This window comes from Emys orbicularis, chromosome 6, assembly GCF_028017835.1.
Source record: "Emys orbicularis isolate rEmyOrb1 chromosome 6, rEmyOrb1.hap1, whole genome shotgun sequence".
Taxonomy (NCBI): domain Eukaryota; kingdom Metazoa; phylum Chordata; order Testudines; family Emydidae; genus Emys; species Emys orbicularis.
The window spans coordinates 40,329,570-40,617,927 of NC_088688.1; the positions used below are offsets into that span (position 1 = coordinate 40,329,570).

Here is a 288,358-nt window from a genome sequence, read left to right on the forward strand (position 1 = left end):
CGGGTCCTCCTGGATTACGCCCCAACTCCTGTTGAAGTCCAGGCAGTGGATTCCGCCCCCCCTCTACTCTACTCAGGGGATTATACCCTACCTCGCTTAAGGGGTCCACCCGCGTCCTACAGGTTCGGTGGACTACGCCCCTACTCACTATGGGGTCCACTTTCCCGGGGTGCTCCTGCAGCCGGTCCCTCACCTCCCTCTGAGATAACCACTGCCCAGAGGGATATGGCCACAAAGCTAAGCAAGCAACAATATAGAAAGCTTAAAAGGCAAAGCATAGGAGTTTGGCATACTTATTGTTCTTATCAAGATTAGAAACCCTTTCAGTTGTTTACCTCTAGTCCTCGGGCCACTTAGTTCTTGAGTCAGTGGTGGTTTCCTTTATATCCCAGAGAGATCACCCAGCCTATTTAGCCTCTGTTCCTGCCTGAATAATCTCCTGTCATCCGAAACTTGTTTTTATTCTGGGCTGGCACTCTAAAAGTGTTTAACTGCCAGACGGATGTCCCAGTAATTTCACCGAGGCTGTTCCAAAGAAACCGTTGGGTCTAAGACCTCGTGTACGCACCACAAAACAGACAATCCCTACGCCCTCCCCCCTAGCTTATAGCCTAAGAGAGCGCAGCATGATGCAAAAATTTAAACAGACAAGTTACAGAACAGACACACACAAAACGAACAGGCGTCAGGCAAATGAGTCTTACCTCAAAAGGTTCGGATTACAGCGCGCCCTTACCTGAACCCAGAGCCTATGGGCAGCTCCCCACCGAAGCCCAAATAGAGACAAGGGTCTCATACCTGGCGCCTGGGATCGGTGTGGAAGCGGTCCACGGTCCTCCGGTCCGGTGGGACCCCACGCAGTCATTTTAGTTCACAGACTTATAGCCTGAGGCCAGTTTATTGACATACAAACCAGTACGCACTGGGGTGTGGTCCGGAGACCAACACACCAGCAACAGCTTACCAGCTTCTTTTATTTTCTTAAACCACAAACAGGGTACAAACCGGGCGAATACCCTCCTCCGCCTGTCTGGATAATGGATATTGGCGGATCCTGGGGAGGGGCTTCGCTGGGTTTACACGGATTTTAACCGGTTGGGCAGAACCAATGCGCCCAACCTGGTTGGCATGTTTTGCCCATAACGTGGGTGAGACCTTTGCCAGCAATTCCTGTTGCAACAAGGAAGGGCTGGACTGGGTGTCCCCCATCGGAGCCTGCTCTTCCTGCAGCAGAGCTAAAACTGTATTCTGTGCAGGATCGGGCACCTTCAGAAACACCCCGTCTGGGGAGCAAAAATTGTACAATTCAGTTTACACAGCAAATCCTTTCCCATTTCATCGTACCACATAAAATACACATCAAACTGACCCTGGGGCACCGTGTTGGCAAGAAGGGCTCCTCTAAGGTGCACCATCCTGTCAAGATCAAAGCTACCCTCCAGGGGAAACTGCAGTTTCGGATTATCTCTAGTGTACCCGTTCCACTTATCTAAATATTTACACGTCGACGACCCATAATGTACGTACATATAAGCAGCAGGCGTGCCTTTGGGTGGGACCGGCAGGATTTTTGATCCTTTGGCCCCCATTCTTTTTACAGCTCACTTTCACTCAAGCCAATTACACCAGGATGCTAACTCGGGGGTTACCACAGTTCTACACTAATGGCCCATCTTCAGGCCTGCCCTTGTTTCATGGCAGGAACACAAGGGAGCAGGTTCCCAGGCATTTTTCCTCTGGTGAACCTACAGGAAAGCGGACAAGGGGGGCGGGCTGACTGGACAACCCGTGGTCCCCGTACGTCCCTCTCCAGCCCTGGGCACCAGCCTTCAAGCCAACGGTGCTGCAGTAGCTTTTGAGCCGACGGTACGGTTTCCTGGGGCTTCCCTCCTCTCCGAGGTAGGGAAGGGAGCTTATGGCTCCGGGGGGAACAAAAAGGGACCCCGTGGCCTTTTACAAGGCAGTGCTCAAAGAGCGGTCACTGGGCCATGGGGAAGTGGAGGGGTAAGGGCAACAGGATGGGGACACACAAGCACCCTGGCTGGTTAGCCACTTACCAAGGCCTGCCAGTCGGGGAAGCTTTTCAATCTTTCTTCAAGCGGGTCGTGGAGCTTGCTTTCAGAACACCCCCGGTCACGAGCAATTACTTGCTTCGCAGGGGGTCTGGGGCGTCTTTCCACGACCAACACACTCCGGCCGCTTGGCCTTATACACACACACACAGGCCGCTCGGCCTCACACACACAGGCACATTTCCTGGCACAGCCGCCAGGGCGAAAACTGCCCCTTGTCCCTCCCAACCTGGTCGGCTCCGGGACCCCGAACGCCCAGCTCTAATAGGCGATCAGGCTACTCCGGACCAAAGGAGCGCGGTCCGAGGGGGCTCGCCGGCACGTCTGCCGGCACCTTCTTAGACTGAGACCCGCCCTCTCAGCCTAACACACTTCAGAGACTGAGACCCGCCCTCTCAGCCTAACACACCGTAACTTAGCCTAACACACCTTGAAGACAACACGAACCCGTAATAAAGGCGTCAAGCGTGTCTGACTTTGTCCCAAGGTTGGATCCAGCTTGTGACTTACCCCAGTCAGAGCCTACGGATCAGTCCTCTCCCAGGCCCCCTAGCAGCAGAGATTTCAAAAGGTCTCTTACCTCTCAGATGGGCCCCGGGGTTGGAAGAGAACTGCCCGCGGTCCTCTGATCCAGGGATGTCATCTGTGGATCCCGGACGAGCCCCCAAATTGTCGTGGAAAAATCGACCACACCGTTAATTTTGGGTCAGACACTTTGATGCACCTTTATTAGGTAACACAAATACAATTATGCATAAAGGGTAGGTCGGCGTATCCCCATGCAAGGGGGTCAGCCGCCTTACATAAATCACACAGTCTTAAGCTTATAAAGGTAAAAACCGCAACGCGTAATGAAGCATTTCAAATCTTATCAGCCTTATTTGGTATATTTATCAGCAAACCAATCAGAGCCTTTTTGGGGCCGCGACTTGGACCCGACACCATTTAGGGTCTTTCCTGTTATTGCTAGAGGCCCTGGCACGGCCCCCCTCTTGCATTACCTTCTCTTGCATTACTTTATTGAGTACTAAGTTACCTAATGCGTTTATTTGCTAATAGAGTTGTACAACAAGCCCTTTCTTAACTGTGTGCCCCCCCTACTTGCGGTTTCACTGTACAAGACTCTTCTGCTTTACTAATTTTTCATAGCCAAACTACTATTATCCTAGGTTAGGTTACCCAACTACCAGTAGGCGTTGGTTCCCCTTTTTCTCCTGTTGGCCTTTTGATTGAGCCATACAGGTTTTGCATTGTGCCACACAAGCTTACAAATTTTTGCTTATACCTTTAATATTAAGCAGGCCTGCCACGGCCTACTGTTGCTAGCTTAGCAATAGGTTATAATTCAGAATAAGGCATATGGGGTCCCCGAAAATCCTCAACAATATTGTATCTCTGTTGGTTACTTTAAAAAAAGTCTGAGACTCCTGGATAGCCTTGGATGCTTACAAATCAGGGAAAGCTTTTGTTTGTTTATTTCAACAGCGAAATGAACACATCAGCCATAGGGAGAGACACTTGATAGGTGATTACTGACTGACCAAAGCCATATATGCTTTACACATAGAAACAGATATAGCCAGTAAAAACCAATAAATTCCCTCTCCTAGGGGAGGTAATAGAGACACTGAGATGATTAACAACCAAGCAGGGAGAGGGATGTGAGGATGTAAATGTGGCAACAGTGGAGTCATACAAGGGGGTTCAAAGGAGAAAAACCATGAAATAGAAAGTACTTGGTGTGCCAGTCGCATTATCAGACTAAGTACTCAGTAGTCCCCAAAAACTCAACCAGCAGCACCAGGATGTGTATAAGGTTTGTTCTTTTATCTTATGAAATTTCAATAAAGATAGTTTTATAAATTTTACAATTACAAAGGAGGAAGTACTCTTGCTTAGCAGAGACTTGCTATGGTGAAGCTTGAGAAACCCTGTATTCGCTTGTGGAACAGTGCAGTGGTGAGAGGATTTTTATCAAAATGCCGGTGCAGGAGCTACTCAATGTATTTACCTTTAGCGCTAAATACATTTCCCCATGTTGATGTTTTCAGAGGGAAACCAGTCTAATGTGCTTTTATGGATTTATTAAAAGGCTATGATGCTAAGCTAATATGTCATTAACCAATTTACTTCTAATTTCTCTAATCCAATATAAAGCGATGCAAATTAGGGTTGTAATTGAAATTAAATCAATAGATCAATGGTTCAATGTATCTGGCTGGCCAGTTACTACAATGAATAATGACATCAATTTATTAGGTTAACACAAGAATTATTCAATACTTCACATGAAAGGTAAGAAAAAATGCCTTTATTTTAATCTAATCAATTGGGCTAAGAGTCTGCTAAAAGCAATCGCTGAATCTCCCCTTTGTTTTAAGGAAGGTTAACAGATTTCTTTATAGCTTCCCACTTTGGTGTTCCATCTTAGGCTACACTTCGCACCTTACAACGGCACAGCCGCAACATTGTAAGGTACGCAGTGTAGCCGCTCTTTATCACCAGGAGAGAGCTCTCCTGACAACAAAATAAAACCACCCCCAATGAGAGGTGGTAGCTTTGGCAGCAGGAGAGTCTCCTGCCAATGAAGCGGTGCCCACACCGGCACTTTTCATCAAAACTTTTGTCATTCTGGGGTGTGTTTTTTCACACCCCTGAGTGACAAAAGTTTTAATGACAAAAGTGCAGTGTAGACATAGCCTTAGGGACTAGTCTTGGTCAAGCAGTCTCCATTGTCTATGTGCTCTCTCTGAGAAGTCTTCTGGAATGGCCAGTGGGAGAGTGGATTCCCTTTAACAGGCCATCAGCATATCTGGCTATTCTATTGTTGTACCTGAAAGGCTGGTTGTGGGTGTTCCCAACTTCACAACATATTTCAATAACACATACACACAGCAAAACTGCATAACTCCATGTATGACGATAACATATACAATCCAATAGGATATTAATGTTCAACTGATCAAGACTTTTAAAATGATACCTCACAAGGCACAGTTTGTACAAAACATATGATTATATGACAGTGGTGAATGTGGGTGTTCTAGGATGCTGCTTTGAAGTATAGAGAGTCACAAAGTTATTAACTGTCTTTACCTTGCAGGCGAACAATAGGTGCACCCCAGTCCGAGATCGCCTTTGAAGCATTCCCTGGTGATATCCGGACCCTGACACCAGCTAGTCTCAGAAATCCCAGCTCCTCTGCCCCAAAGGAGCAGTGTACCCCGGTTTTACTTTAAATCACTGCTCCTGTACAATGCACAACACTTATAATAAACCAAAAGGTGGTTTAATTAAGAAAGAATAGAAATTAGAGTGAATGGAAACAAATGGTTACAAAAAAACAAAATTATAAAACATAAACGAGGGCTTACGCTTATTAATAGTTACTTTTCCTTTCTAATAAACTAGGTTTCTCCCCCCCCCCCCCCCCAAAGTTCAGTCTCTTGAAGAGCTTGGCTGGCTTCAGAGGAACCAGGATCCAATCTTTCATGAAAATCAACCTCACTCGCCTAGACAGACCCTCTGCATCCATTCACTGAGCAGCTTTCTCCAGTCTGTGATGTACTGAGTCAGGGCTTTTGTCTTTATTCGCAGACAGGGTGATCCCCTGTCTGTTGTAATGTTCCTTTTTACCGCCATGTGGTTTTGATCATCTGTGGTTGCTTTTGATGGTCTTCCATTGACTGACTGACTTCTAGATTGGCCACCTTCATTACATCACCAGCTGGCCAGGGAGAGGTGACCATTCACTCCCATTTGAATGGGCCATCGCTGAGACATATGATTCCTGGTGCCTGACTTTTACTCTAAGACCATACCGCATAATTGTTAACATAGTTACATTATTCCTTAAATATTACTCCTACACCCAGATCACAGTGATTGAGTATTGATAAGTTACAGTAGAGATCTCACATACTACCCTTCATGGATAAATACCTTGAAAGTGGGGGTATTGAATGTAGTGAGTTTGATAGGTCTGAGACAGGAGTTGTTCACTGTTCTTTACAAGCGCTGCCTGTTGGCACTAATGGGCCTCTGTGTCACAATACCCTATCCGCTAGGCTAAAGATTATGAAGGAGGTCATCCTTTTGAGCCTTGCATGCAACTAGGGCATTCAGCTACCTATCTTTCCCTGGCTCATGGATCACAAGCAGAGATAAGCACCTCCCTGCAGCCAGACTTAGGTGCTTATGTCTGGAGGGGCTGGGCACACCCCCGTTTAGGTCAGCATCTCCCATGGGCTGACTTAGCAGGCTCGTCACCTAGCATGCTGGCTTTGTGGATCACAATCTAAGGTGCCTATCTCTCCCCATTCATTGTATAGAAACCCAAGTGCCTAACTGAAGCTTTGTGAACTGCAGTGTCATTCCTGTGATTTTTTTTTTCTAGATGTCTAAAATTTAGGCACCACGATGCCACATCTAACTGTGAGGCTCTATGGGTCTGGAATCTATGTCTACAGGCAGGGGCGGCTCTATGTATTTTGCCGCCCCAAGCATGGCAGTCAGGCGGCTTTCGGTGGCATGCCTGCAGAGGTCCGCCGGTCCCACGCCTTCGGCGTACCTGCTGCCAAATTGCCGCCAAAACTGCGGGACCGGCGGACCTCCTGCAGGCATGCCGCCGAAGGCAGCCTGACTGCCGCCCTCACAGCAACCGGCATGCCACCCCCTGCGGCTTGCCGCCCCAGGCACGCGCTTGGTGTGCTGGTGCCTGGAGCCGCCCCTGTCTACAGGTTCCAGGGCAGCTGCCAGGTCCACCTGACCATCTTGGTGAAGCAACAAATAGCAGCCTATAGAGCCCTACAGCTTTAAGCACCACTGGATGTCCCACCCACACAGGTCCTGACTAGTGGAGCCTACCGCATTCCCTGATTGGCCTAGCCATGCTATTTAAGGCCTAGGGAAGAAACATGGAGGCTGTCTGTGCAGCTAGGTAGATCCCTGGCTTGCTGCTGCAAACAGATCCTCCTGATTCCTTGCCTTGTTCCTGACATCTCACTCTTACCAGCCGTTAATTGCGAGGATCATGTCTGGAACCTTTTTTAAAAAATCAGCATTAGATTAGCTATCCACCAATCATCTGGTACCGATTTAAGTGATAAGTTACATACCACAGTTAATAGCTCTGCAATTTCATATTTGAATTCCTTCAAACTCTTGGGTGAATACCATCTGGTTCTGGTGACTTATTATTGTTTAAATTATGAATTTGTTCCAAAACCTCCTCTGACACCTTAGTCTGGGACAGTTCTTCAGATTTGGCACCTAAAAAGATATTAGAATTGGAAAATGTACAGAAAAGGGCAACATACATGATTAGGGGAAGGGAACAGCTTCCAGACCAGGAGAGATTAAAAATCAACAGAAGAAGTGCTTCTTCACACAAAACACAGTCAACCTGTGGAATTCATTGCCAAGGGATGTTGTGAAGGCCAAAAACATAACTGGGTTCAAAAAAGAATTAGATAGGTTCATGGAGGGTAGGTCCATCAGTGGCTATTAGCCAAGATAGTTGGAGACACAACCCCATGAGCAAGGTGTCCCAAAACCTCTGATTGCCAGAAGCTGGGACTGGACGACAAGGCATGGATCACTTGATAATTGCCCTGTTCTGTTGATTCCATCTGAAACATCTGACATTGGCTGCTGTTGGAAGACAGGATACTGGGCTAGATGGACTACTGGTCTGACCCAACATGGCCATTCTTATGTTAATCCCCAGGAACTGGTTTTGCTCTGAATGCAGTATCAAAAAATCAGAGAAACTAAACTTGGAAAGGCCTACTTGGTCATCCAAAAACTATATTCCCTGCCAGTGCTGGATTTTTATATTTTGTACATTTTGTGCTGAACAGAGACACATTGCACTGACTTGTCACATGGATCTCTCCGTTAACTTTCGTGTTCTGATGATAATTCCAATGACAAAAATGCATTCCCTTTGTGTGCTACCATTCCTGTTTGATCTTGATTTTCTATTTTGTTGGGGGCAGGTTCAAACTCCTTTATCTTTGTAAATGTTTTATTTCTTATTTTAAAAAGTCTTTGATTGACAAGCACATAAATAATTGAATAATACTTTTCATTTGATTTTTAAGGTGCATTTGTTATCTTTCGCCCTCTATGTTAGACGTACTGAATTCTAGAGACCAGTGAGGGTAGTTTCTTGGGATTCTTCTGTGTATCAAATCAGTTGTAATTAATTATTTAATTCAAATCTTTATATATGTGGAGAAAGTTATCAAAACAAAATATCAAGGTAAAAATACCCTTTCCCTTTAAACCACCCGGACAGGTACTTTTACCTACAGGTACTGCCACCGTGCAAACAATAGGTGCACTTTGCATTTCACACCCCAAGTGTTGCGCTGTAACTGCCCCATGTGGACACTACTGGCACAAGCTAAAAGGTACCTGGTTTGTGTCAACATAGTCCTCTTTCAAACAGGACTGTATTAATGTGGACAAAGTACATAGATGAATAGAGAAGAGTTGCAGCATGCTCTGAAGATCACTGTAGTTAGGCTTCCTTAGACAAGGGGTTGGTGGGGAAACTATTTCTGGACTCAAAGGCCATCTGTTGAGAATGCCTTGTGCCCAGTGCCCTGTTGTACAAATCAGCAGCCTGTCAGCTCCTGTTCCCCAACTCTAAACCATTGCATAAGAGGATGGAGATGTACCTACCTTCCTGTAGCAATACAGTCATATCAAACCATGTATATTTCACATAGAAAAAGTCATTACCCCATTTTATAGTTGAGAAAACGTAGGCAAAGAGAAGTTAAGGTCTATGTTTTGAAACGAGTTTACTAATTTTGGATGGCCAAATTGAGACATCTAGGAGTCTGAGTTTTGAGAATGGTTGAGCACCTGACATCCATTTGAAAAAAACTGAAGTTGTGAATTCTCAAATCTCTAAAGTGGACTCTAAAGGCTAGACACACAAAAGTACTTAGGTGCCCAGCTGTTGCTTTAGGTGCATAAATCCCAGAATTAGGCACCACTGGTATTCACAAAACCCCCACTCAGATGCCACCAAATGCTGTAGGCACCTAGACTTGCTAGGTGCCTAAGTTTTTGCCTAGGCCTCAGTGCCCATGTTTCTACCTCTGAGCAGATGTACTACTGCCTCACTCTAGGTGACCAGATACCTAAGCCCCAGTGAGAGGCACAAACTTGGGATAAGATAAGCATTCCCCTGCCTAACTTATCTGTGGACATCAAGCTTGTAAGTGTGCTCAAAGCAAGCTCACACAACAGGAGGCAGCAGGCCCCCCCCCCCATAACTTTTTGCCCAGTGGTTAGGGTACTCACCTGGGATGTGGGAGATCACCAGTTCAAATCCCCCTCTCCATCTGAAAGGGGAGAAAGAATTTGAACAGGGAATCTACTACCTCTTAGGTGAGTGCCCCAACCCCTGGGTTATGGGATATTCTAATGTTGGGGTCCTTCAGCCTCTCCTGTAAAAGTGGTTCCACTGTGGATAAATAATTGGAGCAAGGGCACTGAATCATGGATCTCCTACATTTTGGGGGAGTGCTGTAATCACCAGGCAATAGCGTTCTTCTCATTCTTGTGTGAGCTTTCACTTTTTGTCTAGTCCAATGACTCTTTATGTATTTATCCACATTGGAACAGCTTCAACCGGAGACTGAGGGACTAAAAGGGTGAGTGAGGGGCTAAAAATCATGAGCACATCTCTTCCCCTTTCCCCCAGTGTTGCAGTGCCTAAGTTCCTTTGTGAAACTAGCCCTAGGTGTCTCAAATTAGGCACCTAAATCAGTGAGTAGTCCTGAAAATGTATCTGTAAATTACTTGCTTAGGACGCACTGTGATCTTGTGGGCTACCTGTAAAAATGGAAGTCAAGAGGCCTGTGTCCAAATCCTGGTTCTGACAGTGACTTCATGTGTGACACTGGGCATTTCAGTTAACTTCTCTTAGCTTCAGTTTCCCTGTTTGTAAAAGAGAAGAAAATATTTACCTCTTTGACATTGGCAATTTGAGGCCCAGTGAGAGAAAGTACTTTGCTCTTATATAGGAACATTAGAGCACTGGCAGAAGAGAGAAGATGGGGAAAAGAACTCAGGCCTCTCTGCTCATTAGCCTCTCTACCACAAGGCTTTTGGGACAACTCCATCTTTTCCTCCAACTTTTTCAAAACTCCCATGTTCAAACTTTCACACACAAGTAGCCTTTCAACTTTTTTTGTATATTTCACTAAAAACAAGTTTTATAAAAACATGAAATGTCATGGGTGAAAAATCAAAAGTGCAATAAAGTATCATGAAAAAATTCATTATTTTTTTTGTTTGTTTGTTTGCCATTTTCACCTGGGTATACTCTTCTGGTATATTTCAAATTATAATGTGTATAGATAATAATTCAAACAATTCTTCATTATTTCTACTCTGTATTTAGTGCTGCATATATAAGCTGAATCTCATCAACATATAAAAGATTTGCTTTCTGAGACCTCCAGATCACTCCATAATTTTCTTCTATCTTTTGTGCTTGATTCCAAACTAGAAGGCAGTGCATCACAAAATTTTAGCAATCTACAAATTAATATATTCTCTGAATCATTAATGAGAAATACTGAATAGTACTGTTCCTACTACTGATTTTGTTGAACCCTATTTTTTTCCTCTCTCCAATTTGATGTACTTTGACCTGTTATTCTTAGTTCATGGAAACCAAGTAAACTGATGTTGTACCTAAACTCTAGAAGCAAGAGAACATGTTTATGATTTCCCTATTTTCATGTAGATTTTTTAACAAACTTCTGAATATATGGAAGGAGAGATACCTAGCTGGTGACTGGTAAAAAGCAAGCCAGGTTTTAGGCATATTCAAGGCTTAAGCTGAGGTTCAGGCCCATCTTTATTTTGTCTGAACCAGTTCACCTGTCTACCTACTCTTTCCTGTTTTTAGTAGAAACTGAAAGAAAGCAGTTGTTGAATACTTCACCAAACTCCAATGTCCTCCGTTTTTTGTTTCCACTCATTATTTAACAACAATTCTTTCTTCCTCATAGACACATTCTGAGAGCGGAACCATCATGTTCATCATTGAGCCCTACATTTTACATACACGTTCAAAGCTTAAACTAATAAAGATTAAAGTTACTTAAGCAACAGCTACTGAGTTGTATGTTCTATGCTGGGGATTAATGACTGGTTATGAGATGTTGATGGCCCATGGAGAAGTTGAGGGTCATTAACCCTATTAATTTCCAGGAAATGTCCTTCATGGCAGTCCATTAAAAGTATTAAGAACAAAAGTTCAACACTATCATTTTTTGTGGGCTTTATATTGTTGCTTGTTTACAACATATTGATCATTATGGAATGCCTAGTTTTCTGGGCATTACTACAGAATTAATTGCGTACTGCGCCAGTCAATCTGCTTATATGAGTTGTTTGCTGCTTGTTCATAATTTTTTTTCCAAAACAAGTCATAAAATTAATGTTAACCAATAAATCTTTCTGCACAAAAATGTATCATTTCAATCTACACTCTAATGAACAGACGTGAAAAATTATATATTCCAGTAACAAAATAAATTGCCCTATTAAAGGCTTAATATCATTCAGCAATATTTGATTTGTAGCAACCATCAATAATAAATGTCATCACAGTCCAATGATTTAAAATAATTCCTCAGTAATGTCTTACACTTTTACTCAAATAATCATTATTTCTGCATCCTTAGTTCTTAGACTCTTTAAACTTCTTTTCTAAGATGAGAAGAATCCCAACCAATGCAAGAAATTGCTTTCCCTCTATATAGTTTGGGACCTGGTTGTCTTTGACACCCCTCCCCCACATCAATGCATCATCATCACCATCATCATTGCTTTGTCAGTAGAGGTGCTATTGATTACAGTCTGTTGGTGTTCTCATGGGTTTGAGTCAGGGCATTCTTAATGGAGGGTCACTGACAGTGGAACTCACTCCCTCTGCTGGTCTGTTAGAGACTATGGCTTTTGCAGTGTGATGAAAAGTTCATATTTTCAGCCAAGCCTTTGCCAGATGGGTCTAAACTAATGTCTACACATCAACAACAACAGCAGCACAGCTGCAGCGCTCAGCTGTAACACTTCAGTGCAGACACTACCTATGCCAGTTGAAAGGTTCTCTCATCGGCATTGGGAATCCACCTCCCCAAGAGGTGGTAGCTATGTTGATGGGCAAATTCTCTTGTTGATCTAGCGCTGTCTACACTAGGGGTTAGGTCCGCAGAGCTATATCTCTCAGGGGTATGGATTTTTCACAGCCCTGAGACATGTAGCTATGCTGATGTAAGTTCCCAGTATAGACTAGCCCTTAGGCAATGTTTTCTGATCTCTCATCTGGTTGGTGGCTGATTATCTGGAGCAAAGTTAGTACTGGCAGCCATTATGTTTGCCTTATGTAAGATACTCCTGGGTGCACTGTGGGCCACAACATGTTTCTGCTGAATTCAAGTAAGGAAAGGGAAAGATGATAATAGAAAGAAAGAGATTTAATAGAGAAGGGAGAAGTTTGACAAAGGGAAGAGAAGAAAAAATAAAACGGAGCAAAACACCAAATTGGAAAGGGAGAAAATATGGAACATAAATAAGAAATTAGGAGTGTATAAAAATGGAAGAGACAATATCAGAAAGGAAAATAGGACCTTGAAGATAGAGGAGATGTAAGGAAAGTCTTTGAGGGGGACAAAAAGAAATTTAGAAAAATGTTAAACAGAGAAAAATGACTGAGGTAAAACACATGTTAGAGAGGTAAAGATGCACCAAAATATACTGTTAAAATAACAAAAAGAAAGAGAAGGATGAAAAAACCCAATGGAAACAGAGAGAGCCAAATTCTGTACTTATTTTCATCTATGCAACCCTATGGAATGCTATGGATTTATCTAGGTTCAACTGAAAGCAGAATTTGTCCTCCTGAGTTTATTTTCTAAAGATATATCCCCAAACGTTGTCAAAACACACATTGGCGTTTACATACTAGAAGATGAGGACAGGATGGTGGAGGAGGGGCTAATGAGATCAAGTGAGGGATTGTTGAGGGCACATGGGGACAGGAGTTCAGTCTTCCTTCACTTTAAGGCCAGAATAACCACTATTTCTATCTATTTAGGTTCTTTTAACGATTCCCAAGGGTCCTGGAGGAACAGAATTTTTGATAGTAGGCCTTTACCTCTGGAATTAAGAACTGCAAGAAATTCATTTAGGCCTGAACCTACCTACATTCAGGTAAGTGACTTTCTCCAGGTGTTTAAATAAATCCCTCATTTTCCTTATCATATTGTTAAAAGGTCTTCCTTTTCTCTGTTCTTTTTAAAGTTGTGGTGGTTTAGGAAGTCAATAGGTGTTAATTTTTATATGTAGGAAATGTTTTTAACTTAATCTAAGATGTGTCTGGTGCCCCCAGATATTGTCTGGCTTAGTGCTGTATAAAAGTTTGCGATAAATTAATTTTGATTGTAAAGTACAAACAATTCCTACCATTTATCCTCTGATCAGGGCAAGTAAGGAGAATCAAGCATCATTATCATGGGGTAGCTCTGTGGAAATATAAATATGTTGTGTTACTCAGGATTCAAATACAGGAAGATTCAATTGCTTCACTTATTCCTCATTAATTACAATATTTAAAATGTGGTGTAGTATGCTAATTTATAACAAAGTTACTGTGCTGTGTTATCTCATAACATAGTAGGTAAGTAACATGTGCCTCCCTGGAAAGAATAACAATGTTAACACAGAAATCAATAAACTGTTATTTCCTAGAATGTCAGTGATGTTAATAGTCCAATTAAAAGGAAAAAGATTCCCAATGCCTCTTAAAGCAACCTACTGGGACACAGCCAGGGATCTTGGAATTCTGCAGCAAAGAGGAGGGAATACTGTGGCCGATATTTGGTGCAATGATAATGAGAAACCCGAGGATCAACTGTTCTCTGAAGAATGGCAGCTCACCTGAAACAAGTGAATGCCTACTAATTTATTATTATTATTATTATTTATTGTTTGTCTTCTGGTAGCACCTACAAGCCCCAGTCATGGACCAGGACCCCACTGTACCCCAAAGAGCTTACAATCTAAGTAAATTATAGTGGACAAGAGGATCACACACACGATCATTAAGACCAAGTTCCAGGGGTTTCCTATATTACAAACCCTTCTACCCAACCATTGTTTCATGCACACAGCCTACTGAAATAAATTCCTTTTCTATGTACAGTAAAATGTAAATATCACATCATTATAAATTGTCATATTCCTTGTCCTCACTTTAACCCAATCCCACCACGTCTCCCTTTACTTCTGAATGCATAAGGTCACATGTAGATTATAAACAAGTTGGGAGTGAGATTGTCTTTGTCTGTAAAATGCCATGTACACTTAGGCCCCAATCCTGCAATTTACAATGCACAGAGTCCCCTTGTCTCCTGCCCGTTGTAAATTTCAGGATCAGGACCTTTAGGCACTCTATAAATGGATACATACTCAGATACCTACTGTATTGTATTCTCTTAAAGCATGTTCTTGTATGCACCGCTTAAATCTACCCAGATTTTTCCCTCTATCCAATTTACACTGTAAACTTTCATATATTTGAAATCCTGATATAGCATTAATCTAGATCAGTGTTTGTCTTCTTAATATAAGTCAATTTAGTCTGTCCCTTGGCATATTCAATAAAATGGCACAAATACAGTGATTACAGCCTAGATCTTTCTCCAATCTTACTCTAGTTCAAACTAGTATCTGCTCCTAGGTTATGTATTGACATGTAAGATTACGATCTCATAGACTCATAGACTTCAAAGTTGGAAGGGACAATCATGATCTCAATAAAGAATCGATTTAACATTTTAATCAGTTTTCTGTTTACATAATGACTTTTTCCTGTCTGGCCTTTAGAACAGATATAGAAGATAAACCTAATCAAAACTAGCTTTTATACAAGTTTTAGAACAAGCATTCCAAGGTGTTTTACAAAAGGGCAAAATCACAGAGCTGAGTTGGCCAACTGAAAAGCTTTAGAAAATGAACATTTTCATTACAAGTCTACTTATAAAACAAAGATAGAGCATTAGATAGTCCAGTACCATTGATCAGGGAACTCAAAAATCTGACAGCCTAAAAGGTTTAGGCTCTGATAAACTGAAGTTCATATTTAAGAACTATAGAGATGATCAAATATTATGGTCATGGAAGCCATCTAGACAGAGATTGATAATAGACAAATAACTAAGGGCAACATTGTAGATCTCACTGCAGAACACATTTTAGATGAACATATACCAAGTAATCTTTTTGTCATATCTGTGAGATGAAGTCAGAGGTATCATACTATGATTATTCATGGTATACTTGCCATTATTAGACATGAGTGTGGGAGGTTCTTTTGAATATAACAGGATATTTGAACACAGCATCATCTTAGGAAGACGAAGCACCAACACACACTTGTGTTTCTTTTGATATACTGTAAAATTACAAATTCTAAGGTCCTCACAATATTGAATATTTCCTCAGTTGAAAGTAAGGTGTGATTGGAGATGTCATGTTTTGAGCATAAAATGAATGAGTGCCATCATCAGACATTCCCAATTATTTGTTTGATTATTGAAACTGAAAGCATGTACTTAAACATGCTGATTTTAGAGTAACTGCTAAATATCTAAATGACTTTTACTTGCAAATTGATTATTGTTACATATTGAGGGTTATTTAGTTTTATAAAGTATAGTGCCTTTAAATATACTGTACACCGTAGAGAGGGAATTCAGAAATATGCTAATGGAGTCTATTGAAAGAATGTGAAACAAACATAATATGCACCTGAGAGTACTCACTAGAAATCTCTGCAAAATAATTATTATTCATAGAAAATACTTGACTGGTAGCGTGTTCATTTAAATTTGCATTATGAGATAGGTACATAGGTCTATCTTCAAACATCATTATCTGACTTCTAAATTGTTTGAAAACAATGCAGTTTTTCAAGATGTGCATAGCTGCATTTCTTATAAACATCCTACCCAGCCAAGGTGATTTGTCCTTTGTTTTCTAAACACAACATGTAAAAGGAGAAATTGTGCTTAAAGCTGTATGTCTTAAAACAGAAAATAGATTGCATAGTTTTCTTTGTCAGTCGAATGACTTATTCATTCTCTCGACTTCTTTTTCTATTTATTTGACATTTGTCAGATACAGGATCAAATTCATTAGACATATATATAAACACTGATTAAAAACTAAATTGATTTAATGATTCTATAAACTCAAAGCAATTTCCAGTTTGACAGGCATAATTCATTTAATTTACATGTATCTCAGCTTAGAAGCAACTGAAACTGATATGATCTAGGGGGAGTTATGTCAAGTTCTGCTCTCCAAGGCTATTTCTACAATGGAGAAAAAGATAGTGGTAAAAACATCAGAATTTACTGGAGTCTTGTGTAAATTAAAGCTCCCACAACTAGGAATTTTTGAGCAGATCTGGTCGGAAAACTTGGGGGCGGGTGGTTTGTGAAAAATCTTCATTCCCATTTTTGTCAACATTTCATTTTATTAGGAATTTTCCAACAAGGTCTACAGCTGAATAAAAACTGGCAGTCCACAGATGCTTGTGTCTCTTATTGATCAAGAAACTCAATCTATAGAATTAATGAGGCTCCCCTTTACCAAAGATGATATAATTACCCTTTAATCCTCCCATTGCAACAAACATGTTTAGGTTCTTACAAACAGATGTTTCATAGGAGACAACCTGGACAATTAGATCCAACCATCTTTTAGAATAGTCTCTGAGAAAGTTACTCCCTTGCCATCTGCTAATATAACTTCTTCCTTTCGGTTGTCTCTGCTGTTATCCTTTCCAGCCTTATCTCTAGGGTACCACATGAGGCAGGAGCTCCTCTAGCTCCTGTGTGGGAAAGAGAGAGCCAAGCCAGGTTTCCCACATAATTGCTGCAGACCCAGCACATAGTCCTAGCAGTCCACCCCAAACTGTGAGGGTCAAGATCCCCCTAATCTCTGTCTGGACCCAAGACATAGCAGTTGTGGCCCATTTTCCATGGGATTACAGCCTTCTCCAGATGCTAGTGAATTTAGTAGTTCAAATGAGAAATTAGTAGCAAAGTGCTGAAAGTTCAGGGTTCAAACCGTGCTGATGACGCATGATGGGGGTTGTTACAGTCATACATGATATAACTTGTACAACTTCCCTTTTTAAAAAAAAACAAGAAAGAAAGAAACCTAGGAAATTACATACAAAAAATCCTGCATTAAAAAAACACATATTATTTGTGTTGCAAAGTCAAGCACGCAAAAGTTAGGAAATGCCAGATTCATAGTTGACCATGCAACCTTACTTCAGTCCCTGCATGCAGCTGCATTATAATACAGTGTTTGATTCCATGATCCTGTCCTATTTTTGTCCAGTGGATCACTGCTTCATTCAGTGCACAGGTGGACCACAAGGCAGCAGAATTAAGGTTACACAGGCAACCTAATTCTGGTATTTCCTAACTTTCAAAAAGCTTAAATTGCAGCAAGGGAGATTTAGGTTAGATATTAGGAAAAACTTCCTAAATGTAAGGATAGTTAAGCACTGGAACAAATTATCTAGGGAGGTTGTGGGTGGAATCTCCATCACTGGAGGTTTTTAACAACACATTAGACAAACACCTGTCAGAGATGGTCTGGCTAATGCATAGTTTTACCTCAATGCAGGGGACTGGACTAGATGATTTATCATGCTCCCTCTCAGTCTTACATTTCTAAGATTCTGTGTGTAAATTGGATGCAGAAGTTCGGAATGTAGATGTACTCAGTGTGGAACTACAACTATGTCTAAAGTAAAGTTATGTATTTTCAATATTAAAGGACCAATACTAGTATGTCAGAGTAGGCAGAGAGATCTGCCTTTCCTTGAGCTTTAAAGTAGTGCAGCCAGGCAGAAATCTTAATTCTAACAAGTTTTACATTCCATAGGGATTAAGAAATACTTAGTAACACACAGAAAAAATAATTACTAGCTATAACCAATTTTGTCTACTGTGTCTCTCTGTAGAGGCAAAAACCAAAGTCTGATAACTTTGTACAGTAAAAGCTGTTTTATCCGCATGTTGGGGGAATGGGAGTGCCGGTAAGTGAAAAATGTCAGTTAATTCAGAGGGAGGGAGTTTGGATGCAGGATGGGGCTCAGGGTTGGTTCTCAGGAGGAGGCTCGGGGTGCCGGATCTGGGGGCGCCCACCTTGGGTGGCTCCCTCCAAGCAGCGACCTGTCCCAGCTGCTCCTAAGCGGAGGTGAGGCAGGCAGCGCTGCATGTTGGCTCCGCCCAGAGCGCTGGCTCCACAGCTCCCATTGGCCAAGAACCATGGCCAATGGGAACCATGGCCAATGGGAGCTACGGGGGCAGCGCCTGCGGGTGGAGGCAGTGCTCAGAGCCACCTGCTGTGCCTCTGCCTAGGAGCAGCCGGGACAGGTTGCCACTTGTGGGGAGCTGCCCGAGGTGAGCACCCATGGATCTGGCACCCCAAGCCCTCTCCCACAAACCAACCCCCTGCCATCCCAGTGCCAACTAGACTATAAACCGGACTTTCAATGATGATCAGAAATGCCAGTTTATAGAGCTTTCCAGTTGATGAAGTGCTGGATAAAACAGTTTTTACTGTATATCTGTATATTTACTGGTCAGCCTTTAGATTGACTGGCTCATATCCACCACAACAGGAGCTCAAAGGTTCTGGAATCCATGTTGCTTATTGAAAGCAATGATCAATATATGTTAACTTTACCTAAAAAATCAACAGTGTTCCAGTTCAGGCACAGTTTATAGGAGAACTATAGGGGCAGTTCTATGAACTGCTGGTAGGTGGGTCACAGAGTTGCCTCTCTTTTACTCCAGGATCTCCTCAAATTTGGGACACTTATCACTGGGGAGGAAATATCCAAACCACATAGGTCTCCAATCTTATGTATTTCATAAACTAAACTAAATAACTAAGCAAAAGCATAAAATACATATAAATAAATCATATTAAAAGAAAATGGGTTAACATCAAATCATCTAATTAATTAGCAGGTTGATTAAATCATCTAAATAAACCAACCAACATTTTCTTATAAACTCGAGGTAATAATGTGCAAAGACAACAATCTTGTTTAGTTAAGAGTCCCAAAAGTAATAGGGTATTACCAATTTCAAAGCAAGTTGATATATTTAGGATCTAGCCAAATAGCTGACGCAGTTAGGATCAAATCACTCCCACGTTAAGATAATTTTGTGATTACAGCTCTGATGCCAATTCAGGCAGCCTGTCCAAATACTTGGTGGTTAGAGAATAGCCAATCTCTCCTCCCTCAACATAGAGTTCAGTGAAACAGTCCAATACAATTCAAGGTGACACAACTTCTTACATTAATGTGCAAATGAAAAATGTAGGTGAAAATAACATGATTTCTCAGCATTAAACACACCCATAATATATATATATATATATATATATATATATATATATATGTGTGATCTTTTAGAGAGCAAAGTTATTTAACTTAGAACTGTTATGTATCAAAGGGGTAGCTGTGTTAGGGTATGTCTACACTACGAGAGTAGTTCGATTTTACTTAAATCGAATATGTGGAATCGATATTACAAAGTCGAACGTGTGTGTCCACACTAAGAACAGTAATTCGACTTTGTGAGTCCACACTAACGGGGAAAGCGTCGACATTGGAAGCGGTGCACTGTGGGCAGCTATCCCACAGTTCCCGCAGTCCCCGCTGCCCATTGGAATTCTGGGTCGAGCCGCCAATGCCTTCTGGGTAAAAAAATGTGTCGAGGGTGCTTTTGGGTAACTGTCGTCATCCGACCGTCACTCCCGCCCTCCCTCCCTGAAAGCGCCGGCGGGAAATCAGTTCGCGCACTTTTCTGGTCAGTGACAGCGCGGACGCCACAGCACTGCGAGCATGGAGACCACTGCAACCATTGCTGCAGTTATGGCCGTTGTCAACACCTCGCAGCTTATCATTCACCTTTCCCAGAGGCAGATGCTGAGAAATCGGGCGAGGAGGCTACGGCAGCGCGGTGAGGACCTGAAGTCTGAGAGTGGCACAGACCTGTCACAAAGCACGGGACCCCGCGCCGAGGACATCATGGTGGCAATGGGTCATGTTGATGTTGTGGAACAGCAATTCTGGGCCCGGGAAACAAGCACGGACTGGTGGGACCGCATAGTGCTGCAGGTCTGGGATGAATCACAGTGGCTGCGAAACTTTCGCATGCGGAAGGGGACTTTCCTGGAACTTTGTGAGTTGCTGTCCCCTGCCCTGAAGCGCAATGACACTCGGATGCGAGCAGCCCTGAGTGTCCAGAAGCGAGTGGCCATAGCCCTCTGGAAGCTTGCAACGCCAGACAGCTACCGGTCAGTCGCGAACCACTTTGGCGTGGGCAAATCTACCGTGGGGGTTGTTGTCATGCAAGTAGCCAACGCAATCGTTGAGCTACTGCTCTCAAAGGTAGTGACCCTGGGAAACGCGCAGGTCATCATAGATGGCTTCACCGCGATGGGATTCCCAAACTGCGGTGGGGATATAGATGGAACTCACATCCCTATCCTGGGACCGGACCACCAGGCCAGCCAGTACATCAACCAAAAGGGCTACTTTTCAATGGTGCTGCAAGCACTGGTGGACCATAGGGGACGTTTTACAAACATCAACGTCGGATGGCCGGGCAAGGTTCATGACGCTCGTGTTTTCAGGAACTCTGGTCTGTTTAGACGGCTGCAGGAAGGTATTTACTTCCCGGACCACAAAATAACTCTTGGGGATGTGGAGATGCCTATAGTCATCCTCGGGGACCCAGCCTACCCGCTAATGAAGCCCTATACTGGCGCCCTGGACACTGAAAAAGAACTCTTCAACTACCGGCTGAGCAAGTGCAGAATGGTGGTGGAGTGTGCTTTTGGACGTCTCAAGGGGAGATGGAGAAGCTTACTGACTCGCTGTGATCTCAGCGAAACCAATATCCCCATTGTTATTGCAGCTTGCTGTGTGCTCCACAATCTCTGTGAGAGCAAGGGGGAGACCTTTATGGCGGGGTGGGAGGTTCAGGCAAATAGCCTGGCTGCTGATTACGCCCAGCCAGACAGCCGGGCGAATAGAAGAGCCCAGCGGGACGCGCTGTGCATCCGGGAGGCTTTGAAAGCTAGGTTCCTCAGTGAGCAGGGTAACCTGTGACTTTTAAGTTTGTTTACAGAGAAGCTGAACCTGCCCCCGTTTCTTCACCCAGTAAATGTTCACTATCCTCTCCAGTTACATACCCCGTTCACTCCGTTCCCCCCCTTCCAACACACGTTTAAAAATAAAATCACTTGAATTTTGTTAATGAACACCGTTTTCTTTATTACTGTTTTCTCGGTAAAGTGTTGAACCTGGGACGCAGACTGTGGTGGGGAGCGGGTGTAGTGTAGTGATGCAAAGGACGCTTCTAAACTCCAGGAATGACAGGCTCCGCACTGGTGGACTGGTTGTTTCAACGGAGCCTGCCACCCCTCCTGTTCGGGACTCTGTGTGTGGGGGCTATGTGACTTTGTGGCAGGGGGAGGACGGTTACAGATCCCCTGCTGCGTGGCTCTGTGATCCAGGATAAGGACCACTGCATAAGATCTCTAACTGCCCCCCACACACAGAACATGAAAACCACCTCCCAGACTGACCAGGGTAACTAGTGACTGCAATGTGTGTGTGCCCTGCTGCTGAACCTGCCCCCGCCTCTGTACCCTGGTAAAGGTGACTGTCCTGTCCAATTACCAACCCCCTTCCCCCCCTTCAGACAGACTCTCCTCTAAAAGAACATGATGGAAACAGTAATTAACAGAAACGTATTTTTTATTAGCAACTACACATGAAACTGGGGGATGAAACTTGGACGGGGGCTTGGGTGAGGCGGGAAGGAAAGGACTTATCAAATTTTGGGGAATGAGAGCCTTCTGGTACTTGAGCAGTCTGCAGGGGTGGAGTGAGAGTTTTCACGGACTCTGCCGCCCCTCCTTCTTTGGGTGAGGGGGGTATGGGACTTGGTGGCGGGCGAGGGCGGTTACAGATAGACTGCAGTGGGGCTCTGTCCTCCTGCCTCCGGTCCTGCAGAACATCCACAAGGCGCCGGAGCGTGTCCGTTTGCTCCCTCATTAGTCCAAGCAGCATTTGAGTCGCTTGCTGGTCTTCCTGCCGCCACCTCTCCTCCCGTTCCATGTGTGATCGGTGCATTTGGGACAAGTTCTCCCTCCACTGGGTCTGCTGGGCTGCCTGGGCTCGGGAGCAGCCCATAAGTTCCGAGAACATGTCCTCCCGTGTCCTCTTCTTCCTACGCCTAATCTGCGCTAGCCTCTGGGAGTGTGATGCCAGGCTAGGTCGGGAGACAGTCACAGCTGTGGGATGGGAAAAAGGGAGTGAATTCCTCAGAAAGATAAATTTAGTTGTGAACAAAGAACATAGTCTTTCTCAGTGAACAAGACCATGCACAGCACCTACCACATGCGCACTCAGGACAAGGTCGAATTTTCGGCCTTCGCATTCAGTGCCTGGGGTCTTGCAGTGCAGATCAGAGAAGGAGGACACCGGAATTTGTGTAGCAGGCTGACATGGTAAGCCGTAGACTTGTGGCTGCTTAAAACTTTAATAATAGCACTGGCCTCCTTTCACGTTGAAAGCAATGCCAGTCCCTGCTGCCAGCAATCCGGCAAGCATGAACTCTGCCCCTGTCCCACCCCCTCGCGGCTGTCCCAGGGAAAGATCCCTGTATGCTGCCCCTCTCCCGCCTCCACCGCGTGGCTGTAAACCGCCGGTTACAGTTCTGTAAAGGAACAGGCAAGCAGTCCCAATACTAACATTCCCCTACCTAATTCAAAGCAGGTCACCATGAGCGACATCACTCTGATGAGGATTTCAGAGACGGAGAAAGAAAGGATGCTTCGGGAAAGCCTGCAAAGACCAGGGCCATATGCCGCCATGCTCTGCAGGGCAATGATCCCGGAGTACTTGCTTGTCTCCTGGCGCGGAAACGTTTCCTACTACGGAGGACCCAATAAGGCCGCTCTCCCCAGGAACCTGATGCAAAGGCTTTCCAGTTACCTCCAGGAGAGCTTCGTGGAGATGTCCCTGGAGGATTTCAGCTCTATCCCCGGACATATAGACCGGATTTTACTGTAGCTGCACTGGCAGGGACTAAACAGTAGAGCGGCTTGGGCAGAACAATCATGCTAAACCGGACATTGTTAGATTTTTTTTCAGTATTTGCACTGCCAAGGACTGAAACGTTAAGCGCCTAGGGCAAAGTAATCATGCAAAACCCATTGTTAATATTGTTAATATTCCTGTTCTGTTAAAAATAAATGTTTACATGTTTAAAACACTTACTGACTGATCCTTCCCCTGATTCTGTGTCCGGGTTAACGCCTGGGGACGGTTGGTAGGGGATCTCTGTAAGGGTGATGAAGAGATCCTGGCTGTCGGGGAAATCAGCGTTGTAAGCGCTGTCGACTGCCTCGTCCTCTTCATCTCCTTCCTCATCTTCCCCGTCCGCTAACATCTCCGAGGAACCGGCCGTCGACAATATCCCATCCTCAGAGTCCACGGTCGGTGGTGGGGTAGTGGTGGCTGCCGCACCTAGGATGGAATGCAGTGCCTCGTAGAAATGGGATGTGTGGGGCTGGGATCCGGAGCGTCTGTTTGCCTCTTTGGTCTTCTGGTAGCCTTGTCTCAGCTCCTTGAGGATGCATTGCATCCCGGCTGTATCCTCTCTCTGCCATGGCTTTAGAGATCTTCTCGTAGATCTTTGCATTCCATCTTTTCGATCGCAGCTCCGAAAGCACGGACTCATCGCCCCACACAGCGATCAGATCCAAGACTTCCCGATCAGTCCATGCTGGGGCCCTCTTTCTATTCTGAGATTGCATGGCCATCTCTGCTGGAGAGCTCTGCATCGTTGCCAGTGCTGCTGAGCTCGCCACGATGTCCAAACAGGAAATGAGATTCAAACTGCCCAGACAGGAAAAGGAATTCAAATTTTCCTGGGGCTTTTCCTGTGTGGCTGGTCAGAGCATCCGAGCTCGGACTGCTGTCCAGAGCGTCAACAGAGTGGTGCACTGTGGGATAGCTCCCAGAGCTATTACCGTCGATTTCCATCCACACCTAGCCTAATTCGACATGGCCATGTCGAATTTAGCGCTACTCCCCTCGTTGGGGAGGAGTACAGAAGTTGAATTTAAGAGACCTCTATGTCGAACTAAATAGCTTCGTGGTGTGGACGGGTGCATAGTTAATTCGATGTAACGGCGCTAAATTCGACATAAACTCCTAGTGTAGACCAGGCCTTAGTCTGGATTCTGTAAAAGCAGCAAAGAGTCCTGTGGCACCTTATAGACTAACAGACATATTGGAGCATGAGCTTTCGTGGGTGAATACCCACTTCTTCGGATGCATGTAGAACTGTTATGTAAAGCCTCCGCTCAAATGCGATTGTAAGATCTGTAACTTGTATCACTAAGTTCTGCAACCTTTTTGCAGACTTTGTAACTTCAGTGATTGTTAGCATAGCCTTTGAAGTTTTGTAACCTTTGCAAGTTCTGTAACCTTTTCAAAAGTTACCACTTGTACGGACTTCCAAGCTTTGTAATATCCCATCACTCAATCAGAGAGTGTGTGAATGAGGGAGTGTGTGGGGAAGATAAGGGAGTGTGGGACTGGGCAGAGAGGAAGTGCAAGGAGAAGAGAGCCAGGAGCCAGGCGTGCCTAATGTAATCTGCCCTGAGAAGGCAATCACAGAGTGCTTTAAAGAAAAGATGCATGAAAGGAACAGGGACTGGGAATGCTTCTCGGTGACGGACACAGAAGAAAAACTCAGTGTACATGACAGGAGCACCCAGTTCCAAAATAAAAGGAAGCAGCCACGCACACAAGCGGCTGCTCCTTGACCTGCTCAGCAGCCTGGATTCGTGACCGCAAGTGGACACACCAGATCTATCATGCTTCGGCTTCTCAGCCTCCATGCTGTCTCCATGCTGTCTCTGGTAACTCTCCGCCTGTGTAAGTGTGTGGGTGCATGAGGGTATGAATGCAGTGAATGGGTGCGTGTATGAATAAGCTCCATCTCTTTTCTATCTGACCTAACAGCAGCATTGTAATAAAACTAATACAAGTGTGACCCTGGGTTGGTTTTTAGGGGAACAGAGGTAACAAGAACTGCTTTAGGTATTTTAAGAACTATTCTGTAGATGCCTTTCTCACATAAATCCTGTGGGTTTGAGAAACATACTCTCTCTCTCTCTCCCCCAGCCATCTGCTGGAGTTAAGAACAAATGCAAGAATGCTGGTGTGTATTATTGGCAGCGGTAGGAAGGAGCAGCACTGCACAGCACAGCTACCTACTGGTTTGGCCCCATGGTCCCTTCAGAGTTGTGATGAGGGGCCTGCTGGAACAAAACTGAGTGAGTGGCATTGTAACCCTTACGTGCACAGGATTGCAGCACCACTCACTTAATTTTGGCCCCATTGCCATCAGGACAGAGGCGCTGTGGAGGCAAACCTGAGTGAGCATACTAGACAGTGTGGGTCGAGGGACAGTGCTGCTGCTTTTTGTTGCTGCCATAGGGTTGACTCCTGCACCAGGGTTCCTGCCCAGGAACCTGCCTGGCCTTGCCCCACTTTCAGTAGCCCGGGTCCCCTCTCAGGGATGGGGAATGACACTGCATCTGGGTGGGCTGGACTGGAAGGTGGGGGCTGAGCATGGCATGGACTTGGTGAGCGAGGCACAGGGGCCAGTGACTGCAAGCAGGGATGGCTCTATTGGAATTGATGGTGGGTATCATTGGGAAAATCCGGGGGGCATCCCTGGTTGATCATGCTTCCATGGCTACACTACTATTTTTTGCACACTAGTTCGATGAGAGCTAGCATGAGTACTAAGTATCGGGGGCAGCCGTGTTAGTCTGTATCTACAAAAACAACAAGGAGTCTGGTGGCACCTTAAAGACTAACAGATTTATTTGAGCATAAGCTTTCGTGGGTAAAAACCTCACTTCTTCAGATGCAACTGAAGAAGTGAGGTTTTTACCCACGAAAGCTTATGCCCAAATAAATCTGTTAGTCTTTAAGCATGAGTACTGTATTTCTCCTTGAGTTTGGAATCACATTCCCAGCTCCACTGTTAGAAATACCCAGAGGGACATCCCTCTTTTACAGACAGATGCTTAAATCTTCCCCTTTATATTTTGCTACTCAGCAGCTCAACTTTGAACAAAACTTTTTTTCACACACACACACAATCTGGGAGAAAGGCCTGCATATAATAATTGACCCCCCCTCTCCCCACAAATTGTAATTTTTTTTTAGGAAACTTTTTTTTTTAACTGAAATTATATTTTAACTAAATCTGCCTTGGTTTAGATAGTGAGCACTGGCTCTTACCAAGGTCATTTCAGTGATATAAGCACTTTTTACAATTTTTTTCACTAGCCATGCACAAAAAAGCACTAGATTTGCTGTATCTAGGGAATCCCTTGATATTATTAACTTCATTTCCCCCACATAGAGTAAAATGTTCAAAAGCACACAAGTCACTTAGGTTCCTAAGTCACTTAACAGTTTTGAAAATGTTACCAAAAGTTTATCCTGGCCAAGCATGCCAATTTTCAGGTTGACCTGATTGTGCATGGAAATGAAATGAAGGCAAATGTTGTTTTGTTAAATAAGCTGGAGACCATCCCTTTTCTGTACAGGAAAGACTCCAGAATTGCATACTAATATAATGACCCTACCAAATTAGATTTGGATCTAACTCCAAATATCTCTAAAGATTTTTCTCCCAGGGAAGGGGAAGAAATTACATTTTGCTACAATTCAATTTGTAACGAGAAATGTTCCTAAACTGATGAGTCAAAAGTGAAAATTAGGTGTATGCGTTTCAAAAGGTAGTGAAATGCACACAGATTATCATTGCCACACAGTAAACTATAATATTTATCAAAACAGAGCATAATTTATATCTCTCAAGCCTAACTGCAATAAGTAACCACTCAACAGTAATAGTTAAAGTGCTTAGATATTGTGAGGGGGCCCTAGAAGTTCCTACCTAATAATAAGAGGATAAGCAAGCATCATTGCGTATTATTATTAGATTTAGTTGGGGTTGGTCCTGCTTTGAGCAGGGGGTTGGACTAGATGACCTCCTGAGGTCTCTTCCAACCCTAATCTTCTATGAGTTTACGATACCTAGTTCTATGTGGAAAAGAGAAATCAGAAAGATTTAGGCTGGAATTTTCAAAGGGGCCTACGTGAGACAGTCACCCAACTTGATCCGAGCCATGGAAATTTAAACTAGTTTAGTTAAACAAGTGCAAACCCCTGTGTGAACACACTAGTATTTCAGTTGGAGAGAGGTGTATTTTGGTTTAGGTTAAATTGATTAGGACTAAATTTAGACTACACCTAGAGCTAGTTGAAAATTTTTTGATGATACAGTTTTCCAGCAGAAAATGCTGATTGTTCAGAATCAAAACATTCCCTGGGAGGTGTCAATTCTGTTGAAACTTTTGACAGAAACCAGCCTGGGTGGCTGGCTAGCTAGCTGCCTCTGCCTGGTTTCCTGCCAGTTCATACACCACCTCCAGCTTCTCTGCAGCTTGTCTGGAAGGCTGCTGGGAAGCCCAGACTTCCAGGTTCCCCAGCTCCCAGAGTGTCCAGCTCCATGGCTAGTGGGATCTTTGGATCTCAGCTGGTCGGATCCCAGGGCTCCCCAAACTGTCCGCTTGGCAGACTGCCAGGCTCCCAGGCTCCCTGAGTGGCCATCTCCCCAGCTGGGGAAGCAAATAGTGCATGCACACGCACCCACCAGGCAAGCAGCCAGCAAACCAAAAATGTCCATTTCAGTTATCCCCAATTCAGAATGAAAATCTGTTCAAAATCTTGAATATTTTGTGGAACAGAAAATCCACCTTTCTGAACAACTCTAGCTAAACCAAAATAAGCTACTCTGAAACCAAAATAAGAGTGTCCACACAGGGGTTTAATTAAATGAGTGCATGTTGTGTGTGTAGACAAGGCCTAGGAAACTGTGTGCCTTAGAACAGCTAGTTGGCTGCCCACAAGATCAGATTTCTGGTGACCTAGTGATCAGACTTGCTGAATAAAGTTCACCACCTGGTCTGAATCATTCATTACAATTAACACCCTTTCCAATGTATTGGCCAAGATTTTGACCATATATTTTTTTCTGCTTTGAACTGTGATACTGCATAACTAAACTAGCATTGTGGGAGATTGTTTTCCTTTTCTGTAAATCAAACAGTGATGTTGTTGACCACCTTTTAACAAAGAGCTAACTGTAAGCTCTCCCTTACTAATGTTAAAGATTACTGGTTCCCCAAGAGAACCAAGCATGCTGGGCCACCCACAGTACACTCCTATAGCATCCACCAGCAGCAAATTCTTCCCACCCTGCCCCCCCCTTCAAAGCCCTGCACAACTTCACCTCAAGCCTGTATCTCAGATCTTATTTCTTATTATGTCCTTCCTCACTCCTTCCGCTCCCTCTGTGATGCAAGTCACTGCCCCCTCCATTTCTTTCTCCCATTGCCAGCTGCATGGCTCTTCCCCCAGGATCATCAAATCCCAGTATTCCATGTAGGACCCCACCCTTTCCTTATTCCTTCCACAATGCCTACAACCACTAACACATTAATTTTTGCAAGGAAGGGGGAGGGAGAGAAGAAAACAATGGAAACACACAGACAACTACAAAACAATTAGCAAAATGATAAAATTTTCAAATGCCCTCCACTCCCATTCATCCAGTATCTCACTGGAGTAGGCCCTAAACTAATTACAAAACAGTTGTAGCCTGCTCTTTAATTAACTCCTCCTTGTTTTTCTCTTTGATTTCTTGTTTCTCTCTCCTCTTTAAAGAAACTAGTGAGATCCTCTACTTAAGTGTCTGTTAACCCACAACAGTTCAGCTCTCATATATTTCTTTTGTATACTGCTTCTTTCAGTTTTACTTTTTAATATATTGTACATTATTTAAAATTATTCCAAAATAATCCTCTCCAGCTTCTATGGACGATGACTATTCAATCATGTCAGAGCCAAAACATCTTTCAGTAATTTTTGTGAGCAACCAATGTGCTCTACGGAGCAACGTAGAAGCAATTAGCACAGCATCCCATCAGTAATCATCACTCTAGACTCACAAAGGACCCCGATGATCCCTCTTTTCAGAAATCAAAGAGACAGCTTTTGAGAAGAGGGAGTAATAGCTCGTTGACTGATATGCAACGAGATGGAAAAAATGGTTCATTTCAGTGCAAGTTCATTTTCAAAGAAGTTACCATGCTGTTTAATTTCTGTGACGTTTGAGTTCAGCAACTCAATAATACAGTAATGTCTTTCCTCTAAACTGCAATAGCTGAAAGCAGGGCTATTCTGGTAGATCTCTGTTGTGGTGGTGCTCAATATTTAAAGCACAGTAGTGTCCAAAGGCTCTAATGAGGATTGGGGCCCCATGTGCTAGGAACTGAACAAATATATACAAACCATGGTCTCTGCCCCAAGAAGCTTACAGTCTACATAGTTATGTTGTTACCAGAAATCTTGTCGGAATCCCAAGGTAAAAGACAGCACTGTCTGTTTTTATCTGTGAGTTAAACAATGGTCTTCACACATTCCAGCAGCAGAAATTTCAGGAAAGTAAGAACTCAGAAAACTGACACTGTGTACTGTTGTGTAAACTGCGGCTTGTTCCCAGCGGGAAGTATTAACTGTCCAATGTGAGTAAATGTGATCAAAGGCTATCTTTACCTGTCAACACATTATACAAAATTGTTTATAAAAATGAGCACAGGTTATAGTTAAAGAAATTATTTGGAAACAAAAATGAGAGAAATTGTCTAAATGGTAAAAGTGAGGCAGCCTCTTCCTTCGGCACAGAACCATCACCATGAACGAGGCTGCCAAAGGACTCTACTCTCATATGAGGAAGGAGCCCTGAGCCCCAGCCCTGCTCCTCCAGCGTTCACCACCACCTGCTGACCAGGTGGTCACTTTATAACTCTAACTCAATCATGATGAAATGGTAAGTGCTATCTTCCTTCCTTTCTTCTCTCCACCTCTCTTCCAAAGCAGGAAAGGGTGACAAGGACATCATGACAAGACAGAGGACTTATTTGAAGGAAGTGGATGTCTGATGCCACTGATATTTCCTCCTGCTGGACTCTTTTCATAAAAGAGCTTACTGATACTTCGTCAGCAATGGTGGTAAAATGCACCAGACTCTTTGTCCTGCAAGATTTCAATAGGCATATTGACAAGGACACAGATGCAAATGTCCCAAAATTCATCTCCTCCCTTGCCTTGCTAGAACTTTCACGGGGTATATCTGGTCCAACCCATGCAGCTGGTCATACCCTGGACTTGATCTTCGTCGTAAATGTCAAGATTAAGGACATCCAAATCCAGCCACTCTCTTGGATAGATCATCTCCTCATTAAGGCAGTGCTCAGAGACCTTTCACCTCCAGGCATAAGATCAGTTCTCCTTATTCAACCACGAAGGCTCATAGTCTTCGACAATTTCCAAAGCCTGCTAAAGAACAACAGCACTGAACCCACAGGATGAGGAGTCGAGGACCTGGCGAATCATCATTATTGTACACTACCCTTGACTATAGACATATTGGCCCCCAAACAGTTCCTCCTGTGACGGGTTGGATCACAGAAACCCCCTTGGGAGTTGCCACCCAATGTACCAAGACTACCCCTGTTCCTGTTTTCCCTGCCAGCTCAGGACTCCAGCACCCTGTCTTGCTGAGCCAGACACTCCCATCTGCTCCAACACAGACCCAGGGTCTGAATCACTTGCCCCAAAGCTGCAAGTTTACCTGAAAACAGCTCACAGAAGTGTGCTTGTCTTTAGCACTCAGATGCCCAACTCCCAATGGGGTCCAAACCCAGATAAATCCGTTTTACCCTGCATAAAGCCTATGCAGGGCAAACTCATAAATTGTTCGCCCTCTATAACACTGATAGAGAGAGATGCACAGTTGTTTGCTCCCCCAGGTATTAATACATACTCTGAGTAAATTACTAAATAAAAAGTGATTTTATTAAATACAGAAAATAGGATTTAAGTGGTTCCAAGTAGTAACAGACAGAACAAAGTAAGTCACCAAGCAAAATAAAATAAAATGCGCAAATCTATGTCTAATCAAGCTAAATACAGATAATCTCACCCTCAGAGATGCTTCAGTAAGTTTTTCTCAGACTGGACACCTTCCAGGCCTGGGCACAATTCTTTCCCCTGGTACAGCTCTTGTTCCAGCTCAGGTGATAGCTAGGGGATTCTTCATGATGGCTCCTCTCCCCCTCTGTTCTCTTCCACCCCTTTATATATCTTTTGCATAAGGCGGGAACCCTTTGTCCCTCTGGGTTTCCAATCCCCCCCCCCTCACTGGAAAAGCACCAGGTTAAAGATGGATTCCAGTTCAGGTGACATGATCACATGTCACTGCAAGACTTCATTGCCCACTTGCCAGCACACATATATACAGGAAGACTAACAGGTAAACACAGCCATCTGCAGACAATGGTCCTTGTTAATGGGAGTCATCAAGATTCCAAACCATCATTAATGGCCCACACTTTACATAATTACAATAGGCCCTCAGAATTATGTTTTATACTTCTAGTTTTAGATACAAGAGGGGTACATTTCTACAAATAGGATGATCACACTCAGTAGATTAAGAGCTTTGTAATGATACCTTACAAGAGACCTTTTGCACGAAGCATATCCCAGTTGCATTATATTCACTTATTATCAAATCTTTATAAAACTATCCCAGTTACATTATATTCACTTATTATCATGTTTTTATAAAACCATATAGACAGCACAACGTCACGCCTCCCTCCCCACTACCCATACAGATCGCCTTGTTTTTCTGACACCTGTGCTGGATGAAAAGAAGAGGGGTGGAAACTTGAGCACCAATGGGAGAAATTCCTCAAATCCTATGCTGAGGCTGTATTATAGGTCAAGAAAACTTTCCTATCAACCTCCATTGATGCTGCCAAATCCCTCCCAAGGAGCCATCCAGGATGACTGACAATTTAATCAATCCTGAGTGCCTATAACCTGCATCCGAATTGGGCACCAAGCACTGTGAAGAACTATCATCCTACTTCACTGAAAAGATCATGCACATTAGATTTATGAAGGTTTCTCAGATGGCATGGATCTGTTCCACCTATATCCATCAACCAACTGCATTCCCGGAGTTGAGTACATTCAGTCTTCAAGAAGTTCTGGACACCCTAAAAGAGTCTTGACCAAGACTTGTGAATCTGACCCATGCCCTTCATTTTTTGTGAAAGAAAATCATGAACAACTAATGCAATTCCTGACTGAAATAGGAAATGCATCATTCAAAGAAAGAACTTTCCCCTTTTCCTGCAAACATGCAATAGTCTGACCAATACTGAAGAAACCCACCCTGGGTACATCAATTCTCCCTGTGTCAAATCTTCAATTCCTGAGCAAGCTTATAGAAAAGTTGGCCAAAGGCCACATACAAACTCATCTAATTGAAGCTAACATTCTAGACCCAGCATAATTTGGATTCAGGCTAGGACATGGAACTTAAACTGTTTTAGTGGCACTGATGGATGATTTCCTATTGTCCTTTAATAGAGAACAGATATCCATTCTCATCTTTCTGGACCTCTCTGCAGTATTCAACATGGTTGACCACGAGACACTTCTGTCTTACCTGAGAGGGGGGCAGAAGTCCAGGGTAATATGCTAAAATGGTTTGAGTTCTTCCAGAAGGGATGCACCCAATGCGTAGTGATGGGAAACTGCATCTCTACCACTAGACCCCGCACTTGTGGAGTCCCACAAGGATCAATTCTCTCTCTCTCTCTCTCTCTCTCCAGTCCTATTCAGCATCTACATCCAACAACTAGGTGAATTAGTCAGATGACATGGACTCAAATGTCAGCAATATGCAGATGACAGAGCTCCACCTATCCTTCACTACACCACTACCAACAAGATATCCCAGTGCTCGGATGTGATCAGCTCAAGATGAAGCTGAACCTGAGTAAGAGAGAGGTGATACTGGTGGGCAGAAAAGAGCACTCTGAAGAGTTTGCACCCACAATACAATCTCCTTTTGGTTGAAGGCACACACCTATGATTTGTCAGTTTAGGATTCCTTTGATTCCTCACTTACACTAAACTCTCATGTAGCAGCATCCATGAGTAATGCTTTCTACCAACTCAAGCTGGCTAGAAGACTCAATTCCTTCCTGTTGGAAGATGACCTGGCCTCAGTTATTCATGTCTCTGTCACTTCTCGGCAAGACTATATGGCTGGGCCTGAAGCCTTTAGAATTTAGCAAACTCCAACTAGTACAGAACACTGCAGCACGTCTTCTCTGCAACACTGGCTATGGCAAGCACAGAAGACCTGTCCTCTGCTCTCTACAATAGCTTCCCATAGAATTTTGAATCAAGTTTAAGGTCTTGATCTTTATCTTCAATATGATCCATGAGCTGGGCCTAGAATATCTAAAAGACTGCCTAAGTCTCCTGGATGAAAATCGTGGCACAATGCAACTCTCTACAGTAAGGGTGAAACTCGTCTGTGCAGGAGACAGAACTTTCTTGGGTGCCAGGCCAAAACTGTGGAATGAATTCCCCCAGGAACTAAAGATCCTCACAAACCTAATACCACATTGCCCTCCAAGTGCAAGGTTCATGTCTTTGACCCTGCCACCTTTTCATAGATACACAGCAATGTGAATTTTGAGACACCACCACAACAAACACACAAAAAATCACCTACCAAACCGTACCAAAACAAGACACTCTACTGCACACACTTCTTCCCCTGCAGAGAGTATAGTAAACGAATACATGACATATGTTTAATCATGTTGCTTAATGAGCTACTGGAAGTCACTCAGCTACTACAGTGATGAGCATGGTGGTATAAGAACCTATATAGAATAGAATGTACTCTGGATGGGTTTCAAGTGAAAGACTTGAGATTAGGAGTTTCAAAAGCTCCTGGTGAAGTCACAGAAGTGTTATAACAGGCCAAAATGTTATTGAGATGTAAGGAAGTTCCCATATATGGATGTTTGTTTTGGTTGGCTAATTTCAATGAGACAAAGTTGTCCCCACTTTTTGAACAGTTTTTTCCCCCCCAGATAGTACTTGGCAACTTGGTTGGGAATGAGGAGAGGAGGAAGAAAAAAGTGTGACTTTGTAACACTAAGCTTCACCATCATGGTCCTCACTTGCTGAGACCCTAGGCCAGGGATCGGCAACCTTTGGCATGCAGCTCGCCAGGGTAAGCCTCCTGCGGGCCGAGGGATGTGCTGGCCGCTGCTTCCCACCACCCCCATTGGCCTGGAGCGGCAAACCGCGGCCAGTGGGAGCCGCGATCGGCTGAACCTGCGGACGCAGCAGGTAAACAAACCGGCCCGGCCCGCCAGGGTGCTTACCCTGGTGAGCCACGTGCCAAAAGTTGCCGATCCCTGCCCTAGGCTTTGCCATCTCACCATGTTCCTGATCCTGAGAAATGTCCAGACCAGTCTAGGTGAGAAGGGAGCCAGCTGATAGCACCTTCTCCATTGAGTCAAATGAAACTTGAGCGACACCTGGGATGTGAATCTGAGGTTGCTCCTTGTGGATGTCCGGCCATCGCTTCAAGCTCAACATGGCTAAAGCAAAGCTCTTAAACTTTCCTTTGCCCAAGCCCTCCCTGCTATCTCTTTCCTCACTCACTGAGGATAACACTACCCTCCTGCCTGTTACTTACCCCAGTAATATGGATGTCACCTTCAACTCAGACCTTTCTCTAGGACTTCAAATCCAGGCTAAATTTTGCCAATTTTTTTTGTATAACACCTCTAAATATGGCCTTTCCTATCCATCTGCATAGCTAAAACTCTTGCCCAGGCTTTCATCATCTTACATCTCAGTGACTAGAACGTCTTTTCTCTGGCCTTGACAAATCAGTCTTGCCCCTCATTTAGAATGCTGCTGCAAAGATCATTTTCCCAGACAGTCACTTTGACCCTGTCACCCCTCGTCTGGCTCCCCCATCCCCCCGCATCAAACATAAGCTACTTATATTCATTTTTAATGCTCTTCACAGCCTATCCCCATCATGCCTATCATTGCTCATTCACTATCAGGATAGCAGCTCCAATAGACCCATTATACCAGCCTCCATCTCTCACTTGTCAATTTTTCAAACAAGCACCTTCGTGCTTTCTCCCAGGCCGTCCCTCATTTTCCTCTTCCAAATCCCTTGTTAAAACTCTCCTTTGCTGTGATGCCTATAAAAAAAACTCAGAAATGGTTAGGCTGCTGGTGTGCTGAGATGAATGCCTATCATGCTGACAAATACTGTTTCCTTGTACTCCCCCATCTGTCTGTCTGTCTGTCCGTCGGTTGTCTCTTGGCTTATACTTAGTCCCTGCCCCCAAAGAGCTTACAATCTATCTTTTTGTTTTGTTTATACAGCACCTAACATAATGGAGTCCTTGTATATAATTAGTGCTCCTAGATGCTACAATAGTACAAATACTATACAATAATCATATTATTTTCTCTCGCATAAGGCTCTTTCTTCTGATGCCTCTCTCCTATCTTTGGCTCCTCGCTGATAAAAGCTTGGCTTAGCCAGTCTGGACAATTCTCCTCTGCACTACTGCTATGACCAGAAAAGCTAAAAAAATGTCTTAATCACCTGCTTGAGTTTGCCAAGTTCCGGCGTGACTACTGCAGTTGTGCATAGGATTCTGTGGCAGTGTGAGATTGTGAAAATGAATAACAGTCTTTTTTGACCTGCGTGACTTGCCAAATTCAGATTCTTGTAGTTTTTTTCCAGTTTGAAGGAGAGAGGGTGGAATCTGGTACCTCTGATGCAATCTTGTTTGTTTACAAAGAATGTACAAAGTCCTGTTTTCCTGAGCACAGCTGGAACCAAAATAAAGGGAGATCGTTTCTTTGCTTACAGCCCCAACACACACGCTTACCCAAACAATGCCCAGCCAATGCCCTCTGCCTACATGGTTCAAATTCGTGGGTGGTCTCATATATGCCATTGTTTTAGGTGGCTGTGTAACTCTCTCTCACAGTTATCTTAAATGAAGGGCAGCTGCTATGCCCACCAGCCTCAAGGATGCTTCACTGAACCCACAACACTACAATTAGTACACTATCTCCTGTTTTACTTATTTAGGCCATGTCTACACTAGCGAGCTTTCAGCGACACAACTGTAGTGATGCAGCTATGCCGCTGTAAGATCGCTCTTGTAGCCGCTCTATGCCAATGGGAGAGAGCTCTCCTGTCGATATAATAAAACTACTTCTATGAGCGGCGGTAGCTACGTCAGTGGGAGAAGCTATCCCACCAACATAGTACTGTCCATACCTGTACTTCTGTTGGTGTAACTTATGTTGCTCAGGGGTGTGTTTTTTCATGCTCCTGAGCGACATAAGTTATACTGACAAAAGTGGTAGTGCAGACATGGCCTTAAATCTCAAATTCCCCACGAGGGTAGAGGTGGGAGGCAGTTTGCCATTGGGAAAAGCACAAGCTAGATATTTCTGCTAAAACGATGAGTAGTGAAATACTTAAGTGTTGAGATTTAAAGTGTTTTTAGCTTACAGAGTTGGTGACCTATTGTGATGAATGGGGATAGCGCACACCACTGAACTATAGTTTCAGTGTTTGTGAGATTACAGGAAAACAACAATGCATCAATTTTTCATGTTCATGTTTTCAAGATTTTCTCCACAGTCAGAAGGGCTAGGAATGTTATAAAAGACTAGAAGCTTAGCTTCAAAATCAGTCTTCTACAGTGAGGAGAGGATTCCATGGCAATTTTACAACTCTGGAATACATTGGCACCTTTTTATAACTCATTAACCAGCCATAGAATATCTATGATGGGAGTTTGCAGCATCGGAAAGTAGATGCACCCTCTCCTTCACTGGAGGGGTCTATGAGCATTAGTACAACCCCAAAACATTAGTAGAATTTTCCAAGGATGAAGGATGTAGCAAGGGCAGCTGATGAATATGCTGGTTGACTGGATCTGCATGACAATCCATCAGTGAGGTTCCTAGGCCCCAGGGAGTCATACAGCCACAATCTCAAAAGGAGGGCAGTGCAGTGATGGAAACCACCTGGGGATGAAGCCTATCTGGAGTGCAAGAAGCAAGACTGGCAGAAGGAGTTGAAAACTGGGTCTTCTTTAAAAATCGGAACTTTCCAGCCTCGGGTCCTACTCTGACTACTGTTCCTTGCATCAGGGAAAAATGATAGGTCACTGTATATTAAAATATTTACCAACAGACCACTCTGTCCTAAAATGGGAAACAGATGACTTCATCTTTAAAAGAGGATTTTTTTACATAAACACTTGTGTGGGAGGTGGCTTTACCTTATAGCACTATAAAAAGATGCCATGTTTGATCAGTAACAAGTTTTTAAAGATGAAAAAATAGAAGTAGCATGCAAAATATCTGTACAGACACTGAATGTATAGTCCAGTATGAATGCAAACTCAGGGAGATTAAAATAATTAAGACAGGGATGGAGTAAGGACTATTATAAACTCAGGTTCATGATTTAGTATTAAAGGTGTAAATATTTTTTGAAGAACAGATGATAACAGCAAGTTTGGGTGCAAGATAAAGGCAAATTTGGTATACACTGAGTTTATGTAGACTGAGGAAAGAAATACAGGCAGCAGGAATATACTACTGATCACTTTGCCAGGATGGTGACAGTGACTGTGAAATGCCCAGGGAGCTTAGAGAGGCTACAAAAATAGAAAATTCAATAATAATGGGGGATCTCAACTATCTCATATTGAATGGGAACATGACACCTGAGGATGAGAGGCAGAGATAAAATTTCTAGACACTGTTATTGACTGATTTTTGGAGCAGCTAGTCCAGGAACCCACAAGGGGAGAGGCAATTCTTGATTTAGTCCTAAGTGGTCCACAGGATCTGGTCCAAGAGGCGAATGTAGCGGAAGTACTTGGTAATAGAAATCATAATGAAATTAAATGTAACATCCTTGTAGGGGAGAAAATGCCAAAGAAACCTACCACAGTAGCATTTAATTTCAAAAGGGGGAACTACACAGAAATGAGGATGCTAGTTAAACAGAAATTAAAAAGGAAGAGTCACAAGAATGAAATGCCTGTAAACTGCATGGAAACTTTTTTAAAACACCATAATAGAGGTTCAAACTATATGTATGCCCCAAATTAAAAAAACAGTGAGAGGACCAAAAAATGCCACCATGGTTAAACAACAGAGTAAAAGAGGCGGTTAGAAACAAAATGACATATTTTAAAAATTGGAAGCATGGGCAGTGTGTGGAGCCCCCCCTTTGGGGAGGCTAGCCCCCAGCTCTGCCCCTACTGCCTCGCCCCCTCCCTCGCCTGGAGGTGTCCTGAGCCAGCTGCGCTGCGCCTCCCCAGACCCTAAGCTGCCACGGGGAAAAGCATCTCGGACTCTCCTCAGAAGAAACTTTTGCTATGCCCCAGGCAGGTTCCAGGGCAGCTGAGGAGGCAGTATTTGCTACGCAGCTTCCTGGGTTCATCCGTAATCTCTCTGGAGTCCAGGGAGATGACTGATGAGCCCAGGAAACTGAATAGCACATACCGCCTCCTCAGCCAGAACCTGCATGGGGCATAATAAAACAAAATCTTCCCCTGCCAAACCCCACAACCAGGAGTCCAGTGGCCGTGGCAGTGCCGGGGAGGCAGAGTCTCCCCTGGCCTATTATACCCACCGCCCATGATTGGAAGTCAAATCCTACTGAGGAAAATAGAAAGGAGCATAAACTCTGGCAAGTCAAGTGTAAAAGGGCAGACAGAAATGATTAGGGGTATGGAACAGTTTCCATACAAGGAGAAATTAAAAAGACTGGGACTGTTTAGTTTAGAAAAGAGACGACTCGACTAAGGGTGGCATAGATGTCTATAAAATCATGAATGATGTGGAAAAAATGAATAATGAAATGTTATTTATCCCTTAACATGGAAAGCAAGGATCACCCAATGAAATTATTAGGCAGCAGGTTTAAAACGAACATAAGGAAGTACTTCTTTACATAACGCACAGTCAACCTGTGGAACTTATTGCCAAGGCAGGTTGTGAAGGCCAAAAGTATAACTGGGTTCAAAAGAATTAGATAAGTGCATGAGGATAGGGCCATCAATGACTACTAGCCAAGATGGTCAGGGATGTAACCCCATTGTCTGGGTGTCCCTAAACTCTGACTGCCAGAAAGCAGGATTCGATGACAGGGGATGGATCACTTGCTAATTGTCCTGTTCTGTTCATTCCTTCTGAAGCATCTGGCATTGGACACTGTGAGAAGACAGGATACTGGGCTAGCTGAACCATTGATCTGACTAGTAGAGCCATTCTTATGTTATATTCTAAATGGATGTGAGACTTGGACAAGCTGAATGAGGAAGATTTGTTTAAAAAGCCTGATGGGAAAGTTTAAATGTCCCATTGAAACAGCAGTATTTTTGCTGTAAGTTTATTGTGAATTATTGAGATATTTGGTGTTGTACTTAAAACCCCAGCTCCTGTAATCCTTTTGATTACATGAGACTCCTTTTATTAAAAAAGTATCTAGCTCTTGTGGTTTTAGAGAAAAGCTTGGAAACGTGACTGGTGCACCCTGATGGCTCAAAAACCTGAAGGTAAATAAAATGAACCTAAAAGTTATTACTATTACAAATCTAATGTGTTTTAAGCCAATCATGATTTTTTTGGAGTTTGCCTCATGATACCTGAACATGAGGGATTGGCAACACAGCTCAGAGCCAGTTTCTAACAGGGGATGCTCATATGGGATGATTCCTACAAAAAAACTTGACTGACAGTTAGACTGCTGTTGTGCTGTGATTCCTGCCCATCACTGATAAGTGTCTCGTTGTTTTCTTGTACACCCGTCTGCGTCTAGCCATCTGTTGTCTCCTGTGGTATAGTTTGTAAGATGTGTAGGGACTCTGTGTTTGTACAGCGCCTAGCCCAATGTGGTCTGGTCCCTGACAGGGGCTCCGGGATACCAACACTAGAGTGTCTTCATCTGCTCCTTCATCCAAACGGCCATTAAACTTGCAGCTGACCCCTGGGAAAGGGTCTAGACCAGGGGTCGACAACTTTTCAGAAGTGGTGTGCCGAGTCTTCATTTATTCACTCTAATTTAAGGTTTCGCGTGCCAGTAATACATTTTAACGTTTTTAGAAGGTCTCATTCTATAAGTCTATAATATACACCTCTACCCCGATATAACGCGACCCGATATAACATGAATTCGGATATAATGCGGTAAAGCAGCGCTCCAGGGGGGCGGGGCTGCGCGCTCTGGCAGATAAAAGCAAGTTCGATATAACACGGTTTCACCTATAATGCGGTAAGATTTTTTGGCTCCCGCGGACAGCGTTATATCAGGGTAGAGGTGTATAACTAAACTATTGTTGTATGTCAAGTAAATAAGGTTTTTAAAATGTTTAAGAAGCGTCATTTAAAATTAAACAAAATGCAGAGCCTCCCGGGCTGGTGGCCAGGACCTGGGCAGTGTGAGTGCCACTGAAAATCAGCTCGCATCCCGCCTTCCGCACACGTGCCATAGGTTGCCTACCCCTGGTCTAGACCCCTTCCCTAACACCCATCCCCAGTCGGGCCGGGCTGAGTGAGGAGGCACCTTGCGCTGCCCTGTTGTCTCTCCCTCACCCCAGGAGGCGGAAGCAGCAGCGGCGGCGGCGTGGGGACGGGGATCAGCAGTTCCGGTTGCTAACTGTCACACACTGGAGCCCGCACCCCGTCTCCCAGCCCCCGCAGTCCCCGGTGCAGCAGCTGCTTCCCAGCGCCCCAGCCTGCCCCATACCCCGGCACGGAGCGCTTTTCGCTGCTGTTTGTCTCCCGTCTCTTCCCGTCGGCAGCTGTTGCACCGAACCCGGAGTCTCCGCCAGTACCCGGCGCCGCGCCTGCTCGAGCGGCCGGCGCCGCGGCCTGACTGACGGACACCCCCGTCCGGTAAGCGGGGGGGCGCTGCTAGCTCCGCCTGGCCTGCCGCCCCTAAGCCGGGGCGGCCGCGCCAGGCGCCAGCCCAGGACACAGTCATCCCCAGCCTGCGGGGCAGGCCCGGCCTCCGAGTGGGGCTGGGCGGCCCCTCCCGGGGGGTGCGTGGGGTCCGTTACTGGCTGCGGCGCTCCGTGGCCAGCGACGGGCCGGGGCGGGTTTGGCTGCGGGGTCGCTGTCAAACCGGCCGAGTTTCCCGAGGCCGCTTCTGGGTCCCCTCCCCACGCCCCTCTCCCGGGGAGACGAGCCGCAGGTTGCTTGTGTGCTTGGGGAGGGGAAAACCCGCCTGTGGCTCTCTCCACTTACCCCCACCCTGACCCACTGTCCTGATTTTTCACATTTGCTGTCTGGTCACCCTACTACTGGGGCTGTGCCTCCAGGGAGCTGGTTGGAGTTCGTGATCTCTCTGCTTTGTGCAATGAAGAAATAGCTCAGCTGTCAGTGGGTCCCCGAGGCCAGCGTGAGTTACCCGCTGATCCCTCGCCTGCACTGCTGGTATCAGCAGGCTTGGCCGAGCTCTATGGACGTCCGGTTCCTTCTGACACAATGCAATTCAAATGGTTTGTGCCTTCCTGCTGTCAAGATGAAGGGTGGTAAAGACCAGCGAGTTGGGGCTTGTCTAGCGCTACAGCTGCACCACTGTCTACATTTGCCATTTAAAGTGGAAAAAATTCCTCTTTTGCGCAAAAACCATGGGAACATCTACACTTGTCAATGACTTTTTGCGATGAAACTCAGAAAACCACCTCCATGAGAGGCATACAGCTCTTACTGGTGATACTTTTGCGGTAGTGTGCAAGTGAAGACACGTTCTCCCAGTTTACAGAACTTTTAGCCACTGGAGGATATCCCATAGTGTCTAAGTGACCACTCTGGCCAGCAGCTCTGCTGCCAGGTAAACAGACATCCACCCCTCCCCCTGTAAAGCCCCCGGAGCTTTGAAACTCTCCTTCCTGTTTTCTTGGCAAGTGCTCACTTATCGTCTGGCCAGGTGACAATGCCTGCTCCAGGGAGCAAAGGATCTCCTGCTTGGAGCAATGCTGAGCTACTGGAGCTGATCAGTGTTTGGGGAGAGGAGGCTGTGGGTTTCTCCATTCCACCTAGGGTGACCAGACAGCAAGTGTGAAAAATCGGGACGGGGGTGGGGGGGTAATAGGAGCCTATATAAGAAAAAGACCCCAAAATCGGGACTGTCCCTATAAAATCGGGACATCTGGTCACCCTAATTCCACCTATGTAACAGCATTATAATATTTTCAGAGATGTCTTCACTGAGCTGTCCACAATGCTTACATCTCGTTTCTGAGAAATTAAACTAATTCAGAATGCACTCTGGTGTATATTAGTTGTTAAAGTTATGCTTTCCAATTTGAATTATTTTGCACTTGTCTATGTTGAATTTTATCTTGCATTGTATTGCCCAGTTACTTAGTCTTCTCTGGTCCTTTTGAAGGTCCTCATGGTCATTACAAGTCTTGACTAATCTAAAGAATGTTATTGGCAAATGTTTTCTCTTCACTATTCACTCCACCTTCTAGGTTGTTAGTCACCTATGTTGAACAATTGTGCTTCAATGATTCTTGGGGTACCTCACTACTAACCTCTCTGCATATAGGGGTGGCTTGAACTTCAGGTTCCACTCATATTCTGGCTATGATTAGCCTTTTAAGTTCACAGTGCTCTTCAGCTAAAGGTTTCTGAACATATGAGACTGATTTAAATGTGAAGTTCTCCATTCTATTATTAATTTAAGTCAGCTATTATAGTACAGCACTGTACAATTAAAATTGCTATGGTACTACTGTTGAAGTACTTAACAAAGAAGCAGTCCCCCTAAACACTACTCATTTTAGTATAGACTTTGCAAAATAACAAAGTAATCTATTGTTAAGACTGTACTGTTTCCCCCCTTATCATCCACTTCAGTAAGAATTCGTATTCTGCTTCTGCAAAATACAAACCCCACAGACACATTTGTGCCAAGTCTAGCACTAAAGAAGCAGAGTTCATTATGGGAGATTATAGGCAAGCATTTACTTAAAAAAAAACCCTTTTGTTACACAGATCTTTATTTGCAACAAATTGGGCTATAGGTTGTCTGTTTCCTCCATAGTGAGAACTGAAGAAAAGCACAGGTGTGCAGAACTTTAATAGACCTTCAGGAATTTTCTCATTAAAAACAACTGCTATGGTAGAATAATACTGCAAACTGCTGTAATTTGTTCCTCCAAGTTATTTATTTCCATTTTTTAAACTATGGTTTGACACAGCTGTACACTAACGGCATTTTCTGACAGAAAAAGTAGAAAGAAATGAGACAGTTACTGTAAAATTCTTATTATGAATGCATAAAATTAACTAAACTGTCTTTGCATATGGACATGGGGCAGATAAGAAAAATCTGTTTTGAACATGCTCATATTGTGAAGCAACAAAAAGCAAGTGATCATCTATTTAGCAAAATAAATGATTGAGTGCGTGCCAGATGTTGTTATAATAAGATGGATTCTTTTAATGGTATGAAAAATGAAATGGAGCATAATGTAATATATAGATAAACAGGCCTTGTTTGAAACAGGTAAATGTCAAGGACGAAAGCTTTATTTGGAAACTTCTGAAATACAAATTTGAGCTAGTCAAAGAAACTCAAAACTGTATACAAAGAAACACCCCTTGCAGTCCTTATAGATTGGTTGTACTCTTGAGATCCTCGTTGGTGCATTGTTGGACTAAATACATAATTATTAATGTATATTATAAGATAGACAAGAAAGACCTACCATTAGTCAAATAGATCAAAGCTAATTTTGTAATATTTATAAATGCATAATTTGGAATTACATTTTCACAGTGCATTTAAGGTGTGTTCAAAATTATATTTGCAGCAGCATTCCCTGAGTGGTCGTATTCATTACATTTCAAAACCTGAATTTGAATTGAATACTTTCTTGAGAGAGACATTTAACTTTTGTATACCCTTTGACTGCTGCTTTCAAATATGTCATATGCTGATGGGCTATTAAAATAACTGTGTTGACAGTAACTGTGTAGGCAAAACTCAAGATACAGGGATGTCCTGTGTGGTTCAAAGCATTTGCATTTTATTAAATTTTTGCCATGTGCAAGACAAGGTCTTGAATGTGAATATTCTGTTTTTGCTTAAATGCACCTACCATGATCTTTTGTTCAACTAATATTGATCTGAAGCTCCTACTTACTACTAATACTATTCTATTAGTTTGTCTAGAAATAAAAGAATACTGGAGTTTTAACATAAGTTCATACTTTACCTGCGGATTGAAAGCTGCAGAAAAATATGAAAAGCACTGAAGCGGATCTGTCTTATTTCAGTGTCTGAGCATGGGTTGTTTTTTTTAATAGTCTGGTTGTATGTTATAATCATAGTTACCATTTAAGTAAACAGAATATTGTTACAACTAAAGCTTTGGTAAGAGAGCAGAAGCCTAGTTTATTGTGGAGGAAAAAGCAGAATGAAGAGCAAGTACTTTCTGCTGAAACAAGTACTCAGTTTTTGACATAAATATTTGCATCATTTCATCGCTTTTCCTTTAATCAGATGATCTTTCTTCCAAAACCAAGCAGATAGATGACATGTATCCTAGGCTATTGCTTGTTAGAGAGAAATGCAAAGGAAGGCAATAGGCTGTACAAACAATTTGTTAGATATCTCTCAGTGTATTATTAATGAAAAGTCAATAGAAATAAGCGTGAAATTGTTGACTCAGTTGCAAATTGATATTGCAGGCACACACAGAATCCTTTCTGTGATCTTTTGCCACTAATTTTAAATGCTGATTTTAATTTCAATGTAATCTTTCAAGGCTTAGAATAGGGATGGCCAGAGCACCATGATCCAGGAGACCTTTAAACATAAATCTTAGGTTTAATTTTCAAGTAGCTGGGCCAAGAAAATCAGAAAAAGCAGGGGACTGGAACAGGAGGTGGATTTCTGGGAGGGCAGGGGGAAAGGGAGAGTTTTATGAGGTCCCTGACAGAAAGTTTGAAAGAGAAATTGGGATGGGGAAGAGTCTTCAGGGAAGAGTCATAGGGAAGACCCAAGAAAATTATGGAATACAGTGATGAGCAAAGACAGAATATCAAATGTCATCTCTTTCTGTTTGGTGGTGTCTTAATTTAAGTCTCTGTCTTGCAAGTGGGCTGACCCTTGGGCCAGAGTGATGTCCCTGTTGACTGTAATGGTAGGGGTCCTCTCACACAGAGTAACTTGCCGGATCAGAGCTTTAGATAGTAAACTCAATGGGGAAGGGACCTTGTCTTTTTGGTATTCTAAAGAACTATGCAGATATATGGTGCTATATAACTATTTACTCCTGGGGGAAATCTTTGCTACTGTGCAATGCAGAATCTTGCAGAAATTAACACTGTGCAAGCTGAATTTCCTTTCCCTCACAGAAATGGGCTGCAGTGCTGTGGGCTGCCACTAGGGGCCACTGGACCCAGCAGAGCCCAGCTCGCATATAGAAGACACTGCTGGTGGGAGGAGAAAGGAGCTAAAGGGTTCCCGGCAGCTGCAGTTCCCCGCATGCCCTGAGGGAAGGAGACAGCGGCATGCAGGAAACTCCACACAAGCCTGGGACCGAGCATCAAGCTATTTCTCCCTCTGGATCCCTGGGCTCTGAGGGGTAGAGGGGCAGGTGTCTGGGCTGGGGGACCCCGCGGCTGGGGTTTGGGTGTATTGGCTGTGGGGATCCTATGGCTGGGTTCTGGGAGGGAGGGGTTGTGGGTGTCTGGCCCCCCGGCTGAGCTCTAGGGGAGGGAGGAGACAAGGATACAGGAACTGGGCTGTCGTAGAGGTTTCTTTAACTCGTCTCCTGGGGGAATTTTTATGAGTGTCTGTATTGTTACAGACATACTTAATGACAGGTATTTTGAAATAAATTACCAAAATAATTGAAACTGGCATGATTATGTAGTATTATTTTGACAAATAAAATTTGCAGAATTTTAAAATATTGTGCGCAGAATTTTTAATTGTTTGGCGCAGAATTCCCCTAGGAGTAATTAGCTGGATGAAAAGTATTATATAAAATCAAAGTTGTAATAGTATATGTTGCTAGTGTGAGTAGGGACTGTTCATGTGACTCAGAATCGCAGGCTGACATCCTCTGTAATTTGAACAGATTATAGGTGCTTAAATGAATTATACATTTTTATTGTCTTTATAGCTCTAACAGATAAACAGTTGAAGAACTAGACGTTAAAATGAATAGCCTAGAAGTTGACATGCTTCGTTGCTGGAAGTGTAGAAAATACATAGCAAATTCTGATTGCCTCATAAAATGTAATGGAAAACAACTATTTGAAGTAAGTATAGCTTCTTTATTTTTCCATTGCCATTGATTTTAGTACCTATATATAATAAGATTCCAGGAATGTCGCTGTGTGTCACTCTGCAGCCAAAATGTCTGTACAGTCAGTGTGAAGCAATGAAAACAGCAACAAGCATGGTTCAGGGCTCTTTCTGTTCGGAATATCACCAGGTTGAGTCATCACTGGGTTTTGTTGTCTGTTACCATCCAGATTTTATGTTCTTAGCCATTTTAATTTAACAAATTACTCCTGTGTGGTGTACAGCTACAGTAAGGCATGTATCTATGCCATGCCAAGAGTCTTAGACCAATGCGATGTCAGAGGTAGCATAATCACCACCCTTACTCTACAGCTATTTTGCATACATCAGTTTCATTGGTAATATGAGGGAGACTGCACAGGTGGTAGATTACTTGACCCAACTCCCACCTGCATAAATCAACACAAATCTCCCAGCACAACCCCCATCCCCCCAGACACAGGAACACAACCCAAACACAACATCACAGTCAGCACACACAGTAACCTCAAATACATATAGTCCTTCACCACAGCACACACCCCTCATTTGCAACCTACACAAATCCACACAATTATCTGTCAACCTGTGCTGGGAGGCTCGCTCCTGCAGGCAGTGTAGACATAACTTTTGTGGCTCTGGGCCCTAAGCCCAGCCCATTTCCTCCACATTTCACTCCTGGCTAGCTTAGGCAGCTCTCCAGAGCTTTTTTCTGGCTTCTGAGAATCCCTTTCTTAGCCTCCTAACTCTCCCCATACAATGCATGGGGAGTCTGGGCACCTAACTTGGGACTGTGAATTGTATTGGGCAGCAGGGAACCTAGGAGTTAGGTGCTGCAATGCATAAGTCCCCTTTGTGAATCTAGACCTTAGTTATTACCTTTATGTTCTGCAGCATGATGAGGGTTGATATGCCTTATACATTTGTATGCTAGCTTGTGTAAATGTAGATATTTTTATTATTCATGTAAAAGTCCAAACCTTTTTTTGAATCCCAATAAACTTGTTGCCTTAATATCTTGTAGCAGTGAGTTCTGTGGGTTTCATACTGACATGCATTTTTAGTAAAGTTAATTTTATATATGCCAGATATTTCTACGTGTCAGATTGACTGCTGCTGTTTACTTTAAAAAGGTGGGGCATAGGAAATGTGATAAAAAATATCATAACTCACCAGAGCTGACGCCTCTTACAACAGAATGGCCTACACATTTAAAATACTATTTTTTTTTAATTCACAACATCTTAATTAAAAATAATCATACAGAAAACAATGGATGAGCACCTCCTGCTGCTTTGCAACAGCAGTTAATTATCAAGCTGTCTTTCCCAAGATATTCACCACCCCGCTGACATCTTTTATGATGTTGGATCAAAGAGAAAAGTAAACAGAATACACTATATTGATTTTCTGATGCACCAGAAACACTCCAAAATGCCATGCTTGCCAGTGGAGAAGGATGTAATGACTAGGGATTGAAATTAATTTTCATTCTTTTAAGAGAATAATATAAACAATATAGCATTAAATATTGCTTTACAGCCAGTCAGTGATCAGAGATTTTATACAGTTACAAACTCACAAATGCATATTGGTTTCCATAACTACACAATTTAAAACCCTAGAGTCTCATAGGCTATTGTTCTCAGAATTCATCATTCATATGTCCATAAAAATATGGCTGTCTCAATGTATTGATTTTTTCACAACATTATTTATATCTCAATTGTTAGGCCCAAATTCTGGCCTGAGGCATATCTGTAAAATGGAGCCCAAACACTTCTGCAGCCACAGAATCAAATATGAATGCTGAGAAGGGGTAGGGTTGCTAGGTATCCGTTTTTTGACAGGAACGCTCAGTCGAAAAGGGACACTGGCGGCTCCGGTCAGCACCACTGACTGGGCCATTAAAAGTCCTGTTGGTGGCACAGCAGGGCCAAGAACTTATCAACTATCCCCGTGGTAGTGGGAAGGCTGAGAGCCTGATTTTTCATTTATGATAATGCCATTTACACCCTTCTAATCATGTGAGGGGGCCCTAATGTGTGTGTGAATATAATGTACTCCCTCTTTAAGGCTGCTTGACATGGCCAGAGCTGTGTAAAGTAGCCTTAGTGTAAATGAAATTCACCCTGACCGTGTTGTTACAGATGTTCAGGGTCTGGGGAGGGAGGGGGTGTTTGTTAATGTTTTCTGTTTGATGGCTTTCAAACAAAAGGGGATCTCTCTGATTTAGGATTAGATTAAAATGGATTGTTGGAAGGACTTTAATATAGAAACTTGTCAGAGTAGGATACAAGATTTTTTCAAAAGAAATAGTTTAAAACTACTGTAGCACTAAAGGGATTATTAAGTACAAAACAGCAGTTAGAATCCTTTTTTTTGCTGTAGGATTTTTAATAGCTTTTGAAGCGTGCTTAGTTATTGTGTTAGAAATGTAGTATGTGAATAAACCCATTCACTGTTTCACAAGAAGAATAGATAAGAATATATTATTTCTTCAACAAATCCATGTAACTCTCATTGAGGAGAATGGGAGTTATGGTAAGTGATTACATTAAGAATTTATTCTGTCCTATACTTTATCATTGGGACTACACTTCAATTTATGATAAAACGATATCTTCCAAGTTTTCCCAATTCGAAAATCTCTTTCACAGTACATTAACTACTGCATCTCAGAATGCCACTTTTGTTATTTCTCATGTTCTGAAGACATTTTTTGTGTTGCCTTTGTATATTCTGTGTTCTTTAATTCTTTAGTTAATTATTTTTAAAGTCCTTTCTAATGATTTGGTGAGGATCTATGATTTTAGGGATCTATGATCCCTAAAGAGTGTAAAGCAGGGATTGGCAATTGTTTGAATTTGTTCTGAAATGCTATAGCACTAGCATTCTGTCATTTATCTCTACAGTATAAACCTTTGCAGTAATTTAGGAGATTATGAAAGCTATTTGGTTCCTAATAAAATAAATGAAATATGAATATTTTCTATTCTTGTCATCTTAGAAAGCAAAATAAAATGCTAACAGAGAGAAAATTTACTACAGTTATGTACAGCAGATGTACTTTTTATTTTCTCTGTATAAAAATTCCACCAGAAAAGTTACTCTGCAGACTGCACAGTTGATAAAACAACTCATCTAAAAAGAAAGCATTATTGTTATTTTTAAAAATCAACAATTAAACTGCTATTTTAAAAAAAATGTATTAGCTATAGATTTCTTTTATCCATTGACATCTTTCTGGCGCAAACAAAAACTTGACACAACCAAAAGGCAAATGACTATCTAGTAGTGTATCCTGTTACTGGTGTTAAAAAGGAATGTGTGTATATAAATTGTAATTAGTTAACATTAATTGGTCAGTTAAACAATGTAAATAACTTTTCAAGAGTTACTGAAATTACATAGTAATCTTCTCTGGATGGTGCGCTAAAATCTCCCCCCAAAATAATCAGAACTGTTTTGAGTTAATTTGTATGTTAGAGACATAGTGCACATAACTTGTTCAAATATGCCATAATACATTCCTGTATGAACCTTTTTGCTATGCACATTTTTGATAGTCATTTAGGAATAATCTTTCTTTATACCGATCTTTTCTCAGAACAGTTAGGGCCAAATTCTGCTTTCAGTAGTGTAAATTCAGAAGTACTCCTTTGAAGGCAGTGGAGTTATTCTGGATATGCACAGTTGTAACTGAAATTGGAAGGCTCGATTATCACCCACATGAAGACCAGGAAATTTAATAAAAAAAACCTCAATCTTGTTAGACTTCAGTCTGGTCAGCATCCCATCTCTGAGGCCTTACCTGTCTGAGGTAGACATAGCTCCCGTTTACACTTAGGGTACGTCTACACTACCCGCTGGATCGGCGGGTAGCGATCGATCTATCGGGGCTCGATGTATCACGTGTAGTGTAGATGCGATAAATCGATCCCCGATTGCTCTCCCATCGACTGCTGAACTCAAGCTCGTCGAGAGGCAAAAGCAAAGTAGACGGGGGAGCTGCGGCAATCGACCCCGCACCGTGAGGACGCGAGGTAAGTCGAACTAAGATACGTCGACTTCAGCTACGCTATTCTCATAGCTGAAGTTGCGTATCTTAGGTCGATCTTCCCCCTAGGGTAGACCAGGCCTTAGTGTGCTATAGAAAGTTTGTTTGGAGCAAGGGAATCCAAACTTTCCCACCATATAACTATCTTATTTTTGGAATATCTTTCCTTCTGGTGTATGTTTTAAGAGATGTGTTCTTTCTTTATCAAAAACATCAACATTTATTGAATGTATTCCTTCACTCAAAAATCTCCTGTCTGTCTACGGTTAAGTACATTAACCTTGTTTGCAGTTCCTACTTCCTGTTGCATGTTTTTCTTACATTGCTGCCTTGTTTTATAGAGACATCCTTGGAGCTTTTTAGTTTCCAAAGACTAGGGTTATATATCTTCAGAAAAGAGAGACTTAATTGTCTATTGCTGTCCTTTAAGTTACTGCACGTTATAAGAGATTACCTCTCTCCCGCCTCTACAGAGTTTGAGGTTTTGAAATATTTTGTTACTTTATCATTCAGGTATTTTTAATATTGTGGGAGTAGTTTCACCTCCTTCTGGGAAAGGAACTTGTGGTCAGAGCACTTGGGGGCATCAGTATTCCATTGGTGCATGCTGGATGCTTTAGAAATTAGTGCTTAGGGAACTCCATTTTCATCATTCATAGGAATATGGAATTGAAACTAGTGCTCTGCTGTGACATGTCAACAGAGGATAACAATTAAAGGTAAATAATTTTTCTGGGACATTGAAAAGCGAGTATTGTGCTGAAATGATAAGTTCATCATCTACAGGTTGTCAGCCAAACTGTTCTTTAAGTACCCAGGCTGAGAGAAAGCATTCACTTCAAACTCATGGTGGAAGACATAATGGCAGCTGAATAATAAATAAAGAAGACTTGGAGAGGTGGAAACTTTAGGAACAAATCTTAGGACCAGATACCAAGGTGATGAACATGATATAAATATTTAGATAGAAATCCTGACTCTTGTGCAAAACTGGAGTTAATTGACTTTGTGCCGGTCTTCTCAATGGACCTCAGGAAGAAGACAGAATCTAGTCTTTCCCAGACAGCAGTGCATTAGCAAAGCAATTTTTGTAGTTTCCGGAGCTCCTCCACTAATGGACAGAGGATCTATGTGTAAGGAATCCATTTGCCATGTCTGTGATACCTCCTCTCTTCCCCTATTTCCAGCACAATAGAACTCTACGTGTCCTGCTGAGTTTCATACCTTATACATGCTGCAGTGACTTAGTTCTATGTCCAGTAACTTCAGAATGAAAGGATGGTGGATGGTTGTAATTACTTAAAGTGCAGTTAGTAAAACGTTAACAATTTTAAGGCTCAACTGCTGTCTAGAAATATTCTTAGTTACAAATACTTGTTCATCGCAATTTTGTTTCTTCTTTTTGGTTGTTCACATTATTGCCATTGTAACACAGCAATATACCTTGGTAATACACTTGTCTATACTACAATAACCAGCATTTTAGAAAAACAATTTTAAAACTATTTTTAAGATTATGCAGTGGCCTATTCTGGAACAGATGAAAGAAAGACAGAAAGAAAGAAATATAAATATATAAGACAGATGTTGCCCTGGCAGAGAAACTATTTTTAAAATCAATGTACTAGTACACTTGGTTGTAGTGTAGACAAGGTCAAACATTGTTCTGCCAGATCAAAAAAAGAAAAGGCAAAACTAACTTTATATTTTCTCTATGGTACGAAGGAATACGTGTCAGAGAATCTGTCTACTGTCTGCAGAACCAGAAACACACTATTACTTAAAGCAGTTACCCAATTACCGGTTTAGTGGGTGCCCCAGGATCTATGGATTTAGCAATTAGTAACTAAATTAATCAGTCCATGAAGTGCTTTAATTTTTTAAACAGTTATCTCCCCTACCTAATTTTCTAATAATTTCCTTTGTATTTGATTCTAAAAGCTCTATTCTAAGAAACGAATATATACATGAATGTTGATTAACAATGTAATGTGACTTTATTTAACAGAAATCACATTATTCAGATGCTTCTCAGTATACTTGCACTGTATGGCACATGAACGTGGAAGCTCTTCCAGACTGGGTAAAATGTGCAATAGAAAAGGTAGGTTCCTGGATTTATAAACATAGCATTTGATATTTTATTTGGAGAATAAAGAGGGGCAGCAGGCATTAGTCAGGGCATCATTTCTGATGTATCAGATGGATATACTTCTGGTATCTTGTATAAGGGGGACTGTTTCTTGAGTTAATAACATGCATTAAGGCAGTGGTTCTCAACCAGGGGTACGTGTATCCCTGGCGATACGCAGAGGTCTTCCAGGGTAATCAACTCATCTAGATATTTGCCTAGTTTTACAACAGGCTGCATAAAAAGCACTAGCAAAGTCAGTACAAACTAAAATTTCATACAGACAATGACTTGTATATAGGGCAGGATAAACTATACACTGAAATGAAAGTATAATATTTATATTTCAATTGATTTATTTTATAATTAAATTATAAAAATGAGAAAGTAAGCAATTTTTCAGTAGTAATGTGCTGTGACACTTTTGTATTTTTATGTCTGATTTTGTAAGCAAGTAGTTTTTAAGTGAGGTGAAACTTGGGGGTACGCAAGACAAATCAGACTCCTGAAAGGGGTACAGTAGTCTGGAAAGGTACAGTAGTCTGGAGAGCCATTGCATTAAGGTGGCATTGACATATAGTATTTGTTATTGTATTTATTTATTTGCATATATACTAATATATAGAAACAGGATCTTGTTCATTAAATTCATTAAAGTTTGTGAAGCATTCTGATACCATAGTGTTGCATAGCATAAGGAAGCCTATGAGGAAATTAATAATTCTGTCTTCAGAGCAGGGTTTGGATAGTGTTCAGTAAATAAGGCGTGAGGCCACACATTGAACAATGAGGAGGAAACAAAATATTAAATAGCTGCTCATTAGGTGAGTACCGTCCAGTCTGTGCACTGAATGAGACATGGGTCTTATGAAAAAAAATAGTATGTGATCATGTAATTAAAGATTGTATCATAATATATGTGCATAAGGGGAACAAATTAAGGTTGCACAGTCATTTCCTAATTTTGAGTGCTTGACTTTGTAACCTTAATGATGATCTTTTAACAGTTTTTGTGTGTGTAATTTCCTAGGTTTTAAAAAAAGTAGACTGAAAAAACAGTAATTCCATCATGTGGCATCACACTGAAACGCACAAGATTAATCAACAGGGTTGGAACCTTTAGTTCTTCTTCGAGTGCTTGCTCATGTCAATTCCATTCTAGGTGTGTGCGCGCCCATGTGCACAGTTGTCAGAGACTTTTGCCTTAGCGGTATCAGTAGGGTTGGCTGTGGCACCCCCTTGAGTGCTGCACCGCCAACCCTACGTCCTCTCAGTTCCTTCTTACCGCCTGTGATGGTTGGTTGGAGCTCCTTGTCTTGTAGATCGCAAGAGCATCTGCGGTTCTTTACAGCCTTTGTTATCTTCTTTGTATATAGTTTGTAGGTACTTAGTTAGCCATTAAGTTAAGTGTTAGGTTAGTTGGTAGTTAGAGTCCCGGCTGGGATTTCGCCCCGGAGCAGGGCATGCCCCACTCTCCCGGCTTCAAACCATGCTCGTCATGCAACAGGCTGATGCCTATCAGTGCCCCCCACGACAGCTGCTTGAAGTGTTCAGGGGAATCCCATAGAAAGGACAAGTGTCGAATCCGTAAAAACTTTCGACCTGTAACCCAAAAGGAGTGGAATATCCGCTTGAGGGCCCTCCTCCTGGAGGTTGCACTTCATCCTGCATCGGAGCACTCCCACTCGGACCCCACGCCGAGCACTTCGGCATCAGTGCGGAGTGCACCACTGGCACGGGGTTGCGCCGGTCCCCGTACTGCCGGTCCCCATACCACCGGTACTGGCGAGCTTCCTATCAGAGATTGCTGCGGCCCAGGTCACCTTCTCCCAGACAGTCTCCCAGACTTTGGTCCCTGCCTGGGCGGGGCCGCTCCTTGTCATGGCACTGGTCCCCTTCCCCTGGTACCATTCATTGGGCAGGCGCCATTCCTGGCCCTCGCCTCTCTGGTTGCAGACCAGATTCAGTCAGCATACTCAGGCCTCGATGGCTCTGCCCTGGTTGCTGGAAGGGCAGTGGTCCAAGTCGGACTGGGAGTTCAGCTCTTCACCAAGAAGAGGTGATTCGCCACCGACTCGTGAGACCAGTGCGTCACCCTAAGCGACAACATGGCAGCAGGAACTGTGGCCCGCTCAGTGGCCCTATTGGAACCCGTGGGGTGTGCCAGTAATGCCGGTCCCGTGTTCCCACCAGCCCTCCCAGCTGCTTCGGAGAGGGAGGAGGAACCTGCTCCTTCACAGGTGGTGCAGTCGTCATCGTCATACCCGGACGAAGCAGTGGCGGGTCACTCCCAAACAGGTAGTCCCCCCGATGACTTCAAGTGGCACCGGGCCCTCCTTAAAAGGGTGGCTGCTAACTTGAACCTACAGATTGAGGAGGTCGCAGAGGAGTCCGACCACCTCTTTAACGTTATATTCTCCTCCACCCCGGCCCGGGTCGCGCTGCCCGTCCACCCAGGGGTCCTTAAAATTGCCAAATTGCTGTGTAAAACCCCCTCTTCCATTCTGCCGACTTCTAAGAAGATGGAAAAGAAGTATTACATCCCTGCAAAAGGGTTCGAATACCTCTACATGCACCCTCCAGCGGCGTCACTGGTTGTGTCTGCTGTGAATGAAAGGGACAGGCAGGGCTATGTTAGTGGCACACCAAAGAACAAAGATGCCAAGAGACTTGATTTATTTGTCAGAAAGATTTATTCAATGGCCAGCCTACAATTCAGGGTGTCTAACCACCAGGCCTTGTTAGGCAGATACAATTTTAAATTGTGGGACTCCTTTAACAAGTTCAAAGAGGCCCTCCCACAAGATCGAGCTCAGGAGTTCGCCGCTTTGGTGGACAAGGGCACAGCAGTGGCGAGGGGAGCCCTCTAAATGGCCTGGGATGCTACTGGCTCAGCAGCCAGGGTGGTCGCCTCCATGGTAGCCATGAGGCGCAGGTCCTGGTTGCAGTCCTCCGGGTTGTCCCAGGAGATGCAGGCCACTATTCAGGACCTCCCGTTTCAGGGAGCAGAGCTCTTCTCCGAGCTCACGTTCTCAAGGCTCCATGGCCTTAAAGACTCCCGGGCCTCCCTCTGCTCCTTGGGCCTTCACACTCCTCAACAGGCCAGGAAGCCATTCCGTCCTCCGTCTCCTCTGCCCCCATAGTCTAGGTCCTGGAGAACTCCCCGATTGGGTTTCTACAAGAGAAAGGACCGAGGCAAGGGGTCTAAGCGGTGACACCCATCATCTTCCCTCCCGTCTGCTCAGCGTGACCTTCCCAGAAACCAGGGAGGCCAGAAGAAGTCATTTTGAGGGTGCGGTCAGAACTACACCCCAGTCACTTCACTGGATCCATCCTCCCTCTCTTTCCTTGACCGCCTCTGCCCCTTCCGATAGGTCTGGTCTCGGCTAACCTCTGACCATTGGGTTACACCCTGCAGTTCGTAGCCGACCCTCCGTCTCACCTCCCTCCCCGTCCCTCTGGAAGGTTGTGTTCTTGGTTACAATAACATCTGCCCACCGGGACTCTGAGATTAGGGCGTTCACCTTGGAACCGCCCTATATGGTCTTTTACAAAGACACGGTCCAGCTGAGGCCACACCTGGTTTTCCTGCCCAAGGTGGTCTCTCAGTTTCATACAAGCCAGGGCATTTTCTTACCTGTCTGTTTTCCAAAGCTGCATAAGTCAGAGGAGGAGGAGGAGGCGCGTAGGCTGCATTCCTTAGACGTCAGGAGGATGTTAGTCTTCTACATGGAAAGAACCAAGCCATTCTGCAAGTTGACACAATTGTTCGCCGTGGTGGCCGACAGGATGAAAGGTCGCCCAGTGTCCACTCAAAGAATTTCTTCTTGGATCACCGCCAGCATTCGCTACTGCTACGATCAGGTGAAGGTGCCACCTCCGGCGATTGTAACCACCCACTTGACCAGGGCACAGGCCTCTTCGGCAGCTTTTCTGGCTCAAGTGCCTATCCAGGACATCTGTAGGGTGGCTACCTGGTCGTTCGTCCACACATTCATGTCCCATTACGCACTTACCCAGCAGGCCCGCGACGATGCTGGCTTCAGTAGGGCAGTACTACAAGCCACTAAGCTGTGAACTCCTAGCCCACCTCCGAGGATACTGCTTGTGAGTCACTAGAATGGAATTGACATGAGCAAGCACTCGAAGAAAAAATGGTTACCTACTTTTTGTAATGGTTGTTCTTTGAGATGCGTTGCTCATGTCCATTCCATTACCCGCCCTCCTCCTACTCTGTTGGAGTTGCTGGCAAGAAGAAACTGAGAGGGTGTAGAGTCAGTGGCACCTAATATACCGACGCATGAGCGCGGCACTCAAGGGGGCACCACAGCTGACCCTACAGATACCGCTAAGGCAAAAGTTTCTGACAACTGTGCATGTGTGCGTGCACACACCTAGAATGGAATGGACATGAGCAACACCTCTGGAAGAACAACAGTTACAAAAGATAGGTAACTGTTTTATCTATTGCACAGACATCTGTCACTTCAGCTAACTGATAACTCACATCAGCAGTAGGTTGTCATCATCTGCATGGACTGGCACTAGAGGGGATGAGTCAAACACTTTGTCACTGGGTTTCACAGATATTTGATGACAGCAGAGAAATGGTGAACTCGGGCATCTTGGGTTCCTTTCCAGACTCTACAGAGAAGTGTGCTCTAGTGGACACAGACCTTCTGTCTGCTCCCTAAGCTTGACCGCTCTTGCCTGGTCACCACCAAACTGTTTCTGTCCCAGTCCCCTCTCTTTCTTAGCCCTGATCCCAATCCCATGCTCCTTTGCCTAACCAGTCTCAGTCTCCATTCCTCAGGCTTCTCAACACTGTTCCAGTCTCTTTGCGTAGGCAGTCCCAGTCGTCCCTTGAGTCCCATCTGAGTTCCAGTCTACCCCCACTCTCCCAGTCTGTAGCCTTTCCTCCATTCCTGGTTCCGCGTCCAATCTCTCTCCTCTCCCTCCTGGACTCCAGTTGTTTTCTCCCTCCCTGACTTCTTTTCTTAGTTTTTTTTGTCCAGCTAGTTCCAGTTGTCCCTCTGCAACCTAGCTCCTTATCAAAATCTGTCTCTCCTTTCACCCGCTCCCCAATTCTCAGTCCTAATCTCTTCGCTCCCCCTACTCTAAAGCATAGGGGCACTAGAGCTTGTTAAAGAAAAGGTCTACAGAAAATTTTTTAACATTACAAAACAATTTATTTTTCCTTAACCTCGTTCCCTGATATGGCTATACCGTTTTGGCTGAAACTTCCCAAAAAAATTCAGCCTGAGGCAGACACTAGTTATGGAAACTTTTTGCCCAAAGTTTGTCAGAGTTCTAAGTAACAAGCTGAATAATGTAAAAAGCAACAGAGAGTCCTGTGGCACCTTTAAGACTAACAGAAGTATTGGAGCATAAGCTTTTGTGGGTGAATGCCCACTTCATCAGACGCAAGCTGAATAATGGGAAGTGTCAGGCAGCCTTAATAATAGGCAGTGCTACCAGTTCCTCCTATAATATAACTTTAGGTTCCTGAGTTAGAAATATCTAGCCTACATCTATAATGTTGTCTAATCAATTGGGCCTTAATCCTGCAAACACTAAAACGTATGTTACTTTACCCATACAAATAGCTCCATTGAATAAATTAATATATTAATTTGAACTACTCCATTCATAAGTAATGAATGTGCATGAGTGTTTGCAGTATTGGAGCTTTGGTTTGTATTTCCCTTAAAAAAGAAGCAGTGACATAATAATGAAAAAATATTGTTGATAATTTCACTTAATAACTCCATTTTAAAATTAGCTGCTTAGAGAATGTGTTTTAGTACCTACAATGTTCAGCTTACCTTTACTGATGCTAGTTCTGCTATGGATTTTTCATTTTTAGTGTATTTGCTTGTACCTTACATTGTTACTTAAAGTACAAAATAACTCTTTTGAATTTGTATGATAAGTGGAACTTTATTCATTTTTTGTGGGAAATCTCTTCCCTCTGTGTTTGGTACACAAAAGGTGTATCAGCACTCAGAAAACTTAAGTGTGAAATTACATCTGCTAAGTCACAATTAGTTTGTGGACTGGTTTAATCATTTTAAAGAGTCTAATGCAGGGGTCGGCAACGTTTGGCACGCGGCTCGCCAGGGTAAGCACCCTGGCGGGCCGGGCCAGTTTATTTACCTGCTGATGCGGCAGGTTTGGCCGATCGCGGCCCCCACTGGCCGCGGTTCGCCGTCCCGGGCCAATGGGGGCGGCGAGAAGTGGTGCGGGCGAGCGAACCGCGGCCAGTGGGGGCCGCGATCAGCCAAACCTGCCACGTCAACAGGTAAATAAACTGGCCCAGCCCGCCAGGGTGCTTACCCTGGCGAGCCGCGTGCCAAACGTTGCCGACCCCTGGTCTAATGTTTTATTAGTGATTCAGTACCATCCTCACTCTATCCACAACATTTTCTAGGAATATTTAAGAATATTTTTAAGCAGCTATATTTTGAAATGTGTTGTCTTTCTAGAGGTTTTGGTCCCCGTCCCCCCTCCTATTTATAAAGGACAGTTTTCAAAGGTCTAGTTTGATTTATGTTTGGTTTTGTTTTTACTGTGCAGTCTGTTTTTTGTCTCACAAAACAAAAAGTGGACCCCTTCGTTGGAGGAAAAAATAATCTAGTGGTTACTTTCTTTTTTATTTACAATGAATTCATTGTTTTTTCTCTCATCTATAGGCAGAGTGGATGATTGGAAAACTGAACTGCCCATTCTGTGGGGCCCGTTTGGGAGGCTTTAACTTTGTCAGCAATACAAAATGTTCTTGTGGCCTGTTTGCAAATATACATCTCTGCAAGAGTCGGATTGATTATCAGCCAGCTTGTTCATTTAGATTAGCAAGATCATCAGTAAAACACACGTCACTTTGCAAAGTTCCATCTGGTTCTAATAACAAAATACAGCACAGTGTGACAGGTGGAATTTTGGGACCCAGAAATCAAGGGCTTTCATACAATGCCAAAACCACAAATGGTACTGGAAGATTAACAGAAGCACTTTGCCTAGAGGTGAGATCAACCAGCTTTGAGATGAACAATAAAAAACTGCACTTCAAAGTGTTTAATAAAAAAAAAAGTCCTTCAGCTTCATGGTCTGTGAATGAGAGATGCACTGTAAAAACTTGTCATAGAAAAACACACAGTTTGGATTTGAATATCAGAGAGAGACATGTCTTGTTGCCTAGTTTGTATGGAGTTTCCAGTAAGGGGCCTATTTACCACAGGCAAAATGAAACACAACCCATTTACCCAAGAGGTAGCTTGCAATTAGAGTCCAGTAGATATAATAATTCCTTTCAGGGCCTGTATAATTCTGATACTGATGAGCTACCAAAAAAGTTTTCAGTTACTTCCTGCAATACATTAACCTGTAGAGAGACAGAATGTGACTGCAGTTTTGAAGCTTCTGATCAATGTTCTGGGGATACCACTGCTGACCAACTGCCTTTCATGATGGACCTCTCTTCATCTGTGAGTGCTGTAGAAGAGGACATTGGACAGCAGCACATCACATCTGTTGATCTTCTGCAGCCTGCCAATTTTTCCTTGGTTGCTGTCAATCAAAAGCTAAGCAAAAGAGAGAGAAACAAGTTGAAGAATTTGAGGAAAAAACAAAGAAAGCGAGAAAGGTGGCTTCAGAAGCAGGTGAGTGTGTGAAAAATGACCCACAGCTTTGCTTGTTCAATTTGGTGTGTCAGTAAGAGAGGAGCTTTAAGAGAGGGTTTTTTTTTTAAATGTTGCCTTTTAGTGCATGTGAAAGATTAATAGTACTGTCCACAGCCAGGCATCATGAAAACAAAAGTTGTGGAACCTTCCTACATACTTGGTTTTTCCAGTTCAGTTTTTTCTCTACTGCAGCAATACTGCTTTTTGACTACAGAACCACATTTTCATGAATGGAGATTGCTAGTCTAGTCAGTTTCTGTCACATTTCTTGTAGTTTTATGATGTAGAAACAAATCTGCAGTAGTATTCTAATACCATAAAACTTACTTGATGTGACCAAAACAAACTTGAACCCAGTTCTTATAAATTGCAAGCACTGACTCTCAGGATTTCCTGACTACAAAGTTAGCGTGACACACTTTTCACAAAAGTAATGACCAAACCGGTAAAATTTGTAAAAGCTGTGTCAGAAGACTTACATTTAACTATTACTTATCATAAAATGATTATGTATAACAATAGTAACAGATTATTTTCAATATAAGAGATAACAGCCTTTAAGAATTTTTAAAAATTGAAGGGGTCTGATTCTCTGCTCCCTTGCAGCTTTTGTGATATTTACCCATGTGCAAATCCTACCATTGAGATCTGATAACATTTTACATTTGCTTTGCACAGGTGTGAGTGAAAGACTACACAATGTGAAAGTCAGTAGAGAATTAGCCCCAAGAAGTTTGTTTTCATATATAATCTTTACATTCTAACTATTTTTCCATTGAAAATATCTCACTGATGAATAAAGTATCCAGCTACACTAAACTCTTTCTGATTAATTTTTTTTTTTAATTATGTAATAGCAGTGTGACTGTAATTATAGTTTTCTATTTACTGAAACCATAAAAGGAAAGAACAGAATTAAAAGGTGAAACTATTTTTGTTTTACCAGGGATGGTCATGAGATGTTTTACAAAATGACCAGGAACAGGTATTATAACAAACAACAAAGTTATTGCTAGGTCAGAGGAAATGAAGGAATGAGATTAATTATAATCTACTGTGTGATATAAATATTAATAGAATGTCCTCAGTATAAATTTCAGGAAGGATTCTAAAACTTCCAGCAGTAAAATAGCACATGCCTGGTAAGAGGTAAAAATAGGTATTATTCAGGTCAGAGATCTAGTATCTACTCAAGAAATCACTGCTGTTTTTATGGGGATATGTAATTTTAACAATGCTAGGTAGTGACACCATGCTACTATATTTCAGCTATGGAATGTAAAGCCACTGTAAACCCAATATTTCAGGAGTTAATAATTGATTGGTTTAAACTTCATAGTGCTTAACCTTGGTACACTATACATACACCATAATTTTACACTCAAAACAAACTATTTGAATAGGCTGTACTCTTTTAGTAGTAGATATCAAAATGTAATATTAATTTTAGTAGTTTCAGATTTTTTTGTGTTGATTTTCTTTTAAGACAGTACTATACTCTGGAGTGAAATTCACCTGTTTGCCAGAGGGCCAGCACAAGGCCAAAGCACCACTCAGGCCCTACTCGTGAGGACTTACGTGGTATATAGGCCTTGCATTAATCCTCTGCACAAAGTGTATTTCACCCTTAATATATATACTATTGTATAGGCATAATTTCATTCCGATTGGATTAGGTCCATGAGTCATTTAGACCCATTACAATACACTGTAAATGGAGCCACTAGAATACCACAAAAACTCATATTAAAATCAATGAATTGATTTCAGAATTGGTACAGTGGAAAAAAATCAGTCTGGATAAATGACTATGCAGGTGCAGCTGCTGTGTTTCTAAGTTAAATAGAGTGTTCCAACTTGTATCTCTGATTGGCCTTGGGACAAATCACAAGATTTTGCACTGTCCCATGAAACCTATCATATTGCAGCTGCAATTTTATATTTCTTTCAAGGAGACAATTCTCATTGCCATTATGTGACATTTTAAAATTTTTGTTTTGGCTTTAAAATACCTCTCTGAAATGAAGAAGGGGGAAAAAAAGCTTTTAAAACTTTGAGTGGGATTTTAAAAGCTAACTGAGGGGATTTGGATGCCCATTTTCTATTAATTTAAATGTAGGTTAGGTATCCAAATCCCTGAGGTAGCTTTGAAAATCTCAGCCTTAATTGCTATTATGGAAGGAGTCCAAAATGGCAGCTACAAGGACATTTTATGTGTGGAATTTCACAGGTTTCAGAGTGCAAAACCACATAAGACCTACACAGCCACCACACTTTTTAAAAGTAATGTCTGTTAAGTTTCTCTCTGCAATGTTCCCCCCCCCCCACTTTGAGGGCTTGAAGAACGAGAAATACATTTACAAAATTATCTTTCCTTTTTTAACCCTCACCTCCCCAATTCCTCTCTATTTATATATTTGATGCATCAGAGGATGTTGTTACACATGATAAACCTACTTATTGAATGTACAAATTCAGAAGAAAGTATTTAGTGATATGTGTAAACAACATGTTTACTTTAACTGAGCAGGTATTGGTCATATGTTGTTATGTTTATTTTTTGCATGGCATTGGTTCTCAATTATAGCCAAAACTTGATTTAGTATTTTAAATTTAATCTTAATATTTTAACATTTTACAGTGTAATACAATGAAAACACCCGTTTTTATTTTTAAAGGATTATCTGTATTATGGAAGCCTGACTGAAACCTAGGTTATCACACCTCTCATCATAGGTGCCAACTCTGGGGCTGGAGCACCCATGGGAAAAAAATAGTGGGTGCTCAGCACTCACTGGCAGCCCCGCCGATCAGCCCCTCCCCAGCGCCTCCCGCCCACCAGTGATCAGCTATTCAGCAATGTGCAGGAGGGGCTGGAGGGCAGGGCCGGCTTCAAGCCAATTCACCCGATTCCCCGGAATCGGGTCCCGCGCCTAAGGGGGCCCCGCTCCGGGGGTCTTCGGTGGCATTTCGGCGGCCAGGGGTCCTTCAGTGCCGCGGAAGCCCCAGAGCGGACCCCCCACCGTGAAGTGCCGCTGAAGCCCCAGACTGCCGCCGGGTATTGGAATCGAGCCCCGCGGGTCATTAAGCCGGCCCTGCTGGAGGGAAAGGGGGAGGAGCAGGGGCAGGAAGAGGCGGAGCAAGGGTGGGGTGTGCTTGGGGGAGGGGATAGAACAGGGCAGGAAGAGGCGGGGTGGGGGCAGAATGGGGGCAGGAAGGGGTGGGGCAGAGCGGGGGTGGGAAGAGGCAGGTGGGGTTGGGGCCTTGGGGGAAGGGGTGGAGTGGGGGTGGGGCCTGGGGCGGAGCAGGGATCGAGCATCCCCGGGGACACCAGAAAGTCGGTGTCTCTGCATCTCATGGTGTGATAGTAGCCACAAAAATGGAAGCAGATTCAGTAAGCAGCAGGATAAATATTAATTGGGAGGTTATGTTCAGTATAATCTGGGAAAAAACTAATTTTGTAATGTCCTTGAATCAATTATTTGTTAGTTACCAGATGTAGGCCTTGCTGGAGCCACTGACATGGCTACAAGTATGAACAAAAGTAGACTGTAAACCAAAGTAGGCCTAGTTAGAGTAGTTTTCAGAGTAGCAGCCGTGTTAGTCTGTATCCGCAAAAAGAACAGGAGTACTTGTGGCACCTTAGAGACTAACAAATTTATTTGAGCATAAGCTTTCGTGGGCTACAGCCCACTTCTTCGGATGCATAGAATGGAACATATATTGAGGAGATATATATACACATACAGAGAGCATGAAAAGGTGGGAGTTGTCTTGCCAACTCTGAGAAGCCAATTAAGTAAGAGGAAAAAAAACTTTTGAAGTGATAATCAAGATAGCCCAGTACAGACAGTTTGATAAGAAGTGTGAAAATACTTACATGGGGAGATAGATTCAGTGTTTGTAATGGCTCAGCCATTCCCAGTCTCTATTTAAGCCTAAATTGATTGTATCTAATTTGCATATCAATTCAAGCTCAGCAGTTTCTCGTTGGAGTCTGCTTTTGAAGCTTTTTTGTTGCAAAATTGCCACCCGCAGGTCTGTCATTGAATGACCAGACAGGTTAAAGTGTTCTCCTACTGGTTTTTGAATGTTATGATTCCTGATGTCAGATTTGTGTCCATTAATTCTTTTGCGTAGAGACTGTCCGGTTTGGCCAATGTACATGGCAGAGGGGCATTGCTGGCACATGATGGCATATATCACATTGGTAGATGTGCAGGTGAACGAGCCCCTGATGGCATGGCTGATGTGATTAGGTCCTATGATGATGTCACTTGAATAGATATGTGGGCAGAGATGGCATCGGGCTTTGTTGCAAGGATAGGTTCCTGGGTCAGTGTTTTTGTTCAGTGATGTGTGGTTGCTGGTGAGTATTTGCTTCAGGTTGGGTGGTTGTCTGTAAGCGAGGTCAGGTCTGTCTCCCAAGATCTGTGAGAGTGAGGGATCATCTTTCAGGATAGGTTGTAGATCTTTGATGATGCGCTGGAGAAGTTAGAGTAGTAACAGTAGCTGACCAAGCAAACATATTTCTGAGAGGATGTCGCAAGAATACACAGACCTCTCGTAAAGATAAGGCTGGGATGTCAGGATAATGGATGAGGATGTTTTGGTCAAATTATGAGATACATGGTACAAGGATGGTAACTAATATGGAATGTAATATGTAACTTGTTTGTATCAATGTATAAAAGGAGAGTGGAAGAAGAGGCATCTTTGTATTGGTTAGGGGACATTACGTTGAATGAGCTGATACCTTGTCACACTACATGCATTAGTGTGCTTATAACCAGTGAACCGTGGTACTGATACCGTGCTTTGTTGACAATAAACTTGTCCGAGTCTTCGCCACTGAACCGAGCCTGTGGTCTTTCTGTATGATTAACATCAAAGTCTGCTGAGGCTGCAAGCTGTGCTAATGCGGATAACACTGGAGCTCCAGGAATAGCACAGGAGCTACACAGAGATACAAGAATAACACCAGAAAACAAATTGTTTAGTTTTATATGTACTATAAGGCTAATTTTCTTATTTAAGCTGAATCACCTTTTATGTGAGTTTAGAAGGAGAGGCCATTTAAAATGAATACTCTAGATACTCAGGATGAAATTCTGGCCCCATTGAAGTCAATGGCAAAACTCCAGTTGACTTCAGTGGAGCCAGGATTTCAACCTGAGTACTCTAGTTTTCTCGACAGATACAAGCAATATTCACTTCTGTGTTTTAACATAACAGTTTTGAGAAAGTGATGCCTAGTTTTAGTTTTTAACCTATAATAATAGAGTTTACCAGCTGGGTCTTCATATCTTTGATGTGAATATGAAAGAAGAGTGATGGAATTATTTTGTTTCAAAAAGAGTGGGAATTATTATTGAAATCTGATCACTAACATCGCTGAGGATATTTCTTTTCAGTAGCTTGTCTGTAGATACTGTTATTCCACTGAAATCTCTTATCTTAAAAATGCCTCACTTGAACACCCTCACATTTGGGCAAGAATCTTCTACTGCCACAGGTTAAACAATCAAAACTTAAAATGGAAATTGCTATTTTTTTAGAGATTTTAGAAGGGGACAAGATTGGGCTAAAAAAGGAATGCAAATCTGGTTCTTTAGTTGGAGAAGGTATTACCTATCCATAAGTCTATTTTTTCATTCATTTATAATTAGAATGGATGATATTTTTTGGCTGAAACAAAAACAAAATTTTGACATTTTCCAAATGAAACATTTTAATTTGAAATGACTTGACTTTTCTAAATTGACTTTGATTTCATTAAAGTAACTCATTAAAATAACTCAGATAAAAAGAAATGTTTCATTTCAAATTGTAAACTATGTTTCATTCAACCCCAAATGAAATATTTTAGACTTTTGGAATGGCCACCGAACCAAAAATATCCGTTATCTGCACAGCTCTGGCTATAATAACGTAGAGAGCTTTTAAGGTATATCTGCTGAGTGGGAAAACTAAAAATTAGATTTCAATCTTAGTTCTGTATTTTCTGACTTCAGAGTGCTTGATTTCTCAACCTTAATGTTGCATTAAGGCTAGTCTTATGTATGGAATATTTAAATGATCATTTATAAAATGTGTTTTTCAGGCTCTCTAAGCACACATGGCAAGGTGTGCAGTCATCACACCCCTGCCCCTGTGATATTACCTTCCCATAAGAGTATGGACTCAGAAGTGCAAACCACACTTACAGAAATACATGACCTAGTCCGACGTGTCACAAAAGAAGAAAATCCTCCCTCCTTACCACCAGACCTCTTTCCAAACTCCCCCACTTCTCCAGTTAATCTGCGAACCCGACCCTTCTCCCTAGGCTTCCTTCACTGACCCTACCATGTCACCCCACTTTGTACCATCCTACTTAGGACCAGAGGATGTGGGTAGTGCCACAAGTGGACTTGTGTTTTGAACAATGAATTGTTCTGTGGTGTCTCAGTGCCATGATTTTCAGCTTGCTTGTCACCACATACTTAGCAATCAGATGATAAAAATTCACAAAAATGAAAGTGCATAAGCTTATAGGGGGTTGATTGAAAGAGGTTAGATCAGGAACATCTCACTGCAGTGCTCTTTGTGGGAGTCTCTGTGTAGGACTTTTTCCTGATGTGAGGTGAATTTATCCTAATCCTTCTCTATACAAGTGTATTGTGTATTTCATTTTTATTTATTTTTAATTAAACCTTTTCCTCCCACTATCAGCTTGAGAGAGAGAGGATATATTTTCAGACTTTGGACAAATTCATCTGTAAATGCAGAGGTTTATTCTCTGGGTTTAGCCCATTGAAGGCAAGTGAATTTTTCCTGTGGTACACTGTGTCAGTCCCTGTGGAGCCATCCCCACTGCAGCCGCTGGCCCCAGCACCTCGCCCGTCTGATCTGCGCCACATTCAGCCCCCACCTTCCAGTCCATCCTGCCCAGGTGCAGTGTCACTCCTCATTCCGGAGGGGGACACGGGTTGCTGAAAGTGGGGCAAGGCTGGGTAGGCCTCCAGGAGAGAGCCCTGGTGCAGGAGCCAGCCCCACAGCTGTTGTGAGAAGCAGCAGTGCTGGCTGCCCTACTGCCCAGTGTGCCTGCTCAGGTTTAACCCTGTGGCTGCAGGGCCAGACCTGAACGGTGCTGACACCCTTCTTCCCCCTACCCCACCCTGAATACAGGGGTTCCAATGCCACTCACTCAGTTTTGGTCCTATGACAGAGGGACTGCAGGGCCAAACCTGAGTGGTATGTAATGTGCATACAGCTTGTAGGTACCACTGCCAGCTATTGTGGTAAGCCAGACTATATCAATACATTTTGTGTGTTAGAATGAGGTACATGTTACAGTGTTTATAATTGTGTTAAAATTCATCAGCCTTAAATCATAAGTAGTCTGTATAGAGAGTTCTATTGAGGACTGCATAGATTGAGGACTGCATAGAATGAGATGTAATGGCTAAATTGTGTTTTTTAACAGCAGGGGGCACCAAACTTCCTCTAACTACAAAATGATGGAAAACTGTTAACTTCCATCAAAGAACAGCATACAGTATAGTTCAGGAAACAGGTTTGGTACAGTACTGTATATTGTTAGAAAGGTAATAAGAGTACAACAGTTACAGTGTTTATTTCTAACAACCCTACGTTTTAAGAATAACAGTGGTGCTTCTTACTGTTACTATAGCCAAGAATCTGCCAGCATTTCTATTATAAGATGTCTTTATTAAGGATCTTGTTATATATGTACTTATACCGAAAGTGTGCCCTGGCCTGAAGCTTATGATAAAATGTCTAAAAGGGCTCATCCAGGGAACTGTCTTTTTGCCTTTCTTTAAATTTGATTTTATTTGGTTTTACAATTGTTTAGTTAGAGTAAGAATATGTGGTTTGTTTAGAATTTACAGCATCTCATTGGAAAGGGTCATTGAAACTCAGGTCAAGGGAAAGTGTTGGGCTCTTGGCTTTAATTTATAACTTGACAACTGATATGTGTTTTTGTATCTCTTCAATAATATATTGAAGCTAAAAAGTGTCTGTCTTACAAAGATACATGTTGATCAATTTTTAAAAGGTTAGTTTTCATTATGCTACTAATGTTAATTTAAACTCAGATTAAACAGGTAGATAAGAAATTATGACAGCTTTTAAAATGCAAACCTTGGCAAGATGGTTTTGTGATTAAGATGCTGGACTGGGATTCAGGATGACAATCTAAAAATTTGGTCATTTTGGATGAACCAGAATCACCTCTACTGATGGGTATTGAAAGACTCTCGGTATCGGACTCTCGTTTCTTGCTGGTATTGAACCATTCCCTGACACAGACATGCTTTCTGGTGCCCACTCAAATGGGTAGACTCCCTGTCCCAAATTCATGATCATCTGCCCTATCTCTCCGCTGGACTATGATGAGAGAGCTCCTCTGACTGCCAGATTTCTGTTCAGGATTCACTCAATTACCAATCCAGAGCTGCCTCTCCCAATACCTTCTCCATAAAGGAATCCTCAAGGCACAGGCCACCCCTTGCTCCTCCTGGTCTGAGCATTCATGGGTGCCCCCTCCCTTCCCATATGAACCTCCCCACTGGTCATTCTGGGTTGCATGGGCTATCTGTAGGGAACAGTTCTCCTGAGCTCCTAGCTACACTCATAAAGAGCATCAGAGGCAACAGATCTCTCCCATCCAGATCTCTCCCATTGGTCATCTCCTCAAAAGGAGTCTTTTGGGGGTCAGTGGATAGATGTAGCTTTTTATCAGCCCCTGCCACTAATCTCTCTTTCTCCTCACCTGATGATGCGGTGATGCCACCATCCCACTCAGACATGCATGATTTTAAGCAATCTCGGGATCTCATGATATTGCAGATTCTCTCCAGATCCTGTTGGAAGAGATTAATGAGTTTCAGCATAAACTGATTAACATCCTTCGTACTGCCTCCACTGGTAAGATAACTCTGCCTACAAACAAGGTTCTGCTTGAACTTGCAAAGACAGTTTGACAGAGTCCAACTACCATACCCTCTACTGCAAGAGAGCTGATAAAAACTACTGTGTTCCCCTTAACGGATCAGAGTCCCTGTATTCAACCTCATGCTCTTAGGTAGTTAATGCAGTCAATGAATGTAACGAGCAACACCACTTTAAGAGTCACCTCTCATGATAAGGACCAAAAGAGGTTAGATTTGTTTGGCCATAAAAGTAATTATTCTGCTTCACTACAATTTAGAATCACCAAGTAACAACTCCACCAACTATGGGAAGTTCAGTGCCTTTATTGACCATCTGCCACAAGAACAACGAGAGCAATTTCAGGCTATCATCAATGCGGGCCAGTTGTTAGTGAGGACATCTCTTCCAGCGTCCCTGGAAGCAGCTTACATTGCAGCATGCTCAGTATCAACGGCAATTGTTATGTGCTGTTTCTTGACATCAGTCACTGTGGATCCTGAGAGAATCCACAATACTGTTGGGGATCTCTCCTTTGACAAATCCAAACTATTCAATGAATCCACTGATGAGTCCTTGCACTCTTAAAAAAGATTCCAGGACTTCCCTCCAATCTCTTGGAATTTGCACGCCTGCAAATAAGAGAAAATTTAGCAAGTGACAAACAGCACAGATGTCTCACCCCATTCACTTCCCAGTTGCCATGACCAACATGTCTTGGGCCTGGGTCCATAGGATTCATGGGAGCAGCCACACTCCAACCCTCCACCTGGCAGCCTACTGACAATTGCTTACCTGGGACCTACAAAGCCCAGCCCCAGGGTGAGGTCTGCCCTTGATATCCAATTGACAAAGTCCCAGAGCAGCAGATTGGCCGCTGGCTATACCTAAGCCAGCAGCAAAAACAGGAAGCTATCCAGACAACTGGGATCCACCCTGCTCTGGACTGTGCTTTGTGCATCCAGCTCCTGCAGCTTGATTTCCTGGCATCCCGACTAAGCATGAATCCTGGCATATGACTTGTGGTTCTGATCTCCACTTTCTCCCACTTCAGACCTCCCAGTATCCTGATCAAGCCAGTTCTTGACTGCCGTCTCATCATTCTGGACTCTGGCTCTGACTACTAGGTCTGGCCACCCGTGACTGCGACCCAGTGACAGCTTTTTAGGACCACAATAACTCTGCAGGGCTGAGCCTGGTGTAAGAAGGACGGACCCAGCAGCACCACTGTGGCCATCAGAAACTTCAGACTTCCAAATGGGCCCTCCGCCTCCAGGTGGATAATCAAGCACTGCAGGCCCAAGTTATGCAGCTGACCTCGGACAACCAGCAGCTGCAGGAGAAAATGAGGCAGTTCGGTGTTGAGAATACTGTGCTGCAAACACAGCCTGCAGCATCTTGCCCAAATAGTTCAAAGGGAACTGCCAGCAGTTCCGGGTTTCATGAACCAATGTCACTTTCTGTTTCTCATGTGTCCCCAAGGTGGCCTTGGTAATCAGCCTGCCTACAGGAGACGCATTCGACTGGGCCTCCTCCTTGCTGGAAGGCCATAGCTCAGCACTGTTGAACTGTGATGCCTTTCTTCAGTCAAAGACAGCCATCTTCGCTGACCCGCACCGAGCTTGAATGGCCAAGGCTGCCCTAAGGGGACTCCAGCAGGGGCAAGCCACAGTGGCCTCCTGCCGCATGCCTCTGCTGCCTCACAGCAGATACAGAGTGGAACCAAGAAGTGCAGGTGTACCTGTTCGGATGGGACTTTCAGGAAGAAATCAAAGATGAACTGGCCTGCATAGAGAGTCCTACAGGCCTAGACACCTTTGTGGACCTTACCATCCGCATAGATAATCAGATGCAAGAATAAAGGGAGTTAGCCAGGAGCACTTTCAAAATTAAGTGCTCCCCCTTTGGACTCTCCACCACACCCAGCAACAAAAGTTTTAGCGGTTGTAGCTGTTCAACAACGTCAGTGGAGAATAGTTGTCTTCCCCTGTCTTGATGATTGATTTCTCAAGGCCCCCTTTTACAGCAAAGTTCACATTGCAGTGAGAAAGGCCATAACTCTATTTGACATGCTGGGACTTCAACTTAACAGAAAAAAGTCCACTTTGCACCAGTCCAATGTATAGTTTATCGGAGCTGTCATAGACTCCACAATATTCAGGGCTTACTTACCAATGGACTGGTTTATACCACTAACAGACCTCATTTCTCAGGTTGAAATGAGTCCTCAGACAACAGCCAGAATGTATTTGCCACTCCTGGGCCATCTGGCACTTTGACACTACACACCAGGCTACACCTTCATCTCTTCCAGGTTTGGCTGAGGACTGTTTGCACCCCCAGTAAGTACCGTCATGGCAAATTAGTATTGATTCTACAGAAGGATCTAGGTTCCCTCAGTTGATGAAAGAACCCAGTCAAAGTATGTTTCAGACTTCCCTTCACTCCCCCATCTCCCTCTGTGACAAATGACAGATGTGTCTCTTGTTGGATGGGGAGCTCATCATCACAGTCAAATTGTCCACTCAATAATCCATTCCTCACATCAATTTACTGGAACTCAGAGCAGTCAGATAGGTTTGCAAACACTTCCTACCTGTGATCAAAGGCTGATCTGTAAGAATATTGACAGACAACAGAGCCCCCATATACTATATAAATTGCCAGGGAAGAGCAAGATCAGTTTTTTGCTCAATATTAGAAAATAATCAACTGGAAAGACGTACCCGCAAAAGTGGAAGAGGTTCCATCACTGGTGTTTTGAACAGCACCTTCTGAATTTGAAGAAGTCTGGGCTGTCTCTGAGTTCTGTTAGGGTTCATCCAGCAGCAATTACAGCTTTCCACTCCATAGTCAAAGGGCTCTCAGTCTTCGTGCACCCTACCACCTCTCAATTTATTAAAGGATTATCAAACCTTTTCCTCCATGCTAGACAGCCTTAGTCTGGCATGGGATTTAAATTTGGTCCTTAATTCCCTGATGAGGCCTCCCTTCAAACCACTGGCTAAGTGTATCCCCTTCTACACCTCTCCATGAAAATTGCATTCTTAGAGCCTATTACCTCTGCTAGGAGAATTGGAGAATCAGGAGCTTTAATGGCTGACCCCCCCTACGCCACCTTTTATAATGAAAAGGTATCTTTCTGGACATAGCCCCGCTTTTTACCTACGGTCACCTCAGACTTCCACATTAACCAGGTCACTAAGCTTCCAGTTTGTACCAGAAACATCTCCAAATTAGAGAGGAAGCTGCTTGTCATACCCTAGATGTCAGAAGAGTCTTAGCCTTTTATTTAGAAAGGACGCAACCTTTTAGGGCCTCCCCCAGACTGTTCGTCTCTTTCACATATAGAGTTAGAGGGTAACATTCTGGTATATTTTATACACTCTTGTTTAAAAGTCAAACATGGACCCGGGAAAATTCCTTTTTTCAAACATTGTTTGGGATTAGGTCATGATATAAAATTTGGCAAAATGTTTACATACCACACTTCTAATCTTATGAGGGGCTGAGCATCCTCAACTCCTATTGAAGTAAATAGGAGTTGGGGCACTTGGCATTTCATAGGAATGGGCTTCAAAAGAAACAGCTTGATTTTAAACAAGGACTTGCTAAACTTTCAGAGCACACATTTTTGGTCAGTAATAGTTTTCTTTTTGGCTCTGGGAGTAGTACTTTTTTCTGTGACCCTTTTTAATTTAGGAGGCACTGCATGCTTCTTGCATACAGAACAGAGTTGTTATAAGTGGAGAAAAGCGCTCAACAGATGGTAAAAAGAAAATCTGCAATACTAAACGAATTTTGTAGAAAGAGTGTTTTTGCAGAAGGCCTTGTAATTTGATTGTGTGCCAACAAATGAATGTTACTGTTCTCAGTAGTATATAATTTATGAGAAATCATTTTGAATAATTTTTCATTGTTTTGAGGCTTGGTTTTCAGATCTGGGCTCTGTTTTTGTAGGCATAATTTTGTACACTCAATTCATGCATACTTTCTTCAAGCAAGTCACTGCAGGTGCACAAGTGTGTGTGCATAACAAAATTCCATCCACAAAAATGGAGGCATGGCTTGAAATCCATGAGGTAACGGGAACATATCAATACTGAGATAATATGTCTTTGAATATATACGTGTAGCTTCTTTGTATCTCTTGCTTTTTTGTTTTTTTGTTTTTTTGATGTGATGATTTTGAAGTTAAACTGCATTATTCTTCAGAGTTACTGTTTCAAATAGTGGGCCAAATGAACCCCTGGTGTAATTCCAATGATAGGCTTTGTTATATTTCTTATGTATATATTTTCAGTAGTTGTGCAGGTGGTATGGAGTCTCACCTCTCAGAGCTCCTGCTCTAATGGCATTTTGTGTAGTGTATGCTCACCTCTTGGGGGGGTTGCATTGTGTGCTCCTCTTTGTGGCAGGCCACATTTGCTGTCTGCAGTGGCCCTGTTTCCTTGCTGCCCCTTTCTGGGATAGTTTAGCATTGCTAACTCGCTGCTGCTCTTGTCATCAGAATAGCAGAAATACTGCAGTTGTGCCCAGCACTGCACAGGTTGGGTGGAAGACTCCATCATCTGCCACCTTTCCCATCATTGCAGAGCCTGAGAGCTTGCTGGACATAAATGAGGCAAGGAAGAAATTAAGATTTTTTAGGGCCTGACCAAAGTTCTTTGATATTAGCATATATTTCATTGATGGCAGTCAGCTTTGAAGTCAGGCAGATTATGAGTGACATATTTGCTGACCCATCGCTGTTAGTCCAAAATAGTGTTGATGAAGAGTTTAGGGTAGTGGCTCTCAACATTTCCAGACTACTGTACCCCTTGTGTACCCCAAGTTTCACCTCATTTAAAAACTACTTGCTTACAAACTTAGACATAAAAATACAAAAGTGTCACAGCACACTATTACTGACAAATTGCTTACTTTCTCATTTTTACCATATAAACCTCTACCACGATATAACGCGACCCGATATAACACGAATTCGGATATAACGCAGTAAAGTAGCGGCTCCGGGGGGGTGGGGCTGCGCGCTCCGGCGGATCAAAGCAAGTTCAGTATAACGCGGTTTCACCTATAACGCGGTAAGATTTTTTGGCTCCCGAGGACAGCGTTATATCGGGGTAGAGGTGTAATTATAAAATAAATCAATTGGAATATAAATATTATACTTACACATCAGTGTATCATTTATAGAGCAGTATAAACAAGTCATTGTATGAAATTTTAGTTTGTACTGACTTTGCTAATGCTTTTTATGTAGCCTGATGTAAAACTAGGCAAACATCTAGATGAGTTGATGTACCCCCTGGGTATTTTATGTTTTTAAGCAGCAAATAAGCAACTAATGTATTTTAGAGTTTTAATACTTTTTAGTAACATGGTAGGTACTGAATAAATGTAACGGAGGCCTTCAGAGCTAAAATCTGGACTGCATAGGAGTGTAATAGAGAGCAGGAACTCAGTAGCAATACTGCATGAACATGAAGGAAGTCCTTAGAAAATTTGTTGAGATCTTTAATTGTTGGAGTGGCCAGGAGATACCTTCCTCCCTAGTGAAAAACAATTTTGTTTTACGTTTGGAGAGCCAAGTTGAGCTTAGAATGGCCACACCGCACATTCAGTGGGGTGGGGAATGTTATCTGGCTTGCCAGGGAAATGGGTATACCTCCTAAAGGGGTAGAGAAGCAAAGAGGTTGCTGCACACACTGCGGGTCAGTGTGGGGATGCTCACTCATCCCCCAGGTGACCAGAAGAGAGGGGAGATTATATAGGTGCAAGCTGGGCGGGAGAAGCCCTCTTTCACCCAGACCAAGCGGAGCAGCAGTATGGATTGGTCCTGCTTTGACCAGGGGGTTGGACTAGATGACCTCCTGAGGTCCCTTCCAACCCTGATATTCTATGATTCTATGGAGTAGCAAGGACTCTGGCTCTGCAGTGTGCATGGTGCCGCGTGGGAACAGGACATTGAGAGTGGGGAAAGGGGATGGAATTCCCCCCCTCCAGACCACAGAGGGCAAAGCGGGTGGGAACAGCAGGGGAAGACGAGTCAGTTAGTGAAAGAGCTCGGAGCTGTATCAAATCAGCGGGGAGGGGGAAAGGACCCCAACCCACCCATGGCTGCTGTAGCAGGCAGGCTGTGGGAGTAGGTAAGAGGGATTGGGTTTCAGGCTTTGCTTCAAGCCAGAGCAGGTAGGCAAGAGCGAGGGGTACGATGACTTCCCCCTTCCAGCTAGGCATAGCAGGAGTGCTAGAACAGGGAGGGGAGGGATTTTCAAACCCAGCACAGGATGACCGGAGTGGGGCTAGAGAAGCCATGGGGGGACCAGGTGGTGGGATCCTCACCACTTGGGCTGGACTGGGGTTGGAGGATCTCAGGCTGGTCTGTCGGTTTATCAAAGGGAGTCTCCTTCAGGAGAAACAAACATCCCTGTCGGTGAGCTGACTGTGTTTGCTGGTGGGACAGGCACCAGAGAATTGATTCAGGTGGTCCAGGTGGTTGCTTTTCAGATTGTTTCCACAGCACTGCAGGGCTTGCAGGGTGTAGTGGGTTGCCCAAGAGCCAGGACATTTGGTTCAACAAATTGCAGGAGAGGAGGGTGCTACTGCTGGCAGAGGCAAGTTTGATCAGCACCAGATAGAGCTTGCTGGGGCAGGGTGTGCAGGTGAGCCCTTGCCACCCAATGCGGCAATGGGTGTCTGTAGGGGGGACCTCGGTGGGGTTCAGGGATCTGGCTCACTTTTCCCCTTGGGGGACTTACATGGGGAAGGGGAGGTTGAACCTAGCAGGGAAATAAATAGACCTGGGGGAGGATCAGGAATCCTTGGTGCTGTATCAGAGATGTCTGGGGTACACACACCTTTTTTTTTTTTTTTTACACAGCTGCTGCAAGCTAACCTGCAGTTATTTCAGCAGCTGGGAGCACACATGGGTGTGGGGTCGGGAAGGGGTAGTAATGGAAGCCCAGCATGGTCCCGAGTTTGGGAAACAGGCGATAGGTGGGGTTGACCCCTTGCCAGGGGATGGGAGCCACTAATGGTGGGAGTTTTCTGGGCATCTTTCGAATCACCCATTAACAGAGACTGTAAATTTGTGCGATAGAATTGCTGCCCCAAGGGTTGCTGCGGGGGCGGGGGGGGGGGGCAAAAGGGCCCTGAGGGTGCTCCAACAGTCAGTTATGAGGATGATAGGGTTGCTGACCTAATGGGAGTTCGCCTGGCCAGTAGCACTAGGGATAAAATTTTGAGAGGTGACTATGTAGACTGTAGCCCACGAAAGCTTATGCTCTAATAAATTTGTTAGTCTCTAAGGTGCCACAAGTACTCCTGTTCTTTTTATGTAGACATATTGTCTTTGTTGCACAGGGAAGTGCTGACAGACCGTAAGCCAGGACAGAGCAAGCAGGGCAATGAAAAATCCAAGCAGCCAAGGGTAGCTAGAGCATGGGAAAATTGGGAGGCTGCCTTCCTGATCTATACAGGAGTTATTGCAGAGGCTTACCCAGACAGAAGCCCAGCATTGTTTAAATATATGGTTATAATCAGATGGTTGGGGCATGTCTTGGTTTAATTATGATTAACAGTTTAGACTGAGGGCAACAACACAAACTGGGATCCGGTGGGACATACCATATCATACTCTGGGGTTGGAATGGAATGGATAACACCATAGCAAGCCCAGCAGAGGCCTGAGGCACGTAATGACATTTGCTAGGCATTCAATGAAAGTGGTTGTTTTCATAGCATCTGCAAATTCAGGCATGCTTGCAAAACGTGCTTTGGGGCTCATATAGCCTGTTTTTGACAGAGCAATAAGGGAAGATCGTAGTGGGGGAATGGGCTGGGGGATAGGTCAGGTGCCACCCACAGGCCCATGGGGGCATTAGCAGAGTATGGGGGACAAAACACAGGGAGGCGTGGGGGGTGAGCTGAAAGCAGTGAGTTCGACAAGGGCACCATCCACAGTTAAGACGGAGATGTTAAGGGTGCTCCTTTGGAATTACCCTAACAAAGTAGGTGGGGCATATTTGTGGGATGGGTTTATTGTGTGATTTAGCATCCTCTATATGAGGAAAAGGAGTCATGTGATGTCTAAAAATTTGAAGCCCTTGGTGGGGATGTGCCATATTGTAAAGAAAAAGATTACACAGGAATTAAATGAGAATAGTGTAGCAAGGCCATTCAATTAATTATGTATACAGAACTTATGGATTTGTCCCCCTAGGGTTGGTCCCTAAGAAGACTCCAGGTGAATATCAATTCATTCATTATCTGTCATACCGACAGGGTAGCTGGAATAGATCCAGCTTTGTGTTCTATGGGCTATTCCTCTACTGATGAGGTCGTGCACATGGTTAGGTCTTGAGGCCCAGGGGCAATGATGGCTGTGTGTGATATCAATTATGCTTTTTGACTGCTGCCAGTGCATCCATCAGACTTCAATCTTTTGGGTTTCTCTTTTAAGGAACAATTTTTATTTTCCTAAAGCTATGCCCCCCATGGGATGTGCAATATCCTGTTTGGCATTAGAAAAATATAGTACATTGCTACACTGAACAAAAAATGGTCTAAAATGTGCTATTTGCTGTACATTTTTTAGACTATATTTTGTTCACAAGCAGGGTGAAGTTGGACAAGTATGTTAACCTGTTGGACACCTTTCAGGCCTTTGCTAAAAAATTGGGAGGTATTCCTATCAGAGTTAAAACCAGAGGGACCTTCCACTACACTGACCTACCTGTGAAACGAGTTAGATAAAGGCTGCCATATTGCGGCTCCCTCAGGATAAGCTTCAGGAGCTACTGAGCTTGCTTAGGAGAGGTATAGGGGGCCCAGAAAGTTACACTTGGTGAGCTGCAATCTATTAATGCGCACCTTAACTTTCCCTGCCGGGTGGTGGCCCAGAGCAGACATTCTGTGCCTGGCTGGCAGTGGCCACTACAGGCATAGCAAGACCTCACCATTTTATGAGAATTACTAGAGAGAGGAAAGAGGATTTGGAGGTGTGAAAACAGTTTCTGAGCCATTTTAATGGTGTGTTGTTATGGAGAGAGGAATGGTTACTGGAGGCTGATTTAAAATCAGCTTGGGTGCTTTGGAAGCTATGCGTTTTGGGGTATTTTACCAAGGCAGTTGGTGTACCCAGCAATGGCCCTCCACCTGAATGCAAAAAGAGATAGTGCAGGGCATGATGTTTCTGGAATTTTTTCCCATTTTGGTTGCAGTGGTTACTTGGGGGAACAGAGTTTGCTAATAAAGAGTGTGTTTCTGGTGTGACAACATGGTGGTGGTATGTTGTTAATCGTCAGTCCTCCAGATCACACAGGGTCATGAGGTTGGTAAGGGCTACAGTGTTTCAGCCTAATATCTGTTCCTCTTCCAAGGATGTGCTTGAGGTTGATAAGAGCATAGCAGACGCATTGATTCATTTGCAGATGGACAGATTTCGGGAGGTGGCACCAGAAGCCAGCAAGGAATCTGAGTGGATGCTGCTAGCACTATGTAACCTTGGCGTATGATCATCATCAGTGTAGCAGCGTTAGCGCAGAGGTTGGTGACTCTGCAAGTCTTGCGGCACTATGAGAGAAGTTTTAATAATTTTGTGCAATTTCAGGATCTGGAAGCCCGGTCACCTATGTGGCCTCTGTGTGGCCCATTACAGAGGAACATGTGCTCCAGTACATAGTTAAGAATGCCAGTCTTTGGGTTGTTAACGACACCATCTCCAGTTGCCTATCAACCCTTATGTTTGTCAGTAGACTGAACAGTTACCCAGATCCTTGCAGCAGTTTCTTAGTTTGAAGGTTTCTAGTGGGGTGGTCACAAAGCACTTGCGCCAGGGAGGATACATGTCGTCCCATCATAGTTGATATGCTTAGGGATCTGTGTTGATCCTGGAGAACGTACGTTGTTGTGGACAGGAGGTGGTGGTGTTCAGGGTAGCATTTCTGGACTAGCATGTTTTAGAGCTTTTAGGATCAACGAGTTAGTACCTGGGTCCTATAGGGATTTTTCTGGAAGGGCCTTGGAAGGAGAGAGAGACACTGGGAGGGGCAAACGGTTATATTAAACTTGCAGAAGTCAAATACAGATCAAGGAGGCCAGGGTGAATCCATTATCTTACAGGCAGGGTGGTGAGCCCTGTGGAGACTTTGAGGGCATACGTGGCGATAAGACTGGGAAGGGATGGGCCCCTCTTTATGCACTGTGACAGGAGGGCCCTCACATACCAGTTTGTTATGGGTTGTGGCTCCCAACCCAAGAATTTGGTTCCCACCCATTCAGGATTGGGGCAGAAATAGCAGTAGCTCAGCTGAGTATGGGGGTTAGAGCAATTCAGGCAATTGGGCCTTGGCATTCAGAAGCATACAGAATGTACGTGAGAGCCGAGGTGGGAAATCAGTGTTAATTTTCTGTTGTGTTTTCATTCCAGAGGCAGGAAGACGGGCCAGGCAGGCAGTGGTGTGGTTCTGCAGACACAGTATTGCTTACTGAGCCCACAGGCGGGCTTCCAGGTTGTCAGAGGGTTTGCAGGTGGGGCTCAGTGATGAAGCAGTTCTGAGCTGGCGTGGAAGGAGGGGCATGTTATGGGACCAGCTGATGCCTCTTCTTTATACTGTGGGAGCCCGTGAGTGGGCAACAGATATAATTGTGATGCCCCTAGGGGAAAATGATCTGGGAACATGTAAAGGGGTAGCCTTAATGCTTAGTGCTAAGAGGGACTTGGGGCAGACCTTGGAACGTTTCCCAGGAGTAAAAATTGGCTGGACATGCTGCAATGCAGGGTGTGACTGGGAGCTGTGAAGCCCCCTCAGGACGACAAGGCTAGGAGGTGTGTGAATAGGGAGGTGGCCAAATTCATGGGAGTCATAGTGTGTTAGTAATTTCACATCCCGACATAGCATAAGGGGCACCATAATTATTCAGGGAGAATGGGGTTCACCTGTCAGACTTGGGGCTGACGTGTTTTGCTGATGTTAAAGGGGACATTAGGAGATGTCTGGGAACCCAGCTAGGTGTGGGGGGAGGCAGCCAAGCTAATTGCTGGCACCTCTTTGTGGCGGCTGTCCAGTGAAGGTACTCCACAGGGAAGGGATACAGTGATCAGATAAATAGCTTGGTAAAGGATTTAGAGTTGTTTGTTAAAGAAATGGAAATGGGGGTTTGTGGCTTATATGACTGGCACAGCAGGGAGTCAACTCCCCCTTCCTTTATAGCCCACCTTTAACCCTCATGCAAGGGTGGTGGTGCTCAGGTCGCAGCAGTGGGTTGGCTGGGGAACAGGATGGAAAGGGGGATGCTGAGGAAGCCCCCTGGGTAGATTTTAAAATGATCATGGAGTTATCTGCACTGTATACTTTTATCTGCCAGGTACTCCCAAACAATTAATAATAAACTTGCAGCCTAATTAAAGCACATCCAGTATCTCCTGTCCTCCTTCTATTATAGCCAGAAGATAAAGAGTTTTGTAGTAACTAAACTACCTGTGAATTTTATTTAGACTCAGTCACTTTCCTTGGAATCTACACTAACAAACGTCCAGACCTGAGCATTCCACAATTACACTGAGTGGGAAACAGTCTTTTTACAAACGGATAATATTAATTTTTACATTTCCTTAAAAATTACCACTTTGTGCAAACTGTGAATAATCACTGGGAATTGTAAGAAACTGCAAGCATCAATAGGATACCAGACAATAAAACAGAAAAATCATGTAAAAATTAATAGCAACTGTAAATTTGATAATATAGCAGAGGTTCCTATAGTGAAATAATTTAAAATAGCAAATTACTGGAGAGGAATTGTTGCATATGCCACTGGAAAAGCCTAAAGTTATGTTGCATGGTAGTCTACATCTCACAATTAAATGTGCTGTCAATAAGCTGAACTAATTAAATGGAGTCTGGATATGATTAATCTAGTGATCCGGTACAGCACAATAATACATTTATCTTATACATCTGGCATTAAACAAATGAAAAAGGTTATTTCTTAGCAATTTATCCATAGTAGCAGAGGAGACATTTTCAAATTAGGCCTTTGACTATAAGATAACTGCAACCCTTTTCCCCTTTCCCATAAAAAATTTGGTACTTTTAATTGAAGCAGTGATGACAAGATAAATTTTGGCGTGGTGATTTGTTTGAATTCAGTTGTCAAAAATAATTATTGTACATGGTTTTTAAGTAATCGTCTAGCTGCTTTTGTGCAAAACTAATCAAAATATGTTCTAAATATGCATGCAGTAACTGCATTTTTTCATGAGTTTTTTTTTCTGTGTATGCCTTCATTTGTGTTTTTGACTTTTCATAAAGGTATATGCACTTCTGAGTGTGCCATAGTCAGTTTATTTGCTATTTGATATGTTTATTTTCTTTTAGATTTATGAAGTGTAGAGAAATCATAGCTCAAAACAAGGAAGGACTTCAGTACATACTAAGATTCAAAAGCTATACAACATCAGGGAAAGTTTTCATTTGCAAAACCTTCCAGTGAAAAGTCTTGGTTAGTAACAGATTTTCACATTTATGTTAAGTTCCAAGTCTCTCAACCGCTTGTGAAATACTTTAAAACTACTTACAAGATAGTACCTGTTTCCTCTGGGAAATAGGTAAAATTCAGTCAGAGGTATGTACGTACCTGTCAGATGACCCTGAGCTGCTAAGGGTAAGTCAAACAAATATACAGTCCAGGTACTAAAATTAAGCACCTCATTGTAAGGTACTAAGGCCTGGATCCTCAAAGGTACTTGTAGTTGCAACTTCTAACTTTTAGTTGCCTAGAAAATCACAGGAACAACAATGTAATCCACAAAATGTCACTTAGATGCTGAGACTCCCTGTACTTTGAATGAGGAGCGATAGGGCCTTGAAAGTGTGATCTACAAAAGTCAGCACACTTGATAGGGAAATATCTAAGTTAGCCAATAGGAGATGCTGATGACAGGGGTGTATCTTAAGCCCCAGCCTTTTCATGGAGTTAGGCGCCTATGTCCAGACTTCAAGGAAGTGCTTATCTCTGCTTGCAGTCCACAGCCTGAAAAACCTCTCCTGGAGTCAGGAGGCTTAGGGGCCTACGTCATTTCTTGTGAGAATGAGTTAGACACCTGCTTCGTTCCACACAATATTGCCGGAGGAGGTGGTGGTGATGCCTACCTCATAACTTTTAGCTCAGTCTTTAGAGCGCTTACCTAGGAGATAGGAAACCCAGGTTCAGTTCTGCCTGAGAGGGACAAAAGAGGTAGGAGACATTTGTTCAAATCCTTTCTCCCCCTCAGGCAGAATTGAACCTGGGTTTTCCACCTCTCAGGAGAGTGCTCTATCTACTGAAGTATGCGATATTCTGATGTGGTGGGTTTCCTTCAGTCTCTCTTGTTGCAGCTGTTCTGCTTTTCAAGAATCATTGGATCAGGATCTTTGAGTCTCCAATCTCCCAGGTGGGTGTCCTAACCACAAGGCTACAGAGTCAGTCTCACTCGCTCACCCTCTGGGCCTTAGGCAGGAGATAGGCATCTGGATACCTAGAGTGAGGCAACAGCACGCATGCAGAGGCAGAAACATAGATGCTTAGAAACTTTTACCCTAAAAATTGAGGCCCTGAGTCAGTTTAGGAATCTACATGATTTGGTGGTAGCCAAATGGGGATTTGTTGAGCTCAGTCTCAGCTAAAAGTGGGGCTTAGGTGCCTAAACACCACATTTAGGCACCTAAGTATTAATGTGGATCTGGGCCTAAATTCTTTCATGTTCCAGCAGGTGAATGGGAATTTAGAAATCTTGGTTAGCAAAATTTGGGCCAATTATGTTGTTGCCGGCACAGAGTGCCCGAGGACAGCAACAGCGGGGTTCGTTGCCCGGTGTGCTTCGTGCCAATAAACACACCAGGGGTGGAGGAGCATCTTAAAACAAGCAATTAGGAGGAGGGTGACCAGGCACAGTACCACACCTGTGAGGAGGAGACGCACAAGGCCACCCCCCAGTCCTCCCAGGTCGGGCAACCAACTCCAAAGGGAATCGAAACCTGTGGGTTCCCTTTCCTGGGCCTTCCACTGCTCAAAAGCCTGTTCGGCTGACAGGACGTGCTTATTAATGTCCTGTGAGTTTTCCGGGACATAAGTACAACATTTACTCCCAATAAGGGCACACACCCCGCCCTGGGAGGCTAAAACATAGTCTAAGGCTTGTCTGTTTTGCAGGGACAGCAACCAGAGCTGGTAAAGCTCTGCGTTAAGGCTTTTCTCTATGGTCAAGGTTTCATTGGCGAACTTGGTGAGAAACACAGAGAGCCTACGATAAAATTGGGTTAGCCGTCCCACCCCATAGGATGGGAGGAGGATCATACCCAACCTGTCTCCTTCCGTAATGGGCTCTGGGGTGGCATACAAAGATCTACGCTGTCTGGGGCGGCCAGGGGGCAGTTTAGGGAGGACACGAAGGGGAGGGGCAAGATATCCTAGATAGCAGCTTCCATACCACCGATGCGGTAGCCACTTATAGGCAGAGGTACCGCAAATGTAAAAGGAGTGGCCATTTCCTACCAAGCCATTATAACCGCTACTCCACCTATTTGTTTGGGTGTCACTAAACGTTCCGAACCGGGCGGTAGAGTTGGATCTGCCATTAACATAGACAGGGATGGAGGTGTTACTGTCAGGGGATAAATAATACAGGTGCTATTCCCAGCGGACCAGGTGTGATTGCTGGACTTGAACTGTCGATAGCACACCAACCCGGGGGCCACTGACCGCAGCCTAATAGGGGAAGGGATCTGCGTTGAGTTGGCCTGTGGTTTCCAGGGGTCGTCCCTTAATGCATACTGGGATTCAATGATACAGTTTTGCGACAAGGGGGTACCTGACGTATTTCTTCCCCTACTGAACCATCCCCAACAGATATCTGACCAATTTTGGGGAACTACCCTCCAGGGTAACCCTGCTGCGTGGTGCGGGATTTGGGAGCATACTCAGCAGTTAGAGAGGTTAAACTCTTGGACAAAGCAAATCTTCAGGGACTCATAGGTGTTTGTTTCCAAGTTAGTAGGGATTCCTTTCCATCCCGCATGTGCCGGGGGGGAAACGGGAGGTAACGAGAGGAGTGTCCCTATGGCAAAGAGTACCACTGTGGCAGACCCTGGACCTGAACTCATGCTGGGCAGGTGACCCTAGGGCCTAACAATTACAATTCCCCAAATACCCACAAAATAACAATTACCAATAGTAGGCAGATTAAAAACAAAAGGACCAGGGCACCAGGTTAGGCCGGCCCTGTGAGAGTAAACACAACCAACGCTTAGAGTTTTCGCGGGGAGTGCGCTGCGACTGTCCAAAGAGACCACAGGGCATTTCCAGCAGATCTTATTGTTTTTTTGAAAACAGTTTAAGTCCCAGGTCGTCGCTGGTAGTCCTTTTCCGTAAGCTGGACGGTCCACCGTTCAGGAGCGGGCACTGCCTTCAAACGGGAGTGATTAATCCAGATCTTGTGTCCCTCGACCTTTGCTGCTGTGTGGGAGACCAGCAGGACGGTGTGGGGTCCCTTCCACTTTTCTTGGAGAGGCTCGTCCTTCCAGGTCCGAACGAGAACGGAATCGCCTGGCTGCAAGGAGTGGACAGGGGCATCCAGCGGGAGAGGCTGCAAATCTCTGGTATACCTGTGGAGAGAACAGAAAACAGCAGACAGAGAGCACATATACTGAGATAAAAAGCCACAGCCTACCTCCCACTCCCCTGCCAGAACCGGTGTACCGTTCATAGGCCATGCCCTTCCAAACATAATCTCGAAGGAACTGACCCCTAACCTGCCCTTTGGGAGAGCGCGAATGCGGAGCAAAACAAGGGGTAAGGCATCAGACCACTTAAGGGAAGCCTCTTGGCAGACCTTTGAGAGGTGCCACTTAAGTGTCTGATTTGTGCGCTCCACTACTCCACTGGCCTGCGGTCGCCATGGAGTGTGGAGCTTCCAGGGGATTTGCAGGGCATCCGATATCTTTTGAATGACTTGGGATGTGAAGTGTGTTCCGTTGTCAGATTCCATCCACTGGGGGAGTCCGAAGCGGGGAATGATCTCCTTGACAAATTTCAGAGCCACCGTTTTGGCAGTGTTGTTACGGCATGGGAAGGCTTCAGGCCATCCACTGAATCGATCCACCAAAACGAGAAGGTATCTGAATCCTTGGGTCCGGGGTAACTCAGTAAAGTCTATTTGCCAAACCAGTCCTGGGCCTGGGGTAGGTTCCAGAGTGGCTGGTGGCACTGACACTCCTGGTCGAGGGTTGTTCTTTTGGCAGACTAGACATTCAGCCTGTACCTGGGAGGCCAGGGGTCTAAGTCCAGAGGTTAGAAAATATTTACTCATAAGCTGGGTAAGAGCCTCCCTGCCAGCGTATAATTCTTTGTTTCTTCACCAGGGTCAGTTCTTAATGTCTTTTGTAGTCAGGAATTCCTGGACTTTATGGTTTCAATGAAGCAAGTGTTCCTTCTTCTCTTTTCCTGAAACAGTGTGGTTCAGCATCATACAGGGGAGAGTTTACTAGCACATCACCCTGTCTTTAAATAGGCTTATCATTAGTAGGAGAGTCCTCCTGAGGTGGAGGGGTCTTTTTACAGTGAGAAGCCTGGGTCCAGGTGGGCAGTCCTTGGCACTTCACAGCGGTGTTAGTGGTTAACAGGACTTGGAAAGGGCCTTTCCAGTGTGGAGCCAAAGCAGTTTTTCGTTGGTGGACTTTACGTAGACTCAGTCTCCTTGTTTCAATGAATGGCAGGGCTGCTAGGGTCTTTGGTTAGCACTTCTTTTATCTGTGAGAAAAGAAACCTTAACACATTTCATTAATGCCTGGCAGTGTTTTGCAGATCTTATAGTTGCTTGGGCACATTCAGGCCCCCCTTTTCTTGGTTGTCAGCCAAGTCTTAGCTGTGAACAGTGCCCTTGGATGGGGCCAGCATCTTATCTTTGGACTGAGCTTGCTAGCTATATTTTTTTTCCCTCAGTTAACTCATTCTGTTCTTTTTCCTGCTCTCCTTCTTGGCTTCTTTTAACTTACAAAGGAAACTTCCACTCTTCACTCATACACCTTTTCCCAACAATGAACACATACACATTGCCATTATACACCCTTCCAGTAAAATAACTTCTATACAGAGCTTTGGAGCAACAAACCAGGACGAGCACACCCACTTTTGAGGAGTCCAACAAAGTTCAGGAGGCTCACAGTGGCTTTAACGCAAGGGGTGAGACCCACAGCGGCAATTAACAAGTCATCCACATATTGCAGGAGGAGGACCCTGTCCTCGTTGTCCCACTCCTCCAAGTCTCTGGCCAGGGCCTGGCCGAAAAGGGTGGGGGAATTTTTAAATTCCTGGGCCAACACTGTCCAGCAAAGCTGCTTTTTAACCCTCCTTTTGTCCTCCCACTGGCTCCACTCTGGGGCTTGCAAGGCTGAGGGCTCAATTGCAAGAGTCATTATCCAGGCATTCTCTGGGGGTAAGGTGAGGGTTATTTCATCTTGGGTGAAATGCAGGGTGGCACCTAAGCGACAAAGCAGGTCCCGTCCCAGTAGAGGCGTTGGACAATCGGGGAGGTAAACCAGTTTGTGAAATAGAGTTCTGTTTCCCAAAGCACATTCCGCTGGGGCATATACTGGGCACTTGGTTCCTTTCCCTGTGGCACCCACCACAGTGAGGGACTCTGACACAGGCAGCTGCAGGGGTTGGTTTACGGCGGTTCATGCAGCTCCAGAGTCTATTAAAAAGTCTATGTCCGAATCTCCCACCCGCATTTTTACTCGGGGTTCCGGGGGCAGGATAGTCCATCTCCCCTGACACCCCTATTCTTGATCCTCCGCTGCCATCATAGGGGTACCTTCCCTTTCGGGGCACTCATTTTTCCAATGTCCCTCCTTCCGGCATATGGCACACTGGTTGCGACCCAGACGCCTTTCCTGTGAGCCAGGGCGCCCACGCCCACATCCTCTCATTCCCCGGCCCCTTCCACCTTCCTGGAATTTTCCCCTGCCACCGGCCTGTACTGCTGCAACCATCATTTTCGCTTGCCTCTTTTCCTTTTCTTTAGACACAACCTGATTACGCTCCACCTCAGACAGCAGGGTCCGCATAAGGACATTACAATCATCCCAGTCAGGCTTACAGCTAGCCAGGCACCCTTCAAAGACCGAGATAAACTTGCTTGGGTTCGTAGAGAATTCCCCTGCCTGTGCCTTAAAGGCTGCTAGGTCCACCGGGTTAAAAGGCACATGGGTGTAAACCTGCATAGTAGTGGCCTGATTCCTATCTGAGCCATGTCTGGACACCACGGTCTCAGTGATCAACGGATAAAATTCCACCGAGGGGGCAATCTCTGGGACCTGAGACACCTTGTCTTTATATGGTGGGGGTGTGATAGCCGAAGGGGACACCGGACCTGCCATTACAGCTGTGGGGGGGTTCTGGGGACTAACAGTAGCTACTACCGAACCTGTCAGAGTCAAATTACACTTTTGCAGAAGATCTGACCTATCTCTTAACAATATAAACAACTGTGCATACATATGTTCATTCCATTTACCCATACGCTGACAAAACAGAAGTAATTGAAGGATCGTGTTATAATTAAGTGATCCTTCCGGTGGCCACCTTTCCTGGTCCTCTAGCTGATATTGAGGCCAGTCTACTGTACAGAATCTTTTCAATTTACTTTTAATCAACGGATCCGATCCAAACACTTTCCAGTTCACCAGAATGCATTCTAAGGCCTTGCCCTGCCTGCAGTACTCTGTCCCTGCCCCATATTCTAGGGAGACTCTGGGCATCCCCAGGTCAAAACAGGTAGACACTGGGCGTCCCCAGGTCAAGACAGATAAAGTCCCCACTGGACTGTTCCTACCTTATCCACGGGACCGGTTCCCCACCGTCGCCCGCAGCTGCTTCTCCACTGCTCGAGCGCGTTGCACCGTTGTGCCCTCCGGGGTCGACCAAACCACGTCTCCGCTGAGGCCCCCGATGAAGTCACCGGTGCGCGCTGGGCGTCGGTCGTCGCCGTAATCCGTCGACCTCCGAGAGGGGTCCGGGCAAGGCTAAATTTCAGCCTCGAGCCCACCCAGGGACGCCAAGACTGTTGCCAGCACAGAGTGCCCGAGGACAGCAACAGCGGGGTTCATTGCCCGGTGTGCTTCGCGCCAATAAACACACTAGGGGGAGAAGCAAACAAAGTTTATTTGGGATCCCAAAGCGGTGCAAGGGGACTGGCAAGTCTCAAATCAAGCACACTAACAGAAACCGTTTTTCTTCTTTTATACATTTTGCAGTTAAGCCTCACCCCCCTCTTCCCCTCCCTTCCTCCCCCTCTACCCCTCCCTTCCCTGGTAACAGTTACTAAGCAAATAACGATTACATTTAAGCAGTTAGATTATTTTGGCAGCTATAAGTTTAGCTTGTTAGTAACACTTCTTGAATTATTATCTCGTCCCTTTCCTTTGAACTGTTATTTTCCCTTCAGCCAGAAACATGCAGGCCTCATTATTACCGCTTGATACTGGTGTGAGCAGGGGGTTGCACACAGATAACTGGTTGCTTACATATTCCAATTGCACCTGGCTTTTGAGGTTGATTAGAGTTTAAACATGGAAGGATAGAGTTTGGTTCACTTAGGCCTAGTGCAGGAAGGCTTCATTGACACTTGTGGTCGTCTACCCTCCCGAGTTACCTAGGGTGATGCCTAGTGACGTCAACAATGTGGTATCCAGAATGTCATAAGAACTATACCAGCAAGACAACACTTGAATGTACTGAATGGTTTAAGAAAGGAAAAAATACCAATTTAGTAGTAATCTTACATGTTCAGAAATTACAGCTAATTAGGGATGAGCAAGATGAATTATATTAAACAATAGTGCTTCTCCTTCATCCCTAAAAAATCCCAACCTTTTCTCAAAACACTGCTGAAACCCAGACTTTTAACTCTGCATAAGTATAAACGTTTTAGTTTATAATTTGAGTAAAGCATTATAAAAAAGGAATGTGTAGCAAAAACAAAAAGGGTGGTGCGGCGGCAGTCCAAAGGACATTTTACATCCAAAATCACCAAGTAAAAAGACAACAGACTCTTTTATCTTCATCTGGAGAGCAATATGTCTCAGCCCTAGAAGTGGGAGAGATGGGGTACAGCATGTCCTTTGAAATACACTACTAGGCTTGGTCTACACTTACCCCCCAATTCGAACTAAGGTACGCAACTTCAGCTACGTGAATAACGTAGCTGAAGTTCGAAGTACCTTAGTTCGAACTTACCTCGGTCCACACGCGGCAGGCAGGCTCCCCCATCGACGCCGCGGTTCCCCCGTCGACGCCGCGGTACTCCTCTCGTCTAGCTGGAGTACCGCAGTCAACGGCGATCACTTCATGGTTCGACTTATCGCGTCCAGACAAGACGCGATAAGTCGAACCCAGAACTTCGATTCCCAGCTGCCGAACTAGCGGCTGGGTGTAGACATACCCCTAGAAAAGCAAACTTTGGCAGTGTCCATATCATAGTTGATATTTTAGATACAAAATCTGATTCACTGGTAACACAAATAACAGACTTGGAGAGCTGTTTAATGCCAGTAAGAAAAAAAGCAAAAATCTCTGATTAAAACATGAAAAGGGGTGTGAGTTAGTCGTCACACAGCCATCATGAAAGAAAGAAAATAAAACCTTAAACAGAGTGGAGAATCAACTTGGCTAGAATGTTAGACTCATCAGGTTCCCTGAATTGGTTGGAGAAAATGAACTTGAAGCAGGAATGATTGGTCCCTAATATCTTGCAACCTGATATAGCAGAAGATCCAATATATACTGAAAGAGCAAACAGGATTAGAAGCAGCATTGTGTTTAAGAATCCTGGGTAGGAGATAAGAGTACAAAAAAAGGACTGCTCCTTACAGACATCTGTGACAAAGTAAGAATTCCAGAACCTACTAGGGAAGCAAAACATACTACTATATATAAACATTCTTATAAAGTTTTATTCTTTACAGAGTTAAACCCAGAAACATAGGCAAAATGGAGAGCATTTTCCTGTTTAGGAAAATCTTAAAAAAGCTATTGCTGAAGCAGCAATTGGGTCAGATATTCAGGTAAAGAACATTTCTTTTGGGTGACTGATTTAGCACAGTGGCTTCTGGAAGAGTTAAATAAGGGGATTCCACAAATGATGTCCCCCAGTTTTTATAAGACACTGAGGAAGGAGATGTCATCTTTCGCTGCCTTCGTAGCTGTTGTCTATATTTTTTTCTGTTTTAGACCACTTGAATTAATGTGTAAAATGTTTGAGATTTTATTAGCTATTAAACAGTTTGGGGTTTAATCCTTTTTGGATGAAATAGATTATATATAAGGAGTTAATTTTGTTTAGATCACTAGATGCATATTGTTTAGATATTTGTTTGGGCCACCAAATACAGACACACCCTGCAGTTCTTCCAGGCTATCTAGCTGCCAGATTTTAGTAAATAGAGCTTGTTCTAGTTAAGGTCACCCCATGCAGGATGGGTCTAAATCCTAGCCTGGACTGACAGACACGAAAGGGAGTGCTGATTAGGATACAGTAAAGATGAAGACAGATTTCATCATTCGTAGTAGTGAAGTGGAAATTGATTATATGCATTAGAAGAAAAAGCATCATATAGGAGAACTATTCTTGGCAGATATAGATTTGTCTTGGATGGTCACATTCCTTAAACAAACAATTACTGAGCCGAAAAACAAATACACCATCTTCATAGTTACTGTGGTGATATATTATTGTTTTCAGCTGCAACACAACAGAAGACCCTTCTGGTTTATAACAGTAAGATTTCTTTGCAGGATATAAACAGTACATCCATGAGAATTCAGGAGAGCTTGAATGTCTAATTATTGTACTTTTCTACAAATCTTCTTTAGAAATTAGTTTAACTCATTCTATGCTAGTGACTATGTTAATAGTTATGGCACACTTGCCAATGCTGCATTTTCCTTAAATTAGGTGAGTCTATATATTTTTAGAGTAAAGAAATATAGTGAAGGCATTTAGATGATTATGCCAGTGTCATTCTCAAGATGAATGTATTCCACATAGAGTCATACATTTCTAGACTAGGAAGGTCCATTGTAATTATCTAGTCTGATCTTGAACAGACTGTAAATATCTGGGAATGACTGCCAAAATACACAGTGTATCCCCCCCAAAAAACAGGAGATTTTATTCACTGAGGTTCTTCGTCAAAACCCAATAAAGTCAATGGAAAGACTATCACTGACTTCAGTGGACTTTGAATCAGGCCCGGAATCTTGTTTGTATAGTGCCAATAACTATAAACAGCTTTAAATAGGGACATTGCTATGAGATGGTGGCTGGTACTCTGGAATATTAATATAATCATTTAACTGAGTTGTTTTTAATAAATATTATTTTAACCATTTACTGAACTTGTAAAAACCAATTCAATAAAAAGTTGGACTTTAAACAATGTTTTTAATAATAGACCCTGTGTTCCTGAATAGTAAATGAAGCAAACAAAATGTTGTTCTACTTCTCAGTTGTGCTTGCACTATGAAATAATTTAGGCCCCGATCCTTCAGTCCTTGTGCCAGCACAGAGCTGCATTGAAGCTCAGGGGCCCACTTGCACACAGTGAAGTGCAGTGTTAGGCCTGATTTTATAGTTGCTTCACACTGGTGAAAACAACACTCATTCCTCATCAATAAATTGACTATATCTATATCTTTATTTTAAAATAAAAGAATCATTAGCCATTAAGAAGTATTCCCTCCCTTTTGCCCCTTATCCAAAAATATATGCCTTTGGAATATTTTCATGTATATTGAACTTTGTAAACACTGTAAACTTATACAGTTAACAAAAAACCTTTCAAACAATTTTAACTTCAAAAACATTTTTAATCTTTTAACTGCACAAATGATTTTTCATTAAAAGCAAATAGAAGACGGGTGAGAGCACAGCTGAACCAAAGTAATTCCTAATAAATTCTTACTGAAAATATTTTGCAGCTCCACACAACATATACTGTATGTGATATAAAATCATACAATGTACTGTGCTTCCCAAAATCTTAGGATTTAAACTGAGTTAGCCATTTAAGGACTGAGCAATAGGAACTGAGGGTATGCAGCACCTTACAAGATTGAGCCTTTGGTACCAAACTTAATTCCAAGGGCTACATCCAGATGTCTTCACGTAATTCAGCACAGAGCAAAAACTGTGCTATGGGCACTGCTGTGAGCCATGTGCCATTTTGTGCATGCCCCTGCTATGAACTGCATTAGGGCTACTTTGAAGAACGGGAGCCTCTAAGAGCCATAGACTGACCACCTACCTCAGGATTGGCATAGCAGAGTTGTGACCTAGCCACAACTTGTTTTCAGTAATCATACTTCCCTTTTCCCCTCAATATCAACAGTAAGGAGGGAATATAGTGTATGAATCCCTGTGAGCAGCATGCCACTGTAGCATCAGCCTTGCACATGGTTGATGCTGTCTGGGCCACTTATACAGCTTTTGTGACCAAAATACACAGAATTGTGGTGGAAAACAGGTGCAACACATCCCAGGATCTACCTCTGAATATTTTTAACCCATTTAGTTTATAGTATAATACAAAACTTACATTTGTTATTTGTCCTGACCGTGTGTGTGTGTGTGTGTGTGTGTGTGTGTGTTTTTAAATCTCTTTGGATTGCAGGAGCATCATTGTAACCATGAGAGTATCAGTAAAAGAGACTTGGTCATTTGCCATTATAGTCTCTCACTGATGTATATCTTCAATTGAATCATTTTGTTACTTCCATCTATATGAATCATAATTGTTCTCGGTGGAAATTTATAAGACATTATACCAGTGATTTCCTGTGAATAGAATTATGTTGAAGCTTGTTGTACAATCAGTTTATTGATATTTTGCAACATAGATACAGAAATGTAGTTTATTGATCCATTGTCTACAGTTTGCTAAAATGGACTTTTATGTCTTCTTTGGAGCCGCTATATTCTTACATGCTCACATGTACTTAATGAACCGTTAATCCATGGATTATTAGTACATTGTGTATCCTCAGGATATGTTGTATTGGAGCATACTGAGGGAATCTTTATTTTATGGCTCTAGCCATGTGCAGTATCTCTGTACTACTGTAAATATCAGTTATATTTTTAAAGTGATCAGTAGCCGCATTAGAAATCTTTTTTTTTTAATTGTTCAGAAATAAATGCCCTCATATATAATATATGGAATCTGACAATATTCTGTAGAGAGAGAAAAAAGAGAGACGACTATTACAAGAAAAATATGTAGAATTCTTTTAATAATAAATAAGTCCTTGATTAGGTCTGAGTATGTTTAATTCAATGAATGTGTGATAGATATTAGTGTAAAATGTTGAATTTTTTTATATCTGATGGAATGGATCCTAGCTCCCAGTTCCATTCCCTTTATGCCACTCTGTAATCTCAAAGATGATGGCAGTTGTCTTAATATAGGGGACTCCCCAGCAAGTGTAAAACCTCAACAACTATGCCGTTCTCTCCCCACAGGCATAGGGGTGTGGCAGGAGGCAAAACGATTGTGACCAGGGCGGGTTGCACATCAGAAATCCACAGCCAATGGAACATTTCTTAAGGAACTGATATAACTAGCACAACTGAGGATATGTCTTCACTGCGCAGTTAACCTGGGCTCTTACCCAGGTTTTAACCCAACCTCCTCCTCCTCTACTATTCATATAGGAAAAACCTCTTACTCTGGTTAGAGGGCTTTAAGCCTGGCCTAACTTACATGGCTGGGTGGGAAGGGTTAGAGCCTGAGGTCCACTTTAACTTGGGCTGGAGCCCACCCACTTTGCAGTGAGTTCACAGGCAAAACCACTTGAGAGCTGATAGTCCTTCAATGCCTTCCCACAATTCCCTCTTGAAGGACAGACAAGTTCTCCTGCTATTGACACAACTGATTAGGAAAGAATCTTAGACTGTCTCAGCACAAGAACTATGGGATATGACCACAGACATATGGTCAAGTGTAGAAAAAATGAGGACACAGTAATGTGGTTAGGACTTTGCTGTGGGAACGCTCTCACTTGAACTAAGCTAACCTGGGTGTGCACACCCATGTGCCAATCACCTGGGCTAACTGTTCAGTGAAGACAGACCCTGAGATGAGATTTAATCCTCAATTGGTCCCAGAATCAGGGGACCTGAAAGGCATATTAAGGCACCCTTTCTTCTGTCCCTTCCCTCAAATCCTAGGTCCTCTGCCAAGTGTAGCCTGAGTAGAAGTGGAGAACTGACCATAAGAATATAATAAACATTACAAACCAGCAATCTAGGAAAGATTAGTTATAACAGATTTACAAAAATCTGAAATTGCAAAAGTTATTTTTTTATCCTATTGTAACATAAAAATGTCCAAACAGTTTTGAATAAAATTAAAAAATCACTGATTGAAGTTCTCTCGCTAGCAAATTTTTAACACCAAAGTCAGAAACTTCTGAAAATAAGGGTGTGTTTTGGGAATGCTGACACAACCTTAACTACAGCATTGTCCCATTAATAAAAATTATATTGCATAATAGTACCGTTCTCTTATTACATCTCAGTGGGTACATTTTTCTTTTGCCATTGTTTTTCTTCAAAATAATGGCTTTTAGAAACATCTGGCTCATTGCAGTCTCTTGAAAAATTGGCAAGGGATTGGCATAGTGGATACATTTCACCACTGCATAACTGTGATAGTGGGTGCTGCTTTTGTAAGTAATTTAAAATGCTGCCATAATATGCAGTTACAAAAAACTCACACAACTGAAGTAAAAAAAAAAAATTGGCAGAAAATCAGATCTAATTCTTGCAACACTATGCCCTGTTTTATTCTTTTACTTGAAGCTTGGCTTAGCTTCGCTGTGCAAGATTAGAAATTCCTCTCCTAAACATAAGAAAATGGTTTTGTACTCTTTCTCCAGCTAGAGAAGTAAAGAGTCAAAAGGTTGTGCTATGTCTGAACTGTAGTCCTCTTCATGGATCTTATCTAGACCAGAATTTACATTGCCTTCTGAAGTGCGTAAGCACCACAAAGCTGCATAACCTAGATACATTCTAGGTTGACCTATTCAGGAAAAAGAGCAGAGCAGCATGGAAGTGCTAAAACAAAATCATTGGCTGTGTGCTTAGGATCTCACGAGCACATGTAATTATATAGTGTCCCTGAATGAAAAGTAATAGTTTTTTACTAAAGTTCAAATCCAAAAAGTTCTATTTATAGCCAACATTTATTTAGCTATGTAGCTTTTCCTTAGGAATGATTTATAGCAGCTTATTTTAAGTCTTGAAGAGTTCCAGTATTCTACAGCCTTCATTATTCTTTTATAAAACCCAATAATGTACTTCACAATATAGCTAAAATACATGGCGTCTGCTTCAAGGACAGTCTACTTCAGGGGCATACAATCTACTTTCAGAAATGACTCAGTGGAAGGAAGTAACAAAACTGCAGGAAGGAGATAGTAGGAGAGGGACATGAGTTGGAGCAATAGAATTAAGCAGTTACTCAACAAAGGCTTGTACAGTAGCATGGGGCAGCAAAAAAACAAACAAACAAAAATAAAAAAAATAAACCCCAAATCCCCCCAAATAAAATAAATTCTTGTTTCTTGTAGTCATTGTGACAGAAGTTGGAGTTAAGGAGAGGGTAATAGCTGACCATACCATGTCAGGAAGGAATATTCAGTGTGTACAAAGCAGTATGGGAGGAAAATATTCTTGTACAGTTGTTTGAGAAGCAAACAAACAGTGTAGAGTAGGCGGCATGTGATAAGAGACATAGTCAGGGTGAAGTGATTTAAATCAACAATTAGGGTTGCCAGTTTTGGTTGGATATATTCCCAGCGGTTTCATCACACAACATCATCTTTAATTCAAGATTAATCTTTAATTCCTGGCAATTCCAGGGCAATCCTGGAGGGTTGGCAACCGTATCAACAATCAGGAAAGTTTGATTAACATCTTTGATATTAATCATGTTTTACATTTGTACTTTGTAGTGATTTTCCTAAAGAAAGGTTGATTCTTATTGGTTGGTAACCATTGAAACATGTTGATTAGCAAACTAAATATAGTCTTTACACTGAATTTGGTGCTTCTTTTTGCTAACCAGGAGGATACACTAGATCTATAAAAATATAATTGCTGAAATAAATGTGTAACTTACATTTAACTTACATTTAATGTGTAACTTACACATTAAATGTGTAACTTACATTTATTTAGATTCTTAATTTTTGGATTTTTATTATGCTAGAAAATGATGCACTTTTATCTACTAGATGATGATTTACATGTGATTTGTGTCAAGCTCTGCTTGGATGAAAATTCATACAATAATCCCCAAAACAGCATTTTAATTTTTTTATTAAATAAAACTACCTTAAATGTGCTGGATATAGAAGAAAAAAATGTGTTGCATTTAAAAATGACTTATTAAACAAAGGAAGTATTATCTGAAGTTAGTGAATTAAACTGATTGTTTCTGTTCATCATGTCCTTCAATATTTTAGAACTAGTAAATCTCCTCCTCTCACACCTAGCTTTTATTCATAGATAGGAAGAAGAAAATAAGCTTTCCTGCTTTTTCACCTTCCAATTGGTTTCTTAACTTCAAATGAACAAGTCATTGAACTGAACTAGTTTAATAAACTGAAATGAAGACAGTATTCTCTTTGCACCTGAAGAAGAGACTACTGCTGTCAAAAGTTGGTTTTGCATTTCAACAAACTCTGATTCGAGGTGGTTAGCCTCTGACTTCCATCAGTTTAGTGGTTTGACTTACTTTGCTGCCAAGTTTTAAACATTTACTCGATATTATTTTTTGTTTACAATTTAAATAAAATTAAAATATAATAAGCTTAGGTCTTAAGGTAGGTTTCATTTTGAAATTTTATTTTAAATAAGAGGTTTATTTTTTTTTAATTCAATGTAAATAAAAAAATAACTTTTTTTTTAATGAATCATCAATTTTTATCCACCATGGACCCAGAATCAGAAACACTGTGAGGGAAGAATTATAACGGGCCTTCACATTTAAACTTGATCTGGTGAAAAAGGAAAAACAAGTGTTCTTTTTTTAGGCAAAAACTGCCATTGTGAGCATGTTGAGTATGGAATGCAGAATTAGGCACATTGGAGGCGAGGGAGAGGTGTGGCAGAATGCATTTAGTGGTTTTCACTGATTAGAAATAGGAAAAATTTTCCAACAGGCATTGTGCATTATAAAAGTTCACTAAAATCATGTGGCTGACTTAATTAGTATATGAGCTACTTAATGCTGCAGAGTATTCACTGAGGCTGGTAATTTCTCCTTATTTTATTTTCTTCTACTTGCTAGCAGCCACAACCATTTTGTCCTCTAATATATGAGAACTATATTTGATGTGTGTCTGGTGCAAAGCAGGAATTAACTCCACAATTGATAAGGTATTTTTTTAATAAGGTATTTTTCTCCAGTTGAGTTAAAAGAAGTTGTATTGATTGTGGTGTTTTGGAGCAGTCTAAATTATTAATTTAGCTTCATTTGGTAGGTAAAAGAGTTTTCAATCAATGATCTTATGAAAGACTATGTGCTTTTTCAAGAGCTGTTATTTTCATTTTTAAGATATAATAGTATTAATGAATATTTTATGTAATGTCTGCATAAATAAGTAACTGTGGTCGAAAACAAAGTATGATCTCAGTATAAAAATGCCTACTTGACAAAAGTGCAGCTCCATGAAAAGCAAATCTTTCGTTAAATTGCCAAGTGCCTAAGATGTTCTTCTTGAGATAATGGCCTTCAAAGTTAAACAGTTACGTTTTTTGCCAGCTGACTATTCTGCACTATCCAGAATATGTTTTCACTTCAAACTTTATTTAAATTAAAAATAAGAGAATCTTCTTCAAGGTGGTCTATGCAGATTCTCACTTATGAAATGCACCTTCTGGTGCTGCTCAACTTTAGTAGATGTCCAGAAAAGTAATGGCAGTTGGTACTGGATAACAGCCCCCTTATGTCTCTGAATATTTGCAGTTGAAGTTATAAGAGGGCATGTACCCCTTTTCCTTCCTTTCTCTGTGCACATAGGGATATTCACTTTTTGTTCTGAAAGTTTTCCTTAGAAGAGCTAAGATTTTTAGGAGGTCAGCAAGACTTTGTAACTTTTCTGGATCAGTGTAAAGACTTACTCATTTCCACTCCATGTGGGTCTAAATGGATTAGATTGTGCACTGAGATATGTTATGCCTTAAGTAGGGTGACACTACTTGTAAACCAAGAGATAAGGTGTTGATGGCCTGCTTCTGTAGTGTTTTTTACATAGTTAAACACTGCTATTTTTTTATGTGGAATCTAAATCAGATGTTTGTTTTAGGAGGGTGGTTCTGCAATCCTTGTTTAAATATGAATCCCAAGTCTGTATTTTTAAGTTGTATTCCCATAGGAGGAAATATGCAGAAGCCATCTAAAGTAAGAAAGAAAGGTTATTTGCCATCAACATCTGTTGCTGACTGCATATTCACACTATCTACCCACCTTCTGCAGCCCAGCACCTCCCACAATTCTGTGATGCTTGGGCTGTTGCAGTGTCACTGATCATGGCCATGCCCGCTTCCCCATTGCCCGCCAGAATTCCTTTGGAGGTCATTTGGGGTAGAGGGCCAAATTTTATTTTTAATTATGATCCGTGGGCTGGGGTATAAATTCAAGACATGGTATTCCCCGTAATGCACAATGCTTAGTAATAGTAAATGAACATTTAGTTATTTAATATTTGTTCAGCACCTTAATGTCACATTTATCAGTAAGAATATATTTTTTTCCTTTAGCCACATTGCTATTTCTGCTTTTGTTTCTGTTCCTTCCTCATTCTCCTTTCTTTGTTTACCTCTCCCTCTTTCCTGGTTTTGCCACACTTCTCTGTTCTCTTCTCTGCTTTTTTTTACCCTGCAGCAACTCCCAGTTCCCAACTGAGGGCAGGTCAATATTGCACCACTGTAGCTCTTTAGTGAAGATGCTCCTATGCTGACAGAAGAGCTTCTCCTGTTGGTGTAGTTAATCCACCTTGGTGAGAGGCGGTAGCTATGTCGACGGGAGAAGCTCTCTCGTCGACATAGCACTGTCTACATGGGGAGGGAGGGTTAGCTCAATATAACTACATTACAGGGTGTGGATTTTTCACACCACTGAGTGACATAGTTATACCAATATAAGTCTGTAGTGTAGATCAGGCCCCAGTCTGCTTCACTCCCATCCTATGCCCATTCCATCCAAAATAGTTAATGCTGGCATTTAATTGTGATCTGGGCTTTAAAGTTAATACTCCAATCAAGTTAATGGAGAAGAGACGTTCACACCTCTGAATGATTGTTTCAGGCTGTCTGCACACTCAGGTTACTGCATCGGTTACATTTGATTCACATTCGAAATGTTGTCTCAGCCGCTATGAGGGCAAGAAACTTACTTCTTTTTGTAATTACAGCTTGGATTGTGGAGAATCTGAATGTGTCATGTGAGCCACGTTAATATTCATGTATGCTAGATCCCGCCCATGGACTTTGTTTCCTGAACTAGGGCCTTAGCTTGAAATCTATGAGGACCCAAAGCACACTCTAAAACTACTAAGAGAGTTGGTGTGCAAGTAATACAAGTTCTGTCCCTTAGGGAGTAATTATCACACACTTTTAACATTGGCCTAGGTATACTTACACAATAAACTGTGGAGGTTTGGAATTTCTTTTCATAGAACTGTGAAAAGACTCCCAGGGAAATTAAACCACAAAAATGATTTCAAATAATATTTTCTATTCGATTCTATATGGGTTTCTATTTGATTCTATATGGATACCATGATCATCATAGTGTTTGAGTGCCTTCCAGTAGCCTATTAAACATGATGTCCGGGATGGGGCATGGGCAGCCTGGCCTAGGGATTAGTGTCAGGCACAGGTCGAGCTGCCAGGAGCCAGTTACCAGGAATCAGGCTGGGTTGGAATGCCAGGAGATCAGAATCGAGAGACAAACCAGAGGGCAGGGATCAAGAGTCAGTTACCACGAGTCAGGCCAAGTCAGGGTACGAGGAGGTCAGGTTTGGGCAATGGAGCCAGAGGGCAGGAACCAGGAGGTAGTTACCAAAAGTCAGGCCAAGTCAGGATACGAAGAGATCAGGTTCAGGCTACAGAACCAGATGGCAGGAACCAGGAAGCAGTACCAAGAGTCAGGCCATATCCGGATACTAGGAGGCCAGGATGAGAAGTCAGGAACAGGAAAACACCAGACCAGTGGTCAATGGCAAGATGAAGCTCAGTTGTACAGACAACTTTCTGTTTCGTTCTCTGGCTTAAATAGGGGCTGCCACCCAATCTGGAGCCGTGAAACTCTCCCAGAGTGTAGGGGCTGGGCTTGTGCCCCAGTTGGGCTTCATGGATCCCAATCACAGCTCCTATCTGTGAGCTGCTGATTGGAGTGTGATGTCTCCTAAGACCTGCATTCGAGACCCATGGGGCCTGGCACATGACTACAAATCTGTCACATGTTTGTTCTCTCATCCTCTCCCCAAAGGGAGAATTGTGGGGGGGGGGGAGTGTCTTGTTTTGGTAGTGTTGGGAATTTTTATTTTAAAAAAAAATTAATGTACCTGTTGCTATGTATTTGTTAAAGAAGGCCAGGTCAAATAAATGTGGCTTGGACTTGGAACAGAAAGTGGTGAGGTTTGTGATGGTTCCTAGTTCCTGGGAGAGTTCATTCCACCATCTCTTACTAGCCCTGAGAAAGTTCTAGCTCCTGCATAGACAAGCTTTACTCTTATTATTGAGAGTTCCATTGTGCCAGAGGAGTGTAGCTGTGGACAATGGTCTCCGTCCTTGTTTTAAATGGTCTTCTAGATATCCTAGGCCCAGGCCATGGAAAGCTTTGAAGATAAGGACCGAGACCTTTAACATGATTCGAAATTCTATGGGAAGCCAACGTAGAGAGCAGTGGACAGGCATGATGTACTCACGGTAGCCTGTGTTGCTGAAGAGACATGCCGCAGCATCCATTATTAGCTGGACTTTACTAAGAACTGAAGCCTTCATACCCAGGTATGTTGAATAGCTGTAGTCCAACCCAGGGGTGACAAAGGCATAAAAATCACAAGAGCTAAGAAATGGGGTAATAGGGTCATGGCTTGTTAGAGATGTTCTTTCATCCTTAACTTTGAATTTCTTTGCTTTCATGGATTTTGTGTTAGACACTTAAAGCTTGGATGTGCCTTGAAGAATCAGGGCTGTGTTGGTGATGGTGCAGAGATGTTTCTTTCAGAACTCTACACAGCATGGGGATGCATGATGACTAGCTCTGCTGGCAGGGAGTTGGCGTGGCCCCACTCCCATTGTCACGAATGGATCTATCCTCAAAGCTCACACAAGAACTGGCATTTTGTCCCTGGATGGAAGGCTCCATCAATACACACACACACACACACACCCTTAAGGGTATGTTTACACTGCACATCCCTTACAGCAGGCTGTAGAGTACATACACTATACACACCCCTAGCACAGGTATAAATAGCAGTGTAGATAGTGAGGCCTGCTTAACTGAGTAAAGACATGCCTGAACCCTGTGGGTATGTATCCTACAGAGCTCTCTAAATGCCAAAGCAGTGTCTACTCCATCCACACTGCTACTTTTAGCAGGGTAGTGTCCCACTGCTTCCCTGTTGCTGGAGCCTTTTCCCGCCACAGGGAATTGGGGAAGAACCTTTCTCTGCTTCCTCTCCCCCTACACCCTCCAGAGCCTTTCACTGACACATGTAACTACACACTGCAATGTGGATGCAGTCTGCTTTTCACTGTGATGTATAGCTACATACCCTACATGCCGCCACCAGTGGTATGCAGTATAGATGTACTCTAAGATTGCACTTGTTCTGTTAGGTAGTATTCAGTAAAGTGGCAAAAGACATTTCCATTGAAACCACAAGATGAAAAGAGTGAAGCTTAGTGCATTTTATTCCTTGAATCCAACAGAAATATAAACAAGTCTGTGATTAAAATGTAAAAGTAAACTTCATTGCTACAAACATGCTCTGTTTTTCATTAAGGAACTGACATAAATCACATATTGGATACTTGTTATTATTAAAGAAATCATTATGTGGCAGGCCGGCAGCCAATCAAAAACTGGCACACTAATGATGGTACTTTGCATGCTTTATGGAATTGGGTTAATTGTCTTCCTGGAAGTTATAGTTCTTTTTCATAACAGTTTTTTGTTCTCTCTGTGGAGGAGTGGAACTTGGGTTGCTGCACTCTGGAAAGAAATAAAAATGAAATTTATTCTGCAAATGTCTTTAGATCATCTATTTTAACAACTTTAGGTGTTTGTACAGCTGTTTAAAATATACAAAACTAAAGAACACTCTTACCTATTAACCTCAACTGTCAAAATATAATTTACCCAGCAAAAGAGAGCCTTTCCTCATTCAGCCACCTAAGACTCTTAGCACATCCACTCACCAAAAGTCCAAGAGAAAAAATGTGTCTTACAGCATTCCTCAAGATCACACATCAGAACTCCGGTGGACTAGAGGAGAGGGCCAATTTTAAAGTTCAGGCTTTTAAAAAGAGGCTATTAAAGAGCTATCCGTAGTTGCAAGTGCCGTGGTATTTCATGGGGAGGAAAGAAGTAGCTCGGTCCCAAACTCCTGCCTCACAGTAGTCACATCTGAGAGGTCTAGACAGTTTTGATATTAATGTTTATCCCAGGACACTGTTCAGCATTCTATATATCTAATTTTGGAAAGTTTACAGGATCTCACTTGGGAGACATGAATAATGTGGGAAGTTCTCCTGGGAGACCTCTCTTCTGCAGAGTTTTAATAAGGTTATTTTGGATTTTCAGGAAAGGTTATTTTTTCTGCTTTTTTCTAGGTGTAAATTTGTACTGTATGTATAAACAGATTAATTAAAAATGAAAATACACTTTGGTGTCATGCATGTTCACGTTAGTGGAAACGCCAATGTTATCTTTTCACATTTATACAAATCTGAAATCTGTTAAATTCTGGTAATCTGAATACATATTTTTTGTATCAGATTGGAATATAGAGCTTTGACACAAGAAGTAATTTAATAGAGTTATTTTGCAGGGAATCTATTTAGAGAAATGGTTATCTCCTTTTTATTAAGTTCCTCTCATCATGGAGCATATTTTAAATAATTGTACATTCACATTAAAATGTTATATAACAGTTGTGCATTGCAGTTAAACTATCTCCCATTAATTCTACAAGTTTCCAAACTTGCTTGTATCTTCTTAGTGTCACTTTTGAAAGGGCCTTCAAGCTGGCAGCAGTGAAATTTCTATTCTTCGGTAGCCTTTCATGGCTGAGACTGCAAAAATTGATAAATATTTCTACTAAGTGGAAACGATAGTCATAATAGGTTTATGTGAAGTATGGTAAATATCCTACCATACAAGTCACTAATGTGAGACAGTTTTGACAGTCACTGAAAATATTTTGAACTGTTTCCTCTCTAGTGAAAATACTTATTGATGTTACCAATATTATTATTTAGAATTACAATAATAGTGTCTGTAACACAATGTTTTAATAACACATTATTTTTTGTAAGATGTATTGGTTATCCTCAAGCACCCACTCTCTAGCCATAATCAGCCGGTTAGTTTTTTGTATGCTTCACAATAAACGTGTGTCTTTAGGAAAGACGTGAACCAATTTGTATCCCAGCATTCGTATCCCAGCCTTCCAGAAGATTTGCTTCTACTGCAAAATGTTCAATAAACTAAATGGCTGATTATGACTAGGATGGAGTTTCTTGAGGATCATCTATGTATCTTACAAAACAAAATTGTTTTGTCATTAAAATATTTTATTACCAATTTGGTATGTTTTATTCTTTTTCCTTACCCATTGTCTATTTGTTTGTCAGTCCCTCTTTTAGATAGTTTAGTCTCCAGGGCACAGACTGTCCTTTCTTTTATGTTTAGAAAGTAGAACATTGAAAGCAAACTACTGGAAACAAATAATAATAATGATAATCTATATCTAGAAAGCATTTTACCATGGAGAGAGATGTTCTGGGGCTACATCTTAAAATCATCCAGAAAGTGAAGCCAGGGGGGAATATAATAGCCCACTTCTTAAATTGAATACCTTGATGTGAGCATGTTCAACCAGTGCTCCATAATTTGAATTGGTCACCAGTGGATTTTTAATGATGGTTAAGGAGTTTGTATAAACCTGTAAATCTTTAAGTTGCCGAAAGCCTAACTCACTGAGAGATCACCAGATTCCCACAGCTGAAATCAGCAAAGGTCTTCAAGCTGAAGCCCAATGTTAATGAGGAGGGCTGGGCATTTTCTATAAGGGCCCCACTTTTGGAATTTGCTATCCCAGTTCTGTGTAATTCCCCAAACCTTGGCATGCTGCTAAGATTATCTCCAACCCCCAGCATTTGGAAATAGGAAGGGAATTAAAACTTTTGATGTGTCTTGTCTGCTGGTAGTGAGTTGCATTGCATTATACTGTTGCGTTTTAGTTATGTTTGGGTATTTATTTTGTTATGTATTTAAGTAATGTCAAGGGTGCCTAGAATTTATGGATAAACCCCATTTAACATTTGTATAAATCCAAATAAGTGGAGCTTTATGGTGAATATATATTTTTCTTACTGTCTCAAGGGTGTCATTTTAGACAGTGTGAACTGTTTGGAGGAGTGGAGGGCCAAAACTTCATGACACCCGTTACAAATTACAAAAAGGTCATTTTAAGAATTTGCCCTTTCAAAACAACTACTGGAACCTTAGAAAAAATCTTGTTTATGCCTAAAACGATCACAAAAACATTTTATAGGAATACATTGTCACTGTTAAAAGTTAGAGGGTTGTCAAAGCAAGATTGATAATGCACTCCTGGTTACAGCCTAAACTATGGAGTCACAACCTGTACCTGCATAAATAGTGATAATAATAATTAGTAATTAATAAAGTAACTGAAGCAGGAATTAGATACAAGTTGAACTGCTTTATGCAAACTCATTTCCAACTTGGTGAATTCCCTATCCTCATGTTATAGGATGAAATCCTGACCTCGTTGAAATAAATGGCAAAATTTTTACTGACTTCAGTGGGGCCCCGATTTTACCCACAATGTCCATTAAAATGTCAAAAGAGTAGTTTGGCCTGTAATTTACTTGTTATAATGAGAATTACATATTACAGGAGATTTTATAGATTTTGTAAATTTATAGTCCGAATCTGGTGTCAGGTTATGGAATTGAATTATTTTACTACCTGTCATTCAAACCTATTCAAGCTATCTGTGTGAATTACCTGTTGTTGGGTTCTTTTAATCTTTTGGGGCATGATCCAATGCCTGCTGACATCAATGTAGGAGCTTAGTCATGGCCTAAGTCTGCATCCGGGTTGCAGCTTCTTCCTACGCTGCATAGTAAACCTGGGCTCTGACTCGGGTTTAAGCCCAACCCCCTCTATCACCCAGGCACAACTCAGTCTGACTCAGGTCAGAGAGTCCTCAGGACTGGGTCCACGGCCTCAGCCAGGGATATCTGTCCGAGCCTGAATCCCACTATAATGCGAGTCCAAGCCCAGGCATTTAGCAGGGTGAATGCAGATCAAGTCCAGGTTGCCAGACTCACCAACTTTATCCTCACAATTGCCTGAGCCAGCGTTTCAAAGACCTTCCATCCCAAAACTTCCCACTTGATTCCCAGGAATCAAAAGCAACCCCCTGGGTCAAATACAGGTGCTCAGCAGCTCAGCATTTAACCCTTCATTTCCACATGGATTGTTCAACTGGAAACACAGTTAGCCCTCCTGTGTGTGAGCTATGGCCAGCACTAACAAGAAGTCCTGCATCAAATGCATTGCTAGCTTCAGAGGAACGCAGCCAGATTCTGGTTAATCTCTAGTGTGAGGCAAGCAAGATGTTTGACTTCAGCAAAAGCACAAGAAATGATCAAGTCTACAAAGCTATATTGGAGCAACTGGTGGCTTTGGGGGATCGATCAGTCCAGAGAACAAACCCAGCAGCTCAAGGCAGCCTACCACAAAGTCAAGGTGCATGACAATCTGCTGAGCAGAGATGGCATCAGAGGAGAGACAGCTGGTAGATGAAGGGCAAGAAGTGACTCTCATGCTGAGGTCGAGAAGGCTATTCCTCTGGAGTTGGTATTTGGAGGATGGTGGCCGCCAATCAGCTGTTTGGCGGCAGCCACCGAAGGAGCTGTGGCTGGTGGGTGCTGAGCACCCATTATTTTTTTTAACATGGGTGCTCCAGCCCCAGAGCATCCATGGAGTTGGCACCTATGAGCCCATTGATAAAAAGTATCATATTTTGACCTTGAAGAAAAGCAGCTCCTTTAAAGAGTAGAAAATGTAATTTTTTTATCATGGTCAGACAATAATATGGTCTTTTCTTTCAAGGCCCCTTCACCTCCACAGGGCAAATATATAGCACCAGGAGGTTGGAAGAGCAAACCCTCCAGCTATGGGCAAGGAGAAAGAAAGTTTTAAATGTGTTGATGGGAGAGATTCTCGATAAAGCCAATCAGCAGAAAGATCAGACTGAGTACTAGAAAGATAAGGATGCAAGAAGGGTGAAAGAGAGACTGCACAGCATGAGGAAAGGTTGGAGGCATAGTTCTTGGGGTGTGACTGCAGGTTGAGGGATGAAGACGGAGCACAGCAGAAGGAGCTGTTTGAGCAGTTACTTGCATTCCTGGCCACCCAAGTGCAGGCTCCCGGGCCAGCTGCACTGCCACCTGCACTTCCTGAACCAGCCCTACTCCCTGAATCCCCTCCACACTATTGTATCCTGCAGACTATTCAGCCTTTGGGCAAATCAGGGCTTGGCTGTTCCATGTCACAGGTTAGTATATGGAACAGTTGTGGCCCACACGTGCAAAACACACCTTTCTCTGTTTTTGCACTGTGTTTGGTTACTGTGTTGTATGTTTGAATGGCAGCTGGTTTGCATGACAGGTTTTTAAATTGGTATTTTATGTTTAAATACATGTTTAAAATAAAGTGTTGAATTTGCACACCAGGCTGCATTAGCAATTTTTAATATATGTAATGAGGTGGAACTTCATCACGGTGCTCCATAAATTGTGGGTTTAAGAACATGGCCAGTCTCAGTAAAATTACAAAAAATGCAAGAAAAGTCATCACGGTAATCCATAAGCATAAAAAAATCTCCATACATTTCAGCATACTTTGTGTAAAGGCACATTAAAAGTGTTTGCAAAATTCATAATAAAATACATTTAAAAAATGCTCCCTCAGTTGCCCCACACCCAGAAACAGCACAATTACAAATACCATTTCACTTTCCCTCATGCATGGGACCATGTATGCCCATTATGTGGGAGCACAAAGCATCCCTGATTTCTGTTGCACATGTGGATCCAGCTCCAGTAATGACAGGTGCACTTTCTGGCTGTGTGTACCAGTTCAGCAATCTAGCAGTGCCTTAAATCCACTCTTGGCAAAAAGATTCTCCCTTATCCTCTCAGACATTGTGCAGAACACAGCAGGCCACAATAATGCAGTCAGCACTGACGATACTGGCATCCAAATGGTTCTGAAGGCAGTACCAACAGAGTTCAAGCTGCCAAATGCACATTCAGCCACCATCCTACAGCTACTGAGTGTGTAGCTGAATGTTCTTTTACCTGCTCCTCTGAAATCAGGATTTGGTTTTGTAACCCATGGCAAAAGGCGGTAAGTGGGGGGCCCTAGAATAACAGTGGGGCCAGTGACTCCATTTATAACAATATCATTCAGTGGGAATAATGTCCCAGCTTGTCCAGGAAGGTAAAGTCCCAATTTCCAGAAAATCCTGACATCATGCACCTTGCCAGTGTATCCCACATTAGCATCCATTAATCTGCCTCTGTGGTCTATCAGAGCCTGCATAGCGACAGAATAATACCTCTTGCAGATTATGTACTTGTGTTCCTTGTGAAGGGCAAACTGTGGCATGAGTCTCATCAATGGCCCCAGCACAGTTTGGAAAACCCATTCTCTCAAAGCTAGCAATTATTTCAGGAACATTTGTAATGCCCACCTCCAGTAGGTAAACCACCGTCCTGGTTGCCTCACAAACCTCTGCCACAACATCCCCACAATTGACTTCCAAACTGGTTAGTAACAGACCTGTAGCAATCAGTGGTAGCCAACTTTCAGACAGTTGTAGCAACCTGCTTCTGGACCAGCCTAGCCTTCCTCATTTGTGTTTCCTGGCACTAAAGGGTCAGGGCAAGCTGATAACAAACCTCCAGTAATGTCTGCTTCATCATGCAAAAGTTCTGGAGCCACTGCTGGTCATCCTAGGTCCACATGACAAGGCGATCCCACCAGTCTGTGTTTGTGGCCATGCTCTTAAATACCAGGAATATGTGGCTATGGCAACAGGCATGAGCAGCATCAGGGGAGAGGTGCTTTGGCAGGTCAGATATTGCCGCTAAAATGTCCACCAGCATCTCACAGATGCTCTGCATGATTCCTGAAATAGGACTGACAGCATGAGTTGGAGAAGTTCTTCCACTGAGTTGGGATCATGTTGATGATGACTCTGGCTTCTGGGAGCATGCAGATTCAAAAATGGCTTGGCTGGTTGTGTTGGTGGGCTCAAACCACCTCTGATCAAGTCAGGCAGGATGGACTGACCACAATCCACTATGAACCAAACCCTAGAGGCAGCTACAGCTGGTGAGGGTGCTAGGACCCCTGGGATATCTTGATGCCTCCCCAGAAGCAGAAGATCTTACTCGGGTCTGCATAAAGCAGTATGGACACATCAGCATGGTTGGGTGGCCTGGATTTACAATGCAGTGTGGATCCCAAGCAGAAGCTTTGAAACACCAAGTTTGCAGGTACGGGTCCCACAGGCCCAGGCTTACTATGCAGTGTAGACATAGCCCCCGATATTTAAGTTGAGCATCTGGCTGTAGGCTGGGGCGGTGAGCCAGGAAAAAAAAAGAGAGAAAGGGTGATCAGTCCCCCCCTGCATGTGGCATTTTTAGTGCTCTTCATTCACCTGAAATCTGGGACTGGCTTCCAATTTATGCCTCTGAATAACTAAGCAGTATTCTTGTGGAATGTGCACAGTGAGCACTGTGATAGACCCAGACCAGTTGGGAACAGCAGAGTAGCAGAAGGGAGATATACTGGCCACTGGATAAGTAGTTTTCTGTTCCCTGAGTGACCAGAACAGAGGCTGCTCCAGGCTAATAGACCACCTGACTCCAATTAACCTGCTAAGAGTCAGGTGAGGCAGTTAAGCACCTGACTCTAAGTAAGGCCCCTCTGATGCTATAAAAGGGCTCACTCCAGTCAAGCCAGGGAGAGTGAGTGAGTGTGTATATATATACACACACACACACACACACACACACACACAGAGAGAGAGAGAGAGAGAGAGAGAGAGAGAGAGAGAGAGAGAGAGAGAGAGATGTGTGTGCAAGAAGCTGAGAGTGAGTAGGCGTACTGCTGGAGGACTGAGAAGTACAAGCGTTATCAGACATCAGGAGGAAGGTCCAGTGGTGAGGACAAAGAAGGTGTTGGGAGGAGGCCATGGGGAAGTAGCCCAGGGAGTTGTAGGTGTCGTGCAACTGTACTAGCAGACACTCTAAACAGCTGCAGTCCACAGGGCCCTGGGCTGGAACCCGGAGTAGAGGGCGGGCCCGGGTTCCCCCCATACCTCCCAACTCCTGATCAAACACAGGAGGAACTGATCTGGACTATAGCTTCTACCAGAGGGGAAGGTCTCTGGACTGTTTCCTGACCCACAGGGTGAATCTGTGAAGCGAGCAAATCCGCCTATAAGCGCAGGACCCACCAAGGTAGAGGAGGAACTTTGTCACAGCACTCATTGGTTAAAAGAAGATAGCCATAATTCTGCAGTATTAACAAAGCATTGTGAAGTGAGGGGCAGGTGGTAGGGAACAGTGCATGCATGTATGGTATCCCTTTTGAATGCCACATTTCCTACTTCTGCTCATTAACTGCAATACCATAAGGTAAGTACAGGTTTCATTCCTAGCTGAGAGTCCAAGTAACTTTTTGTTTTCTTAAAAACAGCAGTTTATCTTTTAATGTAAATCCATTTCCTCCAAAATACAGACATACTTCCTCAAATGTGTCCCCTTTTCATACTTTTCTCATGACCCTTTTCTACCCTGTGGAAATTCAGCAAAACATTCCCATTGTTATTAATACCAGTGCAATTCCACTTGTGTTAGCCACATTTGGGGTCCCAGTGTACACAAGGTAATAGCAGTCATCAGCATTTTGAGCAAGTGTCTTCTAAACCTATTCAAGGCATAGAATCATAGTATATCAGGGTTGGAAGAGACCTCAGGAGGTCATCTAGTCCAACCCCCTGCTCAAAGCAGGACCAATTCCCAACTAAATCATCCCAGCCAGGGCTTTGTCAAGCCGGGCCTTAAAAACCTCCAAGGAAGGAGACTCCACCACCTCCCTAGGTAACGCATTCCAGTGCATGTTTAATCGAAGTAGTGCTTAAATTATTAGTGACCCCTCAACACTGGGAGTCCTGGGACTCCAACAGTTTGTAACTCCAGTGAAGCTGTATTGGTGTTCGCAATGATGGGGAAACTTTGCAAAATTTCTGTAGTGTAGACAGGCCAATGTTTACAATGTTGAGTAGTGTTCTGGGTGGGGAAGGTCTCAATATACAGTGTGGCAAGTGAGCCTGTCTACACTTGGTTTTTTTTCTGCAACTTCTGATCCAGCAGGAGTACCTGTTTTTGAGTGCCAAACCCCTGTTCACCCACTTCAGCACTGATTATCCTTAATGTGCAGGAACAACCCCTTGCCGAGATCTTGAAAAGAATTAATAGAGCCACTTTCAATAAAATATGACAGGTTTTATTTTTTTGTTTGGGTTTTGTTTTTTGTTAAGTTTGGCTTTAAGTACTTTGTACAAGCATTTGTTCTTGATTTTTTATTCCATTGTAGAGTTGACTTAACTATTTTTATAGGACTATTGATTTTATATAACTTGTGATTTTTCTATATCTATTTTTAACTGACTCACATGAGTTTGTTGAATAAGTAGCCTCATTTTTTCTTTGATGCTCTGGCATCAGTAATCTGTGTGTCTGGTTGCAGCCTACAATATGGGCACTTGTGTCAAATTCTGCTCATTCTTCTGCACATCAGCTGTATTTCCTTGGAATTCCAAAAATATGTTTGGTATTTTCTTCTGAGAATTTTTTCAGACATTTGAAATTCCCAAAACCTATCACTGGATTCAGTGGTTTGCTGTCTTCTATTTTCCTTGATCCAGGAGACCGTGTTCAATTTATGTTCTGGTTGGTCAAGATTTTTTTTAAAATGAGGCCCTAAATTTAGGGATCTCAGTAAGTGGCCTGGGTTTCAGAGGTGCCTATCACCTAGCACCTCCCATTGAACAGAACTATTTAGGTACCTACTGATCTGAGCTCTGAAATCAATGCAAGCAGCTGGGTGCTTACAACATTTTCAAAAGGTGTTTATGTATACACCTGCCTATCTAGATACGGAAATTGTATATTAAAGCTGAATTTTATCTTTAAAGGCCTCCCCATCTCACTTTCAAGTCTTTTTTTTTTTTTTGCTTACTGTATGTGGTTTCTTACAGTGTTTTCATTTTTATTATATTTGTTTTTGCTTGTGCAATGCTCTTGGTGAGGGAGGGCCTAAGAAGGGAGCTTTATCATTTCCATTATTTGAGCAAGAAAATACAGGAAATTAATTAGATAACTTACAGGAGGTTTACATGGCATTCATCACATCACTGAGATGTTAAAACTTTGGTAATTTCACAAGCCATCCTTGTAATTTTACAACTGCAACAGACTGACAGATATGTTAACTTCAATTTCTTGAGAGACTATCTGATTAAAAAACACTGTAATAAAGTTGCCATTACAATGCAATTAGTATAAAATGTTCACGGTACAGCTTCCCCCTACAAAGTTATTACAGTTTTTCCAACAAGTAATTGTAGTTGAAAATAATGAGAACAGTAGGAGCATCTATATAGGTCCTTTTGTTAGTGAAATATGTTGCTGTTTTAAACGCTGCTAACAATGGAATAATTAGGAGAAATTACAGATTGGTATGCAATATGACTGTAAGTGTTACAACAAAAGAACACACTAAGGAAAGAACTCCAAAAGACAAGAGAACTGTGCTCCATCCCTACGAACCAGTTATCCCTACAAAAAGGGCAAGAGTAATTTTGAATCAATTACTTGCGCCTTGTAATATGAGTATATATTTCCTGTAATGACAATAGGCTGGCATCACAGCATCCTACTTGGTATTCACCAGACTTTGTCATTGTGACCAGAACCTCTTTGATTATCTCATCTCTAACCTCTCTGACGTTTGACTCTTATGTGTGCCATTTGACACAGATAGAGATCATTCAATCTATTATACAAACGGGCTTCGTTTGCAAATTGTAGCTATTAGTGCTCATAAAGTGGCTAAAAGTTAGGGACTGGAAGTCATTGAAAAAATGGATGTGAATAAAATTGCATTTTCAGTGCCAGCAGAAATAAAATAAAAATAAAAATCTGTTCCCATTGCTGTTTTTATTTTATTTTAACTGTTAGTAAATGCAAACTCTTATTGCAAATATTGTTTAAATGAAAATGTAGGGCACAAAAGCCCAGAAAAGTAATTCTAGCAAACTAGTATATGTATCCTACATGCAGCTGTGTCTAACTGTTTTATACTGGTTTGTAATGTTGCTATGCATTGTTAAACAGATGCCATGATTAACGCTGCGGTCGCTTCATTTTAGTGGTGGGTATATATTCTGTATGAAAGATGGGGCTGCCTGCAGGGTCTTTGTTAGAGCCCCTTCTCTTGAGAATGTGCTCCTCTTACTTATAAAATAGACTGAATCACTTGGCCATAAGGACACATCTTTTTAAAGGGGTTTTTGTGGAATGAGATGCTGTATGAGAGCAGAGCTGAGAGTTAGCGATGGTGTGGTATTTCTTTTATTATATCTATGATGTATAATTTATTTAGTTATTTGTATAACTGGTGGGGTTGCTGCTGGTTCTCTTTTGTTTATATTAATTGTGATTTTAGTTAATTTTCAGGGGCACCTAGAGGGAGAGAGACTTGTGGTTTTTTTTTAAATCTAAATAAAAAATATAGTAACAGAAATATGCAGCTTTTCATCTAAGGATCTCAAAATGCTTTATAAAGAAAATAAGCATGAAATCCCCATTTTACAAATGGTTAAACCAAGGAGCTGAGGGGACTTGCCCAAGCTCATACAGCACACCTTGGGCAGAGCTAGGAATAGAACTGATGTCTCCTGAGCTGTTATCTGATACCTTAGCTCTGTGCCAAATATGTTGTTTTTAAAGCGGTTTATGATCCTTTGGCACAAAGATACTATGTAAATGTAACCTAGGATAGATATCTGAAAACTGAATTAATTTCAAGATGCAAAGATTATGAAATGATGCCTGAAGATTTGAGTGCCAAGTAACACAAATATGAATAACCAGTTTTGCAACTATGTACTTCCTGAACACCTGAGTATTGGTTAATTAAAAATGTCTAGTGGAAATATTCAGTTATGCATCTTCTCAGCACTTAGGGTTTGCATGTTTACTTCATAGAGATTTCTAACATGACTATAAATTCCTTTCTATAGTGCTCACTGTATGGGGATAATTTCTGAAGTTAAATAATCCTAAATATGAAACAATACAATTGATGTTTAAAAGATATTCTAAATTTGTTTGTCATGCTTAAATAATGTTTTCAGCTGGTCTGCTTTCAAGTAGCTCAAATAATACACATTTCAATAATTATACAGATTTATTTTGATGTTTTGATTATGAAAATATAGCTCATAAACCAAAAGCATAACATCTCCAATCACATCTACATTTCATTTGTAAGGAAATAAACAATGTAACTGTTTTGACATGTTTATTTCTTGGAGCTGAACAAATTAACTATATGACTTCACAGTATAGATCATGTAAATAATATAATGTCCTCTCAATATCATGCATGGTTTGCTATTGCCATTGTTTGTGAAAGGAAAACAAATTATTCCCTTTGGAATAGTATTTCTGAGTTAACAGTGTATTCAATTAGCAAACACATTTTATTGTAAAAAATGGTAAGACTGTGTCAAGGCTGACATGCAGAAGGTGGGGGCCTGCAAGGATTTTTAAAAATTAATACTGGCCACTCCAGGCTTGTATTAAACTCCCAAGGTTACAGCTTCTCTCTGACCTTGGATGGTTAGATGCTGCCACCACCCAGGTGCAAACACCCCCTTTTTGAAGCCCAGGAAGGCGCACTTGGGAATTCCTTCCTGTCGGGTACCCTCAAGCCCTTTCACTCCCCCTCCGGGGAATAGCTGAGAAAGAAAACAAAGAAAATTAGCTGTTGCTACCAGCTAATTAAATAACATATGCCCAAACCTCTTAGGGACACAAAAATTCAATCCTGTTCTTAAAAGTAAATTTTATTAAAACAATACAAGGATTAAGCATCAAGATAGCTTCTTCCAGCTTAAAGGTTACAAGTAAAACAAAAGCATCTGGGGTTAGCACAGAGGAGTCCATAAGCCTTACAAAATAAAAGAAATAAACCTAATCGCGTCTTTCTAGATATTCCTCATCTACTTACACATCTGGGGGTTTCCAATAAGTAGTACTAGGTATGATCTGATGATTTTTCATACCTGGCTTAAAGCGTCTGATAGCATAACTGCTGCCCTGTTCCCCTCTTTCCTGGAGAACAACAATAGACAAAGGGGAAGTTTTTTCCGATTTTAAAAAGTTCTACCCATCCCATTGGCTCTTTTGGGCAGGTGCCCACTCCTTTCTTTTACCTAGCCAGGGAGACTTTTTAATCCTTTACAGGTAAAGCAAGCAGAGAACAGCCACCAAGAGGGACTTTATAGCTGGCTGGGTGTCCATAAAAGAGAGCTCTCCCTCCCCCCCCCCCCCCCTTCATTTATCAGAGGCTGAAAGTGTGTTTCAGGTCTGGTCTACATACAGATGTTGCACTGGTTCTAACTAAAGGTGTGCCATTAAACTCATGCAACTTTGTGTGGACACTCTTCCAACAGGTTAAATGCAGTTTACACAGGTTAGCTTGCTCCTGTAATTTATAGGTGCAAGCTAAACTAATATAAGTCAAGTTTAAACCTACTTAAGAGTATCTACACACAAGGATGTACAGGTATAAAATCACACCTGGGTTAAACTGATGAAACTTCTGTGTGTGTAGACCCAGGCCTCAGTGAAGTCCAGCTAAAACTCCCAAAATCTAACCTACAAGAATCCTGCATTTTTTTTTAAGTTCTGGAAATGAACCATTAAAGGATCTGTCCTGTTCCTTATACCTAAATAATCCATCCATATTCACTGTTGCCTCACCCAATTTACACTGCACCTCAGATGTAACTTTGACCCTCAAAACCTGCAAAAATAAATGCAAGCATACACCAATGTAAAAACTTAGTAACAAGGATTTTTAAAGTTCTAATGTGGAACCATTCTCTGAAAGAACGTCCTGGTTTGACCTCTGGGGATCCAAAAACACCCAAGCATAACTACATTTTCCTTTCTTTATACAAGCAAGATTTACAGGGAATAAAACTGCTGCTGAAACACCCAGGAGAGCAAATTCATTCTTAAAAACCAACAACTTCTTCCATCATGCTTGCATGGGAAATGCTCCTTTATCCATTCCCTGGGAATGAGCAGAGGAATATGAATTCTGTCACTGTTTTAAGAGGATATTATAATAACTGGATTGTAATAAAAATTGAAAGTATTAGTTTTCCTGTGGAACTCATTTATGCATTTTTCTCTTTGAACCACTCACTAGCATGAACGCATCGTGTGGTTCAGCTTTGGCATATGCTTTAATAATTTTGAATACTTTTTGTATGCCACCCAGATGCCATCAGTTTTCTAAGACCATTCTCCTTAAACTTTGCTCAGAACAAATTTTTTGGTGCCAATGCAGCGAAGTGCCACATCACGTGAATAATAGATTAATAGAACTTCAATGTATTTGGTCATCAGATCCATCTCTCTGCCAATGCAGATTTATTCTCTACGGTAAATTTTCTAGTGCTTTGTCCAGTTTATTGTCTTAAGTCCCAAGAGATGATGCTTCCATTACTTCTATTAGGAGATTATTCCACAATTGGTTGGCTCTCATTATAAGAAGAGCTTTTCAGCCATTTAGCCTAAATGTTCTCTTTTTTAAATTTCATCCTGTTATTTCTAGTTATATGCCCAGTCTGTTTATGCTCTTCAAATGCTTTTACATTATCATGTCCCATTAATTGTCATGTAGCTAAGCTATACATAGTAACCCTTTTATAGTAACCTGAATTTGTCTGTTTATTTATTTATTCATTACAAACCAATCCCTAGACTCCAAATCACTTTTGTTGCTTTTCTTTACACTTCCTCCATTTTCTCTATGTTTTCTGGTACTGAAATGCCCAGGACTGAAGGCAGTGTTCCAGGTTTGGTCTCACCAATGTAATGCAGAGAGGGACATGCAGCTCTGTGTTATGAGACAATTCAAAATTGTCTTGTGTCTTTCTTTTGTCCATTTCGCATTTCAAGATTATATCTAGTTTGCAGCCATCTATCACCCAAATGTCAGGTTTGACATTACTGCTTTCTAGACGTCGTCCATCACAGAGAAATTCTGAGTTTAAAGACAAGAACAAGAATCCCGCTCTGTGATGTGAGACTATAGGAGGTGTCTTTGTGTAATGAATGCCTGGGCTTGGAGAAAGAAGCAGCAATTATTCATTCTGTTAGTACCGTCTGGTAATTGATTCACAAAGCAACTTGGTGTCTGTATCTTTCTCAAACAGAAATCACTGCAATGCAAGACATCCAAGAGAAGCAATGATTGAAAGCCCACTGATGGATGCAAATATAAGCCGACTCCATGGGTGCTCCAGGGCGGAGCGGTGGATTGAGCACCCCCAGGGCCCAGAGGAAGTCAGTGCCAATGCATGCAAACCCCAAAATGTATGAGTACAGGAAAGCTACAAACTCTGCTAGACTGGCCTTCAAGTCAGGGCTGTAGCCTTTTATTTTATTTAATGTTAATTATACTACAGTGGGTTTGGCTCTGGCAGCTACAGTTTCAAGTTCAACAGAGTTGTCTCTCTTTGTTCTGGATCCAGAGCCCATAGGAACCATAGGCAAGTAACACATACAATCACAAGAACAAGGTCCACTATCTTTTAGCAGTTTTATTAAGGTTGCCAACAAAATTATAAATGTCACAGCATATAGAATTCCTAAATATATCCATGTACTAGTTATAACTATAGACATACTCACCTCCTCCTAGATGGTATTAGAGTCTGATGGCCCTTTCATGTATTGATCATCAATACGGGGATGCACCTTAAAGACTAACAGATTTATTTGAGCATAAGCTTTCATGGGTAAAAAACCTCTGCATCTGAAGAAGTGAGGTTTTTTTTACCCATGAAAGCTTATGCCCAAATAAATCTGTTAGTCTTTAAGGTGTCACTGGACTCCTTGGATACAGGCTAACATGGCTACCCCCTGATACTTAATACGGGGATGGTTCCTGCTGGAGGTTTCCCATAGGAAACTCTATTTTCCCTTTCTGGGCACCCTTTTTTAATACAGTACAGACCGGTTTACGCGTGAATCCTCTTAACGCGCAGTAGCGCCATGCCTCCCAGTGCTACCTATTTAACACGTGAGACTCATTAACACGCGGTACAGGAACTTGCTATGTAGTGCTACAGATTTGCTACTAACTCACTGACCTAGAAATCAACAGGAAATGCGGAGCGGAAACGTGTTGTACGTCTTTACCGCCGATGTGGGGGGAGGGGCAGCAATGTTAAAGCGCTGCTGTGGATCCTCAAAGCGCTGCCACAGCAAAGGACCATCCTTAAAGCACTGCCACGGCAGCGCTTTAACGTTGCTGCCCCTTCGCCCCTCAGCCCCCATCGGTGGCCCTGCCAGTAGGGATCCTACCGGCAGGGCTGCCGACGGGGGAGACAAAAAGGGCAGCTGGGTTGCCAAAGGGGGGGGGGGGGGGAGCAGGCGCAGCAACTTTAAGGTCCCTGCCCCTTTTGCCCCCCCTCGGTCGCCGACAGAGAGGGGTCAAAGGGAGCAGCTGCCCCGGGGCTGGCGATTTAAAAGGGCCCGGGGCTCCGGACACTGCTACTGCAGCAGCAGCATCCGGAGCCCTGGGCCCTTTAAATTGCCATGGGAACCCTGGGCAGCACGGAGCAGGCGGCCTGGAAAGTAACCTGGCTGGGGGATGCTGACCCCTAGCCCTGCCCCTTCCACCCGAGGCCCCGCCCCTTCCTGGGGCTAGAGCCGCCCCTGCCCCATACCGGTAATTGTCCTGAGTTACTTTCACCCCATGTAGTAATAACAATGTTTTAATTAGATTACACATTTGAATTTATATTCTTGCAAAGCGCCATTAACAGATAGGCCTGCAGTATTTGAGATGCTGTGAATACGTATGTAATCCTAGATAATTATACGTGTGTGTGTGTGTGTATATATAGATATCTTAAGATATTTCAGCATGGCCCTCTTAACCTGCGGTCCGTTAACACGCGGTCGTGACGGCTTGACTCCCGACATCTGCGCATAAATAGTTCTGTACTGTAATGTGATTCTGTCTATACCTACATTCTGTGCATGTACATGAAAGTGTCAACCCTCTCTTTCTTATTGGTCTGTGTCCCCTAGAAACACAAGGGATCCCGAATTCTATAGGCTGTGCAGGTTCTCATTAACATTGACGTACCACCTGTATCCTGTGGTTAAGACACATGTTGGAAACAATATTTGCTTTTACAGCATTTTATAATTTAAAATTTAATCTTCCTGCTAGACTTCTGCAATATTACCACTTGGTACCTCTTTTCCCATAATCTTAGGGTATGTCTACACTACGACATTAGATCGAATTAATAGAAGCCGGTTTTATAGAAATCGGTTGTATACAGCCGATTGTGTGTGTCCCCACATAAAATGCTCTAAGTGCATTACGTCAGCGGACCGCGTCCACAGTACCGAGGCTAGCGTCGACTTCCGGCGCATTGCACTATGGGTAGCTATCCCACAGTTCCCGCAGTCTCCTGCGCCCATTGGAATTATGGGTTGAGATCGCAATGCCTGAATGATGCAAAACAGTGCCGCGGGGGATTCTGGGTACATTGCGTCAGGCCCCTCCCCCTCCGTCACAGCAACGGCAGACAATAGATTCGCGCCTTTTTACCTGGGTTACCTGTGCAGACAACATACCACGGCAAGCATGGAGCCCGCTCAGCTCAGCTCACCGTCACCATATGTCATCCGGGTGCCAGCAGACGTGGGACTGCATTGCTACACAGCAGCAGCAGCTAACTGCCTTTTGGCGGTAGACGGTGCAGCATGACTGGTAGCCTTCATCGGCGATCTGGGTGCTGGTAGCTGTGGGGCTGGCAGCCGTAGGGCTGCATTGCACCAGCCCCTTACCTTTTGCCTTTTGGCAGTAGATGGTTTATTACGACTGGTAACCGTCCTCGTCGTACAGCAGTGGCTATCAATCATTGGCACCTGGGCAGACATGCTCTGTCCTATCGAACTGTCTTGACAATGATGGCTATCAGTCGTAGTATACTATTTTCTGCCAAGCGCCCAGTATTTTCTGCTAAGCACCCAGAAGAGGCCGAGGGCGATCTGGGTGCTGGCAGACATGGGGCTGGCAGACGTGGGGCTACATTGCTACACAGCAGCAACCCCTTGCCTTTTGGCAGTAGATAGTATATTATGACTGGTATCCGTCATCATCATACTGCAGTGGGTATCAGATCATGCAATAGGCCTGAAGGCTAACTGCCAAGCGCCCAGTATTTGCTGCCAAGCACCCAGAAAATGCCGAGGGCTATCAGTCATGCTGCACCGTCGTCTTAAGATGTAAAAAATAGATTTGTTCTGTATTCATTTCCTTCCCCCCTCCCTCCGTCAAATCAACGGCCCGCTAAACCCAGGCTTAGGAGTTCAATCTCGGGGGGGGCATTCTGTGTGACAGTTGTTTGTATTTCTCCCTGATGCACAGCCACCTTTCTTGATTTTAATTCCCTGTACCTGTACGCCATGTCGTCACTCGCCCCTCCCTCCCTCCTTCCCCTGGTCCTTCAGATAGTAGTTTCGCGCCTTTTTTCAGACCAGACGCCATAGCTAGCACTGGGATCATGGAGCCCGCTCAGATCACCGCGGCAATTATGAGCACTATGAACACCACGCACATTGTCCTGGAGTATATGCAGAGCCAGGACATGCCAAAGCAAAACCAGGACCAGCCGAGGAGGAGGCGATTGTAGCGCGGTGACGAGAGTGATGAGGAAATGGACATGGACCTAGACCAAGTCACAGGCCCCAGCAATGTGGAAATCATGGTGTTCCTGGGGCAGGTTGATGCCGTGGAACGCCGATTCTGGGCCCGGGAAACAAGCACAGACTGGTGGGACCGCATCATGCTGCAGGTGTGGGACAATTCCCAGTGGCTGCGAAACTTTTGCATGCGTAAGGGCACTTTCATGGAACTTTGTGACTTGCTTTCCCCTGCCCTGAAGCACCAGAATACCAGGATGAGAGCAGCCCTCACAGTTGAGAAGCGAGTGGCGATAGCCCTGTGGAAGCTTGCAACGCCAGACAGCTACCGGTCAGTCGGGAATCAATTTGGAGTGGGCAAATCTACTGTGGGGGCTGCTGTGATCCAAGTTGCCAGGGCAATGAGAGACCTGGTGATATCAAGGGTAGTGACTCTGGGAAACGTGCAGGACATAGTGGATGGCTTTGCTGCAATGGGATTCCCAAACTGTGGTGGGGCCATAGACGGAACCCATATCCCTATCTTGGCACCGGAGCACCAAGCCACCGAGTACATAAACCGCTAGGGGTACTTTTCAATGCTGCTGCAAGCCCTGGTGGATCACAAGGGACGTTTCACCGACATCAACGTGGGCTGGCCGGGAAGGGTACATGATGCTCACGTCTTCAGGCACTCTGTTCTGTTTCGAAAGCTGGAGGAAGGGACTTTCTTCCCGGACCAGAAAATAACCGTGGGGGATGTTGAAATGCCTATCGTGATCCTTGGGGACCCAGCCTACCCCTTAATGCCATGGCTCATGAAGCCGTACACAGGCAGCCTGGACAGGAGTCAGGACCTGTTCAACTACAGGCTGAGCAAGTGCCGAATGGTGGTGGAATGTGCATTTGGGCGTTTAAAAGCGCGCTGGCGCAGCTTACTGACTCGCTCAGACCTTAGCGAAAAGAATATCCCCATTGTTATTGCTGCTTGCTGTGCGCTCCACAATATCTGTGAGAGTAAGGGGGAGACATTTATGGCGGGGTGGGAGGTAGAGGCAAATCGCCTGGCCGCTGATTACGCGCAGCCAGACACCAGGTCGGTTAGAGGAGCACAGCAGGGCGCGGTGCGCATCAGAGAAGCTTTGAAAACTAGTTTTGTGACTGGCCAGGCTACGGTGTGAAACTTGTGTTTGTTTCTCCTTGATGAAATGTCCGCCCCCCCACCCACCCGGTTAACTCTACTTCCCTGTAAACCAACCACCCCACCCTCCCCTACCCTTCCCCCTTCAAGCACCACTTGCAGAGGCAATAAAGTCATTGTTACTTCACATTCATGCATTCTTTATTAATTCATCACACAACTAGGGGGATAATTGCAAAGGTAGCCCAGGATGGGTGGGGGAGGAGGGAAGGAAAAGGACACACTGCAGTTTAAAACTTTAAAACTTTAACACTTATTGCTCGGGAAATCATCTAGGGTGGAGTGACTGGGTGGCCGGAGGCCCCCCCACCGTGTTCTTGGGCGTCTGGGTGAGGAGGCAATGGGACTTGGGGAGGAGGGCTGTTGGTCACACAGGGGCTGTAGCGGCGGTCTCTGCTCCTGCTGCCTTTCCTGCAGCTCAACCATACGCAGGAGCATATCAGTTTGATGCTCCAGCAGCCGGAGCATCGACTCTTGCCTTCTGTGTGCAAGCTGACGCCACCTCTCCTCTTCAGCCCGCGATTCAGCACGCAACCTCTGCTCTTCAGCCCGCGATTCAGCATGCCACCTCTCCTCTCGTTCATATTGGGCCTTTCTATAATCAGTCATTGACTGCCTCCACGCATTCTGCTGTGCTCTGTCAGCGTGGGAGGCAGTCTGTAGTTCTGTAAACATTTCATCACGCGTCCTTCGTTCCGCTTTCGAATATTCACTAGCCTCTGTGAAGGAGAAACATTTGCAGCTGGTGGAGGAGAAGGGAGAGGTGGCTAAAAAAGATAAATTTTAAAAAACAATGGGTACACTCTTTCACGTTAAATTTTGCTGTTCACATCACACAGCACATGTGCTTTCGTTACAAGGTCGCATTTTTCCTCTTATATTGAGGGCCTGCCGGTTTGGTGTGAGAGATCACTCACGCAGTGCCAGGCCACAGATTTCAGCTTGCAGGCAGCCATGGTAAGACACAGTCTTTTGGCTTTTTTAACCTTGTTAACATGTGGGGATGGTTTAAAACAGTACTGCTCTCATTAACCATACCAAGCACCCGTTGGGTTGGCCATTTTAAAATGGGTTTGCAATGTAAAAGGAGGGGCTGCGGTTTCAGGGTTAACGTGCAGCACAAACCCAACTAATTCCCCTCCCCCCCACACCCAATTCTCTGGGATGATCACTTCACCCCTCCCCCCCACCGCGTGGCTAACAGCGGGGAATATTTCTGTTCAGCAGAGCAGGAAGGGGCACCTCTGAATGTCCCCTTAATAAAATTGCCCCATTTCAACCAGGTGACCGTGAATGATATCCCTCTCCTGAGGATAACAAAGAGCGATAAGGAATGGATGTTGTCTGCATGCCAGCAAACACCGGGACCATACGCTGCCATGCTTTGTTATGCAATGATTCCAGACTACGTGCTACTGGCCTGGCGTGGTAAAGTGTCCTACCATGGCGGACGGGATAAGGCAGCCCTCCCCAGAAACCTTTTGCAAAGGCTTTGGGAGTACATGAAGGAGAGCTTTCTGGAGATGTCCCTGGAGGATTTCCGCTCCATCCCCATACATGTTAACAGACTTTTCCAGTAGCTGTACTGGCCGCGATTGCCAGGGCAAATTAATCATTAATCATTAAACACGCTTGCTTTTAAACCATGTGTAATATTTACAAAGGTACACTCACCAGAGGTCCCCTGTGTGCCCACAGGGTCTTGGGTGAGTTCGGGGGTTACTGGTTCCAGGTCCAGGGTGATAAACATATCCTGGCTGTTGGGGAAACCGGTTTCTCCGCTTCCTTGCTGCTGTGAGCTATTTACATTATCTTCATCCTCATCTTCCTCGTACCCCGAACCCGCTTCCCTGTGTGTTTCTCCAGTGAGGGACTCATAGCACACGATTGGGGTAGTGGTGGCTGCACCCCCTAGAATGGCATGCAGCTCCGCGTAGAAGCGGCATGTTTGCGGCTCAGCCCCGGACCTTCCGTTTGCTTCTCTGGCTTTGTGGTAGGCTTGCCTTAGCTCCTTAATTTTCACGCGGCACTGCTGTGCGTCCCTGTTATGGCCTCTGTCCTTCATGGCCTTGGAGACCTTTTCTAATATTTTGCCATTTCGTTTACTGCTTCGGAGTTCAGCCAGCACTGATTCATCTCCCCATATGGCGAGCAGATCCCGTACCTCCCGTTCTGTCCATGCTGGAGCTCTTGCGATCCTGGGACTCCATCACGGTTACCTGTGCTGATGAGCTCTGCGTGGTCACCTGTGCTCTCCACACTGAGCAAACAGGAAATGAAATTCAAACGTTCGCGGGGCTTTTCCTGTCTACCTGGCCAGTGCATCTGAGTTGAGAGTGCTGTCCAGAGCGGTCACAATGAAGCACTGTGGGATAGCTCCCGGAGGCCAATAACGTCGAATTCCGTCCACACTAACCCAATTCCGACCCCCTAAGGCCGATTTTATCGCTAATCCCCTCATCGGAGGTGGAGTAAAGAAACCGGTTTAAAGGGCCCTTTAAGTCGAAAGAAAGGGCTTCGTCGTGTGAACGTGTCCAGGCTAAATTCGAATTAACGCGGCTAAAGTCAACCTAAACTCGTAGTGTAGACCAGGCCTTAGAGTATTGGGTTATTTCCCGGTTATTTTCTTATGTCAGCATTTCTTGTCTCCAAGGCCTAAAATAGTTAAGCTAAAATCTTGCAGGCCTCAGCCTACAGATTCTTGTATTTCAGCTTGTCTTACTTATATCTAATACATGTTTCCTTTAAATACTGATCAATCTTATACACCTATAATCCTCCAAATTAACTCTAATTAACAGACAATGAATGTAGATGATATAACAGGTTGATTAATCATAGCAGCACACAATAAATGAATAAGGCCTGGTCTACACTAGGAGCTTATATCGAATTTAGCGCCGTTACATCGAATTAACCCTGCACCCGTCCACACCAGGAAGCTACTTAGTTCGAAATAGAGCTCTTTTAAATTCGACTTCTGTAATCCTCGAAAACGAGAGGAGTAGCGCTAAATTCGAAATGGCAATATCGAATTAGGCTAGGTGTGGATGGAAATCGACGGTAATAGCTCCGGGAGCTATCCCACAGTGCACCACTCTGTTGACGCTCTGGACAGCAGTCTGAGCTCGGATGCTCTGACCAGCCACACAGGAAAAGCCCCGGGAAAATTTGAATTCCTTTTCCTGTCTGGCCACTTTGAATCTCATTTTCTGTTTGGACAGCGTGGAGAGCTCAGCAGCACTAGCAACGATGCAGAGCTCTCCAGCAGAGTTGGCCGTGCAATCTAATAGAAAGAGGGCCCCAGCATGGACTGATCGGGAGGTCTTGGATCTCATCGCTGTGTGGGGCGATGAGTCCGTGCTTTCAGAGCTGCGCTCCAAAAGAAGGAATGCAAAGATCTATGAGAAGATCTCTAAAGCCATGGCAGAGAGAGAATACAGCCGGGATGCAACGCAGTGCCGCGTGAAAATCAAGGAGCTGAGACAAGGCTACCAAAAAACCAAAGAGGCAAACCGACGCTCCGGATCCCAGCCCCACACATCCCGTTTCTACGAGGCACTGCATTCCATCCTAGGTGCGGCCGCCACCACTACCCCACCAGTGACCGTGGACTCCGAGGATGGGATATTGTCCACGGCCGGTTCCTCCTCGGAAATGTTAGGTGACGGGGAAGATGAGGAAGGAGATGAGGAGGACGAGGCAGTCGACAGCGCTTGCACCGCTGATTTCAACGACAGCCAGGAGCTCTTCATCACCCTTACCGAGATCCCCTACCAACCGTCCACAGCCCTTACCCCGGACACCGAATCAGGGGAAGGATCAAGCAGTGAGTGCTTTAAACATCTAAACATTTCATTTTAACATAAGTGGAATATTTATATTGTTAAGAATGGGCTTTTCAGTCACTCAGTTAAACATAGAAACTTTTATTAATAACAAAACAGGAATAATAACTATATCAGTAATTTGTTGTTCATGATTTAGTTGGCTTAGTAAACTTTTTTCTACTAACTATGTATAGAAAATCAAGTACTGTCCGGATATTCATGATTAGTCCACAACACGGCCCCTCCACTCTGTAGTCCGTTATGCTCAACTTAAAGGAAAAGGCGGTCAATGTGCCCGGGAATGGACAGACAGTCCTCCTGTGATAGCTCCGCATAGCTCTCCTGGAGGTACCGCTCCAGCATGCGCACGAGGTTCAACGGCAGGGCAATCTTGTTTGGTCCCCCGTGGTAGCACACGTTCCCACGCCATGAGTCCATGAGGTAGTCGGGGATCAGTGCGCGGCACAGCATGGCGGCATATGGCCCAGGCCTCTGCATGCATTCACGCAGCATCCTTCCCCTCTCGGTCTCCGAGATCCTCATGAGGGTTATGTCACACATGACGCCCTGCTTTAAATTAGGGAGGGGAATGTTAGTATTTGGACTGCTTTACAGCCACGCGGTGGAGGCGGCAGAGGGGCAGCATACAGGGATCTTTCCCGGGGACAGCCGCGAGGTGGTGGGACAGGGGCAGAGCTCATGCTTCCCTGATTGCTGCCAGCAGAGAGTGGCCTTGCATTCAGTGCGAAAGGAGCCCAGTGCTACTATTACATGTTTAAGCTGCCACAAGTCTACGGCTTACCATGTTTTCCCGCAGCAGAAGTAGAGGTGTCCTGCAACGCTTCTCTGATTGCAACTGCAGGACCCCAGACACATAAGGCGAGGGCCGAAAATTCGACCTTGTCCTGAGTGCGCATGTGAAAGGTGCAGTGCATGGTGTTGTTCACAGAGAAAGACTATGCTCTTTGTTAGCAACTTCATTTATCTGTCTCAGGAATTTACTCCCTTTTTCCCATTCCAACAGACACATCTGCGACTGTCTCCCAACCCAGCCTGGCATCACACTCCCAGAGGCTAGCGCAGATTAGAAGAAGGAAGAGAAAAACTCGTGAAGACATGTTTTATGAACTTATGGAGTGCTCACGAGAGCAGGCAGCCCAGACGACACAGTGGAGGGAGAACTTGTCACAAATGCACAGAGCAGTCATGGAACGGGAGGAGAGGTGGCGCCAGGAGGACCAGCAGGCTACTCAAACCCTGCTTGGACTAATGAGGGAGCAAACGGAGACGCTCCGGCGCCTAGTGGATGTTCTGCAAGACCGGAGGCAGGAGGACAGAGCACTGCTGCTGTCTATCTCTAACCGCCCTCCCCCGCCACCAAGTCCCACACCCCCCTCACCAAAAGTACAAAGAAGGAGGGGCGGCAAGGGCCGTTAAAACTGTCAGTCGGCCACTGCACACTGCTGCAGCAATGGAAGGCTCTCGTTCCAAAGTTTGAAAAGTCCTTTCCTACCCATCTCACACTAGCCCATGTCCAAGTTTCCTTCCCCCCCCCCCTTTTCATGTGCGGTTCGTAATAAAACATCGGTTTCTGTTAAGTACTGTTTCCGAGAGTGTCTTTTGGAGGGGATTCTGTCTGAAGGGGGGGAAGGGGTTTGTTACTTGGACAGGACAGTCACCTGTAGCAGGCTACAGAGGCAGGGGCAGGTCCAGCATCAGGACACATACACAGCACAGTCACCAGTTACCCTGGTCAGTCTGGGAGGCGGTTTTCTTGTTCTGGGGTGCGAGGGGGTTGATCTGTGACTTTGTGTCGGGGGAGGGCAGTTAGAGATCCTATGCCGCGGTCCTTATCCTGGATCACAGAGCCACGCAGCAGGGGATCTGTTACCCTCCGCCCCCTGCCAGAAAGTCACTTGGCCGACACATACATCCAGTCCCGCCCAGGACTGCTGGCAGGCTGCGTTGAAACAACCAATGCAGCACTGCGGAGCCTGTCATTCCCGGACTTTAGAAGCATCATTTGCATCAAAACAGTAAGCCCGCCCCCCGCCACAGTCTGCGTCCCCGGTTTAAAACATTCCCGCGAAAACAGTAAAAAAGAGAACCTTGTTCATTAACAGAACAGAACAGATTTTATTTGTTGGGAAGGTGGGGAAGGGGGTATGTAACTTGGAAGGATAGTCAACAGTAACTGGGTAAAGAAACGGGGGCAGGTTCAGCATCTGTGTCCACAAAGTAAAAAGTCACTGGAGACCCTGTTCAGTCAGGAACCTGGCTTTCAAAGCCTCCCTGATGCACAGTGCGTCCCGCTGTGATCTTCTAATCGCCCTGCTGTCTGGCTGGACGTAATCAGAAGCCAGGCTATTTGCCTCAACCTCCCACCCCGACATATAGGTCTCCCCCTTGCTCTCACACAAATTGTGGAGCACACAGCAAGCAGCTATCACAATGGGGATATTGGTCTCGCTGAGATCACAGCGAGTGAGTAGGCTTCTCCATCTGCCCTTGAGACGGCCAAAAGCACACTCCACCACCATTCTGCACTTGCTGAGCCGGTAGTTGAATAGTTCTTTCCCTGAGTCCAGTGCGCCAGTGTAGGGCTTCATGAGCCAGGGCATTAGCGGGTATGCAGGGTCCCCGAGGATGACTGTAGGCATCTCCACATCCCCAACAGTTACTTTGTGGTCCGGGAAGTAAATACCTTCCTGCAGCCGTCTACACAGACCAGAGTTCCTGAACACCCTAGCGTCATGAACCTTGCCAGGCCATCCAACGTAGATATTGGTAAAACGTCCCCGATGGTCCACCAGTGCTTGCAGCACCATGGAAAAGTAGCCCTTCCGGTTGATGTACTGGCTAGCCTGGTGGTCCGGTGCCAGGATAGGGATGTGAGTCCCATCTATAGCCCCACCGCAGTTTGGGAATCCCATCTCGGCAAAGCCATCTCTGATGAGCTCCACGTTTCCCAGGGTCACTACCTTAGATAGCAGTAGCTTGACGATTGCCCTGGCTACTTGCATAACAGCAACCCCCACGGTAGACTTGCCCACGCCAAACTGGTTAGCGACGGACCGGTAGCTGTCTGGCGTTGCGAGCTTCCAGAGGGCTATGGCCACTCGCTTCTGGACAGTCAGGGCTGCCCGCATCCGGGTGTCCTTTCGCTTCAGGGCAGGGGACAGCAACTCACACAGTTCGAGGAAAGTCCCCTTCCGCATGCGAAAGTTGCGCAGCCACTGGGATTCATCCCAGACCTGCAGCACTATGCGGTCCCACCATTCCGTGCTGGTTTCACGGGCCCAGAATCGCCGTTCAACAGTATCAACAAGACCCAGTGACAGCGAGATGTCCTGGGCGCTGGGTCTCATGTTCTCAGAGAGGTCGGAGCTAGTGTCCGACTTCATGCCGTCACGGTAGTGCCGTAGCCTCCTCTCATGATTGATCTGCAGCTGCCTCTGGTACAGGTGGAGGAGAAGCTGCGAGGCGTTGAGAACTGCCACAACTGCAGCGATGGTCGCAGCGGGATCCATGCTCGCACTGCTGTGGCGTCCGCGCTGTCAGTAATCAGAAAAGCGCGCGAACTGATTTCCCGCCGGCGCTTTCAGGGAGGGAGGGAGGGAGGGCTTGAGTGACGGACGGATGACGACAGGCGCCCAAAAGCACCCTCGACACATTTTTTTACCCAGAAGGCATTTGGGGCTCGACCCAGAATTCCAATGGGCAGGGGGGACTGCGGGAACTGTGGGATAGCTGCCCACAGTGCACCGCTTCCAATGTCGACGCTTGCCCCGTTAGTGTGGACTCACAAAGTCGAATTACTGTCCTTAGTGTGGACACACACGTTCGACTTAGTAATATCGATTCCACATAGTCGAATTAACTAAAATCGAAGTACTCTCGTAGTGTAGACAAGGCCTAATAAACTAAAATCATTGGCTACAGGGCCAAGCACCAAAAAGAGGCCATGACCAAAAAAATATTTAAAAATTGAGAATCATTCTGATTACTGTATCCACAATCCCGGTATGGAAATATCCTCTTTATAACGTGATCAACAATACTGAGTGTGATGGGTTCCCCCCGGGGTGCCACCTGAAACTAGGGTAACACTGAGCCCCCCTGGCCCACCAGTCACCCTGTAATGCTGTGACAAGCTGCAGACACGCTCCCAGTCTCTCACTTTCATCAGCACACAAGTAGGGACACACACACAGCTGTAGTAACATTCAGACAGACTTTCTGACCAGTCCCTACATGGGAAGGCTATACAGCTAGGGCACTTACCAGCTTCTCAAACGCACCCCCCCTCTGGAGGGTAAGCCCAAAATGATACAGTCTTGCGCTTCACAGGAAACTGCACAGCGTAAGCTCATGAAATTCACCCCCTCCCTCAATGTGGAGGAAGATATGCAACTGCTTTCTGCCCCAAGTTATGATTTCCACACATTGGTTTTAGACAAAATAAAAACAAGTTTATTAACTACAAAAGATAGATTTTAAGTGATTATAAGGGATAGCAAACAGATCAAAGCAGATTACCTTGCAAATAAACAAAATGCATTCTAAGATTAATATACTAATGAGATTGGATATGAGTAGCAAATTCTCATCCTAATTGTTGATTTAGGCAGTTTGCAGAGATTCTTGAGGGCAAGCTGAACTTGCTTGTAGCTTAAATACTCCAGGTATTCCTTTCGCCGGCTAGAAATCCCTCTAGCCTGGGTCCAACACTTCTCACACAGTCCAGTCCTTTTTCCTCAGGTGTTTCCAGCAGTTTTCTTGGGCAGGGAGTCAGTGAAGAACCATGATGAAGTCACTCCCCTACGTTAAATAGTTTTTGCATATGGCGGGAACCGTTTGTCTCAAGTTTGGTTCCCACGCCTTTCAGTGGAAAAACACTGGTATTCCAAGATGGAGCCCAGTACCAGGTGACTTGGTCACATGACCCCATAGTGTCATAGCAGCCATGAGTCTGAGGCTGTTTGTAGCATCCCCAGGAAGGCTCCCTGGAGGGAGATTAGCTTCTTCTAAGACCTGTTGTTCTCCCTAATGGCCCTTCCCAACCAGCAATCTAGACTGATTGCATTTTGCCTAGTGGGCATTCCCCAGGTGTAAACATAGAAGCATAGAATATCCGGGTTGGAAGGGACCTCAGGAGGTCATCTAGTCCAACCCCCTGCTCAAAGCAGGACTAATCCCCACAGATTTTTATGCCAGTTTCCTAAATGGCCCCCTCAAGGATTGAACTTACAACCCTGGGTTTAGCAGGCCAATGCTCAAACCACTGAGCTATCCCTCCCCCCATAATAGATGCACAGACAATATTCCTAATTTCAGATACCAAAATGATACATGCATACAAATATGATAATCATAGTAAATCAAACCTTTTCAATGATATCTTACATGACTTATCTTGCATAAAATACATTATGATGTGATTATGGGTTAACTATAATGATATTACTATGAAAAATATGGGGTGTAATGCCACACTGAGTATTCTAGACAGGTTCCAACCAGCATTTTGTATAGCAATACAGTATTTTTTGTTTTGAATTCTTTTTTAAAAAATTAACCACGTTAATCTTTTATATTTTTAAGTAAACTATGCTTATGTTTACAAGGACTTTGATACATTAATCATTAAATCCTTGTGTTGGTCAGTATACTGCACCAAGGTTAAATGTAATATTTATTCCCTTTTTTTTTCCCTGAGTCCAGGCAGACAAGTGTAAAATAGCAGATGTTAAACTGCATTTCCCATTTTCTTGCCCTGCCACTCAAAAAAAGTCTTAAATCCTCTGAATTTGGCTGGAATCGCCTATTTAATTTTTGAGCAGCTTTGCAAGAAAGCTCACAGGATAAAATTCTGCGATATTAAACTATAAAGCAGAAAGGCTTGAAATCATTAGGGCTCATTATTCAGTCCCTTAGAGGATTTTGCAAGAAGGCTCTCAAAGAAGGGAAGCTTTGCCAACCTAAACCCAAAAGGCATAGCATAAAATAAGATGCAATGTGCTAATTATAAGCCAAAAATATATTACATCTTGTTTAAGGTAAGACACAATATGTCTGTGTCTCATACTATTCATAATCATATATCAAATAGAGCTTGTGTGAGAGAAAAGATGTACAACGTTGCTCCATATACTATAAAAACATACATGTGTGCAGGTGTTTCCTTCGTCATTACTAAAAATGCAGTGGCTTACTTTTTATTTCCATTTAGCATATTATTCTTTGTATGGTATTTAAAAAAAATTCTAATTGAATAAGAAATATGAAAAAAAAATTAAAATAACTTTTTTGGAACAAAATATAGATGACTAGGTTGATTTGGTAGGATATTCTGGAAGTAGAGGTTAAAATACATTGGGCCTGACTATTGTCAGTTATCTCCACTGACTTCACTGAAGTTACTTCTCCTTTACCCCCAATGGAAGTGAGGAAATTCAGGCTCAGACGCTTTAAAATGTTTGGTCAGATGATCCATGGAGACTGGCTGCTTGGTAGCTGGCCTCACTCAGGGAGGAGCCACAAAGGACTCTGTGATCTTCAGCCAGCTGGCTTCCAGTCTGATTACAAACAGCAACTTAGAACAATCCCAAGGTTCTCTAAATTGTCCTGGATGCAACAACCACTAAGGGGCTGCTCTGGGAAGAGAACTCCAGCAATGCCCCTTTTCCTTGACCATGTCTCTCTGCCAGGAGGATGGCTGCAATGAGTGGCGGTGTAGCGCCGCAGTGGGGTGTGAAGTAGAGCCAGCTATCCAGCTTCATGCCACTGGAGGATTCCCCTACACAGGAGTACAGTGGGGCAGCTTCTGAGACCTTATCCACTCATTAGCCTCCAAGACTTTATCCACTCGGTTCCCGAGAACTCAGCTCAATTCTGAATTCATCACTGAGGTTTCTTTATTAGCATACAATCAAACTACACTTGAGTCGATCAGGCTCAATTGTATAGTGTCTGGGTAAAGGGCTTACTACACATCTAAAGTTACACAGAAACTCCCTTCCTTTATATATATTTACACATGACATTACATTCACCATTCATTGTATCACATATTTTGGGATTGGTTTGGTGACTTTCCAGGAACTGGTCTCTGTACAAAATTCTCTGTCCTTGTGCTGTCCATATTCGCATTTACACTTTATCTCATCTTTATGTTCCCAAATTCTCTTGCCCGTTGTTATCTTGTTCTTAGGTTCCCTAGGCGTTCCCCCTCTTACCTTAGCTAGCTCAGACATTCTGTCTTTTAGCTTACTGACCCATTTATTTATTTTAGCAGAAACATTTCATTTTCAGCCTGCTGATTTTGTTACCTCCCTAATCCTGTCTTCCAAGAAATGAGGCCTCCCCTATGTTTAATTACTCATGCCACGCCAGGCCTACAAATAGGTGGCCTGAGATTTCAAAAGTGAGGATCACTCAATAGCTCGCACTAGGAACTCAGAACTTCTGAAAATCAGGCCACTTATTTAGGTGTCAAATATTGGTTTAGGAACCTAACTTTATAGAACTATTTTTGAAAATCTTGATCTCATACAAATAGTGTTGGTAGATCTATCACCTGTGAACCTGTTTGGATGAAGTTTCCTACAGTAGCCCCAGCAATCTTTACATAGGTTGTACTCTGTAAAGAACAAAATGAGCTCTACAAGAAACGTTTTATTTGATTTTTTCCCGTCTTGTTGGAAAACTTTATGTCTGAATCTTGTCAGTGCTAGTAATGTGGATGAATAGCTATAGGTTAACCACTACTAATAGTGACTATGGTCAAGACTGTATGTTTATTAGCTGTAGCCATATAATATTAAATAATTAATTTAGGTTGAAATTTACCCTTTTCCTCTCACACAGCTCCCCAGAAAAAGCCTGTCATCAGGCTTTGGGCAGGGAAATTAAAAACATTAGGGAAAGTAATGGAATCTGTGCTAACCTTAAACTATGGACACAGTACGGTGCTGCAACACATCCTCTCTGTGGCTGTTATTACAGCCTTTTGGCTAGAATAGTTGCAGTTATTCATAGCCATCAATCACAGCCCCTACGTAAGTGTGGATTCTTTAGCTCTGTAACAGGGTTGCTGAGTTCTTCTGTTGACCCATTGTGTTTTCAGATATTAGACCCCTGCTGGGAGTTGCTGACTCTTTTCTTGCTTGTGCTTGGTAGCCTATCCTCCTTTATATCCAGAATGCAGTCATCTGAAAAGAGGTAACTGGGATCTAGAATAAAGAAACCCTAGGAACAGTGAAGCTTGGGCAGAAGACTAAAGTTTATGTTGTTGTTACTTATAAAGCTAAACCCCAGAAAAAGGGATACATTTGGACTGCATTGATGAGTATTTGTGTAGATTCTGTTCAGAACAGGGTGGGAACTCTGCCCCCCTTCTCTCTCAGTCTGCTATCTGGAGACCTGTTGTAATGATAAGAGGAGTTGGTATTCTGCATAAAAATAATCTTCATATGCTGTCTATTAACTGAGATTATTCCATCCACGCTGTGTAAATGACAGTTGATATTATGGTGGATGACAATAAGAAGATCAGATGCATTGTTTAGAATGCTGTGATTATATTTATACAGAGCTGCCAAAACTGTTCCAGACATCATTTTGCACCATTTTGTTATATTTTTCCTGACAGAATGATATATATACATAGAGATCCAGCATACTGAGAGAATGCCAGAATAAATGCAAATGCTCAGCTATTATTTCAGTGCAGCAGGTCAACTGATAGACTTGCAGATTCCGAGGCCAGGAGGTACCACTGTGATCTAATCTCACATATAATACAGGCCATAGAACTTTTCAAAAATAATTCTTAGAGCATATCTATTTGAAAAACATCCTGTGTCATGATCTTAAGATTACTATGCAGGCTATTTTCATAAGTACAGAATTAACATTTCAGCACAAATTGTATTAGTTTTATAGTTCTTCATATAAGTGAAATGAATAGAAAAGAGCCTTTTTTTATCATGTATCAGCACTTTTGCTAGTAGAGGAAAATATATATTTTAGACAAAAAGACAGTGATTGCTCAGATGTATCTACTAAACCAGAGGTTCTCAAACTGTGGTCCATGGACCACCAGTGGTCCCCAAGCTCCATTCCGTGGTCCACGGATAGTTCCCTCTAAGGTGCACACTTGGGCAGCTGCACACAAGAGAATGAAGGGCCACCCATCTAATTAGTGGAGCTGCGCAGGCGTGGCTCCACTAATTAGGTGCTTGGACCCTGGAGAAGATGCACATGTAAGGTGAGGTGGTGGCCTTGGGGGGAATAGGAGGTAGGTGGGAGGGGGCAGTGGGGTGAGAAGATGGGGTGGGAGGAATTTCATAGAATATCAGGGTTGGAAGGGACCTCAGGAGGTCATCTAGTCCAACCCTCTGCTCAAAGCAGGACCAATCCCCAACTAAATCATCCCAGCCTGGGCTTCGTCAAGCTTGACCTTAAAAACCTCTAAGGAAGGAGATTCCACTACCTCCCTAGGTAAGCCATTCCAGTGCTTCTCCACCCTCCCAGTGAAATTTTTTTTCCTAATATCCAACCTAAACCTCCCCCACTGCAACTTGAGACCATTACTCCTTGTTCTGTCATCTGCTACCACTGAGAACAGTCTAGATCCATCCTCTTTGGAACCCCCTTTCAGGTAGTTGAAAGCAGCTATCAAATCCCCCCTCATTCTTCTCTTCTGCAGACTAAACAATCCCAGTTACCTCAGTCTCTCCTCATAAGTCATGTGCTCCAGCCCCCTAATTATTTTTGTTGCCCTCCGCTGGACTCTTTCCAATTTTTCCACATCCTTCTTATAGTGTGGGGCCCAAAACTGGACACAGTACTCCAGGTGAGGCCTCACCAATGCCAAATAGAGGGGAATGATCATGTCCCTTGATCTGCTGGCAATTCCCCTACTTATACAGCCCAAAATGTCATTAGCCTTGAGCCCGTTGAGCCCGACGATCTATCCAGCTTTCTATCCACCTTATAGTCCATTCATCCAGCCCATACTTCTTTAACTTGCTGGCAAGAATACTGTGGGAGACCGTATCAAAAGCTTTGCTAAAGTCAAGGAATTTAGGATGTGCAGGTCTGCAGCAGCCAGAGAAAGAGGCAACTTTCCCCAGCTCCAGGGCTGCGGCTGCCGGGGAGAGACCCCCCCCCCTCTCCTTCCCAGCCCCAGCTTGGGGGGCTGCCATGGCGGGGGAGAGACACCCTCTCCTACCCAGCCCCACTTGGGGGCTGCTGCAGTGGGGGAGAGAGGGAGAGACCCCACCCCTTCCCAGCCCAGCTCAGGGGCTGCCACGGCAGGGGAGAGACACCACTCCTTTCCAGCCCCAGCTCAGAGGCTGGGGGCACATCCATCGCATTAGAAAGGTAAGACTACTGATATTAAAATATGAGTTGTGTGCTTTTATTTGTAGAACAAAAAAATGTTGTTTGTTAAGGTGTTTTTTATATAGCGCTTTTATCCAAAGCGCTTTACAATAGTTAGCTAATGGTACAAACCACATTTGGAAAGATCAGTAAGTGGTCCACAAAGACCCTCAGCAATTTCAAGTGGTCCACGAAAAAAAAAGTTTGAGAACCACTGTACTAGACCATAGTCCTGTTTGCAGAGTGAATATTACTTTGTCTATCATTTAATCTTCCTATTTAAATACATCTGCAAATCCCATCAGTATGTTTAGTACCTATGTAGCTCCCAGCACAGCATCACATCAATTTGTGAAATGAAAAGGAGATATTTAATGATGAGGAGCAGTACACTGCTTCATACTGCAGCTTCTGCAAAAAAAAAAACCCTGTGTGTTCTCTTTGGGTGAAATTCTCACAGAGAGAGTCCATGCAAGGTTTTATGCACTATTTAAATGCTGTATCAAAGCTTTAAGTGGAAGATAGGAGCTTGTGCAGGATTCTGTTCTGGGATTAATTTCACCCTCTGTGTGAAACACTTAAATTAAATTATTGGTATTAAGTATTTGCTTTACTCCTAGATGCAATGACACTGTCAATGAGTGGCCTCCTCTTGGGCACCCTCTCCTAGCTTCATGGCAGACTTCTAAGTGGCACGGTGCCTCATTTTCCCCTTTTGGTTCCTCAGTTAACTCAGAAAAGGCTTTTTGCAAGTTCAGTAGCAGCAGCCCTCCTTAGGCTCTGGTTTGTTAACTTAACTTCCAGATTTAAACACAAAAATCTTCCCTCCAGCCTGAAGCTGGACACAGCCCCAAACTGCCCTGGTGTCTCAGGGTTTTTCTACATTAGCAGTCTACTCCCAGCCCTTCCTAGCTGGGCCTTAGGATCTTGCTCTTAGGATCTTCCCTGGAGGAGCCTCTCACTCACTGCAGTCTCTCCACAGACCCCTCTTCTCCCCCCAGTTGCAGCTTCCTATTGCTCATATAATGGTATCACCTGATCCAACCCAGGTGTGCCTCTAGTAATTAGGGTTGGCTAGCCCCAGGCCTTCCAGCCATTATGATCTGAGCCACTCTGTGACACAAACAACCCTTTGAACCTTGAACACCCTACGGCAAGTTCTACCCAAGGGAATGATTTATTTATTTCATTGGCCTCTGTTGGTCTCACTCTGCAGCCTCTGCCCCTCTCCTTTCATCTGACTGCTTTCAGATAGAAACTGCCCTCTCTCCAAAGGTGCCTATATCTCTGCCACCTAAAGACGAAGCCTGTTTCTTTTGTCCACCACCACTAGCATATCAATTTGCCACTCAAAGCCCTTCTTATCCATGGCTAACTCGTCCTTTCCTTCAGGGCAGCTGCCTGGCGTCTTTAAAAGCCGCTTGTTCCTTCTGATATCTCTCCATCAAGGAGAGCAGCCCATTAATGTCCCTTCCCAAGAGCATGGTATTGATGTCCTTTTCGCACGCAACAGGCCTGTCCTGCCACCCTTAGATGTTTCTATGTACTAATTATGCATTCCCTTTCCTCCTTGACCGTAGGGGGGTCTTGCAAATCCTGTCGACTTCTCCGATGTCAACAAGTGGCCTCCTCCCGGGTTCCCCCTGTGGCCTCAGGGTAGCCGTGCAAGCAGCCCCTCACCTCAGTTTCCCTCTTGGTTCCTCAATAAACTTTAAAAAAAGGCTTTTACAAGTCCAGTAGCAACAGTCCTCATTAGGCTCTGCTTTATTAACTTAAAGTTCAAATTTAAACACTAAAATCTTCTCTCCATCTTAAACTGGGTACAGGCCCAAACTCCCCGATCTCTCAGTGCTTTTCTGCTTTAGCAAACTACTCCCAGACCTTCCTAGCTGGGGCACCTCCTCTGGTCTTAGGGTCTTCCCTGCAAGAGCCTTTCTCACTCACTGCAGTCTCGTTCTCACTCACCTCCCCCTGGGTCTCAGAGCCTGAGCTCCAGTCCAAGCAGGATCATCTACACAGCTATTTTTATTAGAGCATAAGCTTTCGTGGGCTACAACCCACTTCTTCGGTTGTAGCCCACGAAAGCTTATGCTCTAATAAATTTGTTAGTCTCTAAGGTGCCACAAGTACTCCTGTTCTTTTTGCGGATACAGACTAACACGGCTACTACTCTGACAGCTATTTTTAGTGCTGTTGCCGGAGTCACGCAAGCCCACGCATGTAGACCTGGGCTCTGAGACTCACTGCTACAGGTACGTTCACAGAAACGTTTTAGTTGCCAACATCAGAAATAGCTTTAATGGTTACCATAACTCATTTTAAGTGCAAATTAATATTTATTTTATTAGTTTCAAAATCAAAGTCAAAATGATGAGGCTCATAGAATGATAGATACTTCCTATTTTCTTGCTATATGAATAGTAGGCATAAATTCTCACACATTAACAAGGATTTGATTCTAAATAGGCAGAGTATTTTTATGGCCCTCCTCTATATTAATCTTGATAATTTAATTCTTTTAATAGAAATAATACAATTTTAATTTATTTATTCAGTGAAACAGTTGCCACTAGCTTCAGGAAGAGCTGTTTTCCCAAGAGTTTTTAACGAGATAAATATAATTCTTCTAACAGCAATTTTCAGGAAAGTAATAATATCTTGAGTTGCCAGTTTAGATGTGTATTCTAAGAGGCGACAGCTCAATTAGTACATGGAAAGATCCAGAGGGATTAATCAAGCAACATAACAAAGAGTGCCTAAATAACTCCATATCTAATTACCTGGATTAAGCTGAATGTCATCATAACTTCTTAAAAAAATAAAACACATAATCTGTTTTTGGCAGGGGCTGCATCTTTATATTAGTACAGCATCCATCACAATGCAAGCCAATCCTGATTGGGAATTCTGGGCACTACCATAATATAAATATATACAGTAGTGTTGTAGCCCTGTTTGTCCCAGGATATTAGAGAGATACGGCCCAACTTCTGTTGTTTGAGAGAGACCAGCTTTGGAGGTTACTCAGAGCTCTTCTTCAAGTCCGGGAAATGTACTCAAGACTGTCACCGCTAAATAAAAGGTGGAACAGATTGTTTAGCCTTAGTAGTTAACACATATTTCGAGGGACCATTCAAGATGACACCGCTCCAGTACAGTCATAGGGGGAAAGGGAAAAACAATGATCAACATTCCCCACAACACACCTTTCGAGACCCATGTGTCCTACACATGCCTATTACAACATGTGGTGCACTCAATGGCCCAATAACAACTATGTGGGTGAAACAAGACAATCACTATGCTCTCAACTGAACTCACACAGAAAAATGATAAAAGAGGAAAATACCATATCACCTGTAGTTGAACACTTTTTACAAAGCAGTCACTCTATATCTGAATTTTCAGTCCTCATCCTCAAAGGAAACCTGCACAACATCTTAAAAGACGAACCTACGAGTTTAAATTCATAACTTTCCAAGATACTAAAAATCATGGACTGAATAGAGACACTGGATTTATAGTTCATAACAACAGTCTATACCCCATTTAAACAGGCCCCTTCCCCAGCTTTTTTCCCCTTTCTCACTATGACTGGAGGGATGTTAATGGGCCACTTTATCTTGGATGTTAATGGGCCACTTTACTTTGAATGCTCCCTTGAAATATGTGTTAACTACTTATGCTAAACAATCTATTCTATCTAGTTGTGACACTCTGATAATCTAGAAGCTTGTCCGATAAAATATATTGCCTCACCCACCTTGTAGCTCTCTAATAAAAATATGAAATAAAAATACATTATGTGATTGATTAAAAAAATTACTGTAAGCCCAATGCCAGGTGTGCATAAAGGAGGGCAAGAAATAGGTAAATATGTCGTCTACTCCTTTATTAGTCTTCATGGATGTTGTTTCATTTGTTCCACAAAACAGTGCTTTGTTCTTTAAAATAATATTAGACTGAATGAAATTGATTAATTTTTCTTGTATCAAACCGTAATAATGGGTAATCCAGTCATGTCTTCAGATACTATTTTCACTGAAAATAGATTATGTTAATGATAGACTCACTTAACTTATACTTTAAATAGTATATGGCAGTAACAGATCATTGGGGTTATCACATTTCCTGCAGCTCTAATGAAGCTTTAAATTAAAAAATTTGAAATGTTTTTTTCCCAAATGATTATAATTAATTATTTTGATAGGAAGAGTTAGAACTTCACTGAGAATGTAAAAAGGACACAGTTCCCTAAACAATCAGAAAACAGACCTGCACTTACCAAATGGCTTTTTCAGTGTGAAGTATCTCACTTCCTTGCAATAGTTTTAGATAGCTGTTTGGGGAATAAGAGAGCAAGAATAAGATACTGACTGTAATCCATCCCAATGTGCATCTACTGCTACTGCCATGTAGAGGCTCTGTGAACCTTCTGGGCTGCACAGTATGTATGCTGTTCCCTCTTTTAAGGAGGGACTTCCACCTCAAATTTATTCATATAATGCTATTTTGGCCTGATGTAGTTGCCCAAGCATGTCTATATCAGGTCAATTACTTTAACACAGAACTGACAACATGCTCATTATGTCTTTGATGTCCTATAACAAGGCAGGTTCTTCTCTAGCTGAGAGAAATGATCTTTAAATGCAGTTTTAGTGTAAGATATTCATAGATGTTTAAAGCCCAAAGGGCCCATTATGATAATCCAGTATGAAATCCTACGGGGTGATCATTGTGGAAGCACTTGCAGGACTAGAATGTGGGACTACAGAGATCTGAGGCAGCCAATGCTTCCACATGATCATCAGGAGCTCAGACTATATTTCTGTTGGGGGACTCTGTGAAGCTAGATACTGCAGGAAGTAGTGCCCAGTGGGGTTTGAGTGGCGGCCACCTGCAGCACACTAATTGGCCCATGCCAGTAAAAAAACAGGAAGTCATTACAGGGAGCTGTCTGAGAAATGATGTAAATCATCTGCTTGCTTCTGCTCCAAACCTTGCCTTTCTGTGAACCTTAGACTCCAGCTCCTGTCCCCAGTTTGTCCCAGAGTCTGCTACTACTTGCTTCCTGTCTGTAACCAGGTGCTTGACCCTGACTTCCTGGTATCCTGACCTAGCTCGACCCTGACTCTGCTACATGTCTCCTGACTATAACTTATGACAAAGAGTCCTGTGGCACTGTGGTGGGGCAGCTGCCCCACGCCCAGAGAGTGTGGGCTGCGGCAGGCCTGGGTGCCTGCATATCCCGGCAGCCAATAAGAGAAGGGCTTGTTGTGAGCCAATCAGAGCCCAGATTGGGGACAGCCAATCAGGGCCAGGCTCAGCCATATAAAAGACTGCTCAGGGAGAAGGCCCTACTCCGTAGTCTGCCCGGCGGCAGGCCTTGAAGGAAAGGGCCTAGCGGGAAGAAGGGCCGTTGGGGAAGCGGTCCAGAGGAACAGACAGAGGGGGAAGGAGAAGGAGGACAGCGAGGCTGTTGCTAGAGGGCCTCTGGACCGGGACTCAGAGTAGTGGGCGGGCCTGGGTCCGCCCCCCTTTTTCCTCTTGGTAGTCCACCCAGCCATAGGCCGCAGGGAGCAGCCAGCAGAAACTATACCAGATCCTGGGCTGTAGGGATCAGACTTGGAGGTGTAGGACTGTTGATTATCCAGCCCCCGGAAGGGGGTGTGAATGGACAAAGGGACACTATCGGAGGGCAGTATTCCAGAAGAGGACACCGTGCGTCGGGAGCAACGCGGGTCCACACGCCAACCAAAGGCAGGACGACAGACGAGACACCACCAGAAGGGGGCACTCTATTGGATTGAACCAATTCCCCGAGACGACCAGTAGGAGGCGCCGTGGTGGTGAGGCCCAACTTTGTCACAGGCACCTTATAGACTAACAGACGTATAGTCAAGTATCAGATGGGTAGCCGTGTTAGTCTGGATCTGTAAAAAGCGACAGAGTCCTGTGGCACCTTATAGACTAACAGACATATTGGAGCATAAGCTTTCGTGGGTGAATACATGACATGCGTCTGACGAAGTGGGTATTCACCCACGAAAGCTTATGCTCCAATATGTCTGTTAGTCTATAAGGTGCCACAGGACTCTGTCGCTTTTTACAGATCCAGACTAACACGGCTACCCATCTGATACTTGACTATAACTTTGTAACTGACCAGTACACACAGGCTGCCTGTGGCCTGCCCTGACATAGTATCTCTGCAGTAATCTTGCAGAAGCCTTTATGAGTAGGAAGAGGATAGAGCTAGTGTAATGGCCTGTGTTTACAACATGGTCTGACCCATCCCCAACATAGCAAGGAACATACACATACAATTTTATCCTTGTCTGTGTGTACAGTGGCCAGACACAATCTGATCTACAAGGTTCAAATGAACATATTGTCATAACTGGTAGCTCCCAGAACAAACATCTACTAAGAAGGAAAAGCTGTTATAAATTGGCCCATTTATCCAACATACCAATCCTAATCACGATCGGCAGCAAAGAAGAGTTAGGACTAATCAAGTTTCCAGTTGGAATGTCTTGCTGTTCTGCTATATTAGCTGTGCGTTTGTCTTGGTTTCTTACTAAGTTCTCATCACACGTATAATAATACACCACCATAAAACATAATTTATTTTGACAGAAAGTATCCAAATATCTATCCAAAAACAGATTTTCTTTTGCCATCAAGTGTACTCTACTGTCTCAAATCATTTCCTTACAGCTTACCCCCATGCAGGGGGCTGGAAGCTCTCTGGTTTGCATTTCTTAGCTTCTACTTGATCATTTTGTAGATGATGAAGTTTGTTCCCTCACTCTGTATCATGGGATATGAAGAAGTTCATCCAGTGAAACTATCTTGGGAGGTCTGGTGGAAGGCCAAGCTAGTTTATGCAATGGTATATCACCTGCCCCCCCAGTCATGGCTTCCATGGCATGGCACAAATATAGCCCATACACTAGAATGGATAAATTTCAATGGATTTGAACTCTATGAAAAGTTTGAGTTCTATTATTAAATCATTCAGGACAAAGAAAAGACTTACACTGATGCTAAATTTCTTAAAGGACCCGGTTTTTAATCTACTTTAATTGAGAAACTAATTAATGGACTTACTTTTAAATTCTTGGAAAAATCATTCTGTGCCCAAAGAGTTAGTGCTGTAAGTTTGGGGAAGAGATGCTGTATTTTTCATACAAAACAAAGAGGTTTAAGTGGAAGATGGAACTCAACTTTAACTATGGAGCCATGACCGGCCTTTACATAATTCTAGTTCAGAATTGGCAGCACAGTGAGTTCTCTGGGATGTCAGTTTATACATTCCTTGTGAGTGGGACAGAGCTCTGAACAGAGGTCATCATAAATATATGCACTGTACGTGGGGTTTGGAGGACGGCTTTTGGTAGATCGCTGTAGAAAACATGTTTTTTAAATAAAAAGATTAATTTTTGTTCAGTTAAATAATCATTTGAGTGGTCTTTTAAATGTTGACACGTTTTATATTGATATCTTATTTTAGTTGTTAAGCATTTTACGAGTTTCAGTTTGAGTGTTTACACAACGTATTTATTGTTGCCTTTTTTCTTCCCGTATAAGAGATTAATCAAAAGTTTATGCACGCTACACATAATTAATCATTGGCTCAGAAACTGTGGTCTGTGAAGTATTTCATCATTTTAGATGACCAATCCCATTGCCTATAGCTTCTTCTAAATATGAAAACAAGAAAAAAGAAGATATGGTATCTGCTTTAAACAATAGTTATCTGTAGAAGAAGGTAGCATTTTAGTTTTTCCCATGAGCAATTTATCCAGCACAAGCTGAAGCAGAAAAGCCTGAAAGGAGGACATGGCTCCTGGCAATAGGTAACTCCTGTGAGCTGCTTAAGCTACTTTGCTCTGCTCTGAAGTTTGTAACTTGTTTTTGGATTTTAGTGAGTGGCCGTATAGGGAGAAATTTAGAGTGCAAGTAGCATAGAGTGAATTATTAACTTATAATATAGATATGTAGGCCAGAGGCATTGGCCTCTCTGCTCCTCTCTGATCTATAGGTTTTAAGCTTAAGTTTGCCAGAAACCTGCGAAAAAGAAGGTCTGCACTGAATATACTTGTCAACCAAAACACAGTGCCTGAAGGTACACAAACCTCAAAGGGCCTCTTGGCCTAATTTGGAAGAACTTGAAGAAGAACTCTGTGTAGCTCAAAAGCTTGTCTCTCTCACCAACAGAAGTTGGCCCAATAAAAGATATTACCTCACCCACCTTGTTCTGATAAAATGTGTGTTTTATATTTAAGGGTTTGAATGCTTACATGTTGAGCTATCCCTTTTGTTATTAATTTAAAGTGAGACAGACTTTTTACTTGCACAATTAAAAATCCAATTCCAAAATGCTAATTTTACATTAATTAGATGGGAGGGTGGGTGCACTCTGTTGTTATCAGCTTTTGGTAAATACAAAGTCTACAGGATAGGAGCCTAGAAATAAATAAATGGTGCTGACTTTCTCCTCCTTGTGTTATCAGTCACTCACCATTTCAGGACAATTTATTGACATAAATATCATGAAATAGTAAATTAGCTACCAGTCAGGCTTGGAGCGGTGCTTGCATTGCCCAAAACATATGCAGGTATCTTTAGGCTTTTGTGCCTCTGTTTCAAAAGTGACTTATGTGGAACACATTCTCTAATGTTTATTTTACTCCAAGGCCATTTAAAATATTCTAACTTTGATCAATAATTTTTGCTAGGTTAGTATTTTTTCCAAATAAATTTTGCATGTTTTCTGCACTTTTAATTTGGGACAGGTATTTTTCCAAGATGATTTTAAAAGTGTAGTACTGATTTTTGTCTTCCCTTTTTTATTTCCCGCTGAACATGGACATTTTTTTGAATTTACTCAGTACATTCTAAGCTGGTCAAATGTATTTTTTTTAAATAAGTCACTTACCAAAATAGCAAAATCACTCCCTGTTATCATGGGATAAATGTTTTTGTGGGACTTATTGCATAGTTTACCTCTTTGGTTTCAATTACTTGGTTGTAAGTATTATCCCTCTACCAGTATTTCCTAAATCTGGTACTCCACCTCAGACCTCTCCTCCTTCATTCAGCCCCTCATTTTCAGTGGTCTTTCTGTCATTTCTACCTGGATGTCCAGCTGCCAATTCAGGCTGAACATGGTGTACACAAAACTCCTCCACCATCCAGCTGTCCCCACTCCCCTCTCTGTCACTCTATATATTGGTACCATCCTTCCAGTTACCCAGGTTTACAACCTCATTCTCATTCTAGACTCCTCTCTCACATGCTTAACCTCCTGGTTTCCCCATCTGCATTTAAATGTATCCTTTCATCTCCATTTCTGTTTCTGGGGGACGTAGTGGATAGAGCACTGGACTGGGACTCAGGAATCCTGAGTTCTGTTACCAGGTCTGCTACTCACCTTTTGGATGATCTTGGAAAAGTCACTTTTTTCTGTGTCTAAGTTTCCCCATCATTAAAATGGGACTAATGCTACTTACTTCTTTTTATAAAGTGTTTTGAGATCTCGGGATCAAAAGTGCTATATAAGGCTTGAATATTATTAATGCTTTGGATACTGTCACAGGCTGGCTGGCCCTTTAAGTCAAGTCAGGTTCAGCCTTGCCTATGACCAAACAGCTGAGGGTGATGGAGACCTAATTATAATGACTAACCCTACTGGTGGGGACTAGAGAGCAAGAAACTGAACTGTGAACTCAGTCTAGGGGATAAGAGACCCAGGAGAGAGGAGCAAGGGGAGGGATATCTCTGGGAAGGGCCTGGGAAAGTCAGGTTGGAAGAGATATAGGGAAGGACTTGAGATGAGGCCTGTAAGGAGCAGGGAGACCCCTGGGGCAAACTGCTGGAGTCCCTGGGGAAGGGCAGCAGTGGGGGAATCCTGCTGGGGAAGAAGCAGTGTAGGAGGAAATCGTTAAGGCCCAGGAGTAAGGGGCAAAAACAGAAGACTTTAGAGTAGTTCAAGAGGGGAAGAAGAACTATTAGTTTAGCTATTTATTTGGACTTACAGCTGGATCTTTTGTTACCCAGGAAGGGAATTGAACTTTTAATTTGCAAGGGCACTGGGAGGACCGCAGAAGTGAGGACCCAGGTAAGCAACCAAAATGGTCCAAATTTGAGTGGTGGTGTGACCTTATGTGGCAGGTTGTAATGCCCATCACTCAGATTTGTCCCGGCATCTCATTTGTCAGGATGGAAGGGTGGCAAGGCCAAATCTGCGTTATTAAGTTTAAGCCTTGTGACTTGGTGCAAGGGGCCCCAGTGCCACTCACTGAGTTTGGCCTGGACACCCCTCTATCAAGCCAGAAGGGAAGGAACTCTGCCATTATGCCACTCAGCTCCAGTCAGGAGCCAACGGGGTTCTGCCCTCCCTATTGCTCCCCTGCTGAGTTCAGTGCTCAAAAGTGAGAGGTATGCCCCCCCTCTTTAAAAAGTGGGGTGGCAATGGCCCTTACCTCTCTGCCCCTGTTGCCCATGCCTGGCCAGAGCGCCAGGCCATGGAAGACTTGGGTAGAGATGCGCCATTTCTGGGCTATGGCAGTGACCACCAGGGAGTGCTGGAGCAAAATCCCCTGCAATGTTGTATCCAGGCATGAGAAGGGTGCACTAGTGGTGACATGTTCCTATCATTGGCATTCTTATCTTGCCCCTCTTTTACTTCCATAGTGTTCTACAAGCAGCTGTCATATTTCATGCATATTGTAAACTCTTTAAAGCTGGGACAGTCATCTGATTTACACTTGTAAAGCACTCTGTGCAGTGCTGATCTTGATTGGAGCATCTGGGTATTGCCGTATTACAAATAATGAACAATAATAATAGTTCAACTTGAGACTTTGGTTATAATAGTTCAACAGTTCAACTTTAAACTGCTACTTAGCTCTCATTCAAATTATGTTGCAACAATTTCTTTACTGTATGTTGGCAATTCCCTGTGCTTTTGACTTTGTACTTCCATCTTGTGCAGGGTGTGTGTAGGTAAGTAGGCAGGGTTTGTAGGTCTTTTACAAAGGGTGTATAAGGCTGTAAAAAAGTGAACTTACTGTCCTGATCCACTAAATTAAATTACTCCTAAATAGGGTCTCACTGCACGTTAGTGTTACTTCTATCTTACTAGTTGCAATGGGCTCTGGGATTTCCCTGCATGCACATGTTATAAAGATTCCAAACCTTCCTGGGAACCTCCCATTACTCTGGGGTCTTCCAAGTCATTTTGCCTTCAGCTTGCTGAACTCCTTAATTGACCCACACAACATTTCTAACTTGCAGGTAGTCAGATGATCTCTACCCTTCTCCCCCAATATCTCTCCTTTTCTCCCAAAACTCATATCTGGGACAGCAGAGGGTTGACTTTTTTCCAGTTCTCTGGGCTTCATAGTAGATTTTGTTCATGAGTTGTCACATGGCTGACTTGTGGTTTTCCTCACTGCCACAGTGCTGCTAAAGCTGAGCCATTTCTGTCTTCTACTAAACACCAATGCTACTTCATTGCTTCTCTTTTCCAACTTGTCTTCTGACTTTGTAAAGGGGCAGCCCTATAGTGAGGGCTCCTTAATTATTAAATTTCCACAGTAGTTCAGAGACAAGGGAAATGCTAATGGATAGGCCCCCATTACCGGGGGGTTGATGCACAGGTCCCATTTCTGAGCAAGAATGAAAGGTTGTCTGAGGCTAGTACTTGGCATAAGGGTGTAACGCTTTAGTGCTCATGCAATCTGCAAACCATATGGAAGGACCAGGTTGGTGGTCCTACAAGTAGATTAGCTTATGAAAATACAGAGCAACTGGTTTTGGCAAAACCATGCACTTGCCAAAATTTTTGAGTCATCCTCGCTGGAGCATGCCTTCCACAAATGGACAATGTTTTTTCAAAAGCAGAAGAAATGCATATAGTGTTTTTATGTTTTTTATGGTTACTAAATTTTTGTGTTAAACTTAGCAGCTCTTTATTGTTATAAAATTACCGAGAAAATATTAAGATTTATAGGAAAGGCAGGAATCTGTAAATTGCTATATTTTTATCCAGTTTTTTTAGTTCCATGTTTCTCTTTACTTTTAGGCTCCCTGGTCTGATGTCCATAATTGTTTCCCTCAATATTCTTGTTGTAAGAGGCATTTCTGTCACTTGAGGATGGTTCATTATCTCTTTGAAAGAATTATGTATTAACCATTGGGAATCATACCTTTATTTCTTAGATATAATAGAAGACCACCTTCCCTCCTACTTGACTGATCTGAAAGTTTTAAACTGAGCTGTGAAGAGATTTTTCTTTTCTTTTTCCTTGCAGACTCTGAATGATAACCTGAATACAGATGACGAGCATGAACAAAGAGGAGATAAAGAAAGCTACCTCTGTGCAGTGTGCTTGGATGTTTATTTCAATCCGTATATGTGCTATCCATGCCACCACATCTTTTGTGAACCTTGCTTGCGGATGCTTGCCAAAGACAACCCAACCAACACTCCGTGTCCACTGTGCCGTACTATAATTGCCAGAGTCTTTTTCCAAACAGGTATAAAAATGAAACTTTTTTAAATATAGAAAACACTTGTAACTTTTCCTTTTCCCATTTTTGGTCTGAATAAATATGCAGCTAAAAATATAGCAAGAGCCCTGCTAACAATATACAGTCAGCTAAATTCTGTTGTCATGTATAAATAATAATGTACATTTCGGTAAATCCAGAATAAGTATATTCAGAGCAGAATTTGGCCCAGTGACACACATCATTAATGACTCCATAGTTAAGAGTGCATTGAGATTTGTTTGCATTTGAAGTGTGACTAAAATCCCTCTATTTCAGACTTTAGTGGTTGCATTTAATTTCCAGTTTTGGTGCAATAACTCTTCCTGTACATTCCTTCTTAAATATTTATTAGTTTTTGCAGAGGAAACACTTTAAAAATGTTTCCTTTTTGAAATTTACCCTTGACGTCTCTTGTTTCTTTGGCTCAGTGTAACTTAACAACCACAAACTCCAAACTTTATACTTGCACGCATTGTCAGAATATGTCCCTAAAAGGCAACTTTTCAAATTTTACACTTAATCACAAAAATAATTATTTCTCTATTCATCTTAAACTAATTTCATCATAGACTAAAATAAAACCTGACAGAACTGTCAAGGTCCGCCATCTAATTCTGTTCTTAGACCCAGATCCTCAAAGGTAGTTAGATGCCTAACTCCCATTTTGCATATAAATACCTTGGAGGATCTGAGCCTTAGACACTGGCCAGCCTGCCCCCAGACTCCTGAGCTCTGCTCTTCTGACTCTATAGAGCTTGGGAGGGAAGGTGAATTGTAGTTGTTCAAGGTGAACAGGGATGTGGGGAAAGCAAGGGGTGAGTAGTACTATGTGAAATGAGTGAGGTCTTGGGGGGGAAAGGTGGGGCAAAATTGCAAATTCAGATATTTTAAAAGGCACACTCAAACGGGGGGAGGAATAGCTCAGTGGTTTGAGTATTGGCCTGCTAAACCCAGGGTTGTGAGTTCAATCCTTGAGGGGGCCATTTAGGGATCTTGGTCCTGCTAGTGAAGGCAGGGGCCTTTCAGGGTCCCTTCCAGTTCTATGAGATAGGTATATCTCCATATATTATATTAATAGGTAAAATTCACTTGTGATATGGGGGCAAGGCCCTCTGCACCACTTAAGCCCTGCATAGAGGATACACAGATCAGTGCGGCCAGAGAGATCATACAGGCATGCCTGTATATTCCTTGCATGATGCAGAAAGGGACTCTGCACCAACCCCACATAGGCTGGTAGGGGTGTAATGGCATCAGGACAGAGATTCAATGCTCATGCAGAATGAGTGCCTCTAACACCCTTTGCGTCCGGTGCATAACGGCTGCAATCCCTCCACACTCAACATGTATAAAGCTTGATAATCTTTTGGCTTTATGAAGATGGAGTGGATTTCATCCACAGTGCATAAGTGTTTTGGCATAAGAAGTTATCTGTGTAGAGAGGAGAAGCTCTTCCCCAAAGTATGCTATAATAAAGTATCATGGAGAAAACCTGAATAAATGCTAAAATGTAGTTGCCAAAATGTTAAAACTTTTTGAGGTACAGTATGTATGTAATTTCTTACAAGTGAAATACTTGCAGCATTTTATTTTTGTAATTGTGTCTTATTCCAATATGTGGTTTTATAAAAGTAAAAAGTTTGACTTCATATGTGTGGCCACACTGTAATACAACCTCAAGAACAGGAAGGCACAACAAGCTTATGAGATGTGATTAGTATGAATAATTTTAATGGAGGAATTTTGTAGTGCATGTAATTCATATACTGTTACAGTGTGATATCACTTACCGGCTCACTTGAAAACAAAAAATCTAGTTTGCCTTGTTATAGTATAAAAGTACTAAGGAAAATGTATTATAGTTGCCAGTTCATTATATGTTGAGTAAGTGTTAAATCAACAAAGAAATATTGATGTTACAATATCCATAGGGGAATTAATAAATCAATACATATGGGGAAATGAGTGGTGCCAGACTAATCTGAAGGATACATATAGGCTTTCTCACGGGAGATTCCTTAAGCCTTTTAAAAGCTATGTTAAAAAGTTATTGCTGCTATAAATCTATGCAGGCTACTGAAGAATTTGCCATTTTTTATATTTTACACTAATACTACTGACTGGAAACCTGATTTCCCCTACTAGGGTATTATGTATTCTGAATAGTACTTTCTGCAAGTGTCTTTTAGTATAATTCATTTTGTTTTAAAAAGCCCTCTTCAGAAACAGCTAGGGAGGTGCTCAGAAATTCACTTTTTTCCTGTGCAGTTTTAAATACTAACCACAACCATAACTGAAAGTTGCATGTCACAAGGCAAGAGAGGTGTAGGTAAATGTTCAAAGCCACCTTGCTACATCACTCAGTGTTCCATATCTAGGCACCTAAATAAAAGTGATTTTCAGAGGTGCAGAGTTCCTGCAGCTGGAGCCAATGGGAGTTGTTGGTGCTAATCTCCTCTGAAAATCAGGCAACTTTTAGATATCCCTAAATATGGATTTAGATGCCTAATTTTGAGTAACAAAGTTGAAATGTTTTGGCTAATGTTACTCCTGAGGGAATTCTGTATCACTGCGTGTGTGCAGAATTCATGGCCCCTGAAGATTTCTTTGCTTACCTGAAGAAAAATGATTTCTGATGGGGAATCATGGAATCATAGAATCACAGAATATCAGGGTTGGAAGGGACCTCAGGAGGTCATCTAGTCCAACCCCCTGCTCAAAGCAGGACCAATCCCCAACTAAATCATCCCAGCCAGGGCTTCGTCAAGCCTGACCTTAAAAACCTAAGGAAGGAGATTCCACCACCTCCCTAGGTAACCCATTCCAGTGCTTCACCACCCTACTATTGAAAAAGTTTTTCCTAATATCCAACCTAAACCTCCCCCACTGCAACTTTAGGCCATTACTCCTTGTTCTGTCAAAGGGAAGGGAAGCAAAGGGAAGCAGCAAGAGCCGTCATGCACCCACTCCCTGGCAGTGCAGACAGGTCGGTTTGGGCACCCAGAGCAGCCAATAGAGACGTAAATCACTGCCTTGGGGGGCGGGGCTGGGTAGTCATGTGTGAGAGAGAGAGAGAGAGACACTCTGTCCCTCTCACTCGCTATTGCAGCACCCTTGGCGTGGAGGAGCAGGGCTTTAGGGTATTTCTCAAGAGGTAGGCTTGGGGCAGGCTCTGTTCCCTCAGGCAGAGGAGAATGTAGCAGCCTGCCTGCTTAGTGAATTGTTCCTATTGTTCTTAGTGAACTCCCCCAGAGTATAAAACAGGTATAAAAATTGTAAGGCTCCTTTACCTTGCAAGAGTGGTGTAAATGAGCCTTATTTTAAAGGACAGTGCGGCCTTATAAATGCTTATGTTACTTTAGTGATTAGAACTGGTCTAAATTTTTGGACTGAAAAAATTTCCTATCAAAATGTGCTCCACGAACTTTTTGCTACTGACCTTTTTGGAGATGGTCAGTAGCCAGTATAAATTGTGAGTTTGAGTCCCCAGCCCTCACTTGCTCTTCAGTTGCCTATGATGTAACACTAAGCATATGGCTGCATATATTTGTTGACTAATAATTAGAAGTAAAGGGTCAATACTAGCTACATTACTATTAGACAGAGGGGGTTTGGTAATTTCCTCCAATGCTCCCCACACACATTCTCCATCCACTGTATTGTAGTTTAAATAAATTACCAAAATAATTTAAACTAGCTGGATTAGATTGCATCATTTTGACAAAAAATGCAGAATTTTGCAGAATTTAAAATATTGTGTGCAGAATTTTTAATTTTTTGGTGCAGAATTCCCCCAGGAGTATAATGTGTATTGTCTAGTAGGAGGAAAATTTATTCGGTTAGTATGTAAAGCTTTTGCATACATTGAAAATCATTAGTGAAGACACATGTGGGTTGTTCATATTATAAATTGTCAATATTTATATAGGGCCAAATCTGGCCCCTTCCTCCTCGTTAGTGGAGGTTTCTAGGGATGGTGAAAGGATTTGGGGATTTCTGTACTCTGTGGGTGCCATGATGGTTAACTCTAGGGGACACTGCATCCTTGCACAGTAGAATTTATAGAGGCAAGTTTGGGGATGAGTGGGAACAAGGCCAGTGGATCTTCTGATTATGCAAATCCACTGACCTTTATCTTCAATAGCAAGGGCTACTGCAGCCCTAGACTTCCTCCCTAGTCTTTTTGAAAACTGCCTACACCAAGCTCAGCTTTCTCTGCTTCAGCACAGAGGAAAAGATTTGGCCTTTAAAAGTTTCAGAAAGCATCCATCACTGACAAGGCATCTAGGGCTGTACATAAAACTGTATCAAAGTTTTTAAAGTAATAAACTGAACCCAGTGACTGTGTGTATCTGGGGCTTGATTTTCATCTGAGCCTTATGTGGCCTCTGTCTTTTAAAGGCACAATTTGAAATTGTGAGCACAACTATTAGTAGTCAATGGAAGCCTCATTGACTTGGCCCTGGAAGGGAATCCCATAGTTCTGGTAGCCAATGCTTGGATTTTAAAAGCCTTTCCTCTTACCCACTGATTCTGCAAATCTATCTCTTGAATCTGCAATCCTGTTCCTTGCTATGGTAGGGAAAACATTTTAAAGATTTTTTTTTTCTCACTGTTGGTTTCTTTGGGTGTATTGCTATAGGCAGGTTAATGTGGCCAGCAAGGTCCTGCCCATGCTGGGTTGTGTTCCTATTTTCAGAACATTTTAGAATAATAAAATTGCCCCCCAAATATTTCTTAAATAATTAATGGCTGCTTGGGACTAATAACTCTTTATCCCAGAGGGTTATTAATCCCATCCCCCAAGAAAGTGTCTTTGGTTCCAATCAGCATTCGTTAAATAATAATTCCTGTTAACCCACAATATGGGTGTGACTGTAAATCAGGGGAGGGCAAACTACGGCCTGCAGGCCGAATTCGGCCCGCCAGCCATTTTAATCCCGCCCTCGAGCTCCCGCTGGGGAAGGGGGGTCTGGGGCTTGTCACGCTCCAGCCGGGGAGCAGGGTCGGGGAGCTGCTCCACACGGCTCCTGGAAGCAGCGGCATAGCCCCTCTCCAGCTCCTATGCGTAGGGACAGCCAGGGGGCTCCACTCCGCATGCTGCCCCTGCCCCAAGTGCCAACGCTGCAGCTCCCATTGGTTGGGAACTGCAGCCAATGGGAGCTGCAGGGGCGGTGCCTGCAGATGGGGCAGCGTGCAGAGCTGCCTAGCCACGCCTCCGCGTAGGAGCTGGAGAAGGGACATGCCGCTGCTTCCAGGAGCCACTTGAGGTAAGCACTGCCTAGAGCCTGCACCCCTGAGTCTCCCCCTGTGCCCCAACCCTCTGCCCCAGCCCTGATCCCCTTCCCACCCTCCAAACCCCTTGATCCCAGCCCAGAGCACCCTCCTGCACCCCAAACCTTTCATCCCCAGCCCCACTCCAGAACCTGCACCCCCAGCTGAAGCCCTCACCTACCTGCACCCCTGCCCCAGCCCGGAGCTCCCTCCTGCACCGCAAACCTCTCATCCCCAGCCCCACCCCAGAGCCTGCACCCCCCACACCCCAACACCAATTTTGTGAGTATTCATGGCTCACCATACACTGTCCCAGATGTGGCCCTCGGGCCAAAAAGTTTGTCCACATCTGCTGTAAATAAATGTTCTAGACAATTTTTCATTCCCCAGTCCTGTCTACTAGGCTTGATAACTGGTATTGTATCACTGTGTTTAAAGGAAATACCAGAATGTAACCTGAGTAATGGAATCACAATCAGATGTATAGACTCTATGTTCATGAAAATGCTTTTATATTTACTAATGTTTACCAAGATTATCTAATTGTACATGCTGTACATTGGATCTAATTGTGTATGTCTGTACATTGGGTCATCACTACTTTGTAATAGGGATTGTTTGAGTAAGTGTGTGATGTACGCTGCCTGTGGTCACTTATAGCTTGTCTGCATCTATTTTTAATGTGTTTTCCTGCTTAATTTTAAAAGTGGAATATTTGTAATTCCGCAAAGTATTTTTTCTTGGTCTTAATTTCATTTGCCGGTAGGAAGCTTGGAGATAAGGAGGTTGAAGAATAAATTTAAGAATTATGCTTTCTGTATCTGCAAAATCTCATTCTCTTGATCTTCATCAGCTTGAAAAGATCTAAAGACATGTAGTAATTACAGAGATGTTATCCAATAGATAAGACATTTTTATTTTTTGTACTATGCATTTGTCCAAATACCTTTTCTGAATGTATTCATTTTATAATTATATCTTCTTTTCCATTAATTACAGAACTGAACAACTCCACGAAATCTTCCTTCCCAACAGAATATTTAAAATTAAAAGAAAGCTTTCAAAAATCAAGTTCTGCAAAATGGCCCCTGCCCAGCTGCAGGAAACCATTCAGAGTCTGTGAAGGTAAGAAAATCGTTGCAAAAAACATTACTGTTTGGACAATATAACACTGTAGACATGCAGAGCCTAGTTTTCAAGCATGTTCATGTGCAGTTAGGTCTTAATTTTCATGTGCAAATGTTTAGTTATAAATCTAAATGTCCAGTGTGCATGCACAGTTACAGTAATTGTATATACAATTGTACACACATTTTGGAAAATCTTTTATAAACATAGAGAGGTATTTGTTTTTTTTCTTTGTGAAAAATTTCCATCCCAGGTGTGGTTATTAGAAAGAAACCACAGAATCACTCTCTTGTAAAAGTGTAAAATGCCAGTTTAGAAATCTATTAAATAGGGCCGAATACTGCTGGCTTTCTGCACATGAAACAGAATAAGAAATGCTTCACCGTCATTTTATGTCCTTTGTTATTTTTTCATTTTGCAACATTGTATCTATTTATGCAGGAAACAATAGTCCTCTTGTAACTAATTTAACACCAAAATATTGGCTGTTAACTAAAAATTATTTAGTGTCGACTAGAGTATTAAAATGTCTGATTTTTCCCTCTTCCCCAGTGTATCCCTTTATTTCAGTCCAAGGTCTCTTCTTTTCTTGGGCTCCATCTATATTTGCTGTTATAGCTGGTGGTGTGCTAGAACACCAGGTGATCAGAATATTCTAGTTGTGAGAATGCTTCTCCAGAGTACTGTCTTGCCAACAATATTATTACAATAATTTTTCCTGTTTTTAAGACCAAGGCTCTTTGATTCTAAAAATGTGTCAAAAATATGTCACCTATTTTTAACTTTCTTGGTGACTCTATCCAGTCCTGTTCGCAGGTCAAATAAGGTGAATTCTAGGTTACCACTTATAAAACTGGGTCAGCCAAGGTCATCATTTTGACACTGAAAACAATAAGAAATGCTCCAGGGCATCAATATTGTGCACATAGACTTGTGAAATTTAATGGTTTGGCAGGACTTCTTTGGTATTGCTCACAGGCAAAAAGCTCCTGACAGCAACCAAGGAATAGCAAGCACATGACTTTCTTTTCTTTTTCTCTTTCAGCCATTTTTATTTTTATATTATATTTATGGTGGGCTTATCGTGTTATTGTTGTAACACAGTAAAGAGCAAACATGGGCATATAGTTGGTAATGTTATTTCACTCATTTATTAAGTGCCAATTGCATGCTCAGCTCAGACAGAACATAAATAAATAAGGACAAGGTCACTGCCCTTAGGGGACTACAGTCTAAGATGCCACTGGGCAAGATGCTGGGCATAGAGGGAGTTGGGCACTCTTGGCACCTATCAGAATTGCTGTTTGCAAGATCAAGCTGTAAAAGGCAATGATCAAACAAGCACACCATAAGCTCTGGAGAATGGTTATGGCTTAAACTATATTTTTATTAATTGGGGCAGTAACAGCGTAATACTGAAATAGGTCAGCGTTCGTCGACTTTATGGAAGAAATGGATTTTAAGGAAGGATTTGAATGAAGAGAGTCTGAGTTTCTGGGATAAGGATTTCAGGCAGGAGGTGAAATTAGAGGAGAAGGAGAGAAGGAAACAAAAGTTGCAGTGAGGTTGGTAGTACTGGTGGATGTGATTAGAAAGTAGCAGTGATGTAGGCAGGGACTGGAATGTCCAGACCTTTGAAGGTGAGGGTTCCTTCCTTTTTACAGTGCAGTACTTTACTACATTGCTTAAGTATAAGAACACATTTTGTGGCTGTGAAGGAAGTGTACAGAGAACTGATGGTATTACATACCCAGCAGCTGTAGTAGTTAGTGTAGAGCTGGTTGTTGTCTTCTAATTTAATGCAAGACAGGCTTCCCACAGGACAAAAACACCCCAAAATGTGGTGGTCCACTTTAATAGTGTGGAAGTCAGAATAAATGAACCTTGAAGATAATAGCCTCCCATCAGAGAATGCCAGATCTGATGAGAGTGTAAGTCCACAATGGATTTGGCTAGATGTCAGCAGAAGGAGGCTTTTGACAGCTGAACAGACTTTAGATTATATAGGAAGATTTATTTTATCTGAACTGATCCAAACTTGTATAAAGTGCAGGATTATTATAGGCTTGAGGTCTGGACCAGCAATTTTATTTTCTGAATTTATTCACTGATCTAAAATGATCCCTAGGCACTGTACAAATCATAATTGCTGTGAAAATTGTCCTGAAAAATGTAAAATTGTTGTCTTTCAGAATCTAAATAGCAAAGAACATGTTCACAGATTCTTATTTTCTTTACACAAAAATACTCAGTACTGTAGCTTTTCTATTTCTAGTCCTGAGAACTCCTTGCTAGCTTTTCTTTTCCAAGCATCAGTATAGCACATCTCCACTGTGATTGTTTTTCTTAGAACAGATCAAATATTTATTATACGCTTTTTTTATTTTGAAAACCTTTTTGTCAAATGCAACCAAGTGCTGTATGAACCATATTTTAAATGGAGTGCATTGTATATATGGGTGCCCAGATGTCTGGGCTTTCAAAACATTCAGTGTTCAAGAAATGATGTATTGTTATAGACTGAGTGTGAATTTTCATAATAAAACACCTAATCTGTATGAAAGAAAATATTTTGTTTAAGTCTTATCTTTTTGAAGGTTGTATTAAGTACATAGAACATTAAAATCTACAGGGTCATGGAAATAGTAAGAAGGGTTCAGGCAAAGGAAGTTATTCATACAAAGTCCACTCCACCAAACGTGCTTGCATTTGCTTAACCCATCTTGTTTAGAGAGATCATTCTCCTGGGAGAAAACAGGAAGGGAAACAATGAGTACCTCCACAATTTTGGCAGATGCTTTGATTTTGCCAATTTGTCATGCTGTGTGATATAAATTTTAACTGGTAGGATCCTAGTTAGAGCTTAGGGACAAAAATTTTAAGGGCCTCCCTTTTATACATAATTCTTTTGAATGTATAACTCATTTGCATGTCTTAATCAGTAATTAGATGCCCTGATATTCAGTTTGCATATGCAAATGCCCATTTGTATTTGCAGATGTGCTAACTGCACATACAAAAGAGGGACTTCAAAATGTGCTGAAATATTTCACAAGAGTGCATAAAACTGTACTGTAAGTATACAATTACCGAAAAATAAACTCATCAGAAATGTTTTGATGAAAGATCACTTGTGTTATGTAAGTGCTAAACCAAGAGATTATATTCTAGCATTCATTTTTGCTTTATTTTTGAAGATGAAATTGTAAAGTAACTCTTTTTCTGGAATTGAAGAGCCTCTGCAAAACCAGAGCTTAAAAAGATATTTAAAGAAGGCACTGGATTAATTTTTTTAAATTGTGGTAAGTGTAATTAAGTAAATACATGCCTAGATAGACTTTTATACATTGGACATCATAAGCCAAATTCTGCATTCATTTATATTTATATAAGCCCCTTAAATTAAATGAGACTTCACAGGTGTAGTCAAGAAGACAATTGAACTCACGCTATATAAAACACTTATCAAAGCCAGATCCACTTGTATACTATATTAACTGGTATTCTAATATTCAATTAGAGCGGGGGTTACTACATGACCCCAGGATGGGGGACTGAAGCCTGACCCCGCCTGAGCCCCGCTGCCCCAGACGGGGGGAGCCAAAGCCCAAGCGTTTCAGTCCCAAGCAGGGGGACCTGGAATCAGAGCCCTGCCACCCAGGGCCGAAGCCCTCGGGCTTCGGCCACGGGTGGTGGGGCTTGGGCTTCAGCCCTGGGACTCAGCAAGTCTAATGCCAGCCCTGGCGACCCCATTAAAATGGGGTCGCGACCCACTTTGGGGTCCTGTCCCACAGTTTGAGAACCGCTGAATTAGAGCATTACATTGTTATAAAAAATTAACGTACTTTCTGTCTACAAGGTAATCATGCTGGTGTGGCAGCGCCCCTATAGGCAAGTCTTCTAAAATCAGCTTGCTTAGTCAGATTCCTTTGTAATATGATGTGCCTCAGGAGGTGCAGGGTAGGATTAGTGACCCACGTTGGGGTCATTAGAGCTAGGGTTTGTGGAGATATAAGCCCTGGAAAAAATAGCCATTTTTCAAAAAGTTTCTAGATTTTTCTTTTTTTGTGCAGAGCTAGAGCTCAAACTATTGTTGTGCTGCGGATCAACATGGTCTCAATCTGTCAAATTTTATCCAAGGCACCATTTAATCTTTGGGTGGCCCAAACTGAGATCAGTATTAAGAAAATGTACACTTTTTACAGTGCGCATGTGCCAGTATAGAAAAACAGATAGTTTCCATTCCTGCCATTTTATATGCCTTAAAGCTTTACTCTTATATGTCCTCTAAAATCTAAGCAGTTAATTGGATTGTTTTTAAATTTGCTGAGCCTTAAGGGAGCTCAGGGTAGGACTACTGATCCAAATTTGGAGTCTTTTGATTGGGGATTCCTGGATTACATCTCCCCTCCCCCCTCCAAAAAATGGTTTACATCTTCTGCTTGCACTGTTAAACTGAGGGCTTGTCTACACATCTCTGCAATTTGGACTACAGAGTTGTGAATTGCAGCACACACTATCATGCTGCGCTGTGGATGTTGCAGGTACGAACTAAAAGGAACCTAGTTTTCATTAACTTAATCCTGTTTAAAAAGGCAACATTAATGCAAACTATTTACCTGGACAGCACCATAATGCACTCTGCAGTTCATGCTCTGTAGTCCAAACTTCAGGGCTGTGAAGATGTAGTCTGAGACATACTAATGACTGGATGAATCACAGATGTCATTGAGATTGCTGGCTGTGAACTCACCATTCAGTTTGACTTGTCTAAGGATAAGTTAATCACAAGCCCTCACCTAAGACAAAAGACGTTTTGGACAGAGTGGCTGGAATTTGCTACAATTTGTGAGTTTCTTTGACAGTTTTCTTTTGAGGGGAATATAATCAAAGTCTTCGGGGGAAAAAATCAGACATGTGAATGCTTCTTAGAAGGGTGAAGGGCACTAGTGGATGGGGAAAGGGGAATTGGGGTTTGGGGCTGCAGCAAGGTGAGGGGTGTTATGGGTCACAGGATAAATGGGGGATGGGAGGTAGGGGAAGGGAGAAAGGTTAGGGGCTCAGGTAAGGGACACGTGGCACCCCACAGCTCTGCCAGTGCACCCCAACCCCTCCCCCCCCACCCTTCCAGCTCTGCCAATGCACCTCAACCCATGCACATTCAGCAGTTCACTTAGGGCATGTCTACGCTCCGGGCACTACAGCAGCACAGCTACAGTGCTGTAGCTATACCATTGTAGCACCGTAGTGTAGACGCTTCCTACAGTGACAGAGCATAACTGGATCGTAAGTACCCTTTATAAATTACCCAGTGTTGTTTATTATAGCATACTTCTATAGGCATCTTTGATTAGCTTTGAGGGGTTCTTTTTCCTGGACATCTGGATTCTCACAGATATAGCGGTGCAGGGGATAATCAAGTATAGTGCAACACTTAATAACAGGCATTCCTGAGCATTGCAGACCCTCAGTTTCAGGACAGAACCTTTCAACTTCATAGGTATAGGGGACAGAAGATAAAAGCTAATGTTATGTCAATTTTTAGAAAGGCTCAATGAATGGAATTGCCCAGGATGACTCCTGGCAGCCTGACATCAATCCCTGGCAAAATAATGGAGTAGCTAATACGGGACTTGATCAATAAAGAATTAAATGAGGGTAATATAATTAATGCAAATAAACATGGGTTTATAGAAAATAGGTCCTTTCAAACTAACTTGATATCTTTGTTTGAGAAGATGACAGGTTTGGTTGATGAAAGTAATGTTGATGTAATATACTTAGAACTCCCTAAGACTTGTGACTTGGTACAACATTTTGATTAAAAAACTAGAATGATATAAAATTAACATGGCGCATTAAATGGATTAAAAACTGGCTAACTAATAGGTCTCAACATGTAATTTTAAATGTGGAATCATCATTGAGTGGATGTGTTTCCAATGGGGTCCCACAGGGATCAGTTCTTAGCCCTATTCTACTTAACATTTTTATCAGTGACCTGGAAGAAAACAGAAAATTGTCATTAGTTTGCAGATAACACAAAAATTGGGGCAGTGGTAAATAATGAGGAGGACAGGTCACTGATTCAGAGTAATCTGGATTGCTTGGGTACAAGCAAACAATATACATTTTAAATGTACACATCTAGAAACAAAGAATGTAGGCCATACTTATAGGATGGGAAGCAGTGACTCTAAAAAAGATTTGGGAGTGGTGGAAGATAATCAGTTGAACATGAGCTCCCAGTACGATGCTGTGACCAAAAGGGCTAATCCAGTTGTTGGGTGCATAAACAGGAGAACCTCAAGTAGGAGTAGGTAGATTATATTACTTCTATATTTAGCACTGGTGTGACTGCAGTTGGAATACTAGGTCCAGTTCTGGTGTCCACAAGACAGATGTTGATAAATTAGAGAGGGTTGAGAGAAGAGCCATGAGAATGATTAAAGGATTTAAAAACAGCCCTGACAGTGATAGTTTCAAAGAGCTCAATCTATTCAGTTTAACAAAGAGAAGGTTAAGGAGTGACTTGATTTATAAATATCAACATGGGGAAAGAAAGATTTAATAATGGGCTGTTTGATCTAGCAGAGAAGGGTATAACCTGATCCCGTGGTTGAAAGATGAAACTTGACAAATTCAGACTGTAAATAAGGTGTGAATTTTTAACAGTAGTGTAATTGATTGGAGAACAATTACATTGGAGAAAATGAGAACAAAAAGCTTGAATTTGATGCAGTAGGAAAGGAGAAACCGGTGGAGACATTCGGAGAATGGGGTGACGTGATTACAATGATGAGCAAGGAAGCTGAATTTAACAATTATATTTTGAACAAACTGGAGCAGGAATATGTATGTCATTCATGGAAGCCAGAAATGCTGAGACTACAAGTCAAGTCAGGACATAATGAGGATTTAGGTTAGCATTTTAGCTGTGTGGATGGAGAGAAAAGTCTGAATCTTAGATATGTTTAGAGGAAAAAGTGACAACATTGGACATGATCTGGATTTGCAAAACAAAGGTTGGGAGAGTCAAAGGTGACAATCAGGTTACAGGCCTGGTGGGATAGGGATTAAGGCTTGTCAACAATGTAAGAGGGAAATAGGGTATATGGTGATACAGACATTTTTGTTTTAAATGAGTTCTGTCATGATAAGCTTTACAATAATTTTTTTCTATCAAAATGAAAGTTTTGCAAGATAAGCTATTTGCTTTATGGCCTTGCTCCTAAATATATAAAGATTACTACATTGTCTTGTTTGCAAGAATGGTAACATCTGGTCATAAAATGTTCAAATTTAATTTTAATTTTGCTGATGAATGAATGCTGAGTGCCTGGCTCTTGCCAAATCTTTTCAATTTATATTTATAGGATTTTGGTCAAACTTTCCATAAACTGGTGATATTATGTCCTCTCAAGACCTTTTCACTCAGACAAGACCCTATCAGCTTATTCAAAAAGCGGTTTTGTATTTTGTGTTTTTGATACTTTAGGGGGATCCCATACTTACAGTCTCTAGTATTTAAACAACAAATATTTTTAAAGATACTGGCTTAAGCAGGACTTTCCTGGGTTGACATTGGGTAAGGATGACCTAATTCAAGGATGTTTGGACCAAGTTACATGCCTCCAAGGTAGACTTTGCACCTCATTTCTCTAAAGTCTTTAGAGGGCAGCACTGCTAAATGGAGTGAGCAAAGCTCACAAATCATAAGAATCAAGGATCAGGCCAAGAAGCCTCGCCTATTGGGTCAGCAAGTCATCCAAAGGAAGACTGAAGTTCCAGAACCCCAAGACCATAGGTGCTGGAACTAAGGGTGCTGAGGGGGCTGTGCTGTCGCACCCCCAGGCTTGAAGTGGTTTCCATCATATACAGGGTTTATAGTTTGGTTCAATGGCTCTCAGCACCCCCATTATACAAATTGTTCTAGCACCCCTGCCCAAGACTGATCACTTCAGGGAGAAGAAGTCATGACATCAATGAATAGGCTTCTGCAGCCTTTCAGCAGTCTCTCTCAGCACTTAAAGAAAGCCCGCTCATGAATAGTGCTGTTCTAGCAACACTGTCTGGCTGATTGACTGAAGTTCCAGTTCCAATTTCATGAGAATCCAGAACACTGAGAGCTGAAGAGTTCCACTGTTATATCTTAAATATCCTGTTTTTCCTTTTCTTATGTTTGTCTTTTGTTTTTATTAGCTGGGAGATGGCCCAGGCTTTTTATTTTTTAATTTTTGGGTGTGAAAGTGTGATTGTATGTAAGGTGTACATGAAGAAAGTGCCAGAAGAAGAAACTTCCCCAATTGTAAAAAGCCTTAAAAGATAGTCTCATAAAGATACTCCTGAAAGTGTGATTTGCATTGTTCCTTTAAATGTCCTAAGAACTTTAAAGTTGTCAGCTGTAAACTGCTAAACCAGCATTGTCAAACTTCCACTTATTGGTGTTGATTTATGGCCTGTATTGGAATATCTCTGCTGATTTGATTTTTATTTGATAGTTGTATTGCTTTATTCTTAGTTTAGTATTAATAGTAGCTTTTAGCTTTAGTGATTTTGTTTTTGATTTTGTGTTTGTTTCAAAGTTTTAATAACATTTATAAAACTGATACTGAGTCATATTCTTTCAATAAATGATGTGGCTCCAGAACTTCTAAGGCTCCAGAACTTCTAGAGACAAGCCAGTCAACCTAAAAGCCTGACCATCTCTCCCAGTTAGCCTTTGGTTCTCACCAATGATAGAGAAAGAGGAGACTGGGGAGGGTTTAGGAAGGAAGATGAATTCCATTTGTGCTATATTAAATTTAAATTGACAACAAGACTTCCAAGAAGAAATGTTAGAGAGAGAGGCCCAGAGATAGAATTGGACTGAGACAAACCAGAGTGAAAGGGTAGATTTGTGAGTGTTCAGTGTAAAGATGGTGGTAGAAGAAGCCTTGAGAGGGGATGAGATAACCCAAAGAAAGGGTGCTGAGGCAAAAGAGGAGTATTTCATAAGTGAAGCCTCATGGAAAGTGAAAGGGAGAGGAGGAGAACTAGCCAAGACATTGAAAGAACAACCAGAACAGTAAGAGGAGAACCCAGAGAGGATGGAATCACAAAAGCCAAGTGAGGACAGGATTTCAAGGAGGAGGGTATATTTAACAGGGTCAAAAGTAGCCAAGAGGTTAAAGAAGATGAAGATGCAGTAGAGGCCCTAAGATTTGGCTAGGAATAGGTCATTAGAGACTTTGCTGAGAGCAGTGTCAGTAAAGTGAATAGGTTAGAAGCCGGTCTGGAGGAGATTAGGGGTGGCATGAAGGAGAGGAATTTAGGAATTTAAGGTGATGGTGACTTCACTGATTGTGGAAAAGAAAGGGAAAATGGGAGATTAATTCATTGCTGGAGAGGAAGGTTGGGTCAAGAGTGAATTTATTTTAAGGATGAGGGAATCAGAGCATTCTTCTATTCTGTAGAGAAGAAACTAGAAGGAGGGTGAAAAGTTGCGGAGGGTGAGAAAGGAAACAATAGTGATGGGAAGGGTATGGGGCCACTGGGTAACTGGAGGGGTTAGAGAAGGAAAACTGGTGAGAAATCTCAGTGTTGGTGATGGGAAGAGGAGAGGATGTTGAAAGAGAAGGTGTGAGGAATCTGCTGATTTTTCCAAAGAGAACAACAAATCTTGCATGGAAAGAGAGGATGGACAAGAATGGCGAAGGGCTTAGAAAGAAGTCAGAAGGTGAATGGGCTTCTAGAATGGTGAACATGGGAATCAAGGAGGGTAGAGAAATAGTGTAGTTCGATCAGGAAGATGGCAAACTGAAGAAGGGAATGACTTTGTAATGGAAGACGTCGGCATGATTGTGGGTCCTTTCAGAAGAAGTCACTGAGAAGTGAGCTGGAGCAGATGAAGTGTATGTTAGGAGTAATCTGTGTTTGAGTAATTGACCTTGAGGTAGGAGAGAGGGACAAAAGAATAGAGGGTAGTGGAAGTTCAAGGAAGAAAGTCAGTGACTGAGTCAATGGAATAGGAGGAGCAGAGTGTGTGAAGAAGGGATTGAGACTAGAGAAGTCATGGAAGTCCGAATGTTAAATATTTTCCTAGCATTACTTTTCCATGTAAATCATTGATGTGTTACCACAGGAAAGCAAAGTGGTTGTGAAATGTAAGGGAGGTGTCCTGTGTGATTGTTAGTTATAGAGGAGATGATCTGAACAATCACAAATGGAGGGAAGGTTTCCACAAGACAGTGTCATTATCAGGATGGGGTCCACCCCATAGAAATGTTTGAGAACCACTGCCTAGAATGAAACTATTTACCTATGAAAATTCAGATAAGTATAATACATATTATACATCTAATAAAGTTGTGGTGTTGTGGTGAAACGTTTCTTTAAAATGCAGAATGTTAACAATGTGTTTATCCTGGGTTAGATTGTGCCCCATCATATTAGACCTGTGCTACAGGGGGAGTAAGTAGCTTCTCTCTGAGCTGCTTGGATTTTCCTAGGTGCAGGAGCAACAGCAGGGGCTGCAGATGGGCAGGGAGTAAGAGGAGCCAGGCCTTCATGATCCCCTCCACAGGGGAATATAAGCTGCACCTTGAAAAGGGGCGAGACAACTTATTTCCCTCTCAGAGTGAGGGGAGCAGGGGAGGAACTGTAACTTTTGGTGATGCCCCTGGTATAGTGCAGCTCTATGCCCCCTAAACAGGGCTAAGACTGAAAGTTCTATCTAGCCCTATGTGTGCAGAGCAACCTATTGTATGACATCCTTACCTGTTCATTTACTGGTTTTAAGTATTTGGATTTTGTAAACTGATACATAATTTATATTATTGTTACTTAGCAACCTTAACTGGTAAAGTTTTCTGGTTTTAGAAGAGGAAAATAGGATTTGCCATACAATTAACATCTGGTATGCTGCCTTTAGGGCAGTTAATACCGAATGCTTCAGAAGAAGGGGGGAAAAACCAAACCCACCACATAATGCACCTGTTGCTAGTTGGACAATCATGTGCCTGGCAAGTGGGTGTCAGAATTCCATCCTGACTCCTGCAATAACTATGTTACATCCTGATGTGTAAAATTAAGTTACTCCTATTTTAGCATGCATTCCAAGATGCAGAGAAGCCAATAAGCTCATGTCTCTCAAAGTATTAATTATAGAATTAGCACAGATGTCTGGATGGAGAAAGTATGGGTATTCTAGTAAATCTAGGCTCATCCCTCCCCCACACAAACCCTCAGTTCTTCTTTCGTGTGCTTATGTCCAAGGGAAGAAAGTCTGAGACAGGAAAACACATTGTTGCTAGCTTTACATTCTGAATGTGGGGAGGGACTGTGCACAGCCACTTTCCAGTATGGGCTAAATATTTTTAATGAAACTGGTCAATGTGGTGCACTGAAAAAATAGCAAACAACTTTTTGTTGACATTAATAATGCTAGATTATGGAAGTAAGAGTGTACATGCAAACCGCCTGCATGAGTTTTACATGGTTTTGTAAATTCATGCACTACAGAAGGTTCTGTAAGGTCATGCACTATAGTATCTCTCTTTCACTATATTTTTTACCAATCTGATCCCTCATTAAGAGATACTATTCAGCTTTCTGTCTTGTATTTTAATCAGTGAGAACCAAATTATTACTCCATAAAACAGCATGTGGTTATTGCTGTCACTTATTTGTATTTGGTTATCTATTTAATGTTCAGAATATTATTGCTGCTTTGTGTGGAATACAACAAAACAGACAAAAGCATTCTATTGAGGTCCATGGAATTTAAGTCTATAAACTCAAATTAATGATAGCAAGAGTTAGTGTTCAAATACCAAACTTATAAATAGGAGAATAAACCTCATTGAATGGCAGTGAAAATCTCACCTTCATTTCCTGTCCAAACTAAGGCTGCCAGTTTTCTGTGGCAGCTGTAAAAGTTTGTAATTTTGAATTAAATTACATTAAATTAATCTTGCAATATTTCAAAGAGCAAAAGACTTCAGATGAACAATGGTGCAAGGCTTTTTTGAAGGCCTGTATATTACTTACGAGAGGCGTAAATTGCCTAAGAGTTTGGCTGTGCTCTTAACAATGAAAGGCCAAAAAGGATGCTGAACTGAAAGAAGCGGGCTTTTTTAATATGTTTTGGCTTTTAGGGTTTAAAACTTGGAAAGCTATGCTGGAACTCAGTGTAATTTTATATATGTTAAGTACTGTAGGAACCAGTACAAAAGAAGTATTGGTGATCCTTTGTAAAACCTCAAGGAAAAGTATTGGAAGTTACAATGTGAAATAACTACTGTATGTATAGGAAATAACTTTATTGAAGCAAGAACTTAATGATAAGATTTGTATGTAAATAATACATAAGGCCCTTAGGGTCCAGAGCCCAGGACTGCAGCACTACCAGGCAACTTGTATCACCAGGCTGCCACCCAACAGTAACTGTAACCTGTTTGTGCTCCATTCCCATGACCTGCTATGGACACAGACCATGGAAAGTTCAAGGGTTTGACAGACAACAGCCTCATGGCTCCTGATTGGCTCCCTGCCCTATGTAAACCCAAAGAGCACCCAGGAAGTGTTCAGGCAACAGTGTGGATATCTTGGTTACCATGACCCCGCCTGCTCCTCAATTCCTGGCTTTGACGTCAGCTTGATTTGGACTTTGCTTTCAGACTTGGACTCTGACCCTGGGTATTGACGCAGGCCTTGAACCTGACTATGAAGTCCTCTGCTAGGCCCAGTCTCAGGTTTGCCCCTGCTCTGACCCTTGCTGCTGACTGCCTTTGTTGGGATCCTGCCACTGTAATCCGATACTTTACTTTATTTTTAAACATTGAGCATTTTCCAATATAATTATGTAGATTCTAATTTCACAGTTCTGTGGGCTGTATAAAACAGCGAGAGAATACAAGATTGCTTATGGAGGTACCAATAGTTATGATGTTACTTGATAAGAACCAATGTTTTTCCTATCAACTGATATCTGGGGACTAAATTTCTCTAAGTTGCCTAATTACTTCTTTTCTTGTAATGTCCAAAGAATCAAATCTATGTTAATCATTTTAGCAATAGCTTTCTGATAAATTAAAGGTTATACCACAATTGACTCTAATATGATTTTCTTTCCATTGTTATGTTAGTTGCCTTATGACAGTGTCTCAATGAATGAGCTATAACTATGTAGAACATAGTGGATATTTGGCACTCCTACAGAATCAGAATGATGGGAAAAGCAGGTATAAATGATATAAGCCCAACAGAATGTCCATCATTTGGTATCACTACTGCTCAAATCCTGATGAAACACATGACTGTCAGAAGTCAATTTGGAGATTATTTAAGGATGTCTGGCAACCTGCATGTTAATGGAGCTCAACTGAATTTGCAAATGAGTAATAGTAATATATATAAGCAAAGAAAATAACTTTTTCTGCCCATATGAAAGTTAATCAAATAATAGTAGATGGACATCCAGCATATTCTCTATGACTATGCCAGACTCATAGACAGGTGGGTGACCAAGCAGGGACTGGGCATGGGCAGATTGTAGGAGGGGCAGTGAATCCACCACTGCACAGATCCACCCATCCTCCCACTCATTTGGGGACTACATAAATCCCCAAGAAGCCTGCTCTACCCATTTGCTTCGAGTAGCCTCCATGAAGTGGCTCTTCAGCTGATCTCTAGCCTGCCAGACTGGGAGGAAGATTCCAGATCTTCATGCCCCCAGGCATCTGTCCAGCTAGTAGGGTCAGGTACTGGGCTCTGGACTGAGTCAGATCAACTATGGACAGGACTTGATACTGCTGTCAGTGTAAACAATGGCAAAACACGCATCAGTTTCAAAGGGGTATGGTTGGGCCAATACTGTTAATATTGACTTTATGATCCAATAATTAATTGATGTGCAAAAGAATGGTCAGAATTTTGACTGATTTTGATTTATAGAAATGCTAAAAGAGGTACACATCCATATAGTGTAGGTGCCATTGTCATAACCTAAAAATATATAGTAACTCTGACAATTTAAGATAACCCGCCAGAGGCAATTCACTGCCCTGACAATTACAATTCTCTCTCTTCCCCCCCGCCCCCCCGCTCCACACCCATTCCATTTTTAGATGCCTGGGAAAGATCAGTCTTACAATGATCCCTGATGGTTCTCTGATTCAGGCTTTTTCAGATTCAAGGGGGGAATTGAATTTCAAAATCTTCGAGCCTTCAGAACATGCTCTGCCAGAGCAGCCCCACTCTCAATTTCTGTATATCAAACCATACTCTGTACTCCTGATACTCTGTGTATTTCAATAAATACATTAATTAAAATAAATTATTCATTTTTTAAACGATGGGTTTAGCTTACAGATTCTCCATTGCTAAGAGTGAGTGTGTGTTTTCGTTCATACAAGTCACAAATGTAATGTAACAAAACAAAATGGGTGATATTTTACAGTCAGAAAAATAGCAAGTGATATAAAAAGTAAATGCTTTTACAATCATTCTGTAAATCTCTTAATGATTATTATAAATGTAATTTCATAGTGAAATTAGTGAAACCAACAGACTATTCTGAGGAATTTCTCCACTAAAAAAGAGCAATTATAAAATAGCAGTAAACCAAAGAGTGGTGGTATTACCTAATATCACCACATCAGTGCCTTGCATTTCACACAACTGGTAGGTGTAGTTTTAATTGGGAGAATCACCACATGCTTCCATGTTAACTTCATTATTCCAATGTTGCACAAGCATGTCCAATATAAGTATTCTTTTTCAATTGCATATTATTCTCAGACTTTTTTTAACTGAAATTTTCCTCAGCTCAGAGTGACTTATTTCTTTTAAGCTGGAGCAAAATGGGTTCAGACAAATTAAAAAATTAAGAAAAAAATTTATTATTGTTCGCAACTTTATTTTGAATACCACTAGATCTTCAGAATGAGGTTGTAGAAACTTGAAATTTGGCAGGGATATATGTAACAGATGTGCCTTTTTTCTGTGCTTTGTGAAAATCCTTTTTGATTTCTGTTACTTATAAGGGCTAAAAAGCCTACTTTGCACATGGACTTGTTTCCGTTACACAGGCGCAGGTTTTTACTGTGGCACTCTGCATGCTTATTCTTGTGATTTGGGTGGAAATTCTCATTCAATGTCTGATTGTGCTGGCATATTTATGAAGTGTTGAGTAAAACTTGTTTTAATGTACAGGTGCCTTGATTTGTGAGGATGTTTATGGAATGAGACAAGGCTCCTTTTGGAGCCCTCCAACTTTCTGCTGTACTCCCTGCCTCGTTCCATTGAACATGGAAAAGCGACCGTTGAATAAGATCAGGATCACAAATCTGCTTCACTCAGTTCATAAAACAGGGCACTCAGTGAAGCATGTCTCCACACAAGCTCTTCTTGCAAGGTCTCCTCAGAATATGCATAATATGCAGGACAGAAAGTTCTACTGCTGTCTAAAAAATAACAGTTGCTGTGGTATGCTACTAAGAACACATGATAGAAATCTTTCTTTGTTTAATTTTTTGTTTTAAATATCAGCACTTGAAAATCAGTTCCACCTATTTAGGCATCTAAATATGGATATCAACTTGATTTTAAGAATCTTAGCCTAAATATCGAACAGCAGCATCATTCACTAAAGACTGTTCAGCCTTCACAGTGAATGAGGCAGGGGTCCTGTGGATAAAATAGTATGTCCCCTTGTCAAAGACTGTATCAAAATGCATACATACAAGAGAGCAGAGTTAAGATTTCACAGACAACCTTAACTTTGATATTTTCTAATTTAGAGTGCTGTACTATGTTTTCTTCAAATGTGTATATTTAAATTAGGAAGGTCACTGATGCCCCACAATGCACCTTCATGAGCTTTAGGAGGAGTTAGATGAGGAGGGATGGGGAACAGGTCTCAGCCGTAGTATGGTTCTTTGGACTCCCACATGCCAACATGCAGCACAGTCCCTTCAGCCCCAAATGAGCCGATGTGGTTTCAGTAGAGACTTGCGACCCTACAAAGGCCAGGAGGGTTGAAGGTGGCTCCTATAACCCTCTTAAAGCTTATGGGCATTAGGAGTGGCCCCAAATGAGCTTCCTAAAGGTAACTGAAGTCTTCTCTCATTCACACCTTGATAGGTCCACTTTTAGACAGAGGGGAAGGCCACCCTGATCACCTTCTCTATCTGTGCAAGGAAACAAGGGACTTCAATGTATTTTTTCTTTCAGGTTTAGATCTCCACCAGTAATGTGACATTTTATACTGAGCTTGTCAAGCTGAAATTGCTGAGCTATGTTCAAATAATCCAAAGTTATGAACTTTTGAAATTAGATTTCAGTCAACTAAATTTTGGGCCTGGGCACCAAAAGAGAAATTTTCACAAGTACTTAGTGGTTCCGTCCCATTTTCAAAATGACTCAGGCACCTGGGAGCCTAATTCTGATTGAAGGTCAAAGGGACGTAGGCTCCTAAGTGCCTGAATCACTTTTGAATATTATACCCTAGATCTTAGCTGGATGAGTCTAGTAAACTAGACTTTATAGTCTTTTCACCTCTCTAGTTTTCTTCTTTTTTGGGGGGTGGGGGGCGGCTTTTTGGATGGGATGGTTTTGGGACTGGTGCTTGTTCTAAAGAAGCAAAATCTGTTAAGTGGTTTTGAACACCAGTAAATTCCCCTATTTTTAGGGTGACATAATTCAGGAACCCTTGTTCATGTCATGAAAATTGAGTAGAAGAGTCTGCAAGTTTTGAGACAAATTACTTTTTTACATAGTTTAGAGGGATTGCCAGAATCAGAGACTTGTACTCAAAACTCATTTGCAACCCTAATTATGTATGATTGTCAACACACTAATTTTTGTAAGATGGCCCAAATGGCCTTTTCTTATCAGAAATTACTCACCTAGAATCACTCTTCTAAAGGAGACCACAAGCACAGTGTGGATTAAATGATTTTGCAGTAACATTTTTTCATAATGATTTAGTGTGGAAAAATGTAGCCCCCAATTTCTATGAATTAAACGTATCCAAGTAGGTTTTCGATGTATTTCAGGGCAAAGGAACATTTTTTTTCTTTACTAGCGCGTGTTGAGAGCAAGGATTTAGTTTCTAGCCTAGTTGTACTATTGCCACTTTCAACTGAATCTTAATTGATTAACAGATGGTAAGTTAGGGTATGTCTACACTGCAGCTGGGAGTGAGTCTCACAGTGGAGGTAGACAAATTGTGCTAGTGTGGCTCAGAATAGCTAGTGGATGTGCTAAAAATAGCAGTGTGGACATTGTGCCTCTGGCATAGACTCAGGCTAGATGCCCCAGATTAGATTCAGAGGATAGAATGGGTTTGAGAGCCGGAGCTACTGCCCAAGTTGCAAAGTCCACACTGCTATTTTTAGTGCACTAGCTTGGAGACACATCCAAATAATAGGGAATTAAAATCTATTCCATATGTTGGGTGTCAAATCCTGATTGCTTTGCTCATGGAAATCAGTGGGATTACTCGTGTGGATAAAGTGAGCAGGATCTGGTCGTATATATTCTTAATGCAGTATCAGAAGCATTTCTGTGGATTTCTACAGGAAGAACAATTATAGAATAGCAGTAGTTTCCTATTTTAAAATTGCTGTTCTTGAATGTAGAATGATTACATTATAAAGTCTAATCCAGGATAAATTTAATGCAGGTTTGCTTAAAGTAAATCACATAGAGATACAAATCAAGGATTATATTTCTCTAAATCTTTTAGGCTCTAGCAACTACCCAGTCATAACTAATGTCACTAAATGTTTGCATAATTATACTTTGATTACAAGATGATTCAAAATTGTTGATGCAAAAATAGCCTTCTGGCATTTTGTGTTGTATTTACTATAAGAGTGGAAATAAATAAAAGCAAATCACACATAGCAATCTTGATTAGGACCCTCTGGAGAGGATAATATACACTGAGGATTTATGTATAAAAGCACATAGTTATAACACTGGTGATAGAACTTAATGTCAATTGCAAATTCATTCCAAAAAATGGAAATCAGATCAAATAAATCCGGATTTATATTTGGAAATGATGTTTAACAAGTGTTATAAAAGAGAAGCAGATAATAATATGCTTCTAAATATCAAAACTAGATTTGAAATACAGGTTTTGAATCAAGATGTGGTTTTTATGTAAATCACATCTTTGTAGCGTCAGGAAAAGTTGTAAACAAGACTCCACTATTTTTCAATAAGTAATGGTAATGTTTTCCAAATGTAAACATAAGCAAGGCCCATATCCTGCAAAAACTTAAGTCTCTGCTTACCTTTAAACATGTGAGTAACCTCATGTTTTTCAATAGGGCTACTTACTTTCTTAAATGGATATATGTAAGTCTTTGCAGGATTGGGGCCTAAGATAGCCTCCCAGTACAAATCCATAGAATAATTTTTTCTCTTCCACAGTAGCTTGGCATTTTTTTAAACTATGGGTTGCAATCGTATCCTTTATGAAGTCAATTGGAGTTTTGACATTCACTGCATTGGAGTCAGAATTTCACCCATGATCTCTTAAAATGCATGGGGTTAAACTGTTAGGGGAGTTTACAGACTAGTAAGCCTTATCTATCCATGGTAAATTAGTAGGGTTACCATTCGTCCGGATTCCCCCAGACATGTCTGGCTTTTTGAGCTAAAAATAGCGTCCGGGGGGAATTTGTAAATGTCCGGACTTCCCCCCCCCCCCCATGCAGAGCGCGCGCGGCTAACAGGGCAGCCGGCCGGATGGTGCCACTTACATGGGGCTCCGACAGCCAGAGAGAGCCCCTCCTCCTCTCCCCTGCAGCAGAGATCACTCCCTCCCTCCCTGCATTCGCAGATCGCCTCCGGCAGTCTGGAGCTCCTCCCCCGCTCCCCAGAGTGCCGGGACGAACGGCTCAGGCCGTTCCTGAGCAAGCTCACAGAGACGTTAGGCAAAGGCCAACAACAAGGGGGCCAGGGGGTCGGAGAAGGGACAGGGAGGTTCTGGAGGGGGCAGTCAAGAGACGGGGGGAGGGGTCAGGAGTTCGGGGGGGGCTTTCTGGGGGTGGGGGTGTGGATAAGGTTTTGGGCAGTCAGGTACAGGTAGGGGGTAGGGTGCTGGGGGGCATTTGGGGGGGGTCTTAGGAGGGGGCAGTTAGGGGACAAGGAACAGAGAGGCTTAGGTAGGGGGTGGGGTTCTGGAGGGAAGTTAGGAGCAGGGGTCCCAGGAGGGGGCAGTCAGGGGACAAGGAGCGGGGGGGGTGAAGAAGATTGACTCGCATTATAATGGGAGAGCCAGATAAGGCTAAGTGTGCTATCCCTATGAAAGAAATTGAGGAATACTATGTGAATATTTTGGGAACAATTGGACATGGTAATATGATAGGGTGGCCATCATCCACAGAGAATGCGGATAATGATATATTAATGAGTCCGATCTCTGTGGATGAGATTAGAATAGCTTTAAGAGAAATAAGAAAAGATAGTGCTCCTGGCCCAGATAAAGTAAAAGTGAGCAATTTGTGGGATATTTTTAATTTAGACTCCTTAATACTTACAAAAATTTTTAATATATGGTTTCTAAATAGACAGGTACCAGATGAATTTAAGAAAAATAGAACGATTTTAATACCAAAGACACAAGATGAGGAGGAAATGAAGAAGTTAACATCTTGGAGACCATTGACAATTGGGTCAGTTTGGATTAGAATCTATACCAAAATATTAGCAAAAAGACTGGTGGAAACAGTTAAGATATGTAGTAGACAAAAAGGGTTTATATCCGCCCCTGGGTGTGAGGAAAATATTGCTATATTAGATAATTTGATTAAAGGGGCTAAACGAAATGGGAATGAAATTGCAATAGTGTTCGTAGATCTGGCTAAAGCTTTTGATTCTGTGGGACACGGACATATAATAGCCGGGTTGAGAAGATTTGGTATAGATGAACATTTTATAGATATTATTAGGGACCTTTATGATAATTGCACAACTAGGGTATGGGTGGGTGATGAAGTTACTGAGTCTATTTTAATTAGGAGGGGGGTCAAGCAGGGTGACCCGTTGTCCCCAATTTTGTTTAATATTGCTATGGATCCCCTTTTAACTAGATTAGAAGTAGAAGGAAGTGGTTTTTATGTTAAGGGCAATGGTGTCACGTCATTGGCTTTTGCCGATGATGTGGCAATTTTAAGTAGCTCATATAAAGGAATGATTAAAAATTTGGGTATCTTAGAGGAGTTTTGTAAAAATACTAATCTCTCTGTTAATGTGAAGAAAACGAAAGGCTTTCATATTTTAACTAAACATAAAACCTATGTAGTTAATCCTAAGGATAATTGGCAGATAGGGTCAGAGGAGATTGAATATGTTCAACCAGGGGATTTTGAAAAATATTTAGGAGCTAGAATAGATCCCTGGATAGGTGTAGGGGGACCGGTACTTAAAGAAAAATTGAAAGATTGGAGTGAGAATTTAATTAAGGCCCCATTAAAACCGGCCCAAAAAATATTAATTTTACAGACATATATTTTACCGAAGCTATTTTATAATCTTCTTTTAATAGAACCCCCTTTTAATCTTTTAGACGATCTTGATGTGTTAGTTAGAAAAATAGTTAAAGAGATTTTACATTTACCTCAGTGTACCACAGATGGGATATTTTATTCTAGAGGTAGGGATGGTGGTTTAGCTCTCACTAAGTTTAGTGTGCAAATCCCAAATATGTTAATTCGTAAATGGAGGAGACATATTGTCTCGAGAGATGATTGGATGGACCTATCTTATCTATATGCAGGAGAAAATCTTGTGGATAAAATATTGTCATTTAGTGCAGTAACATCTCATCCCAAGAAATGGAGGGAAGAGGAATTTTTAAGATGGTCGGAACTGAGATGTCAGGGAATAGGGATAAAATATTTTAAAAATGATTTAATTAGTAATTCGATTTTTAGAAACTCTAGGAAAGTTAAATCGTCAGCGTATATCGCAGCATTGCAGCTTAGGGCAAATATTTATCCTACTAGGGAGACATTAGCAAGAGGAAGAGGAGGTGTGAATGCTCTTTGTAGATGGTGCGGTAAAGTGCGGGAGACTGTTCCCCATATCTCAGGACAATGTTATAAGACTAAGAATGCTAGGATAAAAAGGCATAATAGAGTAGTGTCTGCAGTTGTAGATAAGGTTGGTAAATTAGGGTGGAAGGCAATGATAGAGCCCCATTTGAGAAATAGTAAGGGTGAGTTAAGAAAGCCGGATATTATATTTATAAAAGGAGATACAGCAGTGGTGGTTGATGTTACAGTGCGATGGGAGGATAATGCCGGAAGTTTGGAACAAGCCCACAGTGAGAAGGTGGCTTATTATCTTGAGTTAGAGGAAGAAATTAAAAACTTAACGGGAGGTAAAAATATTCACTTCTTTGGTTTTGTGCTTGGGGCGCGTGGCAAGTGGAGTGAAGGTAATAATGATTTGTTACAATTATTGGGAATGGACAGAAGTAAAAATTTTAAGGAGAGTATATGTAGACTTGTTTTATATTCCACTATTGGTATGATGGCTATATTCAGTGACAGGTAAAGATCCCGGAGTTTCCATTCCGTGTATCTTGCCAAAACTAAATTTTAGCTATTTTGGTTTCCATGCTCTAAATTTTCAAATTTTTAATATTGTTTTGAACATTAATTTATTTAGTGTTATTTAATATCTGTCCTTCAATAGAATGGTTTTAATTATATAATAAATACTTATTAATGGATGAAATTCCAATTTAAATTATTAGTTTATTTAATTACTGGATGTGGATGCGGACTGGCCGCGTATAATAACCAGGAAAGGGCAGGTAGTCACGCCTGTACATAAATAGGGGGTGGGGTTCTGGAGGGAAGTTAGGAGCAGGGGTCCCAGGAGGGGGCAGTCAGGGGACAAGGAGCGGGGGGGGGTGTCAGGTGGCAGGGGTGGGGAGAGGGATCGGAGCAGTCAGGGGACAGGGAGCAGAGGGGTTTAGATGGGTCGGGAGTTCGGGGGGGGCTGTCAGGGGGTGGAGAGTGGTTGGATGGAGCGTGGGAGTCCCAGGGGTCTGTCTGGGGGTGGGGGTGTGGATAAGGGTTGGGGCAGTCAGGGTACTGGTAGGGGGTAGAGTCCTAGGGGGCCAGTTAGGATGGGGGGAGGGTCTCAGGAGGGGGCAGTCAGGGGACAAGAGGCAGGGAGGCTTAGGTAGGGGGTGGAGTCCTGGGGGGCAGTTAGGGGCAGGGGTCCCAGGAGGGGGCAGTCAGGGGACAAGGAGCGAGGGGAGGGTTGGGGGTTCTGAGGGGGGGGAGTGGGAGGGGCGGGGGTGGGGCTAGGGCAGGACGGGGCGGGGCTAGGGCGGGGCTCCTCCCGTCCTCTTTTTTGCTTGCTGAAATATGGTAACCCTAAAATTAGTCAGTTATACTTCTAGATGTTTTATAATTCTATTTAGATGATTATTATATAAGGTCTAACCAGAACAGATTCTACAAAGGAAATTTGTGCATCACTAGTAGACTAGCACTTTTTGAATGAATCAGTAAACAGTGGATATAGGAAAATCAGTTGATTTAATTTATATGGACTTTCAAAGGGGCTTTCAGAAAGTCCCTTACAAGAGATTACTGAACAAACTGAGTAGTTTTGGTTTGAGAAGCAAAGGATTCTCATGGATCAAACTCTGGCTAAGAATCAGGGGGAAAAGAATAAGAATAAACGGTCAAATTTTGTCCTGCCTGTGAATAAAGACAAACCTGTTACAGTATAACAGAGTTTAGGGAAAGACATTCTACATCCATTTAATGAGGGGAAAACCCCTGGCAGAGGGGAGTGCTTTCATAAATGTTTGGCACCTGGGTCCGCAATGGACTGTACTTTTGGAGGGTAAATCTACTTTATTGGGTAAGAAAAGTAATTATTTATAAGCTTAGATTCAGATTTGTGTTTTATTATTTTTTTTTGTATTGTAACCACTTGCTTCCACCACTCTCTATTTATAGTACATTTTTTATTCTTAAAAAAATCTTCTGTTTTATTATAAATGCTCACAAGGGCTATGTGGTTTACAGGAGTAGTGGGTTAAGATAAAACTGCTAAACTGAGATACACTGCAACTTTGGGGATAGAGGATTTGGAATTGCTGTGGGTAGCCAATCTCTGGGGCTGGATATCATAGGGGAATGATTCAAAGGGATTCAGGGATTGGGGATGCACCTATTTGTTAACCTGCAAGGCAAAGACAGGGCTGGCATAAGCCCATAGGAGAATGCTTAAGTGGCTGAAGGGCTGGCAGCGTCAGGAATGCCCAGCTACCATAAGACGCCTCTCATTAGCGACAGTGGGTAAAAAAGTGACTCAGAGTCTTGGGTGCCCTGAGATCCATCATAGTCCTCTCCAGGAAAGAGGGATGTACACTGGTGGTGAGATGTGCTGCTTCTATTCTGCATTAGCTCTTCAGATAGAGGCTATCCATTTCTGATGCTCTCAATCCAGCGCCTTTCATAAGCATTGTATTCACTTAACATATTTTTTTTTAAGAATAAGTGGACTGAAGTGACATGATCTGTTTTCCAGCAGGTTTCCAAAGGCATACAGATCCTGTAGCAAGAAGGCACTTCCCACATGCTGCTCACAGGATGGACTATATGGATTTTGAGGATGATAGCCGTGGATGGTGGTTTGACATGGACATGGTGATAATCTACATTTATTCTGTCAACTGGGTCATAGGATTCATTGTTTTCTGTTTTCTTTGTTATTTTTTCTTTCCTTTTTAGGGGACTGCATTGTTTGTTTAGTAAAACTGAAGAATCATGCAAACAAAGACAATGTAAATAGAAATGGTTTGAAGTAATGAATGCAGATCTTTCTTTGTGTGGTCTGGAGTTTTTATGATTCAGAATTGTATTAGCCTACACCAGACATGACATGGGGCTAATGATCTAATTACGGGATGCTTCTGATATAGGCATCAAAGACTTGAGCTTTACTGAAAACATAAAGTGAAATCCTGGCCACATTGAAGTCAGTGGGAGTTTTGCCATTGATTTCAGTGGGGCCAGGGTTTCCACCCATAATTTGTAAAATCACCAGTATATAGAAATGAACCATCAAGATTTGTTTTGAGGAGTTCAGTTTTTGGCTCTATACTTTGCAACCTTAAGCAAATCACATCTACTGGTGCCTCAATTTCCTCACGTGTAAAAGAGGGATGATGGAGGGAGGATCCTCCAACACAGGCAGGGTGTGTGTCTCAAAGTTATTATTAGCACCTTTCATGTGGAAGGATCCCAAAGCACTTTAAGGTATATATATATATATATATATATATATATATATATATATATATATATATATATATATATATATATAGGGATCAATCACTCAGTATTGAAATGCAGCCACTTTTGAGGTGGGATGCAACCACCATTTAATGCTAGCCACTACAAAACCATTTTTTAAAGTAGGGGCAATGGAAGAACTTCTCCAGCTGATGCCGCTGGAGGGATTTCTGCTACTATAGTAAAATGTCAGTACACAAAGATAGGACACAGTGGCTAAAACTTCTATGTTTGAGAAGTACAGGGGAGCATTTAATTTCAAGGGACTCAGTCCTGTAAGCTACTGAGAACTCTCGCCCTGATCCAGGAAAGCACTTAAGCATGAGTAGTCCCATTAACTTCAGCATTTGCATTGGTAACCTCAGGACCTGCTGCTGGTTATTCAGTATGTACCACTCTTCCAATTTAGCTAATACCATTCTATCAGATTGCTAGGAGATGATTTGGAATTGAATAACTGTAATGGGACTGCCCATTTAAAGTTAAGCATGTGCTTAAGTATTTTGCTGGCTCAAGGCCAGAAATGAGCAAGGCCTCAGACTTGTATCTCATCTGAAAGATGGCACCTCCAGCAGCACATTGGCTCCTAGCATTTAGTTTTCCTCAAGCTGCATAAAATAACTTTTTAAGATTAGACCATCCTTTGAGGATTTTTTTGCACTTAAAATACCTGTACAGCTAAAACTATGTTGACTGAATGGATTTGGTCACTTTCTTTAATATTGCTCTAAAGGGTAGTGGAAAGTGTAATAATTGAAATTCACCATCAATGTAGTTGTGGGCAAAAGAAAAATTAGTGTATGCAATTACTTTACCTCTAATTACAATAGGTTGTCTTGTACTATTGATAGATGATCATTAGGCATAACATCCCCCCCACCATTAAAACTTCAGAGGTTTTATTAAAACTCATGGCACAATAAAACTCTCAGCAAACTTAAAACATGTTTCTCAGCTATGCCAGAACTCAAGTTATAGCTTTTGGTTTTTTAAACTTGCAAATCAACTGTTCCTGGCTCAGCGAAGAGAAAGGGATGTGAAGCACCTTTTCAGACAAAATGTATTTGCACTTCCTGAGGTCAAAAAGCGTTAGACTGAAAGGATGTATCATGAAATAATTACTTTAGCTAATTTAACTAACTTGGTGCTAGTTTAAAATGTGAAATACAATTTTTTGGGGGAAAGTATTAAATCAGATTTAAGAATTTAAGTAGGATGTTTCTCAGATGAATATATCAATTAGCTAATATTTCAAAATGTACTCATACATAAGAAATCTATTCCAGACAACTCCAATTAAATGAAAGTAAACGTACATAGAAAATTTCTAGTAGCATTTTATCATGGGTTTATTCTGAAAGATGAAACAGGAAGGGAGACAGTCAAATGTAGTATGTATTGCCTTCTCCTTCTGTACAATTACAAGAGTCGATAATTGTGGGTGGATGGATACACTCTTCTAAATTTAGTGTTAAAATTATTTTATATAACATTTCTAAGGTGCATATACATATTAGTCAAGCTATATATTTTGGCTATAGTGTTGCTTTGGTTAATGCTATTAATTGCAAAGAGTAATGAATTAATCAGATAATAAAGGAGATGGACTTAGTGTTTCAGATTTTTATATAAAGCTGTTTCTCCTTCAGAAAGACCCAGAAGAGGTAGAATAGTTGTAGTTGCTTTTCTCTATTGCCTCTTTCCTTTGAAAATGTTAGTTCATTATTACTGTCTCAAATGTGCTTCCATTGAAATTTTGTCACAAAAATCCTATTGACTTCAGTGGGAACTGGAGTAGGTCCTTTTGTGAGCAGTTTTATTCTTAAGCACTTGGTCTTGTTCTGGAATGTATTCTTATCTGAGGTTATTACAGTGTTTTCAATAAAATCTGAAGTTGTTTATAATATTTTGCAGCTGTGTCAATAGATATTGGGTGGAATTAAATTTGAATATTTTTTTCAACCAATTTTGTGTTTCTCTTTTCATTCTGTTTTTGGGGGAGCAGTAGAGATTTTTGGGAGAGGGGAGTTATAATTAACACGATTATCTTTTTTCATGCTAGCATTCTTAATTGTTTTTGTACTTTGTGTGGAAACCCAAATGGACTAGAAGCATTGAACTATCAAGTTTGTCATAACCCACAGTGGCACATCAACTCTTTATTCTGGATTTGAATACATTCTGTGGATGATTTAGTACTAAATGCCCATGTTATTCTTCCAAACAGATATAACTGCATTAAACAACAGCATAATGCGAGAGACCTAATGAGATTTTAGCGGCTGGTGCACAATTGCTCATACATGAGGTTTCATGCTCAGCTGCTGACAAACTTTTGATTAGCAGTTGCACTTTTACCCGCTACAAGTCCTCCCCTGCATCCCCATAGTCCCCTACCTCTCCCCCCTCCCCCCCCCCACCATTAAACATTCTTAAAAACTAGGAAATTAATACACAAAAATGTCTTTATGAAGCACACAGGCTTGCAATACACAACATATTCACAGACATATACCCGTAATGTAACTGACAAACCACAAAAGGAAGAATATGAAAGGATCACACCTTACCATTACCACAACTATCAAGGGCCCCAGACCATACTCCACAACCTTAACTCCACTCTAGCCCCAGAGATGCCAGATTTCCATCAGCCCCTCAGTGCCACCTGGCAGAGGGTACACCATATCATAACTCTCATCTGGCCTTACACACTCATTGCCCCAACTCGCCGTCATAATCTGTATCTAAAAGTTGTCATGTAAGGTGTCATATGCAAACTGGTAACATTAGTGTTTGTATGTATGGGTGGTATATACAGAATTCTAGATGTTTGCTGAAAATATGTTCCGCAAATGTGTTTCGTGGACAGTGCCGAAGCACAACCTGTCCTACAAAGGAATGTTGTTTTGCAGGCTTTGCCGTATCTCCAATGTAAATTAAGCAAGATGTGATCTAAGACAATGAAAAACACATTTATATGCAAGGTAAACAATGCCATCAGGCAAGCGAATGGGGGGGGGGGGGGGGGAGATGACCAGTTAACAGTCTTGACAAGGGATGGAGACAGCACCCTCTTGAAATAGGGACAATGAACTTTGGAAGATATAACAGAAGGAAAGAAGCCATTCTGTCATCCTTCACCTGAGGAGACAAAGAAAAGTGCTTTGGGCTCCATGTTGGATCCTGGCTAAAGATGGGCCAGCCAAGCTGGAAGAATGACTGTAGTGAGAAAACTATTTTGAACAAAAGACTCTAGTTTAAATTCAGTTTTAGTTTTAGTTTTTACTTTCGTTTGTAACCATTTCTATCCCTACTCCTTCTATTTGGTATCACTTAAATCTAGGTTCTATTGTTAATAAACTTGTTTTACGTTTAGTTTAATATACAGCACTGAGGTGATTTTGTAAAGAGTAAAACCCTCAGCTTATCTAGCAGGCTTGTGTGTATTTTGTCTCTTTGGAGGTAGCAAGTTTAACTCCTGTGAGGGTGCAGTGAGAGGGATTGGATGCTGCAGGGGAGATGGTTTTGGGGAGACCCAGGATAGGAAGGGCTGTTGGGGTCACCCTGCAAGGAGTAACCAGATTGATGGAAGCCAGGGTGAGACCACTGTGCTGTGAGCATGCTACTGGCGGCAGGGCTCTCAGCCAAAGCTGCACAGCCACAAGCACCCTGCGTTACAGGGCAGACCATGACACAACCCTTTCCTGGTCTGGATGAACCCCTGAAGCATCACAGGCCCTTACTCTCTGCATGCACTCATCTCTTTTTAACAAACTATTCTTGCCCAACACAACCAACTCCTACACCACACGTACTAGTGCCGGGGAAAAGTAATCTGGGTAAGAGGTGTGTAAAAGGGTGAAAGAGGAGCAGAGGTTAGGCTATGTTGTGTGGTCTCTGGTAAAAGGTAGTTGTGCTAATGGCCAGGTGTTTACTCGGGGGGCGTTGAAGAGGAGAAGCGAGTATGGACAGTTAGGGAGCTTACTTGAGCATTTCAGTCTCTTTTGTGGGTGGGGATGTGGCAATCCTAACTGCTTCACAATAAAGCTTTTTCTGTATTAGCAAATGAATCCTCACAACAGAACCCCCCTTTACACAGGGGGAAACGGAGCTGAGAGTTTGATTCTCCCAGTGCCGCAGAGGGCGTAATTGTCAGCGCCAGTATTAGCACTGTGACGTGTTTGGCTCCTGCTCCTGTCTTCAGGCTAAGTCGGTCGCTTTGGTTTCTCTTGTAATATTAGAGAGTATGAGGAAGCTCACATTACCACTCCCTATCAGGTGCCTCTTCTCTGGCTAAATGGAAAAACTGAGTTTCCAGTGCCATCAGCACCTTTTATGTTTCGCTTAATTGTTTTTTCAAGCCTGCAAAAGAGCTAAAAATAAAAAAGCAACTCAGAGCTGAAACGGCTTGTCATAAAAAGCCCGCTGTGAACAATTAATTCATCTTCGGAGTAAAAGGCTAACCTGTTTGAGGCATCAAAAGAGCATTGGCAACAAGAGCAGGAATCTGAAAGAAAGTTTCTACTACACATCCACATGGTCCCCAGCACTTCCCTGGACAACATGGAGACTTCATACCTAGCTTGTGGGCGTAGGGGAGCAGGGATTGTCTCCTTCATGGTATGCTCCCTCAACCCTGTAGAAACCCTTCTGAAGTTCCAACTGTGTAGGTGGAAAGGGGTGCGGGTCACTGTCAAGTGTGGACTGCAGAAGTCTGAGTTTTTCACACACACTCCCACCTCCCACCCACTTTTTTCTGAGGTTTGTGTCAGGGAGGAGTGAGGGGAAATACTTCGGACGGGGGGAGACATTCTGGGGGCTGTCACGCCTGGCATGCAGGGCCAAGGTGCAGTCTAAAGGTAAGGACTCTCCTTGTGGAGGCCCCTTCCCGCCCGTTGTTCACACACAATCCTCTGATTAAGGAGTGGAACAATTGGACCTCTGCCTTTGCAAACTTTAGCCATTACTGTATAGGATGCTCTAATGGAGGGGGGGTTTCAAAATCTTCTGAAATTAATTTGCTCATATTTCCTGTAGCGCACATATGGCCAAATTCTGCCTACAGTTATACTTGTGTAATCCCAATGATTTAAAAAGGGAAAAATCTGAAGATCCACTGGATTAGAAACATGCAGGTTTCTTTAGCATTTATCTAACTTTAGTAATTTAATTCTGGTAAGCATACATTAACATCCAACAATAAAGTAAACAGTGCTCTTGGGAATTACTTTCCTGCATTATGTAGTGAAAGCTTAGCCGTAAACTATAATCTTTAATCTAGGACACTATACTTTTTACTTGATTGTATTTTTATATGGTAAATTATTATCAGAGGGGAAATTGTTCCTAAAATTGGGTTGCAGGGGTATCTGGGCTGATGATGGGATTTCATTAAGCTTCTTTAATTAAAAATTAACAGTCAAATTTTATGGGACAAACAGCTTCATTTCTGATACATTCTGGAGAAAAAATGCTGAACAGGCCAACAAATATGATCTGAAGAATGATCCTGGACTTGTTAGTAGATATGTACTTAGTAACAAAAAGTCCAGGGCTTGCTTCTCAAATAAATCCTATCAGCAGGACAGAATTAAATTGGAATTCAAAACCGCTTTTTATTAGGATCAGATTGTGCCATCTGATGCATTCATGTAATTCCCATTCAAGTCGCTGGGAGTTGAGTCAGGGCATTTGAAGGCAGAATTTATTCCTTTGAAGTTCCTTATGCAAATATTCCTGAACGCTGTCAGTGCGTCGAGTGCCCTCTGCAGACTGCCATTCATGGGATGCACATCTGGTGCAGCTCTGACAATGGACCCTTTGATAGCAGTGCTGCTGGAGCGTGCTCACACCCCCTCCTGCCCCTTTCCTCACTGTTCGCGAACATTCTGAGGGTGAGGCTACATAAGAGAGGTGGATGCTCTGGCTCCTTCAGTTCCTTTCAAAATCCAGCTGGCAGATCAGGAAGCATTCTAGGTCCTTGGCCTGAATTCTTATCCTTAGATGGTGCCTTCTACACCTTTATCATTCTCATTAGATTAGATTTTAGTATAGTTAGATTTTTAGTGTTAATGATCAGTTTTATTTCCTTTAAAAAGAAACAAGGTATTTCAAACAGTAGTTTTAATAGTTTGTGGTTAGAACTTCGGTTCTGCTATTAGGATCTGATTGTGGATCTGAAGATTAAGAGGCCAGGATTCCCTTGTTTTCTCTGGCATTGTATGCTCACACATGATGCCTAACCTGCCTCGGGAGAGACAGACTCCCTGCAGAAGCTTAGTCTGCAGTATTTTCACCCCGAGGGCTGGGAATGAATGTCAGAATAGACTTCAAGCAGTGCATCTGCAGGAGGCTCTGGCAGCCAGGCCTTCCAGATCTGGCATAGCTCTTGGCTCCAGGAGCGAGCGTAGACCAGCATCACCTCCTGATGCTTGGAGGGAGAAGAAGCTGGACAAAACTTTGCAGAAGGTTTCAAATTCCAAGAAATCTGTAGTACCCAAGAATGATCCTAAATGATTGGATCCAAAATTGAAAAGCAGAGAAACCACACAGGTGAGAGCCTCTGTGAGCCAAGTCAATCTATGGGAGGGACACGATTGGATCCGGTCACTTTGGGTCTGCGAAAAGACAGTGCACAAGAACTTTAGATCCCCATACTATTGATTCTCCTCCAGAGAAGAGAAGAAGGGTGGAGAAGCTTCATGAATAATCACCTTATGCTTCCATGGGTCTCCTGGTAAGATGCTATAGACCTTTTCTATTCCGTCCCCAAGATCACTGATCTCTCATCTACTATTGGAGTTGAATCCAAGGTTGAATCCTCAATCAGAAGTGGAGGCTGAACACCCTAGTCAATCAGATAGTGCTTTTCATAAGGACAGATATTCTGCAAAACAAACATGCAGAGGATCCATACCATGACAGATACTGTGAAATGGAACTGGGCATAGATTTCTGGGTGGATTAGCAATTAGCATGTACCCCTTGGGCTAGATGGCCCTCTCCCAGACATTCCTCAGAAAATCGCTATTCTACTAGAAATCTTCCCTCTCTAAGAGTGCAGGCAAGATTTCCATCATCAGATCTGACACTCCTGGATTTGTTTGGAATATATAAAGAAAGAGCAATTACCTATCATCATACCAGACATACTCTCAGAAGTGGGGGAACCAGAGATGCCTGAGGAATAGCAGCAAATGGATTCTGAACAGAAGGATCAGAGTTTTCCAGGTGGAAATGTGGAGATTACTACAGTAGTGCCTAGCTCTGAGGATGCAGTACTATTTCACAGATTAGTTGACAGGATGGCAAATGCATTGAAGTTCCCCTCTGTGACAGTTGAGACTTCTAACCCAATCTTTAGCCGTATGGAGTGGAAATCCATCAACTTCATGAAAAAACTCGTACAGATACAGACAGACATCATCTTCCTTTCCAAATGCAAACAGATGGACATCATACCAAAAGGACTAAAGGTAAAAAATCCATTACAATCCACATATCACACAGACTATGCTGAGAGACTGTGTCACACACTCTCAAAGAAACTGCGAAACCACCTGATCAGCATCCTATACAGCAAACAGGGAAAGATTAAGAATGAGCTCTCAAAACTGGATACTCTCATAAAAAACCAACCTTCCACACAAACTTCCTCATGGATAGACTTTACAAAAACTAGACAAGCCATTTACAACACAAACTTTGCCTCTCTACAAAGGAAAAAAGACACTAAACTATCTAAACTGCTACATGCCACAAGGAGCAACTACAGTAGTTCCCTTAACCCACCCAACAATATTGTTAATCTTTCCAGCTATACTCTTAGCCCAGCAGAAGAGTCTGTCCTATCTCGGGGTCTCTCCTTTTGTCCCTCCAGACCCACGAACATGATACAGTTCTGCGGTGACCTAGAATCCTACTTTCGACGTCTCCGACTCAAAGAATATTTCCAACATATCTCTGAACAGCATACTAACCCACAGAATCCTCCCTACCAGCACAACAACAAAAAAGGATTCTGCGTGGACTCCTCCGGACGGTCGAAACAACAGATTGGACTTCTACATAGAGTGCTTCCGTCAACGTGCAAAGGCTGAAATTGTGGGAAAGCAACATCACTTGCTCCATAACCTCAGCCGTGCAGAACACAACGCCATCTACAGCCTCAGAAAAAACTCTGACATCATAATCAAAAAGGCTGACAAAGGAGGTGCTGTCGTCATCATGAATAAATTGGAATATGACCAAGAGGCTGCTAGACAGCTCTCTAACACCACATTCTACAGGCCATTATCCTCTGATCCCACTGAGGATTAACTAAAGAAACTACACCATCTGCTAAAAAAACTCCCTGACAAAGCACAGGAACAAATCTGTACAGACACATGCCTAGAACCCCGACCAGGGGTATTCTATTTGCTACCCAAGATCCATAAACCTGGAAATCCTGGACGCCCCATCATCTCAGGCATTGGCACCCTAACATCAGGATAGTCTGGCTATGTGGACTCTCTCCTCAGGCCCTACGCTACCAGCACTCCCAGCTATCTTCGAGACACCACTGACTTCCTGAGGAAACTACAATACATCGGTGATCTTCCAGAAAACACCATCCTGGCCACTATGGATGTAGAAGCTCTCTACACCAATATTCCACACAAAGATGGACTACAAGCTATCATGAACAGTATCCCCGATAATGTCACAGCTAACCTGGTGGCTGAACTTTGTGACTTTGTCCTCACCCATAACTATTTCACATTTGGGGACAATATATACCTTCAAGTCAGCGGCACTGCTATGGGTACCCGCATGGCCCCACAGTATGCCAACATTTCCATGGCTGACTTAGAACAACGCTTCCTTAGCTCTCGTCCCCTAACGCCCCTACTCTACTTACGCTACATTGATGACATCTTCATCATCTGGACCCATGGAAAAGAAGCCCTTGAGGAATTCCACCATGATTTCAATAATTTCCATCCCACCATCAACCTCAGCCTAGCTCAATCCACACAAGCGGTCCATTTCCTGGACACTACTGTGCTAATAAGCGATGGTCACATAAATACCACCCTATACTGGAAACCTACTGACCGCTATACTTACTTACATGCCTCCAGCTTCCATCCAGGACACACCACACGATCCATTGTCTACAGCCAAGCTCTAAGATACAACCACATTTGCTCCAATCCCTCAGACAGAGACAAGCACCTACAAAATCTCTATCAAGCATTCTTAAAACTACAATACCCACCTGCTGAAGTGAAAAAACAGATTGACAGAGCCAGACGAATACCCAGAAGTCACCTCCTACAAGACAGGCCCAACAAAGAAAATAACAGAACACTAGCTGTCACCTTCAGCCCCCAACTAAAACCTCTCCAGCGCATCATCAAAGATCTACAACCTATCCTGAAAGATGATCCCTCACTCTCACAGGTCTTGGGAGACAGACCTGTCCTCGCTTACAGACAACTCCCCAACCTGAAGCAAATACTCACCAGCAACCACACATCACTGAACAAAAACACTGACCCAGGGACCTATCCTTGCAACAAAGCCCGATGCCAACTCTGCCCACATATCTATTCAAGCGACATCATCATAGGACCTAATCACATCAGCCATGCCATCAGAGGCTCGTTCACCTGCACATCTACCAATGTGATATAGGCCATCATGTGCCAGCAATGCCCCTCTGCCATGTACATTGGCCAAACCGGACAGTCTCTGTGCAAAAGAATTAATGGACAGAAATCTGAAATCAGGAATCATAACATTCAAAAACCAGTAGGAGAACACTTTAACCTGTCTGGTCATTCAATGACAGACCTGCGGGTGGCAATTTTGCAACAAAAAAGCTTCAAAAACAGACTCCAACGAGAAACTGCTGAGCTTGAATTGATATGCAAATTAGATACTATCAACTTAGGCTTAAATAGAGACTGGGAATGGCTGAGCCATTACAAACATTGAATCTATCTCCCCATGTAAGTATTCTCACACTTCTTATCAAACTGTCTGTACTGGGCTATCTTGATTATCACTTCAAAAGTTTGTTTTCCTCTTACTTAATTGGCCTCTCAGAGTTGGTAAGACAACTCCCACCTTTTCATGCTCTCTGTATGTGTATATATATCTCCTCAATATATGTTCCATTCTATGCATCCGAAGAAGTGGGCTGTAGCCCACAAAAGCTTATGCTCAAATAAATTTGTTAGTCTCTAAGGTGCCACAAGTACGCCTGTTCTTTTAACCCAATCTTTGGCATTGTTGGCTCTCCATCCGAAAACAGAATTACACTTCTGGTAAGTCTGTAGCAACTGACAAAAGCAGTGTGGTCTACTCCTGCATCTGCTCAGTCAGTGTAAAAAAGATGGATAAATTATACCAATTGCCACATGAAAGTTTCTTGTTTTTTCACACTTGCCCAGAGGCTACTGTCCAAAGATCTTAGGGTGGTTAGATTCACTCCACACCTTCTGAAAAAGCAAGAAGGATGGATGGGATGGGCAAAAAGGTATTTTCTTCTATGCTTGGTATAAGAGTGGCTAATTACCAAGTTGTTGTCACATGCCACTAATACCATTTCTGGGAAAAGATGGTGGTAGTTGTACAATCCTTCTGAAGGACAGCTTATTGCAAAACATGGTTTAAGGGGTTTATTTTTTTGCCTCTGACACTCTAGCCAGAGCAGCTGCTTCTGCCACCTCTCTCAGATGATATGTATGGCTTAGATCAGGAGTAGGCAACCTATGGCACGTGTGCCGAAGGCAGCACGTGAGCTGATTTTCAGTGGCACTCACACTGCCAGGTCCTGGCCACTGGTCCGGGGGGCTGTGCATTTTAATTTAATTTTAAATGAAGCTTCTTAAACATTTTAAAAACCTTATTTACTTTACATACAACAATAGTTTATATATTATAGACTTATAGAAAGAGACCTTCTAAAAACGTTAAAATGTATTACTGGCACGCAAAACCTTAAATCAGAGTGAATAAATGAAGACTCGGCACACCACTTCTGAAAGGTTGCCGACCCCTGGCTTAGATCATCAGACTCCCTCCAGAAACAAAGACTAAACAGATGAGGTCCGTGAGAGCATGAAGGACATGAGATCTACAGCCAGCCCTTTTGGGAATATATCAGCAACCCAGAATGGTGCACCATTGTTCAGATGTTAGAGGAAACAATACCCATCAGTACACTTACTGAGAAAAGAGATTTATGTACACCTGTACTTACAACTGGCTAATCAAAGCATCATCAGCAGAAAAATGTATTGGGAACCATGGCTTACACATGCACCTTATTCAAGAAGTTAGACCTAAGGATGAACTGGGAGAAATCATTATTGAGACTTGCACAGAGGATTCCTATCATAGGAGCAATACTGGACTCCCAAATTGGCAAAGCATTCCTGACCAAAAAAAGAGCTAGCAAAGATTCAATCAGCTATAGTCCTGCTGCACCAATTCTCAGTCATCTTTTCAGACCAATGGACCCTGTAACCTCAGCCACATATATAACACTTTACACCCGACTCAAAAAGAGATATCTCCAGCAGAGACAGAACGTAGACAGTAGGTCTGTATCATCGATCATACGTCAGGCTAAGATTTTTGTCACGGATATTTTTAGTAAAAGTCAGGGGCAAAAAGGAAAAATTTACAGAAGCCGTGATCTGTCCGGGACTTTTACTAAAAAGATCCATGACAAAATGGGGATTTGGGGGTCCCCACACCACCTGAAGTGGGGCAGCTGCGCAGGGGCTAGGAGCTGCCTGCAGCAGCTTGGGGCTGTGGGGTACCCCTGCTGCCTGCAGCTCCGGGGGTCCCCCGCTGCCTGTGGGGGCCAGGAGCTCTGGGATGCCGCCACCTCCCATGTCAGCCAGGAGCTTCAGGGTACCCCCCCAGCTCCAGGGGCCCGCAGTGACTGGGAGCTTGGGGTTCACCCACAGCTGTGGCAGCTGGGAGCTGTGGGGTTCCCTGCCACCCGTGGCAGCTGGGAGCTCAGGGATTCCCCCGTGGCCAGGAGCACCTGGGTTTCCTGCTGCCCATGACATCCGGGAGCTTGGGGGTTCCTCCACCGCCCGCGGTGACCAGTAACCCTTGCCACAGGCAGCTCTGGGGATCCCCACCACCACGGCAGCCAGGAGCTCTGAGGGTTCCCCGCCACAGCAGGGGACCCTGCAGCTCCTGACCACCGCAGGCTGAAGTCACGGAGGTCACTGGAAGTAATGGATTCAGTGACTTCCATGACCTCCGTGACTAAATCTTAGCCTTAATCATACTAAAGAATGAGCTCCTGTCTTTGCCATGGTGGACTCAGCGGCTCAGTGTTATGAAAGGAGTGGCTTTCAACCCCCCAAGCATCATCAGCTACACAAACCTCAGATGCATCTAGCCTGGGCTGGAGTGCTCACTTCAACAATTTGATAGTGTATGGCCACTGAAATTCCCAGGAAAAGAAAAAGTGCATGTGTGTGTTAGAACTCAGAGCAATATGTTGGGTTCACAAATCTCTTCTACCTCGCTTACATCACCTGGTGGTACAGGTCATTATAGACAATACAGGACATTATAGACATTGGTGTGTTATATAAACAAGCAGTGAGGAGCTCTCTCATAAGGGCAAGGTGGTGCTAAGCCTTCATCTGAAGTTCCTGCTTAAGGTGATATCTGAATATTGCATTAACCAGTCAGGTAACCTGCTAGTGTTTTTTCAAAGGCCACATGTACATGCTGGAGAAAACAGGCTTCATACTTCAGATGTAAAAGGTCTTTATCTTATTTTCCTAATAGGACTAACCAATTTAGGAGGTCCTATGCTGACAAGAAAAAGGGTCAAGCAATCACATCTCACTATCAAAATGGGATAGGATGTGCATTCACGAGACTTACACTTTAGCTTCAGTCCCTGTTGCTGAAGGAATTAGGGCACATTTCACTAGAGGGCTAAGATGTCTTCAGTGGCATGCCTTAGGCACATACCACTTATGTGGCACCATGGGGTTCCATGTATACATTTATAAAACAGGTTTCAGAGTGGTAGCCCTGTTAGTCTGTATCAACAAAACCAACGAGGAGTCTGTGTGGCACCTTAGAGACTAACGGATTTATTTGGGCATAAGCTTTCGTGGGCTATAACCCACTTCATCAGATACATGGAGTGAAAAATACAGAGGCAGGTATAACTATACAGCCCATGAAAAGATGGGAGTTGCCTTACCAAGTGTGGGGGGTCAGTGCTAATGAGGCCAATTCAGTCAGGGTGGATGAGACAGTTGACAAGAAGGTGTGCGTATCAACAGAGGGAAACTTACTTTTTGTTACTACCCCGCCCCTTCTCTGAGGCCCCCACTCACACCACGCCTTCTCTGAGGCCACGCCCACCACTCACTCCATTCCCCCCTCCCACTGTGGCTGGCTCTCCCCACCCACATTCACTCATTTTCACCAGGATGGCTCAGGGGGTTGGGGTGTGGGAGAGGGGGTGAGGGCTCAGGCTTGGGGGTGCAGGCTCCAGGGTGGGGCCAGAAATGAGGAGTTCAGGGTGTGGCGGGCTGAGGCAGTGGCTTGGGATGCGGGAGGGGTGAGGGCTCTGGCTGGGGCTGTGGGCTCTGGGGTGGGGCCAGGGGTGAGGGATTTGGGGTGCAGGAGGGGGCTCCAGGCTGGGGCTGAGGGTTTCAGAGTGTGGGAGGGGACTACAGGCTGGGCCAGGTGGTTGGGGTGCGGGTGGGTGGTGAGAGCTCCAGCTGGGGCTGCGGGCTCTGGGGTGGGGCCAGGGATGAGGGATTTGGGGTGTAGGAGGGGACTCCAGGCTGGGGAAGGCAGTTGGGGTGCGGGGCTATAGACTCAGGTGGGGCTGGGGATGAGGGGCTTGGAGGTGTAGGAGGATGCTCTGGGCTGGGGGGGTGGAGCCGAGGGGTTCGGCGTATGGGAGGAAGCTTCAGGCTGAGGCAGCGGGTTGGGGTGCGGGGGGGGGGGAGGCGCCGGTTGGGAATGTGGGCTCTAGTGTGGGGCCGGGGATGAGGGATTTGGGATGTAGGAGGGGGTTGGGGGTGTGAGGGATGGGGCTGGGGATGAGGGGTTTGGGATGCAGGAGGGTGTTTTGGGTTGGGACCAAGAGGTTCGGAGGGCCTGAGGGGGATCAGAGCTGGGTCAGGGGGTTGGAGGCCAGGAGGGGGTCAGGGGTGCAGGCTCTGGGCAGCGCTTACCTCAAGCAGCTCCCAGAAGAAAGGGCATGTTCCCTCCCTCCAGCTCCTATGCGGAGACGCAGCCAGACGGGTCTGAGCACTGCCCCATCCACAGGCACTGGCTCCCATTGGCCACGTTTCCCAGGCAAAGGGAGCTACAAAACCGGCGCTTGGGGCGGGGGCAGCGTGCGGAGCCCCCTGGCTGCCCCTATGTGTAGGAGCCAGAGGGGGGACATGCTGCTGCTTCCGGGAGCCACACGAAGCCACGGCAGGCAGGGAGCTTGCCTTAGCCCCACTGCGCTGCTGACTGGACTTTTAACGGCCTGGGCAGCAGTGCTGACCGGAGCAGCCAGTATCCCTTTTCGACCGGGCATTCCGGTTGAAAACCGGACACCTGGCAACCCTGTTAGCAATCAAAGTAGTGGTCAGGCTACAGCAGTTTCCTTCCCGAGTCTTGTTGGCACTCTCAGGACAGCAATGATGAAGGAACTGTGAAAAAAGCAAATTAACAAGAGAAAAAGAGAGCAGGGCCTGCCTGGAGAGCAGAGAGTAAAGGATCCCCCATGCCGCTGAAGCTGGAAAGGACAGAGAAGAGTTAGTGACAGCAAGGAGCTCTTTTGCTGACTGCTGTCAAAAAGAAAATGAGTGGAATGTTTCCAAGGCAGCAAATAAGCTCTGGGATGGTGTGAAACCACCAGTGTCAATGGGTATGTGGCTTGTGATCCTATTGCTTACACTGCTTAGGGACCAAGAACCTTAAGTTTCTGGGTGAGTCTGCCTGATTTGTGCTAGGGCACTGGAAGGGGCAGCTCTATGTTTTTTGCCACCCCAAGCACAGCAGTCACGCAGATTAGGCGGCATTTCTGTGGGTGATCTGCTGGTCCCGGAATTGCCGCCGAAGCCGCGAGACCGGCGGACCTCCCGCAGGCATGCCGCCGAAGGCTGCCTGACTGCCGCCCTCACACACCGCCCCCCCACGGCTTCCGCCCCAGGCACGCACTTGCCACCCAAGCCTAAGTATCTGCATGATGACGATACTGTCAGTGGAAAAACTGTTTTCAGCATGTTGTTGGTAATAAATGTAAAATGTTACTGTTTAAAAATACACATATGATGCTTTGAAATGAGGTCGAACTGTATGACCGGAAGAAATATGGGGGACTGACTAATCTAATCTCTATTACATCAGTGGTCAGTGTGTTGTTAATACAAAATCATGTATTAAGTCTGGTCCCACAACTTATTTCTTTATTTCTGAAAACAACCTAGATTTTTCAGTATGCGGTGATGATGTAACCAGGTCGGTGCCGGGATATTAGAGAGACAAGGTGGGTGAGGTAATAGCGTTTAGTGGACCAACTTCTGGTAGTGAGACCTGAAGAAGAGCTCTGTGTTAGCTTGAAAGCACCACCCTTGTCTCTCTAGATTTGTCAGGGACGGCAGGAGTTCCAGATTCCTTCAAAGATGTTTATCTTGTGTGATGTGTATCGCACTTACTTGAGGCAATTCTACCATAGATTTCATCTATTCTTCTGTTATTTGGGGATTCTTATATAACTGACTGCTTCACCCTCGCCTGTGGAGATACCTCAGAGGTAGCCTGGGCAGGGAAAATGCCAGACAGATCTCTTTATAGATTCCCCAAATCATTCTTTAATTAGGTGGAAACTATTCCCAAACAGTTAGTAGAGCCAGGGGAACCCAGACTGCCATTTTTCTTTTTGTTAATGGAAAATAAAAAGCTAAAAGCTGCAATTGCAGACAGTAAATACCCCATATCCAGGTGCTAGGTTTGCACTTTAAAAATGTCTTTTGAGAGTGTGCAGGGGTGGGCAAAAAGGGATGGGGGCAATAACTTTTTAGGGCTCAATTCTGCCTCTTAGGGGTCTGAGCTGAGCTAGGGTGTAGTCAGAGGTGCACCACCACCTGCGCAATCTCAAGGAATGCTGATGCAATGAGAACATCTTTTCAGAATGGGCAGCCAACCACCACCCTTCCTCCTGCACAGGCTACTTGATGGGAACGGTGGCCTTTTCTAAACCAAATACCACTCCTTCCCCAGAGCCAGCAGCAGTACTAAACTCCTTCCCACAACTTGCACTCCTAATGCTTACACGTTTGCCCCTTGCATGAGTACATTGGAATGGGGAAAGGCCTCCTGCATCTTCATTGCCTCCAACACGTCCCTGTTCAAGCAGCTGTAATTTAGTCCTTAGCATTGATGTTATTGCTAGATAAAAAGAACAATACAAATGGATTGTTTATAGTGAGCTGATAAAACTGTTCCATTTTTAAACAGTAGCAATCACACTAGTTACATTATACTTAAGGCTGAGATTTTGCTCTAGGGAGAGTGCGTCACGGTAATCTGTTCTATTTCCAATCAAACTATTTTGTTTCCAGCAGGAGGATCTCTGCATGCCTTACTGGAAGTTAAAATGTAAATCAGGCAATCACATAAATGTGCTGCACATGTCCTTATTTTCCTCTACCACGAGGCGGAAGAGGAATGTGTAAATGCAGCCAATAAAAGGTGGACCAACTCGTTCTGTTTTCCTATTGAGTTAATGGCATGAAATCCCACTTACTGTGTCATAAAAATTTGGAGTTTTAAAATTTGTAATTTTGCAGCATACTGTAAAATTTCTGAACTAGAGGATGGAACTCAGAATTAGTAAAGGGAAGATATATACATAAGCGAATTTCTGTAAAATGAATGAGGTTGGGTACTTTCTGACATAAAATAGTCTATATTACTGTCTTCATTTACTGAGGAAGTGCAAAATGGAAAACCTTTGCAAAATCCTAGAATGATCTCTTTCTAGGGATATCAAGTCTTCATATAATTTAGTTACCACTAAAGAAACATTCTTTAAACCTACAATCAAAATGTGAGACACAAAACCTTTAAATCCAAGGGGCTGTAGATACTTTTAGTTTGAGTTTAATGACTTATTACCAGTCATTGTATGGCATCTGCCCGTGTCTTAAAGACATATTCTAATTAGAAACACATACTAAGATTGTGGTTACCTTGCCCATGGCTTTATCTCCATGCATTTAATCTTGCAAAAGTTAATTTGGTTCTGGAATGATTTGAATAAAACTGGAGGAGGGAAGAATATGGTAACTTTATATTATATCCTTCCAAGAAGAGATATCTGGATAGTGTCTGCAATGAATTAATGTTATAGGCACTCTACAGCCCTGCCTGGTTTCCTTTCATGAAGGATGTTAAAGCATGGTTTTCTGGTAATCTTGCTCTTTCTCTTTTTAAAAGATTGCTGAATGAATTTAGTGTACATAAAAGTGAGTGATTAGTATAACTGGCTTAAACAGCATAGGCTTCCTCCGTGAAAGCTTCTGCATACAGCTCTGCCAGTGGAGTGTTTCTTGAGCAGACAGCCAGCCATGACAAACTGGGTGACAATTATGTAAGCTACACAACTAGGAATTAAAATTAAAATAACATCATCAACTCATGTTGATTGGCGATCTGGACAGTGATTGGCATTCAGGACTATAGAGGTGAAAGGCACTAGTCTACCATGTCCCCAAATTTACAGTTTTTGTATGTAATGTTACTTAAAGCTGTTTAAGAAAGCAATGTGGTGTAATGGTTAAAACACAAGAACCAAGTCAGGAAATTTGCGTTCCATTGCTGGCTGTTCCCCTGGTGATTCACTGGTCATTCCTGCAGTCCCTGCTACAATGAATACTCCAGTATTCCATACAAAGTGGAACAGCTTCAGCAGGAGCGACTGAGATTGAGACATGAGTCAGGCACTGGGCATCAGCACTGAGAGGGCATTGCACATGCCCACCAGCAGAAATTTGCAACTGAGGAGTCTTTACCACGGGGAATTGAAGCACCTACGGGGTAGGAGACAGCTGAATGGGGGGTTGAGGGTTTAAAATTTGGATTTAGGTGCTTAATGCAGCAGTTAGGCACCTAAATCCCTTTGTGGCTCTAGCCTCCTGGTCTTTTAAGTACCTCTAGCATTGGGCAGAAGCTGAGAGGTAGTTTGTGAATGCCAGCAGTGCCTAAATGTTGGACTTCAGTGCTTACCTGACCCTTTTGGTGCTTAAGTTCCCCCTTGTGAATCTAGCCCTTAGAGCCTTGTAGCTGCTGAGTTACACCCTTTAGGGGCTGTTACATTCCCAGAGCACAGTGTGCTCTGACTGCACACTCCCCTCCCCGCTAACACCAGGTACAAAGCCAGCGACACTGGTTCTAAGCCATCTGAGGATTCCTGGACTAGAGGAGGAAGCTTACAGCACTTTTAAATCCACTTTGGCTGCTGCAGTGGCATAGAGAGGTCTGAGCCTAAGCCAGGATCTGGCCCTTGGAATGCCTAAGGCAGGAGGAAAGGCTCAGACATTAGAACTTAATGGGTGTTTTACTGATCTGAGACCATTACCTTCTGCTACCTGGAATCACCAGCTCCTTTTAAAGCTACAATCAGATGTTCCAAATTAAATTACCTGTGCTTTAGATGGCCATGTCAGTAATCTAATCAAAGTGCAACAGCCACACGCAAGATGTAGGCAGTAACACAGAGAGCAAGAGAAAATCACAATTAAGTAGTGCAAAGTATAGGACAGCCAAAGGATATGAGTTGATAGGAATTTATTTCCTCCAGCATCTGATCCAACTCCCATTGACTTAAATGGGAGTTGGACTGGACCTACATGTAGGCTAAAAATTATTCCTAATAGAGTTGAAAGGGCCTTTTTGCATTATCTAGTTCAGGGGTAGCCAACAGGTGAACTGGGAGCCAAATCTGGACCACCAGCCGCTTTTGAACGAACCACAAAAACTTTTTATTTACTTATTGTCATTATTGTTACTATTTTTGTATTATTTTCTCTGGAGTCTGGACCTTGGCTATATAGTCCATTTCCATGCGTTGTAAGCTAAAGCATTTCTAATAGTTTATTTATAAGCATTTCTGTAGAGTGCATCATCATAGTATTCAAGTGCTTCTGGTTTATTGTCTTGTAAAGTTCAACCCCTACTACTTTCAAATTTTGTTTATAATATTTATTAGACTTTACCTTAAAATAGGATCTGCAAACAATCTTAGAGCTCGCTGTAACGTCTGACTATTGCTATCTGAGAAAACTGACTGAAGATTAAAATCCTCTCTCACAAGTCTATACTGCAACAACTCTCAGAAACAAAATGTTCCTTTCTTGTCCAGAAGCAGCTCTTAAATATTTGAATATATCAAGCATGAGGTGCGGGCTGGGGGGGGAGCTCAGGCTTTCACAAAAGCCTAGTTCTATTTTATATGTCAGACATCATTTACAACTATCTGAAACCATCTACATTTCATTTCAATTCAAACAAAAGTAAAAGCAACCTAATACTTTAATACACTTATTCTAGCAAGTTTGCACATCATGAAGTGTGCTCACCTAAGGTATATCTTTACTGCAATTAAGCACCTTGAGCTGGCAGGGTTTGTGCTGCAGGGCTGTAAAATTGCAGTTTGGACCGTTGGATATGGGCTGGAGCCCACACTCCGGGGCCCTACGAGGAGAAAGGGTCCCAGAGCTTAGGCTCTAGCCCAAGCCCAAATAACTACCCCCACAGTTTTACAGCCCTGCAGCCTGACCCTGAGTCAGCTGACATAGGCCAGCCACTGGTGTTTAATTGCGGTGTAGATATCCCCATATTGTGCAGGCAGGCTATTCCCCATCCTTCTTGGCGGACCCAGTAGACTAATGACCGTTAGATACACTGCAGTGGTGTGTTCCACAAGAAAACCCACACTCATCAAAGCATGGTATATTAGTAAGGAACAAACTGAGACACTCACAGTAGCTTTTAGAGTGTTAGTAGATGATCACTAAGGCAGTGAATTTAAATTTCTCTCTGGGGGAGAAGTTTCTGCTTGCATTGCTCAAAATCTTCCACTGTATGCAATTGCTTCTTGAACAGGCCTTAGCTTGTTTTGGAACAGCTGCAGCTACCCGTATTCTTCACAGACAGGCAGTTCATTGGCTAAAGTTTAGGAAATCAAGGCTTACACTCCTTGATTGCAACAGAACGTTAGGGGGTGCTTAATGTGCTTTGTGGAATCTGAGCCTTGGGGTAGATTCACAACGGGACTTAGGCGCCTGACTGCCACTCTAGGTCCAATGGGGCCTGCAGCTGTACATAGGTTACACGTGGTGCATACAACTGGCAGGGGCAGAGCTAGGGAGGGCAGCAGTTCAGCTGTTCCTCGGCATGCTCACCCCCCTGGGGCATGCTCAGTGGCTGCAGGGCAGCACAAAGATGGAGAATAACGCTGCACCTGGGTGGGCTGGGCTGGAAGGTGAAGGCTGAGCATAGCATAGTGGGTGAGGTGCTGGGGCCAGCGGCTGCAGTGGGTATGATGCCACAGGTTTTGGTGATAACACCTAGGATCTCGCTAGCTCCCCCTGCTCTGGGCTTGGCAGCTGCCATGCTTTGGAACTGCTCCATTCTTGGTGGGGGACTCTGTTTTGTTTCCTTGCTCCAAGCGGGAGTTTTGCTGGAAAAGAAACTTTGAGCTGCAACAGCCAGAGGGGCTGTGCATGCTGCCTACCATGTGAAGAATTTCTGGGGCGCCCCTGGCTAAGGCCAATGTTTAGACTCCACTGACATTCACAAAACCCTGCTCAGCTGCTGCCTAACCCTAAAGTGCATTGGCGCCGACTCCGTGAGTGCTCCAGGGCTGGAGCACCCACGTGGAAAAAATGCCAGCAGCCCCCCCATCAGCTCCTGCCCACTGGCAGCCCAGCGGATCAGTGCCTCCCCCCTCCGTCTCCTTGCCTCCCGCCCACTGCGAACTGTATTGCGGCGTTCAGAGAGGCTGGGGGTGGGGGATGAGGACACGGTGCCCTCGGGGGGAGGGGGCGGAACTGGGCTGGAAGAGTTGGGGCGGGGGGGGGCAGGGGTGGGAAGAGGCAGGGCAGGGGTGGGGCCTTGGGGGAAGGGGTGGAGTGGGGGCAGGGCCTGGAGCAGAGCTGAGGGTCACACACACCTCGGCAGTTTGAAAAGTCGGCACCTGTGCTAAAGTGCATAGGGCACAGAACTACAAAGGTATTTAGGTGCCAGTCTCCATCTCCACTGCAATTCACAAAACGCCTACCTCACCCTGTAGGTGCCTAAATTCACGTGGGGCCTATGATTTCAGGGTAAAAGTTCCCTTTGTGGATTCAGGCCTTGGTACCTATGGTTCTGCCTTTAAAGACCCTAAGATACCTAAATTTCAGCAGGTGGGGATGTTCCCAGCCACCTCAGCCTTGACATCATCCAGCAGTAGGATTCACAAATGACGGCTTCCCCCATCTTGCCTTTTGGGTCCAATCTGGTAGGTGTGGTCAGAGCCCCGCTAAAACAGCCCAAGTAGGTGGTCGCATGCTTTCCACTTTTAGCTGGCTGGTTAGAGCGCTCATCCAGGATGTAGGCGGCAAGCAAGGGTCAGTTCCACTATGCTGGCTTTATACCACCTTTTGCTGGCTTTATACCAGCCAAGGACACCCCTGTTTAGGGAAATCACAGCTTGCTTTTTTAAGCTAGCTTTCTGTTCCTTTGACTCTGTGGGAATGGCCACAGATGGAAGGCAGAAGTGGGTTGAGACTATGGCATTGGTTTTGGATGACTACATTTGATATTAAGAAAAGGGTAAAATTGCAACATTGGAGTAAAAGTTATATCTCACCAATGTTGTATGATCCTCAGCTGGTGTAAATCACCATAGCTGATTGACATCGTTAGTTCAGGCTGTGACCCATTATCGTGGGGAGAGACAGAGGCACAAATGGCAGTTAGACACGTAATTGTCCATGAAAGTCATTGGGAGTTAGGGCTTAACTTCCATTTGTGCCTTTGAAAAGCTCCCCCTTGATTTCTAAGAGAATGTGCTCTACATTGAGCATGTGTGACAGACGTCTCAGAACCTGCTAAACGGGAAATGTCGTTAAATGCATCTGAATAAAAAAGTCTCTTTTTATAATTAAAAACAATTAATGCATTAGAGAAACATCTCAATATGTTCATCACCCCTTCGTATAAGTTTTTATTGGTTTCACAGGCTTTACAGGTAGCATGGATAATCATAGTAAAATATCAGACAAGTTAGCAACATCAGTATATTAAGGAGGGTACACAGGTTCTTCTTTATTGGTTCTAAGTGGTGATCGTACAGGGAACAACGAATATTTGACATGACACTTTCCCATTTTGTGACATTTTAGTGGCCATGCAATAGTCAGCCAAGCAGTCTATCATCATCCTTTGACCATTACTATAATCTGAGTTTTACTCTGATGCGGTGGAAGCATTTTCTCTATGAATGCATTAGTTAGGCTTATGTCAGTAGACAAAAATAACTTTCAGATTTAATACTGTAAATATCATATAGCTTCACTATAAGCTAGTACTTACGGGTAGTGGACATTATAATTACAAGTAGAGCTATATGTAAAATGGCAACAATATGAAAAACATCAGTTTAACAAAGGCAACCAGAAGTTATTTCCAAAATGAACAAACATTAGTTGTATATTATTTTAAATAAAAGAAAATGGTTGTATTACATTTTTCTTAGAGAGAGATCTGATGAATGCAAGAACTATTTTAAATTGTTTCAAGTGAATAAACACTCAAACCAAGGGAACATTTTAAATACAATGGAAAGGAAAAGCTAAATAATTCTAATAAATATGCAGAATACATATAACAAATGAAGTAGCAGCTCATATGGTTTCAGGTACTATATCACGGATGACATTATTTATCACTTTCAGTCAGCCAGAGTCAGAATTCTCACAGTCTTTGCTAAGTGGGGGAAATGTGTTTAGCCCTTCTTTCCTTGCCATTCTTAGTTGTCGCAAGTGTTCCTTCATTTCCTTGGAAATGTGACAGATTCTTCCTTCTATGCCAGGCACTGCAACTACTGATGTGCCTGTATCTGTTCTTGTTTCAAAGGCTTGTGGTAAATTCATGAAATGTTAGTGCTAATTAAACTAAATTCTCTTCATGTAAACAACCTAAATGCGCATCTGACTATACTGCGAATAAGCTATTAAAATAATTAACATACTAAAAACCTGCCTTATTTATGAGTAACTGGAATTTTCTGATTGGACCTTCATAAATTCACGCTCCACAAAGCTCACCATGAGTACTCCCTTTGCAGACCCAGAGAGCTATATTTTAATAGTGTTAGCTCAGACATCAACAAATAAGGTAAGCACCATTCTCTTACTTGTTGAAAATACTGTATGTCAGAATCCAGGAAATAATTTATGCAGAATGTGGGCCAATCTGCCATTATAGCTTTCTAGGTTTAAAATATATAAATCTGAGGTCAATGACTGTTCAAGGGATTAATAATGGGATGACCTACTGCCTTTCACTTTTAGTTTCCTAGTTCAAATCTTACCCAGACTCGTGGAGATTGAATGCTGGAACTATTTAGCTATTTTAGATATTTTGAATGTATCCATCACTCAAATTAAGGCTAGCGTATGTTGTGCAAAAGGGACATCACACACTACCATTCTGATAGAAGACAAAGCTAAAAGTGTGAAAAGGGAATCAGTATAGGAGCAGGATTAGAAAGAGTAGAGAGAAAAAGGATAGGTGTATGTAGGAGCCTGTAGATAAGGAAGAACAGTTTGAATGTGATGTGATAAGAGACAGGAAGCCAACATGGAATTCAAAGAGGGCAAATAACATGGTTTGAGGTGAAGGTGAGGAAGATGACTTCAGCACTGCATTTTGGACACAAAAGAGAGTTGATTGGCTGCAAGGCCACACAAGGTAAGCAGCTGACCAGCTAATGGACCTGTGTTTAGCCATGGATTTAGTAAAGAGAGTGGATTTTGACAATATTAAACAGAAATGTGGTTTAATGAGAGACTGGATATGTGGGAAGAAAAAAGAAAAAGAAAAATGGCCAGATTTTCTGATGCATTGAGATTCTGCTTGCTACAGCAGAAAGGAGCCTATCAGGTTATGGCTTCCTGATTCTCTCTCCTGGACCCAAGTAGAGCAATGTGGGGTCTGCTCTACATGCACCAGCTGATAATACCTCCCAGTTTTGGATAGCCTGAGTACAGCATGCTGAAGTCATGCCTCTTCTCTGCACCCAATGCAGCTATTGTGACAGGGATGGTGGGGAAAGGAGATTAGGGAGCCAGCTATGCCACTTTTATGCCCACAGCGAGGACCCCATGCAGGAGGTAGTCCCAAAAGGGAGATAAGGCCAGGTTTTCTCCCCTTTGTGCCACCAAAATGGTGCAAAGGAAAAAGTAGGCCAGGAGGCAAGGAAAGACAGGCAATGGAGAAGAGGGATGGAAGGGGAGGAAAGGGATTAGAAGAAAAGATAAGAGGTCAAGTTTTGGAAGGTGAAACTGGGCATCCAAGAGGAGACATTAACAAATGCTTTTGTCAAAATGCAGGTTTCTGTTCAAAGTAGTGTTATCTTGATACCTAAATTGTTGATTGCTAACAGTAGTTTTTTAGCTTGTGTTCCTGAATAGAGTATACAGTACTTAGGTAATACAAGAGAAGCCAGGTCAAATCCAGAGACAATATTCCCATTATAGAGTTTACAGATGCTTTGTGAGATTTGAGGTTAGAAATTAGTTTCGCAGCCTTACAAATAGGGCTAATGATGCATGGAGTTTTGAGTCAGACTTTTTAGGAAATTGTTTATATTTTTTGGCATATAACTCACAGGCACATATGACAGTCTGTCCTGTCCAATTTAGAGCTATGTGGATATTTTAAAGTCCAGTTATCTTCACATTCCACAAAGTTCCCAGGATTAGATGGACTGGACAAAAAAACATATAGCAGACTGCTTAACCACAGAATGTCAAGACCATCTTCTGGAAGAGATTAAAGCATACTTGACATTGTACCTGCTGCAAAGAGATCTAGCTAACGCATATCCTGCTTCACAAAAATGCTCTGAATGGCCTGTCTATGGAACGCTGAAGGTTCTGAATGAAAATCTGCTCTGAAATATCGTGAGGTGAATTATTATGTGTAAATAAGGCAGATTCTGGTTTCTTGGAAATAGGGAAAACTGAAAAAGACTTAAGATAGAGTTTGTTAGAGGATTCCTTAACTTACTCCGTTATGGATAGAGACTTTTTCTGTGCAAGGATGAAATGTACTATGGATAATGCCATTCTTTCTGGAGTCTGCATGTCCCTGGCTAAAGGAAAAGTCTATTTTAATGCAGAGCTCCCTGGATTACTGACAGGATTTTACTGACTGGGCAAAATTGCCAGAAGGGAATTATACCTTTTAGGTTTCTCTTCTATACTTCAACTTTATGTCTTTTTTACTGTTATGGAGGTAAGAAGAATTTAATATTTCATCCTATTGAAGTTGCTGAATGGATGCACAAGTGTCTGGCAGATAAGGTCTACAAGTTGGAGTGGAATCAATTGAGGATGTCTCAAAAACAATACCCTCTCCTTCAGACAAGTAATTAATATTCTTAAAGAAGGCAGCTTTTGCCTAATATTCATTTGGAAGAGACTGACACTAAAAAACTGGGGATTGTGGTAAAGGACTTTAAAGAACAAAATGCTGGGTGGGATTTTCAGAACTACCTAGCTAAATTAGGAGTACAAATCCCTGTGGTTAAACACAGGTCCATTAGCTTGTTTAGGTTGTTCCTTCATGTTAAGTCCTCTTACTGAAGACTGACAAAGGAGACCAGAATTTCATGCTAATTTAGGGGTTTAAGCTTTTGAAGTCTGTTATGTTCCTCCTCCATCCTTCCATCCCTTCAAAAATCTCCCTCCCTCAACTTCCCTGTGCAGCCTGCCACCCCTCCCTCTGCACAAGACAACCTTCTGGGAGAAAGTGGTCAGTCCCATTCCCACACAATGGACCATATGCCCTGATTGCTACCTTTAGCGGATAAAGAGATTATTCTTTGGTAAATCACTAAATGCTGCACAACAAATTTAGAAAGTTAGGAACAAATGCACTTAATTATTTGTAATTGCAATGGTGCCCGAAGTCCACAGTAAGGATTGTAGCCCATTGTGCCTCATATGATATATTTTAAATTACCTGTTAGTGATGCTGATTTGGACTTGGTAATTAAACTCATTCGGTGACCGGAGATGCACTTTTTGATGCCATGCACAATCTTGATAGATTCAAAGTGATTAACAACAACTGTGGAAAGTATCTGTGCAGTTTCTGTATCATACATCCTAGGACAATTCTGAAACATTACATAGCCATCCTTTCCCTGAAAAGTAATAATTATATTTAATGAAGAATATCTTTAAAATATGAGCACTTAATTGTCTATTTCTAAACCATTATAAATAAGTATACAAATTTGTTAGAATAGTAGCTATGGTTGATTTGATTAAAAATATTGTATTCAGTAACAGAGTAAGATTGAATGTTAGGAGACAGACTTTCAAACAACTTCCAAATTGAACACACATACATTTTGCATGTAAGTACAGTAATTGGGTCTACTGGGTGACCTACCACTTGATTTAAATATGCAGAAACAATATTTGCGTGTGCAAAATTCACCAGCAGAATTTTAGTGTGTGGTCTGAAAGTTAAAGCACACTCAGAAATCAGGTCTAATATTTTGCAAGGAATGAGAAGAGGGGTGGAGAATTATAGAAATTTGTATAAGAAATAAAGACAGATAGAAACTCTGGGGGTGGACGGAATGAACAACATCTACAATGGAGTTAAATTGCAATCCCTTACAGTGTCATAATTAAGCCATCAAAATAAGTCAGTATTTCATAAAAACAACACTCTTGAAGCATGAAAAACATTCAAAATATTTAAACACATTAGAGCTTACATTAGCTAAGTACTCCTTAATGGCAAGTTGATAGACTTTGTTCTTCTTGAGATATTGTCCTTGAATCTTTACAGAGTCTCTTATAATTCGGTGCCCTGGTTCTGCATTTGGATCAAATCCAAATTCCATTCCTGCTACTTGAGGAAACCTGGTAGTTAAAAAAAATTTTTTTGGGGGTATGAAGAAAGAACCAACCAAAGTACCGACCCTTCCAGAATTCTGAACAAGTACACTTCAGTAAACTGCTACATCAACTCACAATAATTCATTCAGTGTTTGAGGTATGTTTGTAATACTATGTTTCCAAAGACAGGACTTTCACTGATTACTCTATAAAATACCACACTGAAAAGGCAGCTTTTACTCTTCTTACCAGTGGCCATTGGTCCCAGGGTTAAACATCTTGGCTACCGGATTACAGAGTGAAAGGTGTGAATTCTCCAATACTTGCACCATTGTCACAATGGTTTCCAGGTTTTATTTTTAAGAGCCAAACTGAACTTTTGGTCCAATTGCTAAATCCCAACCTGTCATACTGACCCAATTAATTCATATAACCTGAACGTTCAATTAATCAATCTATTATCTGTGGAACCAAGTTAGTTCCAGAATTGAATACCCATTAGCCAGCCATATAGAGGTTTCCTCAATTTTGTTATTTTCACTATAAAAAGTAAGCTCCAAATAAGAACCACATTTATTTTGTATAGGTTTTCATACATTGTGTGTGACAAAGATTTATCTGTATCCATAGGTTTTATGTTTGTACTTATATTAGTCATTTGTCTTGCTTAGAGTGGTGTATTAATATGCCCAATACAGTTATCACATAGGCTTGTGAATTCATCATTATCATTACCTGGAGCATTTGAATGTTAGCATTAAAGTGGCTACTCATAGGGACAGTGTGGAGAATTTCCACAAATGTTCAGAACAATTGGCATTTTCATATAAAAAGGGGTTGGATAAATATTCTATGTACCTTCCATCAAGAGCTGGATATCTGTAGACTCCATTTTCGAGAGCTTCCAACAGTTGTCCTCCTGTAATTCTGACTACTAGAAGTGGGTCCACAATGGGAAGGATAGTTAAAAGATCGTGCATAGTAAAATCTCCTGCAGGATGTATATGGTTTGAACGTAGGGTACCTACAATCATCATAAAAGAAAATCAAGATACTCCCTGGTCCTTTTTCTACTGTGGGAAAACAACATGATTATCTAATAAAATGATACAAGTTTTAAGGTTTGTTTTCTTGATGAGAAAGGATTTATATTGTTGTTAATGATTATTTAAATGATGTCATGGGCCCTGGTACTGCAAAGATTTATATACATGTCTAACTTTATGTGCTGTAAATAGTCCTATTGATTTAAAAAAATAAGAAAGTATGCTAATTTTAGAGACTTCAATGGGACTGTTCACACTGCATAAAATTAAGCATATGTGGAAGTCTTTACAGATTGTAGACTTATTTCTCAGGGAAACACAAAGTGCTTTGCAGCTATATTAGAGTGGATGCTGGATAGCACCTACTATAGTTAAGCTTACCAAACAGTTTCCACAAAAATTCCCTGTTTATACATATTTTTAACTTTCCAAAACCTTTTGGCCTGAAAGTTTTAATTTTAGTTCTCTGCCAAAAAGGTGAGTTTTCCTGGAACAATGATTTCAATTTTAAATTAACAAAAACCTTTCTGACAACAAATCTTGCCATTTTAAAAATGAAAAACCATGACAAATCATTTCCTTCTTAAAAACAAAACAAAACCGACAAAAAGACTCCAGCTAGCACCATCATGTTTTCAATTTTAAGACATGCAAGCAACAACTCCCTTTTAGAATTAAAAAAAGGTACATTCAACATTTTCCCTTTAAAACAAACATTCAGCAAGAACCAATCAAAAGCCTAATTCTACACTGAAGAACTACTATGCTGGCAACATTCTCTTTAAAACAAAACAAAACCAAGAAGATGACAAAAATCAGAATAGAAGTAGGCATATCTTTAGACCCTGATTGTGCAAATATTTACACATATGGGACTACTCACATATGTAAATTCTTCACAAGAATGCACAACATGTGTCTGGAGGATCAGTCTTCATTTTTAAACTGAAAAACCATGCTTGTAACAACAAATAATATGTCCAATTTAAAAATAAGACCATGCACCAAGCAAAATTTCTTGTTTTAAAGGGAAACTATTTATAAAAGAATATTTGCTTACTTAGGAAAAGAGTAGCAGAGTAAGGGGGATTTTAATCCAACCAAACTAACTTTGTCCATGAAGACTTGTGGAAGGTGTTTTTTAAACAAATTTTGGAATAGGTAATAAAGGGAAGCAAATTGTTCTTTGTACCAATGTGAAGTGTTTACATGTGGAAATGAAAAAGTTTTTAAAATGCATTATTATTCTTATTTTTTTTTATTATTTGGGAAGGAGAGGGGGAAGAATTACAAAATGGGGCCAAGATTTCACCTTAGATATTTAGTCTCATTGCGATACTGTTGTACTATAACCCCTTTGAGTCTCATTTACTATCATTAGTTTGTTTCCAGCAACAGTACAAACACAATAGGCATGGTTCCTACCTTGGAGAGCATATGCTTTAAGAGATAAAGGAACTAGACAAAGATGGAGGGTAGAAAAGAGTACAGTTTTCAAATAAGGCGGGTGACATCCTGATAATATAATGCTTTAATACCATTTCCATTTGTTTTGGTATGGTATATAAACTTAGCATGTACTCCAAAACCTTACCAAAATCAGCCAGTTAGTTTACTTTTATGACATCCTAATATTTTGGACACATGTTATAATTGTCACATTGTCTATGAACCAATCAAATGTACCTTAATTTGTTTTCCACTAAAAATTCTCTAGTTCCTGATTTCTTCAGGGGCTTTGATCAGTGAAAGGTAACTCATTTGACCTTTTCAAATCCCTTGACTTCTTGATGTACTCTGACTCAGATGAGTGGCTGGGACCACTCCTAATTAAGTAATTAAATAATATTCCAACATATATTCCAGCAATATAACATTGCTACCGTCTTTAACAAGTAAATTAATGTTAAAACATTCCAAACATTTTGGATTACAATAAATGTTTTTTAAAAGGACAACCTGAATTGAGTAATGCTACATCAGCATGAGTAGCTTCTAACATTGCATTAGTTATCAGGTTTCCCAGGTTACTCTCTGATCTTACAGTAGAAACACGACCGTCTAATTCTGTGTCGATGGGACAAAGAACTTCCTCTAAAAGAGGCTAAAAAAGAGAAGGGTTTATAGCAGACTCTATTTATTTGAAACAACTATGTCCTGAAAACTAAAGGATTACACTGTAAAAACGTTTAAAATTTTGAGCAGGAAAAAAAAAAAGAAAGCCAAGCCATGGAAAAATATAGTCTCTTCTCAATCCCCTGTGAATCTGAATAGATGCACAGAAGGTGATTTATTCTGGCAATGGACAAATAGCAACAATTCCAAATCCACCTGGCTTCCATTATATACCTACACTGATGAGAACTTAACATTCCATACAGACCTACAAAAATACATTTCTCTTGAGTTTGACTAGGTAGGGGAAATCCCATTCTGTCATTTCTTGCTGTTATATTGTATACAGACAGAGTGCAGATAATAGTAATCAGCAAACAACAGCAGAGATCAAGAAACCTGTTCTGAGGTTTTAATCACCATTTTTGAAACAACTTTCTGAAAAACAGTTTGTTCTTGGCTACTCTTTCAGCTAGCCGTATTCAGCACAAGTTCAAGAGTACTGGTTGACGCTCATTGTCAGAAATGGATACTTTTCCTAGCATAGAGAATCTAAAGATAGATTCAGTCATCCTGGGATTACAAACAACGTTAGAGTCAAGCTGAGTTTAACAGTTTCAAAGTCCCCCTATAATGTGTGCTAGTTTTTAGTACCCCTGTGGATACAGACCATCCAATTAAAATGTCCTTGTGAGTTTTAGTCCCTTTAGGATTGTAGAATACAGTAGTTCATAGATGCACGCTCCTACACAGACTAAAGACTGCTGCACAGGAAGCTGCCATGGACTATCAATGGTATCAATATTGCATGTCAGAAGAACTAGCTTATTTGGCATTTTAACATTTTGTCAGAAATATTTTATTCTCAGTGGAAATGTCAACAGACATAAATGAAATGTACTTAAATATAAAGCTCTAGGTTCCCAGGTGCAACAGTAATACAAATAATAGACAATAGCTGTAATAATAAAAGAAGGAAAATTCTTAATTAAGGCCAGTGGCTTTCCATTGAAATGACCTCAGCACTCATAGAATGAAGGATTCTATCACTGCTTCGTTAATTCACACGTATATAGGCACTGCAATTCTTCAGATTCACTGACAGAGGGACTTTAATGGTGTTCTTTTTTGCCATGAGAGGTTTATTATATATTGTAGGGACTATATTTACTGTAGATACAAAATGGATAAAATTGTCTATTGTTCTGAGGCTTCTGTCCTTATACTTGATCTCAAAACTAAATTTGATAAGGTGGTGTCTTTTAATAGCAATCACTCATGGATTCACTACTTTAAAGTTTAACTTTCCATTAAAAAAAAATAAGCTGAAGCCATTAAAATGTAATGGGCCAAATTTTTTCTCGGTATACTTCCACTGAAGTCAGTGGAGTTACATCAAGAAGGAATTTTGCCCTCAGTTTCACCTTAATGGGCCTGTCAATTTTGGTAGGCTTGAAATGAAACGAGTTCTTTTATATCTGTTTGCAAAATCAATTTAATTTGTATTTGTACAAGCAGAGTAATTTCACTGACATCAGTGAAGGGTCTGCGTTCTATATCGTTGAATAGAATAGAGTGGTGTTAATCCAGATTTATGTCATAATTGAGATCAGAATTTGGCCCACTGTTATCAGTCTGATCACTTAAAACAACAATTATTATCTTCTTTTTCTAGAACAAAATATTTAAGGAAGTTGTACCTACCTGCAGGTTTTGAGTATAATCATCCACCACTGATTTTATAAAAGAATCTTCTTCTAGGTTCCTCAAAATGTCAATCCTCTGAAATGTATACTGAAATGATGCACCAAACTTTCTTATATTTATTTTTGAGAAATTCCTGAAATCAGACCCACTTTTGACAATCCAAGTTCCATTCACCTTTTTGATTCCATAATCATGGTCATGGCCCTCCAGAACCAGATCTATTCTTTGGGTGTTCTGGGCAAGTTTGATGTCATTAATCCATTTCATGTGTGTCATAGCAATTATAAGTCCTGCTCCCTCTGCTTTAAGTTCTGCAGATATTTTATTACCTACTTTGACATAATCTATGTAGTTTAGGTTTGATTTGTTAATGGTAGGCAAGGTATCCAGCCAGTCTTCTTCTACTAATCCCATTAAACCAATTTTTGTACTGTTCCATTTAACTACTTTTTTTACTGAGCCATGGCCTAGTGGTTTAGAGGTAAATCTGTCATATACATTGCTGAGGAACCATGGAAATTTCATTTGTTGTATATAATCTTCCAGAACATCAACACCAAAATCAAATTCATGGTTTCCTAAAAATACAAAAGTCCAGAAGCTAGCTTGTTAAGGTTAACAACAAAAGGTGGTCATATGAGATAATTTTAGTTTTTATATTTCATTTAGAATAACATTAGAGATATGAAATTTTTTCTTCAAACTAAAGGACCAAATTCCTCTTTTTTACAGCAGTGAAAACTGTTAGTCATTCCATTTACTTCTGTAGTTACCCCAGCTTTATACTGTAGTAAAGGACAACAATGCTTTGCCCAAAATATCCATTTTTATGCATCTACTTCTTTTTGTACATAGATTATCTAAGTTTTAGCAAGCCCAATATTTATGGCTAGAAAAAAAAAACATATGTAATACCCAGGGCAAGATTCTTGAGAGAAAAATTAAGATACATCTCTCAGTTTATCATATCATGTCTTTGGTTGGCCTTTGAAATGTAATGGGGGAAAGAAAAAGGTGCTTTCTGGTACCATGCCAAAAGCTACCAGAGATTACAAAGGTGTGCGTAAATAATTAGGCCTATTTAAGAGAGACTTTTGGTACAGCCAGGATAAAACAGGTCAGTGGATCAAGGCTTGGAACTATTATTTGTGGTATTGTATCTGACTTTCAGGAACCCTATATCTACTGTGCATTATGCCAAACAATTCTGTACGCCAAACTGCTTGAGAGGACGGTCCAAACGTTAATGTACAAAAACCCACAGGCCTGGAACAAACTCTATTAACATGCAAAAGGGGACAATTTCATGCATGAGTGTCTGTTAATATGCACAAATACAGGTTTTTATAAACATACACGTCTCTGAAAATATGGTCCTTTATCTAGTGCTACGGTTTATATAGTGCTATACAAATGTACACTGTATATTTAGAATAGGAAGACTAGGAAAACACAAAGTTGGTGATACAGAAGTGTTTTTTTTTTTTTTTTTTTTTTTACTATCTACTGAGTGGCTTTTGTGCTTTGCAAAGCAGTGACCAAAAAGTAGAAAGGGAAATAAAGACTAGCTGACCTTGCTTGTCCACTCAAATAAGTTTGCATCGGAAAAGACATTTGAAAAACCCAATATAATGAAGAATAAGTAACTGCTTTATACATTTCTCTTCCCCCTTTTTTGCTCAGGAAGAAGCCCTGGCACTGGGCAGAATAGCACCTCGAGTGCTACTCTCGCCTTAGCTATACATATATGTCTGATTATATATTTACCTAAGAGAACTCTAGACCCAGCTAGAGTTTGTGTTTGTTTGATTTGTTATGGTTCATAGGAACACATTCTTCTACCTGAAAAGATCAAGTTAGCTTAGCTGGTGTACTGGTGCTGACATTATTGGGCCGAGGTTATTCAGAGGAGTGGGCACTTGCTCCCAGGATCAAAAAGAAAGTTGGTTTCATGTGGAGATTATATTAATCTGTTTGCTAAGTGCTGTTCCTTTTCACAAACACATTAAACACGTGCTCTATCTTTCGCACAGGCTGCCTATTGGTTTGCAGGTTGATTATAAGACAAAAACCAAAATCTTATAAAGCCCTAAATAGCCAGGGACTCTAAGAGGCCTCTTCTCTCCTGTGACATATGTCATCATACTCATGAATATCAGAGGCATCTGAATTAGAGCCTGATTGGTATATAAAGAAGAAGAGGTGGCTGCTGGCGGGGCATTCTTTGTTATGAGCCCTTGCCTCTAGTATTTGCTTTTCCCTTTGGTCCCCTATTTATAAAGGCAAATCCTGCCACCTCCTCTATAGCTGCAGAGGGCATCCTGCAAAGGGAACCAGTGAAGTTATGCTGCACAAAAAAAAGGGTGGGTTTTGGAGGGTTCTGCAGGGTGTACCCACTCCCCTGTGCATTGTGAAGCCTTGCTCCACAGAAACTCCCTTGTGCAGTAACCTGCAGGGGCAAGGCCAAAGGAGCTGCCATTATACAGATCCTGTGGTGCTTGCTCCAATGGAAGAAAAGGCACATTGTGTCTGCAGAGCACTTTTCAGCTCTCAGGCTCAGGTATCTTCTGCTGAAAGGCTCCCCACCTTCCTGAGGGAGGGGACAATTTCTCTCCCACACACTTCTGCTCATCCATCAAGGCCCCCCCAGCTTTCAGACTAGTTGCTGGGTTGAGGATTTGATCCATCATGCAGCAACATAAACGGTGTTTTACAAGACATAAGAACACTAGGGACACACAATCTAAGTCTTTTTGTCACTATAGAGCTTACAATCTAACTGTGGGTGCGCCTGTAAAAGGTAGCTGTAAATAAACTAACAGATATTATGAACTTCATCTGTAAATAACATTTACTTACCAAAGACTGCGAAGTGTACTACCACTGCATTTAATATAGGAATCATATGTTTTCCTTTTGTTATTGAACTTAAAGCTGATGGATTTAAGCAGTCTCCACTAAATATTATAAGTGGATCCAGGGAACTGAACTTTTTTATAGCTGCAGCAAATCTACAAGAAAAAACACAACTTTCAGCTTGCTTTATTAGATGGTTAGAGCTGTTGGACCATCTTTATAGCTTTCTTTTCTGGGTGGAATTAATTCTGTTTTAGAGTTTGTCAACTGCTTCAAACTAGGAAAACATGCTTTGACACAAAAGAAAAGTGAGGGAGTGTTCACTCCATTCTTTGAGTTTTTATAGAAGAGAATCTCTGAACAGAAAGGGAGGAAAAGAAACAGGGAGAAGTTGGAGGCAGAAAATAGCAACAGCATTTTCCCCTTGGCACTATGTTAACACAAATAATAAATAACAACAACAATATCCCTCCTGTCTTTTCCATTTCTTCATTTCAACTTTCACTCCCCCATGCCCTTCCTCTTCTATTTCCATCTTATCTGTTTTCTTCTTTTCCAAATATTGTCTCTTATCTTTTAGCCTTCTCCCCTGTCTTGTTTTTAAACACACATTTCTAGCCCTTTCCTTTCTTTCTTCCATATTACTCTATCCCCCTCATATTTAAAACATGTTCAAATTACTGGAATATTTCATCAATGCTGATGCTGCTGCCATTAAATCACTTTACCAGTGCTCTATGTCAATCCTTCTGAGAACAGCACTTCCTGAAGCAGATTGACAATAAAGGTTGCTTTCGGGAATATTGATTCTGCAAAGTGAAAAAAGTGTGGCAGGAATGGCAAATGCAGTGGGAGAAAAGGCTCAGTATCCAAGAGTTACATGACTAGTCATAATTGAAGTGGTGTTACCCTTAAATCTAAGGTTGATTTTAAGATTCTTGGATGCTAAACTAGATAACAATATTGTGAGTCATTACATTAAAATACAAAAGAATGTAAAAAAAAAAAACCTGTGCAAGTCTGTGTGTAGACGAGTCCTATGGAACAAGGAGAAACCGGAAAGCAGAAACCAACTGAAGAGTATGTTTTACAGAGTCAGTTTCTCCTTTCCTTTGGTTAGTTGCCTTTGTCCTGAACTAAAATGTTTTTTTAATGTAGAAAAATTTATCAATAGAGTTCTCCTGTAGCAGTGAGAGGCCATCTTAAGTCAGGAGAGGGTGTATGATTGGCCAGAATTTATTAGAGGTGGAGCTCAGGAACTATAAAGCCTGCTTCAGTGCAAAGGGCCTCACTCTAGTGTGCTAATCTATTTTAGGTGATCTCAAATCCTAAAGGTGTTGTTCCAGTTTGAAAGCTTAGTCTGGGTAGAAGCCTGTGGGTCTTAATCTGTTTGGAAGTTGGCTCATGTTTAAGGAGCGCAGGAGGCTTTATGAAAGGATGCAATTAGAGATCTTTTATGGGAAAAAATTATAAAGGGGTATTTCTTATGAAGCTGTCATGGGAACTTTAGTGATTTGAATTCTTACTTCCTATGGTATCTTAAATTAAAGATATTTTAATGGAATCCTGAGCTTTTCTGTTCCTTTTCCCTTCATTACACTGAAGTCTATGACCCACATGGAGGTGCACATTAGTCATAGTTTGCATGCGAAGAACTGATTTGGGCCCAATAACAAAGGTCATATGTTTATGTAACTCATTGTTTGTTCCTGAAGAAAACAGAATTGGTCTGACTCTTTTTGCTGTCCTTTAAATAGGCATCAGATTTGATAACACCAGCACATCCTACTACCATCTAACAAAGCACTGTCTCCTAGCTTCAAGTTTCAATCTTATGTCTTTTCAACTAGCTGTCCAACATTCTTTGTACTTCCTTGACAGCTGATTTTTCAGATTTACATATGGAGGCACTCAGAAGGGCATGGATACTTCATGTCCGGATCACCTTTTTTTTTATCCTGTCCATTTAAATATTCAGACTAAATACTTTATTTAATAGAATCTAACAAAGTACAGTACTTTCCCATGGGGCCTGGGTAATGTTAAACAGATGACTGCTTAATATGTTCAAGCCATCTAAAATACTTCTAGTTAATGAATATAATACCCTGACACACACATTAACACTTATCAGTACCATGCCTTTCTTACTAAAGTTAGGAGATTTGTTTACATTAGACCTCAGTACATTTAATTTAATCAATCCTGCTTAAATTTCAGTGTTACCTATACAAGAGTGTGTATTCCAGTTTGTGTCAGTCATTATAGACTGGCAGTGCTTTAATTCTTTCTCTTCCTACTTTGGGTTAGATCTTCAGGGGCATCAGGCACCTGAGTTCTGCTCAATGCACCTTCGGGGGCACATAGGTGACTTTCTCCCATATTTCCAAAGAGATTCCTCCTGCCTCAATCCTGGTGCAAGATCAAACATCTGCCAGCACAAAATCACTCCTGCAACTTTCTCTAGCAATGCCCCACCTAGCCCCGACAGTCCCCTATCCTAGAGCATGTGGCAATAGCTATAGCTATGCATACTATATGCAATCTTGGAATTCCCCACAGTAGGACAGCCTTTTGCATCACCTCTTCAGCACAAAGGGGCTGGGGCATGGCTAAGAATCTGGCCCTTTATGTCTACCAACAGAATAGTTTCTACATCTTGTGATCAAGTTGTCTCTAACTTTTTTTTTTTTCCATTTATATGTACAGATAGTATTTTGGTCAAAATCAGCTCATCATGAATTCTTCAGGATGGTGTTTCATAATCTTACCAGCTTTAGCCCCAAAGCAAGGAAAAGATGATTGAATTCTATCTTATTTGCACATCAAACATCCTAGCTCCAAAACTATCATTCTAATTCTCACTTGGATACACAAGAAAACAAAGCGATGAACACGTCCACTTGGTCTGGAAAAATACAGGAAATATAGATCAGAAAGTGTGTGAAAAAGTGAATAATGAGAAAGGAGATGGGAAAAGGGCAGGACAAAAAGAAAGATGAAAATAGTAAAATTAGAACAGGAAGACAAGTGATATAAAAATAGAGGAACAGTAGGAAGTATAGGAAGCAAACAATGAGGAAATAAAAGGAAAGAACAGGTGACAGAAGAACAAAGAAGATGAAGAAGGAAAAATGAGGAAGAATATGCAAATGAACAAAACATTTGAACTGAACCATCTTTTCTTTGCTTTTAAACTATAATTCAAATCTACATTTTAAAAGAGAAAATCCTATATTCTGAAGAAAAAAAATCACAATTTTTAACTCAACCTAGACAGGGAATAAGTAGCAGCAGCTATTGACAGCAACACAATACTTGTGAATTTTAAAAGCTTGTTTTAATATAAGGACGTGCTACATCTTTTTGAATCTCTGCAGGATCTCCCCACCAGCTGTCTTCAATTTCTGAATCCAGTAATCATTAAAAATTTAAGCTGCTTTCTTAAAGTGGGGGTGTGATCCTCTGGTGAAAAGGTTGATGGAAGGCCAGTGTCTATAGGGGGTTGCATTAAGGTTCTGGTGCATGGTCTCTAGTGTATTGTGGTTGTGGGAGTGGTAACAGTATTGTGCCTGTGGGTGGAAGAGAAGAAGGTATAAACTGTTAGGTGGCTTACTTTTTCATATTCTTGCTTTTGTGTGAGCATGTCAGCTGTGTTATGTGTGCAGTAATCATACCTGCTTCACAATGAATTTTCTGTGTATTAATTCCTAAGATTTTATAACATTTAAGTGGGGTTTGGGACTTGTTTGAGACAGGGTGGGGGTGAACCTGGCTCAGGGAAGAAGTGCAGCTGCTCACAGAGAAAAGTTTAATTTGCCAGCCACAGCACACAAAACCCTTCCTCTGTTATGCCCAGTGGCACATAAAACCCTTCCACACTGTAGCATAAAAATCTGAACAAAAAAGTATAGCTCCTGATGGAGAAGATTTTATCTGACAGAGAAAGTTTTGTGTATGCACTGGCACACAGGTGTTTATGTGCCAGTTTATATACCAGCACACACAAAAAGTTTATGCATCTGTGCTGGCACATTAACATTCAGCTATAATGAATATCAATAAAAATGACCCTAAGTACACATTTTAAAACACCCAAACAACTACACATTGTACCACATCTACTCAGAATTTACCTCTGCACCAAATTTAGGCTAGCTAGACAATACTTTTCAAAAGATATCAGTCAACAATGAAAGGTTGGATTGCCAAGGACAAATTTCAGACAAAACCCAATTTCAAGGACTACTAATGGAAAAATGTATAAAGAGATACCAAACAAAAACTACTGAGAAAACTCAAAAGTACATAAAAACTAATTTCACACAATCAGCCACCTGCTTTTAGAGCAAAACAAGAATTTATGTCCCTTTTCAGAATACAAACATAACTATGGTTCACAACCAGGTGCCACCATAGTGAGTAATATTATACACTAATAAGAGTAAGCTTTCTCAAATACTATACAGGCTTGTGGTGGTTGTTGCTGATTTCTGCCTCTGTTTGCCCAACCTGGAAACCATGGGCCAAATCTTGCCTCCCTATCCCTTTCCTAATATAATGGAGACAGTGGTGTAAGGCCAGTTTCCTTGGTTCCATCCTCTTCCATTATTACAATGGGATTGGAGGGATAAAAGGAGGGGGCGCTTCCCTGTTCTCATACTTTTCCTGGTGGTATCCTAGGTGGGAATTAAAGGGTGGATAATTTCCTCAGAGCACTCCTTTTCCTGGTGTCACAAAATAGCCTGAAAGGAATGGTGCCTGGTGCCTCCCTTTCTCAGTATCCAAGAATAGTGTGTGTGACAATATCATGAGGTTGTCCCCTGATTCCCTTTGGGCCTTAACCAGAGCCCACTACCATATTTTATTGTATTTTATATTTACAGTGAGTCACTACCTTCCTCTTTTGCTTCAGGGGAAGGGTACTGTAGCAGCAGCCAGTCCTACCTATTTCTGCCTTCTGCCTGTTTTTCAATCAAAGTTCAAGTAATGTACACAGGTGGGGATTTGAGTGGCAGGATGCTGAGTTAGCTCTGGAGTCAGCACACCCTGTTACGTACAGATATAGCAATTTCCTGCAATATACCTGGGAAATCCGATTGAATTAGGCTTAAGTATCTTCAGGGTCCATTGTATTAAATGAAGGGTTTATGTATTATTGGGGGCCTGGATTGTATATAACCTCTCAAGGGGGCAGATGTGACAGATGTGATACCTGGGGGTTCAAAGGACTACACTGAACAATGTGCCAGAAAAGAATGGACTCTTAGAACAAAATGTGTTAAGTAGTTTTCCTGGGGAATATCTAGGGGAAAGTGAATGCAAATTCCCCACCTTTGATTATGCAAATACCCAGCCTTTTGAAGCTTTGCCCTGAGGAGTGAGCCATTGTCTGCTGATCACCTGTTACATGAGGCCAAGATCAAAGGCCCAAGCTATATAAAGGAAAAGACTGAACATTCTTGGAGGTTCTGGTTCTGAATCTGACAAAATTATAAACTTGTAACCACAGAGAAAACCCAGTTGTGGGTTTTGAACAACTGACACCTACCAGAGCCCAAGGTTAGAGTTGCAGAGAGGGGGGTGACCTCTGGGAAGATGTTTAGCATATGTGTAGGTTCTTTTATTTTTTTTAAAGATGTTTTCTCTGTAATGCTTTCATCTGAAAAATAAATGTTTGCTTATAAAGAGTTGTTCTATAACTTATAACTGTAGGCCATTAGGCTGTTCATAGTCTTCAAAGAGAATGCAAAGTGCAGACACTGGGCTGTTTAAGCAGTCTGACTTGCTGGGAATATCTTATTTAGGCAGGGAACTGTGCAGCCTGGAGAAACCCCAGTCCAGAGGAAGGGAGACTGGGGTCTCTACCCAAGAGAGGTGATGGCTGATGAGCTGGTTGCTTAGGCTGGGTGCTGTTGGTGGACCACAGAGGGGGGAGTACAGGTGCAGTTGCCCTGAACTGTGAGAGGGGGTAGGGATGAAGTTACTTTCCCTTACAGTCCACCTCTCCCACAAACATTTTATGTCAGCATGGGAGGGTGCAGGGAGAGTTATTTCCTTAGTTCCCCATCTTTCCTGGTATAACGGTGGGGGGGGGGAGAGGGAATGGATATTCTTTGCATCTCATATCCCAGAAAGAGAGGGGGGGAAGGGAAAGGATATTTCCTGGCTTTTACCCACCCCTAACAGCTGCCAAACTTTGTGTAGTTCTGTGTGTGACATCTTGTGCAAATTATTTAATGAAATTATTTGCAAATAACCATAAGCTTCAGTTTAGGATCCACACTCTGACCAGAAGTCACACATGAAGTAGCACAAAACTAGGCTGCTGTGGCTGGGTGGGTTTCTGGATGTGTGGGAAGACGAGGGTGCCTAGGGGTGCGTGGTAGGTGGGTGGGTGCAGGAAGGTGTCTGGGAGTGCCTGGATCAGTGGGTACTTGAGGGTGTGGTTTTGGAGTGTCTGAAGGGTGCTGAGATTGCTGTAGTGCATGGATGCTGGAGTATCTGGGCTGAGGGTAGGGATCTAGGGTGTTTGGGTCTGGAGGGTACATGGGGTTACGTTGGGAGTGGGTGGGATAGAAGGATGAGTGGGGGCTTTGGGGGATCCTGAGTGCTAGTGGTGTGCTGCCGGGAGGGTTTCTAGGATCTGGGTGTGGGACTGCAGTCTTGTTGGGGACTAGTAGGGGCAGCCCAGGGCCTGTACTAAGCCAGCTGGCCCCTGTAGCTACTGCCTGCTTCTCCCACCTGCTCCTACCCTGCTGGGATCCAGCGGAGGAAGCAGCAACAGGAAAGGCAGAGAGGCCACTTGTAGACCAGCTCATCAGGCCCCACAGGAGCCCTGTGTGGCAGAGAGGTGGAACTACAGCCTTATGCCGGCTGCCTTCCTTCAGCCCTGCAATGTGGTCGAGGCTCCAGCCAGGGAGCAGGAATGCACAGGGCTGTCAAACATGCTCATGCCCTGTGAGACGGGGCAGCCATGCCTGCCCTCACGCACCCCAGGAGGGACAGGGTGTTTCTTCCCATCCCTCCCTGGGAGGGGAGTGGGGAGTGCGATTCCCTCCCACCCACACATCTCAGTAGCCGGGCTGGGCCAGGTGTGGCTCCTACCTGGCAGCGCCTCCTACCGGCTCCTTCTGCCTGGACTCCACCTGATACATGTCGTTGAAGCGGAGGATGAGGGAGGGGGAGGAATAGCTCAGTGGTTTGAGCATTGGCCTGCTAAACCCAGGCTTGTGAGTTCAATCCTTGAGGGGGCCACTTAGGGATCTGGGGCAAAAATCAGTACTTGGTCCTGCTAGTGAAGGCAGGGGGCTGGACTCGATGACCTTTCAGGGTCCCTTCCAGTTCTAGGAGATCAGATATCTCTATATATTATTATGACTAGGTCACTCTGGCTCTCGTCTAGGAGCTCTGAGCAGGGGCTGGGGCTGTCCTTGTCCCCAGGCCCAGCTGCAGCGGAAAAGGGGGAGCCGCCCTGCTCCTGAAGTAACAAAGGCTACATCCCCACATCCCCAGCAGGGCAAGGTGGCGCCTGAACACCCACTCCCTGAGGGGCGGGGGAGGGGGCAGGCCAAGCCCACTAGAGGGGGAAGAGAAGCTGCTGTGGCTTTCACGAAACCCCTGGTGTTTTAGCTGGAGGTCCATGAACATCTCAGGGTGCCGCCCTCATGGTTCCCCCTCACTCCCACACTCATCCAGGTGCCTATGTGTAGCACCTCACATGGACACTATTATCCCCGCCCTGCTTCACAGACAATAATAGGGGCCCAGAATTGAAGGGCCCTTCACAATGCTGACCAGAGAAAGTATGCAATCCTCTCCCAAGCCATGGCAGCTTGACAGGAAGCCCTACCCATCTACCATGAACTAGAGCTGTGTCCTCTCTGAAACACTAGTGTCAGCACTAAAGCAGAGTGAAGAGTTGATTTTTCAATTCAGAGGTTGAACAACAACCAAAAAAAAAAAAACTCCAACATTACATTTCAGGTCAACTCAGAATGGAAATTTTTCAATTTTTCTCCACTGAAACCAAAACTGAAAAGATTTAGTTTTGAGTTAAATAAAACATTTCATTCACCCCAGGACAAGTTGGGTTTTTTTGTTTAGTTTTTGGGGTGTTTTTAACCCTCTTTTGTTTTTTAAATAAATTTAGCTAACTTGCCAAATGAAACATCATTTCTAAACAAAAAGTCTCAGAAATGGCAAAACAAAACACTTTGACCTTTTCAAATTTATTTATTCCTTTTTTTCCCAGCCCAAATTTTTAGTTGAATTTGATCCAAACTCATGACTAGTTTCGGTTGACCCAAAACTGCATTTTTCATTGAATAAACTATTCATCCAAAAAAATGTGCAGCTTTAGTCAGCACCTATGTTACCAGATTGCTGAGATCTCAATGACATTTTACACAATGAAACTTGTTGCCTCTGCAGACTGCTGTTAGTACTAACAGCGAAGGTGGCACAGATTATTTATTACTCATGGATGCAAGTTAGATCAGGTTAATTTTACCTCTTAGGAGGTATTAAGAATTAGGCATGAATACATGGAACCACTTAAAAATATCCCATTAAAATAAGATATATTAAATGGGACTGTGATGGGGTGATCCCCCATCACCTGCAAGGCAAGAGAAAGAACCCTGAATAGTCATGCTCCACACCTGGAAGGTGACTGAACTAATTGCCACCTGGCCAAAGGAGGCAGAGCTAGACTTTATAATGAGCTGAGGGAGCTCAGTTGAGGAGGAGGCTGGCTGGAAGGTTGAGTGGCTGAGTGCTGGCTGGGAGAAACTGGCTGAGTTGGCTGGACTAAGCTGGAGGCTGTTGTGGTGCCTTAGAGAGGCTGCTGGTGACTAGGCTGACTGCAGCTGGTCCCCAGCTGAAAGGAGGCTGACCACTGAAACTGACGGGTAGGGGAAGTTGCCTTGGACTATGAAAGAGAAGCAGGGGATGAGGAACAGTCTCAGATCAGCAAAAAGAAAAAAAGACTCGATATCAGGATTTGAAGAAGGAATGTGTAGAAGTGAAGAATGAAAATAGGATTAAAGTCAAAATTTTATAATTGTCTAGTCAGTGACAGAAGCTGTGAAAATAGGAGATGTTAACCGCCAAAAATGGCAGAATGGATAAAGCAACGTGATGGTGACATACAAACAGCTAAAACAATGCAAGGTGGAGATCTACTGATAGAATGTACACATAATGGCCGCTTTTCTCCTCTCTCTTACTAAGTAGCCATTTAACAAACAATACTTTATATTCACCTGTATTCTTTTTGATATCATCCTCAGACAATCCTAGTCGGACTCCACACATAACCCCGCTTACTTCCATCAGGAATTTAGGCATTTGACAAGTAACTTTTATTTTCCCTAAGGTCTTTCTTGCTGCATTTCCTTAAGGATACTAGATTGGGGGGGGGAGAAGGGACTTGCCAAAAATGAATGAACAAAGTGGCAGTCATAGCCTCTGTTTTTTTGGTGCAGCAGCCTCACCAAAAAAGATAGAGACAAAGTTGAGGAGGAGAGGTGAGCTAGGGAGAGGGAACTCCCTTGCAAAGGGCCTAGAGGAAGGGCCAGTATTTTAGGATTGTCTGTGGCCAGAAAGCATTGCTGCAGGAGTAGGGTTAACTCCTGTGGCAGGGCCCTAGAGTGGAGGGGAGCCCTGGGCTAGGTCTGTGAGGCTCAGGGAATGAGATAGAAGCCCACAAGGGGCCAAAGGCCAGTTTGAGTGGACTCTCGTCAGGAAAAGCCAGGGGGGGTCAGCACCCTGACATGATGAGGTATTGAAGTTGAGCCCCAGAGAGGTGAAGGACCTTTGGTTCAGAGTTGGGCCTCAGTGCGATGAGAGATCTTTTTGTTTATGCCAACTGGGACTCTGCTACCCCAAAAGGGGACTGAACTGTTAGGTGACTTACCTGGAGGGCTGAGCCACAGAAGACTCACTCCCAGGGAGGAGTTGGAGGAAGACGCTGGCTGGAACTGGTTATCATGGCCAAGAAAGTGGCCACCAGAGGGAGATGAGAGCAGTGAAGTCCCCTGCAATGCTACATCTGGGCAGGAGGGTGCACCCTAAAGGTAAAATAACAGGCTGTTACAGTGACTTATTTTGATAGGCCTCCTATTTCAAAGGTCTTACTATCTAGAAGCATGAGAGGATTTCTGTCCTCTCCTCTCCCCTCCCCCACAACCAGTCCCTGCCAACTAGCTTAACAAAAGAACAGTTACATGACTTTCACCATGGCACTCTACAGCATATCCTACAGCAGAATCCTGCAATGATTGCATTCACTTTCTTATGTGGCGTGAATCTAAATAATTTCACTACCGCTCTGTGTTTATGCCTGTAGAACAAAGGGTTAGACAGAGCCGATTAAAAGAATATTTAAGCCTTCATTAAATGGCAGTGATAGTATGAAAATGGCTGTTAAAATGACATTTTGATAATCCATATGTATTGTTCCCCAATGATATGAATATCAAATTTGCTCAGTTTACAACTAAAACCAGAAGTTGTTTAACTATCAAAATTGCAAATTCATCAAAATAATAAGATAATACTCGCAAGCATTTCATAAATACCTTTGACAATAAATGTAATTAAAGTAGTGAAAATAAATGCTTTATTTTTTCTTTTAAATTTCTATAGCAAACTACCCGTAACTGAGGACTACCTTTGTTTTGAGCCATCTTAATAAAAAAAAAAAGTCGCATAATAAGTGCATTACACACACACACAACTGAAAAATGGCTGAACACAAATGGCACTGATTTTCTCCAGAAAATTAATCTTACAGCAGAGACCAGGCAGAGAACACTTTGGTCCAAAAATAATTTGAATAAATATGAATTTGTAGTACCAGTTGTATGGCTTCATTTTGCAGTAACGTTTATCATGACACTTGTAGCCATCTGGGAGTGTAAAAAAAGACAGGTTGGAGTGAGCTGTTGCAGCATGTTTGACATATTTTACTAGTTATTGCATACATGTTAGAACAAAGGCAAAAAAAGGTTAAATTGTAGATTGTTAATCTCTAGAAATCAGAAAAATCAAGGGATATCTCATTCATTTTCACAATCTGGATACAACCATAAGCAGATGATAGTACACAAAGAAATACAGAATATTTCTGTAACTGTTTTCCACAAGCCTGGCTCTTCTGAGGGATTTCTGAAGGATTCCCTTTTCTCTTTTTGTAGTTCCCTATGGTCAAGGGGATAATGCCCTCCTCTCATATCCTTGGCAAGTTAAGAAGCCACACTTGCCACAATCAGTGATCAGAATTTACTCAACAATTTTGTGCAGAGTTCTACTTCTGTCGACAGGGTGGGTAAACACCAGAAGAGCCCTGAATGGCTCCTGCACATGCTGATGTATCTTGCTGCCTGTTAGACTTCTCCTTTAAGATTAAACTTGAGGGGGGAAATTAAACCCCAGTTTTAAAAAAAATTTCTAAATGTTTTCTTTCTTTACAAGTTCACTGTCGAAGGGTATGTTCACAGAGCTCCTTATAGATCCTTGGGCATCTGAATAGACTTTGTGTCAACAGCACTCATTCAACAGCTTTGGATTGCGTCTTTTCCCAGTCCATTTCCAAGCGCTATGGGATTTTCATGGCTTCATTTAGCAGTGGCTCCTACTTGGCATCTCTGGTCTGCAGATCTCAGCAGCACTGTTCCATTGTTGTCTATGTCAAAGCTAATATGTCTTGAATCCTGGTTACTTGAGAGACCACCCCTCTCCATGAGTAGCCACTTCAATAGAAGACATTTGAAGCACTGAAACTAGCAGTTCCTGGATTGTAACATCAAAGTATTGGTGCTTGAGTGTTCTCAGTGGCGGGCCTTTGACTCTGGAATTGCTTTCTTTGGCCTGGTCCAGACTAACCCCCCACTTCGAACTAAGATACGCAACTTCAGCTACGTGAATAACGTAGCTGAAGTCGAAGTACCTTAGTTCGAACTTACCGCGGGTCCAGACGCGGCAGGCAGGCTCCCCCGTCGACTCCGCGTACTCCTCTCGCGGAGCAGGAGTACCGGCGTTGACGGCGAGCACTTCCGGGATCGATCCCAGAAGATCGATTGCTTACCGCCGGACCCGGAGGTAAGTATAGACGTACCCTTAGCTGGTTCAGAGCATAACCTTATTTTCCTTTAGGGTATAGTGCAAAGCCCACATCTTACCCCAGATATTTTTCTGAAAAGAGTAGGTGGGAGAAAGATTGGTTTGGGATTTAGACATTATTGGTTTGCTTCTGAAAAGTGGCAGGCTTGCATGTGTTTTTATAAATTAAGTACATGTACCCTGAACTGTACAGAGGGTGCAATTCATACCTGTAATACATAAAACTATTTACTCTAGATGGCCACCAAACAATCTGCCAGTACAACACAGCCAAAACACTGCATTCTCTGAGTAGGCTTCCATCAGTATGTTTAAAAAATATTAATTTAACAAACATTTTTTTGGCCAGAGCTGTATTCGCCCACACTTCTGTCCAACTGCTGCATCACAAAACCACCACTTTTCATACTTATTTCATTATTTGTTCTATTCTATTCAGATTCTTACACTGCTCTTGTTGATTCTGTTATTGCCCCTTTGAAAGTTTAATCATCGCTGCTCTGTAAGCAATGTACAGATTTATTGCACTGCCGTATTTCTTTTCATATTTTATTAACAACTACCCATGATTGCTTAAATGAAATACGTCACTAGATATATCCGTCATCAGGATCTGACAGAACCTAAAACTAACCAATTAATTGTTAGCTTTTAAAATGCGTCTAAGTCCTTAAACTGAAAATGAGGTACATGAAAAACTATAGTTTGAAACCACTGGATTCTGTTTTTGTTCTGTGAATGTTATGAAATTCTTATATGTAAGGTATAATTTTGCCAGATTGTATTATATATAAATTAACATGGAAGTTTATCTGTACTACATTTTAATTTTTATACACAGTTTTATTTTCTCTTTGATTAATTTTTTATCATATAAAAGGGGAAGTAGTGATAAATTCATATCTAATTAATGTAAGCACATGCAGTTCCATTGACTACTGTAGAGTTATACCTTGGGCTAAACTGGGCTCCTATGGTCTACTTTCCTCCCTGCTGATTATTTCATAATAAACTGATCTTGACAGAAATAATTTTCAATTTCTACTTTTTAAAGATTTGTAATGCTGGAACTTTTCCCCCCCCCAACACTAGAAACTTCTGGATTTTTCCTTCTTTTGACCTCTCAGTGCACCATAATCAGTAAGTTTTGATGATGGTGCCGATTTTTGATAAATGAAATGGTCAAATTACATTTACACAGTTTGAAAGTAGAGAATATGTGGTATTATTGCCATTTTCTGGGATTTCACTGATATTATAGAGTTCTATATGTTGATGGCCAAATTTTCAGAAGCTCGCAGACCTGCATACAACTCTACATATGGGTGTTTATTTTGGGACACAAGGGAGAAATGGGAGGATATTGGAGGCTGGGTGTACCCACAGCCTGTGACCACCAAAGGATGGGTGTGCACAAACAGGCTGGCTTGAGGGCGGGTCACTAAAATAGACTTCCACAGCCTATCTTCAGAATCATGTGGGATTTGACCAAGCCATCTTTGGTATATGCAGATTAATTGTGGTTCAATTAACTTGGAGGTACAAGACAATATGGTCTTCATTCAGTCCTCTCATGGCTCCTATACAAAAGTAGTAGCAGCTGCCAGGGAGGAAGTCAAGGAACAAGCAAAAAAGGTGAGATAGTGGATAATGCAGGAATCTATTGTGTGTTACTGTTCCCATCTGTTCTGGATCCAGTGGTTAGTATGCATGTTTTGCTGTGAGCACCCAGGATGCATAATGTGACCTGCAAGAAAATAGGAAATCCACTCATTTTATGAGTATGGTGACTGATTGCAGTGCCAGAAAGGTTTTTGCTGCTATGTAGACCTATTCCCAGGTTCCTGTCCTAACGCCTTAATCCTAGGACACTCAGAACTTTCCAGGGCTCTTTGTTGATGGTACAGTCCTGGTAGGTTGGCTGCTCGTTGAGGGCTGCCAAAGGCATGTTATACATAAATCTATATATATTGATATAATACCACAATGTGTAACAAGGGTAAATCCTTTAATTTATAGCTTACCCAGGCACATCTGGCTCATGACCTCTGTAACCCATTCTCTGACTCTAGCAGAGAAGTAGTGCAACAAGGTAAGTACCAGAAAGAGTCTTTGGCATCCTCAAGACATGACTGAGGTGTCTTTAACAGTCTCTTGAGAGACATTTACATATCCTGGAAAGATGACATTTTTGCCAGCCTAAGCAGGATGCTGCAACCTATCATGATCTGTACTGGGATGATTTCCATAGTCACTATCAATTTGCATATGCTAATATGACAGGTTAGCCAGCCTCAGTAATGACCACATTTTGAAAATATCAGGTGACTACAGTGGTGCATGAATTTCCACTATTGCAGCTTTTCCTACAACAAGCTTTCTATCTTCCACCTGTACTTTCTATCCTTTTACCTCTTTGCTCCATCACATGGGCATTAGCTTTGCTGAATACTCTTACTGACGTTAACCTCTGAGGATAGAAAAAGAAGCAATGGGCTTAAATTGCAGCAAGGGAGGTTTAGGTTGGACATTAGGAAAAACCTCCTAATTATCAGGGTGGTTAAGCACTGGAATAAATTACCTAGGGAGGTTGTGGAATCTCCATCATTGGAGATTTTTAAGATCAGGTTAGACAAACACCTGTCAGGAATACTCTAAATCATACTTAGTCCTGCCATGAGTGCAGGGAACTGGACTAGATGACCTCTCAAGGTCCCTTCCAGTCCTATGATTCTATGTTGCTCCTGTAGCTTCTCCATTACCCCCATCTAATATCTTTATACATAGTCAATGAGGCTTGGCCAAAGTTTGTTACAATTTCCATATGATTGTGGCCTGCTGCATCCTGCATAACATGTGCAAAGCTAAAAGTGAGTATTCTCACATGGAGTGGTCTCAAGATGCTGCTGATTTGCAGGCCTGGTACAGGCAACCATAAACTGCCTCTAGTATCACTGAGGCTGGGTCCAGGTGGGCATGGGAAATAAGGAATGCCTTGTGTGCCTGCATTCTTTGCATTCTGGGTGACATGCATGAGGAGATGTGATGCTGCAATAGCAGCCTGTAATGCAGTAATGGTTTGAACTGTTTTAATCATTTTGTACTGATTGTAGCAAGACCCCCACTTCCAAAGCAACCCCATATAGCATGGGATGATGCTGCAGGCACACACATACTCTTCAGTTCTGTCCTGAGTCTTCCTGTAATTTTCCACAGTCCAAATATTTAAAACATGATTCCCCTTCTGGGGTCTAATTTGCTGAATCTTTAGATGATTTTCAGTGGCCCTCCAGGACCAAATCCTTCCCTCTTGGCTAAGGGATCACACAGAACCCCCTTTCCACAACTTGTGTTGTGCTTCTGCCTAATCCTTTAAATTGCCCTCTGCTGGTTCCAGTCAGGCAGGAAAGAAAGTATTTCAAGACACAGAACTTAAAACAAAACCTTCATAACAGTAGCCCTTCCTCCAGGGCATCTCTACTAGGCTGCAGTCTTCCAGCCTTCCCTATCTGGAGGCCAGGTCACATCACATCACCTCAGTCCTTTTTTCCACTAGACTGTCTCCTCTGGTGTCTTAGGGTTTCCTGCAGGAGCCTTTTTGCTCCCTGAAGCTCCTCTGGCTCAGACCTCTGCTCCACCCTAAGTCTCTCCCAGGCCTTTCTTCCTTATCTACTCCAGAGGCCTGATTGGGTCACATGACCTTCATTTTCCCCATCTGGGTAGGAGAGTTGGCTGTGTCACAGGTGGGGCTCAGACCCATCTCTCCTTCAAGGACCAGCCACCCTGTGACAAGACTGTATTATACTACTATACAACTGTCAGTTTGTTATAGGTTTTATGTGACTGTAGGTTTAATGTGATTTTTAGGATTTATGTGATTGTGAGATTTTGCAACATTATTAAAAGCTTAGGACACAACTTCCTGGCTCTTCATTCCTTTGCAAACTCCCACACAACAACCTATTGTACAACCAAACCAATCTGTTAACAACACCAACAGAACTAAAAGGGAAAAAAATGTTACAAAGCCATTACAGGCATACCAGCTGCTTATTCACAAATAAGAATTAACTAGTGTGTAGTGTGAACTAAAGTGTGTGTGTGTGTGTGTGTGTGTGTGTGTGTGTGTGTAAAACATTGAAAACCAGTGCAGAACAGTGAAACTATATGAACCCCAAACTCCAAGCTTCTGTCTTTCTGTCTCAATGGTAGTGGAAGACGATATCTGAAGTTCTCCTCCTGTTCTCCTTCCCCCGGCAGAACAGGTTGCTCTGTACAGTGTGTGCAGGTTGTACTGGGGTGGAGTACACAGAGCACACCTGTCCACTCCAGTTCATGGAGATGTCCATTGCCCAGCCAACCCCAGCATTTTCCAGTGCCTGCAGTACTTCAGATGGTCATCACTCCATATTGCCAAATATCTCAACCTTGGCTCTCATCCATTTCCTCCATTGATGGATAGTCCTGACCGTAGGAGTCTTGGATGGGGGGTAGGTCCATCTAAGATGGAAATGCTCCAAGACAATGAAAGCACGTATTTTTTTTGTCCTGGGGAGAAAAAGGAAAAAAATTCCCCCACTCTGCATTCTGCATCAACACAAGGACATAGTTTGATTTTTTTTTATCTTTCTGGAATGCTTTCATTACTCCTTTATGAATTGTTCTGTTCAGAATCTTCTGCTAACATTGGCACTCCACAGACATATTGTGGTAAGAACTATATATTCATTTCATTTAAAAAAATTAACAATTTGGATCTAGCAGAGGGAGGGTGAAGAGAAGTCTTAACAAGGGCAGCGTTACCATTATTTCAGGCGGGGAAAGCCCTAGAAGATATAAATCTCTTGGAAGTACCAGATGGGAAAAGGAAGTAGTTTCCTAGGCCAGTGGTGGAATTCCATCTATCCATGCAAAGGAGAATTTTTTTGGTGTCTGGTAACTGAACAGCACATCAGTGAGTGGAGAAGATTAGTAAGTTACCAGGGTGGTGCTAGCAAGTTTTCCCTGCCCAGAAATCTGACCAAATAAATAGAGGTCCTGCTGCATGAAAAATTGTCAAGCAGCACTTGCCAGGCGTGGATGAAAATTAGGGTGAACATTAACAGGATTCTGAACTAGGATGCAGAGGCTTACTAGCAATGGAATGGATTCTGTCCTCCTTTGCCCTGCTCAAGCCCAGGCAGCATGTCACAAACTGACAAAACAAGAAGGACAAGCACTGAGTCCCAAAAAGACTCTACCACTTTGAACAGCCCAGGGGATTTATAATCCATGCCATCAGGGACAATGCTTTGCTAGCCAAGTTCAAATATATAACATTACATCCATGTGACAGAGTTACTAAAGAGTACTCTTCGCAAAGTTCCTTACCAAGTTGGTAACCCTGGGATTTTTTTGGGGGGGGGCTGCAAAGAATAATTGCAAAGGTCGTATAAAAAAGTCACTAGTTGTATGTTTAACTCCTCCTCCTAAGCACTATGGTAATACAAATAATAAACTAGAAGGCTGACACTTTGTAACTTCTGAAGTTTGAGTTCATTGTACACACCAGGGTCTTCTTGTATTCTTTCATCTATTTCAGGACTCCATATAACACCCTTAATGGGGTTCTGTACACCTCTCATTTCCTCCTCTTCCCATAACAGGGAAACATTTGTTTCTGTATAATTTCAGAAAAAACATGTTGCTGCAAATATACCTCCTTTACTCAGGAGACGATTTTGTTTCCTTTTGGTAGGAATTTCAAGTAGATCCTCATTTTCTTTTATTCAGAGGCAGTCTTTGATAGTGTATTTTGGAATTCTTCCCCAAAGACTTTGAGAATCAAGAAGCTGTACAGAACTGACTGTTTTTTCTTCATTTCAGAATTACTTGTTCTCTGTCTTTCCTGCTACTCCTAAGTAACCTTTCTGATGTCATGAAATCCTTAACTTTCCATGATGATCTCAAAAGTCTGCTGCAAGGATAAACCAAGAAAAACTGACAATTGCAAAATCAGCATTTTTATACATGGCCAGAAAACAACAGAATTCATATACATTCCACAATGGGGACATTTTGAAAATATAAGCCATCAGGTACGAATGCCTCATAGATTGTGGGGAGTTGAAGGTTGTGCCAAATATACGTTAAAATGTAAAGTCTCATTTGATTTATTACTTCAGTTTCATATGGTGAAAATTTCCATGAGTGAAATCCTGAGCCTATTGAAGTCAATGGGAGTTTTACCATTGACTTCAGTGGGGCCAGGATTTCACCCTATATACGAAATATACAATCAAACAAAAATGCACTCTTTCTTGGATTTGCTGTTATTATCATTATTTTGTTATTTGTGTTATGGCAGCTTCTAGACACTCCAAACAGGACTAGAGTACTTTGTGCTAGGCGATGTATGAACTAAGAGTAAAAGACAGTCCCTGTCTCAAAAAGTTAAAATATAATTTAAAACAAGATGCCAATTATTGGGTGCAACAAAAAATAGAAAGAAACAATAGAGGGAGGATGTGAGACAGAGCAATAAAAACATGTGTTTGCATAAGCCAAATACGTGCATGCCTAGATGGTTATAAACTGGTAAATATTTTTTTTAAATTATGACAAATAAGATAAATATCCGAAGTCCCTGGCCATTTATCTAGCCACTATCTAGAATGTCATTTTGCATCAATTCAGTGGTTCAAATTCATCCTTGATGTAGTCCCGATGACATCAGTTGGTTTACACTAGAGGTTCATTTGGTCCAGTAAGTAGAACTCATTAATTTCTAATGATTTATTTACACTGGATATACCAGCTCTTCAGACACGCAACTCCAATAGCTGAAACTAAGTTCCTTAGAAAAGATAAGTATTTTTTGTTCTGCAAGGGCAATGTAGGACAGTGTACCCATTGTTGAGTGAAAAATTAGTCATCTGTGCTTTGCCGGTGATATTGACCCGATTGAAACATTGCAAGAATAAGTGCAAAAATTGCTAGAAAGAGTAGTGGTGGAAGCAGAGAAGTTAGGTTCAAAGATAACGTTGACATCTTAGTCTGTTGAAAAGATATTCCCACCCAAATCTGAGGAGGCATTGGAGTGCACTGAGCACTTCAAATAGCTGGGTAGCATGACTACAAGGGATGCTAAACATCACTTAGAGATCTGAAATAGAACTGGATTTGCAAATACTGCTCTAGCAACACTGAGCCACATTTGGAGTAGTAAAGGTATTACTGTGACATGTAAAATGAAATTATGGCAGTCTCTTGCTATATGCATGTGAGGCCTGGATGCTAAGGAAATAGGACATTAAGAGGCTTTCTGCCTTCGAATTGAAATGCCACAGGCAATTATTGTGCTTTAGCTATACCTTGCATGCAAATAATGAAGAGATAAGTGCACAAACTTACAACATAACCGGGATGATACCTGATATCATCTAGACCAGTGATTCTCAAACTTTTGTACTGGTGACCCCTTTCACATAGCAAGCCTTTGAGTGTGATCCCCCCTTATAAATTAAAAACACTTTTTAATATACACCTCTACCCCGATATAACGTGACCCAATATAACATGAATTCGGATATAATGCAGTAAAGCAGCGCTCTGGGGGGGGGGGCAGGGCTGCGCACTCCGGCGGATCAAAGCAAGTTCGATATCATGCGGTTTCACCTATAACGCAGTAAGATTTTTTGGCTCCCGAGGACAGCATTATTTTAGGGTAGAGGTGTATTTAACACCATTATAAATGCTGGATGCAAAGCGGGGTCTGGGGTTGGGGCTGACGGCTCATGACCCCCCATGTAGTAACCTCACGACCCCCTGAGGAGTCCCGACCCACAGTTTGAGAACCCCTGATCTAGACGACAAGAGGAAGAAAACTTGAGCTTGTGGGACAAGTGAGTCAGATGAGCAGAGGAAGAGTGACAAAGCAAGTTTTGCAGGCTCTGGTGCTGGGGCAAGGGGTACTCTCGGCAAGTGTGATTAGATGATGGGGCTGACTGGACAGGATGCGGTATGCTGCACTTCTCAAAGCTGCGTGAAGACTGTAAATTGTGTAGGAAGGCTGCTGGCCAGTGACTCCCAGGTGGTGTGTTTACTGTTCATTGTGATGTGATTTAATGGTGCTTTGTACTATGAAAGTATAACAAATAAATAAATAAACAAACAAACAATGACAGTGTGAGGAGAAATTGCCTTCATATCTTTGCTGTCTAGAGAAGAAGTGTAGTCCCATGGCTAAAGGCACAGAAGCCTGGACGTTTATGTTTTTGCTGGCTCTGTCCAATGAATCAATGTGTGGTCTTGAGCAAAGCATTCACATCTTTCCAGGCTTCACTCTTCCCATCTGTAAAATGGTGATAAGGATATTTGCCCACTTCTGTAAAGCACTGAGATATACCAATGAAAAGCACTATAAGTACCAAGTACTGTATTATTATTATTACTACTACATAGGGGTTGAGCTATGGTACTTAAACTCCTTTGAAACATAAATTCATAGACCTGCAACGCTGACTCAGCCCTGTATCCCCAGCAGTATATTATGCAGTTTACTGTGAAAAGGGAAATGGGCTGTCTTTCAAATGGCACTTGTAAATAGAGATCCTCTCGGCTCTGTCTGGCTGTTGAAGATCCCATGGCACTTCTTGTAAAAAAAAAAAGGAAGGTTTTGGCCCGGTGTCCTTGGCCAGTGGTTCGCTGCTGCCCTCCATCCTAGACCGTATCTACTTTAGAGTGTTTTTCCCCCCCCTCTAAAAATTTTCCACCACTGCTGCAACCACTGCAACTCCACCAGTGATAGTAACATTGGTAGTGTGCCAAAATAGACTGGCCACCAGCATTATAATCACAATGTCATCAAACCCTGCTCAGAGCAGTGGCTACAACAATGGGGACCACTGATACCCAGTCTATACTAACACTTCCACTGTTGCTCCCACTGACAGGAGCACTGGTGGGAAGTTTTAAGAAAACAATCTGAATGTAGACAAGGCTATAAAGGTGTCTGCATTCCATTCTGTGTATCCTGGAAACAGGTCTGCAGTCTTGTCCCTTAGAGTGCTTGAATCTCCATGTGCATCTTCAGAGGCAGATTGAGCTCAGAGTTTGTAATGTGCACCTTTGGTCTTAAAGATGCTATATATGTAAAATATCCCACATTGTACTATGAAAAATTCTCTGTTTCATGCTGTAGAGAAAGTTATCGTGCAATACCTCAAGTGAGGCAAATTCAGAAGTGACCATTACTGCATTACTACTAACAGGGATGGCGGGGCATAGATTTGTAGTCAGGCCCGGCACCTGAGGTATTGGGTTAGAGCAGTAGCCTGATGAATCAGGGATGTGCTATGTCTGACTAGACTTGGAGAAAGTGGCTGATGACTTGAGCCAATCTTACCACAGCATAGCAGCGTTCTCCTTCTGAGAAGGAAAGTGCATTCGCTCCCTGGGGTGTTTCATGCTTCACCCCATTGTACAGGAATATTATGGGATTCAAGAAGTGTAGAGGAAACGAGAAGAAATGTATATATAATGCTTTCTACCCTCCAGGAAGAAGGTCTGTTGTGACTGTTGTTTCAGGGTTGAGTCTTTGTGTTGTGCACTGCAGAATCTCCCCTCCCTAACCTCAGATAAGAGCATTTTCTCTGATGTGCAAAATTCCATAAGAAGAATATTTGGTTTTGTATTCTAGGGACCCATTTTTGATCAAGGAATCAATGATTGTTTAAAAAGAAAAGCCCTTCCTCTAAATAAGTCATGTGATTGTTGATTAGCTCAGGAGCTTTGCAAAAAATCAGATGTGGAACTGTGCTAATTATGGTAAAGGAGACTTTTTATAGTACTGTAATTGGCGTCAGTTAGCTCCAAGGAGCTATGCACTTACTACAATTCTATCAAAGGGAAAGGGATAACTTTTTGTGTAAGATTGCTCACGGTGCAAATTGCTCAGCGTTTGTAAGCTGTGACTCTTACAAGTTTAAGGGAGTAGCTATTGAAGCGATCAAATTTTTGCCTCTGACCTGGACACCTAGACAATTCAGGTCATAAACACTTCGCTTGAAATATGGGCAGGGGGTAAGGGGTTCACTCTGACACTTCTGCTTTCTAATAATAGAGCCGATGAAGTAATACTGCAAGTGCTGCTCTTTGCGGATGGGATTGGGTTAATGTATACACTGTAGGGGGAGTTGCATGGATGGATCACATTAGTATTCCCGCCCTATCAATGTGCTATGTTGCTCACCACGTCAGTCTGCCCGATTCCCTACGTCTAACCAGTCCCACCAAAGGGTTCAGATGGGATCTTCAGCGAGGCGAGCCCTTGGAGACCGGATCAAGGCGAACGCTTAGAGTCCAGGGAGGCGCAGGTCCGCACGCACACACGCGGCCCTTCTCTCCCGGGGAATGAAGAAGCTGGCGCTGCTCTGGGAAGACACCAGGAGAGCCAGCCCCGGCAGCAGCGCAGGTTTTGAAGGCTGAATTCCCTCCTGAATGGCAGCTGCCAGCTGCCAGCCCCGGCTGCCTCTGCCCGACCTGCAAATCGATGCCGAAGGGAGGAGGGCTCAGCGCGCCAGCACGGGGCTCTTTCTGCAGGGGCTGACATGCTGCTGAGCCAGAGAAGTTGACGAGCCCGCTCCCCTGCCTGGCTGTAGTAGGAAGGATGCTGCCGGGCCCCGCGCTCGCTACCCCAGCCCTCCAGCACGCTGAAGGTGACCAGCCGCCGCTGCAGCATTGTAGTCTGTGACTGGAGAGGTGTGGGGAGAGAAAAGTGACTCTGGATCCCTCCTCGGACCCATCATCGCCGAGCTGCTGCCGCTGGTGGTGGGGGAAACATTTGCCCGCCCCTGCTGGAACCAGTGCAGCTGCTTTTGCTCGGTGGATGCGTATGCATGAGTTCTGCACCGAATGGCCGCAAGAAGCGCCCCAGGACCGCTGGCTCTATCTTCCAGATCAGCAAGCCGCCCCTGCCCGGCAGGGACGGGGAACGCCGGGGCAGCGGCTCGGAGAGCTCCTACAAAACCCAGAGAGCCCTGGAGGACTGCAAGATGGTGGGTAAAACAAAGGGCTTTTTTTCCCCCCAATGTATTTTTGTAGTTTGCGGTCGTGCCACTCCCCCTCCAGCTTGTCTATTCCGATCACGTGCAGCTGCACTATTTTTAAAACTGCAGCCCCCGGTTAAGTTGACACCCTTTCGCCCGGGTCGTAATGGCTAAAGACAGACCATGTGCCGCGAGAGGGGGAAAACTCCTGATGGAGCCTGCAGATTTTTGACCCTCAACCCCCCAAATTGTATTAGCAAAATAGAAAACAAGGGTAGCAGCGGCTAGTGCACCAAAATAATCCAGATCCATTGCAGCCCATTGCAAAAACCCGGCGCCAGCACTCTCCACTCCCCCCCCCCCCCACAAGATCCAGCCCAATTTTGGTCCCAACCCGCCCAAATTCTAATGCCTTGCCTAGAAAGATCACAAATGTAGCTACTCCAACTGCACTAATAAAATCTCATTCATCTCAGCCTAGCAATCCTGCAAAAACCAGGATCTGGCACCTAGATTCTGCTGAATTCTGTCAATTTTGGCCCCAACCCCTTAAAATCCACCATTTAAATAGATAACAAGTAGAGGTGCTTTTAGTATGCCAAAAATGTCTGGACTTCAACACACCTTAGCAGTGCAAAATACTAGATTAAAGCACCAGGATCTTACTGGATCCATCTAATTTTTGGCCCCCCAAATGTAACAGCACACAATTTCTTCACTAAGGTAGTCACTTAGAATGCCCTAAATATTTGGACCCCAGCATGTTCCAGCAAAACAACAGCACAAAATCCCTGTCCCTGGCACCGGAATCCAGTTGGACCTCAGCAATATTGGGCACCAACTCTGCAAATTAGAGACTCTAACTAGAAAACAGGTGGAGCTGATGCTATTTTTCATTCAAAATCTGAACCCTGAATATCAGCCCTCTATCATTAGAACATACACTGGGGTACCTGGATCCTGCCAATTTTTGGCCCTAATACTCCAAATTCAACTGTCTAGATAGAGGGAGAAATGTAGCAGTTCCGAGTACACCAAAAAAGTCCAGACCCTATTGCAAGTTGTCACGGCGGCACTATAAATACATATATCTAGCAACATTTTTTCATTCTAATCCCCCAAATTTGAACAGCTTAATAGAGAAGAAGTGGAATTGGAGAAGCTGCACTATTTAGCTGGTAAAATGTTTAGATTTGAGATTAAAAAAACAAAAGTTTGGGACCAAAAATTGCCAAGACCCAGCAGCATTCAGGTGCTGAATCCAGCTTTTTGTGCTATTGCTGTTCCCAGATGCACAAGGGTCCGGATGTTTTGGTGGCATAGTAGCACTACCATTGTACTCTATTTAGGCAGTGGCTTTGGGGTGATAACTGCCAACATTTGGCTGTCTTCACCAGAATCCGGGTGCCAGATTTGAGATTTTTATGGCACTTTGCACTCCAATGGACTGAGGTCCAGATTTTTATTATTATTATTATTATTTTGTGCACCAGCATCTACACTTGTTCTCCTTTTAGGCCATGGGACTTGGGGGCTTGAGGCCAAATTTAGCAGGATCCATGTGCTGCATCTGTTTTTTAGCAGATGTATAAGGATGCATTAGGGTCTGGATGGTTTTGGTGCACTAGAAGCAGCTAAACCAGTTCTCTTATTAATGCTAGGGAATTTGGGGAGGAAGGGACAAAATTGGCAGGATCCAGGTACAGGAGCTAGGTTTTTACACCACCCTTGCACAGGGATGCATTGGGGCCCGACCCAGAATTTCTTGGTGCAATATGAGCAGCTACCCTTGCTCTCTATTTAGGCATTAGAATTTGAGGGTTGTCTCCAAAATTTGGCTGGATCTGGTAGGATCCAGGTAAATCCAGATTTTTATCTTCTTCTTCCCAACTACAAGTGGCCTTTATTCATGCTTTTATCTCTTGCAGATCATGATTGCATTGAAAGTCAACATACATTTTGTTTCTTTAAAATAAAAAGAATGCACATTGTAGATTAATGGAACAAAATAATAATCTTTCCAATGTTGTGAATATAAAGATTTATCCAATAGTGTCCAAATATGTCTGGTAGTGTGATGCCGGGTTGGAGTATTTCTGTGGCAAGGCTGAGAGGTTTATCTATTTCTTTGTTTGTTTATTTCTCACTGGCCAAAGGCTTTCTGGAATACTAAGTAGAAAGTGCCTTTCTAGTACATCTTATCAGCCAACAACTTCAGATCAATTTCAAGTCTGAAACCTGGGTTAGAGGCCAGTGACAGGAAGGAAATCATTACAAAATAAATTAGCAAAGGCTCCAGTGCATAAATGAATGGTACTTTCCACTCCCTAAATGTGTTGCTAATCAGAAACCAGAGGGAGTGAAGGGAATCATCTCTGGAGACATTTTCGTCTTTCATTATGATAAAAAATAATCTCATGCTACCAGGAGAAGAAAAGCCGTTATTTATGTCTGCATAATATTTAAGATTAACTACCCAAACACATTCAGAGGTTTAGTTGGAATATTACTTTCCTGCAAGAGAATATTTATGGTACATATAAGGTAGCTCACATGAAGGCCCTACGTATTTACTATATGTTAAGGACTTGATCCCATTCTCTGTGAAGTCAATAGGAGCAGGCCTTGAAGTAGGAATGTTTTTATAAATGCCCCATTATTTTATCAGTGTACTTAAATGTTTCATGTAAGTAAACAATCTGTTTTTCAGCTTGTTCAGGAGTTCAATACCCTGGTGGCTCTATACCGGGAGTTAGTCATTTCCATTGGGGACGTCTCCGTCAATTGTCCGTCTCTACATGCTGAAATGCAAAAGACTAGAACCAAAGGATGTGAGATGGCCTATCAGGCGCACCAAAAACTAGCAGCGATCTCTGGGTAAGAGTCTTCTTGTATTTCTTCCATTCAAGCAAGTACCTTCAAAATATTCAAGTTTCTGGTTGCTAAACAGTATTTCAAGGGAGCTTTGGGCAAAGGCACCAAACTATTATACTACCGGTCTATGCAGAAATCAGTGTTAGGATTTAAACTAAGAGATGTATGGTCTTGGATTTTACGGAGTGTACAAACCCTTATCACAGCATCATTTTGGGCCAAATCATGCTGCTGATAGGAATTTGGCACTGATGATAGTATCCTATACATTTCATTGAGACTTTTCTGTAAAGTGAGAAGGGTATGGCCTTTAATTGGCAGTCACAATGCAAAATGATCAAAAGAATATAATCCGTGGTTGAGCTTCCAGGGTGAAATTCCATGGGCCTGATCCTGCAGTTCTAACACAATGCCCCATCAGTGGGAATATTACATGACTAAAGACTGCAGGAACGGGCCTTAAGATAATGTGGTTTTATAAATAGCTAAATAGCCTGTGCAGGGAGAGAAATCACCAATTTGATCACTAAGCAGTTGCAATTTACATTTGTAAAATTTACACCTGCATCTGCTAATACTCTGCTTTACACCTACAGTTGATTTTGCATGTACAAAATAGGGAGACTAAACTTCTGCCCTTATGGCTATTTACCCCTAGATCAGCAGTTCCCAAAGTTTACCCTAGCATGGATCACATCTTAAAGGAAATATTGTCTTGTGGACCATCTCCTTTCTCATTTGCTTCTGTGTGACATCCCTGTGGGAACTACAGCTGTTGCTTACAACAAAAAGACATAGAGGGGAAATATTTATGTATTTTCATTTCTCTTTAATGTAATGAGTATTTTGTCCTTTTTGAAAAAAAGTTAATCACAACATCTCTTCATTTCGTCTTCCCTTCTCATCTGTTCTGTTTCTCTCAGCTGAAAACAAGGATGAGAAAAAACAAGCTCTCTACGGACCACCAGCAAGTGCTCCTCAGACCATAAGTGGTCCACAGACCACAATTTTAGGAGCTATTGCCTTAGATATTTTAAGTTTGGATCCTGCAAGTTGCCTAGTGCCTCCTGTGATTTAAAGAACCGCCTTGTTGTCCACTAAACTTCAATGGGACTTGAACTAACTCAGCATCTTGCAGGATCAAGCCCTTGAAGTGGGACATACTTTAAAATACATAGAACTTAAACATAAATCATTTCCATAATTTACATCTGTATTCACCTATCACATTTGCCTATATTAAATCATCTTTCTTATGTCTGCTAACTCTCTCATCTATTTGTATTGAAATGTGGGCTACAGCCTCCCAGACCATCTTTCCCTGTTTGAGTCTACAGTAAAGCCATATTACTAAATTTGTGACACCACATCCTTGTCATGGTAACAGAATGTGTCATCACAAACTCAGGATTATGGCTATTGCAGGATAAATGAAGAGAAAAAGTGGATCTCTCAAATAAGGGTAAAATCCCCATCACCTTTATAAAGCCTGAGTATTTGGGTTCTGTGCAGGTGAAGTGCACAGGTATTGAGAGGTGAAATCCACTTGCCAATTAGTGGTTGCTGCATAGCACTCCTGCTTCTGCTGCTTCAGCCTATAAACTGTAGTAGCGGCCCCCAGTACTTCAACATCAGCCATGCAGGGTGTTAGGGCCACTGCATCAACATAAATGTATATCTCCCTTAGCTCGTCATAGCCTTCTGTGCCTGCCTGTGAAGATCCAACATGAAGATGCTTTCTGTGGCACACAGATGATGCACTGAGATTCCTGTGTGGCTGCTCTGCCCATGATTTCCCCAAGCCAGCCCTTATCGGGCTTAAGTGAAATGGAGAGCCGTATATTGGCCTTCCGTACCACTGGTGAATCTCACTCCAAAACCAAAACAGTGCTTTTGGTATAATTTTCTTCAGATTTGATTTTGTGCAAAATTCTCTTTTAAATAGACACTGTTCACTCTGACTTGTTCCCCAAGCAAAAGACAAGCTCTTACAAAACTTAGGTCTGACAGCACTAAAAATACCCCCCAAAAAATAGCTGCTATTTTAAAAATTCATTCCGTTTAGGTGTCGTATCAAAGGTAAGGAAATATGCTTGTTTCAAAAGATATGATTTTAACATGTTCATGTCTCAGATAGAAATCTGATGCACTCACAGAGATGTCCTGCAGGTGCTATGAAATTGACATTGTAACTCATCTAAGACTGTATTAAACAACTGTAAATAATGTGATATCCATAACAACTGGTAAGTATTAAAAACCCGACAGTTCACTATAAATTGCTTATTTTGTCCAGTAGGCATTTCACAAGATGTGCTTCGCATGTTTAACCTCCTTCACCTGAATAATGAGAGCAACAGTGACAGCCTAATTAACTTGTTTCATGCAGTGTTTGAGGACTGGATTAAGACGGCCAGGTCAGGGAAGGTTGGGGATACAATGAGGATTCAGAGTGGAAAAGAAATAGAGATGGCAACAGACATGGAGTATCGGTCCCTAATTCTGTAAGAAGAATGATGTATTGCACATGGGTTGGGGTCTGGACTGAGCTAGGATAAGACAGACTGGAGGGGGAAACGCATTAGGGATGGTAACATAATAGAAAGGAAAGAAGCGGGAGTAGAGATTTTTGAGGACTAGAATGCACTGGTAAGGAGGCAGCAGCACAAGGAGAGGCAGAATTGGAAGGAAACATGGGAGGATAAAAAGTTAGAGCAGGAAATAAATGGACAGAAATGAGTGGGGAACAGGAAGAGAAGGCACCCGTTGTGGAGGGAGGGAAAAGGTGCATCTGAGGAGGAGGGCAGTTAGCAAAGGAAAGGGAGGGATGGGTGTTTTCTGTAGCCTTTAAAAATAAATGAGAGCGAGAGAGACATAAGAAGAAAGACAAAAAACAAGACAGCAGGAAAAGTGTTGCTTTGGCACTGAGTTTGTTGTGGGGACACAGCCCTGGGTGGCCCTGCTAAATATAGACAATGAAGAGAAAAGTTTAAAATATCTGTGGTTTTTTTAAATTAAACTACAACTATTGGTTAAAATCAAGACCAAGAAGAATGTCTAACATTGCCTCTGTGGGAGCTAGCACCACTTAAAATATATTGTACCCAAGTTAAAGGAATAAGAAACAGCTGAAAATATTAAGTAGCCATAAACATGTTTAATCAAAACTGCATGTTCTGTTCATACACTGAATACCACGGGAGACTCTGTGTCCTGCACGTATAGTTCCCGAAAATTCTGATACAGCATCCAAAGTTACAGTAGTCCTGGTGTGATGTTTTGTCAGCTGGGCAAAGCCACCTCCCCAACTCTCTTGCCTTCTCTTATGGACCCGGTTTAGGGGTTCACACAAGAGAGAGGGCAGAGACTGGTCAGGTCAGGGGTGAGGAGCGAGCATACAGAAGCAGGGCCAGAGCTAGTGCAGAGCCAGAGCTGGACTATGGGAATTCTCCATTTTTCTGGAGGGAGCCCTCTGGGCTATCACATGGAGGCACCGCCCCACAACTTAAAGATGTGGGAGGAACTCCATAGTAGCTAGTGTATGAAGTAATATATTGATATTGCCTCAAACCAACACTATTATGACTTTTGGGAATAACAAATATAAATAAAAACATTTGAAGTAGAAACTTTCCAACTTTATATCTTCATTTAGCAGCAATGGAAATACAAGGAAATCCTTTCTAATGGTGCTTGTGCCTTACCACATGAGGTCAAATCCTGCTCACCTCTCCCTCAAGAATCGCATTAATTTAAAGAGATTATTTTCAAGAATAAGGTGAATAGGATTTGGCTCTTGAGCTGAATTATTGCAGTTGATTATGGTATCAGAAGCTAGAAACGTCAATGGAATTCTACTTCATATTATATGCATGTGTAGGATCACAGGTTATGGTCAAAGCAACAGAGACTACAGCAGCAATAGAAAATGAGTCAGCAGGATTTTCTTCAAAGATAGAGTTCAGAGGAAGATTTAAAAATGGGAAAGGCATCTGGGTGAGGATGAAGGAAAAAGTACTGAGGAGGTACAATTCTTTTTTGGAAGAGGATCTGGTCTATAGGAAGGTAAGGGACTGGGCAGGTGCAGTGATTGGCAAGGGAGCAAAGAGTGAAGAGCTGGGTTTGTGGGCAAAGTACATTATTATTTTGGGGCATAAACAAGGACAGAAAGAACTCAGGGCTGGAATTTCAAACACAGGTATGCACCACTGCACGCACACTTTTGCAAATGCCTAATTTATTACTCAGATACCTGATATGTATGTATAGTTCATATGCTGTGTGTGCACATAGCCAACTAAACATCTAACTGGCCATGTCTATGTGCTAATGGCTGGTTTACATGTGAATATTGGCTCTTTTTGCATGGAACTTGGTCATGCAAACGTGTGTGCGCGCATGCAGTTGTGTGCATCTAACTTTGAAAACCTGGCCTTATTGTTCAGACAGAGAGCTGTATTTTTGAGGGATTATCCAGACTTTACAGAACTGTGCAGAACCTTTGGCTATTTCCTGCTTGATACTATATTTTTAGTAACCTGTAAAATTACTCAAGGTTTGCTTCTCGAAACCTTGATAATATAATTGAGTATCCTAGTGTCTCTCTTGATAGAAAGCCAGTAATAGTTAAGTGATTATGTAACAGAACAAGGAAAAGTTCCCATCAAGTGGTTATGGTGACATTATAAGCTATAGTAGTGAATCTTGTCATGAGAATTCCAAGATGAAGTTTCCTTACATTGCACTATGGTATATTTATTATTTTTATAATAAAGTCAATGCAAATACTAAGGCAGCATAGTTTTAAAATAATCATAAACACTCAGGAAGAACAAAAGTTAAGGCTCCCACAGCAACTTTACTTTGACCACATTGCATTCCACTCCTGACATCACACAGAAACATTGAATATGGTCTTGCTTGAACTATGTAATATTTATTTTATTTTATTGTTGTTTTTTCCTTGTGGTTTTCAAACATTTATATTGTTTTCTGGACCAACAGAGGATCACTCCTCTCTGGCTTATTTAATACCCAGAAATTGCCATGGCTGTAACAAAAAGCTGAATTCAAACCCATTTGTGGTTGTGTTTTTATTAAAATTTCTATGAACTTCTCCCAAATCAAAGTTTTCTAAGCAAACAAAATAAATAAATAAATTGTATCTTGGTCCAAATATTACACATGTTGAAAAAGCCAAGTTAAAAAAAAGGACAATTCAGACTTGTAGCCATGTGAGAGCTATATTAAGACAGACATTATAGAAAAAGTTTTAACCATTGGCCTTGTGAAATTAAAGAAGGCACTGCAAGAATAAGGATGGCTCAGGAGAAACATAACATGGCACCAGTCAGTAAGGGCTGGTCAATAGGAGAGAATTTTTATAATCAGGAGTCAAAGTGAGGTAATGTAAACAAAAGAACAACAAACCAGAGCTCTCACCACGCAGAACATGAAACTCTACCCTCCCTGACTAGTTTCACTGCAGCTGCCTTTTCAGTCCTTTCCCAGAGCACTCGCGCAAGGGGAGAGTGATGTTGGCCTTAATTCCTTGAGTCTTGGGGACCAAGTGGTGCCTCTGTATCCTGCCATGGTTTATGGCTGGGGTATTTTTATGGCCAAACTTGCCTTTTGCTAACTTAGCTTTTTCACACAGGAAATGTTTGGGATCAGAGATAATATAAATATTGAATCATAGAATAGAATATCAGGGTTGGAAGGGACCTCAGGAGGTCATCTAGTCCAACCCCCTGCTCAAAGCAGGGCCAATCCCCAGACAGATTTTTGCCCCAGATCCCTAAATGGCCCCCTCAAGGATTGAGCTCACAACTCTAGCAGGCCAGTGCTCAAACCACTGAGCTATCCCTCCCTTCACCTTGCTGTAGCAGAATCTGGCCCATCATGTATGTATAATTTTAATTAAATAGAAAAAAAGTGGTCAGAGAAAAGGCTTTAAATGCATTTTCAATGCAGTGTTTTATTATAGTAAATGGTATATCTAAGGACTCAGCTATTCCTACATTAATCTACTATTGCCCAAGTATTGCAAAGGTTTTTAGAATGGCAGAAGGGTGGATGTTTTATGGTGGATCTGACTCGATTCAGTAAAAACAACAACAACAACAAATGTCTGGCTTTGCAGTGCAGCTTCTGCTACCCTCAATTATGTGGAGTAATACCTTACTTGGCAAGAAGTCCTATTTATTTTATAAGGACTAATCACTGAATAAGATACTATTAAACATGAGTGAAGGTAGCAAAATCCAGCTCCAACTGAACAAGCGCTTGCAAGATCCAGCCCATGTTTGTTATAAACATTCCCATTCCATTCTAAATAAGGCGTGATATACAGCGTGTGTGTGTGTGTGTGTGTGTGCGCGCGTGTGCGCGGGCGCAGCTTCTGTTAACATTTACTATAGCCCCTTTCAATGCTTACCAAAAATCTGTTATTTAGTGGGAGTACGTAACGTTATGGAGCCACATTCTAATTTCATTTGCACAATTTTAAATGTGGAGGTTCATTGATTTCTCACTTATGGAATTATTCCAGATTTATACTGCTGTAGCAGAGATCAAAACTTGGCCCACAGCAACTGAACCAAAATACACTGTGCTTGACCACTATATATTTAAAAATGACGTAAAGGGACACTGCCAATGTGAAAGCTAGTCAATTTTTAAAAAAAGACTTAAAAATAGTTTCAGTAATTACACATATTCTCGTGTCCCTTTCCTGACTTTTGCTGTTTGACAATCAGGTTTTTCTATTTAATAAAATGTTTTTCTCTCCCCTGTTGCTGTGTGATAGATCCATACAAAGAACAGAAAAATATAACAAAGGTTGAAGCTCACCCTTGTGAAGAGAGCCAGCCTCAGTCTATGCACCAATTAAGTACCAGTTAAGCCCTCAAAAAAGGACTTACATAGCTCATAAGAGTTATTACCATTTATTTTTTGCATTACCCTAGTTCCTAGAAATCCAATCAAGATCATGTGCCACTGTGCTAGGCACTGTACAAAAATATAGTAAAGAGACAGTCCCTGCCCCAAAAGGATTTCATTATAACTCAATGAACCAATTTCATCCCTGGTGCAACTACGTGGAGGTCAGTGGAGTTTCACCAGGGACGAATTTGGCCCGGTGTGCTGGCAAATGCACAAAAGATCAAATTTATCCCCAGGCAGAAAACCAGCACATGACCCAGGTACCATGTAAGCCCTGTTTTGAGCACTTAGTGGATCATTAGCCTTTGCTGCCTCTCCGCACGGGGTTGCATATGCTGGGTTGCAGCAAATAAAAACCTTAACTAATTGCTTGATGTTGTTATAGCATATTATTGATTTGTTTTAGATAAGAACATTGAAATCCTAAAATTTAAATCCTTAGGAAGCTGGATTCTTAAAAACCATCAGTCAGAATCTGCCTTACTTCATGAATAGTTCCACTGATTTCAATGGGATTTCTTGTGGAGTGAGGTACTAGTCAGAATGAATAAAGGTGCCAGAATTTGACTCACAATTATGTATTATGGAAGTACTGGGTGGAGCACTAGTTTCTAAGGTGCCTTTTATTGATTACTTTATATAGCTTCTCATGTGCAAGATTATTTTGAAATAAAGGCACCTGTTGTATCAAAGCATATGCAGATACATTCAGCAGAAAAGTAAAAACAGCAGCAGAATATATAACAGTGAGTTTAACCTGTGACTGCACCCTCAGATAAAGGAGGCATACTCAAGCCTACCTAGAACTGTAGAAGAAAACAGCTATATCCTCTCCCCCCCACCCCCCCAGCAGGTTTGATCCTGTATTCCGTACACCTCATGTGCCCCCAACTTTGGAAGTTTGGGGTGTTCAAGGAATGCAATATCAGTCCAAAGACAGTAGGAGGAGCCCAGTTATCCTGCCAGTAGTGCATCACTCCCCTTGGTTTCAATGGAAGTTGTCCATGTCAACTGATGGAATAATCAGGCCTTGAATTTATTAAAATACGAGAAGATTGCATCTCACTTAGTCCATCTGTTTGGGTCTTGTTTATGGTATGCTAATACTGTGACCTCTCTGATTATCAGAGAACACAGAATGACAAAATACTTTACAGCAATATGTATACTGGATTCAAAGATGCAAAACCCTATTTTCCAAGGAATCAGTATATACCAGCGGTTCTCAAACTGTGGGTCGGGACCCCAAAGTGGGGTCACCAGGGCTGGCTTAGACTTGCTGGGGCCCATGGCTGAAGCCAAAGCTTGAGCCCCACTGTCCGAGGCGAAAGCTGAAGCCCGGGGCCGAAGCCAAAGCCGAAGGGTTTCAGCCCTTGGTGTCGGGGCTCAGGTTACAGGCCCCTTGCCTGGGGCTGAAGCCCTTGGGCTTTGCCTTCCTCCCCGCCCGGGCTGGTGAGGTTCAGGCAGGCTCAGGTTCAGTACCCCCTCCTGAGGTCATGTAGTAATTTTTGTTGTCAGAAGGGGGTCATGGTGCAATAAAGTTTGAGAACCCCTGGTATGTACAATAAACCACCCTCAGAACCAGACATCCTTTTAGTCCATTTATTCCACAAATTGCCACATTGCAGAGGAATTTTAATACTGTGCCTTCTTAATGGATGTATTTACTGTAGAATTGAAATAGAACTAGTTCATGTGGCTCATTTGTTTAGGCACAATCTGTACAGGAGAATTATATTTACTATTCAAGCAGGGAAACTGCTGCTTCCCTTAGAATTCTAGTAAGGGCAGGTTTTCAAAACCTTGTGAGGGATTTAGGAGCTCAGGTTCCATAGAATGCAACTTAAATCCCATGGGGGCTTTTGAAAAACTCCCTCTAAATGGAGAAACATGAGGCCCACAGTAAGACCCCAAAATCCCACTGATTTCAGTGGGAATTTAGTGTATGCAAGGAACACCAGTGTTCTGATTAATCTTCATTGAAGTCAGTAGCAAAATTCCCAGTGGCAGCAATGGGAGTAGGATTGGGCTCTGAAAGCAAGAATGGGCCTTAAATTTGTATCTGTTCTTTGTGTTCTTCCAGATTTCTAAATCACCTGCTACTGTCAAATGGGAATGATGTGAAACATGCCAATAATTGCTATGCTGCAAACATGCACTGATTCCTTTTTGTTTCTATGGAGTTTAAAAAGAAGATTGACTTAATTATGGAAAACAAATTAATTTTAATACATTTAAATTATATTCTGAACTATCCTTAGACTCACAGTGATATTTCTTTGGATACGCTTCCATGAAAGGGTGTTATTTATTTGTATCAATAAGTTAAATTGTTTGGAAAGATGTCTTTTTTTATTATTACAGTTTGATATATTGTACAGGAAAAGCAGAGTAATGACAAATATCCAATTTGCCAATAATGTCAGAGCAAATTGTATGACATTTGGGCGACTGTGCATTTTGTCAGCATGTATGTACGCAGAACAGTGCAAGCGCTTGTTCACTTTATTTTAGAGTATGTTGACCTTGGGTTCATAGGCAACTCATATAGATGAAATACACCCTTGTACAAAGGGCCTGGATTATAAAGGTTATAAACCAATTAAACCCATATTTAAGGGCTTGAGTGGGGCTTTCATTGTGCACATGCCTTATGCTGGACCTCTGCACGGGGTGAATTTCAGTCATGTTTAATCCTGCAATGCCTACCCAAGGAAGTAGCCCCATTGACTTCAATGATACTACCCATGATTAGGGATTACTCACGTGAATAAGGGTGGCAGGAGCCAGCCCTTAATTTGGTTTTAAAAGTTTTAAAGCCAAATTCTGTGAAGTTCTGAGCATCTTATGGTTGGTGCTAAGCATCCTCAAATCCTATTAATGTTAACAGGAGTTGAACTCAATTACCACCTTGCAGGACAGGGCCCTTACTCTATATTGTCCACCCCAAGCATTTAAAAATTATAAATCAGGTTCCCCAGAATAATGAGATAAAATTGTGGGGTTCTTTTCATCTGCCTTCTGCTTTTTGAATCTGAAGGGTTGATGTTTTCAAGGTTTCCTCCACAACCAAGAGGGCTAGAAATTTACTTTGTTTGTTTAATGAAAGAAAGATGTGTCTCATTAATCACAAGACCCAGGAACTGGGGTTTAAGAAAAAACACCGAATATTGCACAACTCACGATAAAATCATGATTTGCTGTCACATAGGGGAAATGGAGTTTAATATGCAGTTGCTATAACACACAGTACTTCACATTATGACAGTGTATTAAGTGGAAGTTGTGGGTGCTCCAAGTCACTGAAAGTTAGGCCACTTATTTAGATGCCCAAATTCTGGATTTAGTGCCTAACTGAACATTTTGGCCTCACTCTGTAATACTCTAATTTCCTGACTCCAAAGTCTGTGTGTTAAAGAAAGAGACAGCTTATTTCAGATTGCATCAATAGCACTGTATTTCTGCTGCCTCGTGGTGTCACCATTTATATTATAAACCCTTACTTAGATGGGTTTATGATTCAGTCTTGAAAATTTGCTCTGAACTAAAACGTGATTTGCAGACACTCATTTAATCCCTTTTAAAATACAAATTGTGAATTAAATCAGTTTAGTCAGTTTTAAGTCACAGGGAAAAAAACAAACAAAAATAATCATTTGTGATTCCAGACACTTGTAATGGCTAATCTCCAAGAGTGGAATCGAGGGAAACAATTAATGGAGGAGAAAACAAGGTTATTTACTAAAACTGGCATTCTCAAAATATCTTGCCTCCACAGATTTACCGTTCTTTTGTCCCTACTTCCCTTTGGAGAGTTGCTCTGGGTAGGCTGCTGGATATTGAAGATGCAAAGCATAAATGCCTTCCTCTATAGATTTGTTCTTAACAACTTAAGGCAGGGGTAGTCAATTATTTTTTGTCAAGGTCCAAATTTCTTGGGCAAGGTATAGTCAAGGTCCAGATTCCAGAGAAACATTTTTCACACCGTAATAACAATAATGCTAATAATAAGTAAATAAAAAGCTTTCACGGTCCATTCAAGCATCTGGTATTCCAGATTTGGCCCCCAGTCCACTATTGACTACCTCTTAAGGTATATCTCCACTGCAGTCATGGGATATGATTGCAGCTTGCGTAGACATGCCCACGCTAGCTTTAATCTACCAAGCTCAGGTACTGGTGTAGTGAAGCTGCAGCAGTTTGTGCTTCAGCACTGGCTGTACAAGCCCACCCAGAACCCTGGGTAATTAGTTGCACTGCTAGCCCAAGCTGCCATGGCTCCACTTCTCTGACACCGAAGCTTAAAGCTAGCTCATTTATGTCTACACAAGCTGCAGTGACACCCCAAGACTGTAGTGTAAATATGCCCTTAGTGTGCATGTGTCCAGGCATTCCACTCACTTAGGCTCTACCTTTTTTCACGGCTCTGAATGTGTTTGACACCCAGAATGTGGAGGTGTGTCAGCAATATGTTATGGGTACTCCAGTTATGGGTAAATACATGTAGCTGTAGCATTACAGCAGCAACGCTGAGTATGGGGTTGAAATAGCCATTTGGTTTTAAGTTATTTCTAGCTAAACAAAACCCTTTTAAATCACAAGTTTGGAGGGGAAAAGGTGACTTACTTACTGATGGGATATGGAAACAAATATATTTTTAAAACCACAACCAAATTTGGGGTTTAAATTAGGTTGTCAGTGTCCCTTTAACGATGGTGTAGTATCAGAATACACTGATATAGTTAGACAATACAACATGGTTGCAACCTCTGTCATGCTCCCCGTATGCTCTGGTTCACAACCTACCAGTTTTTGAAATTTCACTGAGCTTCAGAAAAGAGCCTCCAGAAGAGATGGTTTAGGTGGTAGAAACCAAGCACGATAAAATAATGTGTTTTCAGCTTGTTTAACAGCAAAAGTGTGTTCAGTAGTTAGAACTCAGCACCTTGAGCTGGAACATCTGTGTTTTCTGCCTGGCTCTGCTACTAGTCACTTAGGCCATGATTTTCAAAGGTGGGCTAATGATTTTGGGTGCCGCAAGTTTTGGGTGCCCAACTGGAGACACCTTAAAGCAGTGTTTCCCAAACAGGGAGCCAAAAGCATTCATGGGAGAGCCATCAGGGTTGGGGGAGGGGAGATTTTATCAATATGCCCATTGTTTTTTTCTTTCTAAATGAGAAACTATTAAACTAGCCTTAAAAATCAACTGTGTATTATCCACATATCTGGCGGCGTGGAGGGCAAAGAGAGGCTCCAACGGCCAGCAGCAGCAGCACCAGCAGATAGGGGAAGGGGGCTGAGAGAGAGACAGATGTGTCTTGTCTTTCTAATGGAACAGTTTTTACCAAGTGCTATGCCTACACGAGCAAACGCTCGGCTGCAGAAAATGATTATTTTAATTAAGTTAAACAGAAAAGTAGACAATACGATGATAGGTTACATTAATTTGTATTTTCATGTCTCAGTATTACTGCAGAAAGTCCACAGCCACAACGTGTCATTTGTTTTTGAGTGTAAGTAAATGACAGTGTGAGGCATGGGGAAGTACAGAGACATTTAGTAACTCCAGAATTCGTAAACAAGAGATGAATTTTTTTTCCTTCTGAAACAAGAAGAATTAAAACAATAACAAAAAGTCCCTTCTAGAGAAGTAACTGTTCTTCAAAAAGCTTAGAAGCATCTATTGTTGTGGCCACGGACTTGCAAAACACAAACAACCATACCCCAATAAACAAGCACATACCATTGATGAGATGCTCCTACTTCTAGCCATCAGAGGCGTGGAGAATTATGACTGGGGAGCAAGCAGCCATGGCACTGAAAACCATTCCTGTGTCAAATAATACCATCTGCCGCCTCACTGATGACTTGTAGAAAACATCCAGGACCAGGTGGTAGAACAAGTTAAGAAAAGTCAATATTTTGCACTGCATCTTGATGAATAACTAGCATGGCTCAGCTTCTGTGTCATGTGAGATTTGACAAAGCAGGTTCAATAGCTGAAGAATTTTTATTTTGCAAAGCAATCCCAACCTGAACGATTGATGAGGAAATAGTCAAGATCCTCGATAAATGGTCTTAACTGCGGCTGTGCACTGGTGGGGCAGCAGCAATGACCAGAAACAACAGTGGGGTTGCAGCATGAGAAAAGTTGCAAAATCCTCCGAACTCTAGTGTCCCTCTTGAATGTAGTGTCCTGAGTTGGTTAAAAAATAATGGCATTTGGTTGTGGGGAGCCACCAAGTCTTAAAATACCTGTAAGGAAGCCTCAGTACTACAAAAATTGGGAACCACAGCCTTAAAGAGATTCGACTTTGAGAAAATGCTGAGCACTTGCCCTGTGAAAAATCAGTCCCTTTTAAGATGTCTCAGGTTTGGCTCTCAAAAATTGAAGCACCCATAATCACTAGTCATCTCTGAAAAACCTTGGTTGTAGTCCAAAGTTTTCAATTGTTGGCACCTAAATCCCTGTTTAAGCACTTAAATAAAAGGGGCCTGATTTTCATTGTGCTGAGCAACCATAGCTTCTATTTAGATGCCTAAAAATTGATTACACACACACACACACACACACACACACACACACACACACACACACACACACACACACACACACACACAGTTTTAAAATGTTGGGTTTAACCTCTCTCAGTGCCTTAGGTTAATCATCTGCTAGGTGTGTAATAATACCTACCTACCTCCCAGGGGCATTGTGAAAATTATTTAATACTTTTAAATCACATCTCAATCCTTTGAGGAAAGTCTTAATAGCAATGCTAAGTACTTCCATTTTGCTGTTATATCACTTCCTAAATAGGGCAAGTAAAGATGACATTTTTATAATAACCTTTTTCCTGAAGTGGCAATTTGGATGTATCAGTTTAGTGGGGGGTTTTCCCCTGTAAAACAATTACTGCAAGTTTAGGGCCAAGTGCTTGAAGAGCTGAGCACCTCCCATTAAGTTCTTAGTATGTCACAGGATGAAGCCCTTTCTGAGTAAAATATTCCCATACAAACCCTTCATTGATATAGATTTAAATAAATAATACTTTTAAATGGGAAGAGGACCAGATTTTTAAAGGTCTTGAGGCACCGAAAGATACACAAAGGTAGCTGCCTGAATACCTATAGAACCTAACAGGAAGCAGAATGACTTCAGGTATAGTAAACTGCTCTCTAAACATCATTGTCTCCTTTAAACCATAACTTAGGACACTGTATATTTCTGGCATTTCTGTTTTGTCAGGCCAGAATAAGATACAGTTCTCAAAGGAAAGCTCTGCTTACAGTCATGGGTTAGCATAATGGCAAGCCAATCAGATTGGTTAGCTTCCCCACCCTGTTTTTTATAAACAACTTCAATTTATATAGTGTTTTATCATGCCAGAACATTTTCCTCTGCAGTGTCATTACAGTTCCAGGAATAATAATTGCTAGATAATGTGACTAATGTTGCTTGGCCAGCAGAGGGAGCACAAAATATTTAGGTAAATTTTTAGTGTGATGCACCAAAGAGTTGCATGATTCATTAATGCTAACAGTTGCATGACAAAATCCATACATATATTGTCTAAAGTTTACCCCAATATGGTTTTTTGAATTCTGCAAAAATAGAAGCTAGTGGATTTTGTTATTTTTGCTTTGATTTCTTATTGATGGCAGGGTTTTTTAAATAACTTTTTGAAGTTAGGAGTACTTTCCCAATCAGAATAATTTAATTTACTAGAAGAGTCTTATATCATGACCTGGGGTTCATTTGCAGCTGATTGAAAAAATTGAATTCCCAACCTGTTGGACATGCCAATATTTCAAAATAGGAACACTTTTTGCAGAAAAATTTCAATTATGAAATGTCTAAACGTTTTACAAAATTTAAAAAAAAATTAAGTTTCAACATTCCCTGAACTGAAACATTTCATTTCTCGAAAGTAATCTATATCTGCCTACGTTGCCTTGTGGTCTCTTGGGAGTTGTAGTTTCGGTGCCTCATACCCATATGGGCCAGGCTCCCTGGCTGACTACATTTCCCATGATAACCTGCAGTATCTCCCACTGGGTTAGCCGCCAAGTTGCATCATGGGAGAGGTGGTCCGGCCAAAGGGCCCAGTCCATAGAGGATAATGGAACATGAAACTCAAACTACAACTCCCATGAGACACCACGGCAGCATAGGCAGATACAGATTAATGCAACCTGAAAAAAAACATTTCATTTCAAAATTTCAGATGGATTTTTTTTTTAAATGGCAAAATGTTGATTTTACAGAAACTACATCCTCTGTCAGAAAAAAAACCCCAAACACATTTGGACTGACACCTCCTAACCAGTTTTCTATTATATATAGGTTTTTACATCACATTTATTGCTGCAGTGTCTGAGTGCCTTCCAGAAGTGCATAAGCAATGTGACTACACCTCTGTCACATATTGTTTGTATTCTCATCCTTTCCTCAGAGTGAAACACATGTGGAGGGGATGGTCTTGTTTTGGTAGGGTACTGGTGGTGGTTGTTTGTTAAATATTCCTGTTGCTATATGTTTAGATCAGAGAAGGCAGGATCAAAGAAATGTGCCCTGCACTTTAAGCAGAAAGTGGTGAGGTTTGTGGTAATCCTTAGTTCCTGGGGGAGTTCATTCCACAGTGGTTGACCGGCACCTGAGGAGATTCTGTCTCCTGCACAAATGAGCTTTACTTTTATTGCTGAGAATTTCATTGTGCCCGAGGAGGAAGTTGTCGACCACAGTCTTCATCCTGGAGCTTTAGGTGGTCTTTTAGGCAGGGCCGGCTTTAGGAAGTGCGGCCCAATTCGAACATTTTTGGCGGGGCCCCGGCAGGGATGACTAAAAAAAAAAAACCATGTAAAAAAAAGCCTTTCATTTCTTAGCAACCAGTTCCCTATAAAAAGTTCTGATTTAAGGGATGTGCACAGTATGTATTTTTTGTACCAATAGGGTTACCATACGTCTGTATTTTCCCGGGAGGAATTTTTAAATTTTAAAAATTCTTCCCGGGACGGTGATTTAAGAACCAAAAAGCCTGACATGTCCGGGAAAATACAGATGTATGTTAACCCTACCTAAAGTTCTTTTTTAAAAAGATGGGCCTGAACTAGAAATGAGCTCCGTTTCACATGTGTGGCTCCCCGCCACTCCCTGGGGGTGCGCTAGGGTGACCAGATGTCCCGATTTTATAGGGACAGTCCCGATTTTGGGGTCTTTTTCTTATATAGGATCCTATTACCCCCCACCCCCGTCCCGATTTTTCACACTTGCTGTCTGGTCACCCTAGTGGTGTGCACATGTGTGGGTCCCAGCTGCTCCCTGCCCCCCTCATTGAAGCAGGTGTGCACGGTTACTGCCCTAGGAACTGCAGGGCACCAGTGGACATGGGGCTGGCTGGAGGCAGGGCAGGGGCTGACTGGAGGTAGGATCTGGCTGCAGGCAGGGCAAGGGGTGCGGGTCTGGCTGGAGACAGGGGGGTGTGGGGTGGGCTGGCTGGCTTCAGACAGGGCCGCAGGGGGGTGCGGCATGGGTTGGCAGGGCTGGAGACAGAGGAGTGCGGGACTGGCTGGCTTCAGGCAGGGGGGTGTGGCAGGGGTTGGCTGGAGACAGGGCAGGGGGTGCGGGGCTGGTGTGGGCAGGGCAGGGGGTGCAGGCCCTTTAAATAGCCCCCAGAACCCTGGGGTAACGGGGGACTCAGGGGCTATTTAAAGGGCCCGGGGCTCCCCTGCTTCTACCGCCCCGGCCCTTTAAATAGCCGCGGGAGCCCTGGGGAAGCGGTGGTGCTCCAGTGGTTATTTAAAGGGCCGGGGCGGTAGAAGCAACGGGAGCCCCAGACTTTTTAAATAGCCCCCAGAGCTCCAGCAGTGGGGCTCTGGTGGCAATTTAAAAGTCCTGGGGCTCCAGCCCCTGCTGGGAGCCCCAGGCCCTTTAAATTGCCCCCTGGGGAAGCCGGGCCGCCCGGGTACCGGGGCTTGGGCGCGGGGCCCTCTTAGGGGCGGGGCCCGATTCAGGGGAATTGGTTGAATTGGCCTAAAGCTGGCCTTGCTTTTAGGTATCCTGAGCCCAGGCTATGGAGCACTTTGACGATAAGGACCAAAACCTTGAACTTGATTCCAAATTCTGTGGAGTCTACTGGATTTAGAGCAGCCTGAGAGGCTGGGCTGGGCGAGGAGCAGATGGGCACAAACAGCATCTTTGTGCCCTCTATTCCCAGTGCTTTATGGGCCTGATTCACCAGTGTATTATTCTAATGTCATGTCATACCGCTCCACTGAAATACAGCCTTGGGCATAGCTTAGAATCCAGCCCAGTATTTTTAGTTCCTCTTTGCAGAAGGTCACTTTCTGAAACTTTGCTTAAATTTAGAAATTCCATGTTACTAGAACTTCGAGAGTTAGAAGTTCCACTTATATTGGTTCTGTGTTGCTTTCATTCCATTGACTTCAATAGAATTATTCCTTTTATCTTACCTACGCTGTTGTAAATATTTTTTGAATTTGAAAGTGGATGGGACAGAGACAATACACAGAATTAGCAGAAAGTGAGAGAATTAGTGAGAGTGATTAACAGATAGCTGGAGAGAGGGAGAGGAAAAGAGATCAGTTTGTAAATGGTTTAAAATAAGCTTTTTTAAAAAAGAATTTCAGATTCTTTCTGAATAATGAACAGCATTAAACTGAATTATTATACCAAACTTCATCATCTGATACAAATGCAAATGAAAACCACTCACCATTTTGTTTTATTTTAAAACAATAAGTTTAGATAATCACCTTTTGCAGCAACTACTGATGAACATCTAAGGTCATTGTATGACTTTTATAGTTTGTTCAGTAATATTGTTCAATAGGGTCGTTCATAATTTATCCTGTCCAGTGGAAGCTTAGCTGTCTGTGCCCACTGAGGAGTGGGCAGGATTTGGGGCCATCTGAATGAGAAGTTGGCATTCTCTCTCAGATCCCTGCAGTACCACACTCGTAACCCCTTTCCCCAGAAAAGAATGCATATATGTCTACCCTTATCACATTTCCTCAAGCTTATTTTAAGCCAGGGAGCTAACTTTCTTTTTATCTGCTTACCTGTGCGCCTTGGACATTATTAACCTTTGATGTGAAACTTTGTCAAATGCTGCTGAAAATCAAAGTATTTGATAGCCTCTTTTCTTTTTCTACTTTGCCATTAATATCCTCAAAGAATTCCCAGAAGTCAGTGAAGCATGACCTTCCTCTTCTGCAAGAGTGCTGGCTAATTTTATCAGACTATATTTTTTAAAGTAGCACTATTTGCAAAGCCTTTTCCCCCTCGGCTGATGGTTGTCTAACTGAGATATACAGTCGGATGTCTCATTGATCTTTCTCAAATAATATCATACTTGCAGTGGGCGGGGGCGGGGAGGAGGTTTATTTTGTTTTTTAAGATTGACCTTTTTAAAAAATTCAACTAAAGGTTTCTCCATTTTAAGCACTCTTGGGTATACAGTATGTTATCTGATCCTGGCATCTGGTATTTTATTGATCCTTCTGTAACTACATTGAGTGTTACTCATTCATTGACACCAATAAGTTCTCTTCCATTAATATGATTTCTCAGCTTGGCCCTCTTTATTTGTAAATACAGATTAAAAACTAAGGCTGACATTTTCAGAAGTGGTCACTGATTTTGTGTTCCTCATTTTTTGGATAACTGACTTGAAATATCTTATGCCTGATAAAATCAGAGATGCTAAGTTTCCACAACACTCATTGCACTTCAGAGTCAGTGCCACTACTTTGGCTTTATTTATCTATCTCCTGCAAAAAAATTACGCAAATGTTTAAACTCATGCACCACACTACTCATGCTGAGTAAAGTTAAATATGCATGAAAAAATCCTTACAGGATTCGAGCCTAAGATTCAATTGTTACACACATATTCAGTTGTTTGATGCAATAAATATGTCTGTAAATAAGTAGCAATCAGACACAAAGGTGGACCAGTCTATCTAAAAAAGGCTTTGTGTGGTGTCTGTATAAAGGAGTAGGCACTTAGGATGGTGTTGTGATTATGTCATATTTCCCAGGAAGAGCAGAATTTTTTTAGTTCAGATTAAAGTTGTGTGTCTGTTGTTGCTTTGTTCTTTTAAATGATATCAGTAGGTCTGCTAGGTTCCATTTCTCCTCCAACTGGTTCTGGGATTATCAAATTCAGGCTGTAATTTGTTCCCTATGTCATATTTCTTGTATTTAGTCTGGCCCACATCTTAGTTGTGAAACCATCTTTTTTAAGTTACAGCAAGGTACCATATTTATTTTAATGTGTTTGGTTGTGCATTGCTTTGAGAAATGAAATGGATATTTCCCCCAATACATACTTGATGAGATTTTTTTAATTTGAGGATTTTTGCAGGCTGATCAGAAATTTTGGATCTGATCACAACATGTGTGTGAGGGGACCTACCTGCCTGCAACCTCTCAGGCAGAACCTGTTTGAGTTCACTTTGCCTGATGCAAAGGCATTGAAATCCTTGGAAAGACTCCCGTTGACTTCAGTGGGCTTTGGACCAGGCTGTTAATGGCAGCTGTTCACACAGTTGAGTTAATGATAATTAGTGTGTACTGTAGATGAAATGTGGCTGTTTTCCATTTGGATTTGTTCCAAGATCGCGAGGAGGTGGTGGCATGAGCCACTGCGAGGATACCTGTGCAAATATCTTTTTCTATGGGATTTTACAGTTCTAATCCCCACCTTTCTTTTAGATGCAGTGATTTGTCTCTTTCTGTACCATTTAAGGCTGCTTAAAATCTGACTATTAGTCCTTTAATTCTTCCCAGTTGGCTAAACCTTCTCAATTCAGTTTCAAATTTAGAAAGCAACTGACGCATTTTCCTGCTCAGAACTGGTACTAAGGTGGCCCAGCAGTTAGGGGTATTTATGAAAATCTGACCTTTCAAGCTGGTATAATTGTGTCAATGCTCCACATTATTTTAATCTGGAAAAACTTGGGCTAGGTGAGTCAAACTGTTCTTCCTTCTGCTGGTTCTGCCAGTCCGGAGGCCAGCATAGCGTCTGAGATATGAGAGCTGTGCATGAGTTAGAATAAGTGAGTCAATCTTTGGCTGTTTAATTCCATGTTTATACTGGCTCTCACTTTATTTATTTAATTTTTAAATAATGTACCCAACTCCTCCTGTTATCCCAAACATTTCTGTTCATTCTTGGGAGCTCTTGTGCTGTTTTCTGAAACAGATTGCCTCTGATTAGCAGGGTTGGCAGCAATCTCTGACTGAAAGAAATTAGGTCTGATCCTACACCCCAACTCAGGCAGTATTTTCATTGAAGTCAGCAGGAGTGGTGCCTGAGGAAGATCTGCAGGGTAAGGCTCATAGATTATATTCTTCTTGATTCATGTACTGCCATACCCTTTGCCTTGGTAGGCTTTCTGTACAGTAATCTAAGCAAAGGCTTCTTATTTCTAGTGACTTCAAGACTTCATAGTGTCTGTTACCCTTTGCTGCCCCGAGACCTGATCCTATAGGATACCATGCATCTCCTGAGAAGTGCTGTGTCCCCAGCTGCAAGATCAGCAACTTGTAAGATCTGGTTCCAGCTGAACAAGAGCCCAATCCTACCAGCCTTACTCAGACAAAACTCCCACTGAATTAAAGTTCTCCTTAAGGTCTGCAGAAGCAATCCTCGAGTTTATTTTCTTGTGATTCTATTTCCTAATAATCAATTCTCAGTTTTCCAGCTAGTATAGTCTCAATTCAGCAAAGCACTTAAGCATGTGCTTAAAGTTAAGCATGAGGCATTCCAGTGAAGGCAATGAGACAAGTCATATGCTTAAAGTTATACACAAGTTTAAGTGCTTTGCTGAATTGATGCCTATAACTGTATCATATTTCTCTTTAACTGTGCATTTGTAGAGCTGCAGTTAGATTTTGTGTGTTATTTGAACTCAGAAATAATACACACAGCTATTTGTACAGGAACATCTTATTTTCAGTAGCCCTCTCCTCCCGCCCCCAGCTTTGTTCCATTTTTCTGCATGCTATTCTTATCTTCCTTATTTTGAATACTTTCTGCATTAACAACATTTTCATGCCAGCAGATTTATGTACGACAGTCCCAGTGCTGTCATTTTATATTAAGTGATGTGTTCAAAGTTGTTGAAGAAAGTGCCTTCCCATTAGCAAAGGAAAATGAGTTTGTATTTATTGGGTGAGCACAGAAAAGCTGACACTTCACAACTGTTTACCTTGGCAAGATTCAGATTATAATTCAGGCTGGTTGCCGGTCCACTGGTGTTTGAAATAGTGGAGCGTGTTGTGTAAAGAGAGTTGGCATTTATACCACAACGCAACCCTGCTCTGAATAAGATTAGACAACACAGTGGTAAAAATACTTAAGTCTCTACACTTACCACTGCCAATACAACTGTGAAATACAACTCCACTCACTTGCTCCCCAGTAAGGATTGGAAGATACAGCACTTAGGGTATGTCTACACAGCAAATAAAAACCCACAGGGTCCTTGACCCCGGGCTTCAGCCCAAGCCCGGGAGTCTACACAGCAATGAAACAGCCCTGCAGCCCGAGTCCCGCGAGCCCGAGTTGGCTGCCAAGGGCCAGCCGTGGTTTTTTCTTTGCAGTGTAGATGTACCCTTAGAGGTAATTATGCTCCCCCTGCACCCCCACCACAGGCTGAGCAACAAGGGTGTGTGCTGGGGGATTCCGGTGGGCTGGAGAAGGGATCCTTTCCCCCAAGCCACAGAATGGCACTGCAGCTGCTCCATGGTCACTGCTGCAGCCCTGAAGCCATGATAGCCCCGGCTGCTCCTGCAACCTCACTTCACAGGAGAGCAAATAGCTGGTGCATCCATGCAGATGTTAATTCGATGGAGAAATTCAGACTGGAAATGAGGCATACATTTTTAACAGTGAGAGTTTTCACCATTGGAACAGCTTATCACAGGCCGTGGTGGATTCTCAATCACTGACAACTTTTAAATGTTCTTATGTCTTAAATCAAGATTGGATGTTTTCCCAAAAGCTATACTCTAAGAATTATTTTGGGGAAGTTCTATGGCCTGTGGTATAAAGGAGGTCAGACTAGATGATCACAGTGGTGCTTTCTGGCTTTGAAATCTATGCATCCAGGTCCTATGCTCAGAGGTTGGGCCCATACAAGATCCTAGATAGATTCTTCTCTCCCTCTGCTCTGCTTCCAGCAACGCTAGGCAGTGCAGTGAGCAGGAGCTACAGTAGTTCCACTAAAAACAGATCCCTCAGTGCCAATGGAGAGCAAGGCAGGATTTAAAGGATCTAAGCAATGTATTGCTATAGTTTTGGCACCCATACGGTAGATACAGGTTAGTATGAACCATTTCCTGTAGTAAAGCATGGCTGACGATCCACACTTTATACTCAACAAAATGTACCTCCTCTTACTACTCCTTTTCTTTAGCTTCATTATCACTCTCTCTCTCATCTACAGTTGTTTTCCCCCCTCACATTTGATTGTGGTGTTGTAATATTTTAAGTGCATAAATCCATGATATCCTCCTCTGAGGGCCAGATTGTGACTTGCCCTAATGCCGTTGTGCAGGGGAATACAGGGGAGAAACCCCCTGCAGAGCCACATTAGGGCTCCCCCATGATGGTTCCAGGTTTCAGGATGAGAGCAGGGTCTGTTGGCCTGATACTTCCCACATGAACAGGTGGGTTGGGTGTGGGCGGAAATAGATGGGGAGTGAGCAGAGCTCTGTCCACCAACACTCCAGCCAGTGCAGTTAAGCTCCAGCTAGGAGGAAAGTAAACTGCATTCTTTTAAAAGTTGCAGATTACTGTCAGAATCACTATTCCTTCTCAGGCTTACTGATACTCCCAAGTGACACAGCTATGTGCCATCCAGTAGTCAGGGCTGAGCCTGGTGGCTCAAACTAGCCCAGTAATTCTTTCTGCAGAAAAGAGATAACTTTTAATTATTAAAATATTATGTCAAGACATTTCGAGTGACTTATATCTGTGGCAGTCTACCAGAGAATAAAAAGGAGAGAAAACTCAACCACATCAAATTAAGGGGAAAATGTATATACATTTCCCATATCTAGCTAAATAAAAACAAAACTAAATCACGGTGCTAAAAGTACGTGATGTAGCATAATCCATCTCAGATTATTTCCCACAAAGGAAAAAAAAATCAAAACAATCAAATTAAATCCCAGGATTTATGGTCCAAGAAATGAGGATTTTCATTAATTGTCATTAAGATCAATCTTCTTTTAAATTTATTTTGGAGCAAACATTTATCATAAATAATTCTAAATTACGTGGGGTAAAATATTGCTGCCTGGGCACTTATTTCATCAACATCTTGTTTTAAGGGTCTAAATCTCTATATATGGGTTTCAAGGTTCCATGTAACTAATCTTTTTCTTTCTGACACATGTTCAAGTTTCTTCACAGTCTCTCAGTTCTGATTTTTAACTTAGCTGCCAATAGAGATTTCTTCAGTGAAGCATCTGCTAGTGCTATCTCAGGCTTCCAAGGGCTGATACTGAGTACATATTTCTTTATCCTTCTGAAGACTAATATGGACAGGTATTGAATTTTTTCATTGAAAAAGAAAATTCCAGAGCTCACCGGTTACATAAGAATATAATTGCAAACAGCATTTTATACATCTGAGTTCCCAAACTTTTCCTCACTGTGACCCACCTGTTAATAAAGATACTGTTTTATGACGTCCTCCCTTCCCATTTGGAATTATGCAAACACAACATTTGTTTATATGGAAAACTAATATTGGGAAAATGTTCATATATTTTAAGCTGTCTTTTAATGCAATGTGGGTCTGATCCAAAATCCGGTGCAGTTAATCGGAGGTTTTCCATTGACTTCAATGGTATTTGGATCAGACCTCAAGCATTTCATCCTGTTTATAAGTAGGTAATCAAACTGTCTGCTGTTGCTCTTCATTTCATCTTTTCTTCACATCTATGTGATTTCTCAGCTTGAAACAAGACATGTCAGTGACACACGACTAGATAGGTGTCCACAGACTACCAGTTAGTGCTTTATGGATCATCATTAGTAGTGCACAGGCTACAGTTTGGGAACCACTGTAAAGCACAGAGGGGAAAATATAGGAACAAAAGAGTTACTATAACTATAACTATACACCAGTGGTTCTCAAACTTTTGTACTGGTGACCCCTTTCACATATCAAGCCTCTGAGTGTGACCCCTCCTCCCTTATAAATTAAAAACACTTTTAAAATATATTTAACACCATTATCAATGCTGGAGGCAAAGTAGGGTTTGGGGTGGAGGCTGATAGCTTGTGACCCCCCCCCCCATGTAATAACCTCACGACCCCCTGAGGGGTCCCAATCCCCAGTTTGAGAACCCCTGCTATACACTATAGATACTTATCCCAATGAACCAGGATGAATATTGGGTCTGAGCCTGCAACCCTTACTCATGTGACCAGTCCCATTTAATAGCCCTCACTGTACACCCTCACGACCATAATGTTCCCTTCCTCAAGGTTATCTACTCGGAGGAGCAGCTTTCCATTACTGATGGGCAGAGGCAGATTAAGGTTTCTTGGGGCCCTTGACCAGAGCAAGTGGGGGACCCCACCCCACCCTTTCCGCCTGCGGTCCTGCCCCCATTCTGCCCGTTCCACATGTGGCCCCGCCCATGGACCCACCCTGTTCTGCCCCTTCCTCCCATGGCCCCACCCCTGTTCCACCCACGGTCCCGCCCCATTCCACCTCCCCACTGCAGCCCGCAATCCATTTGCTCCTATCTGCTCCCCCAAGACCAAAGAAGCTCTGTTCCCCCCGCCATGGCCCTGGGGCTGCAGTGGGGAGTGAGAGTTCCCCCAGCCCTGTGGCCATGGCAGGAAGCGAGAGCTCCTCCAGTCCCAGGGCCACAGCCAGGGCCGGCTCCAGCATTTCTGCCGCCCCAAGCAAAAAAAAAAAAAAGCCACGATTGGCGGCGGCAGTTCAGTGGCAGGTCCTTCGCTCCTAGAGGGAGTGAGGGACCTGTCGCCCCTGAATTGCCGCAGGTGCCGCCCCTCTCCCTTGGCCGCCCCAAGCACCTGCTTGTTAAGCTGGTGCTTGGAGCCGGCCCTGGCCACAGCCAAGCGCTTCTGCTGGGGAGTGGGATCAGGGCACTGGGGCCTCCCTCACCCCACCCATCCGGCATTTCTGTCGGGGAGTGGCGTCGGGGTTAGGGGGCTTCCCCTGTCCTGTGCTTACATATTATTTAACAGTGTGTAATCATGTTATTAAAGAGAAGAGACTTGGCCTGACCAAGCTATTTTAGCAATGCTGATCTGAAACACATCCAAAGATTCCCCCTGACTAACTTGACACCACCCTACCATGTAGGGTGTGTGTCAGGGGCAGGAAGGAGTGCACAGTGCTCTGCTGATCCTGGGCCAGTGCAGAGGACCATATGGGTTGGTTTAAATTATGACCAAGGCTGTTTTAGACCCCAGGCAATCCAAGATCAGAGGAAGAGAAAGGTGGCTAAGAGTTACCTTCATGCCCAGTCCCAACTCTCCACAGCTGGGACTTAGACCCTGTGTTTATTGTTTTTAACTTTTGATATACTAGGGAGCAGAGCTAAGGTTCAATGTACACATTTACTTTGACTTTTGAGTGGTTAGAAGTGCCACTTTAACATCCTTTTGATATAGGGTTGTTGGGGTTTTTTTTAATTAATTTCCCCAGGGGGCTTTTATTTTATTTCATTTGCTTTTAAGAAAAAAAAGATAACCTCACAATGTAATGCTATTTGGCTGGATACGGCTCAGACTCCTTATCCCATGCACCTTATGAGGTCTGCAGAAGGGAACCTCCCTTATGCAACTTAAGGCTTTTCTACATGGGGAAGTTATTCTGACGTAAAGTAGGGTGTGAATTGAAAGAGTTAGTGGTATTCCTGAATAATTCCCATGTGGACACACCCATTCTGGAATAAGAGTTGGGGATTGGTCCTACTTTGAGCAGGGGGTTGGACTAGATGACCTCCTGAGGTCCCTTCCAACCCTGATATTCTATGATAAGAGGGTCCACACAGGGAGCTATTCCAGTCAATTTCCCTGTATAGACAAGCCCTTAGGAGGTCTGCTGGAGAGCATCCCATCTAGTTATTCCAGGAGCTGTGCAACTTTTACCTTATAAGATGCACAGTGAATGAGTTAACTTAGTCAATAAAATTCAGCTTTGGGGAGAAACTAAGCTTGGAAAATTCCAGCCAGAAATTTTCAGAACGTCAGAAAGTTATCTGAAAAGCATCTGAAAATGCCCAGCAGAGAGAGGCGTAAAGTGTTAACACTTATGCAACCTTAACTATACTGGTTAATACTGACTTGCTGCCTCAGTAATAAAGGTCACGGGTGTGAAAGAATTATTGAAACCTAAGTCTGTACCGACCACAGCAAGGGTTTTTTTAAAGGCATTTTAAAGGCAAGGTTACCATTTCTGCAGCAACTGTCTCATATAATGAGCTTCCTAAAGAACTTTAAAACCTCTACAGAAAACTTAGATGACTAGAATAAAATAAGTGATACTGTAATTTTTTTCATTGGAGGGTAGTTCTGGAGGAGTGAAGCTAGAAAACTGAATTTTGAAAGACTGATATCTTCAAAGTCAGCCTACAATTTAAGGACCGTATAACGCTCGTGACTTACAAGTGAGCTTCTACTGAAATCAATGGGAGTGGATCAAGGAAAGCAGATAACCTATTAGGTGAAACTGTAGCTACCTTGAACTGTTTAGCATTGGAAGAGCTAAAATTCCACTAAATCAGTCATTATAGATACAGTATCTCTATAATAAAAGCAAATGCCATGAGGCCAGATTCTGCTCTCTGTTGCAGCAGTGTAAATCCTGAGTCACTCCATTGGCTTCAACAGAGTAACTACAGATTTAGTAAAGGAGCACTCAAGAAAGACATGATCATTGCAGAGAAGCTAAATGAATTCTTTGCATTGGTCTTCACTGCAGCGGATGTGAGGAAAATTCCCACACCTGAGCCATTCTTTTTAGGTGACAGATCTGAGGAACTGTTCCAGATTGAGGTGTTGATAGAGAAGTTTTGGAATAAATTGATAAATTAAACAGTAATAAGTCACCAGGACCAGATGGTATTCACCCAAGAGTTCTGAATGAACTCAGATACAAAACTGCAGAACTACTAACTGTGATACGTAACCTATCGCTTAAATCAGCCTCTGTACCAGGTGACTGGAAGATGGCTAATGTAATGCCGATTTTTTTAAAAAGGCTCCAGAGGCCTTTTTCTTTAACTTCAATACCAGGCAAATCGGCTGAAAGTATAGTAAAGCACAGAATTATCAAACACATAGATGAACATGATATATTATGAACATGATATGTTGGGGAAGAGTCAACACAGCTTTTGTATAGGAAAATCATACCTCACCAATCTATTAGAATTCTCTGAGGGTGTCAACAAACATGTGGACAAGGGCAATCCAGAAGATATAGTGAACTTGGACTTTCAGAAAGCCTTTGACAAAGTCCCACACCAAAGGGCTCTTATGCAAAGTAAACAGACGGGATAAGAGGAAAGTTGTTCTCATAGATCAAGAGATAGTTAAAAGATAGGAAAAAAGGGTAGAAATAGATGGTCAGTTTTCAGAATGGAGAGAGGTAAATAGTGGGGTCCCCCAAGGATCTGTACTGGGACCAGTCCTATTCAACATATTCATAAATGATGTGGAAAGGGGGATAAACAGTGAGGTGGCAAAGTTTGCAGGCGATACAAAATTACTCAAAATAGCTGATTGTAAGAAGTTACATATCCAGAGTACAAAGCTGATTGTAAGGAGTTACATATCCAGAGTACACTCACACCTTGAATACTGCATGCAGTTCTGGTCACCCCATCGTAGAAAAGATATTAGAATTGGGAAAAGTACAGAGAACGGCAACATGATAGAAGTCTATAAAATCATAAATGTTGTGGACAATGTGAATAAGGAAGTGTCATTTACCTCTTCACATAACACACAAACACAAGAACCAGGGGTCACGCACTGAAATTAATAGGCCACAGATTTAAAACAAACATAAGGAAATACTTCTGTACACAACACACAGTCAACCTGTGGAACTGATTGCCTGAGAATGTTGTGAAGGCCAGAAGTATAACTGGGTTCAAAAAAGAACTAGATAAGTTCATGGAGGATAGGTCCATCAAGAGCTATTAGCCAAGATGGTCAGGGTCTTAGCCCCATGCTCTGGGTGTCTCTAACCTCTGACTGTCAGAAGCTGGGACTGGAGAATAAGGGACAGATCACTCAATAAATTGCCCTGTTCTATTCATTCCTTATGAAGCATCTGGCACCAGCCACTGTCGGAAGACAGGATACTGGGCTAGATGGACCTTTGGTCTGACCCAGTATGGCCATTCTTATTTTACTGAGAGCTGGTTCCATGTTCCTCTAATTTCTAACAACAAGGATTGCTATTTAATTTCAGGAAGCAAGAGTGAAAATCTTAATTCTCAAAACTGAGGTTCAAAAAAACTTGCTTTTTTTTTTTCTGTACATGCCTGTGAAACTGAACATGTTTTTTGTTATTTAGTAAGCACTGCAGAGCTGATACAGTTTACCAGCATAACACCTTTAAAACACAGATATGATTTAAGAAATGAGTTTTCCAGCCACATAAACACAAGTCCTTTAAATTATCCCTGCTTTTTAGTATGTTATCTGTCTACCGGAAGGAGCTTAGTCTGTTCTCTTGCTATTGTCTAGGATGCAGCACTGTTCTGTTGTATCACATCTAACATCACTAAAGATTCATTACATTGCATTAGCATAGAATTAAAAACAACACGATATATGGAAACATGATAACAATTTCTAGGAAAAGGCATGTATTTTAGAAATGAGTACCCTTTGTCAGTATCCAATCTGAAATGACTGTAGCAGATGGGAACAGAACAAACAAGTATGTTTTCTCAGTATCCACTTAGAAGAGAACATTGCAGTTTGATCACTTTTATAGTTATATTCAAAATAGTTCACCATATCCGTCATTATAATTTTAAAAGATGAACTGTAAAGCTGTGAAAGAAGCAAACAACATGTTTAAGGTATCGATACAAAATCAGAATGTTTTCTTACACTTGAAAATTTCAGATAAATACATTTCAAAATAAAACACTTTTTTGAAGTTCTTCTTTCACTTACCATCTTTATAAGTTTGGAATTCAGTATTTCTTGGTTCTCCTGCAGTAGCTGGTGATGGGTCAGATTCTGAAATGATGTGTAAAGTGGCTTAAGTTAGACACTTAAAATGTTAGACTCCTTTAGACCTACTTACACCCATTCTGCCAATGTATAGGGGAATCTAAATAGTGTGACTAACATGGTAAGGTGCAGAAAAAGTATAAGAAGTCATAGGTTAAGTACAGTAGGAGGTGTTTGTGTTTAGTGAAGAGAGAAGTACCAATCTGAATATTCTATCATGGCATAGTTCTTGTTGGGTTTTCTTGCACCTTTTCCCTGCATTTGACACTACACTTCACTTCAAGCTCCTAAATTTGTGATATGCTGCTGCTTCTGAATCCAAGAACTGGGTGAAAGTTATAGAAATTTTGCACTTGGTGGACCTGATTCTCCTCTTGCATCAGTTTAAATCGGGAGTAATGCCACTGAAGTCAATGGAACTAGAGCAGTGGCATACTGATGTAAGTGAGAAGAAAATCAGGCCCTTAGCATCTACAGGGAATAAACAAATTTCCTGTGCAATAAGTCTAGCATTTCTCAGCCTCTGGGAAACGTCATAAATTCTGAGCTAACATCTACATCCAACTCATTCCCATGGCATTTTATTTTACAGCTCCTGTACCTTGCTAGAGGGTTTTCTAAGTTGCAGGGCAGAATGTGAGCTATAGAGTAAAATGCAGTGCAAAGTGATTTTTCCTTAGTCTATCAAGCCAATTTACAATTTCCTGATAATTCAGAAATACCCATTTCCTTTGTTTATATTGCTTCAATTCACTCCTGCTTTTTAAACCAACTTCTGTAAGTATAATTGCTCACTTATCTTTAACTCCTGTAGAGTATGGTTGAGATTTTCAAAGTAGATTAATTTTAATGGAAGACTGTCTAAAACCCCTAGACTGCTTTGAAAATCTCAACCTGCATATGTAAATATCTAACAACAGTAAGCCATATTCAGGATTGCAATACATATTTGTAACTCTCATTCACTTTTTACTTGTGTATTACCAATACTTTAGTTTCCCTTTATTATTGTACATCTTAAATATATATATTTGCATCATTAAATACATTGATATTTGCAAGTGTGCCATATTGGCTTAGATTGTACTGTTTTAAAACTGTTCATATTGTTCACAAAATACTTTCCCTACAATTAACCCCAGGCTTCATAAAAAAGAAACGTTAAAAATAAAAGCTCATATCAAGCTCCGTAAATGACTTGGCTTTCCTATCCTTATAACTACATATAATACATCACTATGTATTTTTAAACATTGTTGATACAATGTACAGCCTAGAACTGCACTATCCATTGTTAATGCCTGGCTACAATTTTCTGGTTGAAATAAGAAAATTAGGCCTGATTCTCCTCTCGCTTTTACCAGAACTACACTGGTGAAATTTACATTGATTTCAATGGAGCTACTCCTGTTTGACACCAGGGTGAGTTTTGGAATAGCCTGTACAGTGTTTTCCAATTTGAATAATCATCCTAAAGATTTGTTAAGGGGACATAATAAAATTAATTATCCATAAACTATTATGAAATATTTGCAGCTTAAGAAGTTTGTTTTGAGTTAAAAAGCAATAGCCATTTTCATATTTAATATTATTTTTGATTTCTAAGGAGGGGTAACTGATCCCTGCATATTCGTCTCGGTTTTAAACTGATTATCTGGATGCTGGACACAGAGTTCTCGTTTCTGCCGTACAGAAAAGATAATGGTATAAGAGCTCCCTCTATGGGCAATATATTAAATGTCTTAGCAGTCAGTTATTCACAAAGACAGGCATATTCTATGTATTATCAGTGTTCCATAAATCTATTTAGTTCAACTAATGTTAACAGGTGTATTTTTTTAAAGAAGCCCTAAGAAAAGAAAATTACTGAAGTACTCAATGCCCAAAGTATAAAAGCTACACAGTGTTGCTGATTACTCTTAAAATTATAAATATGATTCAAAGAATAACCTGAAAAAATACAGAATTTGAACTACTGGTATAATATGAATAAAACACTGATAGAAATATGTTTTATGTGGCGCAAACTACAGAATGTTTAACCTTACTGTGAAATTGTTCTTAATAGGCAATATCAAAAACACACTAAATTTGTCTGCTAACATGTCAAAGTATTAGTTTCTGAGATAGTAAATAAACAGTAAGGCAAAGTGATCTCCATATGGACAGAAGCATGAAACTTTTGCAATTAATTCAAGTTTTTAACACAAGAATTGTGAAATGTAGCATGTCAGATTTTTTTCCTCTTTTGCAACCACATTTTAGCACTCCTAAATATTGGGGATCTCAAACTCTGCATAGGGCATACCACATCTTAAAAGTGTCTATGGACCAACTCTCTTCCTGCTCATGACTATATAACATCCCTATGACAAGCACAGCATCGGTGTGCAGGGGAAATTATGAAAGTGTTTAACGCATTTTTTGCTAACTTTCAATGTGATTTAGCAGAGGGAAAATGAGGAAATGTAAAGCTACATGACCAGCTCCAAGGATCACTAGCAAGAGTTCATACTGCTCTATTATTTATCGTGCAATAAGCCTTAGTATAGTTGAAGCCACTAATGGTTACCACAGGTATAGTGAAACTCCATTCACAGTGGAGTCAGAGCAGAGTTAAAGTCCTGAATTTTTTCCTTGTATCTCAAATGGAATTTCACTCTACATATTATATAGATACATACATAAATGCTTGCACCTATTTTTAGACATATGTACAAAACTAGACAAAAATGAGTTGTTTAAATTTTTTTTAATCTGAAGATATCAGAGATACCTAAATCAATATAAGTTATAAACTCACCCACCAATTTATCTTGGGGATGATCCTCTTAAGGAATTTGAATTGCATTTAAACATAATATTAAAAAATCAAGTTAGGTAGCAGTTTGACCATGACTGTCTAGTCAGTATAGTCAAGAAACAAGTCATGTTCAGCATCAGGTCTGTTAATCATGGGTAAATCCTGGGCCCAGTCCTTGCTGACATGACTTGTCCTTGACTATATTGCCGAGTCACCAACATGGCAGCTAACTGAATTGTTAAAATAAGGCTTAAATATGATTAAGGCTGGGATTTTTCAAAGGAAATCTAAGAAAGATAGGTGCCTGACTCCAATTGAAATTCAATACAATTTAGGTTCAATTCCCTTAAGCTCCTTTGAAAATCCAAGTTTAAATTTCCTCATGAAGACGAGGCTCAGACAAAATTCTCCCCTGTGCAGAGGGCCAGCACAAGGCCTGTATATTACTTAAACCACAATTAAGTATCCTAAATAAGTCTAAACAGGTATTAAGTTGTGCACATGCCTTGTGCTGATCCTCTTGGTGAATTTCACCTCCCGGTTTGGACTGACCATTACCATCTGCTCTAGCATATTTACCCCTCAACTCATCCCTTCTCAAAAACCTGAGAGAACAGATAGGCCTCGAGTGTGTCCTGAACATCAACAGACTAGGCTTTATCAGACTAAGGGAATTCCACAAATTACTCCCTCCAGTCCCCTAGGTGTACATTGCACAGCACTAGTCCCTTGGACTGGACCAATGATCACCTACCAGATATGTTTTTAAGTGCTGTGTTCCCATGAGATTATCTGTACCCTCTCCTCATCTGCTTTGGGTGAGTAAAGAAATTGCCACTGCCCATGGGGGCAGGAGTTAATAACTATTCCTGGCTCCCACCTGTGTTGCAGTAGATCACAGCAAGGAGCAAAGAGGAGCTGTTTTTTTGTCTCATTGGGAAAGAAATCCTGCCAGTGTTCCTACAGCAAAAAGATACTAATGTTGGCTTCTCTTACTGCGTAACTCCACTAACAACAAGCTTTCTGATAGTAATATCCATTGAATTATAAGAGAGCTCCCTTGGATAGTAAAATGGCCTTCAAGGAGAAAATAGCCAAACGGGAAGCTGAAAAGTTGGTGGCTAACATTTATGTGGTGATAGTTTAAATTAATGAGATTATTACTACCATTTAAACAAAGACCAGATTACTATATATTTATTCATTGATACAATTGTATAATGGATTTTACAGCTATCCTTAGTTGTTAAATATCTCTTAAATGATCAGTATGTGTAAGTTACACTATGTACCTATCTTCTCTTACAGCATACGCTTTTATAGTGAGTGTAAGGGGAAAACCAAAGGCTTGTGTCACTTGACCTCATGGCAGTGCCAAAGAAGATTGCTGTGAGAAACCAAACTGAGCTGACTACATTGAAGAGGGTTTTTAAGTACAATACAAAGGATGAATCATGAAACTGGATTACAGTGAAACAATCAGGGATAGCAAAGAACCTTTTTTACAAGTTGGAATCTGAGGGTCAAATTCGGCCCTTGGGTCTGTGGCTTCCATTGAAGTAAATGGGAGCTACATACATGCATTTGAGAGCAGACTGTGGCTGAAAATAAGTGGAATCCTTTCAGAGACACTGTATAATAGAGCATTACAGTAATTGATCAACAGAACAGTGTGAGACTGAGTCAACAGGGGTCATAGTGTGGAGATAATTAGATGTTACTGTAGAAACGGGGCCAAATTATGGTCTTGGATGTCACTGCTAGTACTCTGGACTTGTATGGGTGTAAATAAGAGCAGAATTTGGCCTTTGATCTAACAACATATGAATAATATTGTTCAAAGGACAGTTTTCGGTCAGAAAGGACCATTCAATCATTTTTCTATATACGGTGGCTCTTTTCAGAATAATATTTTTTTGCACTCAGGCACTTAAGCATTTATAAGAGCAAAAAGTGTCAGTTAAGACTTCTGTAATTGCTTTTTCTCATTTCTGTTGTAGCTTGTGGATGTACAGAAAGCTATTTAGATGTGGTACTTCAGTTAGCTGAAAAGTGTCCTTTCTTGTCAATAATTATTTAAATTGTAATATGCACAATTTTAAACTTCTACCCTTATCAGAATTATAAGTAAGATCAGTTTTAAGGGTGGTTATTCAACATCTCCCCTTCTCAGAAACCAGACACTCTATGAGAAATGTACCATTTTCTCATCCAATCTTCAGTTCCTCACTTTTTTTTTTAGTGACAGCCATGAAGAAAGTGAGAGACACTGATTATTGTAAGTATAGTTTCCATAGCAACTATGACCCAAAAAAAGTTAGGTACAGTACTCCTCTTACTCATTTACACTTTCTAACACTTGGAAAGAAACAGAAGCACTGGATGGTAATCATCTATTTTATCTAAAATCGCTGCAATAAAAATGATCATCTCTCAAGAGTGATTATTCTGGTACTCCTGCCATCTTATGATTTTGTTCAGTTTGGAAAGTCATCACTGACCCTGCAGAGTGCAGTTGTGACTTTGCAACAACATATGTGGATAAATTGTGCCATTAAGGCATATGCTGACATTGGGGACTCGACCCAAAACCCATTGAAGTTGATACGAATCTTTCAGTTGATTTCAATGGGCTTTGAGGCACCATGACATTTTTCTTCCACATGGACAGCTGGAGGAGCTTGCAAGCTGCACCACACCTAAGGAGAATACAACATGATCTCTTCCAGGTGCATAGGGCCATGGACTGGTCTCTTTTGGGGTGTGTAAAAGAGTCCCCTTAGGTTTTTCTCCCAGACAGTGGGAGACCCTGACCAAGCCCAGTTATCTACACTGGCTGGCTTTTGTTCAAGCCCGAGCTTCTCAGTCCTTGCAAGAGGGACCCCATCCTTTGCAGGCCTTTTTAGGTCTCTTCCAGTGGGGGATCAAACGGAAAACAAATATTCCAACGCACCCAGGAATAACTTCTTCATACAGCCAACTCAAGGGGGAAAAGGCAAGACCAGCAGTACCTGCTTACTTCGGGGCTGTCTCCATAGTGGTTTTCTAGGAGTCCTTCTGGCTGGGTAGCTGAATCAGGCTCGCTCTGTCAGGCTTACCCTGGGAGTTCCCTGCACTCCCCATAGGATTGGGTGTGGAGGTCTCCTGGATGGGAGTTCCCCTTGTGGCTTCAGGAGTCACTCCAGCCCTTTTCTGCTCAGGGTGATTGCTCCCCCTAGCTGACTGTAGTTTCCTCCTTTTTAAAGGCCTCCTCCACACCATACATGATTGACAGGGCTGGAGAGGTGGGGCTAGCCCCCCACACACAGCCTCTCTGGCCATAGGCACCAACTCCATGGGTGCTCCGGGGCTGGAGCACCCACGGGGAAGCCCCCCTGTCAGCTCCCCCCCCCAACCCTCCAGCGCCTCCCTCCACCGGCGGGCCCCACCGATCAGCACCTTCCTCTCCCTTCCCACGCCTTCTGCCCACCGCAATCAGCTGTTTCGCGGCATTCAGGAGGCTGGAAGGGAGGGGAGAGGAGCGAGGACGCGGTGCACTTGGGAGAGGGGTGGGAAGAGGGGTAGGGGTGGAGAGGGGGCAGGAAGAGGCAGGGCAGGGGTGGGGCCATGGGGGAAGGGGTGGAGTGGGGGGTGGGGCCTAGGGCAGAGCTCGGGGTCGAGGACCCCCCAGCACTTTGGAAAGTCGGCGCCTGTGTCTCTGGCACCTTCCTCATCTCTATGGGGTCTATTAATCCCATCACAAGGTGGCTCAAAGGATATTAACAGGGAGCAGCCTATGTGCAGTCAGGAAAGTACAGGGACTGCAATTGTGGGAGGTGAAATGAGGGAAATCGCCTAGTGCCCCATCCAGTGGTGCTGGAACTGGGGGTGCTGCCGAACCCCCTGTCTTGAAGTAGTAATAATAAACACCAAATACATGGTTTCCATCATCAGCACCACCACTATAAAAATTGTTTCAGCACCCCTGTCCCCATCCTATCTTTGCAAATTCATGCAAAGGCTAGGCACAGTCCTTCCCACAGTGTTGCATCATCAACATTCCATGCAGTATTACACATGAGAATGTAGATGGCATAAAAGAAAATGAGAGCACTAGTGTCTAAACTAAAAGTCGGAACAAATTAGGACAGTGAAGGCCTCTGGAAAATCTAAACAAATACCAATTGACTATTATTAAACATATTTATCAAAAGGAAAAAACAATTGTGTGAGAATGACCCAAGGTACAGGAATAAAAAAAATGTTGCAAAATCAGAAACTCTGCAGTGCTACATTTCAGAATTAAGTAAATCGGATTAGATGACCCAGGAGGTCCTTTCCATTCAGCCTACCTAGACTGTATTCTTCAGTAAAGCATATAAGAATCAAATGCTGCTCTTGGATCATACTTAGTTCCCATTGTCACTTTGAGTCCACTCCTGTAACTGCACCTTGCACACAACTTTTAAATCGCTGAGAGTTTTACATTCAGAGCAGCTACAAATTTACAGTCGATGCTGATCTCATTTACACTGGTATAAATCAGGAGTAACCATTTACTTCAGTGGAGCTGTTCCGCATTTGCACCAGAGTAATGAAGATCAGCATCTGGCCTCTATGTTTTATCTAGTCTACTTTGGGCAACTCAAGTATGATTACATCAGTAATCCTTCTCAGCATCTGCCAACTAAAAATGGTAATATTGTTAAATTTAACAACAGTATGGCAATCGTTATACTGGGGAAAGAGAAGAGTACATTTCAGATTACTAAGGGTTCATAGGACATATGGTTGCAGGTCACCTAATATTTAGATTGTTTAAAAATGGAAGAAATTGTGAACATGCATAACTGCCAAGGACTTTAGGCTTAGATGTTCTTAGGATAATGCAAGATACTATTGTGATGAGTGCATTAGATAGATTATAAAATACTGTAGTATATGTAGTAGAATCAAACATTGCCGGAAGAGCCATTATTAAGTGCATTTTTTAAAATTAAAACTTAGTGGTTCTCGCACCATATTTTTTCGTTTATGTTCCCATAGTGCTGTGAGACTACTTCTAAGCAGTGCCTTCAGCTCTAATTAGCGCTCGTATTAAGCTATCCTCCTGACTGAGAATTACTTAAACCTTCTGCACAAGGCCCTATTGTTTGAAAAGACAGCGAAGCTAGAACAAGAATAAATATATGTTGTCATTCATATAGTCACAGAATTTTTTTAAGGGAATTGACTAAGAATTGAATCTGAGGTCAAACAGTGAATTGTTCGGGAAGCATGTGGATTTAAGCCCTTCATAAATACTTTCAGAATGCATAGTAACTTAGAAGTTATGGCCAATGTCTGAAAAGAAAAGATATTTGGTCTTTAAGATACTGAGGATGGGGAAGTGGGAGACGATTGTGTCAGCATAGCCTTACTCAGCGTCAATGCCAAGATGCAGTAAATATGGTACGTATATAACATGATTTCTGAGGAAATGTACCCTTCACATTGAAAGCAGAAACCATAACATATAAAAGGCAGAAGTGAGTGAGCAGAAATGCAGATACTGTACTGTACCAGAGGGATAAGAAGGTATCTGGAATAATCAAGACTATTTCCCTGAATATGAGATGAAATTGGTCCTGAGAAGAGAACAAACCACAATAATTTTATTAATTATGCCAGCAGTTCCCAGAAATTTTCTGATGGGCCCTGCCTTGCAATGGACTGGCAAATGGGAGGCATCTTCCTGTGTCCTCTTTCACCATATTTCAGGACAGGTTCTCTGTCCAATACTTAGGTCCTTTTTTACATTTTTCTTGCTTTGTCCTGTTTCCTTTGTGGGTTCTCCCATCCCCCCTTCTTTGTTCTCTTGTGTTGTGGCTCCTACTCCTTGTTCCACACTCACCAGACGGCTAATGCTCCTTGAGGCAGGATCATCAATTGGTGGTTCCATGGGCCTGGGACACATGTGCTGTTGCAATTGAACTGAGTGCTGTCGGAGCAGAGAGGAGACGCTTGAGCTGGCAGCCGGGGCCTAAGCCTGCAGCCCTGTATGTATCAGCTATAGGAGCAAGAATGGATGGTGCATGTCTTTCAAGAAGTCACTTGCTATTTTCCCCACAGCATCAAGTGTACCCTTCCTGTGGAACTGGGACAGATCCAGAGTCATGCAGTCTCTTCCCCCTTTGTTCTTTTCCTTTGCCTGTGCCTCCCCTAAACTAGTTTGAGGCCTCTATAGCCAGGCCTGTCCACCAGGCGGGAAAACACTTGACTCAAGCAGTACTCAGTGCAAGATATTTCAAACCTCCATTTCTAAAAGAAATTTTGAAGGAGGAATGAAAACATTAAAACTAAACACAACAACGTGCGTTATGTATTCACAAGCCTGCTATGGGAGCTGGATTGCCTTATAATCATAGGTGCAGACTCTGGGTGCTCCAGGGCTGTGATATGAAGCTTTGATGGGCCATGGAGAGAGCATTCCCTGTGCTTCCTCAGGGCAGGAACTCCAGTTGCCTGGTCCTTGCACAGGGTATTCCCTTGAGACATTCCTCCAATGCATATATGCGTAAGGATCATGGCCAGTCACAGTCTGGCCCTCTATCTTTGGCCCAGAATGCATGTGTGCATAAGTCCCATTGACATCAATGAAGTCAATGGGAGAAAAGCACATGGAATTTGCTTTTAACTTGTTAGAACTGACAGGAAATCCCGAATTGCAATTAGAGAGTTCACTGAAAAACTGTAACATGCATGTACAGTGGCCTGGGGGAATGGCTGTTACTCGTAGCGCTAGAGGATTTCAAGGTTCAAATCCCACAGAAACTCTGGCTAAGAGAGTGAAAGGTTATTTTTCCCCCCTCAGGAAGGAGGTTGATAAATTGGAGACCATTCAGAGAAGAGTTATGAGAATGATTAAAGGATTGGGAAACATGCCTTGGTGACTGAACTCCTTGAGTCTGTCTATTTAGGTTAACAAAGAAAAGTTTAAGGGATGACTTGGTTGTAGTCTACAAATACCTCTATGGGGAACAAAACTTTGATAATGGGCTCTTCATTGTAGCGTACAAAGGTATAACAAGATCCAGTGTCTGAAAGTTGAAGCTAGACAAATTCAGACTGGAAATAAGGTGTTTTTTTTTTTAACAGTGAGAATAATTAGCCATTGTAACAACTTACTTAGGGCGGTGGTGGATTTTCCATCATTGGCAATTATTAAATCAAGAATGGATGTTATTCTAAAAGTCATGCTCTAGTTCAAGCAGTAATTAATTCAAAGAATTCTTATGGCCTGTGTTATACAGCAGGTCAGACTAGATGATCTTGTCTACTAATCTATAAATCAATGTTAATTTGAACTGAACTTGTTGGTATGAAATCAGTGCAAACTGCTGGGATTTTGCTTAGAAGTTTTAAACCTTTCTGCTGACAGCAAAAAAATGAAGTTAACCTTTCACCCATCCCACAGTTAGACAAGCATCAGTGACGGCTTAGCCTCTTGCCATAGAGTACCCATTTGACTGGGTTAAATGAGCGTTGTTTGCTGTAGGTCGCAAAACACTTCAATCTTGATTGATGTTAAGAAATTATTTGAGCCTAATACCAGAAGTAACAGAGTAGAGCTGTTGCAAATCATTTATCAAGTTAGTTGCTTCAGTTCCCTTGAGAAAGCCCACAAGTCTAATTTTATTTCAACATAAGAGGCTCTGTAGAATTATCAATTTAGCTGCAGGAAATTACACATCTTTAAACAATGCTGGCAAATCTTTTTGTTGGTAAAACTTCATTTATAATATCCCTGCTCTAGAAATCTAGAGACATGCTATGAAATTTATCCAGCCCCATATTACTGCTGCTCAAGATGCCTTTAGGTTCAACATTTATTCAGTAAAGCAAGTGTTTATATCTGTTTTATAATCCAGTTTTCTATTTTATTTGTCTTTCTTTTGCTGAAATTCTAAATCCTTGAATTGAACAACAACTGTATAATTAAAAATGCTACTGGCAAAGGTGATTGTGAGCCCACCTTTTAAACTTGGCTGGACAAATCTTTTCTTTGGATACTCAAATGAACAGCTAGGCTTGTAAAATAAACATTTTTATGCCTAAGTGCTATTTTGAGCCTACAAATGTGGGATTTAGATGTCCAATTTGGCACCCAGGTTTGAAAAATGGACCCTGTATGTGGCAAAATTATTTTATTTGTGTTCTAAACAGTCAATTAGAGATTACGCTCAGTCTGAAAATTAGTGAATGGATTTTTTTAGTCCTTGTCCTTCTTTCTACAATTATTATGACAAAGATGCTGCTCAAAAAGAACCTCTTCCAAAAGTCCTATAAGCCCCAGACTTCCCCACACTGTAGTGTTGGCTAATCAGATGACTAACATTTTAAACACAGAGAATAACAATTGAAAAAGAAATTCATACAGAAGTCATGAAACTAAAAAATTGTACCCTCAACTTCATCATTCAACCACTCCAGCCTATCCTATCCCCAGGCTTGGTTTGAGTGCTGTGTTTTTAGATTGTATATTGTTAGGGCAGGGACCTTGTCTTCCTACTTTTCTGTGAAGTACTTAACACACTGGTGGATCATATTCATTATTAGGTTTCATGTATTAATGCTGTAACAATAACATCTAAGCAATACAAAACAAGAAGTTATAACCAAAGACCCTACTAGATTACAGAAATCGTGTGCCTGACCCTGAATTTGTGCCTCTACATAGTACAATTACACTAGGACTACATGAGTCTACCACCGCCACCAAAGTTATACTCCCTCAGCGCACATGGAGAAGGAACAAATGCTCAGACTTTGCAGGTTACAAATTAATTTTTCTGCTTTTGTCAAAAAAAAATGTGCAGGGGGAAGTAAGGACTATACATGCTAGAAGAGACTTCCCACAGTTCAGAGAAAGCTTGTGAGAGAATGAGTAAAACTTACAAAGTAATAAAGAATAAAACACCTCCTGGATCTTGATATTAGAGGGAAATACAGAATTTGTTATCACTTAAATTGTTTTAAATATTTAAACACTTCATGGATGACAGGAGGGGGAGAAGTTAAATTGAATGTTTTGTAAAATATGTCTAACGTTTATATGACTAAAGACTTCTTTTAAATAAAATTCTCTAGAAATAACAAGTTTTCCATATATTTTACAGACAGTTAGTTGAAGGCTGTATTAAACAAGTATATTTTAAGTACAGTCTTCCTCTTTTTTGTTGCAGCCCAGAAGATGGAGAGATTCATCCTGAAATCTGTAGACTATACATTCAGTTGCAATGTTGCTTAGAAATGTACACAACAGAGATGCTCAAGTCCATATGTCTGCTAGGATCCCTCCAGTTTCATCGGAAAGGTATTGAATTACACAAACACATCACAGACACTAACCTTCAAAACTGACCTTTTTTTAGTTTTCCTTGGGTAGACATATAGTATGTATAGCAATAAATTCCTGAATGGTCTGTACAATAGAAGGATTCACATAAGCGGTGGTTCTACGATGATGTCACCATCCTTATAAAAGTGTGTCACATCAGGTGTGCCTATCTAATGTATTATTGTGATTTAAGAGCCTGGAATTGGAATAATGTTTGACCCAAAATGGGAAGTTTAGCTTCCAGTACCAGTTATTCAGATTCCACTGAACAAGATATGCTGTACATTTGCTGGAATAAATAAGGCAGAATGTTGGGTTCTGAAAATTTTTGATTCAAAAGTATCAAAACATTTCATTTCAGGCTACCTTGACATTAAATTGCGACAGCCTGAGCTGCCACGATGCCTCGTGGGAGTTGTAGTTCAGGTGCTTTATTCCCCCAGTCGCCTCCATAAGCTGGACTTCATCTCCCATCATGGTCCTGAGACTCCCATGATGCACCACAGCTGTTCAACCAGAGGGTTTCATGGGAGATTTAGTTCAGCCAGAACCCAGCCAATAGAGGAGAATGGGCACATAAGGCACCCAAACAACAACTCCCATGAGGCACAGGCAGACATGTTGTTGTTGAACTGACCCTAAACTAGACATTTTGATTCTGTTCAACATGCCAAAATGTTTAGATTACGGGTTGACCCAACTCAAAATGAAATACTTTGTTTTGATTTTCCTGATGATTTAAAAAAAAACATTTTGGGGGCAAAATCAAAATTTTCTTATTTAAAATTTTGTTTTTATGGAAATTGCATTTTCTCTTAAAAAAAAAAACATTAGCTGGAAAATTCTTGACCAGCTCTGCAATTCAACAAGATGATGGAAGCAAAGGAGCTTGTGCTGCTAGCAGCTGGGCTGACAGGAACTCCCTCCTGCATATCTCATGAGGAATTTAGTACAGGAACCATGAGCGGTATTTGTGAGGTGATCCTTATGACAGCTTCAGTTCTCTCTTTACTCTAAGGTCACCTGTTCTGCATACTCAGATAAAGCAGTACTACAGTATGGCGATAGGAGAATCATGATATAATATTATATATCCTCCTTGCATTAGTACCACTATACCCTAATTGCGCCCTGGCATACCGGTGAGTGCTGATTTATTTTGGGGTGGAGAGGTTTACTCATATTGCTGAGCACTGTGCATTTCTCTGTGCAATGGGGCCCAACTGTGTATTTCCTACACACTGATGAGCACTTACTCATGCAAATAGGCCTATTAACTTGAAAGGCATGAATGAATGTTCACAGTTGTGAACAACAGTTGCACAGTCACAAAACTAAAGGAGAACTTTAAAACTCTAAGACCTATAGTTAACACCTAACACTTCCCATTACCAGTCCCTATTTTCAGGCACTTGTAACTTTGTCAAACATCCGTCATTCAAGCTAATTTTCCATGTTTGCTCTTTGATTTGTTTAAAAAAAAAAAGTTTCAATAAAATCAGTTTTGTCATTTCCAAGAATGAAGTTTGGCAAATTAGCTAATTTTTCCTACGTTAAATATTTTCCCAGACGTTTCTTTGAAGAGCTCTAGTCCCTCCATTGCTTTGGAGCACAGATATGACTTTGGTAGGGGGACTGTGCTGGGATCAGATCAGAGCCTTTTACTTTCACCAGGAAAATCCATGCAAATATGGCCAAGTTATAAGCCTCTGAAAATCATTATTTGCACATACTCAGCAGAGCTTTGTAAGAGGCTTTCTGCTCGAATCACCACACATTCCATCTGCACTGAACATACTCCAGCCCCACACAACTCCGACATGCCAACAACACTGAGCATGTTCCAAAGTCTCATTCAAACTCCTTCACAATAAGTACAGATCTATAGTTCCAGACACAGCAGTACCCCATCCACTTTGTCCTAAGGAGGGTATGCTAGGCTGGAAGCCAGCAGAAGACCTTCCACTGTCTAGTGTTAATAAGGTTTACTTCACAGCCCTTATTACTGAGCAAGGCCTTACATCTTTTACTACAGGAGACAGTCAAGAGTCATTGCCCAGTCTCACAAATGGGCTGGCAGTTTGTACAAGGTGATTGCTGGCAGAGATAGCTGTGGCAACCTGTCTCCACTATGGCAGATCCACATATCATCCACGTAAGCTAAACCACCCCTCAGGCTGCACGGAGAAGATCTAGATGCTTGGCTGTGCTGTCTTTAATTACTAAATGCCACCCCCCCTCCAGACCCAGGAATAGAAGCCAGTAATCCTGATTCTCGCCTTTCTACTGCTGTCTAGTAAATGTCTGGAAGTTGAAGCTAGACAAATTCAGAATGAAAATAGGGCATAGTTTTTTAACAGTGAGGGTGATTTACTATTAGGACAAATTTACCCAGGGTCAAGGTGGATTTTCCATCATTGACCAAGACTGGATTTTTTCTAAAAACTATGCTTCAGGAATTATTTCGGGAAGTTGTGTCAGGCTGGGTGATCACAGTGGTCACTTTTGGCCTTGGAATCTATGAAAACAGTTGTGTAAACCACTGGCAAAGCACATGCATTCTGTCCCTATGTTTCTGTTGGGCCACAGAGTATAACAATGTATTGAGATACCCCAGTTACTCCTTTAGTACAAGTGTTAGATCTCTTCAAAACATACAGATACATTTTGACTACTTTGATAGCTGGATCCGCTGGTATCAGAAAGTTTTTACCTACGAGAGGCTCACCAAAGTAAATACGAACTTATCACCCTGATCGCAAAGACCACATCAAGGGATTTGTTGGTTTTGCCCAATGTGGGTTGTGCAAACTGACAAAGTTTAGTAATACATTGATTTTTCACTATCCCTGTTTATATTAAGCCACATGCTTTGTAGCTAAGACTGTTATAGTAAGTGTTCCTGGATGGGTTTATAAAGCTTTTTAAACTACAGGCTGAGATTTTTCCAGGAATGAAGGTTCTTATACCCCTCAGAGATGTTCTTCTTCTAGTGAAAGTTAGGTCTGATTTCCTGAATGATTTCATATTTGTTTAACCATCCACTGAATGTAATGTAACTATAAATAATAGTTTATATGTTCATGTAGCCTGGCAGATTTGCTCGATGGTCACAGGCGGCTGGTTGGTTTGGACCATATTTGTGCTAGCTATCCTGGAAAAAAAGAAGCCACAACCTCTCCTCAAAATATACTAACATTCTTTTCAAGGCAAGATAGAAATTCCATCATTATTAGCATTTTAATGCTAGATATTTGCATCAAAAGGATTGTCCATGTGTAATTACAGGAGGTAGCTAAAGTGGAAATCCTTTTTATTCACTCACAATCAGAGTAAGAAATTTGTGATTGGTGAATAGCTTATTTTTAGATATATGGATATTCATAAAATATTGCACTCTAGAAATAACTAAAGCCTCTTCTGTAGTTTGTACATACAGTAACTCCTCACTTAATGTCCTCCTGCTTAACGTTGTTTCAAAGTTACATCGCTGCTCCATTAGGAAACATACTCGTTTAAAGTTGTGCAATGCTCCCTTATAACGTCATTTGGCTAACTTTACAAGGGAGCATTGCACAAGTTCCTCTTCTCCGCCTCCTCCCCCTCCCTTCCTCCCTCTCTCCCAGCACTTCCCCCCCCCCCGGCACCAAACAGCTGTTTGGCGGCGCTTAGGACTTTCTGGGAGGGAGGGAGGGAGGGAGGGAGAGAGCGGGGAAGGCCTTGGGCTAAGGGGGCCCCGGGGCCCTGGCCTGCAGCTCTAAAGCCCCTTTCGGAATGCGGCCCTGCGAGCACGGGCCGGAGGACTCAGGAGGAGCAGGGGCAGCCGCGCAGCCAGCGGCCGGAGAGAAGCGGCGCTTTCCCCTTCAAAGCGTGGCCCAGGGCCCTGCAGCCCCTAAAGCCCCTGCGTTCCAGGTGGCCCTGCCTGCCGGGGCGGGGGGCAGCTCCCAGAATCGCGGCCATGGGGGCAGTGCTGTGCTGCGCAGAGCCACCTGCACACCCCCTGCACCAAACAGGAGCTGCCCCAGGTAAGTGCTCTGCACCTCCTGCCTGCCCCAGCCCTGAGCCTCCTCCCACACTCTAACTCCCTCCCAGACCCTGCACCCTCACCCTGAGCGCCCTCCCATACCCTAACTCCCTCCCAGACCCTGCACCCCCAGCCCTGAGCCCCAGGGGTAAGCCAGGGGCACCTCCCCACCACAGTACAGTACAGTACTGTACAGTATATAATGCCTTTTGTCTGCCCCCAAAAAATTTCCTTGGAACCTAACCCCCCACATTTACATTAAATCTTATGGGAAAATTGGATTTGTTTAACATCGTTTTACTTAAAGTTGCATTTTTCAGGAACATAACTGCAACGTTAAGTGAGGAGTTACTGTACTTTTGCACCACTGATATTTAGGAGTAAGCAATGGGGGAGCTTCTCAAACTGAAAGATACCTATTCCCACCCCAAAAGAAGCAGCATGAACAGTCCGAGTTACAGGATTAATAGAGTCATAGTGTACGATAGCTACTAAAACATGTTTTTCTTAAAGCTACCTGACAGATTGCACTGTACCTCCCAATAGCGGTCATTAATAGTTTATTCAGGGGACTTACCAGCCTAGGGAGATAGTCAGCTGTTGAATGCAGCCATTTTTTGCACTGTAGTGGTTATCATTTTAAAGTCAGCATTTACCAAGTTACTACATAATGGTATTTGAGTTAGTGCAGTTATGTCCTAATCTAAGCATAGGGAAAATCATATTTCAAGTGTCATTGCCATAGGCCGTAAGTTTTGTCATGTACTGACTTAACAGTGACCACAATCATTTGTCTCCAAGCATCTAGAGCAAGTATTGGAAGAATCTTTAATAAATAAAATGTTTCTTATAATTATGTCTGGGGGAGGTGGAGAGTGAGATGTTTGGTATTAACCAATAAAATATGTTGTTCTTATATAGAGAATACTTACCTTGCATCCTAGATTCTAAGGCAATATAAAGAGGTAGATAAGTATCATCTCAGTTTTACAGATAGAGAAACAACAGGTTTAATAACTTGCACAAGATCACACATGAAGTCAATGGTTGAACTCAGAATAGAACCTGAGTTTCCCAGTTCCCACTCCCCAGTAGACAACACTACACAGAGGAGAGAGTTTTCTGTCATTGCTTAAATGTTTAAATCCTGTCACACCTGCTGAAAGTTTCCAAATGTGATCTGGGCAGCCAGTAGGGATTCCATAATTTACCAGAAATCTTAAAAACACAAACTAAGATGACCCATCCTACACAGTACTTTTTTAACATTGTGCAAGTGGATCAGACAATTTTCGTCACTATTTTTCAGAAATAGCTTCTTGTTTCCAGAGGGCTTAGCACAACTTGTCAGTTGTTTGACATCTTAAAAATCTATTTATACCTGACCACTAGACCAGCAGTGTAACTAGCATTATGAATGACAGCAGTAAGAGACTTAACTTTAACACTGTTGTGGGACAGAAGAGATAATCAAGATATGTGTATTCACTCTTCATAGAAAAGGCAAAGAAAATAGTTCATTTTTCTGTTATGTCTCTATTTTAGTCTCTTAGACACTGAGGTCTGCCTTGCTGGAGTCAGTACTGTGGCTGCCGTATTTTAACCAACAATCTTTCAGCACATGTTGAATCCTAAAACATGTATTGTTTCTCATCATACCAACTTTTCCATCTAACAGAATTAAACTTTTGTGCCCACTTCTTTAAATTCATTCCTTAAGGAAAAGGTTTATACACTTGGGCCTGCATTATAATACTTATATCTGGGGACAAATAGACCCTTTGATCATTACAGAGTGCTTTGTGTTGTTTCCTATTCTAGCTTTTTTAAGCTTTTCAACAGCATCTAAGTAGTAATGTTGAGAATACACACCCAATTAATTTTTCTTATCTACTAGGTGTAATACCCATAGAAATAGTAAATGATTCCAGTATTTACTAATATTGTTAAAATGTGTGTATATGTCTGACCTTTTCCCCACTGCTAGCAGGTATATAATTACTTGGCAGATCTTGTGGCTCATTTTTGAATTGCAATAATATATTTTCCATTTTCTGTTCCTCTAACCTGTCAGGGAAGTTTTAAAAATCTCTCTTGAGACTTCAACAATTTCTGTTCTTATTTTGGAGCCAGCAGCTTCAAGTAGAATAACATGCAGACTGTTCACACCAACCTGCGGCTAATAAATTATAATCCGGGTTCTTGTACATTGACCAGACATAGCCAAGCAAGCTGCAGATTTGACAAGAGCATGAAAGCTGAGGCTGTCTGCTTCTTATGATGCTCTTTCCCCAGGGGACCCCAGCCAGCTCTTTCATAGAGGGCCTAGCAGGAGATAGATGCTTTTCTGGAGATTAATGGAACATCAGACCACAAGTTGAA

At 42.4% G+C, this 288,358-nt stretch overlaps 3 protein-coding genes across 3 annotated transcripts in view; 2 read left to right on the plus strand and 1 right to left on the minus strand.

The window, feature by feature from the left end:
- The first annotated feature begins 46,522 nt into the window (after positions 1 to 46,522).
- Positions 46,523 to 179,072, plus strand: RNF180 (ring finger protein 180). The gene is made up of 6 exons (XM_065406748.1): positions 46,523 to 46,626; positions 52,720 to 52,815; positions 59,535 to 60,500; positions 148,668 to 148,893; positions 155,182 to 155,307; positions 178,870 to 179,072. The coding sequence occupies exons 1-6, from the start codon at positions 46,525 to 46,527 to the stop codon at positions 179,070 to 179,072; spliced, it is 1,719 nt and encodes a 572-aa protein (XP_065262820.1). The 5' UTR covers positions 46,523 to 46,524.
- A 26,690-nt stretch (positions 179,073 to 205,762) lies between these two features.
- Positions 205,763 to 221,753, minus strand: LOC135879841 (mannosylglucosyl-3-phosphoglycerate phosphatase-like). The gene is made up of 8 exons (XM_065405882.1): positions 221,650 to 221,753; positions 214,546 to 214,697; positions 211,684 to 212,264; positions 209,824 to 209,968; positions 207,677 to 207,842; positions 206,695 to 206,842; positions 205,926 to 206,109; positions 205,763 to 205,803 (listed from the first exon to the last, which is right to left on the minus strand). The coding sequence occupies exons 1-8, from the start codon at positions 221,751 to 221,753 to the stop codon at positions 205,763 to 205,765; spliced, it is 1,521 nt and encodes a 506-aa protein (XP_065261954.1).
- Positions 221,754 to 237,545: 15,792 nt separating this feature from the next.
- RGS7BP (regulator of G protein signaling 7 binding protein) overlaps positions 237,546 to 288,358 on the plus strand; it is a 75,264-nt gene continuing 24,451 nt past the window's right edge. Inside the window, exons 1-3 of the mRNA XM_065406797.1 lie at positions 237,546 to 237,704; positions 240,406 to 240,572; positions 281,798 to 281,928. Coding sequence (XP_065262869.1) covers positions 237,546 to 237,704; positions 240,406 to 240,572; positions 281,798 to 281,928 — 457 coding nt within the window. The remainder of the gene's footprint in view (positions 237,705 to 240,405; positions 240,573 to 281,797; positions 281,929 to 288,358) is intronic.

Coding starts and splice junctions, on each gene's coding strand:
- RNF180 (XM_065406748.1), top strand. CDS start 46,525: ATGAATAGCCTAGAAGTTGACATGCTTCGTTGCTGGAAGTGTAGAAAA. Junction 52,816..59,534: donor TAAAATGTGCAATAGAAAAG/GTAGGTTCCTGG, acceptor TCTCATCTATAG/GCAGAGTGGATGATTGGAAA. Junction 60,501..148,667: donor AAAGGTGGCTTCAGAAGCAG/GTGAGTGTGTGA, acceptor TTTTCCTTGCAG/ACTCTGAATGATAACCTGAA.
- LOC135879841 (XM_065405882.1), bottom strand. CDS start 221,753: ATGCTCAAACCACTGAGCTATTCCTCCCCCTCCCTCATCCTCCGCTTC. Junction 214,698..221,649: donor CCGGTAGGAGGCGCTGCCAG/GTAGGAGCCACA, acceptor TTTTTCTTGTAG/ATTTGCTGCAGCTATAAAAA. Junction 209,969..211,683: donor ATTATACTCAAAACCTGCAG/GTAGGTACAACT, acceptor TCTCTTTTTTAG/CCTCTTTTAGAGGAAGTTCT.